The sequence below is a fragment of the Aulostomus chinensis genome, chromosome 4, assembly GCF_037954235.1.
Source record: "Aulostomus chinensis isolate RoL2024-O1b breed Wild chromosome 4, RoL_Achi_v1.0, whole genome shotgun sequence".
NCBI classification, from domain to species: domain Eukaryota; kingdom Metazoa; phylum Chordata; class Actinopteri; order Syngnathiformes; family Aulostomidae; genus Aulostomus; species Aulostomus chinensis.
The window spans coordinates 5,677,631-5,935,000 of record NC_141323.1 but is presented as its reverse complement, the minus strand read 5'-3'; the positions used below and the strand labels follow the sequence as shown (position 1 = coordinate 5,935,000).

Below are 257,370 nucleotides of genomic sequence, written 5' to 3'. Positions count from 1 at the left end.
AGTCCATTTACCCCACCCTTGACAAAACCGCCATGTTGTAAAGACGTTTAGGGCCTCTTTCCTCACGGCGCTAGCTGGCGCTCCGTCACACCCAAGCATCACTGCTAATTTCAGACAGGTGCAGGTTTCACCATCAGGTGTTGCCAACTAGCTAACGAACCTGCTCCACCTGCTCAGACAGGTGCTTCAGTAGGTTGCTGAAGCTGGTCTGGTGCCTCGATATTTTAGAACACCTGTAAACGTTTGGCACCATAGACCCAGAAGAGCGGCGTTACAGGTGACGTGATATTTAACGAGCTCAATAGTTAGAAACACAGAGGAGCAGCACTGCAGCGAGGCTCCGCTGATGACCAACAACACCGGTCACCTCCTCCCCCCAGACCCGCTTCACCTCCCCCAGACCTGCCTCACCTCCCCCCAGACCTGCTTCACCTCCCCCAGACCTGCTTCACCTCCCCCATACCTGCTTCTAGAAAGGAAAGGAAGACGACAGCAGCAGAAACAGCTCATCAGTCACGAGTTAAAGATTCATTCCATCAGGCTCGATTCAAATCAAAGTCCATCTCATGTTTTTTTAAGAAGGCAAAAACCACCTCAAGCGAGCATAAAAACGTTTCCTTTTTCTGCAAGTTTAGGTCGGCTCGTGAGCCTCATGTTGCTTCCATACAACACAAACCTGCTCCTGGTCAACTGTTAACAACCCCTTCAAGGAAATGCAGCCCCACTTTGCTCCTCACATGCCTCTGACTGACCGGCTCCTGTCACGCTGCTAGAAGCACCACAACTTTACATTCTTTGCTAAAGTGACTTCATCTGCAGCCGTGAACCTACTCAGGTGCTTGTGATGAATCCGGGTCTTCCTCTGGAGTAAATACTCCCCCAGACTTACTGCCATTTGATGGTCTTGACTTGCAGCCAGACGTGAGACCAGGTATGCACTCAAGGCTCCCCTGACAGAAGCAGCGTCTGCAGCTCCTGCAAGCATCCCAGTTTGGAGCCTCATAAACATTTGGCATCCTCGTCACACGTGAAGCTCCAGCAGCAGCTCTCCTTTCATTAATTACCCTCTACATGTCTGTGCTGATCATGTGGAAAGTGTGAGCTTTTAAAGCAGTCCCAGCTGTCTCAGCCCCATCGATCAGCCTTCTCCTCTGCTACCAGTTTCCAATTACCAGGCTGGTTCTGGCCTTTGTTTGCTGAGGTCTATTCAGAACATGCTGGGACTCTCAATGAGGAGCCGTACTGTAGCCCTCCCTTGTTATTTCATCTCAGTTGGGGTCTCGGTCAACACTTGTCAACTGAACAGTTTTTAAAAGCTGAGAAAGTAACTGGTGACTTATGACTTGACAAAGGCTTGACCTGCTCACAGCAAATACAATTAACACGTTACAAGAGGCCATCATGACACCGTCCTCACCGTCCTCCCACCTGAACGGTCCAACGCCAGCGGGTAAACCATAAACGCCACGTTTCCAAAGATAATGTCACGTAACCACAGTTACTGAGGTTGATTTATGGGTGATTATATTCATTGATGAATAGCTTGTGATGCATGTGTTTCTCCTCAGGTTAACGTAAATGTATGAAACTAAAACAAACGCATGAGTGTGTCTCAGTCCAACCCTTCGGCTGGAGAATGGAGTGTTTGGTATGACGCTTTTCTACCTTTGCACCACGACTGTCTCATTCAGTAAATCAGTCAAGTGATGCACTGCGATGTAACGTTCAGCAGACAGGAAGCGCTGGCCAGTGACGGGTGGAAGTTTTGGAGGTGTGGAACAATTTGAGAGTTCAAGATGGTTGAGGAAGTGAGTCACGCCGAGTATCAGTGACATCACATTTTCAGGTGAGATGACACGTTTGTGGAGTAGTTTAGTCATTTGATGACTAATAAAGGTGGTGTGGTATTTCTGACCAAATCTGAGGTGACCTGGTGGACCAACCAGGACACTGCATCACGGTGGAATTAAAAAGTCATTTCCTGTCGCCAGCAGGTGGCGCTGTGACTGATCCATCTCCAAATTTAATGGGTTCTTCCCTTTTCTACCAGGTTTGGTGAAAAATCCGGCTCGTAGATTTTACATAATACTGCACCGGAAACACGACCTCCTTGGTGGAGAAAATAATTACGCAATAACGTTGGTTATTATGTCTCTTCAAAGTTTGTGAGATTCACGATCCAGAACTTCACACAGCAGAGAAATGTTGTGTAAGAGGATCAAACCATCCGGCTCCTCCTAGGCTTGTTATTCTGTCACGTCCTCCATTAGCACCGTTTCATAATCCTCCAGCTAATGACCTGACGGCCTGGAGCTCCTGGACGTATCAAAGTGAAGACAAATTTCCCTCTTAACGTCTTCCACCTCACTCGTACCGTCTCAGTGTCCTCCTCTGACCCCGTTTGCGTTTTGCATTTCCGTTTCTGCAAAACAGACTGAAAGATAAAGGGCTCATCCAGCAAACACTCCCCAGCTTCCCTCTTCATGAATATCTCATGTTCTCACTTAATGAACTCGGAATTTCTGGCCACGATACAACACGCGGCCAGGCGTGGAGGAGGAAGAAATGAGGAGAATTTCAAACGCACAAATCCAATATCGCTGTTGTACTGCAGGTCAAACGCCGGTATTTGACTCTCCTGATGTAACACATCCAGTCGCTGAAGTCTGAATCACTGAATTAACCCTCGCGTGGAGCTCAGGTTTGGTGCTCAGGTACGAGGGATGAGCCACGCTGCACAGCTGCCATTGTGAAATGGACGCAATGGCGCCGCCGCTCATGTAGGGCCGATTTAATAAACAGAGGTGCACGAGAGGTTCAGTCCTCAACCAGACTGATGGGAGCGGTGATTGCTGCAGGTGAACTGGTAACGAGGCACACGCACTCCAGTTCCCAGCTCGGAACAGAGACGCAGCAGCCAGTTTCTGATGATGATGATTAGCGCAGCGCACTTGATGAGGTGCAGCTGCGGCTTGTTACGTGCAATCACGCAATCACCATGTGAATGCAGTCGTATGTGCTGGATTCTCAGGTCTGACGAAGGACCCCCCCCCCCAACAGGGCGCAGGCACAGTGGCTGGTGCCTGCAGTCACACACCAACGGACAAGCAAGCTCACTAGAAGGAGAGCTGAATTGTTCAGATATGACTTCATAACGGGCGCCATGAGAGTGTTTGCCCTGTGTTGTGTGTCTTTGGCCTGTTGCTCGCTGGCTTCAGGGAAGCTACGGTTGTTCAGTCACCTCTCAGTACAGTGTGTGTGTGTGTGTGTGTGTGTGGGTGCAGTGGAGCCTGACACTCCCGTCCAGCTCCTGTGATGACACACAAAATCAGATCCTAAAACGCCTGACCAAATACCATCACAGCTCAGTGATGATGTCACGGCGCTCAGGCCCAGTGTGACCTGCAGCAACATGAGTTACATGCGGATGACTCGCAGACGTCCGTTGAGCTAGTGTTAAACTAATGTCACCCGCTGAGGCTCAAGAGGAGGGAGATTATTTTGCTAAGTGCAGATGTTCTGGATGAAGCGATAATACGCGGGAGGTGTGATCAATCGACCGGGCTCTAAAATGTGTGATCAATGGAGGTTAATCAGAACAGCTGATGACTCCGAGTGCAGGCCTCCGCCACGGCAAACCCTCGTCTCCTGGATGCAAATACTTCTGTCTATACTCACGTGGAAAGACTTGTGAAGGACGCCACATCCATCAGCTTCACCAGTGACAGCTGGCGCTGGAGCGAATGCCCTGTGAGGACGTGAGCTAGCCCGACGCAAACAAGCCACTCTTCCTTGATACTGAAACCAGAGCATGTCCAGGCCGTCCTCCAGTTGTTGTTGTTGGGGGGGGGGGGGCAGTGTCATATATCACTCAAGGAACAAACCAGAATCCTTCACAAATGAGAGGAAAGCAGGCTAAAAGTAACAGAGTGGCTGCAACCGAAGTCTGGAAGGAGGTGAGCTGATAGCAGCGTTCCACCGTTGATTGAAACCGTCCTGATGAATAGTTTCCAAAAATGGTTGAAGGGATCTTTCATCCAGACAGAGCTGATGTCCCTGGTGGTGCAGGTCTTTGTGTGTGCTGCTCAAACAAGACAGACGGTCCCAATAAAGCTCAAGATCTGATTGGCTGATATTTGGGGGTGAAGTCCAGCCGAGAGGTTGTCATTAGAGTCTGAATTAATCACAGGTGTGTGAGCTCATTAATCATCCCCCTCATTCACCTGGAAAATTTACTTTGTAACTCCAGTTTTTTGATTTGTACACAACATGCAGATGAGCAGGCAGCAGCTGTTGCCTTGAGCACATCAGTGCTGCTGCACCACGAGTGAACGGGAGCGAAGATCTCTTTTGGTATCGCCGCTGTTCTTCCACTCATTACCTCTGATGTCATCAGTTCCCCCAGGAGGTTCCCCACTGGTCTTGGCCTCCTGGTGTCCCCTCTGTCCACTACATCCTCCCCTGGATCTGCTCAGCAGCCGGTGTCCTGCCTCCACCCGTCAGCTCCAGCGCCTCTCAGTTCAACGAGAGGCCTCTGGGCCTCAGGCTGATCTTTCGCCTGCTTCAGGAAGAAGCTGCTGCTAACTTGTCTGACTCCACCTCACTTCAGCCAGAATGAGAGGCAAACAAATGCACATGATGGAGGCACCGCTGAGGGACTGGTGGCGTCCATAACTTTTACTGTTTTGATCAAATCTTTTTCTTTTCCCTTTCAAAAGATTCTGAGTGTGGTGTCCCAGCAGGAGGCCCAGCAGCCACTCAGTCCTGGTTCTGAGAAATTAAACAAGACTGGCCATGTAATTGCCCCTGCAGGGACCGCTCTCACTTTAATAACACACTCTGTGATTGGATGTGGGGGAACAACGCCGGGGCTGACAGTCCTGGCAGGATAAACAAGAGAGGGAGGAATCTATTCTGGTCAGGAGCCTCGTATGAGATAACAGGACAGCACCCGGGGGAGACGTGCAGCAGGAGCCCATATGTGGCCTTATAGACACACACACACACACACACACACACACACAAAACACTTCATTGCAACTATCAACATGTTCCCATCAGACGTTATGGGACGTGGCAGGTCGTTCTGGGTCAAATGTTGACAGCGGACCTCAGGTTGAGCACCAGTACTCCCACTGGTATCACCTCTTTCATGCGCACCATAACACGCCCGTAAGACATAACGCCACGTCTGTGATAATGACCTCCTCACACTGATGTAGTTGCGTCTCTTGGAGCTCACAGATCCTCTCGCCAGGCGTTGTGAGACATGAAATAATCAGAAATGACCTTAAAGACGACTAATGGCAACAGCGAGGAGATGAAACGCGAGGGCGAGGGAGGGAAGATCCCCAGTTGTCACTCTGGATCTGAAGCCAAGCTTTTGATGCTTTTAGGTGTAAAAGAGGAGTGAGGTCACGTGGGACAGGGTTGGCGTTTCCTTCCATTCGCCAGTGCTTCCCACACACATCAAAGGTTCAAGTAGGGCTTTAAGTCACGTGTGCAAAAATCCCACAGTGGTGCATATATATATATAGAGAGAGCGAGAGAGAGAGAGAGAGAGGAATGATTGCAGGTCCATGACCCCTGGAGATCAATAACGAGTATTGATACTGAGATGCTGGTATTGATCCTGATCCTGGGAGGCTGCTCTGACATTTCCTAGTAACAGACCAACTCTATATTTCATTTAATTTAACAAGTAAAAATCACATTATATTGCACGTATTAAGAATTAATCGAAGTGTGATCAAACATTCATCTTTGACCAGCCAGAAGAGAGAGAAGTTTCGTCCGATTCGTTCCTGAAAGTCTCTCTGATGAAATGTGGGAAACTAATAAATTTGTAATTAAGAAGTAAGAATCCTTTCCTTCAAGGTTCAAATGAAATTTCCACTGTGATCACAAACAGGTTTTTCAGAATTGTAACGGGAACTTCAGGTTTATTTACATTAGAAGACAGTGATGAGTTCTTTCTCTTTCATTTTCTGGAGTTTCTAAGGAGGGAGAATTGTATTTGAAGGAGTTTATAGTTTTTTGTTGCTGTTGTTTGTTGTTTAATGAAACCACTTGGAGGTCTTTAGAACGCCGTATTTGTCTTGCAGCGTGATGCAAGCGGCCTGCTGCTTAATAAAGTTCTCTGGACGCCTGTCGGGAGAGCTGAAGGTGTTTCAGTCTTGGTTCAGGAGGGTCAACAGTTAACAGACTGAGTGAGAAATGTAATCTGCGAGTGTGTTTATCACGGCGTGAGATGAGCGACTGGACAAGTGTGAAAGCCGAGCTAAGCAGCGGTGGAGTGGAGCGATGTCGGCTCCAGATTGATGAGCCGATCGTCTTGATGGATGGAGCTTCGGCGCTCGGCTATCAGCCTTTCTGTTGGAGTCGCAGCTGCAACGCTCTGCAGAGGAACTGCACTCCTCTGGTCCCAGATAGCACTATCACTCCATTCCACAGTCCCAAACACTCCTGCAGCCCTGCTCACTCTCATCTCACCTGCTCGGCTTTGTGGGTTGTTGTTTGAACTCACCTGTCGACTGAACTCCGCGTGCGTCACAGCAACAGAGGTGCAGGTGAAGCTGAGTTGCACCTGACAAAAAGACAAGAACAATCACTGCTGCATCCCAGCAACCACCCATGCTTCAGACACACACCACCTGCTCAGTGTGGTTGCTTTCTTCTCCAAAGGCATGCTGGGAAATCCTAACTCATCCCATGAGCTGCCATTGCTGGCTCATTCGTGACAATTGTTTGAGGGGATGTCACTTTTCTCTCTCTCTCTCTCTGTCTTCCCTGCTGCAAGAAGCAAGAGTTCCTCTGCTAACGGACGATGAGCTTCACGATACACTGATTGATGAAAGCAGATATGTTTTTACTCAACATGCTTCAAGTTCATGGAAAGAAATGCGGACACGCAGTGGGAGGAGGGTGACGCTAAAGCTGTGGCGGTCTGGGAACTGTCACCTGCTCCTGTCCTGAAATACACCTGTAGTGTCTCTGTTCTTGGTGGTGCTTCTATCAGACCTGGTCCAGTTCTAGTCCAGGACCTAGTGAGGGATTCAGGGGTGTTTCTGTGGACGGGGTCATCGCTGCCATGCTGTTATCAACTGTCTCATCATAGGAATGTTTCCTTTGCTTCATCACTGATGACTCAGACATGGTACCGGTATCAGAGTCACTGGGAGAATATTCCTGGGCTCTCACTGGTTCATTTCAATTCAAATTCAATTCAGAAATATTTTATTCACTCATCAAAAATTAACGTGTGTGTGTGTGGGGGGGGGGGGGGGGGGGGCTGGCTCCAGCTATTTTGGATGAGAGTCCAGGGCAGCCTGTTGATGAGCGTTGATGCATTTGACACTTCAGCTGCTGTCCGTGGTGCTGATGAGAGGCTGGTTGGCAGGATCGTCATGGCGACACAACAGTTGTCTCCAATGGTTTTGTGTGTGTGTGTGTGTGTGTTACAGTGTGACTGTTTGTGTGTGTGTTTGTGCACTCATCTTTTGGGGGAACAAAATGAACACTTAGCAACAACGACTATCAACTTTTCATAGGCGAGCAGTGTGAACGCTATCATCCAGCTGGACGTGCGCGTTTGCTACGATTCGTCAAAGGCAGTAACTGTTAGATGTCCTCACCAGGGACGACAGATATCCGTTCATCTATCACAACAACATGGCCCAGACCCAGCCCCTGAAGCTGAATTGTCAAACGTACGAGAAGCAATTAAGCATCTGGAAAGACTCTCGTCCACTGGAATTCCGGTTTGTCCGTCAGCTTACGTGATGCAGTTGCCTGAGGGTGAATAAGTCAACACAGCAGAAAGAGTCCACACAAGTAGATGATCTCTCAAGATGTCCTTGCTGGTTACTGGGTTTGGGAAAAAAATTAAAATCGATAAAAGACAGCGGAGACATTGGTACAACATTGGTAGCATTACTAGCTTGCTAGCAGCAAGGCATGCTAATGCTAGCAGTACACAGTAGCAGGGAGTGCTACGGACCAACTGGAAAGACTTTGGCAGTCAACGTCCAACGACACTGTCACGCAAGTGCTATATTTTCCCTGTGAAATCTGGGGAAGGTCTTGTAAAATTTGCAAAACTACAACTCGACCAGCAGAATTTATCAAAAATGAAAGAAAAAAAAGAAAAACGTACAACCTGCTTTCTGTGCCTCCCCCTGGCATTCCATCGTATTCAAGCTAAACCTGTGCAGCCTGGAACTTTGTGGCGACGCCCAACTGTCACGCTGATGGTAGAATAAGCAGAAAAGAAAATAGATGGAGGTTAAAAAGCCCTTGACTCATTTGTGAATTGACATCAAACACAAAAATATGATCTCTGTTGCTTTGAATCTTAGAGAGGTGGGTGAGCCCAAATAGCACAAGGGAAAAATTGTCCACACACAAAATGTTGCTGGTTTTTAATTCCATCACTGGATTTTAACTTTAGACCAAATTAAGTTGAAGACTTTCCCGTTATCAAGTTGAATATTGAGATATGAAATAATAAAGGTATGAATTCACCTTTGCATTGTAACTAAGACAACAAATGACTTCTGTTCTTAGCTGCTATATTTGACAGTAAACTGAATATTTGAAGGGTTTGAACACGGCGATAGAGCCAGAGAGACAGTAAGCCAGCCCTGCTGAGAACTCCCAGCCCATCCAGCGAAGCCAGGTTTTCCAGCAGCCCTCTCTGAGGCTGATGGGAGGGGCTGTGCAAGGATTGGGTGCTTCCTGGTTGTCAGGATCAGAGCAGGCTGGGAAGCTTTTCATTCTGGTGAATTACCATGGGATGCACACACCAGGATGCAGAGACTGGTCAAGCCACTCAGGATGACTCCTCTCCGTGTACCTGTGCTCGCTCTCCATTGGGGGGGACGAAGGTTTCTCACAGCTGGTCTCAGTAGTGAGGTGATGAATGTAAACAGTTCAAGAGGCTGAGGAACACAGACGGAAGCCTCAGGCCTCTTCTTTTCTTCCAAATATGAATGCAAAAAATCTCTGTATCTGTGCCTCTGCAGTACAGTACAATCTCTCTCTCGCTCTCTCTCTCTCTCTCTCTCTCTCTCTCGCTCTCCCCCCAGCTGGTCGAGGGAGATGGCCGCTCTCCGGAGTCTGCTCAGGAGCTGTTCTGTCATTAGCTTCAACTGACCAGTAGCTGGACTGGTTTACCACTGGTCAAGTCATTCAATTTGTCCACCTGCCACTGGGAGTCAGGATGGAAAGAAACGGGTTACAGTGGTAATGCTGGTTCTGTGGATTCCTGGATGGCTGCCTGTCACGCTTACATGTCTCACACACACATACACACACACACACACACACACACACACACACACACACAGGTTCGCGTAGCTATCCTTATTAGGACATTCCATTGACTTCCATTCATGTGAATATCCTAACCAAGCCCTAATCTCAACCTCAAGCTGACTGCAGGTTCCACCTTCACTCTACCTTTGACCAGGTGTTCATGAATGAAGTTCTGCTGCATCAGGACCAGTCTTTGGTCCCCATGAGGACTAGGGGTCCTGATAAGGTAGTGTTTTTACCAGAAAAGGTCTCCAAAGATAACAAAAACACACACAGACACACACACACGACTTAGTTCACAAAGAGTCAAGAACATTACTGTCATCGTAAAAAGAGCATAATATAAACAGGACAGAAACAGGTGAAGAAGAACACACAACGGGGAATAAAAGATTAAAAACATGAACCCAGGAGACAGCGATCACCGTGGAAACAGAGATGAAGCAGCAGGACGCAACCGCAGCATTAGCGTATGAAGGGTGTTGCAATCTGTCCACATCGAGGCGGTTCAGAGTCTCTCAGAAGCACGGCTACCTTCACAGCTTCTGCTGTACTGAGGTCACTGCGTCTCCTGGATTTATTTCCTTTCCTGTGTCGTTAAGACTGTTGGTTGGCTGATTATTTCAGCGTCGTGTATTTCCGTCACGGTCACGCTGGTGGTTCCCGCCGCTTTCCTTCTGTGTTTAGTTCACAATCGTGGCTGCCTGTAAATGGTTCTGCGTCATTATATGTGGTTTCATCACTGATTAATATCATTCGTGCAGTCTATTTATTTTATTATTATTTGTAAATGTCAAGTTTTCCTGTGTTTTCTGATTATTTCTGGCTTATTAAGGTCAGGAGGCACTTGGCTATGGGCCGTTTGTACGTTATAGATAAACTACAACGTTAAATTACAGCCATTTATTACAAAGTAACTTCCATCGACTACGACCTCCTGTGATTGAAGGGAAGCTGGAGTGGCCCAGCGTGGCCCGGCGTGGCCCGGCGTGGCCCGGCGTGGCCCAGCGTGGCCCGGCGCCGTGACGTCACCCCATGGAGAGGTTTATACACAATGATTTTTCATATTATTCATGAACATACATCATCTTCGCTTCCCGCTGAGACCGCCGTATCTGTGGCGCGTGTCCTCATTTTATTAGCCATTCACTGAGATATACAACGTGTGTCATTTCAAGGTACACAATTTTGTCTGTGCGGAATGAGCTGCATCCTGCTGAATTTAGTTGGCCTCCCTGTATTTATCACTGCGAGCTGTTCTCGGCTGAATCTGCTGAATCTATTACGCCGCTGTTTGTCACTTCAACAAGCCCCCTGTGTTTTGTCACCCATGTCATTGCGGTAAGCTGCCGTGATTGAAATGAAAGGGCAGGATTTCATCTCTGTATGGGGTGCTGATGGTGAGACGTGGTCACAGTCAGGTGGCTCGCTCACGTTTGTTGATAGCATGCCTGATGATTGACAGCTTAGCAATGACAGCCGGTAACAGTGTTCAGGTAAGATAGCAAAGGCAGCTGCTGGAAGCTGTTCCAGGTCTGAGCCACAGAGAGTCACTTTCAGCACAATTTAACACAAACCGCAGGACGCCAGTGAGCTGTGAAATAGTCAGCAATTAACCCATTTACTCCTGATTGAAAAATAAAAGAAGAATGGTGGTAATCTCAGGGCGGCCCGGTGGAGCAGTGGTCCTCCCTGTGGCCCCCAGCAAGAAGGTTGTGGGTGGAGCCCCGGCTGCAGCACGGGGTCTTTCTGGGTGAGTCTCCATGTTCTCCCTGTTCCTGCTGGGTTCTCTCTGGTACTCCAGCTTCCTCCACAGTCCAAAGACATCAAGAGGGACCAGGTTAATCCAGACTCTAAATTGACCGTAGGCGTGGCTGGGAGAGCCAATGGTTGTCTGTCTCTATGTGTTGGCCCTGCCATGGACTGGTGACCTGTCCAGGGGGGAGGCTGCTGGGATAGGCTCCACCCCCACCACCCTGAACAGGAGAAGAGGAAGAAGATGGAGGGAGGGAGGGCTCAGGGGTAGAGTGGCCGTCTAGCAACCGAAGGGTCGCTGGTTCGATCCCTGACCCCGGTGACCATGTCCAAGTGTCCTTGAGCAAGATTCTGAACCCATAATTGCTCCTGATGAGTAGGTTGGCGCCTTGCATGGCAGCCTCCACCATCAGTGAGTGAGTGTGTGAACGGGTGAATGAGACGACACTGTAAAGAGCTTTGAGTGCCGCTCAGGTAGAAAAGCGCTGTATAAAATTGAGTCCATTTACCATTCATTCTTTCCCTACCAACATTTCTGAGAAAAAAAGTCTGCAGAATGTTTAGTGTTAAGATTATGAAAAAAAATGGATATATCAACACAAAGAAAGAGCCTCTGTTTTCGTCAAAAAACCTCCACATGTGAGGGGGTCTGCATGGGTTTGGGCAGCTGCAGGAGGGGGTCGGGGGTCAGCATCAGGGGAGGGTCATTCACGCTGTCACCCAGGTGCAAAGCGAGCAGTCGGCCAGAACTGCGCAACCGGATACATCTGACCTTTTTACCTGTCTTGAGGGATTTTGATGTCAGGTTGGTCCAGGCGGAGCTTCTGCAGGTTCTCTGCCAGATTTCTCCTCTCAGATGGATTCTGGACACGAATCCTTGCTGAGTGCAGGGGCGGCTGAAGCGTCGCGAGGAGAGGAGACTCACTGTCCGTGGTTTCAGACTTCTGATTGGTTAAATGTATGTTGTCCAAGTCTGAGAGCCATGCAGGAGAACAGTGACAAAGTAAAGTTTTATGAACTACAACACCAGAGCAGTGACGTTGCTGAACAATGTATTTTGATGAATCTACCGCATTCAAACACACACAAACATCAGATGTGAGTGCGTCCAGTGGTGTTAGTGATCTACTTCTATGATAATGACAGGAATTGGTCGATAAGGCACTGCCATGGCGAATCATTTTTCTGCATTCATCCACCTTTTATCGAGAGATGAATGAACAGCTAACACAGAGACGTGACATTTATTCTACAGAAGGCAACACGTGACTGAGAACCTCCAGTAGGAACGCCTCTAGCAGTGTGAGACTGGCGTGTTCTCGGTAGGAGCCGCCTGGGACCCTGAGATCACGCGTGTGTGAAGAAGCTCTGGACGGTGTTGATATGAAATAAACTCGTGCATGTGAACAAGCAGGTCGGAACAAGTGATTACTTGCTGCTAACTTATGCTAATGAAAAGTTTGGAGATAATTACTAGGCTAATTACAAAGGTAATTATCCTCTGCATGCTCCATTGTTCTTCCATAACTGCAATGGCCAATATTCCTCACGGAAACAGTCATTACATTTTTTCCACATATATTATGTGATGTACGATGATATTTGTTTGCTAATGCTGATTGCCGTTACAGTTGGTCATTGGATAATCATGAACATCCCTTTTGAAAGCCATCCAGCTGCTGCTCGCCGGCGTTCGCAGGAGAGCCCATTTCCTGTATCATTTCTCAGTCTGTCTCAGACGCTGCTAGATCCTGTTAGCTGCCTCCAGCTCGTTTCAAACTCGCCATCGCTGCTACTGAGAGTCAGGAGTTCCACGTACACCCGAGGAGATGAAGGCCGCCGAGCCATTTATGGTCCAACAATAGGAGCACATATTGAAGGAGCACGCATTGTCTGGACTGTTACTGGGTCTCAGGGCTCCTTTCATGCAAAAAATGTCAGCTTGAGCAGCATTTCACCCACGCTAAGCTGGGAGAGTTTTTCAACGGCCTTGAGATTCCTGACACTGGCTGTGCAGTGCCGGATCTCGAGGTGGAAGGTTTTCAGATGCCTGGCTGTGATGGTAAAGAATGAGCGCTGCTCCCCACGGCAGAGGAGGAGACCAGCGGCGTGGCAGTGGCCATGGCGTTAGCGCTGGTCTCCCACATTGTCCGCTGACATTTTTGAATGCTAAATTTTAATAATAGCCCCCCCCCCCCACACACACACACACATTGTATTGATATTAATGACAATCATTACACACAGCGAGTGGATCCATACTATGCACAGGTACAAGGCAGTATTTTCATCCGTGCTGGGATAAAGCAGTTTTAGCAGAATTATGAGAGTCAGCAGAAAGCCTGAGTGTAACTGTAAGTCCTGCACGTGCTCTTTCCTCTTGTGTTTGTCGTAGAGCTGAAACTTCAGGGACGCACAGGAGAAATTAAAGTACATCTGTTTAACTGTCAAGGTCCTGTGGGACTCGTGCTTTCGCACAACTATGATTTCTGGAATGATATTTGAGTAAAGCCCCTGGAGAATCTTTACCACGAGTCAGCTGAAAAGTTCCCTCCCGGATCTGTAAGTTGCTGACTTTATTTAACTGAGGTGTCCACGGAAACTGTTTTCTCTTGTACTTACATTGTTTTACTGAATATGCAGCATGTTTATGTCAGGAACCCAATAAGGACAATTTCTTATACAGCACCACTGCTCATCTAAAGCTGCCTGTATTCATGAAAGACAACTCCAGAGATCTTCAGGTGATAGGATAGAGTGCAAAATTATCTTCGCTTAAATCTAGAGATGAATCCTTCCTGTGCACGAGATAAAGGCTGGAGTGTTTTTAGAGACTGTGAGGTGAAATGGTTTGTTTTCATTAAAGGGCCTCTACATGCTAAATGGCTTATTCAAAGTATTGTTGAAACAGCACATTTGTTCCCCCGCCGTCTTTGTCTCAGTACAAGTCGTTTAAAATCCCGACTCCGACAAATTGAGTTTTGTATTGATTAGCATGAGGAAATCCCTCGCGGAAATCTAATCTTCATCTGTCTGAGGCGCACGGGGAAACATGGCGGTTAAGAGGTTTGCATGAGTGCTACAGAACAGCTTTAATAAGCTGTCCATGGCTGCCACATTTCTGCAGAGACTAATAAAGTTTCACTATGTGTACATTTGTCAGAATAGATTATCCTTTTTCAGAGTGGCTGAGCTTCTCTGGGCTGCTAACTGCTAACAGTGAAGAACCCTGTTTCCCCGGACAACAATTGGCAAAATCCATGGTGCAGAACGATCATGTTCAGTGACCAGATTCCTGCCATTTGCTATTTTTATTAAAAGCGCTAATATTAGCATGTCCACCTCCACGAAACACAGAGAGCTTGTTCCTGTAGACTAAATATGGCGAGTGAAATGAAATGCTCAGGTCTGAGGTCTAAACCAATCAGAAACCAATCTGCACTGCCAGCCCCACCCACAAAATTCTTGAACCTTTTGAAAGTATGACCCCCCCCCCCCCCCCAAGCAGGAACTGGGGGTAGATCAAGAACCCTGGAGCTAAATTCAGACCCTGGTTCCTGCAATCTGAACCCAGTGTTCTTTCAGTCTCAGGAACCCGGGATTTCACACTAATTAAAGATTTGTTGGATGGCGAAAATGAATCAGGAGGGTTGTGGCATGAGGCAGAGTGGCAGTCCAGTGATGAAAGGGTTGCTTGTTCAATCCTGAGTCCTGAGTCCTGAGACTGTGTCAGAGTCCTTGACCAAGAAGATGCCAGACGGAATGACGCTGACCGAGTTCCTTCTAAATGAACCAATGAGTGCAGAGAACTGATATCACCTGTCAGCCGTGAGTCATGTAACGACAAAGCGAGCGCATTCATCCCCCTGCTGCGTCTGAGCACCTGTCAGGAGGCTTGGGGGACTCATGTATCCTGCTGCCATGGACTCCGCCCTCACTCTGACACGCCTGTTTGTCATCAGCAGATTGAGGTGTTGAAGGAGGGTCAAGGCATCAGTGGCTGAAGCACCTGTGGGTTCCACACATGCGGGGGAACCCTGAGGGAACAACCACTTGACTCACAGACTTCCTATGACACAGTTGCATCGGCGACAGGAGCCAGTGTCACTGTGATGGAATAGAGGAGCAGGTAATGGTCTGCAGTGCAGCCATCAGCGTGATGAGGACGGCGCTGAGGCGAGCTGGGTGAAGGTCCGGGGGCAGGATGTAGCCGCTAGGGTACCACTGCTTCATCCTCCATCTGTCATTGTTGACTGCTTGATACTGAAAATGTTCAAGATGCAATAAACAAGTCAGCCCATCGGCAAGGAAATGCGTCGCTGCAGGTTTCTTTACTGCATCCACACGTGTGGTCATGTGATGGTCACAAAAAGCAAGTTCAAAGGTCAGCTAGTTAGCCAGTTAGCGCTCTGCTGCTGCTGCTGCTGCTGCTGCTGCTGCTGCTGCTGCTGTGGTTTTCAGTGGCTCCTCCCTCTGTCTACCTGTGTCACACACCTGAGAGGCTTCCTCATCAGAGACGGTAGCGAGGGAGGTGAGAGGCAGACCGCCCCCCCCCCCCCCCATTTATCCCCTGATTCTTTTCCTCGTGTTACTCTGTCAGTTAATCTGTGCTGGAGGTCTCCTGTAGTCCTGTTTCAGGTTTTTGTTTTCATTTTAGCTGGATCGCGGTGGCCCTTCATGGGCTCAGCTGCCTCCTCTCCCTTGGTTCCTTCACACTGGATCTTTAGTCAAGTTTTGGACACTAATCTAAGTTAACCTTTTGACCTTCGCTCCCTACAGACTGTCTACCTCTTTTTGGCAAATAAAGTAACTGTTATCCACATAGTGGCCTGTGCTGCAGGTGCAGCGATGGTCTGAGTGGGACGCTCTGGACCCTCTGGTACCTCAGCCTGGACCCTCTGGTTCTGATGGACAGACACATCTGGAGTGAGTCAGTTCTGGTCTTGATAAGTGTCACTGCCTGTTCAATGAGTCGGGTCGGTTATTTGGTATCGTGCTGGTCTGAGGTAGTTTTAAGGAGCATGGCATTATGGGAAAAGACACACCTCCCGCTGCTTTCTGTTAACCTGCATGTGACACCTCAGAGACGTTTACAGCTCCACTTCCAAATGGGTCACCTGGGATATCGGATTTATTGTGTTAAGTTAATTAACCAGAGATGAGACCAGAATTGTAATGATAATGTTGTATTAGGGGAATATTTTCTCAGCTGGGCTCTGAGAGTTTGATATGGAAATGAGGAAAATACTGAAATATAATATAGAAAACATAAAAGAGTGAATATTGCCTACCCTCATCTAAGCAGGAGGCCTGTTGGGTTGCAACTGAGAGCATTGCCACTGGAAGAATCTGTCATGCATAACAAATGTGAGGGGTGAAGAAAACCATTTGCAGGAGCTCTAATTCCCTCTCTGCTGGGAGCCACGCTGAGACAAAGACAAAGAGTGAGAGCAGAAATGGAGGGGAGCCAAAAACTTTGTACCTCATCATCATTTATTTCCATCTAACTTCAGCTTCTCTCATGCTGGAGTTCACTGAAGGAGCATTAAAAATGTAGGGTGTAAGAGTCGTTGCTTTACGCTCATTTACTGGTGCGTTTAACCTTTCCTTACCTGGGTTAAACTGGGCAGAGCTCCACTCCGCTTCACCCGAGTGCGCTCCTTAAGAACAGGTGATCTACAAGGTATTAGACCTCCCAGGACGTGGGTTACAGGAAAAGGGTTGCTAATTACTTCTTCCTGAGATTTCAAGGCAGCCTTGATAAGATTAAAGATGCTTTATAGCCATTGTAACAGTGAAATGTGGTTTAGAGGAAGACTCAAGTTTTAGAAGAAAGAGGAGGGAAAGAAGGAGCAGGGGAAGAGAGAGGAGGGGAAGAAGGAGCAGGGGAAGAGAGAGGAGGGGAAGAAGGAGCAGGAAGGAGGGGAAGAAGGAGTGCACATTGTTAATGCTGTAGCACACAGAGAGGACGTGTCACACTACTGAGGCAAAAGGTTTTTAACGGCTAAATCTGAACTCTGCTGCTGTCTTTATTGTTGCAGTTGCTGTGTAATAAACTTGTCCACTCTGCATTTTGGTGGTGTTTCATCTCATGATGTCACCAGACAGTAAATTAACACATTAAAAGTATGATTCCAGCATTGCAAAGGACAAATTGTTCCATGTTAGCGAGGGATTTTAGTCTGCAGATGCTGGGATGTTTGTGTGATGATGTCATTTAACCACAGACAAAACATTGTGTTACTGTCCACATTGAAGGTATGAAGACATGAGGGTAGGAAGGAATGGGGGTAGGAAGGCATGAGGGTAGGAAGACATGAGGGTAGGAAGACATGAGGGTAGGAAGGAATGGGGTAGGAAGGAATGGGGGTAGGAAGGCATGAGGGTAGGAAAACATGAGGGTAGGAAGGAATGGGGGTAGGAAGGCATGAGGGTATGAAGACATGAGGGTAGGAAGGAATGGGGGTAGGAAGGCATGAGGGTATGAGGGCATGAGTGTATGAGGGCATGAGGGTAGGAAGACATGAGGGTAGGAAGGAATGGGGGTAGGAAGGCATGAGGGTATGAAGACATGAGGATAGGGAGGAATGGGGGTATGAAGGCATGAGTGTATGAAGGCATGAGTGTATGAGGGTATGAAGGCATGAGTATATGAGGGTATGAAGGCATGGGGGTTGGAAGGAATGGGGGTAGGAAGGCATGAGTGTATGAAGGCATGAGTGTATGAGGGTATGAAGGCATGAGTATATGAGGGTATGAAGGCATGGGGGTTGGAAGGAATGAGGGTATGAGGGCATGAGGGTATGAAGGCATGGGGGTTGGAAGGAATGGGGGTAGGAAGGCATGAGTGTATGAGGGCATGAGGGTATGAGAGAGTTAGGAGTTGTCCTGAAGAACCGTCTACACGTGGCTCAGTCACAGCAGAGTCCCCACAGCTGCTGTTAACACTGACAATGACCAGTTGCTCGCCGTGTTCCTGTATTAATTGAAACATGACAATATTCTGATTGCGTAGGATTCATCTCAATAACTCACAACATCTCCTATAACCTGATTTGTGCGCTTCTGCCATGAGTCCCAGTGGATGTTTGTGACAAACTTGGAGAAATTCCCTGAAGGCATTCCAGAGTAATGGAGTTTGTGTGGGGTGACCTTTGACCTACTTGAGTCCATGTGGACATTTGAGACAAATCTGAAGAGGCAGAAAAACTTTTCAGATCCCAAAATTTGTTGGTATTACAGAGGAGAGCCTGAAATCAAGTAGAGGGCATGATATCAGTCTGCCAGGCTCCACCTCCAAAACACAAATAACAAAATACCACAAACTGTCTGGAATATTTATTTGATTCTCATAACTGCCGTGACCTTAAGGTCAGCGGAGAGACAATAACAGGGCACTGGCTTCGTTACCATTCACACATCATGGTGGGAGGAAGTGAGGCAGCGAGTAGGTGAGCTGCTCTGAGCAGTGTGAGAGGATGTAATGTGGATTCTGGAGGTGAACGCACACCTACGCGCCCAGCAAGAACCTTATCAACATCTGTGTGACTGGCTACTGAGCAGCTGTAACCGAGCCAGCGGACATATAGCTGCAGCCAGTTCACTCCGGTCCCAGCCAGCCGCCGCTCCTGAGAGCTGCGGCGCATTTGAACCAGAGCCAAGGGGCATTAACGTGTGCTGTTTTTGGACCGCGGCCTGCTGCCTGGTCCAATTACAGGACAGCTGTGGCTCCAAGAAATGCCCTTCTTTAAAATAAAGTAGAGGAAGGACCCATCAGCACCGAGGCAGCACCTTCATAGTTCCGATGAAGAACTTTTTCTCTCTGCATGACAAACTGTCGAGTTTACATTCACGTACTTCTCAGATTCTGCCATCAGTCACTGTCAGGCACGCACACGCACCTCTGGATTGTAACGCTGCTTTTTATGGGGGAGGAAGTCAAACGTATAATTAATTTTTTGTCCGTTATGTCGTGATAATGGGTCAATTCAAGCAGTGCCTCAGGGCCAAGATAGCAACTAGTTTCTGGAGGTGTTTACACGTACAGAGAGATGAAGCCAGGGAATGTCTTTGTATGTCACAAACTCACTTTTTAAAAAAGTCATACAACTGTCAAAGAACGGTTCTTCAACCTGGGTTCTTCAACCTGTGGTCAACTGGTATCTATTCCAGGTTAAAGTAGCCCCGCCCACTCCATGCCATGACATGTACCTGCACAATGAAGGATCCCGCTGCACTCCTACATCTCTGGCTTTAACTTTGATGTTGTTTTCTGTGCATGTTTTTAATACCAATGAAACCACTTATTCTGCTGAATGTCTGACTGGATCTACCTGTCATGGATGATTTCCCCCGTTAGAGAAGCTTCTTCTTCATCTGTTTCCATTGACAGCAACATCACGTTGTTGAAGACGCTTTTTTTTGTTGTTTTTTTTGGAATACTTCAGATTGCTGCTGGATCCTGATTTGTCACTGTGGAGAATTCTCCCTGTGTGTTCGTGCCACAGTGGAAGCTACAAATGAGTTTGTGCTGCCTGAATAAAAGTCTCCAGTAAAAATGTGCCTGATCCTCAGATCAATACTAGCAAAACCTCAAAGCAAGTTAGGTGGTAATTAGGTGTGCTGTACAAAAAGAGAAGGTTTAAACTGGACATGGGGCGATTCATTATGCATTCAATTAGCACCGGTAATTTCTGCCGCAAAATCCTTACTTCTGGTGCTCAGGATTTATTCTGCAGGGCAGATGGAAAAAGGCAGGCGGAGTCGTATTGATTTCCTTGTTTTCTACCCATATCTAACAATAACTGTTACACTTGGCTAGCTTTAAAACACAGGATTAGCAAGAAAACGCTGGTAGAAACCTGCAGAGGTTTAACCTCTCGCTGGAACCAGCAGCAATGTTCACGCTGCTGGAACTCGACAGCGGAGGATTTCATCCTACAAGTCCCTTTACATGAGTTCGAGTTCCTAATGTGTCTCAATCTCAGGCTTTGACTCTCAGATATTTGGATGCTGAGGACTTGCTTCATCTTCCCCGCGGCTCTCATTGTCCAGTCATCAAGTTCAGTGGGACGTGACTGTAAATTAGGTTGTTGAAGACAATTTAACAGAACAAGAGATGATTTTTATAACAGCAGCAACAGACGAACTTCTGTTTCTAGTTGCACTAAATGTCAGTCACACAGCAGCAAGATGCATGTCAGTGCAGAAACCTGAGTGATTCTCCACACAGAGAGAGCAGATATCCAGCAAGGGTCTTTGATGTGTGTGACCACGTCTGAAGAACAGCAACCCAAGCCCCCCCCCCCCACACACACACACACACACTCTGCCTTCACCTCAGTTAAAACTAAAAACGGTCCAGTTAGAGAAAATCAGCATCGTCATGATTTGTGACTTGCATTACGATTCTGGGTAGTTGTGTCAGTGTCTGCATGCAGTAAACAAGCGGCTGACTGAAATTAAGGTTCGAGTAATAATAATAACCATCATAATCATCATAACAGTGATGCTGGCAAGCTCTTTCCTAACCCTACCGGGGGGGGGTTGCAAATTTAAAAGTTGGTTTGAAAAAGTTTGCACTCTTCCTGCCCTAAGAACCATTCAGCTTGGATGTATAAGTACAAGGTTTTCAAAAAAAAACTTTTCACTTTGGAGGAAGAAAAAAATTTCCAAATGTCCTCAGAAGCTTGTCCAGCTGTAGAATCACCTTCTTGCACCCACCTCCTGCCTTTCAACTGGTCCGCTGCTCTCTGTATATGATGTAAGAGCAGGTAAGCTCTATCTCTTCGCCTTCAGGTCGTCATCAATGCCGTGATCAAACAGACGCCATTCTTGGTAGACTGTGTGCGCATAATCAGCCCGTACCGGAGCTCAAGGTCATCGTAAATATGATGAATGAATCTCCTCTGAATGGCAGGCAGAGGGTGAGCACGGAAAACTTTTCAATTAAAACTAATCATGTGTTAACAGCAAGTGGGTTTGCGTTTTGGGAAAAACCCAAACTGAATGTAACCTATAAGTTTGACCAGGGACGATTCAGAAAATAACATTAAGCTCATATGAATTTTCTTTTAAATGTTAAGTTCAAATATGGAGGCGAGGATGTGCCAATGACATCTTGAGTTTCATTTCTGTTGGGGGTTTAACAGGGCAAGTAAGAGATTTTAAATAACACGCTGAACTGAGTCTGTCCCTCAATTCTTCTTAAGTTTGCAGCGAGAACAGAGATCGTAGCATCTTAACAGTTATCAAGCTGACTTGTTCAATGCAGTTAGCCGATACGTGTATGGGCTTTTGGTCCCCTGCTTATATGATTGTAAAAACTGGTGTCTTCTTCTTCACGATCATGACATATGTTGCTGCTGTCCATAATCTGAGCTGGTAGAAGCACGTTGAAGAGATGAGGATCCACAACAGTGCCTGGGGGGACTCCACATTTCATTTTTTTGTTCTGCTCAGGTGAGAAACAAAGTGCTCTCTGTCATTAAGAAGGATTCAAACCAAAGCAGTGTTGTACCAGGAAGTCCCGCCCAGTTGTTCTGTCAGTGGTTGGCTGTTCAAGCGTTTACTTCAGCAGGTGAGAGTTCGATGGGATCGTATCGGATCTCAATGTGGACACTGGAGATGCTTCTGAGTACCAGGCGTGAGTGGTATGTGTGTGTGTTAGAGTACACAAGCAGTCTCAAAGATACGTTTTAATTATAGCAGTAAAGAGGACCAGAGCGAGTGTTGCGTTCCTGTCAAAAAGAGAAAATTCCTGTCAGTAAAGGTGAAAAAAAACCAAGAACGGCTCCCCACCTGCAGACCTCGGTGGTTTGATCCCATTCACCCGCTCACACATTCACACCTTCACTCTGTTTCTGCATTAACAGAATAAAAGAACAAAGTAGAATTCTTCCACTTTCCGTGCAGCAGCTGGCAAGAGCCCCCAAAATAACTTCTCACTTAGCAGCGGCCACAAAGCAGCCTTTCAGCATGGGAATAGCTGTGTGTTTCTGTTATTAGGCTCCTCGTGCAGGGGGGGCGGCAGCACTGGGACTGAGATCAGCACTGACAAGGCTTGAGTAATGGCACCGAGCTTTGGACAGGAAACTCATAAAGCTTCCTATTGCACTTTCTATCTGTGTAACTAGGATGGATATCTCCCTCAGTGGAATTACCAGCAGTTTGTTTTGACTCAAAGGGGGGGGGGGGGGCTCCGCTGCAAAGTGCTTGAGTGTTTTTATTTCCTTGGTGGCCATGAGAGGCAAACAATATTACACACACAGCTCCCAAACAGAGTGAATATGTATATAAACCATAATCTTCCATGAGTCCAAAGATAAATTCCACCTCTTTATGTATTAAAAAAAGTCAGAGGTTGTTTTCAAATTGAGAGGAATGGAGGATTGAAAGTGGGTTCAACAGTGAATGACTGCACATAAACAGACATTCAGAACACTTGTAAAACTGATCACTCGGCTCAGAGGCAGCTCAAGAGCTCCTAACACTTCATAGACGTGAGGCCTTTGGCAGTTCATGGAACCTCTGTTTTTGTTGTTGTCTGGATGATCATTTAGAAACGTGAAAGAAAAGAATTCAGTTTTGTCAAATTAAAGTGATGGAGAAACTGGGAGCTGTGGTATTTTGTGAAGCAGCACCACCAAAATCAGAAAAGTAAAGTGACAAAAAGTGTATCACGCGCAGGTGACGATCCAGACTTCCTCCTCTTCTTCTTGGTCCTGCTCCTCTTCTTCGCTAGGGGGACCGAGGTGGAGCAGGCTGAGGGTTAAATATTCCTCCACGTCTCGGAGGAACCGAGCCTGACAAAGAATTCTGTGGCAACTCATGCAGTGACGTCAGCAGTCCAGGAGGGGGTACCGAGACCTGGCTGGGTTCAACTCCCCCCGCCTCCCAGGCTTTCCTAGGTTTTGTGCTCACCTTTACATGAACATCACGTTCTGTCGAGTAAACGGTTGTTTTTTTCAGGACATTCTTCATCACCGCTGTCATTTACAGGTAATTTGCATCTATATTATGTATTACATGTACTACCTTTGGTTGGGATTTCAGTTTCCTTTATGCTTAAACCACATCTGTCTCATTTATTTGCAGCAGTTGGCATAATTTGTTTGGGGGATAATGTTTCCTTGTTATGAGCCATTCAGTCAAAGCCGATTGTAAATTAACTGACTCAAGATTCTGCATGTCTCGTCTGTGCGGAACCAGAGTGGAACCTCAGCAATGAAATGTGCTCCCGTTGCTGATCCTCGTTAGAAAAGTGTTCTTTTCAATCATTTCATCACGTACGCAGTTTGGCTTCCTCTCAGCTCCGAGGCTCGGCTCTGTTCAACCATGCTGGGCTGTTCCTGACTTCAGGGCAGATGTTTGGCCTTCTAGGCATTTAATTCTGACAGCGGAACCCATTTTACGAGGCATTCATTGTGTGTAATTGCTCTCATAATAGCCGAGCCCCTCCACAGTGAAAGTAAAACCAGTCAGAGCTGCAAGTGCATCTGCTTGCTGCTCAGTGCCTGAATGGAAACATCCCCCAGAGCTTTCAACATCATGCAAATGGACAACTTAAATGGCACCAGTGTGTCTCCATCGCTGCCCCGCTGACCCTCGGGGACTGCAGTGACAGACTGGACCAGGCTATCGTCCCCAGAGCGAACCACGCTACAACCGACGCAAGAGATGGACGCAAGCTACAATTGAGATGTTCTATGACATCATCCTGTCAGGATCTGACACTCACACAACCCACGAAAATCCACACGTCTGGACGAGCACGTCTCAGAGTTCCACGTCTCTTGATTCTGGTACTCGGTTCTTCCACAGGAAGCAGCCGAACCTCCGTTGCCACTCACTCACCCCCATAGTTCATCTCAACACACTTCTCATTCTGCTGGTGGAAGTCTGGCTGCCCGCTGAACCATCTCGTGAACTGATAGCGGGTGTTATCGGTCCAACCCTAGGAAGATTCATCCGTCTGAAACGGAAGAACAGAACTCGCAATAATGAAGACGTGACTTTCATCCGTTGGTTGCGTCTTTCCCTCTTTCCTCCCTCCATCGGATTAAGAATCCAGACGTGTCAGCATCTGTTTCTCTGAAAGATGAATGGATTCCTCGCCAAGTTTGAGAATCCAGTTAGCCATTTCCAGATGTCAAAGTGTTGTTCTAAATACTTTGAGGGAAACAAATTATATGAAAATGCAAAATTGTGTTTTTTTTCCTAAAGTATCAGTTTTTTTTAATAAAAGTATTACAGCACGTTATCTGTAGGAGGAAAAGTTCACATCATGCAGGAAACATCATCATCTCCTTATATGGTAGCAGAGGAAGATTTGATATACTGTTTAATGTTGTTAATATATTTATGGATCTATTACGTCATGTGAAAATATATTTCCCAGCATCACAACACCAAGACCTCATTCTTCATCCGTACAGCCGTTTCTGCTTTAATGAATATTTTCTTATTCTTATCTTTTATTCTCATTCAATAGAAGCTGTTTTATTGATTTATCTGTTTCATCCAATCGTTTTTTTATTTCCTGTCTATTTATTGTTCGGAGTAGGGGATGCTCATGCTAACGTGCTAACGTGGGGCTGGGGCTGGACTCGCCATTCTCAGCCCAATCCAGTCGTGAAGTTTCTGAGTGGTGTGTCTGTACGTGGTCCACTCCACTTTAGTCAGGGTCTCCATGCTGTTGATCCCTACCAGCTGGCCTTTGTTCCACAGGTAGCTGTACTGGTTACATTTTTTCTGAAATGAAGGACATGAAAGGAGACTCATCGTGGGTGCATCCCGTCTTTCTCGTCGTTCCAGTTCCAGTTCCTTTTTTAACCCTTTAACTGGTGTTTCAGCAAATATCCAAACCTCACAAAGGTGTTTGCTGAACCACAAGTTTAGTTTCGTTCATTTTGGGGAGGAAAGGACAGCGTTTATTTATTCACAGGGAATAAAAAGGAGTGCACCAGATCTATCGCATGACACCAAATAATACCACGTACAACATGAAAGACGGTAATCAAAGTGGGCCGCACGGAAGCGTCTGACAGCACGGAGTCGTCCTCCGACTAAAGTGCGACATTCCAAGTCTGATATAAAAAAGAAGGAGCCGGGTTTCATCACCTGACAGAGTCGACAGTGACAACAAGTCACCTGATACTCATTAACACACATCAGTTACAGTAATTTGACATGATTGGAGACCATAATTAGTTCAAATGAACCAAGTGAAGGCCTGAGACACCTCACGCACTTTATTCAGGACTGTGAATTACTGTTCATAATAACAATGACAATTATTAATGAGGATGGTGGAACAACCACGATCTCTGCTGAGGGCTGTTAGAACTTCTTGTGTGTCATAATGAACTTCAGGTTGGTCGTCAGGTCTTCTTGGGTGTGAGTATCATCAGAGTTAAGCTCTTGTAGCAGGGTCGAATGCTGCCTGGGCCTCCAGGCTGGCACTCACACACACACACACACACACACACACAGGAGTACGCGTTATCCTGCCAATAGAATTGTTGCAGTGCAGTTCTGACACTCCACCCCACTCCGAAGTCACAGTGGAGCCGATGGTGATGGCCTCAGCCGTCACCGAAGAAGGTGTGTGTGTTGGTGTGTGTTACCTCTGCTTCATCGAAGGTCAGAGAGTCTGAGAAGACCTTAATCTTAATCTTAATCTTATCCAGCTGATACCGAGTTCCATGTTCTATGTTCTCTCTGCAGGGATACGCGAGGTACCTGTCCCTACACATCACATACAGATTTCCTACAACACAAAAAGGCACAGTCGCAGTTCGGGGCTTCTGTTGGGTTCTGTTGGACACCACTGACTGTTCTCACCATCTGCAGGATCCAGTAGGAACGTCAGCTCCACCAGGAGAACGATGGCTGCACCCACAACGGGACGCATGGCTCACAATGACCAGACCCCCCCCCCCACGTTCCACTTGGGGGAGCAGACGAGGAGGCGGTGAGAGCAGCTGAGGTTTGAGTCAAGTCAAACCTTCTTTACTCAGTTTTTCAGTGGCAAAGTGTCGCCCCTTCATTCATGATTCTGTTGATTGCATTTGAATATGAAGACAGAATTTGTGACATTTGTTTCTAAATTGTTTTATGGGTCGATTGTCCAACTATTACATTGTTTTTCGTTGTTATTTTGAGTCAATTTCAGTTCCATCACCTTCAGCTTATCTTCTTCTTATTTCCGATAGTAAATCATTTCCGAACAGCCAACACATCGTTGCTGCTGATTACATTTTTAATCTTTTGTTATCAGTTGGTTCGTCCTGTCTAACCAACCACCAGCGACGCTGCGATAACTCACCTCAGCTGTGTCACTCTTGATCACCCGCCGCCGCCAGCCTGCCTGATGTTTGTCACATTTGTACAGTTGCTACTTCTGGTGAGATGCAGGTGATTTGCAAACACGGAGATCCGTGACAGGATATGACTGTGACTTATGATCCCCGTGGCCACCAACTACCAACAACGGTAACAACTGTTTAAAAAAGGCTCCAAATCCTTTATCCTGTACTCTCAGTGACACACAGACATTTAGAGGGGAACAAATTATTCACAGTCCCCCCCAGTCATTGCTTGACATGGATTCTACCGGAGGATTCGCTTGAGAGTTTGTGAACGGATGTTTTTGGACAGTTTTGCTGCTTGTTGTCGTTGCAGCAAGTCGACGCTTTCCAAGAGCTCGCCGAGATTGAGGTGCACAGTCCCATGTCAATTGTATACTATTGTGCAGAAAACCCCTCAAAGGGAACAATTCTGAACTGCAGTTACATACTGTGAGCACCAGGGGCCAGTAGAGTAGCAGTTTTCCACTGGGTTTTTCGTGTGTTTTTGCACTGGGTTATAATTCTGTAGTACCTGGCAACTCCCGTGAGCAACATTTACTGCTGCTCACATTCAGCGCTTGCGTTCAGGTCACTGTTCACCAAAAACATCTTTTAGCGTGTTCATGCACCGCGCTGGCGGCCGCTGGCTCTGAGGCGCCGTTAGCTTTGAGCTAAATATACGTGGCTGGCTCTTCCTTCAGGCTGGAGTCTGACAGTGTAATAGTGCACAAAATGTCGAAATGTCAGTCATTTCTTTGAACTGCATCCTCAGAGTAACATCTCTGTATGTCCTTCCGACAAGCAGAGGTCAGAACACTCATTAGATCCAGACCACACAACGGTTGTTTCCATCTCTCACAAAAAGCATTAACTCTTCATTTTACAAGCCTAAACTTGTGCGTCTGATAGAGAGAAGGACAGGAAGGATTTCTGAAATCAAACGTTAACGGAGCATGAATTTCTCATCATTACCATTGAAACCATGAAGGTGCACGATTATTCTCCTTCTATTTGCTGTGGAAGCCCTTCAGGGTGGAGATAAACCTTCATCCACCAGGCTAAGATGAGATAGGAGGATTTGGGTCAACAGAGCCTTGGAAACCAACTTTAATGAGCTCAAGTGTTTTCTTAAGGCTGGTTTGGCCGGTTTGTTAGAAACCCAGTAGAACCTGACAGGATCTGTTAACCTGCAGGGCAGAAGAGGTAGAAGATGTGTAATAATACAATTATAGTAACATCCCTCCCTCCATGTTCTCCCTCTCCTCCTGTTCAGGGTGGTGGGGGTGGAGCCTATCCCAGCAGCCTTCCCCCTGGACAGGTCACCAGTCCATGGCAGGGCCAACACATAGAGACAGACAACCATTGGCTCTCCCAGCCACGCCTACGGTCAATTTAGAGTCTGGATTAACCTGGTCCCTCTTGATGTCTTTGGACTGTGGAGGAAGCTGGAGTACCAGAGAGAACCCAGCAGGAACAGGGAGAACATGGAGACTCACACAGAAAGACCCCGTGCTGCAGCCGGGGCTCCACCCACAACCTTCTTGCTGGGGGGCCACAGTGAGGACCACTGCTCCACCGCGCTGCCCATAGTAATACATTATTAACAATTATCCAAGGGTGTAGGTTTGATATGAGCATTGGTGGATACTTGGAAGTCTCTACTAGGACGGTGCAAGAAGGACGTAGGCGACGTTTTGCCTGGAAAGGAGTTTTATTCATCATTTTTAAAGTCTCGATGAGCTCGATCAAGTGATAAACACACTCGCTATCACCCGACCTTTTCTACTTTAAATTAAAGCTGAAAAGAGGGTAAAAAGTGTATTTTATGTTTTTAAAATATTCTAAAATAATTTGTTGGTTTTCTAAAATGATCTTGTAGAAGAATGAATGAATTCCTTGAAGCCTGACTGCCATAAATGTGTAGACTGCTTATATATTTTGTTTTAAATTGATAAGATTGCCAAGCAAACTGTGTAGTGGCTGCGTGTGTGTGTGTGTGTGTGTGTGTGTGTGTGCGCGCGCGCTTGTGTGGGGGGGGACCTCATAGAACGCCATTGCAGCACACAGCCTTGAAGGAGCTGGAACATGGTCAACACACCACTACTGACAGTAACTGCGTATGTGACCTCTGAACTCTGTTGGAGATCGCACAGGTTGTCGCTCGCTGCTGCTGCTGCCTGTGTGTTCGGCTTGTCTGCGTGGCTCCGCCTCCCTCCATGTGATTGGTGCGTTTGAACACTGGCCTTGGACCAGTCGATTCCCTTTCTCATCGTCTCATCAGTTCAGCCTTGGGTTGTTCATCTGATTGTAGATCAGTTTTCAGTTCTTGAAGGAAAATGAATGGACTGGACGCTGATGGACAGCAGAGACACGCCCCCACCGCCAAGCCAACGCTCCACCCCTGCTATTACCAATAGTGACTGATTGAATCATCTTCTTAAGTGATGGTTTCTCTGGCTATGGGCCTCCAGATCCCTGCAGGCCGACACTGAACGATGGTGTAAGGCGCAGCGCTCGGCGGCCTCCTCCAGCTCCACCACCTGCTTGGGAAGTGAATTTACTCAGCTCCAGAACCATCAGCTCTGAAGAACTGGAGCAGGGTGAACAGAACCCTGTGACCTTTCACGGCTGAGAGCGATCTAAACCAGCACTCCCCGCCTGCAGCTCCTCTCAAGGTTACATGCTTTTAATTTGATGGCAGCCCTGGATCTGTTGATGCTGAGTGAATAAAGATTTGGCGGCGTGTCTGGAGGCGTTTGTGAGGTGTAAAGCTGTAGTCTGTTTCTAGTAGACTGTTTACAGCACGACCTGAAGTGGAGGATGAGAGTGTGGAGGGAGGAAACTGTCCGCGATGCAGTTTTAAGCCCTTTAAAGGTCATAAAGTACTGTAGTTCTATTTGCTGTGGAAGCCCTTCAGGGTGGCGATACCTTCATCCGCCATGACAGGATGAAATATAATGAGATGGATCAGCGGAGCCTTGGGAACCCGACTTCTAATGAGCTCCAGTGTTTTCTTAAGGCTGCTTTGGCTGGTGAGGAGAACCTGACAGAATCTGCTTCTCCCATGAGGAGAGACGAGGTCGAAAATGAGTGATCACGTAAATATTGAGAACTTTTATCATTAATAACTTGCTATTGGCTGAACATTTACCCATCCATCCTTGTCTTCCGCTTATTCCTACATTAAGGGTCGCGGGGGGGCCGGAGCCTATCCCAGTGTCAACGGGCGAGAGGCGGGGTTCACCCTGGACAGGTCGCCAGTCCTGAACATTTATGGTTAAACATAAACGGGTCCGTTCTTTCTCTACAACATGATCGAGTCTCAAGCTCATCCAGGACCAGACAGAACAAAGTCACCCAGACATCCAGCACAGTGGAGACCATGAACGTTATGAAGTAACATTTGTACGGTAGTCGCAGTTTTATTTAATCGAGAAAGTACAAAAACTATAAACCATTACTCCCTTAACAACAAGCACCAGTCTGCTGTCACGGTGAGTGGGGAAGTATCGCCTGAAGCAAAGTGCAGATACAAGCCAGGCCTACGTGATCAGCGGTGGAGGATCACCTCCCCGACTCCGAACAACAGACTCACATTTCCAACCATCAGCTGGAGCTTTGCCTGCCTTTCTGTGGGAAAGCAGAGGTGAATTACACTTTCGAAGATTTCCATCTGCATCCTTCCATAAATTAACCGCAGTCACAGAAACACATCTGCTGCTGAGGCCTCCCTGAGGACAGACGCCACCAGCAGCACTTCTCGCCTCCTCAGCTCAGATGAGAGCTCCTTCAACATCAGGGTTGTGTTCCCTCTGAACATCAGAGCGAAGGGAAACCCAGTGAAGGACGGCGGGTAGACTCGTGCTGGGATTTCCTTGTTGTGTCTCCATGTGGGTCCGTCCTCCGCACAGCTGCGAGCCCCGCGCTGCATTCTGCCCGTGCAGCTTTGTCGACCCGCTCACATCCTGCTGATGTGGTCGTTGTCTCCTGGTTTCATGTGAACGCGGCTTCATTCTGTTCTTTTCTGTCTGTTTAGGCAACCGGGGCTCATTGTGATTCCCATTCATGTGGGACTTCAGTCTGACTCAGTCTGTTCTGTGCACTTGCTGCATGTTCTTCTTGGACTGGACCTTCAAACAACTTCTGGGAAACACCTGGGAAATTAGGTTTCATAACCCCCCCGTGTAACCACATGTGCACCATCTCCACCATCAACCCCCCCCCCCCCGACACCTCCCCTTGCACCGACTCACAACTCAGGAGTATCCAGAGCAGTGGAGCTCCATCCCTGCGTGAGGATTCTGAATATTTCATATTTTAGCACATACCTGAGCATCGTTGCCTGCGTGTGCTGGAGAGCCGTCTGATGACTCACAGCAGTTGCCCACATCTCTCTCTCTCTCTCACACACACACACACACACACACACACACACACACACACACACACACATACAGAGGATCCAACACACTTTCAAAGTTTTTTTAGTTTTTACATCCATGAAGTCAGTGGTTGGTTTTCATTCTTCAACTTCGTCCTTTTCAGCCTTCAAAACACCCCCCCCCCATCCTAATCCTGTATTTAGCATTCCAGTCCTGCACTGGTTTCAGATTCCCGTAGGGAATGTGTCACGCGTACTTTGGGCTTTGCGTTGGAGAGTGATATGTTTGGTAGTTTCTTCACTGCAGAATTCCCGATCCTGGCCCCGACTCTCTTATTAATAAGTTTAAAGTTCCTCTGAGGTTTAACACACTTTGAGAGCACTATGACATAAACTGAAGACAAAAAATTAATTTGTAGGATAATATGACCCTTGAGAAAACGCATCATAAAAGATATGGCTGTCTCCCGACTCTAATGATAAACTCAGTGTGTTTATTTGATGTGGTCTGACGGTAAGGAGCTTTTATGGCCGACCTTGGGATCCATCAGCATAAAGTTGTCCAAGTGTATATCAGTGACGGCTGGTCAGGACGCGAGGATGCTCCCTGCCGCGATGATTTTTCCTTTTAACCAATAAACATAATTAAAATGCATCATTTTAGCAGGTTTGAAGGCATCATAAAATGTCAATCATCATCTTTGGGGAAACAGTCTTCCTCCTGTCTTTCTCCTGGGAGGACAGAAGTCTCGCTCTGCCATGAACGAGGCAGCGTCGCAAAGCATCTTTGTGAGTTTAGCTTTTTGTGAGTTACTGAAAGGCAAAATAGTCATTTTGGGTGAAATATCACTTTAACACACCTGCCTAGCATGACGCTGCTGAACCAGAAACGCCTGACCTTGGTTCAGTTTGTCACACGGCGCCATGTGATTACGCTAATGTTGCTGGTTAAATAGCTGCTAGCCGCCATGCAGAAGGCTGGAATGTGTATTTGGTTGCAGCTTTAAATGTGTTTTAAACCACTTTTGCTCGCAATCATCTAACAGAGAGTCTCTGACACTGACAGGTGGTCCAACCCACACACACTCACTTTTACACACACACACACACACACACACACTTTACTGTCTTGTGACAGTCTGTGAACAAAACGGAAAGTCCAACTGGGAAAGGATTCAATCACCTGTTTTTACTTTACGTGACAAATCTACATATGCAGAGAGGTCAAGGGGGAATATCCCTCTCCCGGGGTGTCGCACTCGGACAGAGAGTGAGTCCAGGCTTTTCTGGCAGTCCTCCTCCAGCAGGCTCCAGACGCTGGCCTCAGAAAGGAGGTCAGGGCTGTTTATAGATGCTCCACAGTTATTGTGGGCCAGCAGTTTGACCTGCGAGAGCTACTGAAGTGAAGCCAGCCCTCGACGCAGCTGCTCACACTGATCCAAAGAGACCTGATCTAAAAAAAATGTAATATGGTCGGACACTCTGCAGGCCTCAGACTTCTGCTGATACAAATATAGGTCCCAGCGGCTGCATGCTGGGCAAAGCCATAAATAAACACCCAGATGTTCTATGAAAGTGTCTGTGCTGGGTGTTGTAGCAAAGTTAAATGAGCTCTGGTAATTACAGCAGTGAGGATGATGGCCACAGACTTCTCTCTGCTCGGCCCTAAAACTACGATGGAGGTGATGGATGATGTTGAAATTGTTGTCCTTGGCTTCGTAAAGAATATGCTGGAAGGTAAAGGTGTATTAATAAAAGTCATTTTAGGAGCATTAGCTTGATTCATCAACTCTGAGGGAAGCTGCGGTGAGTGGACGCGCTGGCTCACGAGGCTGACAGTGTGTTGTCCTATCGCTGAGAGGTTCCACCGCGGCCTACGGTCTCTGTCGAGGTCCGGGTTCATGAGGTGGTCTTCCTCCTGTGCTGGCAGGAGCTCTGTCAAGCACACTGTGAACGTCAGGAGTTCTGCTCTGTCGTGGCGATGGAGACCAGGGGGCAGCCCTTCAGTGCCCGTGCGGGGATGGAGGATCCGGGGCAGATGGAGGCTGTGACGGCTGGACCGCTGTCTGCGCGGGGCAGTTAGAACACTTCAGCCACGTGGTCCTCAGTGGAGGAAGCTCAGTCCTGACGGCCTTAGGCTGAAACAGCAGTCACTCTGGATCCAGGAGCACGCGAGGAGCCAAATGGTGGAGGTGTTTTATCAGAGTGGTGCATGATGGGTAAACCTAAAGTGAAAGCTGCTGGATGATTTTATAAATCTCAGACCATGTTTTTCTATGCATTAAACAATCCTTCAATTCAAGATGATGAAGCTCAGGATTCTTCATTTCAGCAGAATCAGTGGACCGACTGGACTGCTGGTGACCTTTTGGATGTGTAGAATAATTAAGGAGCAGATCCTGATCAGTCCGGCGTCTGATGATTGAAACAATCAATGAAGTTATGCTGCGGAGTGAATGTGCACAGCATCTCAATTACCGAGTCTGTAGGTGTTTCTATATATGTGTTCAGTGAATATGATTGAATAGAAGGCGAATTCACTTCAGGAGATGTTGTTTGTAGGGATGAGATGGAATATTTGTTGCTGCCTCAGATGAGCAGCGAAGGTAAAGGTCCATGTTGTTTCTGGCTGTTTCACTGAGAGCTCCTCTGAGGACCCGTTTGTTTAGCTGCTACGGTTGGAGACGCCTTGCATCCTTAATTAAATCAAACACACTTTGCACTAAATACAAAACAGGCGTGTAATGAGCTGGAGAGCATTTCCACCCGCCGTGCTGCGGTGCTGAGCCCCACCGAAATCACCTCTCAATACAACGTCTGATCAGGAAATAGGAATGAATGGATTTCAAATGGGAGCGACAACTTTAACGATTCAGAATTTAGATACCTCAGTTTTCAGTTTGATGTCCTCTAAAAATACTTAATACAAATGTCAGGAATTGTTTGTCCGGCACTTCATGATGAGCAGGATCATTGATGGGCTGCTGAGAGCCAAGAGGATCATTGAACAATGGCAAACTTTATTTGTAGACACATTTCTGACAGAACTGCTGCTCAAAGCGCTTGACGACAAAGACAAGAACATTAGAAAAATGTTTAAAGAGAAAATTAAAGAGAGGATAAATCCAAGAATGAATAGTAGCTGACACCTGTCAATCACACGCTCCAGCCTGCAGCTGGGTGAGTTCCTGTGTTCGTGCATCTGCTGCTCTATTTTGGTGGGAAAAAAAGAACATGATATTTGGAGTGAGATCTACAACAATGAATAAAATCTTGGACCAATTAATTGCCAGCTATAATGAATATTTATGATTCTTCAGTGCAGACCAGGTCAAATATCTCCATCAATTAATCTCAAATAATTGGGAGAATGAGACCCTGGAGGAGGGTCGCCTCCGTGCTGCGTTCTCAGGGTTGTTGTCATTTCTAGTTAAAGTCACTGAGCTGCTGCTGAGGCTCCGGATCCTTGAGAGATCCTGCGCCTCCTAATCGCTCCTGAGTGTTGCAAGTTGGCATCAGGCAGGACCCCCCCCCCCTCCCCCGCACCCCCAGTGGTGAGTGAGGGGAGGGGGGGCAATGACTGGTTTGACCAGTTCATTCAAAGTAGTCCAACAATGCCACCGTGGGGCTCCGGGGAAAATGAATAACTGCAAAAGACAAATAAGGGCAATGAATTGTTACAATAGAAGAAACAGACCATTATTAAAAGAGCCAATTAATTCCCAGCACACACTACAAAGTTGTAGGTCCCAGAGCTGAGGCGACAAGCTAATAAGGAGACACACACACACACACACACACACACACACACACACGGAATCAAACAAAGGGATGAACTGGGGAAAACTGCACACCGGAAGGAGATCCCACCAAATAAACCCAGGCAGCACGAGAATAATGAGGTTGTGCACACAGGGATCGAGGACCACGGAGCAGCTGCCTGATGCTGAAACACCAGCGGCTCTTCAAAAGGCTTCCTGCTGGAGTGGGGACAAGAGGACATGTCAGACATCAGAGGAAAAATCACTGCATGAAATAATGAGTTCAAAATAGCGACAAGGAAACAGGGAACTGGTCAGCAATCACCTCCTCATCCGCAGCCCCGCTCCTCAGCTCCTCCCTGCCTTCGTGCTGTCCCGCCTCCTCCTTGTTGTGTGATTTGTCCTCAGAAACCTCGCTCACCAGTCCTGGCTGCCTGGCCGAGCTCTGCTGCTCCCTCCAACCTGCCATGGATGCCGGACCTGGTGCCAGCCATGGCAGAGAGTCCATTCACAACCCCGATCCAAGATCCCTCTCGTGGCACAGTCCAGGTCATATTTGCTAGCGCGGTTTAAACTCTGGAAGAAACAGCCGTACCGGGGGGGGGGGCTTGATGAACTCCACGGCTCTGGAACTGCGTCGGGACGTCTGCTGTGTCCACCTTTCACGTAGGTTTTGTTCTGCATCAGCAGTCAACATCTGAGCATAAGAGGCGAGTCAAAGGTGATACTTCAGTAGGGCACGCGAGCCGGACCGCCGGCGACGAGCGGTGGAGAATGCAGAGGAACCCAGGCGCAGAACTAGCCGTGCATCTCAGGAGCATCTTTACATTGCACAGCAGCACAAATATGAATGAAGATTATCATCATAGAACTGACAGAGCTGCCACTTCTACGGCCGACCACTGAACCCAGATTCAACTTTTTACCAGAATTTTACCCTGCAGGGGATTTTTTTTTAAGCCTGACGAAGGAGAAGGAGTGCGCTTCATCTCCATACGCATGCACGCGGCTAACGTCCTCCATCCATGCGTCACGGAGGCCGCTCACGGGGCGCAGCTCTGCCGAGGGCCCCTGTGTTCTCATCATTGAGTGCAGTGGAATTACGTTCCGTGGTGCATGAAACCCTCATCTTGATATCTGGACGTTCTTACTGGGACTTTGATTGTCTCTGTTTATCTGGGAATGAGGGAGGCAATGAGTTAAAAATCCTGTTTCCTGTTTGTCTTTTAGTTTCTCCCTGATTATTTTAAATTGTTACACGAGCTGTCATGTGTCAGACGGAGCAAACCTTCAAACAGCCTTCACATTAAATTCATAACTCCTGACATGTTTTGTCTCAATCATTGTTTCAACCATCATAGATTTTAATGTTGTCACCGCATCGTTTCACTTGATGGGCCTGTGAAACGCTCTTGATGGGCTGTAACTGTCCTCCACTCCTGCTCATGAGTGCCTGTGCCACATGCCTGCTGGGGGGGCACAAGCGGGGGGGCACACGCTCAACGCTGTTACACAAGAAACGCTTGGAATTTGATCCAGAAGTGGGTTTATTTTGAGTTCAGTGCCTCCTACTGGGACTGAGTTGTATGAAGTGAGTCACGACCCATCTGGACTCCTGGGACCGGGACCTGGAACCAGGACCTGGGACCGGGACTCCTTTTACACTGCTTTTACTCCACCCTGAGTTTAGCTGTCAAAGCGACCTTGCGTGAAATTACCATGCCATCATTTTTTCCTGCAACAGTTATCAGACTTTATTCAAGACTCTTAATTTGGCGTCTGATTAATCCAGCAACAGATTTTCCTTTTTTTTGAATGTCACTCGCCGTCTGCTGCTGGAACAGCTGAGATCTACAGTTCGAATTCCACATCCTCCTCTGAAGGCGCTGAGATTTGGTCCGGCTCTGCTGCTCGCTCCTCTGACTCGAGTGTTGGGTGTCATCTTAATTCTCTTTGGAAAACCAGCAGTTTTACTGGAACCTTCTACACCAGGAGAGTCGCTGCTGGTATTCAACACGTCTTGTCACTCAATCAAGTAGAAACAAACCAGACACCAGGTGCTATCCGCCCCCCCACCCCCTCACCATGACGAGCCGATACCATGCAGTAGGAAAACACTTATGAGAAGTGTTATTGAAATACTTAAATTACTACTGCAGTTGTAGTTTGTCACCTTGAGTAGTTTGGGGAGGAATTGCTTTTGTCTCTGAGAGAAGGAAATAATCAGTCCCAATCTGTGCTATCCAGCTGTGTAGAACCGGTTCTAGACAAGGACAGCGTGCACCACCCCAGTGAAGGAGCGACTACCAGATGGGGCAGCGTGGGATTTCCTGTGGTGACGCCTCTCTTGGCCGGGTGTTTGAATTGTCTGGCCTTTTATTGACGGGACAGTTTGGGTTCAGCCTGGCAGACTGAAGCGGGATGTTCCGCGTGTAGTACAGCGAGCCGCCAGAGAGGCTTGATATGACAACACAGGTGGTACTGAATTCTTCAGTGAGGTCGTGCTGCGAATGGCAGAGCAGAACTGTTCACATCCAGGCCTCTGCTGTGAGTCGTGTGACGTCCTCAGGCCCCACACACGTGATGAGAGTGACTGCAGCAGTCACACAACTCGGTTTTTCTCCTTTGAAACCACCGAGGCCCTGAATTTTACAAAGAAAAAGAAAAACATTGATGAGAATCGAGACACTCAACAATAAAACAGAAGTTGCATTGATATTGCAGGTGTGTTAGAGTTTATTCTGTCGACTGCTGTCCCTTGTTCAAACGCTGTGAAGCGCCAGGAGTTGGTTTCCACTGGCTACCGCTGGCCCTCAGCCGTGTCGGTCACGACGATACTCCCCCTGCGCTCCTCGCTGTGGAGACACAGCCAAGCATCCAGGATGTGAGTTACCACACAGTAAAGGGCCAGACTGCACCGGTCCCAAGTGAGCCTGGACATGAACCGAGTGGCCACCTCAGGCAGACTCAGGCTGGACGGGATGTGGAGCTCTGTGCCACTTCATTAAACACATACATGATGTATTTAGATCAACTGTAGCGAAGCACGTACTCCAGTGTAGCCGTAACCAGTAATCAAGTCTGATTCCAATGTTGCAGTCTTTCAGGTGGTTTTGATTCATCCAAAGGTGGCTGGCAGTGTTTCTGTGCTCTGAGCCCACACAGGATGAACGAGCAACGAGTCCAGCAGCGTCGCTGCAGCCTCGGATCCACATCGCTGTGTCTGTGTGAGACGGACAGACCAGAGGACCACAGGCGTAACCGTCCACTGCAACGTCACTGACAGCATCGACCTCGACCTGTGGCACTAGATCCTGCACTTCCTTTGCTCACAGTGTCTCCAAAAACCTGGTCCAACTTGAAGAAGACGAGTTCAGGCTGGACCGAGGTGAGACACGTGAGGATGAGTGGTGCACAGCAGCGTCCGAGCAGCCATAGAGTCAGATTACAAACTGTTGAGGGTTGAAACCTTTGGGGTTTTTTGAGGTTGTGCCCCCCCAGCAGTGGAAGAACCTGCACTGTCCTGTTAGATTTGCATATTAAATTAATACTTACTTAATCAGCGGTTGCTCTTTTTGGACTTACAGGAGATGTGGACAGAGCCGTATATAGAGAGAGTTCGGCCGTCTCAAATCATGGGCGCCATGTTTACTACCAACGCCAGACGACTCGACAACGGAACTCTATGGGCAGATATGCTATGTTGATGTAAAACGCTTATCTTCACCATTAATAAGCCTGTAAATGTCATTGTCACCGTCTGTCATGATGTGAAAGGCCCCCACTTCAATAACCCAGCGTGAACTTAGCTTGAATTTCTTAAATGAGCCTGTAAAATGCGTTGTAGCCCAATCGCTCAATTAATCACAAAGCTGTTTAGCCTCTCCTCAGTCTCCCGAGTTCATCCATCGCTGAAAACAGGTTGAAATTACTTTTTCAAAAATGATCATGACTCAGATAAAGTTAAAATTAACCTTGTGTTCGTCATACTGTTACTTATTGTTAGGGTTATCATCAGTATTATCACGACGTTATATGTACATACACATGTGGTTTTCACAGTACGTAGCAACTGAGATAAGACCAGTTAAATTCAAGCCATCACGGTCGCTCCTAATTCTCTAAGCATGAAGTCTAGCTAACTAGCCCACTAGCATAAGGCTAGCGTGAGGCTAGCATAGTCTTGGTAAACTTCATCATTCATCTCTAAAGCAGTGTGAGGAGTTTTTGAGAGCGTGATATGAATAAATGACGGCATGACTTTATCTTTCCGATGTGAATTCTTCACAAAAGTCAAAGACAGAGGTTGACAAGAGCCTCCCATAACAGGGAGAAACCAGCCGGTGTCCAGCGTTTCTCCAACCTTCAGCTCCCATGACCTCCTCCGTTGTTGTCACGGGGGAAACGGTGGATTTGTTTCTGCCCCGTTCTTGATGTGCAGCCATGAGCTGCGCAGTTTGGCAATTTTGATTATTTGTGGATGTTGATCGATAATTTGTTGTAGTTGAAAATTAATCCCTGATAATCGCTTTGTTGTGTGCATCATTGGATAAATATTGGTTGATGGTAGCAAACGTGGCACCCATAAACCACGTGACCACCCCTGAACCAATCCCATGACAGAATTGTTCTGAACATTTGAACCATTGGGATTGAACCCAAACCCTCTCTAGCTACAGGTCTGGATGTGGTGGTGCGATAGCGCCCTCCACTGGATGACAGTGAGGACACCAGTTGCTGGGAAGTTGTGACATTACAAAAGTTGGTGGAAATGGAAAAATTCCCTATTCCCAGTCTTTGTGTATGAAGATGACGGCAGCTCTTCCTCTACAGTCATGCATTTATTCCCGCACTGGCATTACGGTGGTTGCTTCATTCAACTCAGTTGATGGAAACACGTCCACCTCCTCGTACCCTGTGCCGGGCTCCTCTCTCCCTCTCCTCGGCACACATTCCCAATCGAACGATGTATGTAAAGAACTGCAACTTCTCCCCACAACAGTTGGATGCTCTCTCCTTGAGTTAGCTTCTGTAGGTACTGATGCCTGTGGAGCCTCAGAGTCTGGATCTGGGATTGCAGCCTCCCTTCAGGGGCACACACCTGCATGGCCTTTCCATGCATGAATTGTGAGTAAACACACTGCCTCAAATGGCAAAAGACGGCATAAAGACACACTAATTATTCATACAGTGCCTGTCAAATATGGAGAAAACGTCTGTGAGACCCTGAGACAGGAAGCTTGAGCGAAGTAGAAGTCTGCAGGGCTGCCCTCCCAGAGCTGAGAGCTGCTGTAGTGCGCACCGGGTTTGGCTCTACTGAGGAAGACTGCAGTGGAGCAGGTGATTTATTCCACCTGTCAGCGCAGCAGATGCTCCAGTAGGATGCCCCTGTGTTTCTCAGCTCCAGCAGATGCCTCCTCTCATATATGCTAACTCACAGACTAAAGCCAGAAGTCTCAGAGACAGTTTGATCCACTCCAATCAATGTCTGCTCTAATGCGCTTCATCTAGTTTTGCATGTCTGATTAACTTAATTTACAAGGTTTGCACATGTTCAAACATATAAATGTCTGGATCCATGACAGAAATATTAAAAGCTATTGGCGCTCTGTAATTCTTTAATGTGATTTCTAAAACTGATGATGAGAATTTTTTCAGTGCAGCTCTTCCCCTGAGCTCCAGCGCTGGAGAATGTCAGGGTAGAAAAAAAAGAAAAGAAAAAAAAAAAAAAAGCTGATAAAATATTTAGAGATGGAATATGGGATCAGGAATATTGGAATCGGGTGCAGATACTGACATCATTCACAGAATGATGGTGCTGATCCACTTATTGATCCGGGTTCTGTTCTAACACGTGCACCGAACAGCACCAGTCCAAACAGTTCTAATACAGTTCAGTTAAATGTATTTGTGTATATGTTGGGCACAGGAGTGTGTTTGATGCATACTAATGTGCCCTCATCAGGGCCCAAACAGATGAGATGATAATCACCTCTGATTAAATGAACGAATGGCGGTGTGGATGATCTAATCAATACGAGCGGCATTCGTTTAGCTGCAGCTGGGTCTTAACACATAAAAGCTGAGGAGGTGCAGAGGAGACGCACACTCGCCGGCTTCACAAGCTTCCACCCATGAAAACGTACACTTAGATGAAAAGTCGACCACCTTTGTAGTACAATTACCTCACTGAGCCTCTAATCCTGTGCTAACTATCACTGGAATACACACACACACACACACACACACACACACACTAATACAGCCGCACATGCACAGATAGAATCAATATTTCATCAGCAGTCTGTATGCTATGAAATATTTTGTGCTGTATTTAAAGAACTTCCTTTAAGAACTTTCACATATTTTAGGAAAAGTCATGATCTGAAAGGCTTGTAGTTTTTATTTAAACCGCGTTATTTGTTTTATAAAAACCCAGCCCGGCCCCTCAGTCATTCCGACAGAACCGTCCATCTCAGAAGTAAGAACCGTCCAGCCCGGGAACAGGAAAGGCCAGCAGGCTAGCAACACACAGACAGGACTAAAACCCCCTGGTTTATCGTTCACATCACAGCATGCAAGGGTCCACGTGTCTCGTCCGTCATCATGGGGGAGAGAAAAGTCCCAACCGATAGCCGCTGCTTTTGTAAGGGAAATAAATGCCGAAGTCTGAGTTTAAGTTGAGGCTGCAGGACAATGACACGCTTTCTTGAAGGATCAGAGAGTTTTCTGGTCACAGGGTTATGCAGCACAGCCGTGTTTGTAATAAATGACCCTGCCAGGGTTGCTCTGTCATACGTGTCCCTGTTTCTCCTCCCCCGCCATTTACAGAACAAACCACATTCCTCTTGGGTTGAATTCCAGGCCAGGATAGGAGGAACAAACCCAGCGAGGGAACGCAACGGATCCGCGAGGCTGAGATGACGGACAGGATCATCGCGGAAAACCATCCATCTCGTGCAACCGATCAATAGATGCAATAACAGCGATAACACCTCCTCAACTTTGAGTCGCAGGTTTCCCCAAGCGAACAGCCGCCTCTGAGCAGCGTTCTGGAGCGCCTGCCATTCCTCTACACGGGAATATCCTCACTCTGAGGAGATGAATTATGGAGATGCAGGCGTATAGAATTTCCACCTCAGTGTTGACACGTTTGTGGTTAAAAAAAAAAATAGTAAAAGATGATTGACAGCTAACTTTGATCTACTGACGGATGAAAACCCGGAGACTTGAGGTGAGTCAACAAACACGGCAAGCTTATTATGTACACACATTTATTCAGCCCTGCAGTTTAGCTCCAAGGGTTGTTACAGCAGCAGCCCGTAAAACATTCATGCTGTAGCTCTGAATCTGTAAGACAAGATTCCTCTAAATTACCATTTTATCACTACATTTAATACATGAGGAATGTTTCTGTACAAATGGAATCAGCAATCAATACATGAGGCTAGGCTGCCTCTCGGAGCTCTTACAAGCATTCAAGGGAAGGTCATCATTCTATGCAGAAGTCTCACCATGGAATCCAATAGCGAAGTAAAAAAATAAGACGTCCTTCTTATTGTAGGCTCGCATGCATCAATGGAGCCCTTTAGCAGACAGCAGGCTTCTCCAAGAACAAGCAGAAACCCTGGGAGCAGACATGAATCTGAACAAGCCTGTGGAAAATCACCTCTGCTGATGCTAATAAGAACAATTAAATCACAGTTCCTGATTAACAAAGCAATCACGGCTTTGGGATTAAAGTTGCCATGTGTGGTTTTCAACCTCCACAGGCACTGACGCATTAATGACTGTGCTGCGCCAACGTGTCCATCTAGATGCAGTGCCCCCTACTGGGCATGCTGGTTCAAACACCTAAGCATCGTGATTCATCAGGCAGCCACGCTTGAATCTGACCTTTGCTCTGGATGAAATAACGATGCGTAAAACCGAGTGGCTCAGGGGTTCATAAGTTGTGGGTGTAAAGGACTTGTGAAGGAAGGATGTGAGAGCTGGTCTTTGTGTCCCGCCCCCTCAGGCAGAGCGACAGGGAGGAGTCCAAGGTTTCGCCCCAAAGTTGAGCATTTGTCAACTCCAACATTGCAGAAAAGACGCTCAGTGGCTCGTAGTAGCATGTGCACCTGTGACAAAGACCTTGACCTTTGACCGCTAGCATCTTCTAGATATTGGAGATATTTCTTTATGAAAAAGGGGCAGACCCCAAACCATAAACGAAGTATATATGTCTCATATATTTATGATACTTTTTGTGAAGATTGTTTTTTTTTGTTTTGTTTTGGGTTTTTTTTTAAATCCAAATACATTTTCAAACAATCCTCAAAATTCCAACCTTTTAAAACAAAACACGATTCGTCCAGATCGGGGGAAATTCCCTCGCTCGCATGAAACTGATTCTGAATCCAGTCCTCCTCTCTACCGCCCCACTCACTGAGGGACTGCTATCACAACCCGTCTCACTTCTGCCTCCTTACTCTGTCATATTAGGACCAAAGCTCCCTGCCTTAATTTATTCCCTTCACACTCCGCAGGTGGATGAGTCACACCACAATGACCTTTTCACAGGATAATGGTCAATGAGAGGCAGGGCTTGTGCAGCGCCGCTCACTGTCATCAGTCCATGGTCAGAGCAGTTTGAAAGGTGCCTGCCTGCAAATAAATAGCTGAGAGAGGGAAACATGTCATGCTCTTCTTCCCGAGGCCGGATTATAAATGTATGTGTGACTTGACTTGAAGGCTGCCATTATTAAATAAACCAGCCATGGAGAATATGTCCTTTATGTGGTCCTTGTTTAGTGCCACATCACCCCTGGGAAATATCTTATCCACTCTATTTCCCTTTCTCTACTCAATGGTCTTTTAGATGCAAGTCTTTCGTGTTTTTATTTTTCCTCAAAACCCTTCGTGCTCGAACGGTGTCACCTTGAGAGTAGATTTGCTGCGTTCCCCTTCGAAACCCTTCACACACACATGCTCTGATTGCGGTGCTGCAGGTTCAGTTCTTCTTACAAGCACCCAAAGGAGCTAAAAAAAATAAAGGAGGGAAAAAAGTTTCCATTGCTTTTGTCTGAGAGGGTTCTTAAACTTTTGTACCTCCCCAGACTCCAGATACCAAGTTCCCTCCCGGTTCAGCGTGTCCAGGTTATCTTCTGTGAGTCCGGGTTGACCGGCTAACCAGCAACCTCTACCCTCCCGCTGGTGTGGGAGAGGTGGAGCGCTTCTCTGAGGAGGAGGCAACCATAATCCCTTCCAAATATGAGGAACAGAAATCCCTAATAGAGATTAAGACAGTTGCTGCAGTCAAAGCAGGAGGGAGAACTGAGAACTGTCATGAAGGCATCTGGCTGTAATCACCTTTGATTGACAGGTTTATAAATCAGGAATTTGTATAAAGAGATGCAGTGTGACAATAATGTTCCTGCTACCTGGCAAATGTCTCTTTAGCCCCTTTCAGACAGAGAAAGCGCCAAATTTGCGGCCCGGTAGAGGCGGGAGTTTGTGTGAAATGGAGGCGTAATATCCCTCTTTCCAAAAAAGCCGCCATGTGTGAGTGTGAACATGTGACGTGATGTGCAGCACGAAGTTGCGCGTGAACAGTGACGTACAACATGTACGTCACGTACGTCACGAGAGAAGAGTCAGCCCCCCACAGTCTGGCACACCTCGTAGTGTCCCAGTCCAACCTCCCTCTGCCGCCGCCGCCGCTGCCGCCGTTGTGGTCATTGGAAACCTGTCATTGGATATCAAGCCTTTTGACTGCTGCTGCATGAAAACCTTGATTTCAAGTTGGTTCATACTCATTATCTAGGATAACATGCAGTTGCCATGGTAATCTGGGCATCGTCGTCATCGTTGCCTTCTTCCGCTTATCCTGTCGGTCCGGGTTGTGGGGGCAGCAGCCTCAGCACGGAAGCCCAGGCTGTCCTCTTCCCAGCCACGCCCACCAGCTCTTCTGGGGGAATCCCCAGGCGATCTCGTTCGTTCGGTCGTTGCCCGGAGCTCATGGCCAAAAGTGAGGGTTGGAACGTAGATTGACTGGTAAATCGAGAGCCTTTTGGCTAAGCTCCCTCTGCACCACAGCGGTAATCTGGGCATTGTTTTCTAAATCAGTGCTGCTGCTTGAGTTGAAGTTGGTGTCTGTTGGGTGATTGACAGCCCATGACAGCAGGCCAAATCATGGGCAGATTAACTCTTACAGCTGATTAAAGTAGACATTAGGAGGCTCTTTGAGGCCAAACAAATCCACCAGGCTACTGAAATGTTTACTTTTATTATGTCAGCACCAGTACAAAAACACTTTAAATCCTAAAAATTCAAGATGAAAAAAATCCTCAATATACTTATGTAACTGATGGAAACGCACGCAGTTACCACAATGAAGAGTAACCTCAACAATAATGCTTCAAAAGCCACACTGTACTGGAAAATGAAACGAATCGCATTATCCACTGCAAATATTAATAAGATATTTTACTCAGTTTCTAAACAAACGGAGCTGATCAAATTACTTTGGATGACTCAGCGCATTGACTCAAATTGTTTTGCAACCCTGATGATAAAAGTAACCAACTGCAGTCGACACACAATGAACACACACAAATGAAAGGTAAGTGGGCATGTAGGGAATGCAGCCATGAAGAAACAACACAAGCTGAATCAATAATCAAAATATCGATAGACTTGCCTGGGCGGGTGATTAACTGGTGTTTTTCTCTCCTTCCCAGCGCTCATTGATGTGTCTGCTGCTGATTTCAGAGGATTTAGCTACAAAAGGCTGACAGCTATCTCAAGAGTCTCCAGTCAGGCCTCTTCCTAAATGTTAGTTCAGCTCTCTCTCTCTCTCTCGCTCTCTCTCTCTCTCTGGCGCAGGCAGGGAGAGAGCTTTATGTCTGCGGCGTCCATCTTTCCTCACATGCAGGAAGGACTGAGAATGAGTGGTCATGCCTCGCTTACACAACTTTATTCAGAGCAAAGACATTCTGACATGAGGAGATAATAAATTACTCAGTGTGTGTACTAAATTTCACGAGGCCTCATTATGATCATTATTTATTGCGGGTGCTATTAATAGCTGCAGCGGTGCTCATATTTAAGCACGGCTGGAGAACCATGCTGACAGTACAGCCTGAATAATTAAGAAGTATTCAATTCATTCTAGCCGCTTTATTAAAGCCGCTGTCATAACGCCCTCAATCTCTGCCCCCTTGCTGATCGCTAACATCCTAGCTTCCTGATTGCTACCATCCAAGCTTCCTGATTGCTACCATCCAAGTTGCCTGAACGCTAATGCTAAAACTGCCTGATCGCTAATGCTAAAGCTGCCTGATCCAACAGCTAACTGCTGTTGGTGCGTGGCGATGATGTCACCAACAGGCAAACCGAATCGAGTAACGTTTAACGTCTTTCTCTTTAAAAGTACTAAAAAACACCTTTGATATAAGTTCTGCTGTGCTTAAATGGAGTGTGTTATTTCCTAGTATCGATACAGTCGATCTGATTACATTTTAAAACGACTTAAATTGATGTAAGTCGTCTGGAAGGCCAACTTGCCGAGCACAGATCAATGTAGTTGGATCATAGGAATATAAATAGTTACATCGATACAGTAGGTGAATCAATACACCCTTAACAAACACACACACACACACACACACACACACATATATATATATATATATATATATATATATATATATATATATATATATATATATAAATAAAACCAATAAAGGAGGAATGGACTTGGGAGACATTGGTTCAATGTTTTTTTGCGACATAATGAAATTATTATTGGTGCACATAAAAGTTCAGCACTTTAAATTTATATATATATATATATATATATATATATATATATATAAAACATTAAAACCACCTGCCTCATGCTGTTTAGCTTGTTACATAAAACCAGCTGTTGTGTATGGCGTCATGTAGCTGTCAAAGTCATGAGAGCGCAAATACAAAATAAAGGAGCACAGGATCAGGAATTGAGGGCATAAAAACACAACATTGAGAGGTCAAAATAATCTTGTGGCCATTAAAGTTTTGTCTCCAGCGTGTAAATCGTGACAGAGAGCAGCTGTGGGACGGTGCCGCTGCTCGCTCTCTCTTCTAACTCACACGCTCGCTCGCTTCGGGACGTTTTTTCGCTCTCGATATTTTTACCTACCAGAAACACGTCACGGGGGTAAGGCTCGACAAGACGATTGCCGATCGAAGTACGTCAGCGGAATACACCTGTTAACGGTCAGCTGTTTAAATCAATTTTCTTGTGTGACTCCATACGGTCCTGAGATAGTTGCTGTGTTCAGACTGTTTGCTACCAACTGTTGATCTAAATAGGACTTCACAATAACACTTAAAATAAGAATCAAATCATGGAGCTGGGTAGTTTTGGCGCCGCTGACCATTAACAGGGGGACTTCGGCGAACTTCTTCTTCTACTCCTTCTTCTTCTATGTGGTTTAATGGCATGTTCGGAGCATGACCGCCACCTACGAAAAATTGATTTAAGCAGCTGACCATTAACAAGCGTATTCCGCCCCACAACCGATTTCTGTCACGATTTACACGCTCCAGACAAAACTTTAATGGCCACAAGATTATTTTTGACCTCTCAATGTTATGTTTTTTATGCCCTTAATTCCTGATCCTGTGCTCCTTTAGTTTGTATTTGCGCTCTCATGACTTTGACAGCTACATGACGCCATAGTTGTGGACACCACAGGACCTCTGAAAGAGTCCTTTGGTATCTGAGACCAAGATGTTTCCAGCTGATCCCTGTTTTCAAGCATTCGTGAGCTCTTCTGAGGGACTGAACGAGGCGAGCTATCGTCGGCTCTCACCAGTGAATCATGGGTACTGTAAAACCGTGTCATCCTGACGTCAGAGTCTAGACTTTGATGTGTCAGAATGACTCATCACTGATCGCACGCTGCCATCTCATCACCTCAATAAACTCCTCGACTACCATCTCAGAATGCACATTTTTAATGTAAATGAGATTCGGAGAGGCTCCACATTAACCGTCATTGACTGGATTAATTGGCAAGGACATCGGACACAAGTTGCAGCTCATCCTTTGCTGCTCACACTGAAAGAAATCCACAAACTAAACTTGGGACCATTTTGTCAGACAAAATCACAGCAGAATCTAAAATGCCTCGTAAGAAGCTGCAGCTGACGCCCAGAGCAGATTCTGACTCCAGCTCCCTGGACCTGGACCTCAGCTCTGAGACCACCAGTTCATCTGAGGAGCAGCCACGCAGCTCCCAGATGGTCACCTGCCAGCCATTCAAAGGGACAAAGCCTCCCAACAAAATCCAGATGAACAACGAGCTGATGCTAAACAACCTGATGGCCTGCTACCGCAGAAAAGAGCAGGAGCTGGAGGAGACGCTGAAGCAGAAGAGCGCTCGTGCTGAGAGTCTGGAGAGTCAGCTGAGACTTGCTCAGGAGCAAATCAGGAAGCAGCAGGCTCTGCATGAGCAGGAGACGAAGGCCTTCACAGTGAGGGAACAGCAGCTGAAGGAGACCAACAGGAAGCTGCGCAAGGATGCAGGGGAGCTTCATAGCTCTCTGCAGGACCTGGACATCTCCCAGGAAAAGTACCAGGAGCTTTGCAACAGACCCAAGGAATTAATATTCACGCAGGAATTTGTTGCAATGCGTTTCTATGAGTTGGTGACTCCTCTGCGGGCTCAGCTGGCAGAGCTCCATGTGAAGAAAGGCAGTTTGAAAGAGGACCTGGAAACACACCGAACCCAGATGAAGGGGCTGATGCAGAGCTACGAGGAGGAGCGGCAGCTGCGTGCAGAGCTGGAACTCAGGAACCAGAGGCTGATATTACAGCTGGCTGACACAAAACAGCAAGTACAAGAGGGGGACTACCGCCAAGAAAACTACCCTCGTCTGAAACGTCAGCGTGACGAAATGGATCAGGAACTGAGGGAGTTGAAGAGGCAGTTCGAGATGGTCTCATTGTCTCTCACTGCACTGACCAGGGAGCGAGACGCCTTCAGAAACGAGGGGGCGGCACTGCAGCAGACAGTGACGCTGCTGCAGAAGGACAAAGACTACTTGAACAGAAAGCTCATTGACCTTGATGTTCGCTACAAACATGACCTAGAACTTCTGGAGAGGCTGAAAGATCAACTAGAGGACTCTATGAAGGCCAGGGAGAATGTCTATGAAAAATATGTCGCATCCAGAGATCACGATCGGATGGAGTATGAGAACAAGCTGAGAGACGAGCTGCAGAACATCAGGATGAAAAACAGCCAGGAGATTGAAAACCTGCAGAGAACCTCCCGGGAGATATACGAGAGGGAGAGCAGGAACCTGCGTGAGGCCAGGGACAATGCAGTCTTAGAGAGGGACAGAGCACGTGAAGCTGAGACACACGCTCAGTCCAGATACAACCAGCTGCTGGAACAGTTTCATCAGCTCCAGCTGAATACTGAAAGCCGGGTAGCCGAGTTCTCCAACCAGGCCAAGGTGCACTCCTTCGAGGCCGAGCGTGCTCAGATGATCAAGGATGAGACGGCCATGGCTCTGGTCCAGTGCCAGGTGGAGTGCGACAAACAGAAAAGGAAGCTGGAGCTCCTGACCCAGGAGTTTTACGGGCTCCAGATGTCATCAGAGAAGCGGCAGGCGGAGCTGCAAGCTCAGAATTCCGAGCTGGTGTCTCGCCTGGAGAAATATGAAAAGCTTGAGGAAGAGCTGGACCAAGCTGTTGTGAAGGCTGCTGCAGTGCATGAAGAGGAAACACAGAGGGCTCTGTTTGGTCATAGCGCTGGAGCCAGTGTTCCTACGATGGCCAAACGAAGATTGAAACAGAGTGTTCATCTGGCCCGTAAGGTGCTGCAGCTCGAGCAGGAGAACACGTCCCTGAAGACTGAGCTGAAAGAACACAAGCTACGGATGGGACAGGTATCTGAAGAGTTGCAGACCGCCAACCAGCTTTTACAGCAGACCAAGCAGCCCCATAGCTACCTGGTGGAGAGCGTGAGGAAGAGAGACCGGCAAATTAACTCTCTGAAGGGACGCATCAGCTCGCTTGACGCTGAGGTCGGTTCTCTGAGGAAGGAACGGACTGCTCTGCAACAGGAAAAGAAAATTATGGCTGCCGATCTGGAGAAACTCCTCAAGCAGGGGGAGCAATTAAAGGTGATGAAGCAGACGCTGATCACTATGCAGTCCAGACAGGGACACCCACCAAACCAGAGGAAAACTCCTCAGAAAACTGCTACCAGGGTCTGTGGAACCAGGAAGCAGTAGTCCAAAGGAAAGGACTGATCCAGGAGGAGCCAGACACGTTGGACAGCTTCGCGTTTATCAACCCGGGCAGGAAGCTGAGTCACGAAGGTGCTCAACTTGTCGAGAGGGGCAGAGCCGTCCATGAACACCGAGAAATAACCTCATCGATCACGATCTTCAAACTGTTCCTATAAAATGTGCCAGGATGTCGCTGTATAAATGATTAAAGTGGTTCATTCAAGAAAGGAGAGTTTATCTGTTTGTTTATGTCGTTTAAGAGTGGAAGATGCACATTCACACAAGCACTTTGGTTCATTATGTAAAATTATGTAGCAGGTTCAGCCATGCAAGCAGCTAATTTTCATCTGCAGTTCCTGCCAGGTTGATGGCTCTTTTTAAACAAAGTACACATAAGCACAAATCAAAACAAGAAGGAGCAAATTAAATCGCATGACCAGACAAAAACACAAGCGCAATAAAGTACAAGCACGGCAGCGGCCCGGACACGACTACGACCAGGAGTCGAGCTGGCTGTCACAGACGGGTAACGCAGGAGGAAAAAAACCTCCAGAACCCTTTTTAGAGTACTTGAATGGCAAAGTACACTTTTTTGGTGGAGTATCACTTGAACATGGGGAGTACAACAGTAGTACCACTCAGGCTGTGAGATCCACTTCCTGAATGTTTCAAAATAAACTGAATCCTTGTTACATTTACAGCCAACTTGAAACTCCCAAGACTCGTGATTGGTGCACCCTGGTGTGGCCTGGAGTCGATGGCCTCACCAGCTGGCTGTTGGGTAACGGCAACGTTTCCAAGGAAGACAAAGAAGACGTCTGGCTTATGAAAACTGATGAAAACATCTGGCCAAATGCACAAGACAGGCTGGATGGACAGGAGTACAGAAATCCATCACTTGTCTTGGTTTAGGAGCATTGAAGAAGACATACGGGAGTGTTAGTGACACAGAGGCATCTGAACTGATGATTCTGCACGTTTCTATCAAGATGTCAGTGAGAAGGGGGCATGATCACACACCGTCGTGAATGTGATGAGGTGATTTCTGCATCATGTGAACCGCAGCTCAAAGATGAACTAAGAAATGTGTTGTCACTGGCCTCACGTGTGGTATCTCAGGAAGGACATGAGAAAATGTATCCAAACACAGTACAAACATCCACCGGCTCTCAAGGTCATCGTAAACGTACACATCGTGGTGGGACAAAGCTGTGATATGGTACTTCTACTGTTTGCTTTTACACAGTTCTGTCATTGTATATACAGTATATATATATATATATTCCTGAAGAACTGCCCACAGACCTGGTTCTGTCAGTTTGAATGAAAAAAGAAGCTATTTCCCTCTGACACTGGTGTTGTCTCCATGATATGATACATCGGGTATTAATCAAAACTCATATCTTGCATATTCAGGTGCAGGGTTATCTCTGCTTTCCTGGTCTTGTTCATGTAAACCTTCATGTTGCTGTACTTTGCTTCACGCTCTTTTGTCTCTCATGCCTCTCTAAAGTGCACCTTTCTTTGTCAGTCTTGTGTGTGGTTGTACCCAAAGGCAAATCATTCACCTTAACCCCCCATTCGGTATTTCATCCACAGTGCGAGCTTGGCTGCTCTGACCCTCAGGCCATCCAGCTTTTACAGCAGACCAAGCAACACCATAGCTACCTGGTGGAGGGTGTGAGGAAGAGGGACAGGCACATTAACTCTCTGAAGGGACGCATCAGCTCGCTTGACGCTGAGGTCCGTTCTCCGAGGAAGGAACTGCTCTGCAACAGGTGAAGAACATGATTGCTGCTGATCTGGAGAGACTCCTGTCGTGTGTGGAGCAGTTAAAGGTGATGAAGCAGACACTGATCAGGATGTGGTTCGAATAGGGAAACCCACCAAACCAGCTGAAAAATGCAACCAGAGTCCGTAGCACAAAGACACCTGTAGGGGCCTTTAATGTAAGCAACCTGGGAGGCTCTGTAAGCCTTTAAATGTCGCCGGCAAGGAAGCTGAAACAACGAAGCATTCATGTGGGCTGGGTTTCTCACCTATATGGTGTGTTTAATGTCTTAAAACAAGAATCAGAATCATTCAAACCTTTATGTGTTGTGGTAATTAGATTTTTCTATTTTTGATTTTTTATACATGTATTTGCACTTAAATCCCGTTTTCTATGTTTAGTTTTGCTTTTCTTTCTATTTTGTGTGTGGTTTGCTTTCTTGACTCCTGTCCTGGTAATGTGCGGGGGCGGTAGGACTAGGATACTCTTGAGTGTTCCTGACTGTAAATGTTCTCGGGTTTAATTTAAGAAAATAATAATAGAAGTGAGGTGTTCACCATATCAGGAGAGGCAGAGTTGTCATTGAACCCTGTAAAATAAAGCCATTGCTCATGATGTATTTATTTTCATTGTACATTTGCTTCAAAATGTTCAACATTCATAATGTCAGTGGATAAATAAAATGGCTAAGTTAAGAAAGAAGACTATAAATAGTTGTTTATGTCATCTAAGAGGGAAAATGCACATTTGCACAAGCACTTTGGTCCATTATGTAAATTTATGAAGCAGATTAAACCATGCAAGCAGCTAATTTTCATCTGCAGTTCCTGCCAGGTTGATGGCTCATTTTAAACGAAGTAAACATAAGCACAAATAAAAACAAGTAGGAGCAAATAAAATCCCACGGACAGACAAAAATAAGCACACTTTGACCACAGGGTCCTTTAGGTGATATGTAGTGCCTCTTCTTCACCTTTTAAAACTAACTGGGTTGTCTAACAAGTTGATTTATGGCGAAAACCTCTGAACTATTGATTTGAGACCGTGGACACGAGAAGCAGTCAACCGTTAGCATGCTGTACGTTAGCTCTGGGTTGAAGCAACAGGCTGTTACCATCTCAGCAGCTTGTTCAGAACGTTACCGCATCACCTCTGTCCTAAAGAGGGACGTCCCTTCCTTCAGCCGCTGCACCTCACACAACAACAGGAGAGGCAGGTGGTGATGGAGACACCGCGGGAGGAGAAACCCCCACCATCTCAGTGGGAGGCTTCATAAACAGGGTGGTCACTGGCAGAGCACCAAAGGTAGAAGGAGTCGGTGAAGCCAGAGTAGCTAAGATCGTGGTATGGTTCTGTCTGGACTTTGGCCGTTTTCAGATTATATACATAGTTATTGACTTGGTCTTTTTACTTATTTTTTTTACTTTTTATTTGGTTATTTCAGTAAACAAACTGACACCAGCCAAACAGGGATGGTAAACAGACATATAAAAAACAAAGAAACACCAACAACAACAAAGAATCAGAAAACAAAGAATGGGGGCTTCTCCATCAGGAATGTGAAACATCATGACCCTGCAATCCTCTCCACTGCACCGATTTCTTTGACTTTGTTATTCACTGGTTCAGGCTAGGGGACTCGGTTTTATACCAATTCTTTTTTTTCTAGTTATTTTACAGGCCAAGAGCAGTATTTTACACAGATACTGGTCTTTCTCAATAATCATATTACCTTTCAAGACACAGAAAAACAGAGCTGAAATCTTATATTTCCAAATTTTTCCAGAGTGAGACAAACACCCCAGAACGTTCTTATTTTCTGGCGTGACAAAAATATGGGGGTGGTCAGCATTTAAATGTCCACGCTGCCTCCTGCACTGATTGAGATAGTTTGCTGTCCGTATGTGGTGTCGTTAAAAAAACAGATCCAATTTTTCCAGGCAAATATTCTTCACTTCCTTGAGCTTGTGGGTGAATCTGTGCACTCTAACTCACCCTAAACGCAAGCCCTCCTGTGATATTTTTCTATTTCAAAGTAGTTTTGTCTCCCATTTTGTTTCCATGCATCCTGTGCTGTTCCCATTTTGTTTCTGGAGACTTTGATAGAATCTTGTTTTTTGTTTTTTTTAATTCTTCTTACTGTAGGCTTCAAGCAGTATTTCTCTTTGCATAGTAATGTGAGATAGATGGACAAATTAGTTCTTTAATGTCTCCCTACATATTATAGTCCTTGACCGTCTTGTTCCATATATCCAAAGTTTGATCATAATTTCATCATTATTTTGTTGGCCCTTTTTATATATTATGTCCCTTTGTCAAAATTGTGTTTTTCGGACCATTGAGGGATGGATTGGAAGAGGTATAACAACCTGGGTAACACATTCATTTCTATCACCTCAATTCGTGTCTCAAAATCCATGTTAAATGTTGACCACCACCCCGCACCCTTTTTAATTTTACTGATCTGCCAGTAATTTATTTTAAATGTTTTTTTGAGATTTTTGGCCAATATCACACTCAACTGTCTTAGTATTCCATTTGATCCCATATTTTTCTCTAATTTCTTGGTCCAGGGAATAATTGAATTTAGAATTTGTGTATTTTAATTTCTAACCTGAGAATTTACCAAATTCCTAATATTGATGTGAGTTTAGGAAAAGTTCTGTCGGGGTCCTGGAGACCCACTATTACATCATCAGCCAAGAGTCCAATGAGATGATCTTATTCTCCTATATTGATTCCCTTTATGTTGCTACTATGTCTAACAGGGCTCACGATACAAAATGCTCACGATACGAAATTAAGATGAAAGAAAATCAAAAATCAGAAAAGCAAAAATCAAACATTCTTTATTTTCTTCCGTTATATGCAGACATACAAGTTATTGCTGTGTCAGTACAAAATAAAATGCCCTTTTTTGGAACAAAAAACCAACCCAAATATTTGCATTTTTTCCCTAATTTAGATACAATGCCAATTCACAAGCCTAGACTCTGTGTTATGTCTTTGCTCGCTGACTTGCAGCTGGAAGTGGTGGTGCAGCGAATGGCTTCTGCAGCGTTGTTTGGTCTTTAGGAGCAGTTTTTTAGGCAGTGGGAGTAGCTTCTCTTTGTGATGGCGTTACCAGTGACACATCATGCTTCGCATTGTTTATTTTTTTCGTTACATTGATTTTTATTTTGTGCGTCTTTGAATTTTATCTCATCGTTTTTTTATTTCGCGAAATTTCGTGATGCAAAATTTGGTAACGCCCCTAATGTCTAATCATTGGTGCCAGCGGTTCCAAAAAGATAGGAAATCAGGGAGAGCGAAGACAGCACCTCTGTTGAGTCCAGCGCTGTAAATATAACATCCCGTCCATTTTTATCCTCGCGCTTGGATCTTGGTAGAGGCCCTGTATACGTTGTGTTGACTGTTCTTGCAATCCTAGTTTTGCCAGCACCTGATACAGGAACCTCCAAACCACACAGTTAAAGGCCCTCTCCGCGACGCGGCCCACAGGCACCGCCCTCAGGCCCGTCCTTGGATCTGGTCTATCATGCCCAAGACCCGGCTGATGTTATCCTGAGTCTGTCTACCTGTTACAAAACCTGTCTGGTCTTCATCTTGTGTGTCACACGTAACATTTTCATATCTTTAAGAAATCACCAACACCTGCTAGGGAAGCCGTCACTACCTGGAGTTTTGCTCGACTTTAATCTGATAATCGCGGCATCTTGTTCATTTTCAGTGACGATGGAGATTTAGTTTTCATTTTGTTGTTCTCCAATAGATGGCAAATCCAATGAATCGAGGAACTCCTTTATTTAATGCTTTTCTCTTGTTGGAGGCTGGGAATACACATTTTCATAAAAATCTTTAAAAACTTGTTCTATTGCTATTAACCTCCCTCTCATCATGGCCTTTATTGTGTCCCTTAGTATGGTGGAATCCGCTGGACTGTCCAGGTTGTCTTCGATGCAGCATTTGATCTCTTTCTTGAACTCCTCTCGACTGTCTGGTTATGCAGCATAAAGCTCTCTCTTGTCCATTTTCGCCTTTTCTATGAAACATCTCCCGTCTTTGTCACTGATTACCTTAATGACTTCAAAACCGACAGAGCTGGAAATTAATAAGGCGACTCCTCTCTTTGGCGCCATCTTAAATGAGTTAAAGAAGGCCTTCCTCATTTTCGCCATTGCTCTTCTTTTGATTGTGTTATTTAAACCATTTACATTTAAGGACGCCATTCTCCCCCTCTACCACTGTATCATTTATGAATACAGAAGCAAGTGAAAACACGAGTCGCCCTACTAACACTGCCAGAACTGTGGCATGGAACAAATCCAGCAAATAAGGTGAGTAAACTTCCAAACAGTGGAGGATTTTCCCATCCTCAAACATTTGGTTCCTGTTGGTGGAGTCAGGACAGCCCTCTTACAAGAAGAGGGGCCTGACTTAGTGATGATATCAGGATCTAAAGTGATGTTTTCAGATGCCGCTTAAGTTAGCTTCTGATTCTGGGCTTAAGGGGAAAGTTAAGGGGAAATTAACTTAATGTGCCGTGCGACTGTTTGTCCACTGGTTGTGTGTTTTTTGGGACACCTCTTTATGTGGATACATTCTGACATTTTAGGTGACCCCCTCTATTTGTGAAACTTGTATTTTATTTGTGAAAATGCTGAGGAGGACATTTCACTGTTTTCGTTTTGTACCTAGACCTCACTAGACGAGATCCAAATTGAAAACCACTGCACGTAGACTTCTCAAATCTGGACTGGGTTGATCTACAGACCCTGAAGGTTCATAAAAACATAGCGGCACATAAGTTTAGCTCTGGATTTGGGGTGTTGGAACAGTTTTTTTATGTTTGCTCATGTGTCTTCCTTTGAGGTCTGATTACAGGTTTGGGCTGTGTGACGTCCCAGTCCTGCAGAGAACTTACCGCAGAAATGGTTACAAGTCTCGGTGTCAACAGTGTTCTGAATATTTTGGAGAAAAAATCTTTGTGAGCAGTCTGTTTAGAATTGTGTTTCTTTGGCTTTCCTCTTTGAAAAATTCTATCACTTTGTCATGACCCTTGTCTCGTGTTCCTGTTTTACTTTGTAGTTGGTGTCCTGTCTTCCTGTGCTCCCTCTCGTGATGACCTCACGTGTCTCACCTGTGTTCATTGCACCACCTGTGTCTCATTTCTCCCTTCGTATTTAACTTCTGTGTTTCCCGTTGTCCCTCATCAGATCAGTGTGTTTGTGCTTGGTTTCGTCATCGTCACGCTACCACGTCACGCTACCAGCTCACGCTACCAGCTCACGCTACCAGCTCTTCAATGTTCCTAGTAAGTTTAGTTTTCAGTCTTGTTTTTTTCACTCGGTTTTGTTGAACTTGCACCCATCCAGGACTACGGCCTGTTGACCATTTTGTTCGATACTTTGCTTTCTTCCGTTGAACTTTGTATGCCTTGTGGTGTTGATAATTACATAACTTTTGTTTACTCTTCGTCACCCGCCGCCCGTGTTTGGGTCCTGTTTCCCCACCTACAAACCCTGACATACTTGGACAAACACCTTTTTTTACAGGGATTTCTTTACTTTGTACTGTGAGAAGTCATACAAAAGGCACAGTCTGTCAAAAATTCTGCAGTTTTCTTAAGTTTTTATGGTCTCAGCTCTGCTCTCCAAACTAATGAAATCCCTTTGTTAGGCTATGCCAATGCCATCTTGGATCGTAGGATTCATAATGGAGAAATTAAAAAGAGGTCAGAGACGTGGCTGTCCAGATTTATGGACAGTCAGGATGGTGAGAGAACAGTCAGCTTTTGAACATCTTCATCGAAAAATTAGGTGGCATAGCCCCATGTGGGAAACGTAAGCAGCTAAAATATTCAAGGAAACCTTCCAAAAAAAAGAAGTGGCTCTACATGGTATGGCACGGTGACAGGAAGTTAACCAGAACAAGAGTTTTGTGGAGGCTGAAGGAAAAGACACAGGATCTGAGACCAAGGACAGGATTTAGGAGGAGGAGAAGGAGGAGACGTAAGCTGGACTGGACCGACGCCTCAGGAGAGCCATCAGCATCATCAGGGACTCCTCGCACCTCAGCCACCACCTGAACTTTTACCCTCATGAAGGCGTTTCAGGGCAATAAAGACAAAAACAAACTGGCTGAGGAGCAGCTTCTACCCAACAGCTGTCGTTGCCCTGAACGCCACAACAACACTTGAACAGCTGTCTTTAGCCTCTGCAATATTTCAGGGGAAATATTCACAGTGCAATAGCACCATTTATCTATTGTTTTTTTATAGTCTTGTTTTGTCATGTAAACATACCTGCCCCCCCCCCCCCTTAAACTCTACAGTCTTTAATTTGCCTTTGGCACTGTCTTTGAGAGCTGCTATTTTCAAATATCGTGTACAATAACCAAAGAACTCTGAAGCCAGTGGAGACAGCATTGAGACGAGCGTTGTGTCCTGATGATAGCTTATTTTGTATGTGAACTACCTGGAGGAACCATCTGCCCAGTGAAACCACAACTGGTTTCATCCTGGGATTCCGAAGTATTGAGGACATTGCGGCCATATCCCCATGCCGCTGTCCTTCATGTACCAGAGATACCAGAACAATAGACTGGACATAAGGACCAGGTGAAGTGGAGGTTATCCTTTGGCCAAGGAATTCCATCCTGCCCTCCAGTTGACAGCAACCCTAACAAGGACTGAATGGGCTGCAAGTCAGCCAGCTAAAAGAAAGCCATACAGAGATGTGAAGACAGGCTGGACGGCTCTCCTGAGTCTCCAAGTCCAACAAATTAAAATGCATATTGGAGGGGTTAGAGGGGCACATTTTTTGTTGCGCAATTTCCTTTCTTCAGAGGAAAACCCAAATGATACCGAGGGTGATTTACCCGTTAATGTGGAAGCCCAGGGAAAAACTCATCGCAGTTGTCATGAAGGAATAGCAGACCCTGACGCAAACCTGAGCGCCACACACTCAGAGGACAACTGGGCCCATGCTGGTCCACACAAAACAACTAGCATCTGTGGGTGAAGAGAAAATTCTCGCAGGACATCTTAAAGATGTTTAGTCTGTCCCAGCCTTGCAAAAGATACCAAGCAAAGAACTCCTGCCAGTCGTTTAGACAGTGATGCTTTCATGTTCAAAAATTCAGGAGGAGCAGGAGCTGGAAAAAACCAAGCTCCAAGTTGAAAGGCAGTCGCAATGTCTCCCTTTGTCGTTCAGTTATTCAGAATCACAGTTGCGTTTGTTTGTGAGGAGGAGTGGTCCCAGGGTAAATCAGTGGGGAGCAGCTGTAACTGCCCACGGCTTATTGGCTTCTGCCAAGAACACCATCCTCTTTGCGTGGACTTCACCGGACCTCGACAAAACTGTGGGGCTTTGCAAAGTTGTTTATATACCAGCACATTTTGACTCTTTATTAGTCAAATCCGTGAATTTTACAGTTGCAAGGCAGCACGTTGGTGCAGTGGTCAGCACTGTGACCTCACAGCAAGAAGGTTGTGGGTTTGAGTCCCGGCCGGAGCATGGGGTCTTTCTAGTGCATCATGGGTACTGTAAAACCATGTCATCCTGACGTCAGAGTCTAGACTTTGATGTGTCAGAGTGACTCATCACTGATCGCACGCAAACGCTGGACAGCTTCGCGTTTATCAACCCGGGCAGGAAGCTGAGTCACGAAGGTGCTCAACTTGTCGAGAGGGGCAGAGCCGTCCATGAACACCGAGAAATAACCTCATCGATCACGATCTTCAAACTGTTCCTATAAAATGTGCCAGGATGTCGCTGTATAAATGATGAAAGTGGTTCATTCAAGAAAGGAGAGTTTATCTGTTTGTTTATGTCGTTTAAGAGTGGAAGATGCACATTCACACAAGCACTTTGGTTCATTATGTAAAATTATGTAGCAGGTTCAGCCATGCAAGCAGCTAATTTTCATCTGCAGTTCCTGCCAGGTTGATGGCTCTTTTTAAACAAAGTACACATAAGCACAAATCAAAACAAGAAGGAGCAAATTAAATCGCATGACCAGACAAAAACACAAGCGCAATAAAGTACAAGCACGGCAGCGGCCCGGACACGACTACGACCAGGAGTCGAGCTGGCTGTCACAGACGGGTAACGCAGGAGGAAAAAAACCTCCAGAACCCTTTTTTGAGTACTTGAATGGCAAAGTACACTTTTTTGGTGGAGTATCACTTGAACATGGGGAGTACGACAGTAGTACCACTCAGGCTGTGAGATCCACTTCCTGAATGTTTCAAAATAAACTGAATCCTTGTTACATTTACAGCCAACTTGAAACTCCCAAGACTCGTGATTGGTGCACCCTGGTGTGGCCTGGAGTCGATGGCCTCACCAGCTGGCTGTTGGGTAACAGCAACGTTTCCAAGGAAGACAAAGAAGACGTCTGGCTTATGAAAACTGATGAAAACATCTGGCCAAATGCACAAGACAGGCTGGATGGACAGGAGTACAGAAATCCATCACTTGTCTTGGTTTAGGAGCATTGAAGAAGACATACGGGAGTGTTAGTGACACAGAGGCATCTGAACTGATGATTCTGCACGTTTCTATCAAGATGTCAGTGAGAAGGGGGCATGATCACACACCGTCGTGAATGTGATGAGGTGATTTCTGCATCATGTGAACCGCAGCTCAAAGATGAACTAAGAAATGTGTTGTCACTGTGGCCTCACGTGTGGTATCTCAGGAAGGACATGAGAAAATGTATCCAAACACAGTACAAACATCCACCGGCTCTCAAGGTCATCGTAAACGTACACATCGTGGTGGGACAAAGCTGTGATATGGTACTTCTACTGTTTGCTTTTACACAGTTCTGTCATTGTATATACAGTGTATATATATATATATATATATATATATATATATTCCTGAAGAACTGCCCACAGACCTGGTTCTGTCAGTTTGAATGAAAAAAGAAGCTCTTTCCCTCTGACACTGGTGTTGTCTCCATGATATGATACATCGGGTATTAATCAAAACTCATATCTTGCATATTCAGGTGCAGGTTTATCTCTGCTTTCCTGGTCTTGTTCATGTAAACCTTCATGTTGCTGTACTTTGCTTCACGCTCATTCGTCTCATATTTATGCCTCTCTAACGTGCACCTTTCCTTGCCAGTCTCGTGCACCAGGTACCCAAAGGCAAGTCATTCACCTTAACCCCTCCCTCATTAGATATTCCATCCACAGTGTGTGCTTGGCTGCTCTGACCCTCAGGCATTGCTTCTTCTGCATGATTTATTGTCCTCCCCTGGTGCTCTCAATGCTCTGGTCCTCATTTCACCACGCACTCCCCTCCCCTCCAGCACTCCCGACAAGAAGAATGAGTAAACTTCCACTGCTGTGACAGCTTTGTGCAATCTGCATGGAAGGTAGAGGAGCCTACTATTACCTTCACTCCTCTGAACACCTCCTAGGAAGCTGAGTGTTTGTTTTGTAATTATCTTGTCATCTAAACTCTGTTTTCTTTGAGACATTTAAAGCAGAGACAAGTGAATGTTTTCAATAAAGTCACAGAACACTGGTGAGATTTGAAAATTAGAGTTTCAAACTGTATGAGTGGCAGATGAAATAGCCTAATGTGCCCAGAGAAGGAAGACAAATCAATTAGTGGAGCAGCAAAAGTTTGCCAGAATGTTTTAATCACTGACAGCATAATTAGGAAAGCTTCTGCAGTTGTAAGGGAATCAATTACAGAAACGAATCTGATGGTACAAGCTTGGACAAGGTGTTAAATGTTACAGTTTCTCAGTCTGTTCATCCTCCTTCAGTCCCTTTACTCGCCTTTTTTAGTCCCTCCCACCTGAGACGCAAGCAGAGGAGGGGTCACGGCAACAGGCTTCGACTTGGTGAGATGTCACTTAAATCTCATGCTGCTTTTTGTCCATGGTGTTTTTAAAAAGCCCAAAACATTGAGAAAGAAAGAAGAGTATGAGCTTGGTGGCACTTCTGTCAAACCTGGTCCAGTTCTAGTCCAGGACCTCGTGAGGGATTCAGTGGTGTTTCTGTGGACGGGATCATCGCTGCCACGCTGCTATTGACTGTCCAATTTTGGGAAAACAAATAGGCGACATGGAAAATAATAATTTGTCCGTTGGTTCATCACAGCTGATCAGAGCTGGTAGGAGTCGTAGAGTCAGTGACACAGGGAGAACGTTCCAAGATCCAGGTTCCTGGGTGCACATGGACCTGATAGTTGCTGAGCTGGTCTGGGTCCTTCTATTTAAGAGAATCTGGCCTCCATCACCCTCGGGACTTCAGGGGTTAATTGATGTCGTACGTTTCATTCCTCCTCGCTTCATAAAAAATATAAAAAATAAAACCCAAGTCTACAACACTTACCTTTCTGCACTGCCGTGAGCTGCTTTCTACTGCGAAATATTATTTTATTCATGTAGCCTTCATTGTGTCTTTGTCCTTTCTCTCTCTTTATTTATCCTTTGTCATTCACTTGTGTCATTCACTACGACAGTTATTGTGCGCACAAACTCAGTGTTTTCTGTGTCGGCATCGACTCCTTTAAACCCATCAGACGTCCTCGTCTGGGCTCTTCCAACCGGTGGAGAGCTGATGGAGTCTGTCGCCCTGTTACCTGCCACAGCTGCCACTGATCAGATTAATTATGGTCCTGTGCTGGTCAGCAGGCGCAGTTGTAGGACCCCAGCCCACCTGGATGGAACAGGGCTGTAATTTATGCTAGTGTGTGTGTGTGTGTGTGTGTGTGTGTGTGTGTGTGTGTGTGTTAAAACAGCAGCTGTGACAGGTGAGAAACGAGGCTGGAGCTGATGAGGACTCACTGACAGATAAGGAAGCTGGAATAACGGCAGAAGTTTTGGGAGAGGAAGGTGAGGAGGTTCATAACAAAACTTGCATATAAATGCAGCAAAACCTGTTGCTGACATGCTGTGACATCATGAAAGATGTGTTTAGGTTGGTTGCACTTGGCAAAGTGACGGTGAGAAAAACTTGACCGCATTAAAAATGCTAATTTGTTCTAACTTTGTTAAACTAATTAGGGAGACTTAAAGGCAAGAGAATAAAAGTTTGTTTGGAGCCTGGACTCACAAGGATCAATGGAGGGCTGATCTGATGGAGAGCTACGCTGCTCCACCGTCTCAGGCTACAACCACGAGGTCCCCCCAAGTTTAAGTGTAGAGCGTGGGACAGGGAAAGCTGACCAGAGGGGCAGCAGATGGGCCTGGTCCATCCTGAGACACTCATCCAATCAGCAGGCCGACAGCGGAGGGAGGCCAGGCGGGGCAGCACGGTCCCTGTTTTGGATCAGCTGCAGTCGAGACCGGGTCAACGGACTGATCCCTGTATGCAGAACGACGGTGTTGCGTCTTTTTCTAGCTTTGTGAAGGACAAGAACCATCAAAACAAACCAGGCGGGGCCGATTCACGAGCTGTTCCATTTTAGCCCTCACCTTAGTCTCACAGGCAGGTGTTAAAGCCTGATGGCTCTGTGTGGCTCCTGCCCCTAACACCTCCTCACATGAGAGCCTTTGCCAGCCTGGATGATTGACAGTTTAAAGAGGTATTGCTTGGTAATTTGTCAGCAATTAGAGCTTTTGGGGTTTTGTGAACGGTATTGATGCGAGACAGCCTGGAGAGGCTCTGGTGTCACGCATAGTTACGTGTTGTTCCGATCGATGATGACTTGTTGAACCCATTGACCAACATCTTAAGATTAATGCTGTGTCCAAGAATCACCTACTTAATTTGTTCTCTTCTCAGCTGTCTGCCATTTTTCAGTTAGTCAGCTAGTGCAGTGCATGATGGGTAGTGACTTTGCCTGACCAGTGGACCACTTTTCCGGCAGCATTGTGGGAGACACCAGGAGAACACACAAACACAGCGCTACAAGTTAACCGTTTATGGTCTGCAGGACGGTTCAAGCAGTGTGAAAGTCAGCAGTCACGGGCTCCGACACAGCCTTGTGCTAGCACAGTGCTGCTAATACTGGGAAACCAGCACAGACAGCGGCTGCTCCTCTCTGCGCTCCGTCCTGCGTTCTCCTGCTCTCTGGCTTCTCGATGTCTGCATCTTCTCGTTTTCCTCGCTGTCCTCCGTGACGCCTGCGCCCTGGAGGGCGACCAGCTTCTAAGTGCATCAGCCCACCCCTGTGAACCTGCGCTCTGTTGTCGTGGCAGCCGCACGTCTCTTAAAAATCTGCCCATATTCAGTCCAGCAGGTGCAGGTGTGTGGGGTTGATTGGTGAGGACAGAAGTTAAAATGTGCTCACACGGAACTTCAAAATAAAAGTACTCTAAAAAGAGTAAAAAGACTCTAATCTTACTAAAATAATTCAAAATAAAATTCTAAAATCGTCCACGTAAAACACATAAGATGGATGAAACTGGCCCACGTGTCAGGTTCAAACTGCCGGTGCTCTTGATGCAGCAGAGAGGTTTGGAGCTGGTCCCATGTCATCACTCACGGCTCGTCAGAGGACGGGTTATTGCAGAGGGCAAAGGTCATTGCATCCATGCACATGGATAACAGAGACTCCTCGTCCTCTGTGCACTCAGACAAAACAGCTCCCCAGTGAGAGACACAACTTCAGACTGCAGCTCGGTTCATTAACGAGCAGGCCAATCCTGAGAAAGTAAATGGTAGCACAGAGAGGAGACTCAGCCGCCAGAGATTAAACATGACACAGCAGAGCCAGCGAGAGGATAGCTGGCACCAGAAGTCTTCTTTTGGCATTGTGCTGCATTCAACAAAGCAGCCTGGCAGAATGCAGGCTTAATAACGTTTGGAAAAAGTGGGTGGTGGGTCATAAAGGATTTCAGTGCTCAGCACTTACTATAAATGTTCTCCCTTTGTCTTAGAGAGACTAATCTCCTCATGGCACTACTTGCTCCGTCTTGTGCCAGCATCCACCCCAGTCACTTTGATAACAGGACAGAGCTTTAGCCACAGGCTTAAACCAACATGTTCAGCTCACTGGCTCATGTCATTACAATATCCACATTCCCTTTCAAGTCATTTCAGCGTGTGGTGTACAGCTATGAAATAAACAAGGAAACGTGATATTAGGGATGACCGGGATTACTTCCACCTTCAGATGTGTTGCCTCTCTGCACACTCCTGCAGAAATGCATCCATTACAGTGAAAACACAGGGGATTGTGTGCACTGCTTCATGAACTCATTTATTTTGCTGGAGAACAATGTGGTCATGACTGAAAGATCATGGATACAGCAGCCAGATTGCGTTTCCCCAGGGCCGCCGATGTCTCCCTTTGGGGTGTAGTGGGAAGTTCACGCACCCCGGAGGGAGCGGAGCCGCTGCTCCTTTGCATCCCGAGGAGCTGCTCGAGGGGCCTCAGGATTCTCGTAAGGATGACACCTGGGCAGCTGGCCGATGTGGCCGGGGAAAGAGAAGTTCCTGTTTCCCTGCTGGAATTGTGAAAAATACCGCTTTTCTTTTCAAACTAAAAAAAGCATTATGTCTGCACACCAGGAGGCTCCCGCCTTCGGACTTCTTTAGCAGAAAGCTGGTACTTCAAGCACTGCTTTACGTCTTTCTTCATGCTCTCATTCAGACTCTACCTGACATTTGTTCCGTGGACGTTCCGGTGGGGGAGCGCAACGTCGCATTTATGCTGACTTCCAAGTCACAACAGTTTGATAAGCAGGCAAAGAAGAGGAACATGGCAGTAACGTTGCTTCCATCAGGCTCAGCTGGTCTTTAGAGCCGTCCTGAGGGGTCCGAGCTCTGCTTCTGTGTGATTGTACCTTTCTGCCCAGTGTGTAGACACACATACTGCATGCTGCTGTGTCAAAGGGTCAGATGAAGTATATTTACTCCCAAAACAACTGACTCATTAGTAGAAACAAAAATTAAAGTCTGTGTGGGTAAAGAATGTGGCAAAGTTAGCTCACGGGGACCAAGGGAGAGTGGAGTGGGTGTTTAATCTCTGCAGTTGTTCTGAAGACTTTAATTCTTTGTGCCAGAAAATGAGAGAACACAGAGACTCCAGATCCCACTTAAAAGCAGCAGAGATGGAAAAGATGGCGGTGGAATACAAAATCCCACGCAAGACGTACACGAGGCTGAATATGATAGGGTTCCACAGCTCGAGCATCACTTTACTGATATGCCAACTGATGTGGGATTGCGAGAGGTAAACAGAGTGAACGCTGGGCTCATTTCAGCAGCCGCCATTCAACCGATGAACAAGTAGTTGTCAATAACGCCAAAAACCAATGAAAAAAGATGTGTACGCCACAACCAGTCGCAGAAGTCTGTTGGTGGCGTGTTGGTGGGCAGCCGCTGCCAACACGGAGCCAGACATGATATTTTGTGAGCTGGACGGGACCGGCGCCGCTGGCACGCCTTCACAAATCTGACTTTGATGGGCACTTTTTGGGTGTTTTGTTGTCTTTGTGTGTGATGAGCGAAGCTGGGCAGAGGAGGGAGCGCTGCTGCACAGCTGTGTGCTGCCTGGCAGCCCTCCAGTCCTGGGCTGCGCTCACTCATGAGGCTGCAGTTGAAACAGTGGACTCCTGATAGATGACCAGATGCTACACCCATGCAACCCCCGCTTGCTATCAGAAACAAGCTGAAGACCTTTTTTGTAACAACTGCGCGATGCGTCTTTAACATGCAATAACTTGCATATGGATTTAATTTTGTTCTATTTCAGAATCTCTGTTCTAATAACTCTGTTGGAAATGTGAGCTATAAATAGTTTGCTTCCTCTCTCACCGAAGCCACGCAGCAGGTTACCATCCTATGAGGGAGCTGTACGATGGGAGCGTTGGTGAGTTTGTTCCCTCCCAGCTCCCTGACACCACGCTTCCATCTCCCACCCCTCACGGATGGACGACCAGCTCTTAATGTTTAAAAAGCTGGAACCACTCGATAGAAACCAGCACACTGTGAGCTTTTTCTCCAACCAACATCAGTGAGTTATCTGCTTTGTAAGAGAAGTTCCAAGTACCAAAAGAATTTAGAGCACGCTGTTCTACAGAGGTGTTTGTCTCTGAGGGATTCTGGGACTTCAGCTGTCATGAATATGACGACCTTCAGTGTTTGTGCTGTAACTCCTCTGCAGGGATGAGGAGGATGCCCTGCAGCTTGATTAAGAATTCCCCGCCGGCTGATGGCTGCTGCATTAGTATGGACGCCGAGTCGTGAAAGTCCTCTTTTCATGCCGTTCGCCTCGACTGCTGCCAGGTAGGGGAGACGCCTTCAATCATCACTGCAAACACTCGGAGACAGGAGGAGAAGCTCTGAAGAGAACTGACAAGGGCTTCCTCATCGTGTCTAGACACCTTATAGGTCACTCTCACACACACACACACACACACACATGCTCTCTCCCCAGTTAATTTCCATTCTGGATGCTCCCTGCTGGTGGGTGAAAGCCCTGATTGTGTGGAGAGCTGATGTGTCTCGTGGAGGAGGGGAGGGGTCTTCGCTTACATCACACCCTCGCCACCAACCGCTGGGCAGTATTTTAGCTCAATTACGCTTCTTGAGTTCAGTCTCAAGTTATCTACTTTTGACTTTCGGGGAATTTTACTCCGCTACCTTCAAAGTGGGGGATTGTGCTTTTTACTGCATTGAATATTTTAGTTTCTCAGTGATTTGAAGAGAAATATTTTGCATCTAAAATGTGACGGAACCTGATGAAGATGATGTACTTTCAAACTGCAAGAGGATGCTTCCAGGCACCGGGATACGCAAATAGCATGTAGAGTGTGTACTTTTACTAAACTCAATACTCCTCCACTTTTACTTTAGTACAATTTTGAAGAGAACCTTTTTACTTTTCCAGAGAACTATTTTGTCTTGGTATTTTTTACTTAAGATTTGTGTACTTCTTATTCTAGGATTTAGATAAAAGAGCTGGTGGAGTGTGTGTTTGTGTGTGTGTGTGTGTGCGTGCGTGTGCGTGCGCGGGGGGGGGGGCTATGCATTTCAATAAGTTTTTGTTTTCCCATCTGAACAGAGGAGAGAATGGGAGGTGTGAGAACAACAAAAGCTCTTTTTTTGGTTGTGTTCATTTTCCATCAATTTGCCGCCGTGGGAGAGCGAACATGAAAACTGTAATGCAGATCAATACTACTATAATTCACAGATGGGCTTTAATGGAAGGACAAATGTACGTATTGGATTGCAAGTTAAGCGAGCTTTGTATTTTTTACTGGTCATTGTGATGGGGGTCAATGGAGAAGCAGGAAGACATGTTTCTGTTTCTATCAGAGACTCACAGCTCAGCGTTCCTGTTTGGAGTTTGACCTCCCGATCCGCAGCGTCTGCGCTCTTTAGATGACGGGATGAAGACGGGAGGAAGTGTCGCCTCCTCACACGTGCTTAGGTTCTCCTTTAATATGAAATCCTGCACCTCTGATTGAACAGAAAGAAGTTGAGAGGCTGAAATGTCTTTTAAAGCCATAAATGATAATAAGAGGCTAAATTAAATTGAATTTGAGGATTTATGTACCTGCACAGACGTGGACTCCATCTGTGTTTTCTCCCTGTTCGTTTATCGGGATCCATCCATTTCTATACCATTTATCCATCAAGGGTTGCGGCGGGGGGTGGAGCCTATCCCAGCAGCCTTCCCCCTGGACAGGTCACCAGTCCATGGCAGGGCCAACACATAGAGACAGACAACCATTGGCTCTCCCTGCCACGCCTACGGTCAATTTAGAGTCTGGATTAACCTGGTCCCTCTTGATGTCTTTGGACTGTGGAGGAAGCTGGAGTACCAGAGAGAACCCAGCAGGAACAGGGAGAACATGGAGACTCACACAGAAAGACCCCGTGCTGCAGCCGGGGCTCCACCCACAACCTTCTTGCTGGGGGGCCACCGTGAGGACCACTGCTCCACCATGCCGGCTCGAGTTCATCAGGATGTGAAACTTTATTATTTTACTGAATGTTGAGGACAAGAGAGGAGCAGCTCCATCTTTAGTCTGTAGAAATGAACCTTTGCAGCTTCAGATGCATCGTGTGAGATCAGATCCCTCGACTCAAGTGATCAGAAATCAAATCAGTCTGTCAGTCACTGCATTCTGATTGACAGCTGAACTACTTTTAACCATCAGGACTGATCCAGGTACAGTTACACAGTCGCTTCTTTCCCACTGCCAAAAAACAGCTCTCCCAACAGCCGCTTGCATCCTGTTTTTGTCTGAAACAGGAGCGAGTTTAATCAGTCGTTGCTGCCAGGTGAAAGGACAAATCTGCTTGAGTGGGGTCATTTGTGGTCGGTTCCTGGGGCCTCGAATCCCGGACCCACATGGCGATTGGAGCTCCACATCCATCCCTCCATTTTCTAAACTGCTTATCCATTAAGGGTGGTGGGGGTGGAGCCTTTCCCAGCTGTCATTGTTTGAGAGGTGGGGTTCACCCTGGACGGGTCACCAGTCCACCACAGGGCCATCAGGAGCAATCAGGGGTTCAGTGTCTTGCTCAAGGACACTTGGACATGGTCACCGGGGGAAGAGGGGATCGAACCCTTTGTTTGCTTGACGGCCGCTCTGAGCCACGCGGCCCGGAGCTCCACAGTCAACAATACACATGTAGCTAAAAAAAGCTCCACCATCGCTGTCGTCCGTGCTGCTTCGACCGCACCGACCAACAGTTGAATACAAGCTGATGGTGCGACGCTCTGGTGCCGTTTTCACACCTTTCACTTCTGTCTGGAGCGGAAACACAGGTCAAACATGACGCAGCAGAAAACAAAACAGACATGCAACTTTTTGTCTTCTCGCAACTGCAAAAAAATCCCCCGTTTTTAATGAGGTTTACCTGGAACTGCTTTGTTAGTACGAATGTATGCTGGCAGCTTCTGATGCTACAGGGAGCAGCGCGAGCTCTCCTGGCAGTCCATGCTGCGATCCTGAAGCAGCTGCTGCGGGGAACCAAAGATAAGAGCTCTCAGTGGGGGACCCCTGGGATTCTGGATCATCACTGCTCAGGGTTGCGTACGCGGTCTGATCACATCCTCTGCGGTCCCATGTGAAGACTGCGTACATGACCTGACTCTGAAGCCAGGGCTTGTGCTGAGGCGTTGTTTGTGTGCTGTATGGCATCACTATGCACCGACGTTGCTGCGTGGGGAAAATACCAGCGAGCAGATCGGGGCTGGAGAGACGTTTTGTTTGCTTTTGGGGGTTCATGTGAATGCCACCGCATGAGAGAGGAGTGTGATGACAGACAATCCATCTGCTCTTGCACTCTGTTTTCCTCACCTTGACCTTACAGTGTTGACAAATGGAGAGATAATAGAAGGCGGATGAAGCAAGGTGGATGTGACACTGGAATAATGTGGATGCTATCACAGTAATGAGGTGACGCTGAGCTACAACCCCATCTTCATCATCATCTCCATTTTGTGTGTGTGTGTTTCCAGCCGCCAGCACGTCTCGTTTCATCTTCTGATGTGATTGCTACAAATTTACCGCACCGATGTAACAATTCCTGCTAAGAAAGAATGGGGGGAAAAAAACTCATCATGGAGAATGAGGGATGGATGGAGGGAAAACAAAAGGAAACAAATGAGTGTGAAACAGAAAGCATCTCTTTGAAAATGTTGATTTTGACGGACGTGGTGAAAAGAGCACAGCGACTGTAATTTAGAAGCGAGGGAACTGAAATGTATTTGTTTCATCTAAGAAGACAGCCTGCAGTTCAGCTGTGAAACAGTGGGCATTCAGAAACACGCGTCTGATACAGCCTAAGACACTCGTGTGTGTGTGTGTGTGTGTGTGCGCGCGCGTGTGTGTGTGTGTGTGTGTCCAGCTCAAGGATCGATTTTCAGTGGAGCTTTAAGACGGTTAGGGTTGGTGCAAATTAAATTAGGACTCTTAAAACACTCAGACATCACGACTGTCACTGGCTGCACATTGATAATGAGCCCAGACAGGTGGATCTCCCCGCGTCTCATCACACGGCAGGATGTTAACGGGAATGCTGCACCCCAAATGGAACTCTGTCGATGGAACATGTTGCAGGGAGCGTCATCTCTCTGGGGTGCTCGACATCAACGATCCAGCTTTAAACATCCCGTCAGAACGAGGCGAAACGCCAGGAGAAAAGAGACGTTTCCGTTTGAAACTTGGTGGCAATCAGCTTTCATCTTGAAAGTTTGGTTCGAGCCTCCCTCTACTCCACCACGCTGGACGGGGGGATCTCCACCTGCATGAATAATTCAGCAACAGTGTCAGCGGTTACAGGATCATCACTCAGGAGCCGTGACACCTCGCACGCTGACCAGCGGGCCCTTCGCTTCCGTCTAATAAAGCGAGGAATCTAAAGTCAGAGTCCTCTGACGTCGCAGGACTCCTGACCCCGCCCCTCTCAAACAACGCAGTGTCAGCAAAATGCAATCAAACCCAAAGATACATTTTTATTTCAGCATTTTGATGACATGCAAAACACATTTCTATCACGCGAACGACTCTCAGCAGTGGCGTTGGATCCACCGGCTCTGCACTGACAAGGAAACATTCATTTTCAATTTTTTGTCTCTTTTTAGCACCAAACTGTAAACATGGACTAATAAAGAGAATAAGAGAGGCACATTGAATATGCATCAGCGCGCGTCCGCCTCCACATGAACAGCCTCGTTAGCGCTGGGAAAAGATCTGAACTAGAAGCGGCGCTCGAAATGCAAGCGATGAGAAAGTAAATACTTGAGGCCGACGCTCCAACACGCGTGGAGACGAGCCGAACGTTTTCAAGCAATAGAGAAGTGCTCACTCTGTCAGGGAGGAGGTTGACGGTGCAGCTGGGACCGAAGCACAGTTCTAAGAGTGTGTGTGTGTGTGTGTGTGTGTGTGTGTGTGTGTGTGTGGAGGGGGGGGGGGGCGCGGGGGCGGCGGTGTGTAGCGGAGTTTCATAGCAGCTACAACAGCGTCGCTGGCTCCAGAGGCCCCGCAACAGGAACCAAGCCGTTTCTATGGAGATTCTGACGTTTGACAGAAAGGAAACTGACCTGCTGCAGACAACAGAGACGCGCCAAGCTGCGCCACACCTGCAGCAACACGCCGGTCAAGGCTGCTCGCGTCATAGCGCCTGGTGAACTGACTGCTGACATCACAAACGGACCCGGCGTGGTCACGTGTTCACCAGCTCATGCAAGCACAAAGCAACACATCACCGTTCCTTAGCTCACCCAGGTCACCCCGGTCCTCCAGAACCTCTGCTGGCTCCCTGTCCAACAACAGATCCAGTTCAAAGTCCTTCTCGGACCCCCCCCCCCCCCCCTTTAGAAACCTGCTCCACTAAGAAGCTCCTTCCCCCAGCTCAGCTCCTCCGATGCCAACCTCCTATCTTCACCTTCAGAACCAAACACCAGACCTCCATCTGCCCCCCCCCCTTCCCTCCCCAAACAGCAGAGATCTGTCAGAATTTACATAACCACTCAAAAACCACTTGGTGAGAACAACTTTTAACATGGAACCTTCGGACCGAGGTCAGTCCACGTCTTATCGGGCATCCCTCCTCCCTCCTCCGTGTAAATGAGCTGCCAGGGACATCAGGCTGTCGCCGTCAGCGTCGTCTTTTAAGTCCCGCCCACAGATCTCCTTCTATTGAAAAGCATTTTAGGGTTCAGTCTGAGCTGTCTGTCACTGATCCTTCCTTTTCATATGTTTTTGCTTTGATGTAAAGCACTTTGTAACTGTTTATTGAGAGGTGCAAAGATAAGGTTATAATAATAATTCTTCTTATTATTATATTATTATCATGGTTTAAGCTGGGCAGCGCTCTTGATGTCCAAAGACATCAAGAGGGACCAGGTTAATCCAGACTCTAAATTGACCGTAGGCGTGGCTGGGAGAGCCAATGGTTGTCCATGATGGATGGACGGATGGACAGACGGACGGACGGATGTTTGAAGCTGCATTTGTCTCCTTGCTCGTGTGAGGAGAGGCTCGCTTATATCTGATAAACACTTGCACTGAGAGCACAACATGCTTGCCTGCAATTAGTTGAAGAAATAAAATGAAATAAAGTGATTATTGTGATTAAAGCAGTCGGGAACAACTCAGCTCCTTTATTTAGGTAGAAGTACCAAATCAACCCTGTGAAAACACCTCATCCCGTGCAGTATTAGTCATGCACTGGAAGTGTTATTTAAGTGAGAGCTTTGTCCACCTTAATGAGGACCGTGTTGTCAAAGTGACCCAACAACTCCTTTTGTCTTCCTAGCCCGCACTGACAGGCGTCTCTGGCTCACAGGGAGGTTTTTCCCTCTGCGTCACCTCTCTGAGAGTCCAGAGTGCAGAAAGAGCCGCTCACGTATATTTAGCTTGACCCTAACGGAGACTGACGGCTAACAACAGCTCCAGCAAACAACAACAAAAAATGCCCTAAAAGTCTGTTTGCAAACTTTCAACTCGAGAGAAATCTCATTGAAGCGAGAAGGAGTCAGTGTTTTAGAGATAGAAGAACTCTCCTGAGGTTGCTAAGCTGTTACAGCATTAGACCTCCGTTTCCCGGTACTGGAGGTGTGACAGCCGTGTGTTTGGCATCCGTGGACCGTGGCTGCTGGAGGATGCGTGCGCTGGTCTGGGTAAACACAGTCAGCAGCACAAAGACCCCAAAATAACCCTTAGATCTAAATAACCACCTCGATCGTCCTGGAAGGATTCATCATCGGGTTATTAGTCCCCCTACACAGTACAAGGGTACAGCAACCAGCTCGGTCAAACTAATGCAGCTTGCTACAGTAAACCAATTACCGAACCCTGCCTAGATTAGGATTATCACATCCAGCTGGTATTGAATGATTTGAGAGGTGGTGATTTAATTGATGCTGCTGCTGCCGAGCGGCGCAGGCTCTCAGTGAGAGGCGTTGCTGCTCCTCGGAGCCGCAGACACAGGAAGGGAGGTCAGTCACCACTGAAACGAGGACATTGTTGATTAGCATTTGCACGTGGGATTCGTTCTCATTATGGAAGAAGAACATACGCGATCACATCGGCCGTAGCTTCGAATGATGTCACTGACGAGTTGGAACAGGTGCTTGATATACGCATATTGTCTTATTATATTGATGACGCGCACAGGCTGGAGTCCATTCCCAGGAGAAGGCATGTGCTACTCCATCACAGTTTAGAATATGAACATTATTTTTAGAGGACAGGGTTGGATTGATGCGCCACTCAATATAAATAAACAAGAACCCACTGAAGCTTTAATGCTGCAGCGATGCAGATGAAAGCGTGAGTGGGCTGCACTGTAATTTCCATTATGCGCCTCTTTCCATTATCTTCCATGAAACCAAATGCATGTTTGTGTGCTACCTGACTATCAGTCAACGGTCCAGAGGATAGCAGCCACCCACCATATATTTATAGCTCGCCAAGGCAAGGTGACATTGGAATATTATTATGATGGTAGCAGTTCTGTCTCTGTTTCATTGGAGTGGACAATAATTCACTTCTCCCCACAAGGACAACAAATTAAAACGAATCACAGCGCCCAAATCCAACATCCCAAAATCCACCCACATGTCAGCCACATCATGTAGCTGACAACTGCATCAAGTGTAGCCAACAATACTTTTCTGGTGGTATCTTCTAGTTTGCTCCCGTGTGGTTGTGATATCATTTGAAGTGAAGTTTTGAGAGCTTTCAGTCTCTTGCTGTCTGTCCAACAAACTCAGTCGACATTCTCTCCTGCAGCAAACGGGATCTAAAAATTCAAGAAGACATGCAGCATGAAGCACGTCACTCAGCTTGCTCATTGCATCGTTGCTGTCAGGCATGAATGTAGTAATGGAACCTGTGGAGACGGACGTGTTCAGCTGCTTTAGCTGTCGTTTTTGGAGCAGTGGATGCGCCACGCATCCTTTGGTTTGCCTAACGCTGCTCTCAGGTTTTATCTTTACGTGGCAGACGAAATTACTCGCGTCTCCACCTCCAGCGATGACTGTCACGCGACACAGTTTGCAGAGTATGTTTTTCTGTTCCGTGTCGGATTTTTTAAAGTCCAAAGAAATTCCTCATGACATGAGCAATGCCGTTTTTAGGAACGAGTTCTTCGTCATCCCGGGTTGGTTTGGATGCCTCCGGCTCCGCCTGCTCGCTGCTGAGTTTCTCACGCGTTACTCGACACTCAGGAGTTGAACTGAATTGTCTTCTTCCTCTTCTTCTGTATGTTTCTGTCTGTCGCAGACGCTTCTGCTCCAAAGCTAACAAATGTGCTGTGGTTACTTCTGTCTCATTCCACGCTCCTGAAGATTAGAGTTTGGGTCGGAAATATCAGAACAGGTTGCAGACGTCGATGCAGTTCATAGATCAGCTGACCTAAGTCACGGATCAGATATCGGAATGACGGTGCTCATCCACGTCCTGATCCAGCTTCCGTTCCCTAACTTGTAACGGGACGCATCACTGATCCATGTGTAAAACTCAGACTTTTTCTTCTGGATTACATGAAAATGTAATGAATTTGTGCTTTATTTTCTTTTTAATTAGAAGTGCTGTATTGTTTGCTACAACCTCATGATGTAACTATAGACAACAACGATAAGGTCGGTAATATTCTAGAAAATCGAGCGCTGGTATCAGAATCGGTGTTGGCAGGTGTGTTGGACTGCAGCTGAAAAAATGTACGGGAATCTTATCAATGCTCAGAGTTCGTGGCCGCCTGGAGCTTGAACCTACTGTACAGGTGAGCCAGGTGTCTGGTGACAGACGAGCCAAACACAGGAACTTCAGTTTCAGTCTGCTAAACACCTGAGTGAAACTCCCAGTAATGCACCTGTCAACAACGGGAACTTTCCATACACCAGAGATTTATATGGGACACAGTGTCAAGAGGCGTGAAGGTCATGTGATAATGGCTGTGAATGTCAGTGCACTTTACCAAGTCTCTAATGGCGGGCAGTAAATGTGAGGCTGTGACTGCCCTGGTGCTGCCCGACTATAATACTCTAATACATAGTTTGCTGCTACCCATGATGCTTGAAAAACAACACAAAGGATCTCACATAAAAAGAGAGTGCGACCTTTCCCTGGGGTGTATCAACAGAACACATACATATTCAGCCACATTTTATTTTCAGAGAAAAGTCAGCACCGAAGAACATCGTCCCAAATAGTTTAGGTTTCCATGATTGTTCCGAAAAATCATCTTGGACTGAGCAAGTAAGGAGGCTGTGGTCTAACCAGCACCAGCTGTGAGGGAGGAGGAATTTACTGACCGTCAACGTGTGAGTTTGTGGCTACCAGCAGGTAACCGCCCTGGACACAGGATGTAAATAAGCCATCTTTGGAATAACAGGAGATGCAGTTCTTCTTCTTATGTGGAGACTTAAGCGGGACATTTTGTTTAGTTCCATCTTCTTCTATTCAAGTAAATTGTCCCTGATGTGAAGCCCAACCTTTGTCCCATCTGCCCAGGCTATTAACAATTATCGAGAAAGCTCTCTGAGCTTTTTGAAAGCTCAGCGGAAGCTAGAGGTTTGTTTACAGCCTAGCAATAATGCTAAGAAGTCAGAACAGCCCAGACGGCGGACTCAGAGGGAGCTCAGGTGATGTCCATATTGGTTTTTCCATTTAAAAGAGAGAATTGGGGGTATTTGCTCTATTTGCTCGATCACATCCACTGAGCAGTAAATACTCAAGAGGCATTCAGCAGTGGCAGCACATGAGATGGTGAACTCTTCCTTTGGGTCACATGGTGACAGCGAACTCATCTCTGTGACAACCGAGCAACTCCTCAAATTTCTTTGCTGTTGTTTTCAAGGTTAAGCGTGCAGCTTCAGCTCAACTTTTGTTGTTTTCATTTTTGTGTCATTTAATGCATTTAATAAGATCATAAACTCTTTTAGAAAGGGCATAGAGAATCAGAGTCTATAGCCATACTCTATAAATCACGGGACTTCTCCCGATACCAAGACACAAGCATGGCATGGACAGAAATGCAGCACAAAGTGCATTCACGGCATCAAGACATCAAGTACAAACATAAAAGAGGAGAATAAAAGGTTACAGTGCAGTACTTCAATAAAAACAAATGCAGCAACAAAAGGAAAGGTCTTCGTCCTTCATTTTTAGAGGCGCGCGAGTTGCAGCAGACCTGCAGTTCTCTGGGAGTTTGTTCCAGGTATGTGGAGCATAAAAACTGAAAGCTGCTTCTCAATGTAAGTTTTGACTCTGGGGAGAGCAGATCTATCCGAGAAAACCTGAGACGCCTGAATGGCTCATAATGTAGCAGGAGACCAGAGATGTATTTTGGCCTTAAACCATTCAGTGGTTTATAAACTAACAGCAGTATTTTAAGGAATCTAGTAAAGGCTGTTTTGGGGGGAGACCAGCAAAGATGCAGTTGTAGAATCAACTGAAGATAAAAGCAGAAATGACACAGGCCCTTTGATGGTTGATAAATCCCTCAGGGCAGTGGTCCTGCAGCCTCCGGTCCTGCAGCCTCCGGTCCTGCAGCCACCGGTCCTGCAGCCTCCAGTCCTGCAGCCCTATCAGCTCTCACCCTGCTGCTGTGTACCATCTCTCCCTGCTCAGCCAGCGGCTAAGCTTGCACTGCTAACATTAACGCTAGCTCTAGCAGACGCAGTATATGGCTTCAAACATCGGTGCTGCGCTGCTCCCATGAGTGTGGGGTGAGATGGTTTATCCATGTACTTACTTGAGCAAATAAGGCAACAGATCGTCCTCATAGCAGCCCAGGGGGAAACTGAAATAGGCCTTCAGCATGCGCATCCCCAGAAGACCTCCTCAGCCTCTCAGTGTCTAGTACCGGGTGTTTAGGCTAGGCAGGTGAGGTGAGAGGGATCAGAAAGGAGCAGATCTTTGCAGAATGTTGATAGGAAAATCATGACGGAGGATTTTAAAAGGATACCTCAGACATTTTCATGGTGTTTCTTCCCGATGGAAGTGTGCGTACTCCATTAGGCATCAGAGGATCGAAGGCTGACCTGGTGACTGTCTTAATGTGGCTGCTGAAATGAAGTAAGATGCCAAGAATTTTGGTTTGGTTTGTAATTTTAACGTAACTTTATAAACGAGCGTTAACTATTGATTCTTATTCCTTGCCACCAAAGACAAATTCTGTTTTTGTTCAGTTACAGAAAAAAAAAACCTTGTTCATTTGTTTAATGCACTCAATTACATGACCTGCTGACATGGTTATGGAACTTTCTGTGCCATCTGCATAGTTATGATACCATATTTTGTTGTGTCCCACACGCTCAGCAAATCTGAGCATGTTGAATAGAAGAGGCCCCAGAACGGTGCCTTGGGGAACAACAGCTTCTCTTTTCTTTGCTGTCTCTGTAGCAGCGCCGGCCCTGGCCATTTTGGTGACCCCCCAGCAAACATCAGGGACCACAATGGTTTCAAGACAAAAGGTTTATTTTTATATATTAGAATGACTGTAACAAACAAGGGAACATATCAAAGAATGAGTAAATTATTGAATATTAACAACTACCTGCCCTTTTGGAAACATCATTATTAACACATCAACATTATCAACAAAGTACTCCCAGTGACAGCAGATATTTTTGCTTCAACAACATGTATTGATAAGGTGCTACGTTCAGCAGAATTAGCTCATCCTGTAAGGCTGCAGGCTGGAGCTCAGTGAAGGGAGCTGGAGCGCTGGATGATGATGGAGCTGCAGCTGAATACATCCAGACAGAACATCCATACTGTGGTACTGCCTATACAGAAGCACAGTACAAATACACTTACTTTAATTAAAAACTACATTTAATTAGTAACAAGGTGTAATTGTAACATTCAAAGACAACAACAACAACAATAATAATGATGACATAGCAGTGCTATCAATGAACTTACCCAGAGACCACGCATCTGAGCTGACTGCTTCAGAGGGTGGTGCAGATGGAGACCAGATGTTTCTTCTCCAGCAGCTGGCGGCTTCTACAGATGTTTCCTGAGTGCATCTGGACAGTGAGAGAGTAGATATGAGCCTAATACAAGCACCAACATGAAGCTGCAGAGTAGAACAAACAACTCCTGCATCCTGCTGCACCGGCTGTGTGGAAGTTCAAACTTAGTTCAGACTAAGTTTGAACTAAGTTCAAAATTAGTTCTACTTAAGTTATGAATGTGTATTTCTGAACCAAAAGCTTGCACCACTGAGATAACAACATAACTCTGAGTAACAACCAAACAGCTCCACACATGCTGCTGGGCAGGTGTCACTCTTAAAATCTCACAGAACTCAGTCATAATGAAACTTTTCTGCCTCACTGCATCATTTTCTCTTGAGCCTGACTGCTGCTAATTTGCAACCCAGTAATCCAGTGTAGAGCTGATTTATTGAAATGCTTCAATATCAGTCTCGCTTACAACAATGAGCTACGATGCCCAGTGGGGCTCACATCTCTGGTGCCGGCCAGTGAGTGCAGAAATCTGTTGTTGTTGTCTGTGTGCGTTCGTGTCAGCCATTAGCACTGATTCTTGTCTGTGAAACTTGAGCACAGGAAGGAGCAGTTGTCCAGGTAGCGAGCCACTGGCTTGCCCTTCAGCCTCACACCTTTCAATCTGGAACGTTATCTGAGTCCAACTGCTATCGTAGCATTATTATGTAGCATTAGCTTTATTCAGTTATTGCTACTTAGCTAGCTAGCTGCTAAAAATGAAACATCTAACAATGTTGCACACAGAACGGCATTTAAAGATAACATAAGACAACACTTCTATATCGGACTTTCTTCTCCTCCTCCTTTCATTCGTTTCCTCCCTTGCGCACCTGAAGCCTTGGACCTTTTCAGTTTTGTGAAATGCAGGTAAAATGTAAATATTTGCCTATCTTGACCAAAACATGAACCTGGGCTGTCAAGAATGAGCACCAAACAGCGACCCATCCCCAACTCTCAGCGCACAGTGCAGGGGCAGGGTACAGGGTACAGGTGCAGGGACAGGGTACAGGTGCAGGGACAGTTGCAGGTACAGGTACAGGTGCAGGTACAGGGTACAGGTGCAGGGACAGTTGCAGGTACAGGTGCAGGGACAGGTGCAGGGACAGGGTACAGGGGCAGAGTACAGGTGCAGGGTACAGGGGCAGGGACAGGTTACAGGGGTAGGGTGCAGGTACAGGGGCAGGGTACAGGGGCAGGGACAGGTTACAGGGGCAGGGTGCAGGTACAGGGGCAGGGTACAGGGGCAGGTACAGGGGCGGTGCAAAGTGTATTTCTTGCTTGTTTGCTTGCTTTCGCTCTTTTTTTCTTCGTTTGTTCATTGTTACCTCTGAAAAAAATAGGTCGGGCGCCCACTGGGAATTTCTTTCCCCAGCGCCCCCTAGAAAAAGTGGCGCCCTAGGCGACCACCTAGCTCACCTGTGCCTTAAGCCGTCTGTAGGATTTTAACTAATCTGACATTGTACCAAAAATGATTTTCTGTCAATCAAATGCTAACTTGTATGGAGATCCACTTGACAAGACAAGGTTTTACAAACAGCCTTTTCAGTTAGTTTTGATTTTTATTGATTTGTGAGATATTTAGATAATTTCCTTTTAAAAGATGCTTGATGGCTGCATTTTCCACAGCCTGTGGGAAGACACTTAGCATGTTACCCTTCGTCAAGCGTCTGAGGCGGTGCAGTTAATCCCACTGGCCAGCTAACAGGTTTAATCTGCATTCACTCCTGGGATAATTGACCCTGGAATAGACAGGGGTGTTTATAAGTGCCGACTTCGATCAATATTAACAATCCGATCGCCAACAGGCACAAGCCTACTTGTAGCAGTAACTATCATTTGTGAGACAGTAAAATTTTATTTCAAATTAAGCTCCAGTTTGTGCGGCTAATTGTGTGTTAAACAAATTGCCCGGTATGCTTCTATGATTCACACACTGAATATCAGTCTCATCTGCCGTTATGTCAGTGGTTTAATCGTAATTTTTTTTTTTTAAATCTGAAAATCTGTGGAGTGAACCTGCTGATTCTTTGGCTCCTGGAAGGGCTGCAGATCCCCAGTTAATAACTGACTAATTCTGGTTAATATGCCCATCAATCTTTGAGACCCAGGGGCCTGTGGAGGGCTTGCTATGCTTACCCATGCAGTCTATACTGTCTGAAATCACTCCATGGCAGTGATGAGCTGGTTCACGTTTGATGAGCACTGCTGGGCTCTCTCAGCTCTCTCTAAATGTAACTGCGTAATGTGCATTTGAAATGCTAATGTTAACTGAGAATTTCCTTGATGGGCTTGCTTTGAATATTTAAAAGGGTCAGCAAAAAACACAAGCTGCGAGGACCCCCCCCCAAAAAAGAATTGTACATTAGTTTACGTCCCATGAGATCTCATTAAGACCAATTGATTTATTTGCTCAACATTTTGCACCACAGCAAACACGCGACATTCTACCAATTTATTATTGTGTTACTATTATTGTTGTTGTTGTTGTCATCATTCTCAAGCAGGTTCGTCTTCTCCTCGCCCAGACGCTGAGATCAGGGGACGAAGCTAAGCTAAGCTAACAGTAGGTCAAGGCATAATTATCCTCTGTTGTTGTGGGAGGGTAATCATGAAGAGAAACCAGCATCCATAATACGCGCGCGCGCGCACACACACACACACACACACACACACACACACACACACACACACACACACACAATCGTCTTTGCTTACAGTGAGAAGTTTGGCTGTTTGATTCGCTATCATATGAGAGACATGGGAGAGAGAGTGTGTGTGTGTGTGTGTGTGTGTGTGTGTGTGTGTGTGTGTGTGTGTGTGTGTGGGCAAGTGCTACTTGTAATTACACCCAGAGGGAGCCCCCCCCCCCCCACCCAACCCAGGGATATTTTTCTCAGTAGCAAAACAGAGATGCGTTTGAATTTCTTCTACATTACATTCAATGCCAATAACCCTAATCACTTTAAACACACTATTATCTTTGTGCGTTGTAACCAACTAACAAGAGCTAAGATGATGGTGCATTTAGCGTTGTCATGACAACACCCTCACTACTAGTTTCTGCCCGTGGTTCTACAGGCGTGCTGTTATATCTGTCATGCCAGACCTCCCCCTCTGTTCCTCGCTCACCTGATCATCACCGGCCTTCATGTGAAGCAGCCCACAAACATCGCTGAAGCAACAATCAGAGACAGTGAGGAATATCACCAGATTCATTGTTGTGCTCTTTTGGAGTCTGATCAGCCGGCTCTTATAGACAATGAAACGCTTCTCAAGTAGTCACAAGTGTAGGGCTATGTGAGCTCACAGGGAGGAGAAAATATTTGAAATAGTATCTGAATTCAGGAGGAATTGCATGAAAAAATGAATTGTATTACTCTCAACTATGAGCTCTGTAAGTATTTATGCTGCACCTGCTTGTGCTGATGGGGGGGGGGGGGGGGGCTGGGCTGAGGGGGGAAATAGAACTATCTTTGATAATTCATGTTAAGCTACTATGCAGTGTTGATGATGTAATGTGCCCTGCACTCTTTGTGCCACCTTCACTTTCCACCCTGGATGCAGATGCCACAGAGGCTTGCTAGCATGAGCGTATTAGCCTTGTGACAGCCTGTATTGTTGGCAGTGTACCACCCCGTGCATGTCAAGCATCCTGCCTGGTATCCACACAAGTGACCACCTCAACAACAACAATTCCAACTAAAACCAAGCAAAGGAGCTTTTCTATTGTGCTGTCAGCTGCATCTAACAACCTGAGCATGTCAGAGGCAAAAACAAACACTCAGACATTGATAATGAGCCAAATAATTTTGGTCCCTATCGATCACCTCCACCCAAAAACAGAAATATAGGGTCTGGGTTCAAAAATACCAGAATTCTGTGCCCATCCTTGTCTTCCTCTATTATTCCCGACATGCTTCTTGGCAGACCGTAAACTTGGCCCTTTTAATTTGGTCTGTGTGCGCTGCCAGAGAGTTTAAATTTGGTACAAATCAGTGCCAGATTAAATTATTGTATTAATATGATGTTAAAAACTTTCTAATTTGTGCAGAAAAACATCCCTTCATTTAAATGCAAATGCACAAACCCTGAAGCAGGAGGACCAGTGTGTCCTTTAAGACCTCCACCCCCCCCCCCCCCCAGCCCACACACACACACACACTCACAGTTCCCACAGTCATAATTAACGTGGAACTTCCTTTGGTTATCCAAGCATTTTAATACTGTAAAGACAAATTTGACCATCATGTCATCCTCTCCATGATAACCTACACCCATCAGCTGGAGACGTTGTCTGTATGTTGTCTGATGTTGCAGCGTCAAAGAAACCATGCATCATATCAAGCAGTAATTTATGTTCTTCTGGTGTTTAATATGCAGATCAAGTCTTTGTGTAGTCCAGGATTGAAAGCACAAACGTCAAAATGTGGTAGTAGACCCAGACGGAAGCAAATTCTAAGTCACGTCTTCCGTGTACAGCAGACTGGTGTGCGTCTCCGCTGTCTTGCCGATCATTTCAGCGGCGATGGTCTTTCATCATAGCGGGGTCAACCCTGTCTGTCGCTGTCACTGACAGTTTTAAGGTTGGTTGCTTTGCTGCTGTTCAGGCGTTTCCTGCAGACGTTCGCCTCAGAGACGCTGGTCTGTCACAAGCTGAGTGACTGACACAGAGCCTTCCTCTGCCTCTCCAGCTCTCTGGCGGCTTGGAGATCTTATAGGCCACTTACTGAATCCACACCTCTTCAGCAGGCTTGTCTTGCAAAATGGATTAAAGTCGGTGCATGCTGAGCACTGTGGAGGGGTGGCTTCACTCTGAGACTCAAGTGTACTATATCGTTGGCACATCGGTCCCTGCTGACCTGAGAGGATCAGAGGGAGTGTCTCTGTCTCTGGCAGGAGTGCTCCAAGCACGGCTCACTCACAGCAGCCCTGAATGAATATGACATGATAAAGCTATCTGCTCCAGAAGCTACACAGGACCACAGGCCTCTGAGGGGCCAGCAAACACTAAGTGCCTCATCAACCACAGCTAAACCAAATGTCTTTTACTACTCAACAATAAAGTAAATAAAATAACATTACAGCAAGATTTATAGCCCTGTTAGCGGCTCTGTGGGGGCGCACCAGTGATATTTCTCTTTGGTTTGTAACTCTGCATACGACTGCACATTACTAACAAAAACACACCGACCACGGCTGTTTGGTCACATACTTGGTCGTAAGCTGATGATGCGCGAGATGAAAAGACTCATTACACTTTATGGACCGTGAATGTGTGAACACTAAGATCATTCAAGAAACCCAAATAATTGATAAGTCGAAGGGAGATGGAATCTTTGGCCTGCTGGTGGCGCTACAGATCACGCATGGAAATGAAAACCAGTTCAAAACCCCTCTGACTTTTGGGCTCAAGGCAGCGGCTGAGGGTTCTGCTGCTGCTCCGTTCCACAGGCCTCTGTGTGTGTGTGTGTGTGGGGGGGGGGGGGCTGTGGATAAAACCAGTCTTCATTTTTCATTTTTGCTCTGCTCAGAGTACTTGTGTGATGCTGCATGAAGTATACAGAGACTACATAGTGGGTGGGGCTTCAGGTGGAAGAGTCAACCTCAGCTACGTGCGCTACACTGTCATCAGACAAGGTCAAGTAGCTGATGAAGAGGCGTGAGCGAGGCGGGAAGAAGACCGCGGACCGCCTCTTATGTCCGGGCCAGCTGGTGTTTAATGTGCTGAGGACAGGTGGAGGACCCCCACGGAGCTGAAGGCAACGAGGTTCAGTTGTTCAGGAGCTTCGTCCTTGTATCTGGACGTCTTCAGTTTCTCAGAATGCAGCTGGTTTTCCACCTGAAGATGGCCGATGTTTCTGTTTGCTTCAGCAGGATTCACGGATGACATCAGCTGTGGCCGCAGACGACTTCTGCTGCTGGTGCTGAGGCGTCGCTGCACTCTCCAGTGAGGGTGCACTAACTTCAGTTTCCCAGTAATGTGCCGCTTGACGGTTTTATTTCTTCACTTAACTGGGGCACTAAAGCATCGGCGCTACTAACAGGTTTTTGCACTGGTCTCTGGCTTTCCGCCAAGAAGTCAACTAAAACTGGAGGAATTTATTTTTTGAAACTTTGTTCTCATATCGGCATCAGAAATGGCACTTTGTTCACATCAGCTATTCTGACAAGCATATTTGTTGTTGCGCAGCAGCAATGACGCTTCATAAGGTGCGGCTAACTGTGGACACTCTCCTACACTGCCCCCTACAGTTTACGTGGGTATTGCAGCTTGCGTACATTTCTGAGTGCGTGTGACCAGCGACCCAGACAGACGCAGGACGCGCCAAGCAGCTGTGACCCGCATGACCACCTCCTTAAAAGCAAGTCTATCACTCGCCTGAAAGTCAGAGTTCATTATGATCTGCACTCCCCTGTGTTGTTTTTGTTTTTCATTCTAAATTAATTTTGCTTTACAGAATTATTTATTGTAATTAATAAACTGTAGAATTTCAACACTAAAAAGTATATACATATATACTTTCAAAATAAACCCAAGGCCATAGGAGTGAGTGGGGGGGCACATTTGCTACCATGACGTGAAGCAAAGTCAGGCTGTTCCTGCCGCGCTCGCTGGCTCTTCACTGGCCTGCAGACGGGCCATCTCTTCATATTTCATATCAGAAGCAGCAGAGGAAGTCAGAGGGTAAACATGTCCTCTTGTGTTTTTGTCTTTAATTGTCGTACATCCTGGGGTTCTGTTGAGTTTCTCTGTACCTGCAGCATCTATCGCATGTCTGACCTTCCTGGGGGGAGGAGCCCTCCTGCCTGGCTCCCCATGAAGTTTCTTCCTCTCTTTCCCTATGGAGGATCATGCTTTTACAGCTTGTAAAGCCGCCGCCGCCGCAACGCAAGTTGTGATTTGTGGCATCAGGACTCTGTAGAGGGTCACACCCACGCAGAGTTCTACAAGCCTGCAACTCCCCACCAGTGACTCAGAACTAAGGAGGTCTCTTGGATCAGAGGGGAAAGGTCCAACTGACGACAACACTGCGTTTAAGAGATTCTGGCTTCATGAATCAAACTTAATTGATTGATTTTTTATGATAAATGGAAGATTTTCATTATTCCTGTCCAGCAGCATTGCTGATTTTTACTTTTACCAGGATTTGAATGTTTCAGGGTTTTTCTTGACAGTTTTTCCGAAATACTTTATTGCAGGACTGCAAGATGTTGTCATAGATTAATATTGTCTTACAGTATTTTCATACTTTCGGTACTGCTGGGGTATTTAAATACTTTAAAAAAAACATCATTGAGGTTGTAGTGAGTGGCGGTTTCGTGTGCAGACCTGTGTGTCGTGCATGCGTGTCTGTTTGTGTGTGTGTGTGTGTGTGTGTGTGTACAGAGGACAAACCAGGTCATAACAGGAGTGTTTCAGATCAGTTTCGGCGAGCCTCTCTGCAGGACGCGCTCCAACACTCAGGCTCTGACGTGGCACCTCGGTGATGATTCGTTTCAGCCCATGAAGACAGAACACCACACAGAGAACACGTAGCCTCCACCAGCAACCCAGCACTGGACCTGCTGCAGAGTTTGTGATTCAGTTAGCCGGTGGTGGCGTAGCGACTCCTGATCAGCTCTAAAATCTGCTCGGACAAAGACAGCTCACCACTTACTGTAGCTACAGTTCAGGCTGCACATGCACCGCCAGACAAAAGTTTGGACACACCTTCTCATAGCTGGAGAACCGTTTCAGGTGACAACCTCGTGAAGCTCATGGAGAGAACGCCAAGAGTGAGCAGAGCAGGAGTGAGAGGGAGGCTGTTTAGAAGAATCTAGAACCTAAAACATGATGGAGTTATTTCACACTTGTTGCTCACGACATGATTTCATGTGTGTTCATTCAGAGTTTTGATGCCTTCAGTGAGAACCTACGATGTAAAAAGTCATGAAAATAAAGACGAAATCTGAAATGAGAGGGTGTGGCCACACTTTTGGTTGGCAGTGTACTTATTGAACTCCCTCTAAAGACACATCCATGGGGGTCTTTTTGTTGGTTACACATTCACATAGCTCCTTTAAATCCAGTAGAAGATCCATGCAGTGCATACGTGCATGTCAACAGCCGGAGAACGTCCTGATTCAAACCTGATCAAAAACCTCTACAGAACGTGAAGCTGCTGGCAGTACAAACAGAACCCATGTCGCAGGTGAAAACTCTGCCGAGGCGACACATCCCACAGATGTTCAGTGTGTGTGAGACATGGAGCAGCAACACAACTGTGTGGAAGCTCTGATACCACCGGTTTGTCCAAGTAAAAGCATCTTAACATTCCAAAGGGAGGGTGCCTTTGGTTCTCCTCCCTTTGGTTTTTCCAAAGGTTAAACAATGGCTTTGTGACTGTACGCCATTTAGTGAATTCATGCACTATAACAGTCAAAATCAATAATTTAGTGTTGATTTACTGTGAGATGAATAATTACAGACTTCCCTCGTACTTCATCTCCCCCGCAGTTTCGTAGGTAATGAATGAATGAATGGTTGCAGATTTCTGCAAAATAAATATGATTAGCTGCTCTTCCAACACAGACCTTTAAGGTTTCTTTCGGCGTTAGCATGGGATGATATTTCCCTCTATGAGAGGAGCACACGACCCGAGTGGAGTACAGCTGAGCAGAATAAAGCCAGGATAGATCTCTGTGAGGATTTCCAGGGTTAGAGAGTCCTGAGCTCCTGCCAGCCAGCGGTGCAGCTCAGAGACGAGCTCCCTGCTGGGGGCTTTGAAGGCAGACACCGCGGCTTTAGCTGGCTACCACTGATCCCAGTGCTGGGACTCTGAGGTTGTCACCACACGGCTCAGATGCAGAGGAGACACTCGCGCACACTGTGTTGAATCCTCCAGAAATTATTATTAATGTTGGAAGTGTGTCAAACTGAGGTAAAGTTCAAATCCAAGATGCGATCAAAGAGTTGTAACTAATCGTAGCCATGGTGAGGCGAGTGTGTCACAGTGATTCAAACCTCAACACACATCCATTATGGTTCAATCGGATAGTTTGAACTGGCCGTTGTTGGCCAAGTTGATTCCATAGTATGATAGATATCACGAGTTTCTGTCACTTAAGAAGTAACGAGTTACTCTAAAATATTACTGTCTGTGTTGTTGAAGTATGAATGAGTATTAAAAAAAGGAAGTGCATTTCACAAGTTGATTGTTCAACTTGAAACACATCAATGCACATGAATGTTCTATTTCTTCTTCCTGTGTGTACACTATACAAATGTACATATGTTGTATTTGTACATATACGTATTGTGGTAACCTTTAAGGGATTAGTAAAATATTTCTGCTCGTGAGAGCATACACATTAGCAGCCAGAACTCTATTACCCAGAAATCCCTCTCCTGCTTCCTGTAACAGCTCTGATTGTATTGAAGCTTATTATTTTTAAATGAAAGTAACTGGTGACATGTAATATATCTAGGTTTGTTAGTAACTTGCCTAACACACACACACACACACACACACACACACACACACACACACACACACACTCTGATCTGAAGTCCTTGACTCCAGTCCGGTCCAGAATCCAGTCCTCTCCTCCGGGATCCAGTCCTGTTCCTCCCAACCTCCGTCCCTGAATGCGGCGCTGTGATTGGTCGCTGGCTGCTTGGCAGGAAGAAAGAGCTGCTGTGTTGAGGCCGAAAGCTCAGGCACACAACCAGGACGGGGACGACACTGAAATATCTCAGCGGAACGGATATATACCCTACCGGGCACTGGGAAGACATTTTTTTCCACGGAGGGGAACCGGCTGAGTCTCCGTGCTTCTGGGTCGAAGACGCCGCGGTCCTGTGAGTCCCCGTGACTGTGTGTCGTTGCCTGCTGGTCTCACTGATCCAGACCCCCAGTTATTAACAGACCGGAGCTGCGTGCCTGCCTGCCTGCCTGCCTGCGTGCGCGTGTGTGTGTGTGTGTGTGTGTGTGTGTGTGTGTGTGTGTGTGTGTGTGTGTGGCGATAAACGCAGTAATAAACCTGACTGAGATTTAAGTCTTTATCTCCACCGGAGAACAGCAGCTGTTGCTGGGAGCCGGAGCCGGAGCCGCGGCCAGCAGACCGCGGAACATCCCGAGGAGCCTCAAACTCTCCCGCGGCGGACCACCGACTCGTTCTACCCTGGAACTATCACAACTGACCTGAGAGTCTCGGTGGGCTCCATCACCCAGGGAGTTACCCGATGAAAGGCTCCTAGAGGCGTCCCCGCATCAGGTGAGTTGGATCCGCGGTGACCTTACCTCACCAGGCTCCGTGCTGCCTCCCCCCGCGGTATTTTTGGCACCATTGATCCCCCCCCTCTCTCTTTACATATATAGATATATTTTACTTTTATTTTGGCCACCGAGGAGTCATTTTGACCAGATCCCCCGGTGGTCCATGTGTGTTCCACTAACATAATCTAGACTGAAGGCAGCGACGCGTCAAAATTCGGCTCCCAATCAAGCAAACATATGCGGTCCCCGTTAATCCCCCCTCCCGCAACGACGCCACACTGGGCGGGGGATTAACGGCGGTTCGGTCAAGATGCCTCGGAGTTCCTCAGATGCCACGTTTGGAGTCTTAGTAATTGGGCGGCCGCTGGTAAACCCTTGCTAGCCGGTTCTAAGTCTGCTAATTACCGGCCGTTAACGGGCGCGAGCCCTCCCGACACCGCGAAGAATACCGCACGCGGCAACCGTTGAGGTTGCAAACACTTGCCGGCTCTTCCCACGTGAGGCGTGGAACACAAACGCACACAACACACACGAGCACCGCCAGTGTCCCGTCATGGTGACGTTCCCACCAAACGTCCTGTCAACTTCTCTAACTTTGCTTGTTTTAAAGTTCTGAAACCTCAAAAGTACTCTCGTTACTCTCTGGACACCCGTTACTCTCTGGACCCCCATGACTCTCGTTACTCTCTGGACCCCCATGACTCTCGTTACTCTCTGGACCCCCATGACTCTCGTTACTCTCTGGACCCCCATGACTCTCGTTACTCTCTGGACCCCCATGACTCTCGTTACTCTCTGGACCCCCATGACTCTCGTTACTCTCTGGACCCCCATGACTCTCGTTACCATCTGGACCCCCATGACTCTCGTTACTCTCGTTACTCTCTGGACCCCCATGACTCTCGTTACCATCTGGAACCCCATGACTCTCGTTACTCTCGTTACTCCCTGGACCCCCATGACTCTCGTTACTCTCGTTACTCCCTGGACCCCCATGACTCTCGTTACTCTCGTTACTCCCTGGACCCCCATGACTCTCGTTACTCTCGTTACTCCCTGGACCCCCATGACTCTCGTTACTCTCGTTATTCTCTGGACCCCCATGACTCTCGTTACCATCTGGAACCCCATGACTCTCGTTACTGTCGTTACTCTCTGAACCCCCATGACTCTCGTTATTCTCTGGACCCCCATGACTCTCGTTATTCTCGTTACTCTCTGGACCCCCATGACTCTTGTTATTCTCGTTACTCTCTGGACCCCCATGACTCTTGTTATTCTCGTTACTCTCTGGACCCCCATGACTCTTGTTATTCTCGTTACTCTCTGGACCCCCATGACTCTTGTTATTCTCGTTACTCTCTGGACCCCCATGACTCTCGTTATTCTCTGGACCCCCATGACTCTCGTTACTCTCGTTACTCTCTGGACCCCCATGACTCTTGTTATTCTCTGGACCCCCATGACTCTCGTTATTCTCTGGACCCCCATGACTCTTGTTATTCTCGTTACTCTCTGGACCCCCATGACTCTCGTTATTCTCTGGACCCCCGTTACTCTCGTTACTCTCGTTACTCTCTGGACCCCCGTTACTCTCGTTACTCTCGTTACTCTCTGAACCCCCATGTGATGCCATTTTCCTGACATCCAGTTAAAGATCAGCAGTGTCGACCCGCATTGAACACCGACTGTCGGTATCCTGCCATTTTAAGCAAAGTTAGGCCGTTTCTCTTTTACAATTTATTGAACCCCCCAACAAAATTACTCATGAAAGTTTTTGAGGAAAGAGCAATAGGGAATTAGCCCCAAAAAACTGTAATAAATCATTTATTTAGTTATATATATATATAATATATATGATGTGTGTGTGTGTGTCTCAGTGTTGAGCGCCGCTGCTAACTACTAACACATCATCACCAATCCAGTTTGAAGTGAACAAGTGAGTTGGGTTCTGCTAAACTGAGTTATAGATTCATGTCCTCCTGCCAGATTAGCAACAGATTTTTCTGTTTATTGCTGTCCTGAAGATTCTTTCTGCTTTTTGAGGGTTTGCTTTTATATCCCCCCCCCCCCAACCGTCCACTCATGTCTTTTCAGATTTAAACTACTTCTTGTCTGTTACAGCATTTAATCGTTCAGTTAAGCAGATATTACAGAATGTGGTTTAATGAAGAATAATCTGCTTCTGATTGAGTCAGACTGACTTCAGGGTTCTCGTTTGCAGCACAAAGAAACATCTTTTATTCTATTAAATTAATTCAACCTGGTTATTTGAGAATCTGGGTGAAGTTGCATTTTTGAGGATTGCATTTGTCTTCAACATTTATTTTGTCAGAAGCTGAAAATGAAATAAAGGGAACGTAACAATCATCTCATTAACGTCATCTGAGTGATTGAAGGTGCGCATCCCCGACCCTCAGGTGGTCAGAAGCCAGTTCTTGTGGTCGTTTGTCCTGGGATCCGTGTTGCCGTCTGTCAGTATTACATCTGTTTGCCTTCATTAATGAGGGTGTGTGGTGGAACGGCAAACAAGCCTGTTCTGTCCGCCGCAGCATCGATTTCCCCGTTCATGCCTACTGGAATTAAGCAGCCACATTTCAGGAGATGCACTCATCAGCGTGTAATCACCGCTGATATCCTCCAACTTAATGCTGCTCTGCTGGAGACGAGTCCGCTGCCTTATTACAGATAAAGTCGATCGAACCCACTGAGATTTTGATTCGACGTGTAACGTCGTGCAAATGTGACGTCCTCTGCTAGACCTCTTGGACCCGCATGCTCATGGGTGAATTTTTGCGCGGAGACAAACTGATGAATAGTTGATTTTGCTGATCTCCAGGTGATGCGCGCAGGCTCTGTTCTGTCTGCTGAAATCACGACTCAGAGAGCTGTTTGGTGCCAGACTGTGAGTGAATCGAACTGCTAGTTGCCACTTCCTGTTTACACTGCAATGTAGAGGAAGTTGAACCTCTGTGTAAGACGTGGGTCCATGCTGTAGCTTCCAGGTGACACGTTTTGTGCTGATTAGATTTACAGCCGAAGAGGAGTTGGAGGAGGAGGAGGTTTAGAGAGTTCTACCAGCGAGTCGGTTTGCACATTTACAGTTTTCGGTGCACTGGCTACTTTGGGAGTTACTTGCTAACATGTAGGACCACCTGGTCACAGGGGGAGAGTCGTGTGTAGTGTGTGTGTGTTTGGGCTTGGACCCTAATCAAGAGATCCCATCATACTCCTCCCAGACCGTGTGTGCTGTCCTTCATACAGGACGCTGGTGCGGGGCCATTACGCTGAAGATGGAGATGATGAACTGGTGATTTGCCAGAGTTAATTGGAACTGTAGGATAACATGCTCCTCACCGGATTTATGCACCCACCAGATTCCTATCGCAGTACTGAAGATAGCATTTCAAGCTGGTTGCCACCTCAGAGGCATAACGCCAAATACAGCCGTTTTATTTATCATATATATATATATATATATATATATATATATATATATATATATATATATATTATACATATATATATATTATACATATATATATATTATACATATATATATATTATACATATATATATATTATACATATATATATATTATACATATATATATATTATACATATATATATATTATACATATATATATTATACATATATACATTATACATATATATATTATACATATATATATATTATACATATATATATTATACATATATACATTATACATATATACATTATACATATATACATTATACATATATACATTATACACATATATATATATTATACATATATATATTATACATATATGATATATATATGATACATATATATGATACACATATATATGATACACATATATATATGATACACATATGTATGTATGTATGTATGTATGTGTATATATATGTTGTATATGTATATGTGTATATATATGTATATATATGTGTATATGTATATGTGTGTATATATGTATGTGTATATGTATATGTGTGTATATATGTATATGTATATATATGTGTGTATATGTATATATATGTATATATCTGTGTATATATATATATGTGTGTGTGTATATATATGTGTTTATATATATGTGTTTATATATATGTGTGTTTATATATATATATATATGTGTTTATATATATGTATATATATGTGTGTATATATGTGTATATATATGTGTGTGTGTATATATATACATATATATACATATATACACACATATATATACACACACACATATATATATATATATATATGTGTGTGTGTGTATATATGTGTGTGTATATATATATGTATATATATATATATACACACATATATATATATATACACACACACACATATATATGTGTATATATGTGTATATATATATGTGTGTGTGTATATATATGTGTGTGTGTATATATATGTGTGTGTGTGTATATATATGTATATGTATATATATATGTATATGTATATATATATATATATATATATATATATATATATATATATATATATATATATATATATATATATATATATACATATACACGTGTGTGTGTGCAGGTAATGAATTATTTTCATATTTTAAAAAGTGACTTGCACCAACGCTGTCACTGTTATTTTAATGTGATTTTATGAAGTCGTGCGCTTGGTCCCGGCCGGCGTTGAGAGCAGTGCTGCACCGTGGGTGAGGACGGATGGTAAATGCAACGGGAGCAGGAGATAATCGCTCTGCTTCCTTCTCTGATGGCAGAGGGATATTGATGAGTGCCACACACACTGGAGCAGACCGCCTCTCAAACACTGTAGGCACACATGTGCACGTCTACGTAGCGCCGCCACGCCGTGTGCAAACTCTTCATTGATGATACCGATAAACGGTGATTGGGTGACAGTCACTCAAACTACAGTAACAGCTTGTGTATTACAAATTATATACTGTTAATATTAAAGACTGACAAACTTCAAAAATGTCAGCTTGTTCTTAACAAAGTGCTCTCTGGTAGAGATGTTCCCCCTCTCAGCAGGGTTCAGGTTCACTGGTGAGGGTGTAGGTTTGCCCTGATTTGATGCCACGTTCTTTACTGGCCCCCTTTGCTGCTGTGAAACTGGAGTCTCAGCCTCCAGAGGAAAGTCCGCTGTCCTTCAAACGGTGAAGAAGAATTGATTTCTGGTTTGTGACATGAGTCAGGCAGAGCTTGCTAAATCTTAGCAGAATTAATGTTTTACACTGCAAGTCCATCACCACGTCCAGTACACAAGGCGGTTCTGCTGGGCTGCCTGTCCAGGTTGGTGATAAAGCAAAGATCGATGGAATCTCTCTGTGTTTGTATTTGCAAAGGTCACAATTGTACCGGGTCAGTTGAGGTTTCGTGGAGCCCAGCCCACGCTGGAATGTTCTCACATTTGCACGCAACCATCATGTTAATGTTGCCGTGGTTACTGTTGAGTCGTCGAACCCATGTATTACAGTACAACAAACTGATGGCAACACCATATTTCTTCGATATACACTCAGGTTAAACGGTTTCAGTCACTCACCATCAATGTCTCGAGCGCACACGGATGTGTTTTTAGCTTGACGCTAACGGAGATGGACTTCTAACAGCTGAACTATCAAAAACAGCACAATCCACATCATCCAGCCGCGTGCTCCATAATCCACAAACGCTCATCTAAAAACAGCTGTGACATCACGATCGGGACCAGCTGGAACCGACTGTCGATTTCACATGAGTTTTGTGCGGACAACCGGGGCTCATGCACCTCCACGGACACGTGCACACAGCAGAGAGGCAGCAGACGATGCAAGTTGAAGTGACAGATGAAGGACTCCATCTTATCATTTCTGACCAACACAGTCGTCATTTTCTGGACTGCCGCTCACGTGAAACCGGCAAATGTTGGTGTGTAATGTGTAGAGGAGGCGTGGTCAGACGATCTGTCCATCTGCACCTTTTGACAAACAAAAGCCAGGTGTCAAGGCTGCGGCGGGCTGTCGTAAAATTTCCTGCCATTTGAAGGGTGTGATGTTCACAATGCCAGCTTTACCAGCCCAGGTGGATACACACTCTGCTTGTCTCACACACGGAGACACAAACATCCCAGAGATCACAACTAACATGCTATAATATGAAAGATCATTACCGCAAACATCACGTCTGCTTCGCCGCCAGGAGCTCTGGGGGATTCCTGCAGCTCCTGTAGGTTTCTCTATCGCATTAAGGTGTTGATTTATTTTAAAGATGAAAGAGGCTGCGCTCAGTGATTGTGACACTTGTGCGCATGGTAACATCCTGACGTGCAGCAAACATGGTGGGCCATTAATCTGCTCTATTAAGAGCTCCAGACATTGGCTGGGAGGGGCCCGAATTGTTAGAGGGGACCCCTAGCCACTGGCCCCATCATTATCACTAACGGTTAGACCTTTGATAACTTGGACACAGATTAATTATGCACAGCGTTCTCTCTTTAGCAGAACAAAGAAGTGTAGAACACATTTTGTCACACTCATAACTGCACATTTACAAAGTGACAGCACTGTACGAGACACTGTATCCTGCTCACTAGCCAGCTGGAATTTACTGCTGCAGCAGTTAGAATGAATAAAATCCATCTCATCAATTTAACTCTCTTTACAAAGGAAAACAAAATACCATGTAGAGGAGTGTACTAGTGTGTAGCAGCTGTACTACTGCTGCTGCTGATCCAGCTTGATACAAGGATAGGAGTAGTATCCTTCATGATTGACAGGACTGTTCCGCACTACCAGTGAGGGCCACCGGAACATGTGACAGCTGCCAATCTCAAAGACAACTGTCAGATTCCCTCTTCGAAGTATTAATGCTGCATAATATTTGGCAAAGAGGCCCTTCAGGAATCATGAGTTCTGATTATTTGTTTGTATGCAGCTCTTGAGCAAACATCAAACACTGACGACTGCTCATTTTCTAGGGCTGCAACTAACGACTATTTTAATAGTCGACTAGTCACTGACTATTGAAACAATTAGTCGACTAATCGGATTATTGATTTATTCTTAAATTTAGCATGAAGTTGATTTAATTATGTAGCAAATGATAATAAACACAAGAAAGATGGGTACAATGGAAAATACATCTTTTATTGAATTGATTAATTTAAAATACGTTTGTCAGGCACAGTCTGGCATCACGCTAGAGCTCTCTTTTATAGCGAAAACACGCTTATAAAATGTCCAATGTGTGTCATAAAAACCGTACTGGCTTGAATGTTACTTGAATCTCACCGAGGCGAGTCAGACTCCGTTTCGTTCAACTGCCCGACCTGCTTCCTCTTTAAATGTTCCTGCGTCACCGAGGTGCTGCCATGACACCAAGGTCCGCTTAGCAACCTTTTCTAGTAGTCTTTTTATTCGCCGTATCCAGGCTAAAATGCTCCAAACTTTAGAAGTTTTGGTGCGCGTACCTGATGTTGACGCCGCCATTTCTGTATGTTACCGCTCAGAGACAGAGACGCCACTGCGCCTGAGCGACTCTCGGCAGAGATGATAATCAAGTGAGATGCCTCACTCTGCTGGAAAAACGCGTCTGGCGCCTGTTGTATTTCTATTATCGATTTTTGTCGACAACGTCGACGAATCGTTGCAACCCTATCATTCTCCCTCCGAACTGACAGAGGTGTGATTTGGAAACAGCAGTGAATGAAAGGTGGTGTGTCTCCGTCCAGCTTGCAGCTCCTCAGCAGGAGGCAGACCCAGCTAGAACCAGGACTCAGTCGCTGGATTTGAGGCAGCGGCACAGGAGCGTAGCGATTGGTGCCCTGTTTTAATTCACAGAATAACTCTTCATGGCTCGTTTTTGTCTTCACCTGTGATTCTGGGATTGTTGTCGCTCGGGAACGAGATAAAATGTGTCACAGGTACTATTAATGTTCTGTTCTGTTTTTGAAACGTAAAGATAGAGACCATAAAAAGGGCAAAAAATCAAACCAGGCATTCAACTTCTGACAGCTTCTTGGCCATGCTGGCCATCTGATGAACAGCAGCACAGACGTGACAAATTAAGACGAACTCCCGGAATACCATGACCACGAGAAGTACCACAGCGCTCTGTCTCAGTCGGGTTTATGATCGAACGCCCTGTCCCTCCTCCTTGGTTTGAGCTTAAAACCAAAAAGGCTTTTTCTTTGTAACAAAGTTAAAAAAAAGGAGGCGTCAGTGACGCCCACCTACAGCCGTGGGGTGCATATAAAATGATACACCATCTATAATGCAAAGGGTAGAAATACTCAGAACTATTTTGTGGTTTGCAATTTTAATAAAACATATTTAGGAAAAGTCAGGGCCCTGCCTGCACGTAGGTTTTATTTCAGCGAAGTTATTACACTGCAAGTTTTAAAATGATCCCCTTGGGAGTTCTAAAGGAAAACTGAACAGATGGGTTGACATCTTTCTTGGATCTTTTATAAGTCCGAGTGAACATGAGCCACCTGAGAAGTGAATATATTAAGCCTGTCGGAACATTGGGTTTGCGTTTGACTGTCGTCTTGTCGCTGTTTCCTGAAGGCGATGCTGCTGTGATGTGTGGGGCCCAGCGAAATGTGATGGCAGGATCGTTGTGCAGTAATTCCCAGATGCAGAGGCAGCGTAGTGACTGTTCACGGCCCTGAAAGAGGCTGCTGAAATAACCTCTGACACTCAGACTGAATGGAATCGCCGCTCTCCTTCCATCCACATTCTGGAGTGGGTGGTCATGTGGGAGTAATTCAGCAACTGGTTACCAGACTGGATACAAGGCTGATTACAGCCAACACTTTCTGTCTCATGCAGGATGAAGTTGCCTCTCTGTCGGCGAGGGGAGGAAGCACTGATTATGACTGTGCATATTTATATTGTAAACGCAGTAGTTTTGATTAATGAACATTAGTTTTTCCCCTCTTTTTTCTTTGCTAATGAACTGTACAACAGAGTCGCCCAGTAAGACTTCACATCAAACTTTTACCTCTATTACCATTAATGAGCCATAATTAATACACTCTTTTTTTTACACCGTCCTATTAGTTCTCCGAGGAGCTCGATACTGTAGATATGGGGAACTTGGTACGAACACACCTGTTCAGACAGAACTGCTGGTACGTTAATTGCAAAGGGTTGGAAAGTTTCCAGAAAATTGGAAGTAAAGCTCAGGATGAGGTTTTTTTTTTCCCTCTAAATCTGGATACCTTCCGTTGGAATGAATTGGAATATTTTGGAATTAATGGTCATTAACAGGACTAAACTGGCGGTTTGGGCTAAGCCATTGTAGAAACTGTTTTCAGCTGGGACTTCTTGCATCACATGCACAGATTAGTAGCATTTCACATGCTACTGATAGTGATAGTAAGATCGAACACAACCATCACATATGTCAGCTGCTCAGAAGTTTAATCCATAAAAGTTCCAAAGTCTCTTTTTTAAAATGTGCATCACAGATGTTTGGCTGTCCATCAGCCAATGACAGTACAAAGTGTTGATGTTTACTTCCTCATGTGATCAATGAACTACAGCCGTTGGTTATAGTTTTTACCCAAATTTCCAGTTCATTCCAGGGTCTGGAGGTCTGTTGTTTCACCGCCTCACAATCTCTCCAAAATTGAAATAATCTTTGGCGTCTGAAACCGACATCAGCTCATCTTTTTTAGCTGAGCAAATGGACATTGGTGGAGAAAATGCAACAAATGGTGACCATCAAGTTTCAGTTTATCCTTAAGACCTTTCAAATGTAGGATTTGTTCAAAAATCACAAATAAAGCAGATTTTCACAGGATTAAGAAAATATATCTCTAATACAGTGGATCTGTTTGAGTTTTATTGTGAGGTTCATATCTGAACAACATTACCGATGCTTAGAGAGCTTTCCTATGTTATTAGAAAATACAATGGGAGAGAGATGACACAGGTACAAAACAAGTTCATTTCTCAAAGGCAGATGGACATCATGAATCATTGGTAGGCCGATGAGCTCTGGCAAGAGACGGAAGCATCATCTACCCGTGTGCCATGTTTCAGTATCCTGCCACAATGCCGTCATGGCTATCATCTCTGTTGGAGAAACAACATTTTAAACCCCAGTCAGAGCACTCCTTACCCCCTCTATCTACGTTGTTCGTACGTGTCAAGCGCTTAAATGAGATTGTGAATGTTAGTGTCTGAAAAATAAGATTTTCATGTTCCCTGCTAAATGTAAGAAATGACTTGTTTGGCTCTAGAACATTTTGTTTGGTCCCCATCCGAAGTAGATGTGAGTTTTCAGTGTGTTTGTCTCTCAGATGCTCAGCAGCCAAATTTTCACCATGGTGATATTGCTCAGTAGCTAGCAGAGAGAATGTTATTAAAGGTTGCAATTTCAAAACTCAAACCAAAACAGTGAGCAGCTTGTCTGCTGGTTTGAACTGATAAAGGCAGGAATGGCGAGGGCAATAATTCATGTTGAATGTGATGACAAAGCGGTGCAGGTTTAATACAAACATATGAAATAAACCCCACCGGGTACCAAGCTGTACTTAGATCAGAGTTAGCAAGCCACATGTTGGATAAACGAATGAGCTCATTTTGAATTTGGACAGAAGGATAACGTGGAGCTGCAGTACAGCCAGGCAGCAAAAACAGAGGCAGGCCTGCTGCTTGGTAGCTACAGCCCAGTGGAACGCTTCTGTAGTAATGCAGTCAGGGAATGATGAGTTCCTTTATGCCGTAAAAGAACCTTTTATTGAATTCCTTTGCACTAGATGGACTATATGTGTCCAGACACACTTGGGTGCAAACTGCAGCTAAGCTGTTGGGCGGAGGTACACAACCATGGAAATCTAATTCTAGTTAATCCTGACAATGTCTGAAATCATGTGTAATCGCTCAGTGATGAACCTGCAGCTGCAGCTTCTCTCACCTTGACAGCCAGTAAACCTCCACTCAGGTTTTAGCTGTCCAGCTGCAGTTTACCGGTCTGGTTGTGCACCCGACCTAATCTACCGTGCTTTGGTTATGGCAAAAATTCTCTCATGATGTGCTGATGTTCAACGCAAGTTTTCTGAGCGTGATGGTGCTGTTGATGCTTGAAGCTTATTAGTCATGTTTCAGTTTAAATGTCAAGCAAATTGGAAATGAACTGTGGACATGTAGAACAAAGAAAACGCATGTTATATGTTTCCATCAACTGGTGTGGCGTGATTATGACACTGACTACGCAACGCTGATGGAAGACAGTGGTACAGGAGGGTAAAGAGCTCTCATCAGTGGGAGAGTGGTCTAGTGGAATTACCTTCAGTTGGACGAGTTGTAAATGTTCCTAAGGTCCAGGGCGGCGGTCAGTCAGTGACAGATTCACTGTTTTGAATCTGGTTTTTCCACCTGCTGTTCGCACAATTTCTCATCGTTTCCATCAACCTTTTCTAATATGATAATTCAAAATGTGCAGATTGAGACATTTGTTGCATTTGTCCTTCGGGTTTGTTTGTGTTTGCATGGCAACATTCATAGCTGTCTATGAGAGGCAGTGTCTCCCAGAGTGAGTGAGCACCTTCCACCTCAGGCAGCTCCTCACGTCTTTGCATAGAGTTGATTAGGTTGTTGGCCTGTGGAATGTTAGTCAACTGCACCTCACTGGCTGTGCCAAGTCGGTGGATGCTGGCAGGAACCAGAACACCACCACCGTCACGGACCCAGATCACCCCAACATGCTCAACGGGCCAGGATGCAGCTTCCAAGAATGCACAGATCCCTGCAACAGGGGGCTGTGCTTCATGATGAATGGCACAACAACAGTGGGCCTCAGAATCTCATGTCTCTGTGAATCCACATTACCATCAGTAAGATGTGTTCCTCTTCACCAGCAAACTCTTCTCCTGCTGGACAGCATGGGAGTGTGTGTTTGCCCTTCACCTTCTCCTCCAATAAACCACAGTCAGGCCAAGAGGACCTGGTGGGGAGGATGAGCTCCTCCACCTGCTTGCTCCAGACGGTTTCTGACAGTTTGAGCAGGAATTCTTTGACTGTGTAAACCAGTTGTTGTGGCCTCTAGCTGGCATAGTTACATGCAGCCTGTGGTTGCGCTGCAGGTTGGATGCACTCTTCATCAACATGCTAAATGCATTCTCCCTTACAGCTTGGTCTGGAGTTGTGTGGGAGAACGGCATGTTTTTGGGTGGCCACGAGTCCAATGCACACTTGTAGAAAAAACTCACGGCGTAAAGTGGAGGGATTTTCATGGCAAAGCTTTAAGTTTTGTCCACCAACCAGACGATGAACTAAGTGGTCAGATTAGTGTTGATCTGGAAAATGTTCTTAAGATGGTGGAAAATGTCTACATAGTGAAACTGATTTTTATAACTTGCAACAACAGTTTCTCATTCATTTAAGATGAATAAATGCAAAACTGTGTGGGATGAGTGGAAGTTCTTGACATTATTGCTGCTGCAGGTGAATCAATGGGAGTCACCAGCAGGCTGCCTCCACCTGCTAGGTAGCTAGCAGTCATGTCTGCGTGCTGGTAGCAGGATGATATCTTGCCAAAAGTCTCGGAGAAGATGAATCCCTGAGATGACTTCTCAGCTCTCGCCTGGCCCTTTATTTATTGGATATTTGTGCTCTGCTTAGTTGAGACATCTCCTACCTGTTATAGAATGATCTGTGTTTTCAGTGTCATCAGTGCAGTTCCTGTTCAGAGCTGCTACCTAGAAACATGACAACAGCTGCTGTGAGTGAGGATACAGTGTGTGTATGTACCTGAGGATATACTGTACAGACCAGCTGACAAAAGCTTTCTTTCATGATGAAAATGCATGTGGAAAAAGACGAAGCCTAGAAGCTCTTTGGAGTCGACACCCACATAATTTCTATTAGAACACATAAAAGGTGTTTTTCTGAATGTGCTGCTCTTGTTTGTCAGAAGCCCCCTGATCAGAAGGTACCCTGATTAGAAGACAGAACACATTTGTATCCCTCCGTGACGGCGACAGCCTCGGGCCAGTATGATGATTTTAGGTTGTTTTTAACGTCCCATTCTCTTTCAAGGTGCAACTTGGTAAACAGCCACTACCTGCTCAGCCATATAGGGGGCAGTATTGCATCTAATTTTGAGGATTTGCACCTATAAGTCTTGGTCAAATTTGGCGTTAATGTCCTTGTGAAATAAAGGAGTAGGTGCAAAGATTTTAGTGGTCAAAGTCACCGTAATGTGACATGAAACGGAAAGTTGATAACTGATTATTGCCTTCAGGGAATTTCATCGGCTGAAGAGATGTTGGTGGTCAAAGGTCAAGGTCACTGTGGCAGGCACGCATTGTAGAGGCAGAGAAACACAATGCAAATATTTCTAATTAAAATGGTAGACGAGGCTGAGGTTGAAATGAGGTTGACATGAAAGCACACCCCTCCCATACACACACACACACACACACACACACACACACACACACACACACTCTCCCTCTCTCTTCAGGACCGATTCCACAGCTGAATTCTGCCCTACCAGGAGGGAGACTTGCTTTGCTGAGAGATTACACTCCAGCAAATCAGCAAGTTTCTACTGCACAGACAGCCAAATTTTATGAAAACACAATCTTTCCAGTGGAGGAATACTTGGCCTGGTTGCCTTGTACCGTGATGAAGCATGATTGCCCCCCACCCCCCCACCCCCTGCCGCCTGCTTGCACTCACATTTCTCCAGGTCAGACCAGTCCTGAGCATGCTTACGTCATCACTGAGCTGTAAGAGCCTGATATTTGGTCTGGAATACCACGGATCAGATGTTATAATCACAGGAACAGAATGGGATGAGCGTAATCTTGCAGGAGCAGGACGGGACAGACGTGTCAGGGTTACTGCACACACACGCTGAAACACACACTGTAACACACACTGAAACACGATAAGCAGAGGTTTGCACGCCAGGTTGTAGGGCTGCTGCTCGGTTGAATACACAGCAAACAAGCGAACACCAGGCAAAAACAAGCGGAAGTTGCAACTGCAAGATTTCTCCTTATAAAGTCGTAATTCACACCAGCTTCACGTAGAGCTGCAACAGCCGTTTGATGTCCATGTTCCCTGCTCATGTCCGTGCAACTGTTCGGAAGCGGCCTACCTCCTCCCACCAGTCCTGGGGGGGTGGAGTGGGTCAGCCCGTCTCTGCTCAGTCGTGTGTTGTGATGTGTTTTCTGAGGAGATTTGGACAAGGTCCTCAGTTTTGTCCTGCTTGCAATGCTGATGTGTTCCACAGACATCTTCAGCCGCACTGCAACACACTTAATGTATTGATCGTTTTGTCCACATGATCGTCTCACACTGGCTGATCCAATGAGCTATTTTCCTTTTTTTAGACTCCGTTTTTTTTTTGCATTTCTGTGTATTTTGTCATTTTATACACAAACAGCGAGTCTTGTCAGCTGTGTTGTGAAGGACGTGTGGTCAGTGTAGCAGCTCCTACTGCTTAGAATGGAAATTATCTCCAGCGACAAGGTTGTGAATCTGTAAGCTTTACTGAAAATAAGTTTGAACTCATCTTTGAAGTATTCTGTGTGTGTGTGTGTGTGTGTGTGTGTGTGTGTGTGTGTGTTTACTGCTCCCCTTCACCATCCAGTCAACATCAAAACAAATACCACAGGGAGTAAAGTAGGGCACAGGACTAAAAACAGAGATGGTGCTGTGAGCGTCTGAGCACACCAGAGTGGCATTTAAATACACCATACAGCTTCTAATGATAATTAGGTGATTAATCAACAGTAGATTACCTCTGTTCTGTCTGGGTGGCAAACAACAACAAACCTTATCTGTGTAGGATAGAATGTCAGTTCCTTTCATGTTCTTGGTGTGTAGACTCAATCAACCCTCGTGTGTGTGCAAATGTGCACAAGAAGCAACTTGTCAAAGTCAGGCAGGGGAACTTTGCATGGAGACACACTGAAATGTTGAGCTTTTGTCGCGCCACGTTCTGTTTTTTTGGTCTTGTGGTCATTCTGAGGGCAGCAAACACACGGACAGGCCAGATGAAGGCGGTTGCACTGGTTCTTTGGACACCTCAAACATGTATGCAGTTCTAAGTGCAGTGAGGAGCCTTCTCCCAGAAATGGAAAGAGAAATATGGACTCCATGGCTTGTTTCCTACTTTTTGCTAACAAAAAAAGCTTCAGGTGGATGTGTAAATTACAATCATGCACCACTGGAGTAAAATCCCAATAATTCATGTGTCCCAAATCTTAATCTCTCCTCCCTGTAAACTCAGGCATTTCTGAAATGAAGGGAAGGGTTGTTGATTACCGGTAGCTTCTAAATCAGAGGAGCCCAAACTTTTTCCCTTCGAGCATCAGAACTCAAACTAACGGTGTGTTAAACACACATCACACAACAGAAATGTTTCAAGATTAGGTCATTTATCATATCATTATAATTATCATTATTATTATTATTATTATTATTATTTATTCACATCAAATGGGCCACATAAATTCTTCTGAAGGGTCTCGCTTGGGCCCAGGGCCCCAGCTTGAACAGCTCTGGTCAAGATTCTGGTCTTAGCTCAGCTCCAGATTTTCTCTGAGATTACAGCACGTTCAGCTCAACCTGAAACCATTAAAGCAAATCTGCTTTGATAGTTGAACCCCTTCAGTAGCCTGGTGTGAGAATATGAAGGCACATTTCAACATTAAAACTTTGATATATAATTCAAATAGAAAATTAGATACAAATGGGAGTGTACAGTGGGATTGACAGCACTACAACTCTACGCTGCCATCTGTTGAGAACTTACTCAGATGAATTTTACATTAAAACAACTGTTAGATGCTGACCTACATTCAACAACAACATGAAAGTTGTGACTCTTGCAGCTATCCGTCCGACTCGGCTTGTGTCAGAGACTTTTCGGACAGAAAGAAGGTGGTGAAAACATTGAGATAAAGGTTTCAAGTGGATGTGTTGTGTTTTGTCGTCGTTTGGTTTAGCTCAGAGTCGACGGTGATTAATTGCTTTATCTGAACCTAAAGTTCTGTGCACCTCCCAACTACTTCATTTTTTTTTTTTTTAATCTTTGTAAAAATGTATCGTGCTGCTTTACATGGAGAGGAGCTGGGAGATGTTGTCTTCTTCTGAGCGATAGCCAGCCTCTCTGCCTGTCACAACCCTGAGTTTTCTGAGCATCACTGAAGTGATCACCCAGAAAAAGTGACGTTAACCATGTCTTTCTGAGTGCTGTCTTAAAGCATACATGACAGGTCTCCATGGTGACGGAACATATCCCGTAGTGGACAGTAAACGTCAAAGAAGAACCACTGTGTGGGGTTCTTGAAAGAAAACCATATTTTGTGATTCAGGTGCTCATATTGTGTGTTGATGTTGCAGACGGTTTCACGTCCATCCAATGTGACGATCCCAGCCTTGTCGTTCTGATTCTTACTCATTCATCAACGTGACTCCGGGGGTCTCTCTCTATCGGGTTTGAGGTGATGGCAAATCTTATTACTGCATCAGGAGCAGCTCTAAGGAAACATGTCCTCAGCACACTAAGCTGATTTACATGAAAAGCAGCTTGTGCCCACTGCACTCTCCACGTTGCTGCTAAAGAACTGCGTTCATCTCCTCGGCCATATACCTCGTTTCTGCGGCTCCATCGACAGTCATCCTGAAGAGCTGCCTTGGTATGGCAGCTACTGCCTGACGTGCACCATGGTTCGAGCCTGTTTTGGCCCAATTTTCGTGCTTCGGGAAGTTTCAGCTTGATTGGTTGTTGTCTGCCATGCAGTTCAGGGGCGGCGAGGACACATCACAGCCCCATCAGCTGCTTCCAACCAGCTGTCCGATTGAATTTCAAGCATGTCAGAAACTTTGGTTGGCCATTGTCATGCTTTCACACATTGGAATTAGAGCTACCAGCCGTTCCACAGACCTCAGACAGCTTCTGAAAATGCTACAGTAACACGCTGCTACATAGGAGGCAGTGTGGTCGCCGTGGCAACAGTGTGAAGCCCATTTGATGTGTCTTCCTCCTCCGATCACGGCAGACATGAATGAGAGAGACTCTGCTTCAACGGCTTCCTCCTAAACAACTCATTCAGCACCAGTGATGACCAACTTCAACTGAGCTTTCAGACAAAACTTTATTGACAATCAGCCGGGGCTTAGGTGTCCACCAGCCGTACCACGAGAGCACATGAGTTGTGAGTTTTGGCTTTACAACATGACTGTTCACATTCTGCTACTCTGCAGGTAAAGCAGGAGCCATTAAATCCACAGTGCACTCTGCACTGCCATCAGAAGAGTGTGAATTGTTTTGACCCTTGGCCACTCTTGATTATCATGTCAAGAGAGTCTCCTCTCGTCTGGACAGAACAGAGGCAGCTCTTCATCGCCGCCATTCACACACTGGCTTTGTCACAGTCAATGTTCTCTTATCGCTTCCTGTTCAACTCTGAAAATGGATAGTCAAGTTCCTTCTCTGCTTCTCAGCCACTCGGGTGCTGGGAGGGAGTTGATGGTGAAGGGCACATTCTGCCTTTGGTGTCACCTCTTCAGGGGAGAGTTACGAGTTGCTCCCCTGGTTCAGTGTTAAGGGCAGCCGGGAATCAAACCAGAAGTGACAGGTTTAATAAACCATTCTCAGGCACGGGGCCTCTGCTCTCTCTTGCAGAAATTATTTCTTACACCAGGGAATTCTCAATCCCTCCCTACTTCATGATAATTGCTACTTATATTGGAAATTCAAAGTTTGAAAGTGTAAGATACTCTAACAGAGGTACTCTGATTTGGCCTTTCTAACTTCCATAAATTCTAGAGCCCATGTTGTTTTGTCCCTCTGTAAAATCTCATAGTTTCATTGATCATAGGTGAGCGTCTGGTTGTCCCCCCCCCCACGCTGCCGTCTAGAGCATCAACACCCACCCCACACACTCAGTGTGTGTGAGCAACAGCCCTTCTGGTTGTCTGCTGCCTTACGCCCTCGTGCTCACGTTCTTTGTCTGCTTGAACTCTGGCAGTTATACTGGACGTATTATTGTTGACTAACATGAGCTGGACCCGCGGTTGGGGGTTTGCACACCTCTTGGTCGTGTCGTAGCCTCTGAAGATTCAGCACCAATATAATATAATTCATATATTTAAGGTGCTCTGATCGGAATCGGCTGACATGAACTCTGAATGATTTGATTGTTTGTCTCTGTAATGGCAGATTAAACGTGCTGATCAAGTGACGCAAAACAATTTCTGTCTCTGCTGTGAAACTGGCAGTTAATGGAAGGGCCTGAGAGATCGTTTAGTTTGTGGAGTGAACCAGACACAAACCTCAGACGCTTGACTGCTGGTCACGTTCATGAGGATGCAGAGTTTTTGGTGCCAGCTGCTGATATGAGAGCGGCCGTCTTCTGTAGGCGGCAGGTCGCTGTTACCACAGCAACCTTACAGCAAGAACCCAGAAGAATTATCACCAACCGCTGCTGTGGAGGACGGCTGCTTCAGATGACCCACGCTAAGCTCTTCCAGGGTGTAAATATGTGACGGGAGTGTGTCTCTCCACGTGTGGACCACCTTATGAAGGCCGTCGCTTCGGCCAGCTTCACGAGTGACAGATGAGTGTACCAGCGCGACTTCAGTGACTTGAAACAGTATTCTGGATAGCAGGTTTTATGTCCTCCGTAGTTGGAGTGAACTGATGATTTGTTCTGTTTGTTGGAATTAATTTTAGTTGCCTCAATTTATGTAAGTTGTTCTAACTTGGTGTGCAGTGCACATTTAGCCTTTTTCCTCTTTTTTTTTTTTTTAGAAGAAGCTGCTGTTGAATGTTGACCAAGCGTAGGCTGCTGAGGGAGGGAGGCAGGCTGCGGTGTCTGCCGCTGAAACGCAGTGGTCAATTAATGATACTTCCTTGTGTCTTGGTTTTGATACGATGTTGTTGAAGATATAAAGGTAATTGATTAATTCAATGTGATAAATAGAAATCTTCAAATAAACCCAGACTATCGATCAGCCCCAATATTCCTGATCAGAGCACCTCTATTGATATCTTTGAGCACAGGCTCGTCCGGAGGCCCACATGTAAACACGTGAACCAGTTCAGAAAGGGTCACTGATGCAGCTGAAGCCTTCTGATTGAAAATGACTCATTAGTCATCGTTACTGAACACTGAAGTTTCTCGCTGACTTATTGTTTTGCTCTGTTACTTCTCTTTGGCCTCCCTCAAACTTCATACGCACCAATTCTGCCTCCATCAATCATCACTGTCCTACTCTCCATTTGACACATTTGCCTCTCCATGAGTTTATTGTCTCTACAAGGTGGACAGCTATGCACCGCAAATGTTCACCTCTCCCCCACTCACTGTGTGCTGGAGGCGTCGTTTCCTGTTAAAAAGCTTCCGTTGGCTGAGAAAGTGGTAGAACACTCTGGGGTCCATTTACACCCTTAGATGGCTCATTTCTAGCCACTCAAACCTCTGCTTCCTCTCACTCCTACGTTTCTGTTAACGCCTGTTTCCACTGGCTCACTTCGGCTCAGGTCAGGTGGGGACAGCCTGGTACGGCTCGGTACGGTGCGTTCCCACTAGCACTGGTACCACGTTAACGTGGGTGGACTCACCGGTGGAGAGTTCCCGGCGTAATTTGTGTGCGACACAACAACAAGGGAGGCAGCGTGATGCCTGTTGCTGGGTCAGTGGTTTTTGCTTAAGCTAAAAGTGAGGGAGGACAGACAGGCGAGGCTTCAAGTGGCGAAACAGAACCCCCAAGAAAAGAATAAAAGATTTTACCAAGCGATAACCAGTATTCCGCTGAGGCCAAGATGATATGAATTAGACGACGTAAGCAGGTGAGTTACCCAATCAATATGTGTTTACGTCACATTTAGTTCCCGCTTGGCTCACTTGGAGCCCCAGCGGAGCAGGGACCAAAATGGTAACGGTTCGTACCGCATTGGGGCCGGTGGAAACGGCCAAATCGACCCAAGCCGAAGTGAGCCAGTGGAAAGAGTCTCTTTTTTTTCCTCTCTGTTTTTTTGTTTTGTTTCAGCTTCAGTTGTGTCAGGAGTTGTAAACTCAATCTTTGATAATGGCTGGAATGGTCAGATCTCTGGTCTCTGCAGGGTGAAGCTGCCGTCGCTTCCTTCAGAGAACAACTCCATCAGACTCGGCAGGTTCCCTCGTGGCCGTTTGCTCCCTGAATCCTCACTCATTACTTTTAGTGTCAACACACAGCAATTTCCTATCGAGCTCTGGGTGTAAAATTCCACCGTGTAGTAACTTACTGTTAAGCCATGAGGGAAAGGCTCACCTATGAGATCCTGAGCAATGTCCATAAATCCAGCACCAGGTATGGATATCACATTAGGTTTTGTGACTGACGATGTTGGGAAGATTGAATTGATTCGTAGCTCATTTCCTTCTCACAAATGTGAGTTTTAGGGAGGAGTGGAGCTTTTATGGCATGAGTAAAGTTTGACCAAGGTGTCCAGTTAGGGAGTTTTATATAGAGCATTTGTCATGAGCTGTTTAATAGCTTGAAGATCTCTTTAAGCGAGGTTGCTCCAGCAGTTTGGGCTGCAGCTGAGAGGAGGCGGCTGTTATCAAAATCTGCACTCACTGTTTATATTATCTGTATTAAAATGATAATCTTCTTTGGAGTGAACTCACAGCGTCTTTCATGTATAATTCGGCCTGTCACCATCATGACTATATGGACTATGAACACCATAACTTTAATGTTTGTGTGAGTTACCGCTTCTCCTGTTATTAATAAGATATTGATTTGGGACAAAACGCATGTGGGGATGAAGGGAAATTTCCTCTTGGACGCTGACCTGCACCGACCCTCAGCGCTATGCTACCCACTCGTTCATGTGCTGGTTTACGTGACATCAGCTACAACTCCCTGTGGAAGTATTCAGGACTTGTAAAGGTCATCAGCAGGCCTCGCTCTTCCCTCCTTGGTCTCGGGATGTAATGATATACGCTTTAGCTTCTCAGCACTCGGCAGCTCCGGACTCAGAAGACCGTGTTGAAAAGCAGCTTGTTCTTGGTGTAATTAATGGTCCTCAGCAGGACCTGACTGATACGGGATTTTTGATCCCGATATTGATTTTAGAGCAGAAAAATATTTCCAATTACCAACTTGCACAAACCATGCAGTGAATTTTAGTGCTGGACTGAAAATAGACCCTTTCTAAGTTGAATTTTGTGCCATCGTGGCGATGTAAAGTTAGAAGCTAATTCCTACAAATAACATTGTCATATGTGACCATTTGAATGAAGACCAAAATAAAGTAGTAAATGTAACTAGTCTTTAATATCAGTGCATACAGGGAAACGTAGACGCTGACACCAGCGATAGGCCGGTACACGGCCTCAGACATCCATCTGTCTGGCCGTGGTCCTCAGGATCATGGTAGTATCACTTCTGCGTGGGTCCGATCAGGAAAGGCTTGTGTTCACCTGCTGAACTGACAGACAGCTTCCCCCGATTAGACTGGGAAGGACCGATGATGACATTCTGCATTTTGGAGCAAAAAAAATGTGTGTGGTTGAAGTTTGACTGTGTTCTCTTAGTCACCTCACACATGTGAGGAGGGAGGCTTGTGGTGTGTGGGGGGAGCGTAGGAGAATTCACGAGTGTGGTTCCAAAGCCACTTCTACTACTTGCCTTCTTGTGCTTGAATCATTGTGATAAAACGATCTTAAAAGTGACAAAGATAACAATTATTGCAATGGTTTCTGGGATACGTTACCATCCAGCAGAGGCGCAGATTTGTGACCGTCGTATTACCTCTGAAGCCTCAGGCCTGGTTTCAGTCCTGCTGTTCGAGTGACACGTCAGCATAGATCTCCAGAGGACTCCAGTGACCTTGGCCCTCCAAATAAAAGTAACAACAGTGAGATGACGGAAGTGTCAGAACCAGCTGATCCATAATAAATCCAGCCAACTGTGACTCTGACCCTCCGGGCCCCCAGTTGGGGGACACCATAGGTTGTTAAATCATCGGTTGAATTCCAGCCCTCTGGTTTATAAAACCATTATAAACTTTTTAATTAGCTCCTTAATTGTCCCTTATCATGGCAGCAATATGACATGTTGCAAGGGGAACAATGGCGGACCATCGAGGTGCGACGGGGGTTCCGGTGCCGATAGCACACGTGTGTTTACCCTTGTATAACATGTCTAACTGCCTGCTGTGCAAAGGGGCCGTAGAAAGCAAAGAGCAGCCTCAATCTACATCATGTGGTTAGCGACATGTCGTCACATTACACTTCATTTTTCGTCTCTGGATTGATTAAGTCACCTCATTGTGACTGTCCAAGTCGTCATTGAATATTTATTTTGGTTAAAGAAAACAAAACTTGTCTCATCTATTTTTCTTTTTTTCATCCTGTGGCGGCAGATGTTGCTATGTTTTGTTGTTGTTTTCCGCTGACAGTCACCATAGTTACAGATATCAGTCAGAGGGAAAGGCGATCACGAGGATGCTGTGCCCTCGTGTGTGCTCTGCATCAGCACAAAGGCGTGAACGTGGCTGCTCACCAGCTTCACCACAGCACGCACCATCAATTCTCTTTGTCATTTTTTCATTTTGTCTTAGGGTGGATTTCTGTATCTCACATGTGTTGGTGTTTTCACTTTCCCTAGAATTTTGATTTAGCAATCATATCATCTTATGATTTTTTCCCCGTTTCCTGACAGTTTCAGCTCTTCCTCTTCCAGTGATCATAAATGAATCTTTCTAGCTTTGTTTCTTCAAATTCAGACATAAGTCAGTCCATCAGTCCACTGATCGCCTCTCTCACGCGTCCTGCATGACTGGACCCTCTCACTCTGTCGTCTGCTACCACATTTGAATATGATAATGAAAATGTCTTCAGTCTTTGGAATGTAAATTGTGGTATCCAGTCGAGAGCTAATATCACAGGGGGGTCAAAGGCTAATGATTAACAGTCAGCCTATCAAAGTACTATGAGTCGTCCTCTCTAAGACTCATTTAACCTCCTCATACTTTGCAATTTTCACATCGATCATTGAAAAACAAAAAAGGTTTTTCCGTCTTATGACCACCCGGTCGGCTGCACCCAGTGATCAGGGGCTCGGGGGCTTGCGTGGACCTGGTACCAGCCTGGGTCAGATTAAAAATGGGCTGAGGTCACCCGGGTAATTGGACAAATGTGCTTGGAACGGAAGGAAGATTTCAACAAATATCGCATAATGAGACTTTTGTACTACCCATCACAGTGAGATTAGCATGTGAATGTCGGATTTATGCAACATTTAATAACTGAATATATTTCAACTGTGGGCAGCAGGTTAAAAACCGGTGAATTGCTTCAAGCTTGCTCGAGTGATAATTGTCTTCATGTTTCACCCCAAAGGTGACCGTGTAGTCAAGACTGCCAGAAGCTGTTTTCACCAGGCGTGAACAGAGAGAATTTAGAAAGCCTTAAGAAAACTCAAACAATGTGGTTTTTTCTTTAAATTCTGTCGTTTCTTCTGTGGTTTTTTTTGGTTGTCATAAATCAATGATTGATCTGAAACTTGTCAACAATGTATGTGTTGATTTCAGGCGGCACATTGTGAGTGTTTGCGTCCTGTACTGAGCAGTGCATGAAATTAAAAGATGGTGAGACGTGGTGAGTTTTGGAGTTTTGTCAGTGGAGACCTATGTGCTCCTCTTAGCTGCTGTGTGGTTTTTGGACTGTGCCGTCTGCTGAATGGGGGTGTTGGTGACTACACCCACTGCATTGCAGGAAACAAAAACCCAGCATCCATGTTATCAGGGCTCCGTGTTCTATTTTTTGATGCTGTTTACATTTCATTTTAACGCCACTACGTTTATTTCACAGGTTTTAGCTACCGGATGAATCTTTTTTGTTGATGTTCACAATAAAGCGTTCAAATTACTTATAGGACTCATGATACTAGGATTGGTGGTCCTACGTCACTGTTACTACTTTAACTTTCTCTTTTGCCAACATACCTTCACATACCTATGATACTGAATGCAGACTTGTTTAATTGTTGACGCTAATTACCCGTCACAAACAGTAAATCTGATCCTGAGCTTGTGATTGTGCTCAACATCCAGCTGCGTGGCTTTAGTAGGAACTGCGTCCATTTTGAATCTCAACAAACCTTTTATTTTCTTAACCCAACATGCTTCCCCCCCCCTCTTTTTACTTGTAAGTAGATTTAATAGTTTTATTAGCCAGTCTGGGCTCCTGTTCTCTTTTGTTTCCATGAGGTGTTCTCATATATTATTGAAAATTTCATGAAAAATATTCTTGTACATAATATGATATCTAAATCTAACACACACCGTGACACAAGCGGCTCTACGGCACCTCTCGCCATTGTTCGGACACCCTCAGATCTGATCTGCAGATCCAGTTAGATCCAAAAATGAAGAAGCTCAAGCATAATCGTGTCTTTAGTGGTGAGGATTAATATAATGGTCTTTTAACAGGTCTTCCCTAGAAGACCATTAAACAGCTGCAGCTCATTCAGGATGCTGCTGCTGGACTTTTAAGTGGGACCGAGAGAATGAAGCACACTGCTCCAGTTCAAAGATCTTTACACCGGCTTCCACTTAGTCACAGAAGAGATTTTAAAGTGCCGGTATTGGTCGATAAATCACTGAAGGGGCCCAGAATGCATCACTGATATGCTTACAGAATATAAACCGATTAGGGCTCTTAGATCTTCTGACTCAGGTCTGCTAGTAGAGCCCAGAAAATAAATGTGGTCTGTGGCAGCAGTTTGCTATTATGCTGCATTCAACTGAAAAAAATTAATGTGCCATAAGATCTAATTCCAGATTTTTTCAAGCTGAGTAACGTTTTTCTTGTATAAACCCACGATGGAAGTCTTGCCCCTCCCCTGTCTAAACCTGTGACCCCCCCCTCTCTCTTTCAGTGCCATGAATCGGCCCGGACAGCAGCTGCTACCCACATAGAGGTCACTTTACCTCTCTTTCCATTTACGTCAGTCCAGAGGATGCTTGGAATGTGTCGTGGGCGCAGGAAGTTCCTGGCGGCCTCCCTCGCCCTGCTGTTCATCCCAGCACTCACCTGGCTTTACCTGTCTGTCGGCAGCTTTCAAGGTAAGAAATCCCCCACCACTTTCCACTGCCCCTGCTAATGGTCATCCATCCATCCATCCATCCATCCATCCATGCATCCATCCATCTTCTACCTCTTATCCTGTTATGGGTGGCGGGGGGTGGAGCCTATCCCAGCAGCCTTCCCCCTGGACAGGTCACCAGTCCATGTCCAGGGCCAACACATAAAGACAGACAACCATTGGCTCTCCCAGCCACGCCTACGGTCAATTTAGAGTCTGGATTAACCTGGTCCCTCTTGATGTCTTTGGACTGTGGAGGAAGCTGGAGTACCAGAGAGAACCCACACAGGAACAGGGAGAACATGGAGACTCACCCAGAAAGACCCCGTGCTGCAGCCGGGGCTCCACCCACAACCTTCTTGCTGGGGGCCACAGTGAGGACCACTGCTCCACCCACAACCTTCTTGCTGGGGGGCCACAGTGAGGACCACTGCTCCACCCACAACCTTCTTGATGGGGGGCCACAGTGAGGACCACTGCTCCACCCACAACCTTCTTGATGGGGGGCCACAGTGAGGACCACTGCTCCACCGTGCCACTCAGCAAATGGTCATATTTTTAGTAATTACAACTGGCTTCTTGGTGAGAGAGGGGGAGAAGCACCGCTTGCCCTTGGTGCCCTTGAGCAAGGCTCTTATGTGGCCATCAAGTCAGACTGAGGTTGCACTGAGCAGCGTCCAGGTGTAGCTGAGGACGGGTCATCCAGAATTCCTGCTGCATCCCTCTTCATCTGACAAACTGATGCTTCATAACTGACTTCAGCAGATAGGGGATAGTTATATAGAAGTCATATAAAAGTTTAGAGGATATTTACGTTTATGTAAACCGTAAACTCTGGAATAAACATTCTAAAAAAAGTTTATTTCCAAAATATTTAGAAAAGCCCATAACTCATAAATATGCAGTTGTTTCCTCCTCATTGATGATCCGTTTGTCCATCGCCTGTAGCACCAATACTGTCTTGCATCCTCTCTTATGTGTTCTGTCTTTAGTATTTATAAGAATAAGGGACTGTTCTCCGGAGAACAATGGTTAGAAGCCTTGAAAACCACCTGTATATGAAATAAAATTCCAACAAAGGAACAAAAAAACCAAAGAGAGCATCATCATCAGCTCAGCTTAATCCAACACACACAAAACAGCCCCTCCTTTACACGCAAATCCCCCTGCTCAGCTCCTTTCACTCCTCATCATCCTCCCACTGACTACTTCCCACTACCACAAGTAGTAGCTCCCAGTAGTAACTCTGCTCACAGGACAGAAGGAAGTCAGATGGTACAGTAGAGAGAGAGTGCGTGTCGGGAGACGACACACTGAGTCCCACAGGTATCAGACTTTGGTGCAGGTAGGTTTTTTTGTTCAAAACCATGGTTGTTCCCTGAGCCTACCCTGAAAGTGAACCACCATGTTTTGGTCCTAAACCTTAACACCAGTAAAATGTATCGGTGCAAAGGAGGCCTCCGTATGTGTCGTATTCAAGGGTCGTAACTTTATGTGTTTATTTAGGATTTTCAGTTGGAAGAAAATGTTAAGATTGAACAATTCAGTTGTGAAATATCAGCAATAAAATCCAGCGTGGTCTCCCCGGGTTGAGCAGCCTGATCCCATCATCCAATCAGCTGTCTCACATTTCTTCTAAAACTGGCTGGATGTCTGAACGTGTAAATTATAACATTTTTAACAAACTGCTTATATCAAGTAATTAATAAAAGATTGTTTTAATAGTCATCTATCATAGATTTAATTCTAATGAAATCATCATAAATTAGCAGAAATAAATATCTTTTTGAACTGAATATTGAACTATACTGTTAACACCCCCCCGTCTGCAGGTGGTCCAGCTCACCAAGGCCTATCCAGAGCTGACTGCCCCCTTCAGACAGTCCAGTCCAAGAGTTCTTGAAGTGGCTTTAATGACTTTTACTCAGAAGGATTGAAATGCTGCAGTAGTGCCATTATTAATTATGATTACATTGATAATTTTGACTCAGGGTCACAATCACTGGAGAACGTGTACGTGAATACGCTCCAGTTGTCACCGAGGTCTGGCAAGTAATTATTAGATGTGGCAGAGAACTCGTGATAGTAGGAAGAAGTCTGTGGGAGGATGATGAGGAGTGAAAGGAGCTGACTGCAGGGAGTGTCAGCTGTAGGTGAGGCCTGAGTGTGTGAGGCAGCAACAATGTGCTTCTACTGGCTCAGACTCTTTCACACTCCCCCTCTCTCTGTCTCTGTGGCGAGAGATGTTGCTGTCTCCATCTTGTCTGACTCTCTCTCTCCCTCCTTCTCTCTCCCTCTCTCTTTACTGTGTTTATCTGTCTGAAAGAGTGAGAGAGATTGTGAGTCCCCGGGGGCATGAGTGCTTTGTCTGGATGAGCTGTCACATAAAGCAAAACTCCAGAGAGAGAAAAGGGACTTTAAAATTGAAAACGCAATTCAGGGCTGAAAGTATGCAGACACCTCGTCCCTGCTTGTGTGCTTCTTCACACTTTGTTGTGGGTCAGTGTCTTGGTTATGGCGGTCAGGTGGGGTATGAACACAAATGATAAATAGGACGTGTAGCTATGTAAGCTTTGCTGAGCCGTGTCAACAACGGCCTTCTGTCGCGCCATCAACACGATTTTCCAGCCATCCGTGTTTTCACTGTAATCCGTGTAGGGGAAGTGGTCACGCCACCCTGGTCTAGAACCCCGTCTACAGGGTACCAAACATGCTCACATGACGCTTGTCATCACACTCACAGTGGACAGTGTATCACACACCTTATGAAAGAGTGCAGCACCTCTAGGTCCACCCCTGTGATTCTTCTGGGGGCCCGTGACCCTGCACCAGGCTGACCTAGGAGCACTGTTGTTGGGCAGTGGAGGCAGAAGGATGAGGAGTGAGAAAACCCCAGAACAAGTATGAAAGCTACTTTATTGCTTGAAAAATCATTTATTTTACAAAATTTCATTTTCCTCCCATTTTTGGGTGACAATGATGGAAGCAACAGCTGTTCAGTTGCTTAATAAGAAACGATGAACTCAGGTAACTGAATGAGTTCCAAGAACCTGGGAAGACTTCAACAAATGTTACGTTCAGGTATAGAGACAGAAGCAGAGTCGGTCAAATGAACGCTCATTTGTTTTACTGCAGCGGTTCAGCAAATACAGGCTAAAAACTGAAGCTAAAAATCTGTAGCCACAAAATGCTGCTCACCAAGGTCATTTAGATTAAAAGCTGGGAAGTCTAAAATATGTTAAACCGCAGGATCCCAGGGTGCAATGTTTCAGAAAAACAATAACAAAATAAAAAATCCAGGGGTAGAGGATAAACCAGAGCACTGCACGGTTCAGAGTTTGAGGAGAAGTCCATTAATTCAGTCCACCAGTGCTTGCTGCTGCCAAAGCTCACTGTGTTCTGTTAGCAGCGACTAGCAGGCACATCCGTGGGCGACGAAGCGGCTCCTTCCTTTGATGACCCTCTCCCTCAGCGTGGAAAGAGTTAAAAAAGAAACACTGGTGCATAATGTGTTGAATTGTGAGCGGTTCCAACTGCACAGGAGAGACAGAGTGGGACGGAGGAAGGGAACAGGGTTCTTTGATGAGGTGAGGTTTTGTTTGTTGGTCTGGTGTATCTACAGAAGAACAGTGCACTTGCCATCACAGCGGGATGTGAGTCTTCACTCGAGTCATGTGAACACATTAATTAGACAGCTACACTGCTATGTAATGAACTTTAATAAGCGATAACCGATATAATCGGCCCCCAGAGATATTTGCCATTTTAGGCTGTAAAGTCAATGGTTCGTGCCAGCACATGAGACGCCTGCTAGCATTAGCGTGTGGATGGGTTGGTCAGAAGATAGAAAAACTAATTGTTAGCATCAGAGCTAACGCACCAGGTGTTTAACATCCTCTCCTACGCAAGCCTGTGGCTTAATTTGTCAAATATACGGAAGTGCTGAAAGCTGATATTGAATGTTTGGAGGAAAAAAAACATTCAGATAATATAGAAGTGTTAAGATTGTACTATTTCAGGAAATATCCAGCCTTAATAGGCTTGACGGGTTTTCCTAACCCACCAGTTTCAAGAGAGACTTGTTTCTCAGCAATGCTCCTGAGGTTGAACAAATCCCTGCTGCTAGTTTCCAAAATGTTTTTGATCCGAAACGGAATATTGGGGCAGAATAATTTAATCTCTGCGTAGAATATTAAGGTACATGCTTGATGTAATTACTTAGCATAGGAATTCTGCATGTTACTGAGTTCTTAATAAAGTACACGTTGTTCATGATATGCACAACACTTTCATACACGTCATGTTTAATTCAGACGAATGGAACTACAACGTGTTCTCAGGTCAGGAGGTTACTGGTAAACTGTGGCGATTACCAGAGCCGTTTGAATGCTTTCGTGGGAGATCACCTACGTGTGACAATGCATGTACCACAAACTGATCGCAATCTCTCAAACCCTCAGATGTACCAAAACATTCAAAGACCCAAGTGAGCTTCAGATTCCTCTCTGCTACTCCAACAATGTCAATAAGCTTCGTTCTCAGCAGTTATTTCAATGATTGGACTCCAACCACACCACTTTCCCTGCTTCTGAAAACATCTGCACGAAAACAGTTAGATTTTAATGAGCATAAACGGGAACTCCAGAGTCAACAGATGAACGGCGCCTCTAATCGGCGTTCAGGTGAAACGTCCAACAGTGGAAAACCAAACTTGAAATTTCAACTTCAAGTGATGTGGCAACTAGAAATATCTGTTTTGCACTGACTACTTGTTGGTTAGTGCCAGTTACACTCTAGATTAAAGGAGTTTGTTCACCCAAAAATGACATATCAGTCATTATGGACTCCATGTCTTAGTCCACAAAACACTGCTGGACTTTCACATGGAAAGTTGTTGCAGTTACCTTCCACCCAACGCCCTGCTAACAGTGAGGCTAAAAACATGGTGCTAGTGACGTTTTGCAGAAGCACATGAAACTTGGCCACCATTCACTTCACTTGTGACACCCTTTCCTGTGAAACTTCAGAATGTTCAAAAAAAAAACTTCACCTGAGTCATTGGCATAAGGATGAGAAGATAATGATGGAAATTTCATTTTTTAGTGAGTTATCTTTTAAATAGAACTTTCAAACACATGAGCTTCCACTCAGCTGATAAGGCCGCGGCGAGCAGGTTATCTAATGTAGCAACCATAAGCGCGAGGGGAGGCTGGAGAGTGAAAGATGAGCCGGTTCAATCTCTACCCAACGTTGTGTTCCCTCAAAAAGATGCTAGCAGAGCATGAAGTCATCAGAGCTGGACTAGTTAGCAACTTAGCCATAGCTGCACCTCACCACACCGCTGCTCACCTCAGCCTCACCTAGCTGTGACATCACTACAGCTCGTAAACAACGACGTTGGAGCACAGATTGCTGGAATAACTGCAACATTCACAAAGCACCAAAGCAGCTTTCTGCAGTTTAATCTGTGAGTAGACGTTTCTCACATCAGCATAAACAGCAACACAGATATCGCCGTGAAAGGCCAAAATCTACTGGTTGATCAGTCGTGCAGAGCAAATATCCACAGTGCGAAGAGACAAACCAGTTATTGATTCCATTTAGTCAGAAGGTGGGATCAGGAGGTAGTCGCCAAGAGGAAACACAGGAATGGCGTCCTACTTAATCGGTTTAAATGAAACGACAAATGCGCCTTAATAAACATTCAGGAGTTATCATCTTGAAAGCAAAATGCTCATGAAGCGTCATAGTGCAGTACAGCGAGCCAGAACATGGATGGGTTTGGTGAACCCGAGTTTGTTCCCCTCATAAAGGAACTCCAAAATAGAAGCAGATACATCCTGACACGTTGTCATGACGCCGCATTCATGTGGTTGTTCTCATCATTAATGGCCTGCCTACCGCAAATGTTGATTTACTCCTGGGTTTGCAATGTAGTTGTAGATATTTTCCATCTGTGCTGTACTTTTGATAGAGATCAAGATAAATAAATGGTAGTTGGGCTGGATGTGTTGATACAGCACCTTTCATACCTAAGGACACTCAAGCTTTTCAAGTTTCCTCTCATCCCTCTCATTCATACTAACTGTTCTCCCTCACCGGTGGCGGAGGCTGCGTGAGAGGCACCAACCTGCTCATCAGGACTAATTAGGAGTCGAGTGGTGGAGGTTGTGGTAAACGTCCCGGTTGTCTGTCATTTTGACAGACAGGCTCGTAAAAACATCATCACAACTTTATCTGGGGAAAAAGTCAATTTTATAGCATTTAATTTTCAAACAACTCAATCACAATAACAAGATGGAGTAGCACTACTTAAACATATTGCCAGACTATTGTATTTCATGTAATTGTGTTGTACGTTTATTGTGTAGCTGTCATGATAAATGCTTTAATTCGTCGCGATCCTTTCATTTGGTGAGTGGCAGCTTTTCTGGTGCAGGCTGCGTCGGAGGTTCATGTCATTTCAGCCTCTTCTACTCACCTGGAACTGGATTCCTGATGCTGCTGCTGAGTCATTGCATCTGACCCCACCTACCTGGTGCTTCCTGCCCCACCTGTGCTTTACAGTGATTTTGGTGTTTGCTTTTAAAAACTGACTGTAGAAATGAATGACATTTTTCTTGTGAGTTCAGGATCTAATCATCAAAAATGCTTCAGTAAAATAACAGAATCATCTCAGGTGAACCTGGAGACCAGTCGTACCCGAATAACTTGCGAGCCTGCTACCAGTCAGTGATGAAGGTAGTACGGGTTTGAATAAAGGTAAACAAGATTCTTTTCAAGTGCATTTCTTGATTATTTTCCTGTTTTAAACAACCTTCAGGGCCATTCCAGTATAGATTTCTTAGTTGCACTTCAATACATCATTGAATCTCTAATCTAAAGTTTACGCGGTGTACCCAAATGCACCATAATGTCCAAGTTTACAAAGCGACGTACTTTAAATGCACATTCAGTCTGAAATGTTGAGCCAATGCACCTTCAATGTTGATGACGTGACTAGAGAGAGACTCTCAGTGGCTCCAAATTAAACACTAACTGTGTCTAAATTGTTGCACGCTGGAGCCGTGCACTGATGGGTCTTCTTCCCTGTGAGTACCGCAGGAAGCGGCGACTGCAGTGGCTGCTGCGATTAGATTTTGTGTCTTTAGCTCAGACGGATGACTTCTCCTAGCAGTTTTATTCTGAAGGCTGAACCCACGTACTGCTGCTGCCTTACTCACTGGAATCAGACAGTAGTTGTGTTTCCACTGTTTGTCAAGTGGGTTTTAAGGGAACTATGGACATGTTGCAGCAAAGGAAATGTATATGAGGTGTGTGTCTATCAGCTGGTTTGGAGCAGTTGAGGCAACCTGTATATACAGCAGTTATGGCTGTCACTGAGAGTAGAAGAAGAGCAGTCTATCAGGAAAATAGAGAGAGGTATGGAGGGCTCACCTTTGGTTGGAATTGTTCTGAAGTACCAGTAAGTATTGGACATGATGTCTGGAGACAAAGCCAGACTTTGGGAAAAGCAAAAGCAGATGGTCAGTCAGAGGGGTTAAAGGTTCCCCGTGTTGAAAAGCCGGGTCTCCGTCTTCCGTTTGGCACATTTGCTCCTGAAGACAGCCAAAACCATCTCAAGCAAACTCAAAAACTTTGCAACATCGGGACTTCCTCTAAATTTTGCCATTTCTATCAACCTTTTCAAATGCAATACTTCAAAATGTGATGGAGTCCCAACCGGTTGCGTGTTGAAGTGGCTCCTCTGCCAGTACTTGCTCCACTGATTGGAAATCTCTCCAAAGCTTTAACGCAGGTTGGCAAATCATGACGCAGCTGCTGCTGATGCAAGACGAAGCCTTTGGGTCTGGGAAGATGCAGCAGGGCTCCTGTGTTCACGTCGATAGGCGGCCCTGTAGTTTTATCCTGCGGGCGTCGTTTCTTTTAAACGTATTTGCTTCTATTTGCCAGGTTTGGTGCATTTTAATAGCACACTGAAATATCTTTGTTTGTCCAGTGCTGCATTACCACAAAACGACTTATTAATCCACCAATCAGAGCTGTTAAAGCAAGCAGCTAAGGAGTTGTGGGTAATGCAGTTTAGTTACTGATTTGTATGTTTTCACAAGCAGAAATATTTTATTGATCACTTTAAATGTGTATATATACTTATACATACAATTATAACGTAAATGTACATACATACATTCAAGAAAAAGAAAGTGAATCAAATATTTAGGATGAGACGGCTGGTGTGGTAACAAGGGTTCAAGACTGGTTTTGTTCAGTTGACGTGTGGGAGTCAGTGGTGTTCAGAGGGAATCTCCCGTTTCTCTTCATCACTCCACGAATCGGCCGATACTTTAGAGTTGGAAGCTAAAATCCATCTTGTCCATGTTTTTATGTTCATTAATGAGGCTGTGAAGTGCACGCTTCCATTTTTAATGCCTCGTCATGGTTCGGCGGTTATTCTGGTCAAAGTAACTCAAAAATACTCTAATTAGTAATTTTGCAAAGTAACTCATTACCTTGCGGGTAAAAGTAAATAAGAATATCTCAGAATAATTTTGGAAATAACTATGGATTGAAAGATGAAAAGCCAGCAACGAACCAGCCAACGTGCCAAAAACCGACTCGTCTGGGCTGTGGGACCTGCAGGTTGAGACTCATCCAAAAGCTGCTATTTCATCTTTGCCCTCAGTTGTGGAACCGATGTGCTGTTGTGGAAGCCAATTTTCTCCAGCTCCAGGCTAAAACCAGAGGAAAGGCTCTCTGCAATCTCCCAAATGAGAAAAAGGTTTTCCATGCTTCCATCTCATCATGTCTGGATTATTGTTGGGTTGGTCCCACTGGGGGCAAATTTCACCCTGGTGGAAGTAATCTCAGATCCCTCCCAAATACTAGAACTTTTAAATGGCTTCTGTTGGATTAGAAGGAGGAAAGGCTTTGAGAGAGGGATTGTTGGCTTTGGACTCTTTGTTTGTTGTGTGTGTTCTTAGACACTGTCAGACGACTTCACTTCAGGGCAGATGCTGTAACAAGGAAGGCATTAGTGAATTAATAATCCAAATGACGATCCGCCTGCCTGTGCATCATAAAAAACAAATCAAAACTGGCCCCAGAAAGCAGATAAGTGAATGCTGTGTGTCATTCAGAGTGGCAGTAATGAGGTCTGGCAAATGGAGGAGTTTTTTTCCTCCAATATGTCATTGAAATTTGCAGACCTTTTCTCTTTTGCCTCATATGGAAAAATGTCTGTTTCCCTTTTAACACCTCGCCTTTTCATTACTTCATTAATTGGACTTCCTTACTAAATTAATTTACACGCGTGTTCCCGGGGAGCCAGAGTTGATCATGGGGACTGTAGCTCTCATGGATGGACAATAGTCTTTTGTATTGATAAGAAAAGAGAAACCCACTCAAGGGCTCCTATTCTGTTCTCTGTGGTAGCTCAGGAGTGGAAATGAATGTTCCCGTGTCGTCAGAATGTCTAAAGCCTTTATCCGTGTACCTCGCACAGCTGTCAGGACTGAAAGAGTTACATCCTGAAACAGTCAAAGAAGTGTGACTGACGGGTTAGTTGTGTACCCGGAGCTGCGTAAAGCACTCGCTCATGTACACGCCCTCATCTTAAAGTGGCCACCTTCATCTTCGTCACCAGCAGGTAGTAATTAGATGGATGCATTCAAGTTAGCGATGCTCATCTCTGACTGATCGCCGACATCCTATCATGACCCGCTGCCTGTCAAGATTTAGAGGAGCTGTAATGAACGCGTGTTTGCGACCCGCTGAAACACGTCGATACAACGCAGCATTACATCATCACACACCTGTAGCGCCGCTGCTAAGACCACATTCTTTTAGAATCAGACATTTCCTGACCCGTAATCCCCCAATCCAGAGGGCTGGTGGCAGCTACAACCGCTACATCAGCCACCACCCGACAACATACAGGTGCAGAAGAACCCAGACTGGAGCTGGGCCTCCATTTCCTCCCACACCTGTCCTGACCCACGCCGGCTCTTACAACCAGTGTTTACTGTGTGATGGAATCCAGAAACGTCTCACGCAACCGGAGGACATGATTGTAGTTCCTCGGGGCAGGTGTCCAGCATCGAAAGGAGTGTCATGGTCACATTCTTCTTCTCCGTCTCCTTCTTCTTCTACTTCTATTCAATGGTGGTTTTACCGCCACCATCAGCCCTACGCTCCCCTGCAGCTAAGATGTGCTTCGTTGAAATGAGAAAGCCTGCATTTTTACCAAATGAAATCAACCAATAACCCGACGCAAAACAATGATTCAACTTAAATGTTCCAACTGTCTAATTAACCAAGTGTCCGTTGAACCAAGTGTGCAGCCAGCATTGAAGCTTCAATGTCCCGCATCTTCATGGCGTAGTAAGATGAACCCTAACAGGCCGCGTCTCCTGCACGTGGAGCTGCTGTTGGGTTAGTCAGGTGAGGGAGGCCTGACTGGAGACGCCTGCGCGAGGAGGCTTATCTGATCAGCTTTCACCAGTGAGGGGGGGGGCTGTTTCTGACAGGGGGGGACAGAGGCGTCCGGGTGCTGTGGCCATCTCCATCCAACATCGCAGCGCAGCTCTGGCGGCGAATACCAACTTGGTCCTGGGCAGCAAACGCCGCTGCCTCGTCATCTCCCCCCACAGCAACAGTTGTCCTGTCTCCCCCAGTAGGGTTAGCGCCAGGCTCATCTTCATCCTCATCATCATCAACGGCCATTCGCACAGCAGCAACGACTTTCAAACCATTTAAGTGATGGTTAAAACATAAAGGGGAGCCCAGAATTACATTCTGTCTCAGTCATGATAAGAAAAGGCGGCTACACCAGAGTGAATAAGAAGAAAATAGATTGATGGAAAATAATTATCCGTTCATTGACGAGTGAATGTGATGTTTATTTGATATAGATATGATTTATCACACATGGTTTCACATTCTCGGGCTTCTATTTCAGTCACATTCTCATTCAATCAGCCTTGTCCGTGTTCTCCCATAATTTAATCACCGTCTTTCAAGGTGTTGCACACTCGACTCTGCTGCAATTTGACTTGTACAAAACATGACAGTTTCAGGTCTGTGTAACTTGATTTAGCTCTGCATCAACAGGCTCGGGAAGATTCTGCTGCACTGAGACTTCCGTCTGATGCGTAGAAGCACTGGCTGTGGGGGTTAGGGAAATGATGCCAATTACTGTGAATGACACTTGGTAGCTTCTAAGCATCTCCTTTGCTATACACATTTTATTACTAAAAAAAAAACCCACGAGTGGTGCTCCACTTCAGCTGTTAAAGACCATGCAGGCTACATGGAGTAGTGGCTTGCACACGGGTAGGATGAGGACATTTGAGGGGAGAAACATTTCAGAGGTTTGGCTCTACATCCTATTAGTGTGTTTTCGTTGTCTTTAATGTCTACTAATTTAGTGTCTGTGGAAAACGTGCCTGTTGGGAACAAGCCAGTTGTTTGGCTTCCAGTATTGTTGCTTCCAGCTTTCTTGAAAACTGTTGTCTCAAACGACAACATCAGAGTTGCATCTCTGTCCTGAAATACACCCGCACTCCAGACGATGAGGTGCGTGCGTGCATGCGTGACAGCTACCTCTCCTTCCTGCTGCAGATCAACATTTTTCAGTCATTGCTCCAGAATTTTCAGTTTATTCAGAAATGCCTTAAATGAAATTCATATGAAATCAGAATAAAAAATTGAATACGTTAATGCAGTTACAGTTAAATTGGGGCTGTGTAAAGAATGCAAAATATTAAATGAAATTCAATGAAGCGCCAGTTGAATTGAAAATATTTCCTGTACGTCATGTTTTCAATATGGAGGCCTGGTTAATGTCCACAGACGAGTTCTGAGAGGTCCAAGTCAAAAACAAGTCTTTTTTTTAAATTCTGGTCACCGTCCACAATAATCGGCCGAATATGGAGGGGACATCTGTATCCACAGATAAAACCCAGAAACTTGTGAATTGTAGCAGTTAATGGAACCTGCCTGCTGTCTGTTGATCCTCCAGAGTTCCACCAAACATCTTTGCACAGTATTTTTACATCATCTGTGTGTGTGTGCGCGTGTGCGTGTGCGTGTGTGTGTGTGTGTGTGTGTGTGTGTGTGCGTGCGTGTGGACCCGTGCTGCTGGATCGGTTGCTGCACGTCACTGGCCTCGCTACATTAGCACTCTTTGCAGATAATTGCTATGATTCAATAGCTGCCACAACACTGCTGCACTGGTCACCCTCGGCTCAATGAGTCTCTGGTGTGGAGTGTGTGTCACGCCGACTACACCGCCGGTCCCACTGTTGTCTGATAGTGTGACAGCAGTTATTTAGGATCCCATGCTAAAACCGTTTTATGTGGTCAAGCTAGCCATGGAAGGTTTGTAGCATGTCCACAGTGCTGTTGTCCGTCCAGCAGCCTGGAAGGCGGACATGGACGTGGGTGGAAGGGAGGAGTGAGCAGCTCCAAAGCAAACTTCAAACTCACTTAGAATCTCAGGAACACACAGCCAAGTTCAGAGTGGACTGGATGAGCTGTTGCCAAGAAAAGGGAATAAAAAACACACATATATTGATTCGTCCTCCTTCCAGGGAGATGTCCAGACATGCTGCTAAGTGTCATCAGAGACTCTTTTTCAAATGGAGGTGCTGCCTAACCTGTTTGCTCCAGAACATGCAGACCTGTCTTTGTTCGTTTAGGACACTGAACTCAAGATGACGTTGAGAATCCTGGATGACCCTGTTAGCAGCTTTATTGCAGCTCATCAGTTCAATCGTAGTGCCTCTAGAAAGGTTTGGGATTAAAGATACTGACATTTACTCTTATAACATTATTGCAATATTAATAACATTAATACTTTTGGAGGCAATGCTCTGAAATCTATTAGTATAGTGAAGGGAAGTAGCAGTCTGAGAGCGGCATTCAGAAGGAAATGGAGCAGGTGTTAACTGCCTTATCAAATGAACTGTGCAGGAACTGCCGCCCTTCTATTACATACTTATCCAATCACAGGGGTTACAAAGTAATTGGATAAGTTAACATAAACTTAAATAGAGTCACTGGTATTTAACGTTAATTGCGAATTCTTCACTGTGAATGGCTGGCTTGTGTAACCTGCGGACCCGCGTCTGTGTGGGGCTCAGCACTCCTCACAGGTTCGACGCTGGTGAGATGGGAGAAAAGCAGCAAAGAGGAAAACTGCGAATCTCATTTGATTCTTATTTCTAGAAGGAGGAAATGTGAATGTTCAAATATCCTTAATACCATATTTATCATCACAAACTGCACCACATGAAATTATATTTGTTTCAGAGGACATCCACAGAGGTTGAGACCAGCAGACAGGAGGGCTGTCGGAACGCATTTCCATAATTCTTTCTTAATAAAGATGAAAACATGTTCGACTTAGAAGTTGTAGTCTTGCACGTTTGCCAGTAAACCACCGGATGAGGTCAGGGGAGCTTTATTATTTTACATTCCAACAGGAGACCAAGCCTCTCTCACAGGAGTACTCAAGACAGTCTGCAAACAACAGCGCGTCATGCATGGTAAGACTGAGCAGCCGCAGCTCCTCTTCCTGCTCTCTGCAACATGTTCGCCGTGGCAACTGAACTTGCAAGATCAAATAATCAACTTTCAGATCATTTTCCTCTTAAATGTTGTCATTTGACTCCTGTCAAAAGCTGCAAAGCTCAAGCTGTGAGTGCTGTCCGGCCTCCAGGTCCTCACCTCAGCTCTCCTCAGACAGACGCGAGCTAGCACAGGGAGACACGTAGCCGTGGTCGCAGTCTCATAATATCAGAGACAAATTTAGAGTTGAGGGCTGCGCAATAAGTTGATGAATAATTTTAATCACATTTTTTTTTGTTTGGACAATTAAATTAACATAATCGACTGCAGTGTTGTTCTTTTTAAAATGCACAGCAACATTGACTGACTTAAAAATCGAGTACTTCTTCTACCAAACAGCCTGCAGGGAGGGAAATATTTAGCTCCACTTCGGAGGCGCTGACTGGAAACCAGTGACGGAGACCATAAACATGTCAGGAAAGAGTTTTATTAAGGTAATTAGTCATGTGAGAATAGTGTCATTCCCTCATACTCCATCAGACTGGGTTTGTTTGGGGTTTTTTGCCTCAACAGGAGTCGCCCCCTGCTGGTTATTATTATATTCATGTCGTTCCTCACCCCCTGGGAGGCTCGTTCAGTTTACGGTCTCAGTTCTGTAGTGGGAGCTGATGAGCTCGTCCCTTCAAACGAATCAGCGTCTGTAGGTTGGAAGATTCACAGCTCGTGAAGATGGCCAGAGAGAGAGTTCATGAGGCTGGCGTGGGCTGCCAAGCGCCACCGACCAGCAGAAAACTGCAGTACTCTGACTACTGGCTGAACATCTGACCTGGTGTCCCATCACCATCCAGCTGAGCCTTCGTCTTGATTTAGACGCAAAGATTTGTTGAAGCAGTGATGTCACGCAGCAAATGTTGAGGTGTGGTTTGCAGGAGCCAGCGCTCCACAGCCCGCTGAATAAAAGCTGCTCATTGAAATGAGCAAATGGAACTACAGCAAATGTTCTGAGACTGAATGGTCACCTTAAATACTCCTGATCATTAAAATAGTGGGAATTTTTAAAGCAGAATTATCTTTGTTTTAGTGCCATGCTTCCATGATGCTATCGCTCTGTTTTTAAGATGGCGTGGAACGCCCTGCACGTGACGGCCACATCCTGTCTAAACATCAGCTCATTCACAAATCCACTCTTTAGGCACAAAATACTTGTCTGTGGTTCATCTTTATTAAGGTATTGAAGGCTGAAACCATGAAGCTCAGCATATCACAGGATCTTCAAATCATGAGGTCATGTGTTCGTTTCCACCTCTGACGTTGCTGCTGCCTCCTGCTTATTCTTACGACTTCAATGATTTCAGTGTTGGGATGAAGTTGTACAAGTGTCTTTGTGTTGTTGTGTCTTTGTGTGTCTGCCAGCACCAGGAGGGCTCTCAAGGCCAAAACATATACGTCACATTTTTACCCTCAACAATGAGCGGCTCTTGACTTTTGAACGTTGACTAAAGTCTGTGGAGAGGAGAAGAAGAACAGAAGCATTAACAATCAATTGTATTCTCTCAAACCTTGGAAGGTATTTTAGTGCTCATAATTAAACACAATATGAATATTTACACTCAGACAATTTCAGATTTTAGCATTGATGAGGAGTCTCATTTTATCTTCCCCCACCACCAATATCATCATCATCATCATCATCATGTGTGGACACGTATCCTATGACGGTAGCGTGGTGCTCTTGTATCTATATTATATTGTATCCATATTTTTTATGTTGTTACATTTCAAGGTGTTACTGTTCAGTCAGTGACACAAGGACTTAATATATAAGCCCTCTTTTTTCAGTGTTATTGTTTCTACTGGCAGCGCTCGCTCTCAGCGTGCTGCTGATTAAATATGCCACCAAATTAAGATGGAAATTCTGAATCAATCAGTTTGCAAGTTTTATTTTCTGATCAGTTTGAAAGGTTCCATTATGCCTGCATCTTTATTCAAACATATTAAGAACCACAGCAACAAAAAAAACCAAACACAAATCTGCAAAGTGCAGTAGCGGTGCTCATAGACGCCAGACTCCAGTCAGACCAGTAAGCAGTGATGGGACAGTAAAGGCAAAATTGATGGTAAACATGATGGGTTTTGTCGTGGTGTAATACAGCGTAAATGAATCATGTTGGCTAGGTACTCAAACCTGTTACCAGCTGTCATAGCGGACAGCATCCATCTAATTATCCAGCGACATTCAAGGTCACTGACCCAGACAGCTCATCAGCTTAGATGGCTGTGCTGCGGTGCGTCTCTGCGTGGTACCACTCAGATCATGCCATCACTGTCAATGCCAAGATTTGCCTGCTGACACAGTCCATCTGTCCTGACACACACACACACACACACACACACACACACACTTCTTACAATCCCTAGCTTTGTTTCTGGAACTTTTTATTTGATCCCATTATCTACCATGTATAAGATGTTTATTAGGAAAACACAGCCTTAGGGTTAGCGTGTGTGTGTGTGTGTGTGTGTGTGTGTGTGTGTGTGTGTGTGTGTGTGTGAGAACACCTGCTGATTATAAAACATCAACCTGTGTGTGTACAGCTGAGGTTTTGTCTGTGACTAAACGCTAAAACTTCTCAACGTTGTTCGGTCTGACCATGGCGCTGCTGAACGCTGCGGTTGGATCTTTCTGACTTGGCGGCCGACAGCTCAGCAACCCCAGAAATCAGCTGTGAGTTTCTGGGAACATTTGGTTCCTACTGGTGGTGATGAGGATGATGATGAGCAGACGTCAGAGAGTGATGTGCTGTTGTTAGTTTGGCTCAGTCTCAGTCTCCGTCCAGTCGCTCTCATTTCTCGCCCCGCTCTGTGAAGCAAAGGCAGAGCGGTACGGCTCCTCGCTGGTTCGGTAAATAAATAAGGCCTCGTTAATCTGAGTAGACAGCCCAGGTATGCCAGGTTCCCTAGCAACTATTGGCCACTAATTAATCAAAAGAGACATGGTCAAAGATGGTCAATTAGCATCAATTCAAAGAGGAGTTGACCGAACCTCCCCACCCACCCACTTACCTCAAAGGAGATTCTGCTGCTTTGATTTCTAGTGGTGCGTCTCCACTTCCACTGTCAGGGATCAAACGTCCACAACTACACGCGTACTAAGAGGCCTCATTCATGAAATGTTCTTACTCATGCTTTTGTTTGTGTGCACAAACGTCCCTGAGTGTCGCCAGTCTGTGCCTGAGAACGTTTCATGAATGAGGCCTACAGGGAGCAGATGTCAGCGTCTCATGTCACTCGCAAATCTGACACCGTCATGTTGGATATTCCCAGAGGTATGAGAAATATGGCAGATCTTTAAGGTCCGTGTCTATTGCAGCTTTGCTGAGCCTGAAGCCGCGATGCTCAACAAGCAGTAGCGCTGAAGTCACGCCGTCTTGTCGAAGCAGAAGAAGAAGAAGCCTCGCAGGAGCTGCCGTTTCCATCGAGAATCTTATGATCGCGATGAATGATGAGCAATGATAATGATAAACTTTATTTGCATTGCACTTTTTATACAAAGACTGTAGCTGGAAGTGCTTTACAACAAAGAGAGAAGAACATTAAAACCATGTTAAAAGAGGATATTGAGATCAGAGACGGAAAATAAAATCACAATAAAAGCAGAACAGGATATAAAAGCGAGCGCATTAAAAATGGACCCAATCTGGAGTGAGAAGGTATCAAAGTAGGTTAAGAAACTGCTCGCTTTTCTTGATTCCGATGATTGTGTGAGAATTCATCTCACTGAATCTTTACTATACGGAGTCATTTTTCTGTGTCAAAGAACATTAGCCTTTTAGCCTATTAGCCAAATAAAATCTATTCTGTTCAGATTAAGTTTGTGTTGGGGTAATTAAGCCCACTTTTTCAAGCGCTATTGCTGGATCAATGTGTTGCCGCCTCCCAGGAGGGAAAAGAGCTGAATGTCAATTAAGTCTGACATACATGAGTGCATCAGCCCAAACAGTCATGACATCACCCAGCCAGTGCCACCAGTGCCACCAGTGCCTCTGTGCGCCGCGCCAGTTCACCAAAGACATCTATAATTGATCAGTATCTAGTATGTCAGCATTCATTTTTGTCAGCAACTGTTGAGAAAATGTCGCTTCTTTTTATTTCAGTTAGGGGGGATTCCAAGTGTGTTATGTTTTTAAAAGTTAAACCCCCCAAAAAAAGCAATCTGAAATAAAAAATGTTGACGTATGAAGATGGCTTGGTAATCTCTTTATAACTGAACGGTGGCCCTCTATTGGAGCCGTGAGGCGCCTGCAGATCCACGCCCTAACAAGCACCTGCTGCTGTGTGCTGCAATATCTGGTAACATCCTGCACGGGTGGATGGAGGGTGTGTCACTGTCTCCCTGTCTACTAATCCCATCATTATGCCCCTCACATAGCAACTGCAGGATCAAACACAATGACTGTAAACAGCAGTTTCAGGATATGGAGTTCACCAGCAGGAGAACCCTGACCGCGCTGTGAGAAGATCCTCTCATCAAATGATGTCACCACAGGAAGCCCCGCTGGCCAGTTTGTGTACAAAAACTGTTGTTTTAACAAAATAAATCAGGGTTGTCAAAAATGAAACGACTGATTCATTTTTGTCCGTTGATTATAGAAAAACAAGTCAAAGTTAACAGGATTAATCGCCCCCTTGGCGGTGTAGTCAGACAGGGTTTAAAAGAAGACACGGTACATCAGGAAACACGTGGAACGCAGGAAACGCTGCCGCAGACGGCTCAGCTGTGGCCTGACATGCTGGAATGAGTAAAACATCCCCATGATAAAACGTATGAGGATTTACTAAAGCAACGCCTGTAAGTGGAGCATGCATTATTAACCTGATTGGGATTGTTTGTGGTTTCTGATGTAAAGCGCAGCGCAGCCTCTGAACGTTTCATGTGCTTTGGCAAGGCTTTTGTTTGCCTGTTGATGATTAGCTTCATGACAAATTCAAAAAAGCTAAATGAGTTGGCATCGTGGTGTAAAAGACCAGGTGCATCTGCTGCTCTGTAAATGCCGTATGCAATCTCTGAGCAGCACAAACAAACGGTCATTGAGTCTATTTCAGTGGGATTAGGCCGAGCAAATCCACTCTGCAAATTAATTACAGCTTGGAAGCAATGGAGTCCAGAAGGTGCTTTGGTTCTCCGGGAGAGGGCTTAGGAACCCTCCTAGGTTCAAATGCCTGGTGTGTGTGTTGGCCTTTATATATTATCGGGAGAGGAAACAATAAATCTGAGGGAAAACAAAAATGTGCCACTTGTTTGGGGAGCAAACCGAGTCGATGCCGTGCTACCTCTATGACACTGGTACGACTCAGCCAATCAGAAGCTTCTATACGTTTGCTTCTGACAAAAAAAAGGCAACTTTTGCGCGTGCTGGAGAAACGGTGGAGGTATGTTCAGGGTTAAATGCAGACCAAGACTCAGTGGATAGCTGCTTTCATACTGGAAGCCCTGTTTCCCTACACTGATCAATACACGTAATCCTAAAATCTATTTCTCCTTACTCGCCATCATACTGTTGCCTGTAGCTGTCAGTCTTCCCTAGATTGGGAAACCCATTGTATTATTTAATGATGTTCAAGCAGGGCCTTTGACTGTCCTTAGGGAGCTAAAGGTTTCGATACTGAAGAGTCAGAGCTGATTCTCCTCAAAAGACTCATCCGTCTGTCACTCTGGAGGATTCAGGGTGCTTCTTCATATTCGGCGCAATCAGACATGAGGAGAGGAAATAGCTGTCGACTTGGATTAGATGCACAGCGTGGGCCGCCTTAGCACAGACGTGATTGACTGGAAGATATCAGTGTACTCGCCATCTTTAGATGCATGAACATTTTGATCCAGCTCCTAATTACAACCCCTGCCTGAGGGATTTTGGTGCATTTCTTTACAGCAGGAACACGCGTGTACATTACGCTCGACTCGAGCTGCAGCGTGATCTGGCGCAGTCTCGCTGTCCCCCGTCGCATTTGGAAACACCCACATGGAAACTGTTACATCTGCAACCTCACAGACTGAGAGGCATGAATTTTATTGTGCAGGCACAAAATATGTAAATGAGAAACAGACAGGCGCAGTGTGGCTGGCTGAAGCTCAGTGTTAAAGATGATTGCAACGTTAGCAACCTAATGTAGCCACACTCGCGCGGCTAATGGCAATCATCAGCACATCAATGTAGACACTTGTGTGGTCAAAGTGAGTCCCACTTCTGGTGTCACACCCCTACGAGCAAAGTTTGCAGTTTGTCAGTGTAAGCTACTACAAATTCTTGAGTTATTGTTCGCTAGCTAGCTAGATAAGCTAACTTTACACCCACAGAAACCTCGGAGGAGACGCTGCTATCGTTTTCACTCGACAGGGGGATTCTCAGCCAGATGAAGGTGGTTCAACGACCATGCAGCGTCATCACTAAGTGGTTTTACTGCACCAGTCAACAGTCATAGGTTGGTTTTTTGGGGGGGGGGGGGGGGGGTTTACTCCTGCCGGAGTACTACTACTAGACTACTGCTGGCCATTAGAGCAACAGATGAGTGTTGCAGCTCCAACATGAGTCACAGAAAGACACGAGGGCCCACAGTCCAGGTTGTACTGAGCTTTGGCACCGGTCCTCTGGTTCTTCTTGGTACTCAGCCTTAATCGTGTGTCCCCAACACGAAGAAGCGCTCTCATGCCCACACGGGCCTCTCGAAGCCGGTCGCCTTGCCCTGTGTAGACGTTTCTGCTTGTCTTGGCTTTGACTGGCATTAAATTACTGTTGTGTTTTTTTATTTCTTATAATCTTGGTTTCAGATGAATAAGGCGAGACTGGTGTTTATGAATTCTTCTCTGTCCTGTCTCCACAGTCAAGCCCCTCCCCCTCTCCCCTTTGGAAACCCAGTCATCCACACCTGTGGGTGGAGCCGGCGAGCGTCAAGCATTAGAGCTGCGGGTACGAGCGGTGGAGGAGGAGAACCGGGCACTACGCCGAGAGCTCAGCCGGCCCCCCAGGAGCCCGTCTTCACGCCTTCCAAATGGTGGTCACCGGGGCAACCAAAGCCGAGCCCATTCAGAGGAGGGCACCGGTGACAATGAGGGCCAGAAAGCTGCTGCTGCTGTGGGAAACAGCTCCGACTGTGTCCAGCAGCCGGTGGTGGATAAGTGTGAGGTGAGACGTGATCAGTGCGTATTTGTCAGAGCAGTTCTCATCTTTCTGCTGTAATGTAATAGAACGTTGAAGATGGCTTCCAGGAACCAGAGGGCCATTAGCACATAATGAGATTGTGGCTTCCTGTCAAGAAAGCTGGATGAAGTGAGAGATTTGACACAGTCCCGCTGTGATCCCAGCTCTGATAGTAGCCTCATAGCGCCACAGCACCCCACCTTTGAGCACAGTGGGAGTTTGACTGGATGACTAGAATGTAGCCTGAGTTAGAGGGTGGAAGAATGGGACAGATCCAGGATATCGCTTCAGAGGTTTGGTTGGCTTCCTGTGAAGCGTAGGAAGTTCAAACTTGAATCACCCCGCCAGTTGCACTCGCGTTGGCGACACACATTCTAAATTCAAATAAGAATTTGAATTGTAAGAAGAAAACTTCCATTTTAATTGGGAAGAATTATGATTTCAGTGCGGGGCAAAAAAAAGTCTCAGCAGGCAAGAGAATCATGAGGCGACTGCCAGAGCCGTGCACCTCTGTCTGATGTCACAAGACGAGCAGCCCAGGGAGGTGGTGGTGTGGTACCTGACGGAGGCACGGAGCTGTGTGGGCCTGAGCTACTGCTCCGGCTGCGTGACAGACAGGACTCACACCTGCTAAACTTGCTGATTCGCTGCTTCAATGTAGATGCAGTGATGGCGAGTTCTCAGCCAAGCACGTGTGCAGCAGCGGCGAGCGCTGACGCAAGTCAACTGTACTCTTACGCATTGTCAGGACCATCATTTTACTGTTGTTGCACTCGGTTCCTCCCAATTTCACACCTTCATTTACATGTTTTCATTTGCTACAAGGAGGAAACCTTTTTTTCTCTTTAATTCCTTTTTCCAGCACAGACGATTCATTCTTTTAGACATTTTTGCATCCCACCTGAAAAACAGTTCTCTCGCAGAGGAAGAAGCTGCAGCCTTTCTTCCTGCCATGTTGCTGTTTGCTGCTCCCACTCACGGTTGGTTAAGCAGCTGCTGGGACCCACCGTGCAGAAGCAGGCCTTCTTTCTCTATCAACATCTCATTGACCTCGGCGGTGGGATTTTGACTCTCGCAGGGATTCATAGTGAAGAAAATCGCGCCGTGGACCTGTTGATCCAAGAAGCCAGGACGGGACTTACAAATCACTGAGTTCCAGTGAGATCAAGAGTCGTATCCAACTTTAATGAGCTATTCAGGAAACAAACTTTATCACGAGATAAAAAGATGCAAAGTTCTGGATGAGCGTCACGTTAACAGATGGCTAAGCTCATTAGCCAACAGTACAAAGGAGGTAGTCGATGTCACTCTACTTGTAGTAAACCAAATATAGTTACAATCGCTATTGACCTCTTGGATCATGGCAGCAGTCGAAGGAGGAAGACACAAAATAGAAAAACAAAGATAGATTCGTTCGATTCTTATCAGACATTTAGAAAATAAAATCTTAAGATGCATCTATACGGTAGACTTGAAGGAGCTTAATGACGCATGGTTCTGTGAGATCCCTCTCGAGCTGGGACTAATTGCCTCAAGAAGAACAGGTTTTTCTCCAACACCCTTTCAGTTGGACTCACATCTCACTGGCAGGTGTCTAATTTTTGCCCTCAGATGGTTTAATAGTGTATCACTACCTACTTTCCTCCCATATCAGCTGTCACTCACGCACACTTCTCAGCCAAGCGCTGCTCAGAAGCCAACTGACTGTAGGCAGAGCAGAGGTCGGGAGAGGGAAAATCTACAGAGGGCAGTCGGACTGTAGCACCCCTCCAGCTGTGCTTCAGCACGACCCCTGCTCATTTGGAGGTTAAGCCCAGCTGCCCTGGCCCCTGCAGGCAGATTGCAGTGGAAGCTCGGCGAGTGAGAGAGAGGGAGAGGGAAAGAGACGGGGGTGGGGGTGGGGGGCAGTTGTCGGGCTGGCATCAAGGAGAGACAGTTGGAGCTAAAATTTTCATAACCAAACGCTGTGAGGGAAAATTCAAACATAATGTTGTCAAACACTGTTAAAAATCAGCTAAAAGCTACAAATTATTCTTCAGCCATGATTCCATGTGTAAAATCTAAAGTACCACTTTACAGAGCAGGGAAATGAACAGTCAGGCCGGGAAAATCAAGAATATGGATGTAGACATGGCAAATTGAGGGCACTGATATGAGTAAGACTTCATGTGCGTGGTGCGACTGCATGAGGGGCTGCACAGTAAGTGCATCGGGGCTGTGCTTGTCCATCACGAGCACATAGAATGAAATAAACCAATAATAACGTCGCTGAAAGTGCCGCAGCTGTGTTTGACATTCTGAACTCAGAGGGCCAGTTCCCACTGTCCTCCCCAGAGAAACCAGTATCAATGTCCTAAATACAAGTGGTAAATAATCCTCCGTGAGCGATTGTCGCCGTCTAGGAAGTCATGTGATCAAAGGAGAAGAACATCTGTAATCCGACAGTAGCACAGGAGACGCGTGAGTCTTGGAAGCTAATTGGCGGGTGGGTGTTGGCGATGCTCCTTTGCACCCGGACTCTGTCTTCCTGCTGGGGCAGCCGGCAGTCGTCTCCTGATTAACTGCCAGAATATTACAGTTGATTGTTACAGCCTGGCGCAGGAGCTGTAGTTCACAGCTGCGCAGTGGCGGGAGGGAACTAAGTATTTTTATTCAAGTACTGTACTTAAGTACAATGTTAAGGTATCTGTGCTTTAGGAACTGTATTTTTCTTGACCTTGTAAAAGTCTGGATTTTGGTATTGAGGTTTCACCACGATTGGTCAAAGCTCTTACATCAGGACTGGGTTCAGCTAAATCTGATCAATATTCTGACTGACGACAACATCTTAAGATCTGTGGTGTTCACAACAACAGTCGTTCCCATTGGAAGGTCGTGTGTTTGCGATGGTCAGTTGGTCTGGTAGGCTGCCAGAGTCTCAGATGATGGTGCAGCCTGTAGCCATGGCAACGCTTCCAACTTGTATTACATTACCAGAAAGAACAATGTGATTAACATTATGTAAGATGGCAAAACATGTTTTTTGCCCCGCGAATGCTAATGAAAGAAACTGCTAATGTGATCAGACAATTCCGGCAGAACTGGCACAAAGCTTCACTCAAGGTCAAAGGTCAAGGTGACCTCCCAAGAATATGTCTATGGCTCTACTCTAGAAAATGAATGCTAGTTATAACGCTCTTCATGCTATGAAAGGATGAACTGATGAGATATTTTATGTCCCAAAACAGGTGTTTTCCTTTTCTTCAGAGTGGCTCATGGTCTCTTTGCATTCTTGCCTCTGTATCCTGTTGGTCAACAAATATTCACTCCTTCTGCTCTGTCCCAGACCATCCATGTGGCCATCGTATGTGCAGGCTACAACGCCAGCCGGGATGTGGTGACGCTGGTCAAGTCGGTGCTGTTCCACAGGTATCTACACATGAGCCATCACCTTTTCTGAGAGCCTGATCGAATGTTGACTAGAGGGAAAGTTCCCCCAGAATGGAGAGTCATTATCTGCTGAAAATGCCTCACTCGTTCTCGTCCAAACTCAACAAAGTGTCCTGAAGCCTCAACGTTTTTCTCCCTGCTGTAAACGCGGTGGCCAAAAACATGGCGGCAACTTTCAAAACAGCTTGGTACGTTGAGACTTAGGGACACTCTGATAGCTCCAGATGAGCAGCATGGAAGTGTTTTAAGGTTTGTTATATTGTTCATGATCTTGTTGTTTGACATTGTGTTAGTTTCTAATGTCATGCATCGATGTGCTGCTCTGTTCAAAGTGTGTGTGTGTGTGTGTGTGTGTGTGTGTGTGTGTGTGTGTGTGTGTGTTTGTGTGTGTGTGTGTGTGTGAGTGAGTGAGCTCGGAGAAGCCTGCTCTCACAGTGGCGAGGCTAACAGGCTAACATGGACAGAAACAATCCAAAAAAACAAATTAGCTGAGAAACTGCAATGAATGAAGGGCAAGAAAGACTTGTGCAAGAAGAACTCAGTGAGTGAATGTATTTAGATACATGAAAAGATATAAAAATCGAATAAAACAGACTCTTGCACACATGCAGGTTTCCCAGACCTGGAATACCTGCCAATAAGAGCCTATAGATCCTGTTCCCATGGGGAGGAGATTAGGGTTCGAGGAGAGCATCTTGATTGTATACAGTCTTTGGTCGCTGTAGTAAAAGCAGCATGGAGCACGGTGACAGTGTTTGTCATAATTTTGCTAGCCGCTTCTTCAAAAAACAGTACCTGCTTTTTAACCCTTGCAGTGACTGAGAGCAGAGCTTAGACGTGACGTTAATCTAAACATTTCAGATTGGCGGCCTCATTCATATTCACAACTTTTTGCTGGAAATGAGATGAAACGGCATAATAAATAAAAACAGTTTCAAGAATCTAAGAATAGCTGCACTGCTCCACGACAGAGGAACGTTTCACAAATGATGTCTGACAGACAGCAGACTGAGGGACTACAACTCCGATGGTGTCCACCTGCTCCTTCACCGTCCGTGTTGATTCGAGCATTCATGACCTTTCTTTTTTCTGTGTGTGTGTCGTTGGGGATCCAGTAGGATTGTTAATCTGCTTACCGTTGCGGTCGTGTTGAATCAGAGAGGGAATTTAAATGTTGACTCACTGTTGTTGTGCTGCTGAGTGACAAATATGTGAGCAGACAGAAGCCTGAGAGGTCAGCCTTCTGGACTGTTATCCAGTAGTGAGGGACATTCTGCTGAGTGCCTGAAAGGATCAGATGAGACATGAGACATTGTCAGACACTGCCAGACCCTGCAGCTGGCTTTAATGGGCTCTGTCAGTTTCTGATGAAATGCTAATATGCTATAAATTCCATAGATTTCTATGACACCTCCCTTTTGTTCCTTTTAGTTCCTGTGCTATGTAATTCTCAGCAGCATCTCGGTGTTTAGCCTAAACTTTACACAAAGCATAAATTCATCTTTGCGCCGCTGATGGAAAGGCCACACGGACCGGCACCGTCCTCGGTGAAAGATGGCCTCTCCGTGCTGCGTGCAGGCTGACAGCAGCAGGGCGTCTGGTGGCTCTGATCTGTACAGCAGGTGTCCTGTCTGAATTATCCAAGAGTTTCCACCACCAAAATGAGAACATCACTCAGAGAAAACGCAGAGATGAAGTGCCTTATTTTTGTCTGGCTTTGTAACGCTGCCAATAACGCTGAGGTAGGAAGTGTGTTGAACGTGTAAGTGGGGAGAAAAACAGAATCGGTGGGAGCACGAGACCTGAAACCTGGTGAGTTTTTTCCTTTCACCCAGTAAACTCTTGTCATTCTACCCTGAAATATAATTCTTCGTCCTTGTCTTTTCTGATGAGCTGTGATAACTGAAGACGGGAACATGAGGGAGGAGGGGGGCCACGTCACCCTGCAGGTTGGCCCTGAAGGTTTTACACAGTGATGCTCATGACCCCAGTCAGACTGGCATCCCTCACTACAGGTGCAGGATCCTGAGACCACATCTGGACATGGTCTGGACCACATCTGGCCACGTTAATAAATGGCCCAACAGTAACAACGGTAGTTCTATCTGACAGCTCCTTTCGTGATTCTGGAGGTCACCTTACGTCATCAAGAAGACAAGCATTGAAAGCAAATCAAGTGACATCAGAAACATTTGGTGGGGAGGGAATTCCATATTTCTGGGTGCAGCAGAGGAAAAGGCCCTGGCAGCTTTGGCACTGCTTGGTGATGTGTGTGCTGGTGCTAATGAACCGGCTGCTGAGGCTGGGGGGGCGAGAGGGAGTGTTGGTGTGGAATCAGTCGATAATCTGCCAGATTGGGATTATGTAGTGCTTTGGTTACGTCTGCTTGTCAGTATACAGGGAACTTGTATATCCGCATTGGCAATGAGGTGAGTCGTGGGAATGTTAACGTGCCTGGGCCACACTGAAGGACCGCGCCCTCAGCTGATTGGCCGCTGTGCAAATGGTGGCGCGTTATCATAATGTCTGCTATGTGAAAAGCCAATAGAGAGATATTATATCAAACAGCTGGAGGGGTTTGAACAGGAAGAAGTCACTGAGCACATGGACGGTTGATAGTTGTATTTCAGGTGCAAACTGAAGAGGATAACGTTTGAGTGTCATTACATTTAAAAATGTCCCTGAGTGTCGATGGACATCACCAACGACGCACGCTGCCGTCATAGAAGGATTAGATTAAAAATGATGCCAGTGGAAGTAACGCTCGTGTTTATTTCCACGTGGAGCGACATCCAATCACTGCAGACGCGAGGGAGCCGTCCACTTGTGATCAGAGGGGTCTTGATGCCAGGTGTGAACCGGCTCGCTCTTACAGAGCCTTGACAGCAGCTGTTGGACAGCACATTATTCCCGTGATAATCCAGGAGAGTTGCGTAGCGCCACAGATTACAGCCTCCAAAATGACGTCGAGCAACAACTCTCTCAACTGATTCAGCAACGGCTGAACTGTTAGAGCTGCTGTTGCTGCTTTACAGCCTCCTAAAGCTGTCAGTGGTCTTCATGTTGTGGTGGATTGGATGAGCACACGGGGATGCTTTGTGCCAGGGAGGCTTCGGGAAGTCGGCTAATGAAGTGTAAATTGAGGCAAGGTTCTCTTATGGAGCAGCTGGTGGTGAGGAAATGGGTCAAACAGGAATTTGGGGTTCGAGGAAATTTTGTTGACTGAGAATTTCTCGACTTTTTTTCTGTCGAGCTTTAGGAAAAGATCCTGATTCGTGTGAAACTGAACCTCTTCTCAGTGGAAGCTGTATGGTTGGAGGATTGTCAGTTAGTTTCCTTTTCATCTTCTTCTAATGAATTTTTGGCACCGACCCTCCCGTCTTAATACATCCCTCTTTAGTTATCACAGCGCGTCATAAAAGATGAGAACCCTAATCAATTACGTTCAGGGATACGATGGGGTTTCACTTGCTTATGAGACTTCTGCAAGCAGGAGAGCAATGAGTACTTGAATGCAGCCTGACAGGACCTTTGTGAAATATAACTCACTAAAAAACAAAGATTTAACTGGTGTTGAAATGACAGATTTAGCCGTTAACCACGCAAGAAGGGTCCAACACAACATGCTGTCAGGTGTGCCCTTTACAGTTCAAGCAGACTCAGCGCCTCGCTCCTGTCCTTTTTATTTTTTTCAAGCTGTATAAAAAATATTTAAATGTGAAGGAATATAAGCAAATAATGGAATATTTGAACATAAAATTAGGCACGTAGACAAAGTACACAAACCTGCGGAGAAGTGTGAAATGGAATAGGAAGAAGTAAATGCTTATCTAGTCCCATCGCCATGTTAAATTGCTGATAAATAAGACACAAAAAAGTAAATTCACAGTATCAGTTTTAGTCCTCTGATATAATCAACAGCACACAACACACTTTTACCATCAGCGAGTGGTGCATGCTCCTTCCTGGCTTCTGTACCTTGTAAAAATACATTTCTGCACATAAAAAGTATCACTAAAATAAGAATAAAGGCGCTTGTGTGAGGAGAAGTCCTGGTGAGTGCAGAGTGTGTGAGCTTTGGTTGTACAGAACACTCAGACGTGCCCTGTTACGCTGCTGCTGAATGTGATGAAGAGTGTAAATGGTAATATGATGCAAAGCTAATGCAGGTGTGTGTGTGTGTGTGTGTGTGTGTGTGTGTGTGTGTGTGTGTGTGTGTGTCTGCAGGCGGAACCCTTTACATTTCCATTTCATCACAGACTCCATTGCTCAACAAATCCTGTCATCTCTGTTCCACACCTGGATGGTTCCTGCCGTTCGTGTCGACTTCTACGACGCAGACGAACTGAAGGTGAGGATCTAATATTATAAATACTGCAGGAGCAGAATTTCACTCACATTCATGTCGTGCTTAATACCTCAGTACCTCTATTACCACTCCACCTCACCTGCGTCTGAAGCAGTATTCACTGAACTTGGTGGAGAGGTGGAGGAGCGTCCTCTGGACTTTCAGTCGACTGATCTCTCAGTTTTACTCTATGCATCCTCTAAAATGTCAGGTTGGGAGAGTTTTACCTTCAAAGTAGTGGATCTTACCTCTTTTTGGAGATATAATCTGTGTCATGTGACCACATAGACACTGTGCAATGCTTTTGGGACCCGGGGAAAAACCTTCCTTTTGTAGCACATCTTTATCTCCACCATCACATGATGCTGTAGGTATTTTAGCTTAAAGCCTGCTTCTTTCTCTCCTCTAGGCTTCTGTGGTTCTCCAGCCTGGATTACATCTGCTTTTAACAAGCCGATACGTTTCACTGCAAAACAGACCTGCACTTTCATTCAGGCTTACAGCAGAATAAATAATCTCCCTCTGCACCTCCTGCTATGTTTTCTGCGAGAAGATCCCCTTTTATCTTTCTCAACCCTGAGAGTCCTTGAGTTGGAAAATGTTTTTAGGGACACATTTATGAGGGTTATTTTGTGCTTTTATTATGCAACCAAACAGAGTAAGTTCTCCTCACCGTTTCAGAGCACAACTTTCAAACTTGTAATCGCGAGAGATTCTTCGCAAAACTTTCCACTCATCATTTTTTTCAAATTGCAGGTAGAGTTAACGTGTGATTAGTCAGATTCTTGTTTGTGACTAAGAACCATTTTCTAGTGATTAAAAAAAAAATTTGTCCGCCGTTCGGAAAATGCTTCCTTCCATTGTACCTAAGTTGATTTTTGTCTTAATTATGCAATCAAAGAAAACACGTCTGAGCCCAAAACTTTAAATTTGCAAACAAAACTTTATTATCTGCAAACTTTGAGATAATCACATTCATTTTCCTCCTGATTAAAAGAAAAACAGATTTCATAGTGCAAATCTATTTCAGGATAGTTATTTTGAAAGTTATATTCTAAAAAGAATTGTGTTTAATTACAAAATAAACACTAAATGGCCCCCGTTCACGTTGCAGCTTGAACCGAGTTCATCCAGTAACACGTGCACGTCACCACAGACGCTAATCTTCAAAGTTCTTCAGAATAAACGTGTCGTCAGACATTCTAGCGTTTCTCCAGATATGTCTGTGGTGATGTCATTGTTGTGTCATATGTCCTGTATTCTGATCTCGGTAGCATCTGACTTGTAGTTCATGCTGATCTCGATGGACTGATGTGTGTTGTGGTTTGTCGGGCTTTTCAGTCGGAGGTGTCGTGGATCCCCAACAAGCATTACTCTGGCATCTACGGCCTGATGAAGCTGGTCCTCACTAAGACGCTGCCCTCCGACCTGCAGAGAGTCATCGTCCTGGATACAGACATCACCTTTGCTACTGACATCGCAGAACTCTGGGCGGTTTTCCACAAGTTCAAAGGTAGCGCAGCTTCTCTGTCCTCAGGGGATTGGGGGAGGCGGGACACTCGTGCTTCGACCCTGCCAAGTGGGAGTGGGTTGGACAACTTCGCCGTCAGCTTGTGATGTCACTGACGTGCTGTGATGCAACTCCTCCCACCCACTTCTTGATTGGTTTTGCGATCTCCGTTAACGATTTGGTGACCCGACCCTCGACCACTCGTCGTGTGTGGGTCAGACAGAGGAAGCAGACATGTCTGTGTTGGTGGGTTTTGTGTAACTTCAGAAGTAATCAGATGGTGTCTGCTGCAGAAGCTGAGTGACGATTAAAGCTGTTCTTTTGCAGACAAAAGCCTTGTGTTAGCATGCGTTAGCAGGTTTTGTAGCCACTGGGGCTGCAGTCTTAGTAGGAGGAGGGCTCTGCTGCGGTGGGATGATATAACGGGCACCAGATTAGGTTCTACTGAGGCCTCAGGAGGGTGGTAGTGGTGCACAAGCAGCAAGTGTCAAGGCCATGATACACAAAGTCCTGTGAGTCTCTTCCTCGGAGGGAGGGAAGCGGTTCAAGATTGAGGAAGGCACGCAGACATGGGGAGGGAAGGAGGTGTCGGTGAGTCACCTCCAAGATTTATTGGTGCTGCTGTCCTATACTGCAGCACCGCCAGTAGGGCTTCGGATCAATCTTAATTAACAGTTGCAGCAACCTCTGCCACCCACTCCCTTCAATGTCCAGGCTGGCTGAACTGTCGAGCCCCATTATGTTTAAAGCAGTACAACAGTCCACTAAGACACACTCAGTAAATATTAATCTTAGACCCGAGCTTTCTTTAAATCACCAGCTGATGCGTAAGCTCAGAGATACAGTCGAGCGAGCCGATCCTGCCTGAGAGCGGAGCCAGGAGAGCTCTTATTTTATCTGCTCATTAAAAGGTGGATGATGAAACTGGGGTGTATTCAGAGAAGGCATGTTTATGTTTAATAAATACATAATGTCCTATGAAGATACCCAATTATGCCTCGATGCGGTGGTGGTGGAGTCTTTGAAGAATTAGAAAGGATTCCTAAATCAGGGAACCAGTAGCGACACCCAGCCCTGCCTGTGTTTATGCTTCAGGACCACTGGTCTGTGTGTGGCTGGATCCTCACCCCCCCCCAGCCTCTCTGTTTTAATACCTGTGTGTTCTGCCATAACGATTTGAACTGCAAATAGTTTGACTTGGAAGTTTGTGAACTCGTGTTCTGATTGCACCGCGGGGTCTCAGCTCGGGTGAAGCTGACCTGAGCTGCTCAACACAAACGTGCTCGCGTGGACAAAATGTTTGGCTCCATTCTGTAGCGAACCTGATCCTCTAATATGGTGACTGTCAGCTTGTCTTGGTGCCCTGGGAGAAGCAACCTCATCCCAACTAGCAGTCGCTAACGATGCCCGTCTCGTCTCCATCATTCTGTCTTTTTGCTTTTAGTCAAATCCTGACAGTTTTCAAGTCTCTTGTCCTGTGTAAAGGGAAATTCCAGTGTTTTTCAGCCTTTTCCCACGTTTGGATCAAAGTGAAGGACAGGACCACCTGATCCCCGAGCCCCCGGGCTACCGCGGCTGTGGCTCAAGGCACTCCAGTTCTCGTTTTGTGGTTTTCATCACAGTCTCTATCAATACATGAACAAATCAAAGTGTTTTCATCCCAAATGATCATTTTGACTCAAACACAAGAGAATAGAGGACCAAGGGTGAAAAATAATCTCCTTGTGAAACGACCGCAGTTGGGGATTTACTTTCTAATAAATCAACAGAAGTTTTTGCCGTGCAAGCCGAGAACGATCAAAATTAACCACCCGTTCTAGACCTCAGATACAGAACACATCACTTTCTCAACCTACCTGTCGTAAGGGAGCAGATTTGACTGTTTTTAGTTGTTGTTTGTGGTGGGGGGGGGGGGGGCGTTGATGCAGCTAGTGACTCAGAAACGTTGCTGTCATCACCAATGAAAGCAGTGCACACGTGTGGGTTGTGTGCTGGAAAGTGTTTCAGGTGCAAAATGAGAAGTGATGCAGTGCGTTAGAAGGGAGAAGTGGACGAGTTCACACCTGGGACAGCTTTAGAGGTGGTTGCTTCCAAAATGTCTGAATTCATTCATTCCATCCAGTTCTCTACTTGACCTGACTGTTGTCCGACGCGAGCCTGGATGTGTGGTCCTCCAGGATGCTGCATGTGTGTCTAGTCCAGTGAAATCATTGTTAAAATGAACCCCATGTATCACATTAGCTGTGTCATATTGCCACTGCAGCAACTGCCTGCAGGCCTTTTCTTTTTGCTTCTCGACTCCGTTCTTCATGCGACCATGGCAGCTCTTGGGAGACTAAAACAAAGAACGTGTCCCAGTTTTTCCTCCCTGAATGCTGCTCGTATGTTCTTAGCCATGGACTCCCAAGACCACGTGGTGACGTACGTCTTTTATCCGTCGAGAGGCAGAAATTACTGGCGCCTGCCTGGAATTCATCACCAGTTAACCTTTTAATTCCTATTGGCAGATTCTCGTGGGCCGAATGAGGAACTCGGGGGAAATTAGACCACTATTCACCACCGCATATTTCATTTTAGCCTCATTCCCATTTACCGTACGCTCCTGGGAGTACAATCTATGACCTTTCCCATTTTGACAAATTCAAGATGCCCACACGTGTGTGCATGCAGCAGTAAGGGACAGTCAGCCGAAGGTCAGGTGTGTGATGTCGGGGTTTATGTTGTCATGCATGCGAACTCATTAATTCTTCAATGTCTCCCAGGAGCTGTTGAGCACTCTCCCCCCTCAGCAGGCGTGCTTCCTCTAACCCATGTATGATCGTAATCTACACGTCTCCACAGTCTGCATTTGCATGCAGGGGAAGTCTGCAGCTGCACAATTACACACAGTATCGCCTACTGCACCATGAGAGGAGCGGGAAGGGGCCAGTGTTTGTGGAAGGCTAATCATGGGTCCAGATATTGTTTTAAATTGAAATATTGGGGTGCAGCAGAAGTGTCCTGCCTGCACAACAACTAATCTTTGTTTGATGCACCACGTAGAAAAACCACTGTGTTATCAGTGAAATGGATTTTTCATTAAAATGAGAATAATGATGTAAAAGTAAACCTTCCCTGTAATATCTCAAATCATATTACATTCTCAGTCAAAATAATTACGAGATGTTGTTTGGTGGTTGTACGGCTGAACTCCACCACCGTTCCTTTTTTGCTCATCTTCTTTTCCAACTCCATCCAAACATTTAGGAAGAAATAAGAAGAAATTGTAACATTTCAGCTTCATTTCACAAGGAAAACTTAACTGAGTTGACAACAAAAACAAAAATGTAAGAGCCAAGTGACACAGCAACACAGTTACGCGGGTTTGGTGTCGTACTTCTAAAGCCAATGGATTTTGACTTTATATTATTTCTATATGTAAAACATAAAATATATGCAAAAGGATTGACTTTCACATTTGTTTTGCCTGCTGTGAGAGGGGAAGAAGAAGGAGATCCGTGCAGCAAAACATCCAATTCAACAACAACAGCAAAAAATCCTCTCTAGTGGGGTTAGGTATATTTGCCCACGCCGCCAATAAATATTCCATGCATTGTAAACAGCGGCGTCAACTTCTTGTTTCTGAGAGATCCAAGTGCACAGAAGGCTTTTATTTCAGGTGGAAGTGGAACCAAACAAGAATCACGAGCAGGATTTTTCCTGCACATGCAGGATCCGCGTCCCTCGACATCTCCTCTGAATGCACCCTTTGATAAACATGCATATGCCAGTTCACACACGCACACACACGCTGTTCAAAAATATATAAATTCCCTTCATCCAACCTTCTCTATTCGACAGTGTTGTATAAATCATACTACACCTGCCACGAGATGAATCTGCTAATGGCGACCTACTTTTTAGCCTCCGCTGAACAACACGGAAATTGGACCGGCTTTTTAGCACCCAGAGCAACATGGAGACACACAAACACACAGCACTTTTAAGATGTTCACACTGGGTTTATAGGCCAGTGTAAGTAGGCCATTAAAGAGTAAATGTGTGTGTGTGTGTGTGTGTGTGTGTGTGTGTGTGTGTGTGTGTGTGTGTGTGTGTGTGTGTGTGAGACAGTAATAACAAGGTGTACTTTAAAGGGTACAAAATGCTTGTTTGTTGCTGCATATCCGGCCTCTTGAAGACCACGAGTCCACTCTGTGTGTGTGTAGTACTTTAAGGGCACTGTTGGCCCAGTTTATCACAGATTGACACATGGCTCATTTTTTCTCCACTGAGCCCAGGGAGGAGTGTGCTACTGGGTTCGGACATGGAATATATAATATATAACACCGTTGTTGCATGAGGGAGTTCTTAAGCTCAGGGACACGAGTGTGTTCAGGGTCTCACACACATTCTGGATCTGGTCGGGAGTGATCAGGTCCCAGTGAGTGTGTTCACCCTAAAAAGCATTCTGCGGGTCTATCTCCTGCGGTCAGATCTCCCCCTCGCACGCTCCACGCTGTGCTGTATTCCGTTTGTGACACCTGTAGTCGCCGTAGTTACCCGCCACATTTTGTATTTATTCCAGGCTGCGATGGCGAGCATGTGGCTCAGCACACGTAGAGATGAAACACGTTCAGTTGTTGGTGACAGCACATCCGCTCATGTCTGTCACTGCCGTTTTTAAATCCATTCAATGGGCTTTTCACACGATATAAAACATCTCGGTAACATGCCGCAGTAATTGCACGCTCATCTGTGTTTATATCTAATTACACGAAGGACGTCGGCTGAGGGGGCGGTCCTTAGTTCAAACACCTCCAAATATGGTGTCAGTGATGGGATCTCAGGACACACTCAGGATTCATGTGACCGAGTGCAGGCTTGATGTTAAGGCTGATCACTTGTGATGGGATCCCACAGGTGCACGCAGAGCCTCAGAGCTGCCCTCGGTGGTCAGGTGACTGGAGCGCTAACAGCATGTTCGCGGTACGCCCTGGTTTCCTCTCAGAGAGGAGGGTTTCATGTGTAACAGCCAGTCAGTGTTCCAGCCTGAGCTATGAGCTGGTATTTGGGAGTGAGGGAGGCTAAAGCAGATGCTACTCTGTGCATTGGGAATGTAGGATTAGGAGACGTAAATCTTCAGGGTTCTTAACTAAAAGCCTCACCTAAATGTTCCCAGTCAAAGACAGCCTGAATCCAAACGGAGCAGACTGACGGCTTATCACATGACCTTCCAGCTACAAACAAGAAATCTGAAGTATCCATGTAACAAAGTTTACATGAACATTTGTGACTCAATCGCTATGCTGTGACAGCGCTCACGTCATCTCCAGTCATCAGTTTCAGCTGGACACAAACTGTCGTTTATCCCATTTGTCACAGTCAACCGTTGGAGTGCATGACCTCTAAAGAGCAGCGTCTCTGTGTAGGCACTGGGATCGAAGCTCTGGAGGGAGGCGTGAAGATGAAGACTGACTGCCATGCTTTCATGCCATCCAGATGAATAAGTGGCTGGAGTCAAACCAGCCCGAGTTATTAAAGCGGCTGCTGCTAGTGGATATATTTGACGAGACACAACTTCTGATCGCAAAAATAGCAAAGATCAGACATCTTCAGCAGTTGCAAATGTACAAAGTATAACCTGAGCACGAATCTGGTTCAGCGAAGAAGAATCTTCAAAAAAGTTCTTCCCTCTAATCTCCAGCGTGCACACACTACAAGATGCGGTGTGCCATTTGATAATAATGCTACATCACACACTGCAGGATCTTATTAAGATTATCACGCTCTCATGAGGAAGCAGGTGTAAACAAAAGGGAGGCTGGTGCTTTGTAGAAAGTAGTACTGTAGTATTACTTTGAAAGCAGAGAGCCAAGAGAGTCTGGAGTCTCCAGGAGACACACTGAGACTGGTTCTTCAGAAAGAACTTGAGGTGAAGAACTTGAGGAACATCAACAAGTTATATTTTTGGATTGGGATGATTACATCAGTTCTTCGGGATCTGCAGTAGCCAATGAGAACTGTTTATGAACGTTACCCCTCATGCCTGCACCGTCATAGAGTTCCTTTTCCTGCCCTGCTTGGAAAACGTGGGATTTTACTGTGGAGTATCGAATGATGCTTCACCCACGGTGTACTTTTGCCTTTGAAGTTCTTACATGAGGTGTCTCCAGCTTACAGAGAGGTTTTACCCCCCCCCCCCCCCCCCCCGCAATACTAATTTGTGGCTCAAGAAGTCAGAAAACTGTCCAAAAGTTTTTAAACCCTTAAGTGCATTAAGGAATAATCCACATCTTCATCCAGCCGTCCGCTCGATCGTCTACAAACAAACTAAACCATAGTTTGGGGCTCAGACGGGAAGCACTCTCACCTGCCATCCCTCGCTGCTGCAATTATCTTCTTTTCAACTTCATTTGTTGACTCCATCTCCATTGTTCCGTCTCAGGGGCCGACAGTACTTTAATTCAAAAGCTGTTCCTCGTTCCGTCCTCTAGTGCTGTGTGCTTGCTGACACACTCTCCTGTTGTGGCTGCGTTACAGCCGGTGACTGCAGTATCAATAAGCCTAATGCCGTTTTCATCCTCGGGGTTTGAGTAATGGAGTGACGCATCTCGACATGTGACAAATGTGAGGCTGAACCAAACAGGTCTGTGCAGCCTCAGCCTGCAACCTTTGGTACTTGTCGTACTCCTCCTCTATATTGCCTTTTTACTGCAAGGCTTTTCTAGATGTGAATAAATTCTGTGGATCAAATGATAATTGTATTTATACAGCGCTTTTCATACACTAATTGCAGCTCAAAGGGCTTAACTACAAAGAGAAGAACATTAGAAACAAGTTAGGATGCAGATTCAGGCCGGCTGCCTGTTCTAAAAGCAGAGTTCCCTGTGCAAGCAATCGATAGCTTTGCGTAACTCAAAGGTGAAACATGACTCATGCCGTCCCCGTTGTGTCCCCGTCTACAGGTACAGGACCTTGTGTTTTTTATTTTGGCTCCAGTGGTTCAACCTTTCACTAGACTGACCTACAGTAGGTGACGTGACACTGAGCTCCAGTTTGTATTCTCAGGCTTGACAGTTACTTTCCCTGTTGCTTCTAATAAGTTCAAAATTCAGGATTATTGGTTTTCCTCTATTTTGATTTAAGTGCTTTTATTCATTTGAGGGGGGGGGGGGGGGAGAGAGACATGCCGGCATTGATTACAGGAACCGATAAACTAAGAAGCATTATGATTCAGATGGCTCAGACCATTTGTACCCGGCTCTCATCTGGAACCGGTCCTTGATCCCCATCTGTATTCAGTTCTTGCTTCTGCTCTGGAGACTGCTGCCTCTCATCCCCACGGCACACTGGAATAAAGAGACTGCCAGCCACTTCTTTACTCCCAGTCTTTTGGTGTGATCACATCGTTGAATATCTCTCGCTTACATCCGATGACAATTTTGAAAGTAGTGTCACATAAATCTTTCCAGCACCTTCAGCTTTCATTGTTTCTATGTTCACCCCCACATATCTGTGTTGCTGTGACAGGCGTCAGTAATAGAGAGGCTGAACCTCATCGTGGAGCCGAGACTCAACTTCATGTAATTTTGATTGACACAAGCAATAATTGCCCGTCACTGGTGGAGCCCGAACCCTGTCAGGAGGCTGGGACTGTAACCCAGCAGGCCTCCTGCAGTCTTGAACCATGAGGGGTTGCTGGAGTCATTCGTCCATGTCCCTGTTGTTACTGTTGACTAATGAAGCACCAACACAGCTTCACACTTAAGACAACACAACACAATCGCGACTACTGCAGCTACAGTGGTACTTCATTTAATCTTGTGTCATACAATCAAGGACAAATGTGCCATTAGAAGATAAACGTTTACACCAGACTCACAGTCTTGCCAGTACAGGACCGATTTCCTGTTGTGGTATGAAGGTTTGAAAATTGGAAAAATGATTAAAGGGAAAAAATATGAAAACAAAATGGCTTCAACTAAACTCAATCAAAAAGAGACGTACATCAAACTGGGCCCGCTTCATTGACGAATTCTCCATTAACCTTTGCTGAAACGCTGTTTCACTCCAGACCTTATTGTGTTCAAATTGGCTGTTTCTGGCAGCGTTGGAGGGCCAGTATTTTACAAATTGCTGTTTCTAGGTGAGTGGCAAAATGTTGCAATATTAAAAACATGGCGGTTCGTGTTGGGGGGGGGGGGCGGAGTGGAAGGCCTCAGGAACGTTGATGTATGCTGCTGAAACCACACGGCCAGGTGCAGCTGAGACCGGCTCTGGATGCGGTCTACGTGATCTGGTCTCCAGGTTTGAACAAGAGCCCAGATAAGGAGGACTAACCTGATCTAAGCAATGAGGTTCAGAACCTCCTGAGACTCTTTAGACAACAGTGCCATCAGGACCGGCCCTTTTTCACAGCAGCAAAATATTTATTATTCAGTAACTGCTGCCATAGATTTCCTTACCAGGGACTTCACCACGTCAGAAACATTCGTCCTAAAATTCAGCACCGAACAAAAACATGCAGCAGCCTTTAGTCAAGAACATTTTGAATTGGATTTGATCACAAGCATCTCAGGGCCTCTTGAGGGCCAAGACCAGACGCTGGAGCGCAAACAGTGCGTCAGAATGTGGAGCAAAGGTGATGTCAGAAGCTGCTGATCTACTGAGATACTCCATCCACAACCATCTCCAGGAGGAATGTCAGAGGTCAGCGGAGAAGGGCCGGACAGGTTGGAGCGGAGAGAAAGATGTCAATCCAGGAGAGCACCTTTGGGTCATGGATGTGCAGCTGCTGCGTCTGCCAGGCCAAGCAGGGCCCGAGTTTGAACAATAATTCAGATATAAAAGTTCTTCTTTTCCTGTTTTCCTTCAGCTTGACCTTTAACAAGCTCTCGTCGGTTCGTTGAGGCTCAGTGAGTCGTGGTCATGAAATTGATGTTCGTCTTCCAAAGTAGTCCAAACCTGCGGGGAAAGTTTCCCTGGCAGGTTGTTGAATGATAAAATACGTTTTTGGACGATGCATTGCTAAATGTTTTACTGTAAATTCACATGAAGAAAACCCAATTTCCTCTATAAGGATACAAAATGACATCCTACGACTCCTCTGAAGTTGGTTGCCATGATACAGTCTTTGCGACATCATACCTTTTCTCATTCGCAGGTTTTCTGCAATCAACAGAACTAAAGTGATGATTTGGTCGTGTGACAGCCTGACTACCTGTCCTTGAAATAGTACCACTTAAGTGTATTGCAGCTCTCTGAGTATATGAGCTGTAATTTCTGTCTTATTATGTGACTGAAATGCTTTTTAGCTGATCACTTTGTGCTGAAGGACAAAGGACAGGGACGGGTTCTGGTGCTGGTGCTGCCCGTTCACGCCAGCCTCTCTCACCTGGCCCTGTTTCAGCTGTCACGGTCTACGACGCACGGCTCAAGCGCATCCGTGTCTAATCTGAGCACGAAGTAAAGACGCACAGCTGAACAGGCCGCCACTTCCTCTCTGGGTGCACTCTTTCCCTGCCAGTGATCTACCAATCATCAATCGGTGTTGTCGCTGTCGTGCAGTAGAGGGCGGTATTGTGCACTGAGTGATGAAATACTGTTCGTTCCAAAAACAAGTGAGCAAGAAGCTACGGAGGTTGCTGCAGATGGATGGAGGTTGTGGTTATCCAGGGGCCAGAGGTGCTGCTCCAGGCCCACTTTGGAGCTCTAGTTGGGCGGAGGAGGAGGATGTGTGTGTGTGTGTGTGTGTGTGTGTGTGTGTGTGTGTGTGTGTGTGTGTGTGTGTGTGTTGGGGGCCTGCAGGCCCACCAGGCTCATTGTTATTGTTTGGTTTTTATAGTTTTAAACCTCAAAGAAGGAGTAACCATGTGAGAGCAAGAACAGGAAACACAAAAACTAATAAATACATATCAAATAAATGTTTACACCTGAAAATGAATTTTTGATCTTTCATTTAAATGTTGATTTTTTTTTAAAAAGGTTATTGATGGATGATTTAATGAACTGTAATGAACCTGGGTGTTTGCAGTTGAGTTGGAATCAATCATGAAAGGATCTGATGCCCCCCCACGGCGAGCGGGCGGCGCCAGGCTGTCTGGTCTGGATGAGCTGGTCCCGGTAGCAGGAGCCATGTTGGGTGTTGTCATTCCTCCTCTCAGCCGTCACCTGGATGGTGGATGTCTGTTCTTTGTTCTGTAGCCTTTCTAAAGGGACGACCTGCTCTCTGCTGCCTGCTCCTAGAGCTCCCATTAATCTTCCTTGCAGCCTTCATTAAAGCTGCCCCCACTACATGCATGCCTTCTCTCCAGGCTTCTATCTCCTCCCTAATGCCTCTGCTCCACCTTTACATCCACCCCTTATCTTTCACCCTAAAGCCCCAGCACTGCCCTCCTGCTCCGGTCCCTTTATCAGCCCGATCTCTCCTCCTCGTTCAACTCTCTCCTGTCCTCTAAATACTTTTTTCCCCCTTAAGGCTCAAAAACTTTGAATTCAAATGAGCTGAGAATTTATTTCAATTTGCACCTTTTTGTGGTGACGCCCGTGTGCCATTTCTAAGGCGGCACTTCAGAGTTCTCCCCCTGTTTGCCGTTGACTCAGACATAAAAGCTCGCTTATGAAGGGATTATGTTTCCCCTGCCACTGATCCCTTCCAACCTCGTTCCTCCTGTCTGCACACAATCAGAAGAACAGCCAGATATCTGGAGATCATTAGTCAAGTAGTTCTTTATATCAGGATATAATCAACTGCATCAAATTATCCTTGTATTAACTTTATAATGAGTTTTACATCTGTAGATGGAATCAAGATTTCATCAAGTAAAAAGAAAGGTCTGTTAACAAGTTCCTCCCTTATCATAAGTACACTTAATCACTCATTTTTTGCTTCAATTTTGTCCTGTTCTAATTGACTTTTTATTTTTCATATTTGTTGTCGAACTAATAATTCTAATTCATTTTTCCTTCCACCGGTGTAAAGATTAATGTCAACCAAAACCCATCAGCAGGAGTGATGACGTTTTCACTAAGTAACACCGCTCATAGTCCTTGAGCAAATCCTGGATGACACACTTCCTGTAGGAAAAAAACTTCCGATATTTCCTCATCCCTTTATTCAACATGTAACATTTCTGGTCCTGCTCTTCCTGCCCAGTCAGGACCGCCGCACCGACCGTGTTGTGGCGCCTCGCTGTTTTCACGCAGCAGGATTTTCTTCTTTCTAAAGTGACGGACGGCTGATTTTGTGTCGTGGTTTTGTGTTTCCTTCAGGCCAGCAGGTTCTGGGTCTGGTGGAGAACCAGAGTGACTGGTACCTGGGGAACCTGTGGAAGAACCATCGTCCGTGGCCCGCTCTGGGTCGAGGCTTCAACACCGGTGAGTGCAGCACAGCTCATATGTATTCATGAAAGTACGTGAATATAAATGTCTGTTAACATCAAAGTGATGCGGGCGCAGGTCAAGGAACCAGCAAACATGGCGCACCCACACAATCAGGCTTCTTTCATTGACAGGATTCTTCTTGTTCCTGTCAAGCCACTTCAGTCCAGGAATTACGGAAGTTTTCCAGAGTAACTTTGTTGGAGTAAAAGAAAACTGTCAGATATTCCCAGCGGCGACACGTTGACGTCAGTGTTCAATTAGAACATGTTCTACCATGGGTATATGATGGAGGCAGACGTACTGCACCACGGTGGTTCATCTGCTGCCGCCGCCATTTTTGTTCAACATCAGAAATGGATTGTGTAGGAATTTGGAGTGAGTGTGAGTCTCCATGAGTTTGGAAGTGTGTTAAGGGGACAATGTGTGTGTGTGTTTGTTTTTGTTATCTTTTGGAGACCTTTTCTGGTAAAAACACTACCTTCTCAGGACCCCTAGTCCTCATGGGGACCAAAGACTGGTCCTGATGCAGCAGAACTTCATTCATGAACACCTGGTCCAAGGTAGAGTGAAGGTGGAACCTGCAGTCAGCTTGAGGTTGAGATTAGGGCTTGGTTAGGATATTCACATGAATGGAAGTCAATGGAATGTCCTAATAAGGATAGCTACACAAACCAGAGTGTGTGTGTGTGTGTGTGTGTGTGTGTGTGTGTGTGTGTGTGTGTGTGTGTGTGTGTGTGTGTGTGTGTGTGTGTGTGTGTGGAGAATGAGTCAACATTGTAAAGGACATTGGGCACCGCCCAGGTAGAAAGGTGCTGTCCTCCTTTATACTTCCTCGTCGTCGTCCTCGGTGCTCTGAGCAGACACCCCCCCCCACACACACACACACACACACACACACACACACAGAGTCCCCCTAACACACTTCCAAACTCATGGAGACTCACGCTGCTTCTCAAGCTGTTGCTCCCAAGTTCTGGAACCATCTCCCCTGTTCCACTTTCAAAAAGCAGCTGAAGTCATTTTTATTCAGACAAGCATTGTTTGCTTGACTGTGCCACTTTATTTGTTGTCTTATTTATTCTCTTGTGTTTGTGTTGTAGCTCTTTTGTGTGTCACTGCTTTTATTTGTTGCTGCTCTGATTTTTAACTTGTCACCCGGTGCTGTTTGTTGGTATTGTGTTGATTTTCTATCTGTGAAAGTAGCTCTACAAATAAGCATCAGTAATTTATGAATAGCACAAACATAAACAGATACAGGAAATAAGCACAGACAAATGGCGAGATAACGACAGAGCGCCGACACCAAGCATCAGGGCCATTAGCCGTTGATTAATAGGTGTGTTGTGTTCCTGGGCTGCAGTGGTTGATCCGTTTCTGGGGCTTGTTAAACCACCTGAAGCGGGCTGAGTGGTAAAGCTTCTCCTGCTCTTAAAGGAAGTGAACGGAAATAGGAAAAGACGTGTTGCTTTTCTAAAAAACATCAATTTGACACAAAGCCTCCAGTTGAGCTGCAGTTGGTCGGCTTTGTGGCGGTGATGGGCCAACAGATGGAGCACAGCAGGATATGAAGGATGGTTTGTTTGTTCTGATCCTAAATAATGATTCACCACGTCGCTCCCTCCCAAATTCAGCTGCTTAATTTCATTTGTTGCAGGCGAGAGCATTTCTTTTATTAGCAATATCATTGTTTTTTTAAGCGTTCCCTCGTTTGACAAACGCAAACGGCATATTAGCTTTTTTTCATGTTAGCAGGAGAATTTTAACACCGTTTCTACATTCAGTGCCAGTTTGTTGCAAAGCTTAAACTCTGTGGCTTTATCTCAGAAGCCACAAGGCTGTGATTTAGAGCCTCATGATGGGACTTTATCACCTTCGTCCGTGTGTGTGTGTGTGTGTGTGTGTGTGTGTGTGTGTGTGCGTGTGCGTGTGCGTGTGCGTGTGCGTGCGTGCGCGCGTCTATTTTCCAGGGGTGATTTTGCTTCTCCTGGATCGGCTACGGAAGCTGAGATGGGAGCAGATGTGGAGGCTGACTGCAGAGAGGGAGTTAATGAGCATGCTGTCTACCTCTCTGGCCGACCAGGTACCAGAAACACACTGTCACAGCAGTGAAAGCAGGATTGAGCTTCAGTGTACATCCTGGTGCTCAGCCAGCAGTGTAAGGAAAGTTAGGGAAAATAAACCTTTTGTTTTCTGTTGCAGCGGCGTTAATCAGTAGTGAGGCAGAAGTAGAGTTCGCTGTCCATCACAGGAAGAACGTTACCAGTTGCAGCCGCGCGTGTTTATAACAGCAGCAGGAAGCTTCCCTGTCTCAGGGGCTTGGAGCGCAGCAGTTGTTCACGGCGGTCCCTACTGGCCACCATCATGACCATCGGCTTGGAATTGATTGATCGATGTGTTTCATTTGCGTGTCTCTCGCGTGAAGTGCCCAACCTTCACGGGCAGACACACCATGCTTATTCATTCAATCCTTTGCAGAATCACGGGACTTTTCCTCTTGACATTTAAACCAAAATATTCCGTCTCCTTATCCAAGCTTCACAAATGAATCTGCTACCCAAAAAAGTTTCCTTCCTAAAACATGCAAGTTTTTCATACTCGTCCATCTCCAAAAAAATGATAATAAAGGAGGACGTTTGACTCAGTAACACGTCCTTCTAGTCATTGTAAACAGGAACGTAAAACAAAACCTGAATTCCATTCACGGCGTCACACAGTAAAGAGTTGTTGCTCTGCTGGAATGTTGCTGAACTTCATGTAACTGTGCACATGAAGATCTTCTCTTCAAATTATACTTCACAAGGGATTTTGCTCCGTAGCCTGACAGTATACTCGATATATAGACCCTTGTTACTGATACCAAAGAAACGATTTACTGCTAATGTCCTGTCAAAGTGAGCTGTTCTAAAAATAAACGGCAAATAATTCTCATAAAACAAAGACTTGAGCTCATTAGCCCAGAAGATGCTCCTGCAAAATGTCCCCATCAACATCGTCTCAGTCTCCGAGCAAACATCCTCTCAGCTGAAGTCTGAGGTTTGTGGGTCCCACATCTCCTCTTAGGGCCCAAACTGAGGTGCGTTTATGAACTGGAGGAGAAGGTCGATGCAGAGTTACAGCCTCTACATTCACAGAGGCCCCAAACACCAGAAGCGAAGTCAGCCGCTGGACACTCGCGTGAGTGACAGAGCTGCGTGCCGTCCGCGGTTCAGACACGCTTTACCTTCAGAAGACCCTCGGTCTCATACGAGCAGGCCGGATGTCAAAAACCGGTGCGGCCTGCTGTGCTGTGTGCTAACATGGCGAGGGCGTTCGCGGGGACCTGGTGAAGGATCTCTCCATATCTCCATCATCTCCCAGCTATTCAGGGCTCATCTAGATGAGAGATGTTTTTATGAGATTTTAATTAAACTTTCATTATGTAAAGTCCCGCAAGGTATGCAGTTTGGAAAATGAACAGGGCTTTGGAAATCATTCCATTAGTCCATCTGCCTTCTGTTGAACAAGATCCTCAAATGGACTGTCAGCCTTTATCACACCATTCATTACCAGGCTGTAGAGCTTTTATGTGTCCCATTAGGACGCAGGTGTCTGCCACTGTTGCCAGGCAGACCTGCAAAGATCTCAAAGTTAAAAGTCTCTTCAGGGTAACCCCCACCTTTCGCAGATAGAACTCGAGCTGAAAGCACTTTTGCGCCTCCGATGGACTTTTCCTTAATTAGGTCTAAATTCTTGCTTGTGTTGTACGTCGCTTTGGACAAAAGCGTCTGCTAAATGAAATTGGAGAATTGGAGAATTGGAGAATTGTAAGCGAGGATGTCATGACACACGTGGCCATCAGCTGGATCTTCTGGAGATCTTCGCTGTAAGCAAGCCTCAGCTGACGCCCGAGGTGGCGAACATTCAGTTAGAATCTGTTCGTCTGACATGAATTACTTCCTTAAAATAATGACATAGTTTTGCATATCTCAGTGTGCATCATCTACGCCATAGATCCGGAAGAACCTAAAGCACAATGTTAAATGAAGTGATGCTGACACAGCAGCTGTGCAGTAGGAGTCAGTAAAACAAGCTGGCTGTCTATAAATGATCAACATTTCTGAAAAATGAGAAGGATTTTTGCTTTGTGGTTGTGACCAGCAACCATAGCAGACATTTGAAAGCTGACTCGTCTGATAAGTGTTGATATTTTCTGTACAAATACAGGTTTATACAATATTTGCAGTTTTTGACAGACTGAACACACGTCAACTTTGTGAATTTTATGTCCAAAGCATTTCAAAAAGCCGATGAAGTCAGACTTCCATGTTGGCGACCTCATCATAAACAAGAGACAACAATTGATGAAGAGACTCGAGCAAAACTGGGCTGATAGAATTGACCAGTATGTTTAGAATGACTGATTCCAGTAAAATCATACGTCTCCGTGTGGCAGCAGTAACCAGTAGATGCTCCAGCACCATCATGTAGGCTTGAGCTCTGTCACACGAGACCAACAACAACTCTGAAACCTGTCTTCTGCGTAGGGGGGTTCGGTCACGAGTCTCCAGGTTTGCCCGTCGACTCCCGGCGTCGATGGAAGGTGACATTTGTCATTTCAAAGGTTTTATGGGTCGTGTCATCCGTCTACATTGTCTGTCTGACTGAGGCTGCAACTGTGTAGCGCAGACTATTTTTAGCCCTGGTAGGAATATACCATTGAGTTAAAAATACAGGGTGGACTAAATACATCTGTCTGAATGTCAGTGGAACAGACGCTTGTTTTTTGTGTAGCTAGATATGATAAATATGTGAGATCAAATAGTTTTAACAGAATTTTGACTGTTTGACTGGAAAGTGAAGGATCACAATCACCCGATTAGCCTAACGATGTCACCACGGCTGTCTGTGTACACTTCGTGAAACAGAGCAATACTACAGGCCCGCTTGTTCTCAAGCATAGAAGGAATAAGGGCACTAGAGGAATAAACTAAATCAGAGTGTAACATCCTGCAACACCTATGTTCTATTTGTTGTTTTGGACACAAAGAATGTTTTTGTGGACAAGAAATAGGTGGGCAGCAGGGTCACTGGGACTGGGACTGTGTGCTCAGTGTGTGTGTGTGTGTGTGTGTGTGTGTGTGTGTGTGTGTGTGTGTGTCTCGGTCTCCAGGATATCTTCAATGCTGTGATCAAACAAAACCCGTTCCTGGTTCACCAGCTGCCCTGTTTCTGGAACGTCCAGCTGTCTGACCACACCCGCTCTGAGAAGTGCTACAAAGACGTGTCAGACCTCAAGGTGAGACCCCGCCGTCACCACCACGCACGCACCCAGTCACCTCTGACACCCCAGAGCTGACCTACATTCATCAGGAGTCTCGCAGCAGCAGCTCCATCCAAGGTAGCTGCACACTCTCAGTGACACACATTGTGTGCTCTTGGCAGACTAAGAGTCTTATGAAAATGCAGCCTGTCCTCTGCAGGCTTCAGGAGATCTGTAAAACTGTCAGAGCCTGTTACTATCAGCCTGTTGCAACCTGTTACGCATCTGTTTTTTTGCAGCAAGTAGGGATCATACAAATCTTGAAAGTGTGGAAAATGCTGATGGTGCTGCGAGTCTAAGCCCAGGCTGAGAAAAAGCTCATGACAACATTGTGATGTCAGCAGTTTTGTTTTCCTTTTCTCGCTCAAAAAAGAAAAAAAAAGTCCTCTGGGGTCGCAGTGGCCTTAACACCAGCACAGACACAACTTCTTCGGTGTGATGCAGTGCTACACATAAATGATGTTTAGAGAAAAGCGGTGTAAATCTCAACCTCTCTGCTGCGGGTTCCTTGACCAGGTCATCCACTGGAACTCTCCCAAGAAGCTCCGGGTGAAGAACAAGCACGTGGAGTTTTTCCGTAATCTCTACCTAACCTTTCTGGAGTACGACGGTAACCTGCTGCGGCGAGAGCTGTTCGGCTGTCCCAGCGAGGCCGACCACAACAGTGAGAATGTAGGTGTGACAAACCGGTGCGTGCGTGCATGCGTGTGTGTGTGTGTGTGTGTGTGCGTGCGTGCGTGTGTGTGTGTGTGCGCGTGTGTGTGGACAGACAAACATTGTACACTGGAGCTGTGAACTGTCTGCTGAAGGGTTCTCTGTCTTTATCTCGACGTGTCCCCTGCTTCCCTGCAGCGTGGCACCTCATTCTAATGGACATTTGAACTTGGGATGGAAAGTGACCTCCCCAGTAGCTCACCTGCTTCATTTGAACTGACGACACCGTAAAAAATAAAGAGAAATCTCAACAGTCTGTTTAAAGGAGACCTTTGTTTTATGGTTTTCAGCTTGGACCGTACTCTGCTGTTTGTTTTTTGTCGAAGTAAATGATGGAAATAACCTTTTTTTTGTCTTTGCTTTGTTAGGGTGAAAGAAACCTTTAAATTTGTCATTTGACGTTAGCCAGTTGCCCCACTGGACTACAGTATAGTCTGTCTTAATTTTCATTTCCTGCTTATAAGAAAAAAGTTTGTAAAATAGGGTTGTTAAAAACTAGAATTTCCCTTTTAGCTCTTTTTGGACGATGGTGCAGATCCACAGACCTCTGGACAGCCACAGTCCTATCTCTCTCTCACTTCTCCTCTCTGCCTGCAGCTCCAGAAGACTTTGTCTGAGCTGGACGAAGACGATCCGTGCTACGAGTTCCGTCGAGAGCGCTTCACCGTCCACAGAACTCACCTCTACTTCCTCCACTACGAGTACGAGCCCAGCTCTGACAAGACTGACGTCACCTTAGTCGCCCAGCTCTCCATGGACAGGTACTGATCCGCGCTTAACGGAGCAAATAATATCTTGGCAACAAAAGGCCACTTTCTAGTCTAATCAGCCACATTTGTTAAGATGTGAAAGGATTCTGTCTACAAATCGTAGCCAAGTGAAACGTGTAATTTTCACAAAGGAAAGAGGGAATCAATCTCTTCTGTTTCAGATGGGAAATACATGACCCCCCACTGTAGATTCAGACTGCCCAGCTTCCATAGTGACGTGTTCTAAGTGGTCATCAGGGAAGCCACCAGGGACCTCACTAGGAGCTCCTCGAGGTTGGAGGAGCTCTGTGGCCCTGAACACACCTGGAACTAAGATCCCGATTAAGATCCTGAGTCCTGAATGCATCCCGAGATCCAGTTACTGAGACCACATCCACAGGTGGTCTGGGCCTCGTGGCCACACTCTTAGGCTCGTGTGTACACGTGTGTCCTGAATGGAGCGCCTCCTAGCTGATGTCCTGTGATTTAGTGGAGATGCTGAACGCAACCGGGGGGGTATTGTTACACGTCTGATCATGTGACAGCCTCATCCAGAGATAGAACTGTTGTTGTTGTTGTTTGCTTTCAATTTCTAACTAATAAGCACAAGAAAATTCGCCCCCTCTCCCCTCCCCCCTCTCTTTCTCCCTCTCATAACACAAAAGAAGACATTAATTCCTTCAGCATAGAAAATGTCAGTGACTGACTGAGTGGCTGTTGATGGACACGATCCACTGCCATAAATAACCCTGTTTCGTTGCTGCGTCCTGAGCGACACGCCCACACTCGCCATTAGGAGTAAATAGAAACTGCTGCGATCCAAGCGCTGCAAACAGAAGTAATGCAGGTCTTTATTTGCATGCAGAGCAGGGAGGTAAGACGCGATCGCAGGAGCTGCGTGTTAAAGCCACGTGTGGCGCCCTCAGCAGAGACGGGCACTTGATCGGACCGCTCACGATGGACCTCGCAGCAGGTGTGCACAGAACCTTGAGGGAGAGTCTGAAACGCTGCTGCTTCTTGATGAACTGACGTGAGTTCAGTGGACACAAACTCAAGACTCGGCGCTTCTGATCACATGACTCCTTCCCCCACAGTAAATGTCACTCATCTTGAATATTTTGCGAGGCTTTTCAAGCACAAAGTGGATTTGATGGATGCATTTATGCTGATTTTCTCGCTCTCATACAGTGACTTCAGGTTTATGCCCTGTGTGTTGTACATTTTGAATTATTTTCCTCATGAAGAACTCTGTCCTTGGCCCAGCGTCAGTGTCACCGCTGCGTATCGACCGACCCAACTGTCACATTCACACTGACGTTCTTTAACTAACGTGTGTGTGTGTGTGTGTGTGTGTGTGTGTGTGTGTGTGTGTGTGTGTGTGCATGCGTGCGCAGCCATCGGTGTGTTGATCTCCACACACACTGTGCTCTGGTGATTTATCTGACTGACCGCTGACCATCATAAACCAGGTCATAGGGTCACTGGTGCAGTGAATTTCCTTCCGTTTAAGGGATTCAATTACCAGACAAGAGGATGCACAACGCACACACACACACACACACACACACACACACGCACACACACACACACACACACACACTCAGTTGTTAGTTCCTCAACTATTTAACTTCAAACTAACCTCACTAACCCACATCCTTCTATTAAGATGGCTTCTAATACGTGGCAGTGCTGTGACACTTCCCTTCTTCGTTCTTCTGTAACTTTCCTGCTTTCACTGCATGTAACGTTTGAATGTTTGTCGTTTTATTCTGTTTTATTCTCCCTACTGGTTGCTGTAAAAGGTTCTGTGGATGAATGTTGATCGATCGATTGACTGATCGATTGATTGAGCGAGAGGCAGCTGTCAGTGGGTGAACTTGTCCCTGCGTGCAGGCAGGTAGTGGGACATTAAACCAGCAAATCTAAAACGTATATTTATAAACCTGACAGGACAGAGAAAGCTGGAGTAGAGAGGAACCTCTCCCGGGGAAAAAGAGTCTAGCTGAAATATTTTTAGACAGAGAAGCTGGAAACTGTTTTTTTCCTCCAACTCGCCAGTTACGTCTCATAAATAGTCCGACAGCAATACATCAGTGGCCTCGTGTCGAAAGGACGCTTACGCCCAAAAACCTGACGTGCCCTTTTCCACGATAACATTTTGATGTATCAAGAGTGAAACGACCGTGAGGACGTGCGGTCGGTCCTCGACACAAACTTCATGGTTGACATTTGTAATGCTTTTGGTCGGCTGGTGATATTTAAAGGTGCTGCTGCTGGGGAACTGAAAGCCTGAACTCCTCCAGGTGATTGGTTCGTCACTGATGAGATACAAGCTCGTGCGCAAAGGATGCTAAACACCCGTAATGATGGCAGTTTAGCCTCATCACAGGTCATGAAAACGTGAATTTAGAGGCCACATTACTTATTTATTCATTTGTAGGTGGTCCGCTATGATGCTGGGCTCATCAGCTGCTTCCTGTGCATCACGCCAGCTGTATGTGGTGAGATCATCCACGTACCAGCTGGCGTACAAGAACATTTGCAGCGAGGCTCCGTTTCTGTGCGTTAATCAACTGCACACGCTGATATAAAAGCACCATGAACGAACTGGCATTTTCACTCCGCTGGCCCGGTTCAGCCGGACCCCTCTCTCCTATCAAGCTACCAGCTGGCAGGTGTACGTGGTTTTTGTGAGTAGTTCATTTATGAGTTAAAGCGATGGTGACAGCTGAGGTTGTGCTGGTTGGTGTGAGACGCGGCGATGCTGTCAAAATCATCCCACGCTTTCTTTTTTATTGGCCGATGTCACTGCTGGCGTTCTCTGATCATGTCGATGGAGAAGGAAGTGGCGAGCCAGTCGTGGCCTGAGTGGTGGAGAGGCTGCAGCAACAGCCATGTAGATATGATGTCATCGTATTGCAATAGTTGTTGTAACACACTTGGGTTCAGCGGCGTGATGTGCAGGATTAGCAAATATGGTTTCAAAACAAACGTAAAAAGTCAAGTATTAATAATAAAGAGCACAGACAACATAGAGAGAAAGTGTTGCAGCTCTTTGAATCAGGGAGAGAAACGTGCTTCATGTCTCAAACAGTTCTGCCTTCAAACACCCTCACACACACACACACACACACACACACACACAAACACACACACACACACCCCAACAGCTTCCAGGAGAAACTATAGAAGTTCCTTTCCTTTGAGTTCCTCCGTGCCTTTGTCCTCAATTTCCAGGCTCTTCATGTTGTCACTGTGGTTGAGTGCAGAGACAGAGGGGCTGATTGGACCGAGGGCTCCACGCCGTGCTGCTGCTATCAGCCGCGTGTCATGTGGTCACTGCAAACACCGATGCTTTTCCACCCAGCATCTTTTAAAACCCTGGACAGCGCTCCGTGTCATACCAGTGCAAATAACCATCAAGTTTTTATGATCATGGCTTCGAGTCGTTGCAGTTGAGAACATCAGTGTTCCTCAGGGTTCTTGACTCCTGACTTGTCAAACGAGTGCTTCGTTTTGCGGGTTCATTCCACAATATTTGCTTCACGTACGTTAAGAAAAAGGCAGCAGAAGGAATCTACCAGCACGTGACGTTCACTAAACTAATCTTTCACATCCTAATGTCTTAGCTGTGTGTGTGCGTGTGCGTGTGTGTGCGTGCGCGTATGTGTGTGTGTGTGTGTGTGTGTGTGTGTGTGTGTGTGCGTGCGTGTATGTGTGTGTGCGTGCGTGCGTGCGTATGTGTGTGTGGTTCATCTGACAGTACTGCCCCCTTCTGCAGAAACTCTGCTCTTCTTCTTTGGTCTTTTTCACTCACGCTGCCTGATCTCGTGACATCGTAGCTGCAGCTGACTCAGCACCTGCACTGTCAGGTGTGGTTGTGCGTGTTCACCTGACTTCTGTTCTTGTGACGTCCCATGGGGGGGGGGGGGGGGGGGGGGTCATGAGTTCTGGCCCGTGCTGGAGAACAGTGGCTGTGCTCAGCTCTGCCTAAACTAAACGTACCAAGGGGGGCAGTCTGACCCTGAGCCCTGAATCGCCATCAGAACGTAGAACCCATGTAGTGAACACTGCAAGCACAGCAGTACAGTATAGTGTGGAACAGGGATGCTGCCTTTAGGGGCTGCGTGCTGGCTTCAGACTTGTCTTGTTTTAATTAGGCCCATTGTGGCTCTGTGGAGGGAAATATTGGGATTCTAGATCCAAAACAATGTCAGACACTCTTAAAATAAAACAATCCCTCCCTCAAATACCAAATAAATTATTGCTGGTGAAGCAGGCGGCATGCAGAGGAAGTGGGAGCCGCTATGACAGACACAACTGCATACGTGGGGGATGAAGATTTACTACGCCACCATTCCTGTGTGCTCTGGTCTGCAGGCTCCAGATGCTGGAGGCCATCTGCAAGCACTGGGAAGGCCCCATCAGCTTGGCCCTGTACCTGTCAGACGCAGAGGCTCAGCAGTTCCTGCGCTACGCTCAAGGCTCGGAGGTGCTGATGAGCCGCGGGAACGTCGGGTACCACATCGTCTACAAAGAGGGACAGTTCTACCCAGTCAACCTTCTGAGAAACGTAGCGATGCGACAGGTGAACACGCCCTACATGTTCCTGTCAGACATCGATTTCTTGCCCATGTACGGCCTCTACGAGTACCTCAGGTGAGACGCAGCCCACAGTTTCCTCAGATGTTGTTCCAGGAGTGTTTCTGTGGTGACACCAGCTTCTGTGTGTGGCTGCAGGAAGTCCGTGGTGCAGCTCGACATGGCCAACACCAAGAAAGCTCTGGTGGTTCCAGCCTTTGAAACTCTGCGCTATCGCCTGTCCTACCCGAAATCTAAAGCTGAACTGCTGTCTCAGCTGGACATGGGAACTCTCTTCACCTTCAGGTGAACCACCAGCGTTCTAGAGTCTCCAGGTTTCCTTTCAACAACCGCTAGAGATTACACAGCCTACCTGAGTCCCGTTGGAACACTGTTTTCTTTCTATTGTCAGCTGTTTCTGTCTAGCAACTAAAACATATTCAGGTGTTTAGCAAACTGTCCAGGATACAAATAAAGGTGGAAAATCAATGCAAATCTCTGATATGAGATTACAAATCAATCCATTCATTTGAAATGCAACAATAATAAACCTTCACAAAAGATAAATCGATCCAGATGTACTCACATTCTGTCTTTTGGCCAGTGGGCGGCGACTCAACTGGTAGACGTGTGTGAGATGACCTCAGTAATCTGGTGAACTCCTCCTCCACAGTTTGTTCACGTCTAATCACCGTTAATCAAAGGGGATCAAAGTCCAAAACCGTCCCCCTGAGTGTCGACCAGGACTTCCAGGAGGTCCTCAGATAACCAACAGTTGTCACTTTGATAAACATCACGTGTGTCACGATTCTCATGATGAGTGGAAATGTACCAAGAATTTACTCAAGACATTTTTGAAATGAGCACATTAAAACCAGCTGTAGTTGTCGTTTTATTGTTGCCATCAGCGGCACGATAAGCTCCTCCCACACAGGTTCAGGAGCGTGAGGACAGGAGAGTTTCTCCATTTGTCACTCAGTAAATCCCTCAGCAGCAGAACAAATCGCTGCTTTTCTCCTCTTTGTGTCAGCAGGGGAGGTTCTCAGATTCCCAAAATAAAAGTTATAGCTTTCACAGCCTCTGAAAGGTTCCCTCCGCAACGATAAACTGCTCTTCATTGCTGACACACTCACCCCCTCTCTTCTGTCCTCTGACTCCAGGTACCATGTGTGGACTAAAGGCCATGCACCAACAAATTTTGCCAAATGGCGGACCGCCACCACGCCCTACAGGGTCCAGTGGGAGGCCGACTTCGAGCCCTACGTCATGGTGAGGAGGGACAGCCCTGAGTACGACCGCCGCTTTGTGGGCTTCGGCTGGAACAAGGTGGCTCACATCATGGAGCTGGATGCTCAGGTAACGGCGCACTGCCTGTTCTCCTCAGGGGCTCCCGGACCACGTCTGCAGCTCTTAAGCTTGATTCTGAAATGCCGGCGTTGTGTTTCGTGTATGTTCCCGTAGACGCGCTGCAGCAGTTTAGTCCTGATTAGTCCTCATCGTCAAGGCTTTACAACGTTTGCAAAGGTCCGATTTGGGGCGAATGACATTTTGTAAATGAACCCTTGATAGGAGAAAGACCCCACATCCCGTTTGTCATCCAGCCTGGAACTTTAAGTCTTTATATATACTGTGTATATATGTGTATATGTGTGTGTGTGTGTGTGTGTGTGTGTGTGTGTGTGTGTGTGTGTGTGTGTGTGTGTGTGTGTGTGTATATGTGTGTGTGTATATGTATATATATGTGTGTATGTATATAGGTACATATGTGTATATATGTATATACAGTATATATGTATATATGTGTGTGTGTGTGTATATGTGTATATATGTGTGTGTGTATATGTATATATATGTGTGTATGTATATATATATGTATATAGGTACATATGTGTGTATATGTATATGTGTGTGTGTGTATATATATATTAATGTATGTATGTATGTATATATTGGTGTGTGTGTATATATGTATATGTATGTTTATATTTATATATGTATGTATACATATGTTGTGTATGTATGTATATATATATGTATTTTTATAAATATATGTATATGTATTCATATATACTGTATGTATGTGTATTTATATAAACATATGTACATATGTGTGTTTATGTAAATGTATATTTATGTGTGCATATGTATATATACATATATATGTATATGTATATATGTTTATATAAATATTTGTATTTATATACATATATGTATATATGTATGTATATCAACATATGTGTATATACGGATGTATGTATATTTATGTGTGTATATGTATGTATACATATACATGTATGTATATATATATATATTTGCATATATGTATGTATATACATATATGTATATTTGTGTGCATATATGTGTGTACATGTATGTTTAGATTGCTTTCACAAGCAGAAATACTTAATTGATCCTAGAAATGTACATGTGTGTATATATATCATATGTATGTATATATTTATGTATATATGCATGTATGCAAATATATGTATATATGTACATTTATGTATATATGTATACGTATGTTTATATGTGTGTATGTATATATGTGTGTGTGCGTGTGTGTGTAAAAACACAAGATATATACATGTATATACACACACAGGTAAAAGACAGAAATCAAAGGTTCATGAGACGCCCAGTTGGTTTTAGTGGTGTAAGAATGGTCCTTCCTCTTTCTCTTTGCTTTATGAATCTGAAAACGTTTTACTTCAGAGCAGCCATGAAACATCCATCTTCCTCTGGTCTTTGGGAATCAAATCCTAAATTAGGCCGTGAATGGCATGCCTCCATTTTGTGAACGCCTCGTCATACTCATGCTCTTATTTTGTTGAAATTAACATGAAAGTGATTACTTGTCACAGACAGCGATGCATGCTAAGAGTGGCTAACGTTAGCTTCGTAATTCAAACTCCAGGATGCATTGAAGGGCGGTTTTTGGTTTTATGAATCCATTTAATTTGACCTCAGCAGCAGTGTGCTACTTCATGTTGTACTGCAAGCTACAACGTTTGACGTCTTGTACTAATAAAAGCAGCCGTACTGATCGGAGTCCTCCTCTCTTCACAGGAGTACGAGTTTGTGGTTCTACCCAACGCCTACATGATCCACATGCCTCACGCCCCCAGCTTCGACATCACCAAGTTCCGCTCCAATAAGCAGTACCGGGTCTGCCTCAAGACCCTGAAGGAGGAGTTCCAGCAGAACATGTCCAGGCGATACGGCTTCGCTGCCCTCAAATACATGACGGCTGAAAACAACAGCTAGCCTCTGCTGCAGACCCTTACACCCCCAGCTGTGAACTACTGGCACACTCCACGGCCCGGGGGTGGGGCGGGGGCAGCGGCAAAGGAAACAGATTGTCAATATCGGGATACTTTGATCCTGGAGTCCCTCCGAACATGTGACCACCAGTGTGAAACTGCTGGGGTCTTTGTGACTGTACTGTATCCAGGTGAGAAGTTCTGCCAGCATGTAAAAAGCTATGAAAGAGACGAGTGTGAGGCCCAGGACATTGGCCTCTGCAGGCCTCGCCATGTTTTCAAGGAAGAGTTGTTGGCTAAGTGTAACTTTATATATGTACGCATGTGTGAGAATGTACGTGCAGGTGTGTGTGTGTGTGTGTGTGTGTGTGTGTGTGTGTGTGTGTGTGTGTGTGTGTGTGTGTGTGTGTGCGCCTCCAGGATGCTGTTTGCAAAAAGCTAAAAGAGAGATGTGAAGTGTTTTGAGCCTAAAGTTCTGTTTGCACGCCGCAAAGACGAGGAACACCTCTCAGGTGCTGTGAAGAAACAACTAGCAGCCAGTTTGATTGACAGCACACCCCCGACACAAATGCAAATCCTTACCAGGTGGCAACAGAGAGGTAAACAACACCCCCCACCTGTTTAGACAATGTCACTGTGGCGAGTGACACACCATCAGATACTGAGGCGAGCAGCCAAACTAGCTGCATTAATTTGTTTCATGGCTGATACAGATCAGAGTAAGTCCTCCTCCTCCTCCTCCTCCTCCTCCTCCTCCTCCTCTTCCTCATATGACAAGAGAAGTTCGGTGTAAGGATGTCTGGAGGTCATCCATCCCTCCATATTCAGGGCAGAGTGCTGCTAGCTATTGTTCCCCATGTTTTACTACGACTACAACAGCTGGTGCAGTGTGTAGTCTGCAAAAACACACTACTGTGAGCCCCCTGACACACACACACACACACACACACACACACACACACTCTCACGCACAAGGTGAAGCACCAATCCGTTCCTCTCAGTATCAGTGTTATTTATCAGTGCTGATGGAACGTTATCGTGCTGTGACAGTCATAAGAGAATCTCTCTCTCTCTCTCTCTCTCTCTCTCTCTCTCTCTCTCTCTCTCTCTCTCTCTCTCTCGCTGTGGCCTCTAGTTTGACGACACTGAACTGTCAATACTGCAAGTGCGTGTACTTTCCCAATCAGGCTGGATGTGCATGTACTCCCCTATTATAGCCGTCGTAGCAGTGCGGTACTTCTCCAGAGACTGCAGGTAGTAACCTTAGTAATACAGAGACAGCGACTTGTAGTATGTGTACCCTTCAGCTGGTATTTATTGATCAGCTCATTTTCGGTTGGGCTCCTCAAACACGGGGTGAGGCAGCAGAAGTGCGTCTCATGGTGAGCAGCGCTCAGGTGTCTGTTGGCACGGTGACGTTTGGGAGTGAATGAGAGCTGAAGCAACAAAGAAAGAGCAGCTTCAGCGTTTCCGTGCTCTCGGTGCCCCCCCCCCCCCCACACCTCCATCTTCTTTGACTTTGATGACGTTTACAGTTCAGGCAAAGACCAGATGTGGCGGCAGTCTGTGAGCAACTGATGTCACGTGAGGAAATTGGACATAAACTTTTTTTTAAAACAACAACAACAACAAAAAGCATGGTTGATTGGTCACGGACGCGGCCGCCATTTTGAATTGTGATGTCAGGGTCGTCAGTTTGTCTCCGCTCCAGCTGAAATGTCCCACTTCCTTCAGAGGTCAACTGGAGCCGTTGTGGTTGGCGAGCACCTGCAGCTGTAAATTTGAGTCAGTGGTACGCAGGTCGGCACCAGTAGTCCCAGTTAGTTTTCCCAGCACTCTCTTGTCTGGTCTTCAACTGGTCACACTGGCTTGTCGACGTCACTCAAAGGGAAAACCGAATTGATCCTGCAGTCAAATTCTGGCATTGCTGTCATGACATCAGCAGTAGTCACGTTTGGTCTGAGTCACGCCTCCCATCTGCCACACCCAGACCCAGTAAGGTGACTGGTCTGAACTGGTTTGGCATTGGTGCCAATGATGGATGATCTGCTGTTAGCTACTGAGATCAGATCCAAATTTCATCATGTGTTTCATAAAATGTTGTCCTCCGGCAAACGGAAGCTTGTTGAACTGAACTGAGAAGAACTGGACTGGGCACGCTGGACTGGGTAAACTGGCTAAACTGGGCTCAAGAAATTCAGCTCCTGAATGTTTATTTACAACAAGCGTTTCTACCGTTAGCTGCCAACCAGAGACACTTACCCACCTGGATAGATCAGGTGGAAGGTTTCAGGGTCTCGCTCTTGCCCCGCCCTCAGCCGATCAGCTGATCAGGGACTCTGTGACCTCTTGAGGAAGTTTTAGTTGCAGGCTGCCTCTTTCATGACTCCACGGCAACTTCCAGTGCGATTTTATCTGTTTTTATCCGAGGCAACAGACCGTGTGGAAGTGACTTTCACGCTTTTTCAAAGAGGAAAAAGGCAAATAAATGGACTTGCAAGCGTGATTGATCAGAACGTATTTGATTTTTTATCTTCTGTCCTGTACGTGAAGTGACGGAGACCTGGGGGTCGCGTGCAGGAGAGGAGGTGGGACGTGTTTCTGTTAGCTTAATGACACCAGTGGTTATTCTGAAACTGCAGATTTGATTTACTAGCGTGAAACTAGAGGCCACTACCCCCCCCCCACACACACACACACACGCACACACACACATACACACCCCCACCACCCCCAGCCTGGCCCCTCCCATTCACTCTGTCTAAAAGAGTTTTGTTCTGTCGTGAGGGAATCAACTGTATCTGATTGTGTGTGTGTGTGTGTGTGTGTGTGTGTGTGTGTGTGTGTGTGTGTGTGTGTGTACGAGTAAGTGTGTGTGTGGTGATAGGGCTTTTGGCTTTTGCAGGGCTGGCGATGAGCTGCAGTGTGTAAAAGTAGGACAGTGATGACTGATGCTGCTACCTGAATAAAAGCAAAGAGTCAAACCCTCAGACGTGACGCTTTTTCATCATTTCCTCCCACATGAATATCAGTTTAGCCTCATAAACCCTCAGTGAAGGAGGATTCATGGAGGCTCTCAGTGTTTAAAACACACACACACACACACACACACACACACACACACACACACACACACACACACACACACACACAGAGCAAATACACACCCCAGAACAGCACACCATGTGTGTTTATAGGTGCAGAACATACCACTTTTTCAAGTTAAAGGGGAACTCCTGCATATCAAAGGCAGTTACTTTTTCAGAGGAACCACCACACAAGCTGCAAAAGTAGTAGCACAATAGTTTTGGTGCTGGGGAGTTTTATCAGGTTCCAGGCCCCCCCACCACCAAGGAGGCGTAATTAGGGGACACATGAACCTCTCTCAAAGTGACAACCATTTATGATTTTCCATGTTGTAACACAGGCAAGAGAAAGAAAAGAGAAAAAAAAACAGCCTGACTTCACCCTTCAGCCGGGGGGGGGGGGCACAGAATTGAAGAGAGGTTCTAAACACACAGGCATGAGCAGCAATTAAAGAGAACGTCTGCAGCCTTGGTTTCTAGCAACAGAACCAGCGAAGCCTCAAAGAGACTCCTTGAGTCGCTGAAGGGCTCTGCTCTCCATTTGTTGGACGCTAACGAGCAGCAGTACCCGTTAGGGTTGGTACCACATTGTGTCTCCAACCAAAACACTGCAGTAGAGGCCTCACTGCCAAAGGTCAGGGTGGTCCAGGGGGACGGGGTCCGCTCTCCCCCTTGAGGGAGGGTCACTCCTCTCCACCCTGCCGCATCATATTCTGACCCTGGTTTCTGCTCCATGGTGCTGTGTTTGTCCCAGGGGTCAGGGGTCATCAGGAGTTTCTGATGACCCCTGACCCCTGAGCTTCTAGATCATTTCCATATCTGCAGAGTTTCACTGCCCATGCAGGCAGTTAACATCCAGCCACACAAGGAAACCCCAAACCCTGATGACCTGTGACCTCCGCAGCCCAAAGGGAAAAAAAGAGTCTAGCAGCTGGATCAGCGCCAGGACCGCCTGGAGGAAGAGACGAGGTTGTGGTCATCTCACTGGCCCCTCCAACTGGTAGATGAAACGAAGTCCCTCCTAAGAGAGTCTGGATCCATGCAGGTGCACATGAGGAGAGACGCACAGTCGCAGGTAACTGTTGTGGGTCCCAGTGTTCAGACCCCCTACAGGTTCCTCCAGACCACCGTGACACCTGAGTGCTCAGTCGGTGCTTTGATAAGTCGAGTGAGTCACTGGAACGTTTCACTCCCTAATTCTGCTTTAGCACAGACCCCAGATCAGCACTGGCACCTTTCACTGTCTAACTGTAGTAAGATGTCCGTCAGCACCTCGCCCCCTCCAGCAGTGCTGCAGTGAACAGGAACACCAGAGTCTCATGGTTGGATGAAATGGAATCAGTTCCAGCCAGGGATCCAGGTGGTGACCAGACCAGAGCAGACCAGACCAAACCAGAGCAGACCAGAGCAGAGCAGACCAGACCAGACCAGACCAGACCAGACCATAGCAGACCAGACCAGACCAGAGCAGACCAGAGCAGAGCAGACCAGACCAGACCAGACCAGACCAGCCCAGACCGGACCAGACCAGACCATAGCAGACCAGACCAGACCAGACCATAGCAGCCCAGACCAGACCAGACCAGACCAGACCAGAGCAGACCAGACCAGACCGCACGTCAGAGAGCTTAGTTTGCTTTAAGAGCTGTCAGAGAGGAACCTCAGGTAACTTAGCAGGAAATAAGTGGAAAGGTTCAGTAGGGAGTGTAAGAATGGAGGCTGGACTTGAAGTAAATTCTCCTTCCTGTGGTAACAGAATGCAGTACTGCACCGTCCAGCCACAGAGATCAGGATCAATTTGACTAAATGATTGACAGGTTAAATCTAACAGCTCAAAGCCTGTAAGTCCTGACTGGAGGAACCTGTCATGATATTTGCATCAGGTTCCCTGGCTGGATTTAGACCCCTGTGAGGGAACGCTATCTGCAGCAGTTCAAGAAACACTTTCAAAACACAAAATATCCTCATTTTAAAAGCGGTTCTGAGGAGGTGGGTTTGGATCAGGGAAAAGTTGGTGCAGAAAGTTCTTGCCAGGCACCGGAGGTTGGGAAGCTGTAAGGAGTGTGGCGGTGGAGCAGGTCAGTGAGGTAGGAGGGGGTCTGGTTATGGAGGGCTTTGAACTGGAGCCGGTGGAGCTGCAGGGGTGATGTGTTCTCAGGAGGGGGTGAGAGGCGAGAGGCAGAGTTCTGGACTTGGGATGAAGTGCTGTGAAGAATGCTGCTGGCAGTCGAGTCTGGATGTGAGGACAGCGCGGAGGAGAGTGACGGGCTGAGCGGCGTTTTTCAGGAGGGGAGAGGCCGCTCTTGTGATTGGATTCATGCGATGCTGAAAGGAGGTTCAGGCGTGTGGTGAGTTGTCCATGGTGAGGTGGGAGTTGTGAGGGATTTGGGAGTGACGATGACGACTAAAGCCTGATTCGTCGGTTTGAGGAAACAGCATCTATGATTTCATTTCAGTCTTGCAGTTTGTCAGAGTGGGTGGCAGATATGGTGGAGCAAACTGAGACCATGACGAGGGACCGACATGAGGGAGCAGGTAGACAAAGAGTAGAGGACCGAGCACTGAGCCCTGGGGGACGCCTGAGGACAGGTGAGGTCTGTCAGTTGCCAGGGGAGTGCAGCACCGGTGATGTTGCCTACATTTCTTACAGTCTGCACCAAAACACACGTTTCTAGCAATATAAAATAAATGAAATGGGCTGTAAGACCTCGTCAAATTAGCCTATCATTGCTCCTGCGGCTCCTGCAGCGTGCCTGCTGCCAGGACGTTTCAGGATCCAGGGACAGCGGGCCGGTCCTCCCTTAATGAAGTGAGTGTGGGGACAGCAGAGGACCCAGTTTATCAGCTCCCTGAAGACCAACTCTTCCCTGCAGAGCTGTCCCTTAAATTCCCTTTAATGAATGTCCCACGACACAATTTCTCTTATCAGAGAGGCTATTAAAATCTTTAGCGGAGACACTCATTAATTCAATTTAAAATTTAATGCATGAATTTTAGCTGATACATTCAGAGTCCTGGAGGAAGTTTGCCTTGAAGTGAACAACCGTGGCCTTTGATGCTGAAGAGGAGAGGTTGTTGAGGGTGTTTGTTCAGTTTGACGCCTGTGACGAGAAAGTGGAGCGTTACGGGGAACGCCACGTTTATATTCAGATCATACCGAAAGAAGCAAATACAGTTCTGATAGATGTCGCCGTTCCGAGGAGAAGTGACCCTGAACGGGTGAGACACGCCACCTCAGTGCTGAGACGCCGCTGTGGTCTGGAAGCAACAGCGGCGCAGCAGGAACGTGAGAACTTAAAATATTGAACTCAGTGGGACTCCTACAGCAGTCACTTCATGTCTACTTATAGAAAACTCCATCCAAGTACTTTAACCTGAGCAGAACGTTGGTGTTTTTTCACACCTGTGACCCTTCAGCATCGTGACCCTCCTGTGTTCGGCCCGTCACAAAGATCCAGACACAAAGCTGCTCTTCATGTTCTGTCAGAACCACGAGCCGCCAGGCTGGATCCCAGTTCCCTTGTTGGACTCTGAGTGAACGGAAGTTCCACACTGACACCTAGTGGTCTTTCTGTTGAGTTGTAACCTACAAACCAGTAGGCTGACTGCAGTACTCACTGTACTCCATTCATGGATCTCTGAGGGGTTTTTTGAAGTATCCATTCATCATCATTCTATTACCTTAACTGCTGTTAATGAGTCAGTTTGCGGGCTGCACGGTGGTGCAGTGGTCAGCACTGTGGCCTCACAGCAAGAAGGTTCCGGGTTCCAGCCCCGGCTGCAGCACGGGGTCTTTCTGTGTGGAGTCTCCATGTTCTCCCTGTTCCTGCGTGGGTTCTCTCTGGTACTCCAGCTTCCTCCACAGTCCAAAGACATCAATTTGGGGACGAGGCTGATTGATTCTCTAAATTGACCGTAGGTGTGAATGTGAGTGTGAATGGTTGTTCGTCTCTCTATGTTGGCCCTGCGATGGACTGGCGACCTGTCCAGGGTGAACCCCGCCTCTCGCTCGTTGACGCTGGGATAGGCTCCACCCCCCGCGACCCTTAATGTGTAGGAATAAGCGGAAGATGATGATGGATGGAGTCAGTTTGCAGGAAGAATTCCTGAAGTCTTCCGTGCTGGTGACTTCCTCATGCAGTGAAAACTCATTTTGGTCATCAGGCTGATTTTTGGATGCGCCTCCCGCGTACTTTGACTTCCACGTTAGAGGAGAAACAGCAGTATCTGTAGCAGTATTTACATGCAGTATTTCCTCTGAGTACAGCAGGAACATGACGTACTAGAGCTCTGAAATCCAAAAGTTGCTCTTCTTGTTAGAGAAAACATTTACTCTGTGAAACACGAAGGTTTTTGGTTTTTGAGAAAATGTGTGTAGAAAAACCTTGTTGGACTCAAATTCTTGTAGTAAAGAGGTTTTGATACTTGAGTTCCAGATGTTGAGACGAGGAGGACTGGGGACCAGAGTTGAGCAGCGGTGAGGTCCCAGGCCCGGTGTGCTGCTGGCTGCTGTCTCTCAGGGCACTGACGTCATCTCCTCAGCCGCAGACGTCACGGAGCCTGCAGCAGCACGCGCACAGTTCACCGGTGGTTCCTCCTTCCTGCGCCCGGTGGCGCTTTGGTGGCTTCGTTCAAATTTTGATTCCAGGTTTGGAAAAAACGACAGACAACTTGCTGCAGAGGAGATGAAGAGATGTGACTGACGGAGGTGTGGCAGTGACGTCACGCCAGCCCTCCCGTCACCTGCTACACAACAAAGAGGCTTCAGCGTCCACTGGAAATGTTTCTCCTCCCCACAGAGCTGCACAAAACCAGTGGCTCCTCCCTCCTCAGCAGGCCATGACGTCACTTTTACGCTCCTAACTACAGAGGTATTTGACCCTAAAGCTGTGTGTGTGTGTGTGTGTGTGTGTGTGTGTGTGAGAGATGTAAGCCAAATGGAAGCGTTTTCCTGGTTTTTCATAGAAGAATCACCTGCTTGTTCTCAACTCAGTCTTGTATTTATGAGAATATTAAGAAGCTCCACGGCGACGCCAGGAGCCGAGCGCTGCTCCAAACTGAGAATTTTGAGATGAAGTTTCACCACAGTTCCGTGGTGACCCAGTGGCCCGCCGCTCTCACACAGACGTTGTGGTGAATCCCGTGTTTTTACGATGGAGCTTGTGTTCTCCATTCCTGTAATTTTGCCATGGTTGTCTTTCAGGTGCTGGAGCACTGCGCAGCGGCTTCTACACTCCCCCTCCAGAGCAGCACGTTCTTCTCTACGGAAGTGTGCTGCGTTCGCTTGAGGAAGAAAGGGCTTCATCTCATTAATTAAAAAAAAAAAGTGTTTTTTTTTTCCACTTCTATACACCACGATTTTTGTTAGAAATTGGTGAAACTGGTGACCCGTCCAGTGTGAACCCCGCCTCTCACCCAATGTCAGCTGGGATAGGCTCCACCCCCTCTCCTTCATTCAGCCTCTTGCACAGCTGTGATACAGAGATGTAACATACCTGTGCAGTGACACGTTACATCTCTGACAGGTGTGACACGGCGCTGCCATCTTAAGGGTCACGTTTGTGTCTGTGTGAAGGAGAAATTCTCTCACAAGCACATTAGCGTCATCATAGTTTATTGGGTGGATATTCAATACCTGGAACAGAGGATACATAGTTAAGAATACAGTTTTCCATTCATTATAAGAGAAAATTTAAGAAAATACTGGTGTGGGGTTAAGAATCCATTAACTACGTAGAAGCATCGGGGTTATAACAAGCCTTCCTGTCCAACCAGACGCTCAGTACAAAACAAAATTACATTGCAAAAACCATCTTGACGTCTGTGAATGACGTATGGAGACGGACGCTAAGGCAAAGTGTGAGAGGGAGTCTCAACCGCACCACACACACACACACACACACACACACACATCAGGGGAGTAAATGGAGATAAAAAGTGAGTCCATGTGCAGCTGCTGCACCCATGTGTGTTTCTGGAGCGGATCAGTGTGTGGAGCCTCAGAACGACAGAAGCGGAAATGTCCTTTCACCGAGTGTCATGTTGCGTCACTTCACTGAAACTGATACGAAAAGGAGGGAACGAATAACGGGCGGCGATGCCACATCATTTCACAGCGTCCATGAAAAACGGCTACAATGCTGATTCACACAAGAATGAAGGAGAAGGAACCGAAGGCGTCTCCCTCTTCCCTCTACGCCGCCGCGCTGCTGCTGCTGGCCACGTCCGTGTCTGAGGCTACGAATGGGTTGATGGTGTTTGTCTCCATGGCTTGGTAAACAAAGAAGAGGAAAGCAGCCACGGTGGCCAGCAGGAAGAGCTTCTTCCACAACGACATGCCGCTGCGTCCTGCTTTGGTCTGACCAGCAGGGGGAGCTTTAGGCAGCAGCCTGCTGGAGGTGGACAGGGACTTGGAGGAGGAGGAGGAGGAGAGGGGAAGGCTGCTCACTCTGTTGATCAGGTGACTCTCTGTGTAGGACGAGTTGATGGTGGTCTTGGTCGTTTTTGGAGAAAGGTAGGAGGAGTTCTGACTGATCCAGAGGTCGCTGGACTTCACAGGGCGAGAGGCGGCTCCTCGGATGGGTCGTCTGCAGGTGGCGCTGCAGGAGAAAACAGGCAGCGCGTCATCGGTGTTGTCATGGCAAAAAGTTGTTGGTTCACATGAAATTAACATTTTCTATTTCGGAAGATACAAAGGGAAAGTTCTGATTTTGTGAAGCTGTGTTCTACTGGCAGAAACATACAAGAGCGTGACCCCAGTGACCCCGCATGGCGTTCGTGTCCAACTTTTCAGAGCCGTTACACGGAACAGCAAGGAGGGTTCTGCACTAGAACTCTGCCCACTGACAGTGAAAGCTGTCAAGCGTCTGTGAGGTTGAAGTCAGATGGAAGTGAGAACTTGTTTCTCTTGAATGAAAGCAGGTCTCAGTCCCGCTGAAGCAGTCTTGGGGTTCTGAGGTCTACCACAGGAGGATTGGGTTCTTACCTGATCCCCGTTGGACTGCTCAGCTCGCTGGGGAACAGTTCCTTCAGAACATCGTTCTCCTCCGCCTCAGGTGGCTGCTCACTGGCTGCGATCTTCTCCACCTGTAGACACAGTCAGACATGTTCATGACGACACCCCCTGTTGTGCTGGACCACAACCCCCCCCGCGGTGCTGGACCACCACCGTGTTCACCACCAGAACCCCTGAGGCTCCTGCCCGCCTGAATAGAGGCTCGTGAGGGGGCCGGAGACGCCTGCATCGCTACTGTTTCAGGAGGATTCAGATAAACTGCTAAACAAATAAAGAACTTAGCTTAACTTCGCCGTCCATTTAAAAACTGAAACATGAAAGACTTCCTCCACTGGACCTCAGCTGGGGGTCACAGGCCTGCACGGGAAGCGCCAGCTGGTGATTTTCTGCTGCTTCAAGGCAGCCACAACTTGATGGAGTCTGTAAACTGTCAGTACTCAAACAGCTGGAGGAGTGTTTGGTTACTGGGCTGCTGCTTCTGTCCACTCGGGTCTCAAACGGTCCGTCTACCAGCAGCCTGCAGGAGACCTGTGACCCCTGAGACCTGCTGGTAACCAACACCATCACTGGAACTACGCGTTTCAATTTGGGAAGATTTGATGATTAAAAGACGGTGCTGATGCTGTGTTCTGGTATCACAAGGTTTCAACTGCTGCGGTTTGAATCGGCTCTGCTTCAACTTCCATATTTAATGTGAATGTGTTGTCAGTTTGCTGGTGTTTGAGCACCAGGGACGAAGCAGGTCGTCAAACGATTGTTGAATTGTTGGGAGTCAGAAGTGTATCAGGTGCTGGTGAACTTCCTGTGGTTGATCTGAGTGAAATCACATCAGTGCATTTAAAAAAAACCCTGATTAAACAAATAAATAATCAATAGATTGATTATCAAAATAATCATTAGTCGCAGCAGGTGTCGGAGGGACACTCAAGTGAGTGATTGTGAAGTTAATCTGAGCAGCTGTCGCACAACTGTCCCTGTAGAAAGCCTCAGCAGCTGACACACACACACACACACACACACACACACACACACACACACACACACACACACACACACACACACACACACACACACACACACACACACACCAAGTGCAGCCTGAGTGTCAACTGGTGTTTCACCCTCTAGCCAGGAATAAACGTGTGGAGGAGGAGAAGCTCACGTTGTACTGTACCCCTCCTGCAGAGCCTCTACCAGCCTGCAACCCAAACTGGTTTGACTGGGACTTCAGACTCTCAATGGGTGAAATGTTATTCATGGGACTGAAAGTCACAGGATTAATTTTGGTGCGGTGAAGCAGAGGAGACGAAGGCCCCTCAGGCCGCCACAGGCTCTTCTCCTCAGGCGGGACCTTTGAAACAACATCATAAATAATGACATCACGCAGCAACACACACAGCTTCAGGCTGACAGAGTCACTGGAGTTAAGTCTCAACAACACACCCTCCTTGCTGGTCTCACTGGTGTAACCCTGGAGTCTGGTCCTACACTGGGTTCAGGGTCCTGACACACCAGCAGAAACACACACCATCAAAGAAAATTCAACATCTTCCAGCTGGATTTCCATCTCACGTCAGTCTGACCGAGCAGAGTTCACATTGATCAGACATTTCAGGAGGAACAAGGAGGGAACACAGAGGGAACACAGCAGGAACACAGCGGGAACACAGAGGGAACACAGAAGGAACACAGAAGGAACACAGAGGGAACACAGTAGGAACACAGCAGCAACACAGCAGGAACACAGAGGGAACACACCCCCACGCCTCTAAGGAGCTTCTCACTGGCCATCCAGTATTCTGGACATCCCTCAAAGCCTCGGCTCAACAGATGCACGTTGAGCGTTTCAGCAGTAGGGGGAGCTGCTGAGTCACATGCTGCTGGGTGACCGTCCCGACCGCGCCGGCCTCGGTTCACGCTGCCATTTCCTAAAACCGGCTTGTTGCACTAGTGGAGTGTACCAGAACAGAACTAGAAGAAATACAGCAGGAAGGATTCAGTGGGCGGAGCAAACGGAGATGAATTTCAGGGGTAAATCAGGTTTTGAGATCAAAACAACTGCGTTGATAGAACATCAAAGTGCAGCAAGGGTTGAAATGGAGGCAGTGGCCGGTGGGGGGTCAGGAGTCCAGAGCCTCCAGTAGAGCTGCAGCTAATCACATCATGTGTCTTGATTAGCGAGCAGCAGCGTGAACCTGAAGCGGAGGGCTGAGCTGAGTGGGACCGTGCTCCAAGAAAACCAAAAACTGTTCACTTCGCCAGCGCAAACACGAGCTTGAAACCTTCGTTTATAGTTAAAAATCAGGTCTAACGCTTGGAGGGCTGAGGAGTTTCTTACAGTCTTGTGGGTGTTGCTGCGAGTGCGGGTGGTGACGGGGGTCTTCCCTCGGCTCCTCACTGGCTTCTCCACCACTGGGACTGGTTCAGGCTCTGCCACAGGCTCTGGCTCTGGTACTGGCTCTGGTACTGGTTCTGGTACTGCAGTCACCTCTGACAAAACCCAGCACAAGAACAAAGTGATGCTTACAGAGGCACACAGGTGGGTTGAACATATGCACATACATATATTAATACATATATATACACATACATTGTGTGTGTGTGTGTGTGTGTGTGTGTGTGTACACACACACACGCTGCCAACTACTAGTTACTTTTCATTTCCTTCTAATTATTTGATTCAGACTAACGTGTGGTGAAAGCCACCTACAGACACTGGGAACTCTAAAACCAGACTCCCTCCTGGGACCATCCCACTGCAGCTCGACTGGCCAGTTTACTACATTAGGATGTGATGGTTGGGACGGTCCCTTGTGTACGGGGACTCTGATGCTCGTACCGTCCTCCTTGTCACTGTAGAGGTCCGACTCCGAGTTGCCATTGTGGTTGACTTGAATCTCCGTGACGACGAGCTGTGGCGTCGGTGGCTTTGCCAGGTCGTCGAGCAGCTTCTGCAGTTTCTTCTCATACAGCTTACGGGTGGAGGCTGGGAGGCGAGCAGCAGGCCAGAGGGTTAAAAACAGGGAGGAGCCAACAGCCCAGTAACTCTGGTCATGTCATGTGCCACTTGTTTGATCAGTGTTTGACGCCACTGAAATACGACACTTTTCACACTAAAAGCATGGCACCCTCTTTAGCTGGTAGGCTTTTAATGTGAAACATACTTTAAGTGTCGAGCTAAACTGACAATAACTGAGGGGAGAAAAAAACAACAAAAAAAACAGGCAAGTAAACAAGGTACATGTTAGTTTTGAGCCAACCGTTGGGTGACTCACCCACTATCGGCCCCGCGTCCATTCCCAGCTTGAGCAGCTCGTCCCTCAGACCCTCGTCCGTCAACACCGTCACGTCCAGCTCATCTGCTCGAGCCTTGTCTGTTTTCCTGGTGGCTTTCTGTGAGGAGAGGACGGGGAAGACCGGGTCACTATCAAAGGACACACGTTTGAATTTCCCTCAGGTTACTATTGACCAGGACCAGCACAGACCCAACTGGCAGCCAGGGGGCGCTGTGTTCACAGCTGGACTAGGCTAACAATGGAACTTCTACTGAGATGCTCTGACGACGTCATGTAGCAGTCACATGTCAAAGGGGCTCAGGACCTAGCGCTGGCTCATCTGTCCTGCCTCTGACGCGTCAACACGACACGTTGACTGGCTGCCTGATATAAAATATTCAATAGTTGCACACTTGAACTGCACGAATCACCCACACTTATGGATCAGCGATGCCCTCCGTGATGGGTTCTCCCCGCCTGACCTGCTGCGACAGCACCTTCTGTGTTCTGAGACCTCATGACTTAAATCACCGGCGTGTGTCTGGTTGTTACTCTGGCTGCTGGCAGAATTTGTCAAAACCTAACAGACCAATTTGATGAGAAGATGGGCAAGCGCCATGGCAACCGTCTGAAGTTCAAAATAAAAAATTCATAACAAATCAGCGGTAGGTGCAACAAAGTGCATTAAGAGTATTATTCTTTTACAGACACTGCTTATGAAACCAATTTCCTCCCACATTTCTTGCTACGGTGACACCAAACCTGCTGGACTTCATCTTCAGGCGTCCCTCCATATCACAGATTCATCAAAACGTGCACAGCGACGTGGGTGTGGTGTTCATGACGCTGGGCAGTGTGGGCATTTTTACCCTTAACCTTTTTGGCCGTTTCTTCTGCAGGTTCTGCAGCACTGAGCTGGAAACTTCCCAAAATTGAGCAAACAACATTATGCAATGGTCTTCAATAAATGATTGCGCTTGGTTCCTGACTTCCACATTTTTCTCTACATGTCAGAAATTGTTCGTTTATGCACAATCCGTCCACAGATGGTTGGACAGTTGGCTTTAACTTGACGAGGTTCCACTAATTTCCTACCAGAGAGGAAAACCAGATTTCCAGCAAATACTACATAGGTTTGTTGCAGATTATAAACAACCTGCAGATCTGAAACTGGCCCTCACACTGGAAGTGACAGGAAATTACATTTTTGAAGTGGGAAAAAAAATCCTTCTGGTTTTGTTTTTTTTGTTGTTGCCGTTCAAAGCCAGTGGGCCATACACACATGATTCACAAGAGGCCGATGTGAGCAAAACACTTGGACCGGCTGCAAAATCTGAACCATCTCATGTCTGAAGTACAGCAGAATTGTGGATCATGAATAACCCAACACGTGGGAGCAAGGTTACCTTGTGCCGATGGATGGATGGATGGATGGATAGATAGATAGATATATATAGATATTTGAGAAAGCTCACCTGCTCAGTCAGCACGTCAATCATGTGCTCACCTCAGAAAAAAGCACCGAGCTGTGAAGGGGGAAAGATAACCTGCCTCTTTGGATTTGTACGCGTTCTGTTCATTCCATGAATTCCTCTCTTCTCTGAAAAGCCTTCACCGCGAGGAAGCTGCACAAGTGTCAGCCCCCATCACGTCCCCCTGATGCTGCGAGCCGGCTGAGGAATGTTGGATTAATTTCCTTCAGAATGTGAGCGACTCTGTCCACCAGCCTTTCAGCTCCAGCTACTAGCTTAGCCACAAATTTATCAAAAAAACAAAACCAAACCAAAAGGAAAAACACCTGCTAACTCCTGAGTCTCAACAGCAACTTTTCAAAATAAGAGCATGCTGGTATATTAAATATCACCACAATGCCAAACTTTTCATTCATCCATCGTGGAACCACATACTCCTGATGTTTCTCTGAAAAAGTATAATTAATTTAGGGAATTCAATGCATGAATTGAACGATACCAAAAATTTCAGTCGTCAGTGCCGTTACCAGTAAAATTACATGATTTCCAATACCATTGTCGATACCACAGTATAAAAAAACGGATTTTCCAAGATTCCATGTACTTGAACAGGAAACATGAACGACTCTTCCGTGAATTTTGCTAGTTTGGACAAGATACTTTCAAGACACATGCTCTGTTTCCTTCTAACTGAGGGTGCATTACTACGAGGTACTGCAACAGTGCTAGGCTAACATTAAAACTACAGCATAAGCTACATTATGTGGAGTATTAATGTGTCGGGAGGGGCACTGACCAGGCAGTATATGTATGTGGAAACCACACTAACAGACACGGATGTCAGGATAGAAGACTCTGCTGCAGCCCTCTGCTGTTGGACTGAGCAGAGTTAGCAGCAGTGGAGTCGGCAGCAGCATCAGAAACAAAGGGCCAATCCCAATTCACCTTCACCCTACCACCTGCCCCTGCCCCTCCGCTTTGCACGTTGACACTTTGGGGTGGGGATGTCCGATGTCCCGTTCTTCTTGAGGCAGAGGGGAAGGGCGGAGTGCTAGGGCTGTGTGGCCCTCCAAACAGAGGTTTTTTTTTTGGAGGCACTCCAAATCAAGTGTTACGAGAAATCTCCCAGAATGCCTTGTGAATCACCGGTAAGATGGCAAGGAACATTTCACAAGCTACGAAAGATATCCATACATGTAAGTATTTTTTTGGTAAATAAAGATTTAAAAAACTATAACCATCAGAAATGTTTTTTTCAATACATTTTTATAATAAACCAACGCCTAGAGCCCACACAAGAGAAATCACACAACTGAAGATGTCATTGACGTGTCTGTTTACGACGTCGCGACTAACGATGACGCTTCTGGTTCTTATGAATAATAAAGAGATGAGACTGGACCAAAACAAACCCAGATTTGACTACTTTGTGCTAATCTTCACTTGACAATATGAAATCGCATTCGACGGGACTGCAGGCTTTTAATCTGGGCCTGAAAAGTCTCTGCAGCTCGTTCTGCTGGCAGCAAATTGGTGGAAAATGTGAGGAATGTAGGGAGACTATGTGCACAACGTCAGCGGTGAAGTGCTGCCAGGCTTCTCGGCGTGTAGTGAACGTGAGAGACAGACAGAGAGAGGCTGTCTTTACTATGAGTCTGGCTCTCATTGGCCAGACTGCAGGATTAGGGTTGGATGCAAGCCAGGCTGTTTCACAATCACAGCAGACTTAGGCGAGGAGAGCGGGAGAAGCGGAGGGTAGACGGAGGGACCACACCCTGGACTTTAAAGGCATAGCTGAATCCTAAGCTCACAGCTGAGCCTCAGACCACGGCTCTGTGGAGTGAACCCACTTAAATCACAACCAGACTTTTGTTTACAACTCCTCACTGCAGCCTGGATGTAGTTTCAGACGCACCACGGCCTGTAGATGCATGACATAACTCTCATTTCCTGGTGCCAGATTTGCTGATCTCCCTTTTGATTGGACGTGGAAAAGTGTTGCATACAGAACTCCACACTTGTAAGTCTACACACATCAAAACAAGCAAGAACCAATTCATATTTAATTGGTGCCAAATTTTGGTACCTGGGCCAGGGTTAAGCACACACCACCTGCCGTGGGGCGATTTTGCACAAAAGCAGGTGGATTTACTTAAACTACAAAAAAGCGACAACAGTGCAGATGTAATAGAAACGTTTGTTCGTTTAAATCGCTCACAGACATCAGCTCCAGAGGAGAAACGCTTCGAGCACTGCTGCGAGGTTTGGGCTGAAGAGCCTCGGTGACTTCGGCCAACTATGCGAAAAATGTTAGGAATTCCTGTGCTGAACACCCGCCTCCAACCTTTTCACTTCCTGCTGTCTGTAATCAGTCACACCTGTGAGTGTCTTGTGGCGCATGACAAACAACATGACAGCAGCTCCTTATAAATCAGGACAAACTGATTACACACCAGCACCTGAGACACACGTGGAGTTCTGAGTCAAAAACCTGATGATAAACCCTGCAATGCTGCATGTAAGAACATCGCAGCCCTGAAGATAAACCGATGGCCCGATATTGACCAGAAACTGGAGGATGAATGCTCCTGCTCCTCTCCCTCCACTTTCACCTCAGTCACAGACAGAAAACTTTAGCCGAGGGCAAACAGACAGTTACACTCCCTACAAGTCTTGTTCGATTCATTACTTGATGTGATTGATGTGTAAGGAATCTGGTCTGTAACGGCTCAGCTGCTTTCAGAGCGTAGCAGCATCAGCTTGTTAATCGGTGAGGCAGTTTGGCTCGGAGGCTCCGCTGCTTTTACAAGCGTCTCAGCATCTATTTTATTATCATTTTCTGTTTATCAGAAACTTGGACCGCCTTGTTAAGACGATTGTTGTCGGATTACTACTTCCTCTTGAAACAAACAGTTAAAAAGCTTTCACAATTTTCTACATCTAACAACAACAAAAAAAATCATACTTAAAGGAGGGCTAGGCTTCCAGATTTGTATGTCCTTTTTGTCATAATCCCTGAATTTGTCATGATGTCTCGATGGTAATCAATAAAATTTGATGTTTAAAAAAAGGAAGCATCAAAATCCCTTATACATAAGGGGTGCAGGGCACAATTTACCTCCACCCAATCAAAAACTGCTACCAGTTGGATTGTTTGGAACTGTTTAGCACTGCACCTGATTAGGCAGCTTAGCTGTCCGTCAAAGGGCTTATCAGGAAGCCTAAAGCGGTTATCAACGCCTTGTTGGATGGGTGTTGGGTGAGCAGCATCAAGGAGGACGAGCATGGATCCAGAAGAAAAACCAGCAAAAAGAAAGAAGGTCTTTTATAGAGCAGAGGGAGAAGGATAAAAGGCCCGGTGCAACGCCAGTGATTCATTTGCCCGCTGGAGGAGTCGTGAAGAATCAAAAGGTTGAGCTACGGATGCGCAAGTAGCAGCCTCTCTTTTGGACAGGTAAGAAACCCATTTGCCGAATTTGCACAGGGGAACTTGTGCTATGTTGTGCAGCTTGGTATGTTAGATACCTGTTGTGGAGTGGGCTGCTAGAAGATGTGATCATACATCTGGAGCAGTGCCGTGGCGTCCTGTTCTGGTTCCCTAGAGGGTTTTAGGGGGAGGGCCAGTGGGAGCGAGGAGGGAGGGTTCATGATCAGACTATGATTCAAAAAATGATTTAGAGAGATTTATGCCATATTGTTTGTATATCGTGTTTCTTTTGTAAAAATTAAAGAAAGAAAATAAAAGAATATGTTAAAAAAAAGAAAAGAAAAAAAGCCCAAAACGGGCGGCGCCTACCCCTCCTTTAAGGACATTTCTTTAATCATCTCTTCTAATCACAGATAAGATGATAAACCAATTTAGCAAAATGTTGAGTAGGCATGTTTTCATTCAAAGCCATTCTAGAACATTAACTAGAAATACCACATAGCACATTTGTCGCAAAATTGAAGGAATTCCTTCGAGGGGTTCCACAGATACTGAAATGTATGTGAGGTCACAGTAACCTTGACGACCAACCGCTGCTCCACCAGCCACATGTCACATCCCACCAGTTCATTGTGAGAGAGCAGTGGCCGATGGCATATAGTGATCAGTCAGCTACAAACTGCTTCTATTTATGGTTGAGCAAACACAGAGTAGCAGGTCGCAGCAGAGTTGCCATGAGCTCAGCAGACAACTGACCTTTACCTGACTTCAGACAACTGAACTGAGAGCTCAGGAGTCACCTGCGATCCTTCTCATGTGAAGACGACATGCAGTACACAACAGACTTTGTGTGCTCCTTCCACGAATAAAAACTTCTTTGGTTTTAAACCCGGATACGACGCACAGCGGTTGTAATTTGTGAGCTTTATTTTGGCACCAACGCAGAGCCGCAAGGCTACAAACACCTGAAGCGTCGCCATGTCACCCAGCAGGAGTGATGAAGGGTAAACATCAGAACATCAAACTCCTGCCAGATCCCACAAACACTCTGCAGTGCATCACCACACCCTTCATGTTCCCAGCAGCACATGCTAGTAGGCTAACAGGCTTGGGCAATAAAACAATAGCATATACTGGCAATAGACTATTCATCAATAGCAATATGAGACTTGTTCGATAAAATGTTGGTTGTTTCAAGATTAAATAAATGGTTGTGTGTCACTATGTTACGTTTAGGTCAAGCGGTGTAACATGTGTTGCATCATGTTGCATCGTCTCCCCGGGCGAAACAGCAAAACGTGCAATAAATGGTTTTGTTGAATGATTCACATTTATCGAGAGTGGTTGAGCTCTAGAAGTGGGATTACTGGTTAAACACAACCAGTGACAACGGGCCACTGACACCTGACAGGCAGACGCATGTCGGACCTGGCAGGGATGAGAGGCCCGTCGCTGGAGAGTTTTCTGGGCAGAGTGAAACAGCTGGAGGTTGCAGTCCGAGTGAGCGGGAAGCGGCGATAACTACAGCTTGTCAGCTTTTCTGTTATGGGACAGATAATCCCCCCACCCCACCCCCACCCCCACACACACACCCTCTGCCCACAAATCAATGATGTCATCGACCACTGGCCTAGCCCTCCAAAGCATCCGGGTCAGTGCTTTTTAGAAGGCCTAAAAGAACTGTTTGTCATGTCAGTTCTGTCATCACCTCTGATTTGTTCAGCTGCCATGTCCTGACGCCCCCAACACACACACACACACACACACACACACACACACACCCCCAAACATGCCAAGGCACAATACATCCTGTTTCACACCTGTTTGAGTCCAGTCAAATGCACAATGAACTTGTTATGCAGTCACACGATTCCACATAACTACCCCCCCCCCCAAAAGAGCTAAAAAAAAAAGAAATGTCAATTTTAAAATAATATAATCTAAAAGTAATTTCCTCACCACAAAGACTGTGCAAAGCCATGATATCCTGGAAGATCAGGTGACGATCAAGAACAGCATGATGCATGTGCAGAATCCGACCAATTTGAATGTGATTATTATTATACAATGTAAAAAATGTCAGATAAATAAAGTATTTACTGCATTTTTGCACACTATCATGCATGTTTGGAGGGAATTTTTGATAAATAATCAAAACGACGCCAATTAACTATCCACCCACTGATTCAGATTCAGATCCAGAAAACGTTATTTATCCCTGTGGGGTTCAATTAAGATTATTAGACCGTCAGTTCAAGATATTTAACATCACGGAGCTCTTGGTCGGCAGAACTCAGGCTAACTGACTGTAACAATCACTTTGACAATGGCAAAAAACTGAAATGCAGCGGTCAAGTCAGGCTTCAGAGGGCAGTCTTTGACCCGCTGATTCTTGCAGGTTGTGAATAATGCCGGGAGTTTCTGGCTGGAGGGGGATTGTTAGTGAGGAATGCTGAGAAACTCCAAGTCATCTCACCACAAAGTCTTATCATGTAGATGTTTATCTTGACAACAGAAACCTCACTCGCTCTCATTCATTAACAACAAACACCCATCAGGGTCTGTGAGTCGGGCGTGACTTCGTTACATGTAGAAGCGGGTGGCAGGGCAGGAATCTGACTCAAAGTGCTGGCAAGACACAAACTGATTAAATCATCATGTCAAAAGGGAGTCGTTAAAGGACAGAAACCCCACTGTTCGCATCAGAGGAGAAATCTCCATCAGCTTGTTGCAACAACAGTGTGGGACATTTAATGGGGGAGGTGACGGCTGTAACCTCCTGACTACTAAAAAAAAATACTGTCAAAACACAGAAATTTTTTTTTTAATATTCTCAAATCTTTGTAAAGTAATTAGAATACTGAAAACGTGTTTAAAAAAAAAAAAAGTTTGTCTTTTTAAGATATCACATGTCCACTACAGTGGACATTGGAACGCCACACATTGATGGCAACCAGTTGGTCCCCAAGAAAACACCTAACACCCAACTTCAGGATGAGTTTGACGTCCACGCCATCGTGTCTCAGACCTACTTTGGCTGCGGTTTCCACTTTTCTTTTCCTCTTCATCAGAAAACTCAATATCTGAGTTTCCATTAAAAAAATTCCCAAGAGAATTCTGTCTTATTATGAAAATGACTTCCTCTCTTGTCAAAAACTGAACAAAATGGAGGAAATAACTACTAACATCCACCACGGAGGGCTTTTTTTTTTTTTTACACACTTAAATACTATGCTAAAATACAGTTAAAATCATCCAGACAATGTTTAAATGTGTTGTTGAGAGACTTTTCTAAAATATGCCAACAACACTTCAAGCCAAAATTCTCACTTGACAAAAAAAGTATGATGAACTTACTTTTCCTCTTCCCATAAAATGCACATGCAGTGAAGGACGCCATTTAATGAGAAAGAGAAAGGGACCAGAGCCCCACCCCTTTACATTTGGCATCATTGAAAAGCCCTAAATGTCCTCTGTAGATAGAAAAGTGAGGTAATTCGGGAGTATGGAGTGGGTGGGAGACACTCAGGTCTACAAATGTCCTCCAAAGAGGGCAAGTTTGAACTGCTGGTAGTCAGGAGGCTATGAACTTTGTGTGATTCAAAATTTGGTATCAAACTGATGATGCTTTCACAAAGCAATAAACACCAGACAGCACAGAAACTATTAAAATCAATTTAAGTCAAATTAGAAAACAATGTTAAAATAACAAAATGCATGGAGAATATTTTTGTAATCGTGGTACTGGCAGCAAATACTTTTTTATGGGTAGTAGTGAGTAGTAATTTATATTGAAATTCATTTTTGCATCACTATTTTCAAACAATTGTAAAGAATACCGTCTGACTTTGTGAAGACTTGTATAAAAAGTTTTTTTTTCCTTTAATCTAGAAAATGTACTGTGGAGGCAGCGCCTAAATATTAAATATTAAAAAGATTTTGTACTATTTTTTTAAGTACTATTCTTTAGCTCTGCTCCTTCGGATCTGTAATAACAATCAAGCACACTGTAGTACGCCAAGCCCAGTTAAACATGAATCAGTAACAGCAGAGTCCCAGGTCTCTATGATCGGTTCTAGCAACTCAAGTATCCGAAAATAAAAGCGGCTGTGGAACAGAGTGGTAAAGCCAACTCACTCTCCCGGAGGATCGACTTCTGTTGGAGATGACGGGCGGAGGCAGCTCCTCGTCGCTGGAGAAGGCGTCCACAGTCATGGCCAGCTTCTTGTTCTGTGCGGTCAGGTTCTTCAGATAAAGCTGAACGTACACGTCTTTGGTGGGGTTGCCGCTCGGGAGCTCCACGTTGTGGGCCAGGAGCTCACTCTTTAGCTTGTCCTTGGTGAGCTGGGACGGGTCGTCCAGGTACTCCTGCATGTCAGCGGCGTACAGGTGGAAGCGCACAGATTTAACCGCCTGTGTAGGTTAGCTAGCTGGCTAGCACCAAGGGTGATAGAGCGGGGAGTTGAACTAGTCCGAGCCGGGTGGCTAACCAGCGCCTCTCACTGGAATTAACTCGCAAACCAGGGGGGGGGGGGGTAATTACTAAACAAAAAACGACGAAAATATAAAATGAGAACGTCGAGGTTTGGTTGCTCTCGTCTCCTCCTTTAACTCGATAGTAAAAAGCAGAAATGAGAGTCGCGGTTGAGGGGCGGCTGTTTTGGATGAAGCGTTCAGGCAGCAGTCGGGACGACCCCGGACCCGAGGTGGACCTGACGTCACTGCGTGGAGCGCGTGATAACAACGCTATTGGCCGCGCTTCGTTTGAAAGCGCTTCCTCATTGGTCGGAGGAACTTTCAGATACTGAGAATAATTCTACGTCACAACTTTAAAACACGCTGACGAATTCTGACTATCAGACAACTCATGAGGTTGTCAGTGAAAGTTAAAAGCGTTCCCACTTACTTGAACTGTATCGATAATAAATTGTGATCAAACTTTTTTTTTTTAATCTTACTGGCTACATTTGGCATCCATAAAACCGAAATTCTTAAATCAAAGCCCACATTTAAGCTGCTATCAGCTGAACTCGACCATTTTGAGCCTCATACATTTGCCAGCAATAAGAAATCTTTGTCAGCGCTTTTACATGAAGAAGTCTGTCACTAGAAATTTTTTTGATTTATGTAATTATCCCACATCCAGCGTGGGCAGGAGAACTGTGGGTCTAAGACAGTGGTCTATTCACTAACATAAAAGAAACACCCAGATAAAGTAGTACTCTTAAAAGTCTCCATTCAAACTCTGACTTTAGGTAGAGAGGAACTTATTATTACACCTACCTGAGTAATGCACTAAAGATAAAAACAGCCAGACCCACTCAAGCTGATGAATCATACCTGTTCGCATTTGAAATTTTGTATTTCCTTCTTATAAGAGGTACTCCTGCACCCGCCCACTACACCCCCACCCAAAAAAAGGGACACAAATTGGCGTTCTGTACATTCCCTCGAAATAAAACATTTGTTTATTAAACCACTTAACACAAACTAAAATGAAAAAGGGTGACATCTTTTCCCTTTCCACTTTGTCACAAAACAATATTTTCTTTTGTTTGGACACTTTAATGTTTTTTTTTTTTTTCAACAAGTACAACAGTGGTGAGTCCTTGAAGCGAATCTTCCTTTTGAAGAAAACAACGAGCTTCTTAAATTAGCAATTAGCTCCAGTATTGTAACTATGAACTGAAAACAAAAGCCCTTGGTCCAGCTCATTAATTACTGTAATTTAGGAAACCAAAACTGTTTTTAGCATTGATTGGATTCAGGGGGTGAGTTTCAAAGGTTATAGGCAAATTAAAATCTGTTTAAGCAGGCATAGAGAACTGGGCTGATCAGAGAGAAAGCAGGCAGCGATGAGCGAGACACTCACAGCTCTACTGCTTTGTTCTACAGCCAATACCGTCCATGGAACTGCATAAATCTGTGTGAGAGCGCTGCTGGTCTATGACACACAGGCGGTCATAATATCCACATCAGTTTATGATAGTTGGAGATGCTCTTGACTCTGCTCCTTGCTGGGGCTTGATAGAACACGCTGGTACCCCCCTCTGCTGGAACCCCCCTTCCGCTGGTACCCATCCCTCATCCTGTTTCTAGACAGCAGCACGTTCTCCTCATGCTTTGATCTCAGGGGGGGCGGTGTAGATCTGCTCCGAGTTCTCAGCCCCCAAGTCCTCTGGAGGGAAGACGACCACAAAAAGAAAAAGGAGAAGAAAAAAATCAGACTATTGTTTGATATTCTATATCTCTGGCATTGCCTGTGGGATTATACGCCCTTTAAATACGTGGTTCTTCACTTAACAGCCATAATCTCCATTGGGGAGTGTTACGAAGGGCTTTTACACATGTATGCATTACCAGGAAGGACACACTTCCACAGGCCATATGTCTTCCCCACTGCTGTCTGCCACAGACGAAGGGTTCCGTCCTCAGAGCCGCTAGCGTACAGCTCGCCATCCGGGCTGAAGCGAACACAGTGCACCGGACCAAAGTGACCCTTATAGGACTCTACGGACAGGAAGCACAGCGACAGTTTTAGTACACGTGCTTAAAAAATAAATTAATGAATAAAAAAGCAGGTCTTTGTTGTTGTTGTTTTTCTTCAAAAATTGCAATGATATCAACAAGATTTATGTGATCTGTGTTTTTTGTGAAAAGTGATAAAGCTGGAAGTCAGAAAGCAATGAAGTGATTTGTTTTGTGTAGTGCAACCTCATGGAGGAAGTCTAAAGTCATCACCTCCACTGATAAGCGTGAGCCCATGAGAGGGGTTGGATTCATGAAGCAGGAATGATGCATGGTTTTAAGTCCGAGCTGGGATTTAAGATCGTGAGAGCTCCCCCGACCAAAAGCAGATGGAACAGTTGCATCAGATTTTGGAGATATTGTTTTGTTTTTTTTAAGCTCTGGGAAGGTGAATTCAGCCAATCACAACGGCCATTTTTTGCCTGTTTAACAGATCTGCTCCACATGCAACGTTCCTTCCTTGGCTCATGTCACTCCCCTCCGCCAACTTTGAGCTCATAGTTTTCATGTAATCCTGCTAACAGACAGATAATGAGCTCCATGAACATCACCTCATCCATACAGAAAAAAAAAAAAAAGGTTCCTTCACTTCATCCCCGGAGCCATTTTGGTACTCTGGGCTTGATTAAAGCTGCAGGCAGCGGTGAGCAAGCCCTCGCACGCCCATGTTCACCAGGGTATGTGGCTGATACGAGAGTGATGCGCTCCACTGTTCCACAGCGCCAAGATACTTTCCCCCTCGAGTGCTGTCTATTCACTCATCACTACTCGTCCTACAAGCGCAAGGTTTACCAAACTGCACGTGGGATGATTCACGAAGCAGGTCGATGATCTGGGAGTTTCCTTTGCCAGAAGAGCGAAAAATGAGGTGGCATTGAGAGAAATTCAAAAATGTAATTCATAACAATTAACTGGATGAAGGTGTTGGGAGCAGAAACTTGTCAAATGAAAAACTGCTACCTTGAACGACGTGTTCCTCTGGACTCTAACATGGTCGGGCATTTTGGAGATAAATTTGAGATAATTGAAGACCACACCTTACACATCTCTCTATCTACCATGAAAACAGGGGGTCTCTACCTTAGAGGGAGACACATCAGGAGCAGTAAATTATGTAGTTCTCACTGACCCAGCTCTTCCTTGGTGCTGTAGTCAAACTTGTAGAGCTTGAAGTCATCTCCCCCAGCAACGAAGAAATCCTTCTCTGGGTGAAGAGAGGCGGAGTTGATGGGAGCTGGAGCCTCCACAGTCTTGATCAGGTCCAGGCTGGAACACGTTCACAAAATCACAATAATCATCCAAAAGCCACCGTCATTACACTTCCAACCATGACATACTGCTGAATCAACAATTTTCTTTATTTATTTTCTTTTACAGGAAACAAAGTAGAACATGAGCGATAAAATCAATCATGTGAATGTGCCTCTTCAAGCCATGCAGGCGAGTTTCATCTGCATGTTGATGGCAGTGAAGGAAGAACAGAGAGACGCTCACTAGCATGAATCCAACAATCAGGAACGGACAGAGAACGTTCACACAGATACACAGACATAAAAGAACAGATAAAAGCTTAGAGCTGAAGCAGCACATGGGGTGGATTCAGAAGTGTCCAATACATTTTTGCCAATTTGACCTCCCCCATTTAAAACATTCATATCTGGTGAAGAATTTTCATTGATGAGGAGGGTTTGACTTCTCAAGTATTAATACTCCATTCTCAACAAATCTGAGGTACACGGCAGAATGAGTCCATCTTGTTCATTCTGTCTTTAAAACAAGAAGTACCATTCTTGATCGTCTATGCATCATTTTACAAGGGTTTTATCAGGGAAATCAACTCAAAGCTGCCACAAAATGAAAAATACTTTTAACCCTGTGTTCCTCGGTTAATTGTTCAATTATCTCATCATTTATGCCAAAAAGATCCACCTCTGGAACTGCTAACTGTGATAAGACAGTCAATCTACCAACTTCTGCTGCTTGCTCCTACCTCAGAGCGTTGTAGAAAGCGATGGTCTTTCCATACGTGATTACTAGAATTTCCCCGTCCGCCATGTACTCCATGCTGCTGACTGATGTGTCGAACGCCAACGTCTTCACCTCCTCCATGGAGCTCCTGTCCCACAGTCTGGGGACGAACACACACACAGACACACACACTTGCTTTAAACCTCCTGATCAGGTGGCCAAGCAGCTATGTCATGAAGACGCTTGCTCATATCAAATATGTAGCACGTTACTGGAGGAATCCACTAGAGGGCAGTCCAGAAAAAGAACTTCCAGGGTTGTTATTGAAGTACAAGAGAAAAGAAGGTGGAGGATCATAAACTTGTAGAAGGGGAACAACACCTGCACTGTCTCCACTCTGCTTTTCTAGAGTTTTCCACCGTGTTTGGATGTTATGTCTCAGACTAGTTTGGATCTAGTGTTCCAGGTTTACATGTCGAGCTATAAAATAGTACTGATCTCACATCAGCCATTCTGTCGAGCATATCTGTCAATCGCACAGATGATAAACATGAATTTGGTCTGTTAATTTTTCTTCAAAACATTCTGCCATTATGGTAACATCAACACTGCCCCCTACAATTCATGTGAATAATACATCTTGTGTCAACGAGGCTTTAATTTTCGGAGGCTGTGCACCACCCCGCTCCAAATATAGTTTACGTGAGGCAGCTGTGATTAAAGGCAACCCATCTCTGGGCTTACTGCCTGTGTCCATGAGGTGATTTTTGTTAGAGGCAACCTGGAAACATCTCAGAGGGTTACTGACTGACTTCCAATCCTCAAGCACGTACGGCATGTGTGATGCTGGGCAAAAGCTGGTTCAATGCGTGCCAAGGACGCTGCAAGCGTTGAAAGTTAATTAACAGTTAGGATTCTATATGTAGGAAAAAAAGGCATTAAAAATAACACAAAGTGTTTGACGGCAGCTCAAGGAGACGGTGCCAGTTGGCATTGAAGAATTACTTTTGGTTGGCGACAGAGTTTCAGAGGCCCTCCGCTAAACTCCATTGATTAACAGTCGTGTGGTGACACTGCATCTCCACATACAAAAAAAAAAAAAAAAAAAAGCCACAGCAGAGAGGACTGTTCGGCTCCAAACAACACCTGGCAACAGCAGATTTACTCTTCCTGATGCCAAACGCTCCATCCTTGATTTCGTTTGAAAAGACATCAGTGTACCTTCAAAACTTGTTTCACTGCCAGAGAAAAAACACAATGTGAACACAGACCCTTCATTAACATATCTGGCAAGTTCTTATACACCGTCTTTGAGCCAGAATAATGATGAGTAATACTGAGTCTTCACTGACTGATGATCTGACTGGCAATCAGATCATCAGTCAGTGATTGAATGGATGGAGCACTATTGTTTTTTTCTAAAGACGACTGCTTCACTTTTAGCATTGACCAGGAAGGTAACAGAGGTCACTTAGTCTCTACTATGTGGAATGAAACCAACTCCTCTACAAAGCATCTACCAACAGCCGTTTTGCTCGCGACCCACGCGATGCTGCCACGTTCGTATTTTACACCTTCAACGTAAACTGCTATTAAAGAGGACTGGCGAGGTACATCAGCGGTGAGAGCTTGGATGGTGAGACTGCAGCATTAACGTCGCTATGTGACTGTAAGTGTCATTAGCTTTATATCTAACCTGACTCAACACAACAGCCCATATAAATCTAAAACACTGACAGTCTGACAGAAGCAACGTTTCATCTGCCTGTCCGTCAGGAATAACAGTCCCCAGTAACCCGGAACAATTACAGACTTGGACCACTTACGTTGGGGCTTTTTTTATTTGCGTCATCGTATTTTTGTTTGCCTGGTTGCTGCTCATCAGTGAGGTAACTCCTCCCACCCCTTGCGCAACTGGATGGTAAATCTGCCATAACCATTAAACAAAATTTAATAGAGCAGATCTTCCAGTCCTAGTCTGCACAATGTCACACACCACAGGGAGTCATTTTACTGACCGGATGGTTTTATCCTCTGCAGCAGAGAGGATCTGCTTGTCGTTGTTACACCACAGGGCTTTCTTGATGGCAGAGGTATGACCTGCAATTTCCTCTGGTGCTGAGGACACACATTGAAGAAGCAGTCAGAGACATGAGAGGGGTTTGACTGGGATATTTTCCTGTTAGCAGGGCTGGACTGACCAGAGCAGAACACACAACATGATGAAGAAGCAAAAAAAAAAAAAAAAAAAGGAAGAAAATTAACACATTTTATAATAAATCTCATTCTATGTGTTTGTGCTCTCCTCTCACTCACTCACCTGCTTCAGGGCTGCTGAGATCATAGATGCGCAGGAGCTTATCATTTCCTCCAGTCAACAGACAGTTGCTGTCCTGAGAGGCAGAAATGTCCAGAAATAATCATCAAATCCATTCAATAGTGTACAGGTTATGTTAGGAAGTGATCAAATGGACGATGTAAATGGATCCACGTCGAGACGCTGACCTGAGTAAAGGTGACCGTCTTGACAATGTGCTTGTGTGCTAGTGTGAGGACCTCATCTCCACTCACAGCATCCCACACCTTTCTGAAAATGATGAGTCACATGGTCATTTTTACATGTGTGTCCAAAGCTGGAGTTGTTCAGTTATTTCAAATTCTGATAAGTAGGAGGACATCTTTGGGATCTAATAAACAAACACACACTCGGCACAAAAAAGCGAATAAAATTATAGCATTTGTACAAAGTGAGAAACAAACATAATGCACTCCTTTATTTGCAAACTACAGGAAAGGCGCATGAATCATATGTGTACCTCATTATAAACAACACATGATAAATAAAGACTTGAGCAATACTGATATCATTTTATCTAAAAAACAAACAAACATATCTCATGCATCCAAAACTATGGAGTCATTTAGCATCTTCAGCACTCACAAAAAAAACATCTTAAGTGACAAAAAGAAAGATCTACCAGGGAGATGAGGAATATCCCTGAACCCCTACTTCAGGACGGACACACACACACACACACACACACGCGCGCGTACTCACGCGGTGAAGTCAGCTGCAGCAGTGGCTGCCTTGGTGGCGTCTGTGTTCAGAGTGGCTCCCCAGACAGCGCCTTTGTGACCCAGAAACGTTCCAATCCAGTCCCCTGTGTCTCCCTGGCGCAACATGGGCTTGCCATCTGAGGAATTACAGGAGTGAGGAGTCAATCATGGTTGTCAGCCCCCACAAAATGGGTGATCTGGAAGTGAGTGCGGTTAAAGTAGGGAATTACTTGTTAATTTAACATTTCACGGTCATCCAAAATGCACAAAGACTTAGGACAGCAGTAAACTGGCATTTGTGATGTACCGTTTTCTATCTTGACAACCACTTCTAATATGCACCATGCACATTAAGAGCGTTACTGATCCCCCCCACATGCCACCTGAAGGTTCCCCTGGTCTCACCTTTGCAGGCGCTGATGAGGAAGTATCCATAGGGAGTGATACCACTGAAGGCCAGGTCGACCACCGGCCGGGTGTGACCGGAGCAGGTGAGTGGAGTCTGTCTCATTGCCATGGTCCTCTAGTCGGGAAGTTCACACTGAGAGGAGAACTAGCTGCAACGCTAGCGGTTAGCTACCTGGAGAAGCTAGCGTGTAAAGAGAAAATATGAGCTAGCTAGTAGTTTCTAGGGTGTTTCCCTTTGGCTAGCGGTTGGGTTTTGGATTGGGAGAAAATTGGAGGGAAAATTAACTCCCTGTGTTTGTCAAATTCACGACGGGTCTCCCTCCCAGCGAAGGAATGGCTATCGTGCTAATAGCTACAACATTGCAACTAACTAGCAACGTGCTACGCGGCGTAACTGCAGAGATGATATAGCCGGTGTTCCGCTAGTCACAACAAGGATAAACACTTCCGCTCGAACTCTTTCAGAACAAAAAACAGACATATGCGTTTTGTTGTCGTCATATATATATATTTTTAAATCATGAAACTGTCTACAGTATGTCCCAGACGACAGTTGTCTCCTCACAACTGAAGCATTAGCTGCTAAATGGTGTTTACAAAAAATTTAAGTAATTTCACAATTAGGCTACTTTTAACAGCTTTATTTTTGAATTCTTTATTATTCATACGAAACCTCTAGAATACGGTTAACCATAGCTAATAAGGGTTAAATAACGTGTCATGTCGTTGTCTTTGTTTTAGTAGGGAAAAAATTTGAAGCTAGTTGCGCTCTTAATTTGAAAGCAGACACTGACTTCTTCTGGTGAGGGTGAACGAACAGATGTTGTGTACTGCTGCCACCCGCAGGTCGCTTATGATATTGCGCCAGTGTACATTTTCACACATTCTCAAAGTATTTTGTTTTGTTTTGTTTTGTTTGGAATATTTAAACATCGAGGATAAAATCTCAACGTTTCAAGAGCACAACCGAACTGCTTATGGAAGTGACTCATCGTGTTTGTTTACACAACGAGCCTAGCGTAAATAAAGGTGAATTGTGCTACAAAACGTCACAATAAAATGCATCTGCATCGTCATAGAAGGTTTACTGGTGCTTTCCTCAATCCCACATTACCCAGAAACAACCACTGAATGAGTGTTTTTTTTAATAATGTGTGAACAAATGTTTTTTTTTTTTAATTGTTATTCTGTTTTAATGATTGTAACTTTAATCTTGTGTTACTCTAATCAATCTCCCATAAAACCTGCTAACACAACACGCTTTTCAGTGGCTCGGTGGCGGAAACCCTGCGTGAGGGCGCTTGTGTCAGCCTGACACCGAGCGGAGCCGCGGACAGCAGCACCCGGACTCAGCCTGCTGCAGGGCGACAGCGAGCGGATGCCTTGCATCTCGGCTGCAGGCAGACATGACGACCTGAAGCCGGTGAATAAGCAGAAAATCAGAGGGAGGGGAAGAGCATGCGGATGATGAGAAGCTGCATCATTTAGAGCATCACATGGCCCAGGATGACTTTCCCCTGCGATGATGCGAGCACACTGGTGAAAGCCTTTCCCACCGATGCGTCTTCTTCCTTTTACGCGATCTGAGGCTACGGTGTGATTCCGCGGAGGGGAGTGGTGTGGGTTTGTAGTCGGCTTGGCTCTGCTCATCCGACGCGAGAGAAGAGAGGGCAGAGGGAGGGAGGGAGTGAGGGGCGATGGCTGCGGGTGGAGCAGGATGCGGGGAGACGGCGGAGCAGTGCCGCGCCGAGGTGGAGCGTCTTACGCGGGAGCTGGCGGAGGCCAACCGGGAGAAGGTCCGGGCGGCGGAGTGCGGGCTGGTGGTTTTAGAGGAGAACCAGAGCCTGAAGCAGCAGTATGCCGACCTGGAGGCCGAGCAGGAGGCGCTGAGGCTGGAACTGGAGCAGCTGCAGGAGGTGGGCTCGGCAGGGGTATGGCTGCTTACTCGAAAAAGTATATACTTGCTAATTAAGACTTATTTCAAAAGTCTTTTCATCTATAAAGAAGAATCTATTTCACAAAAAGTCTAATTGCTACGGTAGAGGTTCTCAAATTGGGGTCCGGGGACTCTCCAGATGCCCTTTGGGGCCTTCTAGGGGTCCTCGCGAAATGTGTGAAAGTCTAATTACACATTTAAGCTGTTTAAATGTTTGCGAGCTCCCAAGTCTTTCACAAGAATTAACCACATAATATCTGACACAGCATCACAAGTGCAATTATAATTTTGATTTCAAATATTATACATCTGGCTTCCTGTCATTTTTTCTGATTATTCTTTTTTTTTTTCTTGTCATTTTCTTTTCCAAAAGTTGTGGGTGACTTCTTGCTAATTGACTCATTTGTTCCGTGATTTGGAAAAACAATCAAATAAATTTGGAAAAAGTGATAAAAGGCCTAATTGTCTTCATCAGAAAATGAACTCATTGGGAAAAAAAACAACTTTACAACTTGGAAAACAAAGGCAATCAAACTGAATTAGTGTTGCTGAAGCTGCTGGCGAGCGGGAGGTCGATACCTGGAGGGTCTCAGCTACAGCTGGACGGTTCCATCAAACCCTGATTTAGCAGATACTCTATTTTTCTATTATGTAATAATAATAATAACAATAATGTAATCCTAGATATTTCTATTCTTCCTGCCAAAGGTCTGGTGTGTTTCTCAAATTAACGTTTGAAGGAGCTCCTCCAGCAACGGACTTCTAAAAAGTCAGGAGCCAGCAATGTCATAACTGCCAATAACTTGATATATTTTTAATGTAATCGTAGCCGATAATGTAACTACTGACAAAAATGAATGTATGAACGGTAACATTTTGCATGACTGTCTCTTTCTAGCTATTTTTATAGTATTTTTTGAGCCTCCATATCTTCATAGGCCACATGAAATATTCAGGGATTAAAATTCAATGAAAGTGATATATTATCACCTTATTGACTCCATTTTACATTTTTGTATTTTATTAAACCATCTAATAATGTAGAAACCAGTCAATAATATAATTTATTAGACTACGTGAACAAGTTATTTATCTCATTGTATTATTGCCTTCGAATTGTTTTTTTCTCTTGTTTTAATTACAACACGATCTGCTTTTCCTGAAGGAGGAAATAAAAAAAAAAAAACAAGACATCCGTGGCTGTTTTATATTTCGGCTTCATTTTGACTCAGCAATTTTGCCACAACTTGTTACATTCTGCAAAACACTTTGAAATGAGAAAGTAGTTGTTATAATTTGATCAGTTACAACATTATCAACTTTTATTACATCATGAGCGAACGGATTCACAGCCGCGCTCCAAGGTGCAGGCTCCCTGCTGAGCTGCCATATTGAGACGTAAACGTCCAGAGACACTCAGCCACTGTTTCTGAGGGATGGGTTTTCGTTATTGTGAAACTATAAAGGATTAACAGTGTGTTTCAAGGCAAAATTTAAAATACAGACAAAACAGGGGATTAACAGGAGGCCAACAAAAAAACAAAAACAAAAATCACAGTTGGGTCATTTGTCGATGTCCTTATTCGGGACCTTCACACTGCAAGGGGGTCACAGGTTCGAGTCCCAGCTGTCCCAGGTCTCGTCTGCAGGGAGTTTTTATCCTCCTCCTGTGTCTGTCAGCTCGGGTTTCCTCCACCACCAAAAACATGAACATTATAGGTTGATACTCCTGTAGATGCTGCTGACAAAGACCCTGGTCGAAGGGTTGGGCCGCTTCTTCTCAATACCGTCAGAGAACTCTCGAGATTTGTAGCTCAGCTCGAGACGAAGCCGGGTTTGTCGATGAAGGTGGTCTGAGCAAGGGCACCCTGGAGCCCGTGAATAAGCAGAAAATCAGAGGGAGAGGAAAAAGGATACAGATGTGAATGAGGAGGAGCTGCATCGCTGAGCGGGAGCTGCCGGATGTTTACTGACATTGTCTCTCTCTTATGTTTTGTTGTTTTTTTTACACGTGTTGTGAAGCAGCAGTGTGACTCCTCAGAAGAGGAAGTATGTGGGTTTGTGTTCTGCCTCAGCTGTTTCTCCATCTGGCTCTTGATGTAGTGAGGAGAGGCTGGGGGGGTAGATGGAGGAGGCTCAGAGACGGTACAGCAGTGGGACCTGGGAGCTGGTGTGTGTGTGTGTGTGGGGGGGGGGGCAGGGTGGTGGAGTCTTGGCTGTTGTTGAGAAACTCAGAACTCCAAATGAGGTGTCCTCTGGTGTTGTGGCTGGTGTGGGCCCATCGCATCCTCATCTATAATCTCTACGGATGTGAGATGGGTGGAGCAGCCCTGTGAACCCGTCTGGGGCTTCCTGACTGGCCGACTCCCCATCGATGTCAGACACACGCACGAGCAACGTAGCAACAATTCACCCTCCTCAGTTTAAGGTGGCACCAAGCAAGCTGGCTGCTGATGTCACTGATGCCCTGTTGAGTGAGACACGGCGGAGGAGCTGATCACTGCTGGTCTTTGTGTACCAGAGCGGACATGTTGAACTGCCTCAGACATCCGAGCTGGTGGCAGAGTTCAGGGTGATCAGGTGACAGGGACAGCTAAGCTAACCAGCTAACTATCAAGCAGCCATGACTGTGCGGCGAACTTCCCACAGCCACTGCTTCATTGCAAGAATCACCACAAATTAAAGGTCAAAACAACACGTGCACTGATTGCCGCCTGACCAGAAATAAAAATTCAACATTTGACTAATTGTAGAACCAGAATCCGACCAGCTAATTAAGCATTAAAGCATCAGTCCATCATTCCTCAAATTCTCGATTTTATCCGGGTGTAGGAATGACAGGAGACATTATCCTACCTTTTTGATAAAGCTACATTCCTGTCAAAGCTCCTCTTGTTCAGATTTTAATCATGGCTGTGCCTGCTGGAGCTCCAGCAGTGTGAGCTGGTAGGGTCTCACATGAGAGGGCTGAGCCCACCGGGTTCCTCCTGCCGAGCAGACTCGACCGTAGTCCTGCTCAGGCCCTCAGCCTCGCTGGTCTGTTGGCTGAGGCTTCAGCCACGCTGGTAGCTCCTGCCAGCAGGTGGCATCGTAAATCAACTTCCGAAACACAGAGACGCGTGGGTTTGTGCAGACATGTAAGATGGCTGCAGATGGATCATCTGTCTCCGTTATTCATAGGACAACTTCACCAATACCTTTGATGACTGGACAGAGACGAAGACCTGGTGAAGCTGCTTCTTGCCGAGCCAGTTGCCACTCGCCGTCTGCTTTTCAATTCAATTCAATTCAATTCTCACAGGGCACATCAGGAAATTTAGTCAAGAATCGAGACAAACCTTCCTGCAGTTGTTTGTGACATGAGGTGAAATGAACTGAATGCTGTCATGAACGTAATGGAGGCCTGAGCATGCACGGGCCATACGTTCTGGAGGAGAAAAGTCCATTTTCTCACCGTAACTCAGAAGTTACATGAGAATATTAATGCCAAGGTTGATAGTTGTTCGGTGTGAAGCCACAAATCCGGCTTCAACTCACAGCGAGGCTGCATGCAGCAGGCAGGCTTACAATGAATAGATGGTTATTTTCCTCTCTGTTGGTGTCTTGGCAAATATCTTCAGATTAGTACTAAATACAACACAGCCGTTGTTGGCTGGAAGGTAATCAGCCACCTGATGTCACTAAAAGTTACCCAGTTTAGTCCATTAAGCGAGTCTAAAATTTGAAGGTCGGCTAAAAGGATTCTTCTAACCTTCTTCCAGCCGTACAAGTTCAAACAGTCAGTTGCAGTGATGAAAACTGTAAGAAACCAACACTGAAAGAGTGAAAAAACAACCTGTCTGTGCCGGAGAAGCACTGAGATCATGTGTATCTGTGGTTGAGCACGATGTCAACATCTCAGTTCAGAGCTTTTATGCTTTTATTGTCCCGGGGGGCGGGGCGGCGGGGGGGGGGGGCGGATTTGCAGTTGGTCGTAGAAACAGGGACATATGACATCATAGCAGCGCAGACGGAAACAATCCCTGTCAGAATAAAAAGCAGGAGTATCAGATTTAAACAAGAATGTGTCTGGAAGTGGTGCCATTGGTCTTCTATAGCAGGAGTCCATGTTCTCTCAGTGCATGATTACCATCCTTATATTGGGAGGCAAGTATGACAAACAATGTACTGAGTAAGGGGAAGGAATCCAAAGGTTCGGTGGGGTTAAAGGTTCCGTCCATGTGACATAAATCCCAGCTACTACTCATGTTTATTGTCCTGTTTTAATGATTTTGTCTCTTTGAGGTGTCTCAACAGCCTTTGTGTGTGTGTTAGTCGATGGTAGAGGGAGGAGAGGTGTTCGAGGGTGTGACGAGTGGAGCTGATAAAAAATGCAGCGCAAGTCCATCAGTGCTGCGGTGGAGGCTAAAAACAGAACAGGAGCCAGCGACCCCCCCGGGACGCTCGGTTACTCCTGTGTGACGTCACGCAGCCAATGGGAGGCCTTCCTTCCCGGCTTGTTGTCACTGGATACTGAGTTCCAGACAGCTCACTACCTCCCTCACTACTGTCTGGGATGTAGTATTAATTTAGATACTGGAGGATACAAATATTAGAAGCTGGCTTTTGATTCAGATAAATATTGATTCAAGTCTATTTACTCTTGAGGCTATGTACATATATATGTGTGTGTGTACATATACATATATATATACACACACATATATATACATATATACACTGTGTGTATATATATATACATACATATATACACTGTGTGTATATATATATACATACATATATACACTGTGTGTATATATATATACATACATATATACACTGTGTGTATATATATATATATATACACACTGTGTATGTATATATATATATATATATACACACTGTGTGTATGTGTATATATATATATATATATATATATATACACACACTGTGTGTATATATATATATATATATATATATATATATATATATATACACACACTGTGTGTATATATATATATATATATATATATACACACTGTGTGTGTATATATATATATATATATATATATATATATATATATATATATATATATATATATACATACATATATATGTATACACACACACTGTGTGTATATATATATATACACACACTCACATATATAGTGGTATATGATGTATATGTAGTGGTATTAGTATTAGCCTGTAACACGCTGAATATCTGGTCCCTACTAGTTTCTTGGGTATAAGTGGCACAAACCACAAGCTCAGAGGCAGACTGAACATCTGAAATATGCATGTTTTTACTTACACACACACACACACACACACACACACACACACACACACACACACACACACACACACACACACGCTGTGTCATGCTGCAGCCTGAGATTATGTCACATATTGAACAGATGTCAGTTACGGCGCCATATACCGACATCTACATATTGCTGTTGCGCGTCTGGGTGACGGCTCGTCTGAAGCAGGCCGTTCATCACCTTTAGTGTCTCATCGCCAGCTTTATGTGCCCTGGGATATTACAGTGCTTAATTCAATATCTTATCCTCACGTTCCACTTCTACTCCGCTGCCCTCTATGGTTCCAGATATCTACAGCTGGATGCTCGTGATGCCTTCAGATCTTCAGTTTTATGATGAACTCGTGTGGATTGGAAATATAGCCAGCAGGTTGAGACATGGACATCATCCAAAATACTAAAACAAAAACAGTGGGAGGTACAGAAAGAGAAGGGAGAGGATGCGAAGAGGTGAGGGGCAAGTAATGTGTGCATCCGTCCATCTGTCTTCAACTGTTAATCCTAAACCGTGCCACAGAGCAGCTTTAGCACTGAGCCCCAAACTAGGCCCGGAGATCCCTCCACCTGGGCCTCGGTCAGCCCCGGGGCCTCCACCTGCGCCAGGTGACACCAGTTGTAGATGGCAACTGTGCTACGAGTCCCTCACTGATGGCTGAACCTCTCCCCTCTTCCTCCAGGGATACACAAATACATGATGCAGGAGTGTCTTCAGGGTCAAACACCTGAACTTTATCTGAGTTGCAAGCCAAGACCACATCACCAGCCAGGGGCTGCTGATGACTCACAGCTGAAGGACAGAGAGCTCAAGTTGCTGCTGAGTTGTTTCACAGGCAACAAAAACCTTCATCCAAAGGTTTTAGCCCACAGTCTCAGCATGAGGACAGCTTGTTGACATACTTCCCCGTTGTCCTGTTACTGGACCCGAAGCCGATCAGACCTGTCGGAGGTTGGGACCTTCGTCTGCTGCATCTGTGCAACCAACTGAAACCAGCGGCTGGTGCACACGAGGAAGTGCAAGAGCGGAACGGCAGGATTTTTTCGCAACCATTTCCGAGCCAAGATGGCTCACAAAATGAAACGATTTGGCTTTAAATGCCGGGATTTAGCGAGGAATATCCTGAACATGTTGAGCTCTCAAAAACTCTAGTATTACATCACACTGATGAAGCCCAACAGCTCGTTTCTCCCTCTTTTCTCAGTTCTTTTCCGATTACCACATTTTAACCTATTCCTGTCCAAATCCTATCATGATGACCCTTTCCTTTCCCTTCCTTCATCAGGCATTTGGCCAGGCCTACTCCACCCAGCGTAAGGTGGCGGAGGATGGCGAGACCAACGAGGAGACGCTGTTGCAGGAGTCCGCCACCAAGGAGGCCTACTACATGAGCCGACTCCTGGAGCTCCAGTCGGAGCTCAAGCACAGCCAGGCCACCACCACCAACGTTCAGGCTGACAACGACCACCTGAGTAGTCTGCTGCAGGAGCTGCGGGAGGTACGCTGTGCCACAGCCCCACACATTAGCTAAAGACTCCAGAGAAGACACACAAAACTCGTCATCACTCGCCGTACACCAGCGTCTTAAGTCCTCTCTAACAGTGTAAATGGATGATGCTGAGGGGGTGGGGGGTGGTGGTGGGGGTGTCCTCTCACCCCACGCTTCACCTCAAGGACGGTGACTCTTCTTTATTAAGCTCATCACTGTTGCATTTTCAGTTTTCCTTCTGTTTCAGTGTGACGTTTATTTTAACTCCATTAAGGCCTATTTGAAAAGCAGCAGCAGATCGTATCAGTACAGTCAAAGCATGTAGTATTTGCTGTATTGTAGTGATTACTGCTGCACTGATGTGCATTCGTCTGAAATAACCAGCTCTTAAACTACAAACAGATGCTGCACTGGCCGGAATTTCTTTCGCTAATGAAAAATTCAAGTCTCAGCTCTCATCTACGAGAAGCCTTTTAGAGCAGCTACACATCCGGACGTTCTTCTCCACAATGACATACCGTCAGCTCCTGAGTGTAGGGAGAGGGGCGGGGCCTGCTCCTACTCATTAGCATATTGATTTAGATGTACACAGGAAATCTGAAGTCAGGTGTGTGAGCACTGTCATACATCAGAGTTGTGTTCGTCTGTGTGCAGTTTCCCAGATGTTTCAGTCAGTCACCCATGCAGGTCTTGAGCATGAATCAGAATCCTGTATTTAAATGTACATTAGAGGAGTGAGAAACTTCAGAGCATCAGTTCAGTTTTTACTCACTGAATTAACAACAGATGGTTATTACCAACATTTTGAGGCCAGCGGCTGCCTGGGGGCACGGCGAGCTGTGGCGCACGTGTCATCAACATGCATCTGCAGCTCCGTGTCTCCTGCACTGTCTCAGCAGAGTAACGAGATGTTGGAGCTCCAGCGCAGTCGGATGCGAGAGGAGATCAGGGAGTACAAGTTCCGGGAGTCGCGGCTGCTCCAGGACTACACTGAGCTGGAGGAGGAGAACATCTCGCTGCAGAAGCTGGTTTCAACACTCAAGCAGAATCAGGTAGATGCCTCGAACCTGACATGGGCTCCCACAGCAGCTGAGAAGGACCAGCTTTCCTTTTGTCTTTAACTGTTTATCCTGATCTCTCACAGAACAGATCTGTAACTTGACAAAATATAACTGGACTCATCACGCAACCAGAACACGCAGGGCAGGACAGGAAGAAAAACAAGTTAAGACACACAAGGAAAGCACATTTGAAAACAAAACAGGAAATACTAAAAGCATAGAACAACAAAGTCCACGAGTTACAAAGTCGAATATTTAAGGTCCATAAGAGAAAACACTAAAAAGAACAAGTAGTTCAGTCCAAACGGAAGTGTGAGAGTCTCTCTATTTAGAGACAGCGCTCAGTTCTGCAAAAGGCACAGCAGCATAACTTGACTTCTCATTAAAGCTCCAGCAGGATCAACATTTCAGACGTGAATGATATCTTTGTTGCAGTTTTCATTGCTTTTTCTGTAAAAATTCACTTCAAAGCTCTGACAGAGACAAAGACCTGTTCCCTCTGTCTCTGGCTCAGGTGGAGTATGAAGGCCTGAAGCATGAGTTCAAGGTCCTGGAGGAGGAGACGGAGCTCCTCAACAGCCAGTTACTGGATGCGCTTCGTCTGAAGGACATCTCTGACACTCAGCTGGAGGAGGCACTGGAGTCTCTGAAGAGTGAGCGTGAGCAGAAGAACCACATACGCAGGGAGCTAGTCCACCATCTGAGTATGTGTGATGTGGCCTACACAGGCAGTGCACATCTGACGTTCACCTCTGCCCCGCCCAGTGGCACTGCCACCCCAACAACTCTGCTCTCGCCAAACGCAGAGGAGCCGACAAGGTGCTTTAACTCTTAAATGAAGAAATCTGGAAATTTACTGTTCAAAAACTTCATATCTTAATGGCGGAGAAATCCATTTTGCCACAGTAGTTACTAGATATGAGGTTATTAGTGATGACAGGTGCTAAAATCATCTCGTACAAAGAGAACCTCTGCAATTTAATGTGTTGCAGATTTTGATTTTGTTTGATTCTTCAACTGACAGACAATCGTAAATTAACTGAATACATCTGTAATCTTCCCGTGTTTCCAGCCCCCCCCCTCTCTCTCTCGCTGTCTCTCTCTCGCTGTCTCTCTCTCTCTCTCTAACACCCACATTCTTACCTAAAAGATGCCTCTAATGTACATAACTGGCTGCAGCAGTAGCACGCCTCTTGTCTGGAAGACGTGGATCTCAGTTGACTTCCGAGTCTCCTGACTGATGATTGAAACCATCAAGCGTCACAAGGCGGAGCTACAAAAGTCTGTAGTCAAATTATTTTGTTCAAACTGCAGCCGTCTGACTGTCTCCAGCTCAGCCTGCACTGGCTGACCAGTGTCACTCCACAGTGATGGAGTCCTTTGATGGCAATAAGACCAGCTTTGACAAGACTGCATGAACACACACTTCTCCCTAAAAAGAAAGGTGCTGTGCACATTGACATGAGGGAACGCCGCACAGCTTGACTGATTATTTGAATCTCAAACACGATCTGTGCTTCTCCAACTCCTCTTTGTATTTTGCATGGATCTGTTGTTGTTTCTTTAAAGATAGCGCTCAGAGACCGGACAGCTGCTCCCTGTCCCTGCAGCAAGTCGAGTGGGAACGGAAAACTAAAAACTTTTGTTACGAATCAAACAAAGCAAAAAAAACCTAAAAAGTTCATGAATTTTTTTTTTTTTTTTTTAGTTAAACAAGCGAGAGATAAGTCGTTGTTGCCTCAGCAGAAACCTGTTCACGTCTCCGATGATGCACCATTTACTGTAAATGCGTGCCAAGGTGAAGGCGCACGTGGGAGATGACACTGATTGGTTACGGTCATGTGATGGCTAACAGACACCTGTGCTACTTTAGAGACGGATGACAACCTGTCACTGTTGGACAGGGATGCTCCAGAGACACCGGCGCCCTGAGCTGTAGACCATGAGCTCTTCATGTCTTAAAGGGCCCGGAAGCACGTGGAGCCCCGTGTCTTTGACGTGTGCGTGTTCTGTTTGCATGCCTGATCTGGGGAAACCAGGAACATTCTGTCAATTGTGGGGTTTTATTTTGTTGTTAATTTAAGCATTTCTTCATTTTTTTTATAGTTTTCCTCCCCCCGTGTTCTAGTTATACTTTCTACCTTTGGTCCCAAACACCTGCATTCCAGTGTGTGTTTCCTCAGTCTGAGTTTTTGCCCCTGTGTGGTTTTGTTGGCCCTTTCGCCTTTATGACCTCTTTTGTCTGTAAATGTGACCTGTGCCTCAGTAAAGACTTGTGCTCCAATTCTCAAGACAACTGTTCTCATTGTCATGAGTCTTTCCTTGAATCTCTAAATCAAATTATGAGCATGTTTCAGCGTTGCATGACTTTCACCAATCAACTGTCATCTCCCTTTCAGTTAAACACCCAGGTTGACCCGCACCTGCTGGTTATTATTTAAATGATCAACCGAACACGTTACTTTGGGTGCTGAGGACCCAACTAGCTTTCGTTTAGGTCTAAAATATATTTGAGAAGCTTGAAGTTTCTCTCCAGGGTTCCCCCTCTCCCCAGGGAGTTTCCTCTGTCCTTCCAAGCTCACAACTACAGTTCCAGCCTCAGAGGATTTAAATAATCCATGAAGTTACTGTGCTGTGCCCGGTGAGTGGATGTGGACGGTCTCTTAATGGAGAGGTGCTCTAATTGTCTGTGCAGCAGCAAGAATCCGCTAATGTTTCCTGAGGTCAAGCAGGCGTACAGAACGCACCACAGCACATCCCTCCATGTTGAATAAGTAGCTCTTCAGGTGCAACCAACTGTCTGAATAATGCACCATTCAGATACCAGGGAAATATGGAACCGCTGACTTTAGTCGCCCATCTTACACTCGCCATGGTGAGCACGTCACTGGTGGCTTCCGCTCTGCTCACATTATTGTACGAGCATGTGCGTATGTCCATGTGTGCATCCGTGAGTGTGCTGATCTGAGAGAGTTGTGGTCAGATTTGTTTGAGAAATGCAAACACAGAGTTTGTTGAGGGTTAATACAGCGCACTATCAGTAGGAAGTGAACATGGCCGTGTCCCTGAGTGCACCCATGTGTTTAATCAGCATGGTTTCCAATGGCTTTTGGACAATAACTGTGTTTGTAATTCACCTCAGACATTCAAACTGACACTAAATGTCCTATAGAGGAGATTACTGCCACATTCACTCATGACATAAATGCAAATACTTGAAAAACTAAACTGTATATTTTACAATAGTTTTATACATTTTGTGTTCAGTTTCTGTGTGAGTGTCGGCATGCGTGTGCGTGGGTTTGTTTTTTTTCCAAACCTGCTTTGCTCTGCTGTGATTTTCTAGGTGTAACGGCCAGATCCAAAGTGGGACCGGAGCAAGGACGGCTGCAGGGTCGGGTCCCGGGGCCAACGGAGGGTGCCAGAGTTCCAGCCGGAAAGCTGAGGACCTGTTCAGTGAGATGAACCTGACTGAGATCCAGAAGCTCAAGCAGCAGCTGCTGACGGTGGGATCCAGCAGACACTTTCATTTACTCAACTGTGGTTCAGAATTTGAGGTTGAAACTGATCATTGAAAAGGTGATTTTACTAAACATGCAGACTTGTTGACTCTTCATTACCAATTAGGCTAATTAGCAACCTTCCTGGGCTCCAACTAAAATACATACAGAACCGAAAATATGTAATAACAATGATCATAACGATACTAATGATTTTAACGACAAAAATTAAAAAGAAATCATTAAAGCAAGAAATGGGGATTCTAAACAATAGCAAAGAAACAATACAATTCAACCCAAGTGCCATGTTTGACTCACCACCGGCAGGCTGGCTCATGTTAGCAGCCTCAGCCTGAGAACGCTCCGGGTTTTCTGTTCTGTGTGTGTATCACCCTAGCAACATAACTAGCAAACATAAGCCAGCCCACTGACCAGTCACCTCCCATGGACAATGTTTCCACCGTCAAGCTTCCTGCTGACATCACGGCGTGGCCTGCGGGAGTCTCCTAGGGGTTCCAGGGTTTTAAATAACTGTTCATGTTGTCCTCAACTGATGCAACAATTTCCCATGAAGGACAAAATTTACATTTCTATATTAGTGGAACCATTAATCGCCATCGGCTCGGTCACAGCGTTTCTACACAACTGACATATTCTACATGCTCTGTAGGTAGTCAACACGGATGTATTAAGACCCGTGACAGCAGCTGAAAGAATGATGGATGATTCGCCAGTTTGCCATAAACACTCTGACTGTGCTGGAGGACAGCCACGTCCGGGCCGCCGGGGCTGAGGAGGTTGCAGCAGGTTACTCTGCATTCTCCTGCTGTTTATGGTATAAACAGCACATGGATCATATACTTGGTGGTGCTGCAGCAGCGTGGGTGGGCCAGACTTTATCTTTGAGCTTTTTATTGTTACCAAAGGTGAACTAGCAGCAGTCAGTCTGGAATATAAGCACTGACTTCCTGTAATCTGTGTCCTGCCTCTGCAAAAAAAACCTTTTGGATTACTGAAACAATTGGATAACAGGATGCAGAACGGGATTATTTAGATCCTGTACTCTGAAATCTACTTTCCATGAATGTTGCTGCTACTCCTTTCAGGTGGAACGAGAGAAGGTGACACTGATGGCCAGTTTGCAGGAGTCCCAGGCTCAGCTCCAGCACACCCAAGGGGCCCTTACTGAACAACACGAGAGAGCCCTCCGCCTTAGTTCCAAAGTCACCGCCCTCCGCCGCCTGCAGCGAGGCGTCTGCACCAGTGCAGTACCTCCCTGCAACTATGAATCTCTGAGGGGTCTGGGGAGTGACGAGGAGGTAAAGGAGGAGGAAGGAAATGAGGAGGACGAGAGCAGGACAGAGAACAGAAGTCAGGTGTTTTCATACCAGTCACCAGGTTTGGAGATCTTGCAGTGCAAGTACCAAGTGGCTGTGACTGAGGTGGTGGAGCTCAAGTCGGAGGTGAAAGCCCTGCGGCAAAGGTTGGCCCAGTACGGGAAAGAGGCACCAGCACAGGAGATGCCCAGAGGAAGCATTCATGTCCAGAGACTGGAGAAGCAGGTGACCTCGCTGGAGGAGAACCGCCGCGCCGAACGAGAGAAGGTAGCAACCCCCGTCTATGCGTCCATCCCCAGATTAATGACTGCTGTCATCGCAGGCTTCTATCAGCTGATCGACAGTGACAGAGACTTGACACGCTGAGTTTTACTCCCCTCCGAAGCAAAGCTGTGACATCTGCAGACACACACCGTAAACACGGTGGTCAGTTTTACACTGAAAGGCGTAGTTATGCTAATGATGCATGCTAACAAGCTGCTAGCAGCCCTGCTGGTATGATGAGGTTGAGTACAGCTGTGACTCAACTACACCAAACCACATCTGCCGAGATGCAACAGGTTCACCGAGTACTACTAGCCAGCTGTTGTGGCACACCAGAATACTACTAGCAATGCTGAATGCAAGCTTCAGGAAGGACACACACCTGCTCTAACTCTCTTCTCCTCAGATTACCAGGTTGGAGTCTGAGTTGCGGGCAGCTCAGTCAGCAGCCAGTGAGAGCCAGGTGGCGTTGAACGCAGCTCAGGACGAACTGGTGACTCTGAGCGAGGAGCTCGCCCAGCTCTACCATCACGTCTGTCTGTGCAACAACGAGACACCCAACCGTGTCATGCTGGACTACTACAGGTCTGACTGTTTATCAGAGTTAAGAGCCAGTCTTGTTACATGCTGCATGTTGGATACATGTTATGGAGACAGTCCCTCAAAGGTAGACAAGAGCAGCAGTCCGAGCGCGTTAGTGCTTTTAATTTGAGATGAATGGATAAATGCAACGACGTTGGCTTAAAAGTCTCACTCATTGCTGGAGGGATTCAAGGTTTTCTCCCTCTCAGTAACTGAGATAGGAAGGAGATACACAGACATCCACATGACGTCCTCCACGACCTGAAGGTTTACTGCCAGTTGTTGTTCAGATCCCCCCCCCCCCAGCTCTTCACCAAAGCTGCCCAGGGGGAGCAGCAGGTCACACTGTTGCTGCACTGAGCAGCTCCAGGTGTGAATGAGTGTGTAACTCTTCAGTGTGCAACTCAGATCATCTGGACCGGCACTGCTGGGTCAGAGGAAGCTGCCGCTGATAACAGATGTTGAGCCGCCGCTCAGTTACGATTGAGGGAAGTGTGGGAGGCGCCAGGTGGAAGCGCACGCCGCCACCTGCTGCCACACTTGCTTCTGCTAGCAGCCCATTCATGCTGGACACCAACTGCTGGATTAAAAATGCATGCGGTGTCTGATTCTTGTCCCGTTACTGAACTTCTCATCACTATCAGGCCACCCACTGTTCAGCTGATGCAGGTGATTTTATCTGTAGTTAAGTAGCATTTGTAGGTCAAGTTCCGCTGATGAATTAACGACTGCTATGTGTAATCAATCAATCAAGCTAGTCAGGGTTAGCTTGTGTCCCATCAGTGTCTCATCAGTGGTTTGTCTTCCCATCAAAGAGTCTGTAAGTACGTTAATCTGGTAAAAATCACTTTTATGGCCATTAGGTCTTTACTAATATTCCAAAGGTTAGAAATATTTAAATTAATTATTAATTGATTTTTTTTTTAATCCAGACAAGGCAGAGGGCTACGAGGCCTCAGTGCCAGTCTCAAAGCCATGTCTTCGGACAACAGCAAAGTTCTTCTCACGCCGCGCCTCGCCAGGAGGCTGGCCACTGTTGCCATGACAACCTCAACTTCCGGGGAGTCACGAAGCCCCTCACAGTCCCCATCCAAAGAACCCCCCCGTGGGGAGAGGGGGAGGGAGGATAAGGAGGGGGACAGGGATGGCCTCCAGGTTCTGTCTGAGCAGAGCCCGCCGCCCTGCACGCCTCCGAGCCACTCGCCCAGTATCAGTGCCTCTTCTTCATCATCGTCGTCGTCGTCACCGGCCCTGGAGCCAGCTGGTGAGCTGCGCAGGGAGCCCATGAACATCTACAACCTCAATGCCATCATCAGAGAACAGGTAGAACACACAGCTCAAACATCTCTTCACCTCCATTTACCCTCCTCCCTTCTTCCTTCACCAGACCCTCCAGCTTTTGTCCTCTCATCACTTTCTCCCTGTCCTCTTTCAAAAGCAGACTAAAAACTCTTTATTCTCTTATCCCTCTTTTTAAGCTGTATGATCATCCTTTCTGTCCTCTCAGCTCCTTCCCGCCCATCTCTTCCCCCACTGAGGAGATTCCTCTTTTTCGCTGATTATAGCTTATTTCACCGTCTTGTTATCAGTTCCTCTGAAACACATCAAAAATGAATGGTGCCATCTTATCACTGCACTGGCTCCCTGTGTGTCAAAGGATGGAGTTCAAAGTCCTGTTACTGGTCTGTGAGTCACTGAATGGGCACGGGCCTAAAGACATGTCAGAGCTGCTGACTGGGTATGAAGCATCCAGACCCCTCAGGTCATCAGGGACGGGTCTACTCAGCGTCCCCAGGGTCAGAACCAAGCAGGGTGAAGCTGCTTTCAGCTTCTGTGGTCCACACCTGTGGAACAAACTGAACCTCTGAGGGGGGCACAAACTGTCAGCTCATTTAAATCAGGGCTGAAAACACTTCTGTTTACTGCAGCCTTCTGATAGTATTGATTTGGGATTGATGGATTGATTTCATATTGATTTGTCTGCTGTCAAATTGATTTTAAACTGTTTTATTGATTTTAATGACTATTGAATGTTTTGATTCACTGTTTTTAACTTTCAATTCTCTCTTTACCTCTGTAAAGCACTATGAATTGCCCTGTGAAGGAATGGTGCTATACAAATAAATTTGCCTTGCCTTGCCCTGTCCTCACTAAAAGTCCCCTCTCTGCGTCCCTTCGCCAGGTGAAGCACCTCCAGCGGGCGGTGGACAAGTCGCTGCTGCTGTCCAGGCAGCGAGCTGCAGCCAGGGAACTGGCCCCTCTGCTCGACAAGGACAAAGAAGGCTGCATGGAAGAGATGCTGAAGCTCAAGTCCCTCCTCAGCACCAAGAGAGAGCAGATCGCCACCCTCCGACTGGTGCTCAAGGCCAACAAACAGGTGGGTTAGCCAGCAGCTGAGCAGCACTGACACAGACCAGCATGGCAGTTGTCCTGCGTAAGATGTGCACGTGGTCATTGTTGAGCCGTTTGTTTCAGCTGGGGACTATTTTTCTTTGTTATCAGTTGGAGTAACAAACTCCTCATTTAAGTTTCAGTGATTGGTTAGAAAATGCTGTTTCTCAGTTGATGTGTCAGTAAGAATCTACAAAGCACATTTTCCAGCTCAGCATCATGTTTTTCTTTTTTTTAACACTTCCTGGGGAAACTCTGGTTACTGCGACGCCACAACACTGTGAACTCTGGGTAATTCCTGCAAGCAAAGTCCACAGAAATGTGGCTCTACGATCACATTGGCAGTGGTGCCATCCTGCACTTGACGAGTTGTCATCGGGACATCCCTCAATCCCTCTCGGGCTTCATGGGTACTCGCCTTCGAGTCTGTGACTGGAACTGGGCCAGCAGCTCCACACCAGTTAGTCAGAACATCTTCAAGGAAACTGTAACAAGTCCAGCTGCCTCCAAAACAGCACGTCTGACTTCATCACGATTAACTCAGCAACGCAGTAGCTACTGCTCTCGTGGAAATGGATGTAAAAGCGGGACAGAGATGTGTTGTGTGTTTGTGTTTCCCCAGACTGCCGAGGTGGCTCTTGCCAACCTGAAGAGCAAGTATGAAGCAGAGAAGTCAATGGTTACTGACGCCATGATGAAGCTGAGGAACGAGCTGAAGGCCCTGAAGGAGGACGCCGCAACGTTCTCCTCTCTACGAGCAATGTTTGCCACCAGGTCAGTTTGTCTCCTTGCTCTCTTCAACACGTCTCTTGAGCAGACTCATGCAATGGTGGTTTGGTGTGGTCTGATAAATCCGGTTGGTGAAGCACATACCATCATAAAAGTTGGTGGAGAGGAAAGTTAGACTACCTGACTACCTTTAAAAGACAAAGGGTGAGTCAAACGGGAGCTGCTGTGTGTGCACTAAGTTTCACCAGCAGTCGTGCCAACAGTTGTCACACATCAGGTGGGTAAAACTGAGCATTGTTGTTCAGAGCTGAGCGCATTCATGAATAACACTGGCAAGTCAAAGCTCTCTTGAAATGAAAATCCCACGTTGCTCCCGCCAGGTGTGACGAGTACGTGACGCAGCTGGATGAGATGCAGAGGCAGCTGGCTGCAGCCGAGGATGAGAAGAAGACCCTCAACTCCCTCTTGCGGATGGCCATCCAGCAGAAACTGGCCCTCACGCAGCGCCTGGAGGACTTGGCCTTCGATCAGGAGCAGACTCACCGTACTCGCGGGAGCAGGCTGACCCGTGGGAAAACCAGCATCCCCAAACTAAGTCCCGCAGCCTCGGCGTCACCCTCCAAGCTAGCCCAAGGCTCCCCTGCACCTCTGGCCCCCACTAGCCCCTCTCCTTCCAGCCTTACTAGTCCTATATCCACAACTTCTCACGAGCCCTCAGCGCCTCTCAGTCCATCCATGGTCAGCACAGCGGTTGCAGCTCTGGCCTCAGCTCTCACCTCCCCCAGCTCACACATACCCCCGCGCAGTCCATCTTCACCTGCCATCGCTTCATCGTCGGTCCATCTGGTGCCAGAGAGCCCCCCGTCCCTGGAAGCCCCGTCATCTCCCTCAGCTCGGACCCCGCCCACAACCCCTCTGAGGCTGGCTCACTCCCAGTGGACCATGGGGGTGCGGACGTTTGTGGTGGACTCCCACAGTTTTAGTGTGAAAGTCTCCCCCACTCTGCCCCGTAGCTCCGGCCTCACCAGGCCCCTCAATCCAGACTCGGTTCCCCCACCCTCCCCCCTGACCACTACCAGCGCCACAACCACCACCACCACCACCACCCGGCCCGCCCAGCCAGGGTCGACCCCCTCCTCTCCCTACCGATCCTCATTTCTGGGGCTCCGACGGTCCACGTGGACCCCTGCTCCTCGAACTCGTCCTCTGTCCAGCCTGACGCGGTCCTCAGTCCTGCACACTTCTTCCTCGTCCTCCCACTACTCCTCCTCACCCTCCAGTTACTACAGCTCCTCTCCTGCTTTTACCCCCACCAGCTCCTACTTCACCTCCTCTGGCACCTCCCCATCCTACAGCCACTCCAGCCACTACACCCCCCTTTACCCCAGATACCACAGTTCCTACCGACCCCGGCACTGACCTCCTCAAACCTTTAGTGGGAGCCTTTAGAAGGTTTTTTCCACCCAACTCCTTTCTGACCATAAACCTTCGACCTCCTCACAGAGGAGGCTGACAGAGAGGAGCAGAGAGTGGTTTCCTGATTTCCTGTGCCTAAGCCTCAGCCAATGGGTTCTGAATGTTCAGTGACATTGCTCAGGGATTTGACATAAGGAGCACAAGCGCCTTCCTACTATTTGGAGACTGTTGATTGGTCCACAGGAGGATGTTCATGGACTTTTTAGCATTTAGATTCTTCAGTTTGAGACCTCGCGTGCATGAATTGATTCAAACACATCAGACGTTAACGGGACACTCGACACTTTTCACGGGTTCAGATTAGGACCTCCACACATTAAGTACCCTCTATAGTCAGTGTAATCGCCACTCTCTTTCCACTGGTCTCACAAACTGTATACACAAGCACTGCAAACACAACGTCTTTCTGCGCAAGCTTTCCATGTTGATGAGGTGCTCTCACGCTTTTGGTTGAGTGTGCTTCAAATGAACCAAGTCTTCTGTGACCGAGTATTTCTATTATTGCCACATGAGCTGTAGGCCGTTATCGTAGAGGGTAATCCAGACTGGGAATGCGTCTGAAGGGAAACATTTGGTGGTGTGAGAGAGAGCTCTGCAATCTGTGATGCAGTGTTCAGACTAAACATGAGGAGAATTTTCACCTTCAGTTAGGAATCGACCTGCAAACATCTGGTGTTCTCTTCACGAGAAGAGAAGAGGAGCCTGGCTTTTCTCTCCCAGCATCCCCCATGGCTGGAGTAAATTCCTGCTTCTTACTTCAGGTATTTTACATTTGAAAAGAAAAAGCTGTTGTGTCTCAGTCCATAACATCATCCAGGGGTGCAAAACGTTTGGATTCCACAGCCGTGTCCTAGAACTTTATCTGCTGCGCCCAAATACTCGCATTGATTTACCTGCAATGAGTTTGTCCTTATTGAGGTCAGACTTGGCACAGCACCACATGAAATATTCACTCTGTTTGGTCTGAGCTCAAAAATATGCGCTCTGCACACCTGGTCAGATGTTGGAGTAGTGCTAATACTGGTGTGATGTGGCCTCCATCCAGCTCGTTCACTGAGGAAAGTGTGTGTGTGTGTGTGTGTGTGTGTGTGTGTGTGTGTGTAGGTTGATGAAGGCTTAGAACTTTTGTTTGAAGCATACAAACCCCTTCAGTGGCAGCAGTTCACTCTTCACATCGTCATTCAAGTATTTTCACAGAAACCCAACACATACGATGAGACAACAGCGGATGAGGCGGGACTAACCTGTCTGCCCTGAGTGTCTCTGACATCATCTCTTGTCCAGGGTTGTTAGCGTCATCAGTTCAACCTTTCAATTTTTTATGGCTCTCTACCACCACCTAGTGGTTGCCATGTACTCAGCTATGCATGCCCACTGTGAGATGCTCTTAATTGCAGACTCCCTTTCCTTCTATATGAACACAAGACATGGGTGTGACAGAGGTGTGGGCCACACGGGAGGTCCTGAGAGAGAAGAACACGTGAGAAATGTAGAACGTTCTGACGTGAGACACGAGAGATGAAGGTCAACTATTCCGCAGTGACTAATTAGACTCAAACTGCTTTCTCCTCATTTGTACTTGATTATAAACTCTTGAAAATGCAAATGTAAATTAAACCAAAGTTCTCCAGCGTACCGTCAAGTGAGTTCAGAGAACATTTCGCAAACAACAATTTCAAACAGGAGCTGATCTGTTTTTTGAATATTGTTCAACAGCAACCTGCTAATGCTCTCTCTCAATCAAGTGTGCATCAGATTTCTCATTCTTCACCAAATGTTGAAACATGTTTGGACTCGCTGTTACAGAAAAGATCAACCGATAGCCTGGATTAAAGGAAGCACAACAAAATCCCAACGATTTAAACACTGACAGGGAGAGGAAGTGAGTCACTGGAGCATGTGACTGACTCACTGATGCACTAGCAATGTAGCGCCCTCTTGTGCCTCTGAAGCCAACTGCAGAGGTTTGTCTGACCACACAGAATGAATGTACTCAGCTAATGTGAAGGCTCCTTCATGGCACTACACCAAACTCAGGGACTGTGACACACCTCATTCAATAAGTCTACATCAGAATTAGCATCATGCAGACTGGTAGAACGCACCATGCAGAGCTAGACTGCACCTGGTATAGAGTGTTGTTCAAGTGCATGAATGAACCGTTGAAGAAATAAGCTCTTTTAAATGATGCATAAAGATGGATGGTCTCTACATCTGGGGGTCCAGTACAGAGGCGTGCTAGCTAGCTTAGCTCAAAGACTGAAAGGCTGAGAGAAAGAAGTTTCTCACAAGTGCAATGGGAAATTGCAATGCAGGGAATGTGAAAAATTCCCAGTTGCCCACAAACGGCCCACAGTGCTGTGCTGCAGTAGCCATTTCTTGCACGGGCAACACAGGCAGGTGTTAATGCTAACGCTAACAGCTAAGTCAGCACTGAGGTATTCCAGCTGATCCCAGCTACCGTACAGTATTATCATTGATCAGGTTATTGTTGCGTTATTGATCATACAGTATTGGGTGTTCTGACCAGGATGATTAGGTGTGCTGGAATTCTGTCAGCTACCTGCTCGCTGTGACCCACAGGTATGATGTCAGGTGTGTAAATCAGCACTGTGCAAGCATAAGAACCCACAAGATCAGTTGTCACAAACTTTTGCCCTTTTGTTTTGACACCACCAACAGGTCAAATGTTGTTGAGATGCATTATAGTTTGGTGCTCAAGGTTCCAAAAGGAACCAGGACCTAAAGACTTGACAGGTCAGATTTTGTCAAAAACACCGCGGGGAGGTCAACAGTGCCGTGGTGTAGCAGGCTCTTGCCCACTGGTTCATTAGCTCTGGTGTGTTTTGCCACCACGCAGCCGTCGATATGAGCGCATCACTTGGAAGCTACTCACAAGTACCTCTGTGCTGGATTCACTGACGATGTTGATGATCATGTGATCTGAGATGACGGCGAAAGAGTCTGTTAGAAGATCTGATCAACTGTTGGCTAACAGCATATCCTCCATCCCATCAGTTCAGCACCCACGACACCGTGCTCCCTGCGTCCGTGCGCCTCACAGATACCCACACAGCCTAGCCTAGCAACAACACGCTCTGATGAAAGCTTTTCATCAATGTGCTAACTTTGTTTCTTTGTTCCTGCACCTGCACCTCAGGCTACGATGCCGTTTTTGCTTGTTCGTTTGATACATGGCAGATTTTTGTTGTTTTTGCTTGGATTGTTGTTTTTCACTGGAATGGGAAAAGAAATGACAAATGTCAGATTTTATGCGGCTGCTGTCCAGAAAACAGACTTTGTTAATAACATGTCCTGTCGAACTTTTCTCCCCATATATACATTTCCCCATCACCCTGAGCCTGTAAACACCATCCTTTATCTCTTTGTTTCTATTTTGTACTGTAAAACACAAATCTGTCACCAAAAACTAATTTGACAATGATCTTTTTTCAGATTTGTGATTTTACAAGTTGCAGTGTTGCACCCACATCCTCCCTTTCATTTTTCTGCTTAATCTCATTTTACTTTGGTGGGTTTTAAAGGGAAATATGGCATTTGACACCAAAACATTGAACAAGCAGTGCTGGACGAGACGGTCGCTCACATGACGCTCCTCTCTGACTTCCACTGCTCTCTGAGTCAATCCGACGGCTTGGTGTGTAGCTTCAGTCACGTTATTGTGATTAAATCAATTAATAGGAACAGAAAACCTCCCTTGAAGCTCATCGGTGTTTAACATCTTTTCTACAAAACTCTTACGTCGACCATTTCTTAATCCCAGTTTGTTTCTGAACGTTTCTCACAGTGTGAAATCCATACATGCAGTGAACGACTTGTTGGTCCAGGACTATTTGCTCTCTGGTCATCAGAATCTTCCAGAACACAAGCATGAAGTAAAAATACTAACTCAGTGGATGGTAGACACCACGACCGCCCACAGAGAAACTTCTCCTCCACTGAAGTCGACAGCAAGAGTCCTGAGAATACAAACCTCCAAGGCTGAAAAATACCCCAGACTCCAGCTACACTCGCTTAGATCTTCATGGAATTAACAGAGGGATGGAGTCACTGCTGACCAAAGACTGTTCACTTACATGCAGAAGAACAAAAACAAAACTATGAGAAGGCCTAGAGAATGGATGTTTTCCCGACTGAAGTATAAATACAACTTTGTTGTGAAGTAGTTCTGCTTCGTGGTGAGTTTCTCTTTGACACTGACGGTGAGCCATATTTTCTTTCCTCCAGACAGGAAAAGCAGTCGAGAAATTCAGAGGAGAACATCAATTTTTGTTAAGCTGGACTCTGTTTTCCTCGCTTTTTAAAAAAAATTCAGATGATGTAATTAAACCTGTTGTTTTAAACACACCAGTATGGAGCAAAGGCCTGCAGCCCCAGAGCAGCTGCTATGTAGTCCAATGGGGCAACTGGCAACTGCCAAATTACCCCCATTAAAAGAGCACAAAAACTCAATGAAGCAAACCCGAGAATAAACAGGTGGGTTACCTGAGGGTCCAACAAAGAATCTCACCTGATGACACACAGGAACCAGGTGGGAGAACACGAAATACTGTATGCTGCTACTTTGTCTAACAAATGGGCAGACAGACTTGCAGCTAGCGTTAGCTATGAATGCTAGGATGAACAGTGTTAGGCAAGCGACTCAAAAACTGAAGTGAGCTGAGCTATCAGTGACTCTGCCAGGCTACCCCAGAAAACTGAAGTAACCAGGCTACTTGGTCAGTAAAGGAGTGAAGCGATTGAACAGTTACTTGATTGACTCACAAAGATGAAAAGACCCCAGGAAGACGAACAACTGCTTTGCAAAAGCTAACAGGGATAAAACTCAGACAAACAAACACAAACTCACCTGACGACACAGGAACCAGGTGGGAGAACACGAACAGGAAGGAGCTGACGGCAGAGGAACAGGGCTGAGAGTGAGGACGACTAACGAGCTGACCAGCTGAACACATGAACTCGGACAATACAAACTGAATTCTTTATTTCAGTGGAGCAGTTTTAGTTTATTTCTTTTATTTTGTAAAATTTGAAAACAAACCACAGCCAAAAACCACAATCATTGGACTTCATTTATCATTAGTTTTATTTGACCAGGGAAATAAAAGAAAAATTACCATTAATATAAAGAATTTCCCATTAAAAAAGACAAGAAAGAAAGAACATTAACTCGTGTTCGCAGAGAGGCTCCACCACTTCAGCACTAATCACTCATGACTGGGTTCAGTGGTTTCTGCCTCTCTGCCGAAACGGTCCATGTCTCGGCACTGGAGCGAACTCCTCAGGCTCTTCCTTGCCGAGCCACGAGAAAAACAAACGGACAGATTCCAGCGCTGGAGCTTTGCCGTCTGGCTGGTCCGCGTCCTTCCTGGCTTCCCACCTGAGGAAGACCCTGCGGCTGATGACATCCTCCTCATACAGGAGGTCGAAGATGGTGAGCAGGAGCCCTGAGGGGACAGAACAAGATGTCGCCATGGAAAATTAAGTTTCGTCATGAATCGAATAATTTTATCAATAACATTTCTGAACCACTTTGAAAAAAGAAAATGAAAGGAACGATAAGTTTGCATGTTGAAGAGCATCCCAGGAGCACAACTGGTGTGTAAAGTCTTATTTTGTAGCCGTAACTGAGAACAGCACTCACTTTTGGGATGACGCATCTCCTCCATCAGCTCCTGGAGGGCGGAGACGGCCTGGAGCTGTTTCTCTCCGTCGTTCAGGTACGTCCGAAGCAGAGCAACTCTCCTCTTGAGCCGCTCCGAGTCCAGCCTGTAGGAGTCCTTGCCTAAAATGATAAAATAAAGACTTGAGAAAATTGGTGTGACACGACACGACAAGTGCGATCAAAAACCAGACGTCTCCTCCCTTCCTGCTGTCACAAGTCCTACGTACCGACGATGGCAGACCTGCAGACCGACGACACAACAGTGCTGACAAACTGCTTGGAGGCGGTCTGCTCCTCATCCAGGTTTGTCTGAAAAACAGTGAAGGAGAATCCAAGTTCAACATGAGAGACCAAGAGAGTCCAGATCAACAGGGTCCGGTCGCCCCAGGAAGCTAAAGGAGCACGCACCTCCAGCCAGTCCCTGATCTGCCGGTCACTGGCGTTGTCCTGAAGGAGCCTGTCCAGCTGCTGCCTCAGCTCTCGCGTGGTGAACCTCTGAAATAGGATCAAGTACTCTTCAGTGACTTCTCATCTTTTAAAACATGAAGAAACTGTAACAATGAACCCCAGACAGCCTGCTGACCTGTCGATTGACACGCTTGGTGACGTCATTGGTCCTTTGAGACGCAGTATCGGCAGCTGAAGGGCCGCCACGACCACGAGCCTCCTGCTTGACTGTGGGAAAAAGATGACAATACAGGGTTAAAGTTCATTCCTTGGTCCTGCTGTATCCTCATTTGATTCAAATCATCATGAAAAAAGACAAACACTCTTCCACAGTTGATTTAGTTGAGGGTTCTCACCTGTGACGTCTGTCCGAGGACGTGCGTCCCCGTGACCTGCCACGCCGGTCACAAAACGTGGAGGCTTATCTAGGACCCGGCTTTCTCTGAGGCTCCGATGGGACTCCCACGTCTTATTACTGACGTCGCGATCCCGCCAGTTATGCTGGTCCTTATTCCAGCGGCCCCACGGAGCTTTGGCCTCTGGATGGTCCACACCTGCAGGCTACAAAGAAAATACAAGATTTCAAGTTCCAACCATAAAGTTTAGTCACCAAGATTCCAGTGAAAAAGATTCAGACTTTACCTTTGGGTTCCTGCACGGGGCATCAATGACAGTCCTCGGGGGGAGGGGCACTGTCTCCGTCCTCTCAGAGTGAGGACGGTTTAGCCAGGTGGGTCCATGAGCACGAGGGCCATGGCCCCCAATGGCTCCTCCTGGCCTCCTGCACTCCTGCTGCGGCTGGTGCGGGGCATCATTGCCGGTCCTGGGGGGGAGGGGCACTGTCCCCGTCCTCTCAGAGTGAAGACGGTTTAGCCAGGTGGGTCCATGAGCACGAGGGCCATGGCCCCCAATGGCTCCTCCTGGCCTCCTTCCCTCCTGCTGCGGCTTGAGCGGGGCATTATTGCCTGTCCTCGGGGGGAGGTGCACTGTGTCCGTCCTCTCAGCATGAGGACGGTTTAGCCAGGTGGGTCCATGAGCACGAGGGCCATGGCCCCCAATGGCTCCTCCTGGCCTCCTTCCCTCCTGCTGCGGCTGGAGCGGGGCATTATTGCCTGTCCTTGGGGGGAGGGGCACTGTCTCTGTCCTCCAGGTGGGTCCATGAGCACGAGGGCCATGGCCCCCAATGGCTCCTCCTGGTCTTCTTCCCTCCTGCTGCGCCCCGAGCGGGGCATTATTGACTGTCCTGGGGGGGAGGGGCGCTGTCTCTGTCCTCCGGGTGGGTCCATCAGCACGAGGGTGCTGATGCCGTGGCTGGAACCTTGAAAGTTCCCGTTGTTTTTCGAGGGCAGCCTCCTTGTGTATGTCTCCAATACGCTTTGGGCCCTGCACCTCCCTTCGAGGAATCCAGTGGTTCTGCGGCACAGAGAGGGAGGATTATTGAAACATTGGGAATTCTGCTCCAACATTTGTCGTTTCATATCGCAGTTTTTCCTGCATTAGCATGGGTTGTTAGATACGAGTGAATCTCTACCTTTCTTAAGTCCACCACATCCTGCATCAGGAACTGGAGTCTAGGAGACGTCCTCTTCTCCCGGATGATAGTGTTCATTTGGACAAAGAGTCCATCCATATGGGCCTGAGACACAGGAAATAAACAAGTTGTCTTTAGGTACAGCAGTAACAGTCGGCCCTTGAAAAAGCCCAGAGCAGTTCATATTCCACTTGTCACAGTAATTTCCCTCCACAAACCGGCCGCCATCTGAAGGAGAGGTCTTGGTTTCATACCTTGACGTTCACCACATCCAAATTCTTCCCCGCTGTGGTGAGGAGTTTGCAAAGACCCTCCAGAGAGTCTTCATTTCCGTTTTCCAGGAGCTTCATCAAGCACCTGTAAATAATCAAGCCCTTCAACATGTTCTGTTTGTAAAGCTCCCCAATGAATTTCACATTGCCTAAGGAGCGCCGTTTAGCTTTGTTCCGGTCTTCCTCGAGCGCCATGGTTAAGAGCTCACGCCGTTCCTCCTGAGGACAGACACAAGCGCGCGTTAGAGGTCACATGATCAGGTAAGACACAGAGGGATGTGGTTGGAACAATCACAGGAGAAAATAAAAGGATTCTTACATCATGAACAGCCTCCAGTTCTTTTTGTCTGCGGATGAAGATTTCATCCTCATCCTTCTCGAACTCCGCCTGGCAGCAGTGGATCAGCAGTTGTCGGAACGTGACAAACTCTGTCCCTCTCTCTGAGGTGGGCACCTTCACCTGAGAGGAAGAAACGTCGATTACATACCTCAGTTAATACAACACTCTTCATGACATGACAGTAACTGACGAGGTTTAAACTAAGAACAGCAGTGAAAGGTTCAGAAAGGGACGTGTGACTTACCTCAGCCAGACGCCGGCACAGGTCAGCGTACGTGGAGGAGAAGTGCTGCTCTGAGACAGCCTTCTCAAACACCAGCTGAGCAGCTGCCTTCAGGGTCTCCTCCGTGCTGATGGGGAGCTCCAGGACGTCCTTGGTCAGGCTCTCGAACTTCTCCGGGGTGAGCCTGTTCAGGATGCTGCGCAGGTTTCCCAGGAGCTGATGGTGCCGGTCCTTTTCAGGGTCCTTGGCACCAGAGGCCCTCCTCATGGACGGCTTGCAGGCATTGGCAGCCTTGCTCAGCTGCACATCGTTGGTGGAGGATTTACCAGGGACCATCTTCCTGGGCTGATGCACCATGGGGGTCTACAAGGGGGGACAGGAAGTTGGCTTAAACCCACTGAGACAAACCATCTGATGTTGGTTCGCTTAGCAAAGGTTGCACGCACGTCTGCGCACGTGTGCACACTGTTGTCTGCATTTGTTGTCCACTCACCTGCACATTTTCCCTCGTCTGCAAGTTGCGGAACCGGGGCTCAGCCGTGTTGGTCCACCGACGGTTACCGCGGCCGGGAAAAGCCATCTCAGAGTGGTAAACCAGAGTAGATGATGCGGTGTTCTGGTGAAGTCATGTGAGTCACCTCCATATATAGTCCTGAGATCAAAGGCAGATCACCTGAATGAATCCAAACATCAAAGATCTCAGTCATGTGATGTGATGTGATGTGATAATGAGATGCTTCTGTCATCATACCTGTCGAAGGGGCGGGGCTTAGTTTCCTACCTTTGTCCACGTGGCACAAGATACAAACAGCACCACCTGCTGGATAACTGTGAGAAGTACAACTACAAATCTGTGCTCAACCAAATGCAATGGAAACTTGTGTTCAACTCCAAGGCAGATATTTATTTTTCTATTAAGTACATCCTAGTGAATTTATCATCTAGTGTTATTTATTCTACAATGCATTTCATAGAATTACAAATACAGTAAATATATCAAATACAGTACAATAAAATAAATAAAATTAATTCAATCCCCTCGTCAATGACTGGGTCATTCAGGGTTCGTACACCTTTGTACTGCTACATTTCCATAGATTTCTCACAACTTGAGGAACATTTTAATCAGATTCCTTCTCTGACATGTCTGTTTATACAGGAAATAGAAACAGAGAAATCCTTGTCAAGAGTTACCAGCTAAATTAACCAAAATTCAACCTCCTGGCTGCTGCTCAACACATTGTGGGACATGTTGGGCTGCAAAGATCCATCAGAAATCATACAAAAAAGTAGATTTGACTCAAACTTTTAAAAAACAATTACATAACTCAATGATTGATATATCAATATTTTATTGTCATGAAAAAAATATTATTTATTTGAGACCCAATGAAGTTTTACACACAAACACCAGCACCGCCAGACGTCTCCCTCAGGTGATACAGCAGCACTTGGTTTGGAAAAACCAGTTTCACTGATGGAACGAAGTCGTTGCTCAAATTTCTGCTTCATCAAACCAAATCTTAGCTGGATGTTTCAGGCTTAGCCAGAACCTGGTGGTGTTTGGGTCTCCATGGTTACTAATGTGGGGCTGGTCTCGGCCACGTTGACGGAACTGAACTCTAGTTAAAGTTAACTAGATGTGACTTATTGTACATGGTGGCTGGTTCAAGTTTGTTAAATGCAAACTGAATTTTTGCATTTTCATTTTGACCTAAATTATTGAAGCATGGGTTGAAAATAAAAAAAAGGTTACGCATTTGCAATTTGGTTTCGTCTTTTGTGGGCTTCCATACAGCTGCCATGTACTCTTAAAATCAAAGTAATAGAAACTCTGAAGGGCGGCATGGTGGAGCAGTGGTCCTCACCGTGGCCCCCCAGCAAGAAGGTTGTGGGTGGAGCCCCGGCTGCAGCACCGGGTCTTTCTGGGTGAGTCTCCATGTTCTCCCTGTTCCTGCTGGGTTCTCTCTGGTACTCCAGCTTCCTCCACAGTCCAAAGACATCAAGAGGGGACCAGGTTAATCCAGACTCTAAATTGACCGTAGGCGTGGCTGGGAGAGCCAATGGTTGTCTGTCTCTGTGTGTTGGCCCTGCCATGGACTGGTGACCTGTCCAGGGGGAAGGCTGCTGGGATAGGCTCCACCCCCACCACCCTGAACAGGAGAAGAGGGAGAACATGGAGGGATGGATGGAACTCTAAAGGGTTTCTTAGCTCCTGAAACATCAGGTCTTCATGCCATTCACCTTCCCACAACTTTTCAACATTGTTTAAGAAGCAACTTTCATATTGTGGGCTGTCTTTCTCGTGAATGATGCCTCTATAGTTGAGTCATGGCACGGAACTCTGAACAAATTCAGTGTAGAGAATTTATCTGGACCATACAGACACGCAAATTTGTTTAACAGAAACACAACATCCTCACAATATTTGACACTTCTGGTAAAGTACCGTACCAGATACAATAAACAGTGTTTTTCATTGATTGTACAGTTTCCAGGTAGAAAATAACAATTTGTATTGCAAATCCTCAGAGGTGAATTGAATGGATAAAAGACAATGGAGGCAACAAGAAAATCAAAATAGAAAATGGCACTTAAATTTGGCACAAGATACAAAAAGAAAAAAAAACTTCTGAAAATGTAACTAACTCACAATGAGTGACAGCCGGTGCAGTTTAGTGCTTCAGCTGTTGGTTCCATGTAAGAATGTGAGGCTAGCGTGTGTATGAGTGTGTGTTTGTGCGCGTCCATCACTGCGGGAAGTGGCGAGTGAGCTTTTAAACATTTTACGATCTCCGTAAACCTGAGAATCTGCAAAGTTTATAATATCATCCTCAAAAAGATCTCTTTCCTGATGAAGCAAAGAAATAAATATCATCCCTTGAAAATGTTTCACACAGACAGAAAAGAACATTTCAACGTTGTGCTGGATTTGACAAAACAGTTGTTAAAGATAAAAACACCCAAACAGAAAGGTGGCCATGCAGGTTTCCAGAGAAGCAGGCTGAGTGTCAGAATGGTTCTTCTATTCAAAAATAATACATGATGGCTCCGCCCCCTCAAGGCATCCCCACCCCCTCACTACGGCGCCATCTGAACTTTTATTAAAACTACGTGAAAATGTCGTTTGTGTTCTGTGCTCGTTTGTGTGCTTCAGTTGATGTGGAGGAACTCTGGAACACCACTAAGGTAGTTGCAGGAGAACGATCAGGTACAGCCGACACATTCGAAGGGAAAAAAGCAGCAATATTTCTGTGTCAACATGGCGCTCGTTGAGACCACCACACATGTGAGGCTTCACAGTGTGACAGAAACCTGGAGCGCCCATGGAAACATATTCAGGCCACAAGATATAACTGAACTCAAACAGAGAGTCTTTTTTCTCTGCTAACAACAATATTGGCCACTCCAGGACTCCGTAGATGTGCTGTGGAGAGGCAGGTGGAGAGCTCCTGGCTGAAGAGGAAAAGAAATCCTGCTCTTCTCACGTTTGTTGTCATCACCTCCACCTGGAAGGTCATGTGATCTGTGCTGTCTTTTTGTGAGTGTAAGAAGGATGAACATAAACTCAGGTTTTCACCAGAGGGGGGAGTCACGGACCCATGGAGGCTCGTACAATTCCATTGGGCTTTTCCTCATATTGGGATTATGAGTAACTCAGTCTAGTTCATCCAGGATGACATCACGTGAAAATCATCTCATCTGTCGGCAGATTCCTTCCTCCCTCCTCTGCACATCCGTCCATTTTCAGATTTGTGTTTTTATCCATTTCTTAATTTGTCTTCTGTACATTTTGACGATTAAAATCAACCTCTGGTCTGTTTCTAATGGACTCATTTTTTTTTCTAGAAAATCCATAAGAAAACCTGAACAACCAACAACCCAACAACAGGCTTGTAAATAAAAAAAACTGTTAGAAATCATTGACATTTATATCTTAAAATAAAATCATTTATCGTCAAATGTTTACCCACACGCATTGATACAAATAAACAGGCCGAACCAGCACCGACTTCAAAAAAAGTGGGACTCAATGGGTTTTGGTTGGAGGGGGGATGGGAGAGTGGGGGGGCTGGGGGCACTGGCTACAGAGACACCAGACGTTTCTGATTAACTGCTACCTCGATCCTGGCCTGTCACATAGTGTGAGTGTGTCACAGTAGTCATAGGCACGTGTGTGTGCGTGTGTGTGTGTGTGTGTGTGTGTGTGTGGTTGTGTGTGGTTGTTGGAAGCTCCGCTAGCTAATCAGCTTCACTCCATATCTCGTCCATCTTCTCCCATAGCTTCATGGCCTGGGGGGGGGTTGTGTCTTCTCCACCACCCCCACTCTCCTCCCTCCCTCTCCCGTTTTCCTGGCCCTCCATCACGGATCCTGCAGCAGCCCCTCCCACTGGATGGGCTGTGAGAAGACCTCCCTCTCCAGCCACATCTCGTAGCTGTAGTGGAAGTCCTCGGGCAGCTCCACGCGCTGTCCAAGAACGCTCTGCAGGCAGTTGTCCACAGGCGTGAAGTCCCCGTTCTTGTTCTTGTCGTAACGGCGGCTGTTGAACTTCTCGATGCTCTCCCGCAGGGCGCACTCCTCCGCCTGGAAGTCCCAAGGTCGTGCGTCGATATCTGGAGGAATATTTTTATATAAATGGTCAGTTCTCTCCCTCCTATTTTGCTTCTTCCCATCCCTCCCTCTAACACTCATGGTGGCAGATCACTTGCTCTCCTGCGAGGGATGGTGACCCTGAAAAGTCCCCTTTTCCTTGTTCCTATGGTAACAACATCCTGACTCCAGTGGGGGGTGGGAGTTTTGGATTTCACACAACAATATAACCAAATCCACACAAGCGCTCAACACCCATCCCCAGATTAGTATTTCTTGATGTGAAAGGTCGCTACAGTCTCTGCTGGGACTCATTATCTCCATGGCAACCTTGTTACTGAAGATCTGTCAGATTATCCCTGAAGCAACCAAAGCTGCCACCTCCGATCAGCAGATTCTCCACCGGGAAGCCGAGTTCTAACAAACATGAGCTACACTTTAATGTCCAGACCGCCAGCATAGTGTGATGATGTCACAGTGACCTTCCAGATATGTTACCATCCATCCATCCATCCATCCATCCCTCGATTCCCCCCATGTTCTCCCTCTTCTCCTGTTCAGGGTGGTGGGGGTGGAGCCTATCCCAGCAGCCTTCCCCCTGGACAGGTCACCAGTCCATGGCAGGACCAACACATAGAGACAGACAACCATTGGCTCTCCCAACCACGCCTACGGTCAATTTAGAGTCTGGATTAACCTGGTCCCTCTTGATGTCTTTGGACTGTGGAGGAAGCTGGAGTACCAGAGAGAACCCAGCAGGAACAGGGAGAACATGGAGACTCACCCAGAAAGACCCCGTGCTGCAGCCGGGGCTCCACCCACAACCTTCTTGATGGGGGGCCACAGTGAGGACCACTGCTCCACCGGGCTGCCCATAAAATGTTGCGCAGTCATCATTTTATCTGATTAGATGCGTGAGCTTTTGTTAGAATCGGTGTATGAATTCTGCCCACAGCTGTCACAGCCGCTGATGCACGAGCATCAACAGACGTGTAATCTGTGGTAAGATGAAGTGACTCATTGAGTCTGGGATGAACACATCGCTCAGCTTTACCGTTTCCGTAGGCCCAGTCGTCATTGAGGCGGTGGCGGACCTTCTGGTAGATGGCCGACATGGTCTTCATGTTGCTCTTCCTCCACTGGCGGCCCAGGTACTTGGTCTGGATCTTCAGCAGCTTGAGGACGTAGAGCTGCATCATGGCCTGCTTCACCTTCAGGGCCCTCTTCAGGATGGGGGCCGACTTGAAGACCACCAGCATCTGAGAGGAGGATGAAAACCATTTGCTCTGACGTTTCTCTCCAGGTTTTCTCCAGCGCTCTTAGCGACAGGAAGCCTGATGCGTTTATGTGTTTGGAGCCGTGACTGCTGCTCAGCGCTCGCAACAGGACACGTGTGTGGATCAGGTTTTATTTTGAGATTTACCCAAACTACAGTCTGTGCCTTCACATGAATTTACTTTGTGAGCTTTCCTACACCAAGAGTGACGTTTGGATTGAAATGTATTTCACCTGTTATATCATGTATATTTCTAAGTGGATTTGATCAAGATCCATGCGTGCATGTGTGTGTGTATGTGTGTGTGTGTGTGTTCCAGTCAAAGCAGAACAGCTCACCATGGTCCTGGAGTGTTTCCACTTTGTCAGCTTGTTCAGGATCCTCAGCAGGTTGATGCACGAGAACAAGTTTCTCCAACAGAACTGGTTGTTGTCTCCTGCTTCCTGAACACACACACACAAACACACACACACACACACACGCACACACACACACACACACGCACACACACGCACATACCAGGATCACGTTAGGAATGCGGTCTTCCCTGTCCCTCATCCAGCGAGGCTTCACCGAGCGTTTGGACTCACCAGGCTCTCTGCTGTCAGCTCAGGCATCTCATGGACCACACAGTGGGGGAAGTCCAGCACACAGATGCTGCACGAGGTGCATCACGTTAGTCACTCATTCATAAATTCATTCATACATTCATAGCTTAGCTTTAGCAGGACACATAACTGAGTGGTAGCATATAATTAAGACACAACAAAAAGAGAACCCAGCTCCCTCCTGTCACTTTAACACCCTCCAATCGTAACCTCCCTGCTACGACATCAGCGCCACCTCCTGGAATCTGTATATTTATGTTCTGTAGGAGAATATCGCACAATTACCAGGTGTGGACCTCAAATTTCTTATTATAAAAATATCAGCTCTAAAATAGCTGTAATTTCAACTTCTGATACTTAACACAGAAACAAGACAAAAAAAATCAGCCTGATTTAATGGAATAACTTCAGTAAGAGCACCTTCCTCAGGCAGTCAGACATGTTTGCGTCCCTGCTGAGGTTCTAGAGCGGGAAGAATACCTGTTTTTGGCACTGATATAAGACATGATGTTCTGGTTGAAGAACTTGAGGATGAGCGGGATACAGTTGGCGAACACCAGGTGCTGCGAGACGATCTCGAACTGCGGGCGAGAGGAAGCAACCGTGGGACGAATGAGGATACAGGTGTGGTTCTTAGATTTAAATCTTCTCACATGATTTTGATGTGAAGCAAACAAATCATGGAAAGCAAAATCTCTTGAAAGAACAGAGGGGGAAAGATAATCCTGTTGCTGTTCATCATGTATCATTGATGAGTTTCCTGTGAGGACAAAAGGTCAACAACAACCAGGGGGGGATTTTGATCTCAGTGACGCAGCGAAACAAATCCACCTCATCCAAGAAGCTTTACTAAGATTAAAAAACAGGAGCAAGAAGCTTAGATATGAGTACGTGAACCGCTTCATGTTCTATAATTCCTTTATGAAGATTACTGAGGATTGTTATATCATACTTGTGCTTGCAGACAGATTTTACAACACAGTGCTTGTGTCAGTCAAAAAATATGAACCTCCTCTGAGGACAGTCTCTCTCTCTAGCAGCAGAGGGCGCCACCACTACAAGAGTAAAGAGCAGCCAATTAAAAAGGGTGAAGGAATGTACTTTCCTAGCAACCGATCAGGCTCCTGTGCTGAAATCCTCCAATGAGAAAAGAGAAAGCAAAAATATGACACTGGGAAATATTTGCTGTTAACATGAACTGGCCTCCAGTTGACGCGGGAGAGTGAGGAGAGGAGGCAGAGGAGGAGGAGGAAGAGCAGGAGGAAGGAGGTAAGGGCACGTTTGGCCACGTAATCAGGTGGAGCACGGCGGAGGTGGCATGGGGGAGGTGCGCTGCTGCTGGTGCTAGCAGGCAGATGGAGAAATGGATGAAAAAGAGGTCAAAGGAGAGGATGAGGGTAAAGGGAGGTTGAGTGGGAGGAGGAGTGAAGGTGTGTGTGAGTGTATGTGTGTGTGTGTGTGTGTGTGAGAGAGAGACAGAGAGAGAGAGAGAGAGAGAGAGAGAGACAGAGAGAGAGACCTGATAGATGTGGTTGAGTTTGAAGTGTTTAAGGAGGAGCAGGAGCAGAGCAGAAATGGCCTTGACGATGATTTCTTTGTGGCGGTTCACGTCAATGCCCAGCTTCATGCTCTGAAGGACTGTGATTCTGAAGGGGAGACACAGACACACACACACACACACACACACACACACACACACACACACACACACACACACACACACACCATCCTTGACGTCTGCAATAATACAGCTTTATCTCAATAGGAGAGAAACATCAGGCTCAATGTTAAAACAGACAGAATGTTCCCTCTCCTCTGACAGCAAATAAATATTGGGAGCAGTGCTTCATCTCAGGTATCGCCGGCTCCAACTGGCAAATGACAAACAACTAATCTCACACCCAGCTGTCCAAATTTCAGCCGTAAAGATGACGGAGCGGATTCTGTCCTCAGCCCGTGCAGACTCAAGGTCATGCTGAGGACCAAAAACCAATACGTATATTTTTAAAAGAAGCCAAGACAAAAATAATAAAAAAACATGAGATTTGTTTCTCAGTGCTGCACAGGAATAGACAGCAAGTATCTGGAGCTCCTCCATCCCTCCTCTCTTTAGCTACCGCATCTGTTTTCAACCCACAATGCACTGCGTTTGGGTCGTCTCCTCCTATATTGGGTCGTATATGACATCGGATTATCTTCTCCTGAAAATCTAAGACATTCCATCATTTCATTCATTGAATCCTGTCCTAAACTCTCCCAGCAAACAGGAGGGTCTAATCTTCAGCTGCCTGGCTCCCTGGGAAAAGGACCCGCAGCCTGCAGACTTCGCACCGCACTCACGGCATCTCCTCAGGCAGCACATCAGCCAGGATGTTGATGGAGTCTGTTTTGGCTTTGGAGGTCGGGGCAGCGGCCAGCAGCAGCTTCAGGAGGGCGATCTGACACAAAGCACAATGTCAGGCAGTTGCTGGCTTCATATCAGATTCTTTCTGCAACGCAAACAGGATTTACAGGAAAGAAAACAACAAATATTCCTTGAGTTCTCAAGACAGCTGGTCCGCGCTGATGCACCGGCACATCTGCAAAGCCTCCTGCTGATACAAGTTTAGCTTCCATCTGAATCTGGTTTAGCCTGTTTACACACTTTAAACCATGTAAGTTGACCTTTGGGAATAAACTTCTCCATTAAGAACGTCACCATTTGATGCTATCAGACATGTGTGCCATTTTGTAATAATTCGCTGTAAAATCTTCAGTTTAGGCACAAATCGTGTTTTGTGAGGCTGCCCTGACGTTGACTTTAGCCGACCAAAGGTTCATCCTCAAAGTGAGCATCGGTGCCGCATCTGAATTAAGTCCCTCAAGCTATTGAGCGATGTCACATTCATAAGACAAAAGCTTTCTGAATTCTCAATTCATGAACGTTTGAAGAAACTCTGTCAAGACATTCCTGAGAAATTCACACTGCAGGCAACGCGTCCTTGAGCTTTGACTGCTCAATGCTGATATCATCGCTGTTTCCTTGTGAACGGCGCTCGCAAATCTGAGTGATTTTCCTTGGTGAGATATTTCTGTTTAAAGACATCAACAAAGATGGAGAGCTACTCACCACGTACTGGGAGAGGTTGGGAAGCATCCCCAGGTACAGCATCTCTGCCGGGGTCTCCTCCACCTCCTCCTCACCCTGTACGACACATCACACATCATACACACACCTGAACGCACTCTTTGGGAGAGTCAGGGTTGAAATGTGGAAGGCGGAAGGACGGACCAAGGTCATCGGACACTGTTGTAGCTCCTCCTCCCTTTTCATCTGGACTTCTGCAATGGACACATATTTGTGCTGGAAGAGAGAAAGAATAACAGGACATAAATTACAGAACAAAGAGGTGTTGGGAGAAGACTTAATCCGTAGAGCGGCGTGACGCCTGCAGCGGTGACCCTCAGGGTTAGTCGGGCCTTTCAGACTGGGGATATCGATTTCTACCAGGGATGCTAATGTCAGGTGATTCACGAGCGAGGGAATATTGATCAGCAGAGACTCCGATCATAACGAATGAAGATGTACATCAGTGACTGATTTCGCCTCTCACCTGTTTGAGAGTCTTGACGCTCTCGTGGATGGGCCTGGGGAGTCCCACCAGGGTCTCCGTGTCACTACAAAACAATCAGCATCACCAGCAATCAGACTGCAGGAGCCGGATGTGGATTCACTGCGACTGTTAGTGCAACCAGCAGCATCAGAGGAGGATTTCTTTCCAGCGAGATACCTACTTGCCCAGAGTGAAGCCGATGAACTTGTTCCTGCTGGTCTCTAGGAAGTGCTCGATATCTTTCTCCCTGCAGACGCACAGACATTGGGATATATCACTTTCACCTGCTGCAACAATCAGGGTCTGAACAAAGGAAGCATTTACATGTGCGCACCCACCCACCCACACACACACACACACACACACACACACTATCCAATCGCATCAGTCACACTGCTGCTGCGAGGGGTTCAGAGCCTCCTACTGATCAGCTCCTCATCAGCCCTGTGTTACTGATTCAAGCCCACGACGACACACACACATTCAGACTCTTAACTAAAGGAAAGACATGAATGAATATGTAATAAATGCAGTGCAATAACATGTTTGTGTCCTTTCTCAGATACATATTTCATGCCCCGGCAGCAGCAGCAGCAGGACCCTGGAGACAGATGGGGAGCATATTGCTAGATGGCAGCGAGAGGAAACTGAGAGTGATTTTTATATCTATTTTTTGTTTAATATCTCATATGGTGGCAGAGAATTAGGGTGAGAGAGTGACACCAGCTGCCAGCCAAATGTGGCTGTGGGTGGGAAGTTATTTCTTCTCTAGTGGTTGAAATGGCAGGCGGCCAACCATCATTTGGAGTGCTCAGTAAAACAATCTGTGAAGGGATCATTTTTAGAAGCTTAAGTAAAAGTGCCCCATATTGCTTTTCACTGGTCTCACTGTTTTTAATGCTGCTCTCGTGTATTTGAGTGTTCAGATTGTGTTCAGATTGAAGCGAGGCAGAATATAAACTGTTCGAAACACGTTCTGAACTCCTGACCTTGACAAAAAAAAAAACTGCAAAATTTGAAGAAATTGCCTCAAGGTGTGTTAACAATAATGGGACGGATATCAAATACATATCTGGTGATAATGACCTCGACCTTTGACCTTCAAAACATTTTCAGTTCATCCTTTCTCCCCGGTGGACCGAGGGATTCCTGAGATGTTGCAGGAACCTGAGAAGGTAACGCCTCCAGCTGTCGCCAGCATTGAGATGCTAAAAAACTCTGATGGAGAAACTGTGCCAACCTGACTTTCGGGGCCCAGGGAAGGCCCTTAGGGAAGTTGACCCTCTCCGTCGGGGGTCTCAGAGGAGGTGGCGGTGGTGGAGGCTGGATGATGACATCCCGGTCTAAGGGATCCACCTCACCCTCAATGCCACTGTCTGTGTCCTCGGGGTCCTCCTCCTCATCCCGCGCGTCATCGTTCTTGAAGGGGTCCCGCTCGTTATACGTGTCCAGGCTGTCCTGTTTGACCAGGGGCTGGGGGGGGGGGGGTGTTAACACACACTGAGCATTAATAAATAATAAAACACACCCCATATTTCATAATTAACTGCAGTAAGTTCCTGCTAGCAGAATGATTGGAACAAATCCACTTAAAAGCCACTGATATCTCACACTTATAGCGAGGCACTGCCGATCGTCTGCTCGCGTCATCGTCAGTTATTTTCCTGAGTTGGTTGAACTCAGCTAAAGTCTGTGAATAACACAAGCTGAAGAAGACTTCACGTTTTGTTCTTCAGCATAAAACCATATTAATAATATCATATTTGGGCAATTTTAAGCTTCTCTTAAGCATCTTAAAGATGCTAACAGTTGCTAACAAGTGGCTAAATGAGACAACAGAAGTTGTGAAGGACGTTAGAGGTCAAAACGCCAAAGTGAGAGGAAGTGCAGAGCGAGTTGTGGTGCGTCCACGATGTAATTAACCTAACATTTGTCTCATAAACCGTAACTTGATACAGAGCTTTTTTACAGCAATGACACGTAGCGTTGCTAGCTTCCTGGTTGGCCTGCAAAAATACATCATCGCTGCAGCACGATGTAAAAAAAATAACGTCCAAACGTCTCAATCACGATGATTAAGGACTAAAATGTGTGAATGTGGACAGGCTCAAAGTTCGAGCATGAATGCGGTTTACATTTAGCTCCACGGCAATGGACTCATTGCTGGTCACACAACCATAACTGTCATTTTTATCCATCCATCCATCCATTTTCTTCCGCTTATCCTGTTAAGGGTCGCGTGGGGTGGCGCCTATCTGGCCCTGGACAGGTCACCAGTCCATGGCAGGGCCAACACATAGAGACAGACAACCATTGGCTCTCCCAGCCACGCCTACGGTCAATTTAGAGTCTGGATTAACCTGGTCCCTCTTGATGTACCGGAGTACCGGAGAGAACCCACACAGGCACAGGGAGAACATGCAAACACAGAAAGAATGTTCCGTGCCCGAGCCCGGGCTCGAACCCGGAACCTTCTTGCTGTGAGGCAACAGTGCTCACCACTGTACCACCGTGCCGCCCCTAGCGAAAAAACAAATGAGAACATTTCTCAAAACGTCAAAATATGCTTAAAACCAATCCCCGTTTAAAAAAACTCTGAAAAGAGCAGGTAAGAAACAATGTGACACCTTTACAAGGTTCCACAGCAAACCCAAGCAACAAGTGGGAGGGAACTTACCGTACATGTGCACTCACAAAAGATTCAGACATTGTAACTGCAAGCAAAGCTTAATAAGTCTTTGCACTGAGCTATGACCTATTAACAACTAGGGTCTTATATAAGTGTGAAACAGACATACACACGGTGTTTCAGTTCAGTCCAATGAATGACTGGGGGTGGGGGGTAGGGGGCAAGAGTGCAAGCATCAGGCATGAGTCAGCGTTCTGGATATTAATCGAGCTAGTGCGTTGATGTATGGGGCCAGTGGTAGTACTAATGCTGTACTAGCTGAGGAGTGTAGAGAGTGTATGGTGTGAAGAAGGACGAGAGGGAGGAGGTGAAACTGTGTCGGGAGCCATTCTCTATGGAGAAGCCATTCTCTGCTGTGTGGGAGGTTCAGCTAGTGTTTTTCTACCAGGGTTAGGGGGCAACTGTGTTCAATGGCATCCATTCAGAAGTCAACCCATGTAGAAAATAATAAAAACATCTCAAATTGCTGCCTGGATGAATGCATTTTAAAGGAACAAGCCAACTCTTTGAGGGATACGCTCATATTCCATCCACGTCAAAAACAGACAAGAAGATGGCCTCTGCTAGTTGACTTAGCGCATTAAATGTTAGCGGATGAGAAGTGTTAGCGCACCTCAAAAGTCATGAAATAGAAGAGGATCTTGATCTGATGAAACGTGATTCTTCTCATCCTTTGAGATGACTTTCTTTTTGCCTGACTCTTGGGAGGAAGGCAAATAAGTGTAAGTCCCAAATAGTCTGCGTGCTCCTTTAATGACGTTGACCCCTAGTCCAGAGTCTACGGTGTGAGGTGATACTGGAGGCCAAACGTGGTAGCAATGTGATGAAAAACTACAGGGGAGATGCTACTACTGTTGATGCCTGACGTGACCGTCTTCATGGGACAGTGAATAGCGACCAGTCCAGCGCCGATGACAACAGCCAGCAAGTCAGCCCTGGCTCTTAAAGCCCAACAATATACTGAGCAGGCCGCAGTGGGAAAGGGGGGAGGAGGTGAGCGAAGTAGAGAAGAGGAGGGCCAGAAGGAGGTGTTAATGGATGGTGAGGAAGCAGAATTAGATTAAAAGTGGCTAAAGAAACATAAAATATGGAGAGAACGAAAGTGCAAAGAGGAGAACGTAAGAGAGGAGCAGCAAAATTATCATCATGGGAGTTAGAAAAGTCAAAGAAAGTGTGAAAAGAAGATGAGCAGAATAGAAGAGAGGAATGAGGGATGTAAGAGGAGGGTTCCACCAAAACTGTTTCTGAGCCTTTTCTTTCACCACTTTTTATCCGCAGGCTCAAGATAAAAATGATTCATGTGAAGTACAATTCAATTTATTACCCCAAACTAATTTTCAAATAAAATTGCAAGCGGATTGGTGCATCCCTGGATGAGGTTGAGGAGGAGAAGAGCAGAAGGGATTAAGGGAAGAGAGAGAGAGGTGTGTGCAAAAAGACAAGCTCAATGCAGAGGGAAAATGCAGCAGATTAAAAAAAGAGGAGGGAATTTGTGGGTAAAGACCTGCTTCTTGGGAAAGGGACTGTCTCCTTCCAAGCTATCAACAAAGGCACTCTGTGGGGACACAAGGAAGAGGGGCAATGAGAACCAGAGGGCAGTTAGGGCTGGGATTCCCGGAGCTGTCCCAGCACCAAGATCACCTGACCTAGTACAACAGGGAAATGATGATGTTGGCACAGCCGGCAAACTTGTAGGGTGAATATTCTACAGGGTGGTTTAACTGGAATGAAAATAAAGAGAATCAGTATAAAAATGTAGCATTAAGAAGTGTATGATCTCAGTTAGCGCTCATGATGCTGCGTTAGTGTCACGGTTAGGTTTAATGTACCAAACACACTTCTGCCTGGTGAGAGTTTAACAGCCTGATGTGAAACCTGGCAGTGTGTAAACGTGCACCGGGAGTGTTTGTTGATCTATCGCTCTCTCGTTGCTAACTGCATGTGCGATGTCAAGTGTTAGCGCCACAATGCTAATATGCTCTGGTGTCTATACCCTGCGACTGCGCCGGCCTCTCTTCTGCTGCTGCTGTTGCTCGATGAGCTCCATGGCGGAGGCCGGTGGCGAGGCTGCTCTCATGGCCCGGACCACCTTAATACTGTCCTCGGGCAACGGGGGCAAGTTCAGACGCTCACGGCCCCGCACCTTCATCTCCTGGAGCTCCTCAAACCCCCCCAAGGTGAACTGGAGAATGGAGACAGAGGACAGCAATTTAAAGGCAAACAGCAGATAAATACCTTTCACCCCTGATCTACTTTGCCAACCTTTCCGTACTAACCAGGATGGTCTTCCAGAGCAGCAGCAGTACTTTCTTCATGGGGAAATGTGGAGCATTCATACTGCAGAACTTAGTCACCATGGTGAAGAGGAGCAGGGCAAAGGGCTCGCCATTGTACAGAGGTGCCCCTGGGGTGACAGTGTGAGAAGTGAGTCAATCTGAGCTCCCAGTGTCCAAAGAGGTACCTCAGGGATCAGTTCTCGGTCCTCTCTTTGTTACTATTTATACGAATGATATCGTCTCTTCCTTGAATGGTTGTGAAGCACAGCAGACTGCTGATGATACTATAATGTACTGTGTTGCTGTACAGTCTACCGGAACCTACAGCTTCCCTTTGACACTGTAAAAAGCACAATTAACCAAATTCAAGCTATTTTCCAGAGCCGACCCTCTCACTGGCACTGTGTCAATGGTTTTACACACACAATACAAACACTAACCGAGCTCATTCTTAAAGGCCTCTCTGGCTGCTCTCCATTCTGGTCCGTCGTCCTCTGTTTGAACTCGAATGGTCTCCACCATCAGGTACATGATGCTCAGCAGGACTCTGAAACAAATGCACAAAGAATTAAGCCACGCTAAGTAATAATGAAAGGTAAGTGCAGGAAGCAGAGGGAAATAATTTCCTGATAATGAGATTAAGTTCAGCTCTAATATGAGAATCAAGCGCTTTGTTCATTCAATAAAGCCTCTCACTTTATTCAAAACTAGATTTTTTTTTTCCATTTTGCAGCAGCATTAGGTGCACATCTACTCCTCTAGTCTGTAATTATGTGAAATTGTTGATGAGGGGGATGCACAAACAGAACTGTGTGTGTGTGTGTGTGTGTGTGTGGGGGGGGGGGGCAGCTGCTCAGCCTGTTCAAAAATCAATTCCATTCAGTGTAAGCAGTGATTTACAATGAATATGAGGCAGACTGATGAAAAATACAATTAAATGTTGCAGATGAGGTGTATTTGTGTGTGTGTGTGGTTACGTAAGAATGAGAAACACTGAGTTCAACTTCGAAATGGCAACAACACAAATGAAAGATTCTGCATAAAATATGGAAACTAAACAACTTAAACATGAAAACAGGCACTTCTCTGGGTCTCACTGGACCAACTGTGAGAACTCACCTGAGCTCGGTGCTGTCTGCCAGAGAGATGGCTGGTTTCCTGACCGCACTGCTGCACGCCTGGCTGTTACTGCAGACACACAACCCCTGATGTGGTTTTTTTGGGCTTGTTTTGACAAAGACGAGCTAATCTTTGCATAATTCCATTGAAAGTGAACATATTTATGACCAGGACACAATATCAAGATCATAAAAAACAAAGATTTCACACACATTGAGTCATTTTGAATCCAAAAGTTTTTTCCCCCGTTTTTAATTTGCCAGCCATGACCTGCCAAACATCATGTGGCTTGCTTGCACTGCTCTGTTGTGCAGCGCGGTTAGCAGTCGTAGCGCCGCGATGCCTCTGAGCAGCTTATGTAACAACAAGCAAGGGCTGGAACCCAGCTGAGGCTGTAACTGGCAGCATCCACGCTGACTTCAAGGATCCGATGGAGCATTGTGTCTTCTGCAGACATTTTTAAGAGCTCATCACAAAAAGTGTTTTGTTTTAGTCGCTGACTGAGACATGAACCCTAAAAACACCCATTGAAGTTGTGCTTTTCCAACAAATTAGTTAAACTAAAAGAAATCCCTGGGAACAAAAACTTCAAAATTCTCCAAACAATTAATTCCAGTGGGTTTTTCTTTGCAAGTATAGAGATGCTGCCCCTTAGCAGGCTTCAGTACACTGGCCAATCAGAAACGAGTGCCATGTCATCCTGCCACCTGTATGCTCAGTAATCAAATCCACATGGCCGGCTCTTTCTGCATTCTGGAGTCACAAAGAAGCGATGCAGGAGGGAAAAACATCTTTGTGAGCGAAAGCCTCCTTTTTGTGAGTACTTGAAAGGCAAAATTAGCTTTTTGTGTGAGATGACATTTCAAAGAGTCATAAGCTACAGCGGCTAATTCCACACTGAGGCTGAAGTGAGGAGCTGCCAGGACTGTCATGCAAAGCGAGTCGAGGGGAGTTGAAGATGAGAAGCACAGAGTTATGAATTCGTGTTATTGAGAGAGGTGCTGCACGCCCGTCCTGGAAACTCACCGTCCTGCCTGTTCCAACTGTCTCTCTGCTCCAAAAGACGATGCAGGCTTCTGCAGAGCTTGATGACTTGTTATCGAACACTTTCTTCAGACGAGGAGTCTGACAGACTTTTGTTCTGCTCGCAGGTAAAGCTGACTATATGATGACTCTTTGATATTTCAGTAAGCTGACAACCATCAGGTTTCCCTGCTGCCTGAAAATACCGTCAGACAAGCAGCAAGATGTTCTTTTATCTATATTGAGTTATATTTTTAGCCCGTATTAAAGCAGCTCTCGTTTCCTGCCACTATGAACACATCAGAAGCAGCACGTCTGTGGTCTTAGGCTGGGATTGTCGTTGATATGACAGTGAAGTGTTTCTGATGTGCTCAGTGATTTCTACTCACTCGATCTCCATGCTGAGCAGCTCCAGCAGGGCCGTGAAGATGCCCATGTCATAGAGCAGAAAGACGTTGTGTCTGGACCAGTGGAGCACATCCACCTCCGTGTCACACTCATCAAACACTCCTGGTGGAGAGAGAGTGTGTGTGGGGGAGGAGGGAGAGGTGACAGTTGACGACTGTCTGTTCACACACATTCCAGTGTTTAACATCGATTATATGTGCAGGTAATTGTTGGAAAGATGCTGGAGCTGCTCACCCTGAGCCAGGTAGAGGATGGCCCGAGCCACCTTCAGCCTCTTGTCCCTGTCCGTCACCTCCAGCGCGTCCAGCAGCCTCATCACATACGCCCTCTGCTCATCCACCGTCAGCTCAATCCACCTCCTGCCTCGAGCTGCAGGACGGACACCAGTCCAAGGTCACTTTCACAAGCACTCCCAGCTTCCTCTGCTTCAGCCCCTACAGCCTCGTACACGATGTATCAGGGCTGCACAATCACTCTAAATTAATATGAGCGGCTGCAATTCACAGGAAGATGAAATACTTGTTAAAGGCTAAATGTGGTGCTGCCTGTGCATCGCCTCCTGCAGAGTGAAGAAACATCTTGACCAAGGAAATCACATCATCAACTTTTTTTTTCAAAGAAGTAACAGCAATAATATAAAATGATCATCTCCTCTATCATAAATTATCATCACGATTAAATATTTAGCAAAACTGTGTAGCCACTGTTTATCCATGTCCATTATTTTGGTCATAATTCGGTGTAGAGATAAATGTCTGATGCACGCCAGCTCCTACTTATGTGTTGGTGACAAAAACAGGATGTTTAGATGTGTTTTTCAGAGTTTTATTTACTGCTTTATTTCATGTAGGAATAAAACATGAGTGGTTATTTGAACTGCATCGCTGTAGATTGAGCACTGCAGTGTCCATCACCATCGCCATCATCATCGCCATCATCAATGGCGCTCAGATATTCTACTCATGACTTTCTTTGTCTCGTTCTCTCAAGCCAAGAAAGAGAAAGTACAGCCAAGACTTGAAATTTTCATGATACTCGCATGGATTTATCCACACTGTCAGAACACAAGGCAACCACAGAACCAGCGGCTAACAACACACGCGCGCACGCACACACACACACACACACACACACACACACACACACACACACACACACACACTAATGAAAACATGCTAAGAGGCAGCAGCTCGGTGCTCATCTCATTTAATCCTGCTATTCATTACCATTCAGCATGGAGAGGAGGTGACAGAGAAAGAGGGAGGATGGAGCTCACCTCCCTCTCTTGGACGAGCTAGTGTGTGCGCCATGATGACTTGAGAGCATCATGGCGCACACACTAGCTCACCTCCCTCTCTTGGGCGAGCTAGTGTGTGCGCCATGATGACTTGAGCGCATCATGGCGCACACACTAGCTCACCTCCCTCTCTTGGGCGAGCTAGTGTGTACGCCATGATGACTTGAGCGCATCATGGCGCACACACTAGCTCACCTCCCTCTCTTGGGCGAGCTAGTGTGTACGCCATGATGACTTGAGCGCATCATGGCGCACACACTAGCTCACCTCCGTCTCTTGGGCGAGCTAGTGTGTACGCCATGATGACTTGAGCGCATCATGGCGCACACACTAGCTCACCTCCCTCTCTTGGGCGAGCTAGTGTGTACGCCATGATGACTTGAGCGCATCATGGCGCACACACTAGCTCACCTCCGTCTCTTGGGCGAGCTAGTGTGTACGCCATGATGACTTGAGCGCATCATGGCGCACACACTAGCTCACCTCCCTCTCTTGGGCGAGCTAGTGTGTACGCCATGATGCATCATGGCATCCTAAACATCTGAAAGCACCAAATCAAGCATAAATTGTGATTTTTTGGGGGTAATTTCGCAAACATTTACAGCAAAACATAGAATAAAAACACAACGTGCTCAATATATTTTAATTCAAATTATGATTTACCACAACACTGAATCAAAGGAACACCAACTTTTTGAGAAATATACTTGTCATTCTCCCCAGAGTCGGACAAGAAGACGGATCCTCTCCTCTGTGTGCATCAGGGAGACCCACAAGGACTAGCTGGCCGCTAGTTAGCTTAGCATAATGAATGGCAGTGTATGGGAAGTGTTAGCATATATCAGTCAAAGTCATCAAAATCCACTTTTCTCTTCCTTGCCTGCATTAATAAACTTGAGTTGAGCTTTAGACGTGCAAAGGTTCAAAAACTCAGATTCACGGATGAATTAAAGTCCTGACGCATCTGCTGGGTTCAGGCAGCGCCTCAAACTCCAACTGTGCCCAACAATCCTACGTTTGCTGACAACTAGGAGAGCGGCTTTGTGAGAGAGGATGATTTCCTTCGGGCGAGCACCGATCTCAAACTTTTGTCTGACTGCTTTTGACTGATTTATGTTCACACTTCCAAACCACCACCGTTCACTCACGCTAAGCTAACTAGCCCTCAGTCTGTGCTGCACACACACACAGGAGAGAAGGGATCCGTCCTCTTGTCTGGCTCTGGCAAAAATGAGAATCCCTCCAAAAGAAATCATTTTGTTCCTCTGGCCTCTGTATTCTCATCATTTGTGGAAAAGTCACTTGATTCTAACCTGCTCAAAATGTCGGTATCTTGCAAGATCAAAAGTTGAGCTCTGCAGGTCTGTCTGGACCCCCTTCAACCGAAAACCACTGTGAGAGGGCTCCTCCTTGCCTTGATAGACAGGCTCCTTCAGCCAGTCAGCGTACAAAACATGTGAAGAACAATAACAACGCCTTTTCTTCGGAGAAACTCTGCGAGTGCATCCTCCTGCTCTTAATCAGTCCCTGTTTTTCAGTCCATTTCTGCATTTCCAGATGTGTCTGCTCTACGAACTCGACACTACCACTTGAGAGACGACGTTTTCTACTGCTTTGTTTCACCAGCGGTGTCATCAACCATTTAGGAGCAACAAAAGCGTAGTTAGAGCGCAGCCCTGTTTGGATCTCCTACTTTCTCGATTCTCACAGTGGTCCAGATGTATCTGCAGGGCTCAAGTCGTGGGCTCACCAGATACGGAGGGTCCCGCCAGGTTGACCTGCTCAGCAAACATTAATCACATGGTTAGGATGGGCCCTCCCGTGTACGTCTTGGGGATATTCATTCTTTGAACAGCTTAAAAAGAGCAGAGCTTTGATGTGCCTGCTCTCTCTCGTCTCGCGCCAGTCGGCTTAAAAACCACAGCGGCTCCAGCTTGTGTCACACTTCAAAAGTGAGAAAACGGCACTGAACTGAGTTGAGTTGCTAGATTTGATGTGACGCTTAGAAATGCTGCTGAAAACGAATTCATGCGATCACGCGCGCCCTCACATTTACTCACGCAGCCTCCCTGGAGACATGTAGAGTCTTTATCATGTGCACTGAGTAGCAAAGATGTTTAGTTAACCTTTCACTTATCAGGCACACGCAGGGACTCTCAGAGAAGGACTCCCTGTTTGTCAGCGAGTTGTCAAGGTCACTGCCATTGAAAACAACAACAAAAGCGCTGCAGCCTGCTGGGCTGGAGCTGATATTGAGTGGCAAAGCAACACCTTGGCTGGTGAGTATTTGTGGCTGCGTTTATTTATACAGAAAGAAGCGATGAGTGTCCTGCATGTAAGCTCAGTGTTCACACAGTGGCGCAGTACCATGGCTTTTGAAGTCTTCCTCAAAGTAGTCTCTGTTGAGCGCAAACTCAGGCTCCTCCGTGTAGCTGTAGAGCTCTGGGGATAGAACAGAAATCAATAGAAATCAGAGAGAGAATCACACTCTACTGCAGGTACTTGAGAGCAAGACGGCCAGCGTGTATCTCATGTTTCTTCCACGGGATAAAGATTCTTCCACTGCTGAGCCCCTCCTCTGGCCGTCACTAGAAAGCTCTTTGGGTTTGCCGATGTGGCTGGAAGAGAGAGCTGAAACAACCTGTGACAGACAGCAGCCTAAAACTCTGATCAACTCTTGTTGTGTTGCGTTGTCTGATATCATGTCTGTGCTGATGTGCGAGCTCTGAGATAAAACCGTGCTGGAGAGGAGATGGTGTCAGACGAGCGACTGCTCCTCCACCATTTATGCATCTATTAGCATTTAAACTGCACAAGCTGCAGGTCACATGTGTGCTGTGTCACACTGTTCCAGCTAAGCACACTGTTATTGTTTAGCGTTAGTCACAACATGAGTCATGCAGCATGTGTAGAAATCCTGGTAGGAACTTCCAGATGGGTGTCAGTGTGGGGGTGTGTTTGCAATCTCAGTCGCTATCCAGAATCTTCACTGTCATCTCACTGTCCTCTGTCGCTATCCAGAATCTTCACTGTCATCTCACTGTCCTCTGTCGCTATCCAGAATCTTCACTGTCATCTCACTGTCATCTAAGTCGCTATCCAGAATCTTCACTGTCATCTCACTGTCCTCTCAGTCGCTATCCAGAATCTTCACTGCCATCTCACTGTCCTCTCAGTCGCTATCCAGAATCTTCACTGTCATCTCACTGTCATCTAAGTAGCTATCCAGAATCTTCACTGTCATCTCACTGTCCTCTCAGTCGCTATCCAGAATCTTCACTGCCATCTCACTGTCCTCTCAGTCGCTATCCAGAATCTTCACTGTCATCTCACTGTCATCTAAGTTGCTATCCAGAATCTTCACTGTCATCTCACTGTCCTCTCAGTCGCTATCCAGAATCTTCACTGTCATCTCACTGTCATCTAAGTAGCTATCCAGAATCTTCACTGCCATCTCACTGTCATCTAAGTAGCTATCCAGAATCTTCACTGCCATCTCACTGTCATCTAAGTAGCTATCCAGAATCTTCACTGCCATCTCAAAAGTTATTCAGAATCCTGCCTCTCATCTCAGTCTGTCATCTCAGCCACCTCTGACCCCTCAGCGCTTCCTCAAGTCATCATCAATGCACACAACCGAATTGATGTCAACTGGTTTCAGGCCGCTGCCTTTCATCCTTACAACTGAATGTCCGAAGAAATGAATCGGAGCATAAATGATTAACCAGGTTTATAAAATGTAGCGTCAGTTAAAAGCATACATCCATTATTCAAGCATCATTTTGTGGTTCTTATTTCGTCAATACAAGAACAAACGTGAGGTTTGTGCAGGTTCACCAGATCAGTCGTACCTGACAGCTCGGCTGTAAGAGCGTCTGTGTCTCCGTATTCAAACTCCAAGTTGGGAGACTCCATGGAGCTCTGTGGGAAGACACACACACACACACACACACACACACACACACGAGGATGCTTAGTAGTGTGACACTCCACACATTTCTTGACACCCACATAGAGAGGAAAAACCCAAACATTGGCTCTTTACATTTTTCAACACCTCCTACATGACACCCCTGCAACACACACACCCACACACACACACACCCACACCCACACACACACACCCACACCCACACACACGCACACCCCCCCCCACACACACACACACACCCCCCCACACACACGCAGTGTTGATAAGTCATTTGCGTTTTTCCTCTCAGGTCTTCTTACAGCAGGTGCGAGTCTGTCACCGTCCTCCTTTAAGAGTTGAGAGGTGCTGACAAACGAATCCGTCCTCGTATTCCTGTGGTGTCTTAAACCGCTCCATGACTGAGGAGCAGGGCGAGCAGAGGGCACGCGGGTCAACACGGACCCTGTTCCAGAGCAGATTAGTGGCTCTATCCCGTCGAGGGTCTCTCGACTCCAACTTTAGTCCCACCCTGTGATTAGCACGTGCTCGTGACACACACTCCCAGTTCCCACTCGCAGGTTGTTGTGCGTGGAGCTTGTTTACAGGAATCACCACCGGCGTGTTAGCATGCTAACGACAGAGCCACGAGTGTGTCCGCTCCCTCGCCTTCTTTTAACACACGATCACACAGAAGAGAGCGAGACAAGCAGAGGGTCTCTGCCTGGGAAACTACTTCCTCCCTGCGTATGAGCACGCCATCCACACCTGCAGCAGCAGCAGCCATGTGCATGAGCGCCAACGGCCAGCACCTGGTGTGGTCGTAACAGGAGCAGTTCAGGTTTTTCATCTCTCGGTTTACTGTTTGGGCGGAACGACGTGTTTAACCCTGTGAAAACCGCCTCAGGCCAGGACGGTAAATAAGGATGTGCTTATCCTGGTTACACAGAGCTGAGAGCTGCCGTGTCACAGCCGCGTTCTATAAATACCTGCAGCCGCCAAGTCAGCGGGAACTGTCACACAGGACGTCACATGACGACACAGATGAGGAGAGAAGTGCCACCTCCCCTTCTTCTCTTGTCCCCTGAAACCAGTTTTGGAAATTTCTCTGAAAACACTTTAGCTTCTATTTCTGAGCCTTCGACTTTGTGCCACGAAGTCAGAAAGTGACAGAAAGAACTGAAATGAGCAGCAGCCCATGTGACCATCAACAGCTCGTTTGCTTAAGTCTGGTTGCTGGGAAGATCCCAGCTGAATGTGACGCGAATGTCCCCCGGGACCCTTTCAGTGGTCAAAGGTCAAGGTCGCAGTTCCCAGGTCAAGGTCACCGTTACCTCCCATAAACGCCATATCTTAGGAGGTAGATTTCTTCAGATGTGGCACAAACGTCCACCAGGACTCCATGATGGACTGAAAAGATGGTGGTGGCGGTGCAGTATTTTCTTGCTTCAACCTTCAAAAAACACCAAAACATTTACATCCACGGCATCGACAACTACATGGATCACGTCCTCAGAATCTCTAACTCCTCTTTAAATTTTTACCACATCTGGAGATTCGTTCGATCTGAAAATGTCGACGTACAGATGTGCGACATTAGAATCAAGACACTTGAGACGCTGGAGCAGAAAATAACATTTCTGTTTAAAACAGCGACTCATCAATGTTCAGTTTCCAATTAATTATTCAGAGAAGCAGCGTTGGGTGGGTAGCCCACCGTCCCCCCTCTCCCTGAAACTGCTCCTGAGATGTGTCTTTAATCCCTGGCGGCATCATCGCTCTGCCCCCCCCCCCCACATCCATCTCTCTCTCAGCCCCCCCGCATCAGCTGATAATGAAAGCCGCCCTCGCTCCAAAACTGGCACAGCCCCTGTGCATAAACGCTCTGCACCTCATCAGCGTGCAAACACTGGGCACGCTGTCAAGGCGGACCACCCCCACTCCTCCCAACATACGCCGCTTAGCCGACACACACCTGCTCCACCCACCACGTTCAGAACCATGGATGAACCAGGTGACGTGGGCCTGCCAGCCAGGCAGGGTTCTGGCTTCACCTGATTCATTCAATCTGTCAACTAAAACCTGGAGATGAAGAATAAAAACCCCAGAAAGACAGAGAATCTTCAGATTACAATTCAGAGGTTCAAACCAGCAACATTCTGAAATAAAGAGTCTTGATTGTGGAACTGATAGTTGGAGAATTTCCTTATAAGTTGCTGTTTTTTTTTTGTTGAGCTTTAAAATACCTGTAAGTTTAACATAAAAGAAGATCAGAAAGTGCTGTTAAGCCACCTGAACAAAACCACATTCTCTCAAATGCAAAGACGTGAACTTGTTACAGAAAGTGTTTCCTTCAAATGGAGACCGAGGTGAACGACTCACTGCTGGCCACCAACCCTTCAACAGAGCACCTTTGTTTTGGTTGTGGAAATGTATCTGCTTTTCTTTTCTTACAGTGATAAACAACACTTTGTTTATTTTATCCTAAATTTAAATAAAATGTAAAGGTATGGTGTCATCGCAGCAAAGTGACACAGAAAACCACAACGGAGGACCCAGCAGCTCCCGCTCCTCTCAGCAGGTGGCTGTTCTCCACCAGAAGAAGCAAAGCTGTGGGGAAATACAGCCGGAAAAAGTTAGCTAGTTAGTTAATTAGTTAGTTAGCTAGCTAGTTAGTTAGTAAGCTAGTTAGTTAGTAAGCTAGTTAGTAATATCTGCTGGGGAAATTCAGGCCCCCTGCCACACTCTGCGCAGCTGCTATACAGACATCCAGACACAAATCTAGAGGTGTTATAAGAATTCCAAGCTTTGTGTGTGTGTGTGTGTGTGTGTGTGTGTGTGTGTGTGTGTGTGTGTGTGTGTTGGGAGGGGAATGCATCACAGCCCTTAACAAGCTCTGATGTTCTATCTGATAGAAGTAAAGACACATCCCACAGTAGCAGAGGTGAAGTGTAAAAAATGAATCAGCGGTCAGTAACAAACGAGATGCCTCGAAGGACAAACTCCACACATGTGAGTTCATGTCCCTCTTCAAGAAGTGGATGATCGTAGATCCCCGACAGCAGCCACCTGCCTCCCCCCGGGCTGAGCACCGCTGCAGGATTACTGCCGGCCGGTCGGCCGGCCGGCCGACTGCCTTCCTGACGGGGTTATTTATAGGAACCGGGTGCCAAAATAACATCTCCCGCCCGCCTGTCTGCATGCTTCCCAGCCAAGACAGCGACCCACTGCATGGAGAGGACATTCAGCTGGAGAAAGCTCCCCGGTAACAAAACACACACACACACACACACACACACACACACACACACACACACACACACACACACACGCACACGCGCGCACACGCACACGCACACACACGTCCAGTGCGCTCCTGAACCATTTACTGAAGCAGCCGACTGTACCCAAACGCCTCTCGGATTTACCTCCGACTCCTTCTGCTGATCCTTGAACACATCTTTCCCTCTCGGTCTCTGCCTGTCGCCGTTATCGTTAAGGTTATTAATGAAAGGTACCTCCATGTCGTCCGCCTGCATCTTTCCCGGCCGCTCTAGCTCACTTCCTCCGCCGGGGATAGAGCATGCCGGTCCGGTGGAGGGCTGAGACTGCACCGCACCAGCCAGCCAGCCAGGAGAAGCAGCGACTCTGGAGCACAAGTTGAAGCTCTCCTCCTCCTCCTCCTCCTCCTCCTCCTCCTCTTCCTCCTCCTCCTGTAGGTTTGATTCGCCGTCCCTGCCCACCCCGAGAGGGCGGGGTTACCAGCTGACGTGAAAGTGAAATGTATTTGGTGTCAAACAGAGTCACTACACAAATATCAATGATATCACACAAAAATATGAATTAATCGGTTTGATTTTGATTATTCCAGCTGCAAAGTTGTGTTGTTGTTGTTTTTAATCAAACATCGTCACTGGGTAGGGGAGAACAGGGTAAGGTGAGCCACCATTCCAGTCCAGTTCCAGAGTTGACCACCACATCTCTGCATCTGCAACAATAGTTTCTTCATGCACTCAGGATGTGGTGTGTAAGAAAGCACAAACAATGGATCTACTTGGTTTGTGGTGGCACCTGGAGCCAAATGAGCCACCACTAGGAGGCCAAATCACACACGTTCGACACTTTGGAGAAAATTTTTAAATTTTATTGAGGTCCTAAATTTAACAAGGCCATAAAATTCACTTGTGGTTAAACTCAAATGTTTGTTTCCACTTGTCAAAAATGCCTGGATCTCCTTTTTCCCCAGTAAATTTTAATGTCACGATTGTGTTTCGAGTACAGACAGTCAGGTACAGCGTCGATGTGTTTTTAGATACTGTTTGTAAAAAAATTGTTTCTCACGGTTGCTCAGCGCCACGTTTATGCTTAATGTGACCACACTTGATCTGCAGTTTACTCGTACTTAGATTAGCACGTAATAATCTACCAAACACCTCTACTTTATCGAAGAGGCGAGACTGAGACTTTTAAAAACATGATGCCGAGTGATCACATGGTCACTCGTTTATTGTTACCTAGAAACAGGGGGCGGGCTTATACACCCACGGGCCTGACTAGCCCCGTTCTCCCCTATTTACATGCGGCATAATATAATATAAAATAATAAAACATAATATAATATAATGTCTCAATGAATGGAGGGAAAGAGAAATAAAGTCGAGGTAGAATTATGACTCAATCTTTAGGCAAATATAAGACAGAAGAGAACGCTGCTTCAATGCAGGGCTGCCCAAAGTAGGGCTTGGGGGCCAAATTCGTCCCACTGAGGTTTAAATTGGTCCACCGGATTGAAAAAATGAGAAGTCATTCCCACTGAAACCAGTATTGTTATTATTGTGGTTATCACGGCTTACATGTGGCAGGGACACGTATGCTGGAGGTGTGTGTCAGGGATGTAGGGGCACCCCACTACACCTCACGCCACCCTCACCCTGCCAGACCAGGTGAATTATTGATATGAAGATGACCAGGGTGGTGTGGGTGATGCAGCACTCCTATCTAACAAAATAACACACACACACACACACACACACACACACAGAAACCCACTTCAGATGACATGATTGGATCGTACACTTGAACTTCTGTCGGAGCGAGACCACATGGCCGTGCAGCAGGGGGTGAATTGTCTTGATTAAACCATTATTCACTGGTGGCTGAATCAATTCAGGTTATGGGGGGATACATCGCCACAGCTATTCCATTATTAACAAATACTACTACTGTGAAAGAACTGCTCTACTGTGTACTCTTCAACATACTGAGAAACCCTTCAGGAAGGCAGAGCCACCTCAGCCCCAATGAAGGTAGAAAATGGAGCTTAAACGCACTTTGACGATCATCCTTTTCTTAAATAACTTACATTTTGAGAAATATTTGGCTGCTGTGGTTGCACGATGAGCCAATTGATGTCAAACCTTGAAAAACTGAAGTTAGCTTGATTAGCTTAGCACAAGGGGGGATGAGTAAACGACTAGCTAGCAAATATCAAGTTTTTATTTGTTTATTTCTGTATTTCTTTTTTCTTGGAACTGTTGCTTTGACCAGGGATTGTGGGACTATTGTGATTCTGATCACATGCCAGCGGTTTCCCTGTTACGAGCCTGCGGGCGATGCTAAGCTAACTAGCTGTAGTCTCACAAGCGCATCACTGGAATATCAAGGAGACACATTTTCATGAAATGCCCTTTAACACAAATCTGTTCTTACATTCAAAATGATTTATGAAAATATTTAAAAACTGTTACATTGAATAAGAATAAACTTTAGTGACCTTAAAACTGAATTTTTGTTGTTAAGCATTCAATGGAAATTAGCTTGGAAAGGAGAAAGTGACGTTTTGCTCACGCGTCCATCAAAAGTTACAGTCCATCTTGTCTTCATCTTTCATGGACGGCAGGGACAAAAATA

The 257,370-nt window shown here is 46.2% G+C and overlaps 6 protein-coding genes, 5 long non-coding RNA genes and 1 pseudogene across 18 annotated transcripts in view; 4 read left to right on the top strand and 8 right to left on the bottom strand.

The window, feature by feature from the left end:
* LOC147262420 (uncharacterized) overlaps nucleotides 1-4,054 on the bottom strand; it is a 6,633-nt gene extending 2,579 nt beyond the window's left edge. The window contains exon 1 of the long non-coding RNA XR_015112553.1: nucleotides 3,679-4,054. This is a non-coding gene — a long non-coding RNA (uncharacterized LOC147262420). The remainder of the gene's footprint in view (nucleotides 1-3,678) is intronic.
* A 20,684-nt stretch (nucleotides 4,055-24,738) lies between these two features.
* LOC147262419 (uncharacterized) lies at nucleotides 24,739-25,989 on the bottom strand. 2 transcript variants are annotated; one of them, XR_015112551.1, is made up of 3 exons: nucleotides 25,915-25,989; nucleotides 25,698-25,840; nucleotides 24,739-24,822 (listed from the first exon to the last, which is right to left on the bottom strand). It is a non-coding gene; the product is annotated as an uncharacterized LOC147262419 (long non-coding RNA). The 2 variants fall into 2 exon arrangements; XR_015112552.1 differs by lacking the exon at nucleotides 24,739-24,822 and adding an exon at nucleotides 25,407-25,526.
* A 21,335-nt stretch (nucleotides 25,990-47,324) lies between these two features.
* Nucleotides 47,325-50,656, top strand: LOC147262418 (progesterone-induced-blocking factor 1 pseudogene; annotated as a pseudogene).
* A 5,932-nt stretch (nucleotides 50,657-56,588) lies between these two features.
* On the top strand, nucleotides 56,589-63,868 carry LOC147262417 (uncharacterized). The gene is made up of 3 exons (XR_015112550.1): nucleotides 56,589-56,920; nucleotides 62,376-62,469; nucleotides 63,513-63,868. It is a non-coding gene; the product is annotated as an uncharacterized LOC147262417 (long non-coding RNA).
* Nucleotides 63,869-78,093: 14,225 nt separating this feature from the next.
* On the bottom strand, nucleotides 78,094-88,431 carry LOC147262416 (uncharacterized). 2 transcript variants are annotated; one of them, XR_015112373.1, is made up of 6 exons: nucleotides 88,270-88,431; nucleotides 88,048-88,162; nucleotides 86,168-86,333; nucleotides 85,906-86,075; nucleotides 78,421-78,527; nucleotides 78,094-78,281 (listed from the first exon to the last, which is right to left on the bottom strand). It is a non-coding gene; the product is annotated as an uncharacterized LOC147262416 (long non-coding RNA). The 2 variants fall into 2 exon arrangements; XR_015112372.1 differs by having other exon boundaries at nucleotides 86,168-88,162.
* Nucleotides 88,157-172,823, top strand: large1 (LARGE xylosyl- and glucuronyltransferase 1). Its single transcript, XM_086201247.1, has 16 exons — nucleotides 88,157-88,350; nucleotides 88,572-88,766; nucleotides 113,647-113,833; nucleotides 134,302-134,603; nucleotides 137,944-138,026; nucleotides 142,275-142,398; nucleotides 143,737-143,908; nucleotides 155,156-155,260; nucleotides 157,234-157,346; nucleotides 160,416-160,541; nucleotides 161,082-161,237; nucleotides 161,877-162,040; nucleotides 166,409-166,687; nucleotides 166,769-166,915; nucleotides 167,770-167,965; nucleotides 169,679-172,823. Exons 3-16 carry the CDS (start codon nucleotides 113,728-113,730, stop codon nucleotides 169,874-169,876), a joined length of 2,271 nt encoding a protein of 756 aa, XP_086057373.1. The 5' UTR covers nucleotides 88,157-88,350; nucleotides 88,572-88,766; nucleotides 113,647-113,727; the 3' UTR covers nucleotides 169,877-172,823.
* Nucleotides 172,824-178,555: 5,732 nt separating this feature from the next.
* On the bottom strand, nucleotides 178,556-192,848 carry tmpoa (thymopoietin a). 3 transcript variants are annotated; one of them, XM_086201237.1, is made up of 8 exons: nucleotides 192,285-192,848; nucleotides 183,249-183,366; nucleotides 182,813-182,959; nucleotides 182,312-182,463; nucleotides 181,417-181,476; nucleotides 181,136-181,324; nucleotides 179,944-180,044; nucleotides 178,556-179,557 (listed from the first exon to the last, which is right to left on the bottom strand). In XM_086201237.1, exons 1-8 carry the CDS (start codon nucleotides 192,519-192,521, stop codon nucleotides 179,152-179,154), a joined length of 1,410 nt encoding a protein of 469 aa, XP_086057363.1. In that variant the 5' UTR covers nucleotides 192,522-192,848; the 3' UTR covers nucleotides 178,556-179,151. The 3 variants fall into 3 exon arrangements, with proteins under 3 accessions (XP_086057363.1, XP_086057364.1, XP_086057365.1); XM_086201238.1 differs by lacking the exon at nucleotides 181,417-181,476; XM_086201239.1 differs by lacking the exons at nucleotides 181,136-181,324; nucleotides 181,417-181,476.
* Nucleotides 192,849-193,583: 735 nt separating this feature from the next.
* Nucleotides 193,584-200,815, bottom strand: strap (serine/threonine kinase receptor associated protein). Its single transcript, XM_086201236.1, has 9 exons — nucleotides 200,106-200,815; nucleotides 199,702-199,837; nucleotides 199,149-199,230; nucleotides 198,964-199,036; nucleotides 198,662-198,761; nucleotides 196,666-196,803; nucleotides 195,805-195,941; nucleotides 194,508-194,657; nucleotides 193,584-194,325 (listed from the first exon to the last, which is right to left on the bottom strand). Exons 1-9 carry the CDS (start codon nucleotides 200,215-200,217, stop codon nucleotides 194,264-194,266), a joined length of 990 nt encoding a protein of 329 aa, XP_086057362.1. The 5' UTR covers nucleotides 200,218-200,815; the 3' UTR covers nucleotides 193,584-194,263.
* Nucleotides 200,816-201,805: 990 nt separating this feature from the next.
* On the top strand, nucleotides 201,806-224,415 carry LOC147262412 (protein bicaudal D homolog 1-like). The gene is made up of 11 exons (XM_086201240.1): nucleotides 201,806-202,024; nucleotides 208,630-208,842; nucleotides 209,733-209,885; nucleotides 210,409-210,713; nucleotides 213,241-213,400; nucleotides 214,501-214,998; nucleotides 215,402-215,580; nucleotides 216,510-216,900; nucleotides 217,760-217,954; nucleotides 218,591-218,742; nucleotides 219,078-224,415. The coding sequence occupies exons 1-11, from the start codon at nucleotides 201,806-201,808 to the stop codon at nucleotides 220,114-220,116; spliced, it is 3,504 nt and encodes a 1,167-aa protein (XP_086057366.1). The 3' UTR covers nucleotides 220,117-224,415.
* On the bottom strand, nucleotides 203,262-225,137 carry LOC147262411 (uncharacterized). Its single transcript, XR_015112374.1, has 3 exons — nucleotides 225,044-225,137; nucleotides 213,214-213,343; nucleotides 203,262-204,511 (listed from the first exon to the last, which is right to left on the bottom strand). It is a non-coding gene; the product is annotated as an uncharacterized LOC147262411 (long non-coding RNA).
* A 159-nt stretch (nucleotides 225,138-225,296) lies between these two features.
* LOC147262410 (eukaryotic translation initiation factor 4 gamma 1-like) lies at nucleotides 225,297-229,332 on the bottom strand. The gene is made up of 12 exons (XM_086201245.1): nucleotides 229,166-229,332; nucleotides 228,694-229,035; nucleotides 228,429-228,569; nucleotides 228,092-228,328; nucleotides 227,838-227,942; nucleotides 226,949-227,719; nucleotides 226,663-226,867; nucleotides 226,443-226,534; nucleotides 226,268-226,354; nucleotides 226,087-226,168; nucleotides 225,839-225,979; nucleotides 225,297-225,641 (listed from the first exon to the last, which is right to left on the bottom strand). The coding sequence occupies exons 1-12, from the start codon at nucleotides 229,250-229,252 to the stop codon at nucleotides 225,418-225,420; spliced, it is 2,514 nt and encodes an 837-aa protein (XP_086057371.1). The 5' UTR covers nucleotides 229,253-229,332; the 3' UTR covers nucleotides 225,297-225,417.
* Nucleotides 229,333-229,480: 148 nt separating this feature from the next.
* Nucleotides 229,481-255,124, bottom strand: strip2 (striatin interacting protein 2). 4 transcript variants are annotated; one of them, XM_086201241.1, is made up of 22 exons: nucleotides 254,889-255,124; nucleotides 251,405-251,474; nucleotides 249,921-249,995; nucleotides 246,491-246,625; nucleotides 246,238-246,358; nucleotides 244,826-244,894; nucleotides 244,147-244,253; nucleotides 243,707-243,834; nucleotides 243,424-243,612; nucleotides 242,935-242,985; nucleotides 239,982-240,214; nucleotides 238,923-238,988; nucleotides 238,742-238,805; nucleotides 238,420-238,491; nucleotides 238,258-238,332; nucleotides 237,489-237,586; nucleotides 236,668-236,794; nucleotides 235,629-235,729; nucleotides 235,131-235,197; nucleotides 234,879-234,983; nucleotides 234,319-234,523; nucleotides 229,481-233,287 (listed from the first exon to the last, which is right to left on the bottom strand). In XM_086201241.1, exons 1-22 carry the CDS (start codon nucleotides 254,997-254,999, stop codon nucleotides 233,037-233,039), a joined length of 2,520 nt encoding a protein of 839 aa, XP_086057367.1. In that variant the 5' UTR covers nucleotides 255,000-255,124; the 3' UTR covers nucleotides 229,481-233,036. The 4 variants fall into 4 exon arrangements, with proteins under 4 accessions (XP_086057367.1, XP_086057369.1, XP_086057370.1 ...); XM_086201243.1 differs by having other exon boundaries at nucleotides 254,979-255,124; XM_086201244.1 differs by lacking the exon at nucleotides 254,889-255,124 and adding an exon at nucleotides 251,784-253,195.
* Between the last annotated feature and the right edge of the window lie 2,246 nt (nucleotides 255,125-257,370).

What these genes read in the sequence shown, in the direction of transcription:
- large1 (XM_086201247.1), top strand. Translation starts at nt 113,728, where the DNA reads ATGCTTGGAATGTGTCGTGGGCGCAGGAAGTTCCTGGCGGCCTCCCTC. An exon ending in ACGACGCAGACGAACTGAAG is followed by an intron (nt 142,399 to 143,736) that starts GTGAGGATCTAA and finishes CGGGCTTTTCAG; the next exon opens with TCGGAGGTGTCGTGGATCCC. An exon ending in GCCCAGCTCTCCATGGACAG is followed by an intron (nt 162,041 to 166,408) that starts GTACTGATCCGC and finishes TCTGGTCTGCAG; the next exon opens with GCTCCAGATGCTGGAGGCCA.
- tmpoa (XM_086201237.1), bottom strand. Translation starts at nt 192,521, where the DNA reads ATGCAGGAGTACCTGGACGACCCGTCCCAGCTCACCAAGGACAAGCTA. An exon ending in GAAGTCGATCCTCCGGGAGA is followed by an intron (nt 183,367 to 192,284) that starts GTGAGTTGGCTT and finishes CTCTCCTCACAG; the next exon opens with AAAGCCACCAGGAAAACAGA. An exon ending in GCAGCAACACCCACAAGACT is followed by an intron (nt 181,477 to 182,311) that starts GTAAGAAACTCC and finishes CTGGTGTGTCAG; the next exon opens with GACCCTGAACCCAGTGTAGG.
- strap (XM_086201236.1), bottom strand. Translation starts at nt 200,217, where the DNA reads ATGGCAATGAGACAGACTCCACTCACCTGCTCCGGTCACACCCGGCCG. An exon ending in AGACGGTCACCTTTACTCAG is followed by an intron (nt 199,037 to 199,148) that starts GTCAGCGTCTCG and finishes TCTGCCTCTCAG; the next exon opens with GACAGCAACTGTCTGTTGAC. An exon ending in GCTTTCTACAACGCTCTGAG is followed by an intron (nt 195,942 to 196,665) that starts GTAGGAGCAAGC and finishes AACGTGTTCCAG; the next exon opens with CCTGGACCTGATCAAGACTG.
- LOC147262412 (XM_086201240.1), top strand. Translation starts at nt 201,806, where the DNA reads ATGGCTGCGGGTGGAGCAGGATGCGGGGAGACGGCGGAGCAGTGCCGC. An exon ending in CAACACTCAAGCAGAATCAG is followed by an intron (nt 209,886 to 210,408) that starts GTAGATGCCTCG and finishes TCTCTGGCTCAG; the next exon opens with GTGGAGTATGAAGGCCTGAA. An exon ending in CGAGCAATGTTTGCCACCAG is followed by an intron (nt 218,743 to 219,077) that starts GTCAGTTTGTCT and finishes TGCTCCCGCCAG; the next exon opens with GTGTGACGAGTACGTGACGC.
- LOC147262410 (XM_086201245.1), bottom strand. Translation starts at nt 229,252, where the DNA reads ATGGCTTTTCCCGGCCGCGGTAACCGTCGGTGGACCAACACGGCTGAG. An exon ending in CCAAGCGTGTCAATCGACAG is followed by an intron (nt 226,355 to 226,442) that starts GTCAGCAGGCTG and finishes ATCCTATTTCAG; the next exon opens with AGGTTCACCACGCGAGAGCT. An exon ending in CTGCAGGTCTGCCATCGTCG is followed by an intron (nt 225,980 to 226,086) that starts GTACGTAGGACT and finishes TTATCATTTTAG; the next exon opens with GCAAGGACTCCTACAGGCTG.
- strip2 (XM_086201241.1), bottom strand. Translation starts at nt 254,999, where the DNA reads ATGCAGGCGGACGACATGGAGGTACCTTTCATTAATAACCTTAACGAT. An exon ending in GTGCTGCCTGAGGAGATGCC is followed by an intron (nt 236,795 to 237,488) that starts GTGAGTGCGGTG and finishes TCTCCCCTTCAG; the next exon opens with AATCACAGTCCTTCAGAGCA. An exon ending in AGCTGACAGCAGAGAGCCTG is followed by an intron (nt 234,984 to 235,130) that starts GTGAGTCCAAAC and finishes GTGTGTGTTCAG; the next exon opens with GAAGCAGGAGACAACAACCA.